The 214,926-nt window shown below is 39.5% G+C and overlaps 1 long non-coding RNA gene across 1 annotated transcript; it reads right to left on the reverse strand.

Moving 5' to 3' along the window:
* Positions 1-329: 329 nt before the first annotated feature.
* LOC106498173 (uncharacterized) lies at positions 330-133,819 on the reverse strand. The gene is made up of 4 exons (XR_010884162.1): positions 133,709-133,819; positions 110,780-110,881; positions 1,363-1,493; positions 330-851 (listed from the first exon to the last, which is right to left on the reverse strand). It is a non-coding gene; the product is annotated as an uncharacterized lncRNA (long non-coding RNA).
* Positions 133,820-214,926: the final 81,107 nt, after the last annotated feature.

A 214,926-nucleotide genomic window follows, 5' to 3' on the forward strand; every position in this document is an offset into this window, starting at 1 on the left:
ATAATGCAGCATGAAAGCAGACAGTTTTCACAGCTAGGCTCTCCCTTGGTGATTTTCAAATATAGCAATGACCTACGTTCTGGCTGCATGCTTTGAATGTACTATAGAATTACTTGTGTTTGGAAAAGCAGGTAATGAAAGACCCTTGATCATCTGCATAGTCAAAATCTCATTCACGCTATTAAAACACATTATTAATCTATCTAAATGGTAATCTTCTATGGTATCTCACACAAAGTTAAAATACACTTTGCCCAGAAAAAGACATTTTATTTTTGTGTACAGGCATATATTTTTTATTATGTATATTTTATTTTTGCATACAAGTTTTGAGAATACTACAGACAAAAAAATACATATTTGTAACATAAGTGAACTTTTAAAGTAATCTTGATGACCTTTAACAATTGTTTCTGTTGCAACTACAAAAGATTTACTTTTTAATGAACATGCAATCATCTATTGCATGAAAATATCAAATTTAAACCAAACAGCACCAAATTTTCATTCTATGCTTCTAAAGCAAATATTGAATTACAAACCTAATAGCCTGGGATAGATTCTACAACAGAAATATATGTATAGGTATGAAATCTTAGTATTAGTCAAACTGTGGTCAAGTAAAGACAGAATAAAAATAACAAAAAAAAAATCATAGTCCAGACCATAAAGTAACACAAGGGTTACAGACTAATAGATAGGGTGTGTTTGTGAGTTTTTTCCATTTGTTTGTTTTTAAACAGCTTACTTGTTCAAACAGATATGAAAGCACATAATCCTCAAATAATCCTTGCAAGAAGTTCAGCATCATCTGTTTCAAGAGACTGCCATATAGAGTCAAGTGTGCAACACTGAGAAACAAAGTCAATTAAAAAACTTAGAGGAAGATACAGACTTGTAAACAAAACTTTGATAATATTTTGGAAAGAGTTTTTTAAAAATTATTTTGGACAAATTGGAACATTCAAAATGAAATGTGCTCAGCTGAACCCTCCAGTCTTTTCACTATAAATCCATTTAAAGTAAAAACCCTGAAAATTCAGTATATTCTTGAACAATGTGCCAAAGACAATTTACTTTTTTAAAATGACAAGATTGACATTTCTTTACTTTTAAGTCCTCAAAAAAAAAAAAAAAAAAAAAACTGGTATACAAGAGCAAAGAATTTGATTTAAAAGGGTAGAATGGAAGAAAAAAACTTAATAAATTACATTAAATTAGCAAGTTTGAAGTAAAAGAGTGATCACTGTATGCTTATTTAAATAGTGATCTTAAAAGATTAAAACAAAAATTACTAAGCAAACAAGCTTCAAAATCAGTTATGTATTAATTTGCAAGGGATTCTAAACAATTTTCTCTTACCAGCAGCAAATAGCTAGACCAGTTTTGACTGACGTTGATGGATTCACTGAATGCTGAGTTTCTCTGAAGAGTGATTTCTCTGATACATCCCTCCTCCTTCTGGAAACTTAGCACTGCATGAAGACTTCTTTCTGAAATCATGTTTTATGTTTTCTTAAGCCTGCTTCATGCATATATGCAAATAAAAACTATAAACAGATGAAGCAATGTTTTTGTTCAGACAATTAACTTAATTGTTCATGGAGAAAGCATGGCAACCCTTTCATAGGGCAACTCATTCAGACAGGCACTACATGCTCTGTAAGTGGTGTTTGTGGAAACCCTCTCAGGCCTCCAGTAGTAACGGGTATCCCCAAATTGAAAAGCTTGTGATCTTTGTTAGAGGAATAGATTTATTTTTTTTGTTATGGTCAGTTCCACTCAGAACCAACCATGGGAATCATCCCACAGACCAAAAAGAAAAACTATCTTAGGCTATAATTTAACACACATACTGTATATACCTAAACTTAAGAGGCACCATAAATCCACCAGAAAAAGCTTTTAGGCTTCCAACTCTTACACAACATAAACAAGCGTGACAGCACAGATCCCTGGGGAGAATTCAGTTTGCTATTTTTGAGAAAACACATATAAAGCTTTTTGTCCTTTGACAACCACATGTATTAAGCATTTATTTTCCAAAACACCATCTTTACAACTGTAAAGGAATAAATAGCCCAACCTCCACATAGGACTCCTATATAGCTTTTCATGTTAATTTTGTTGTAGATGCTTCCAACGTCTTTAAGACTAACACAGACATGCTTTTAAACAAGCATTCAGCAAGTTTTGCATATGAAAGTCCAGCAAAAAAAAATGCCTGTGATCAGTAAACAACTGAAACCAATTTCCGAGCACCAGGCATCTGGTGATAAAGTTGAGTATATTACATTTGTTAATGACATCACCTTAAAAACTGAAAGGGTAGCCTGAAACTTTCAGTGTAAAATCAAAAGACAGATGGATAAACCAATTAATAGCTCTAAAAAGCTAGTAGGGATTGGAGTACATTTATACAAACCCTGTACTTCACTGAATTAATGAATATTCTGATTGTCCTCTCTTTTTCCATATGGTAATGCACATGGGGAATACATGGCAGACTGGTTGTACATATCAAGTTATTATTCTAAAATGTCTCAAGTCCTATGAAAGGTGAATAAAACAATTAGGAAGGAGAAAAAGCCCTACTAAAACATGCAGTTACTCAGCAGAAATCTGTGTGCTGCAGTATTGCAACAGTTATGGTTTAGAAAATAATAAAAGCTAGATGTAAATATTTTCATTGATTCATTTCACTGCACTAGGAGTGGGTGTTCAGGTTGTATTCAGTAGACCTAAACAGAGTAATAATTCTTTAATGTAATGAAAATCATGAAATGGTTTTTCATTAATTAGAAATACTCCCTGGCATAAGTTCCTCAGCATTGATCAACAAGCAGGTGCCACCCTTTGATCTGTTTAGGTAGACGCGTTACATTCTGCAGTTCTAACGTACATGACATAACAAAAGCAACTGAAAACATCTGAGCTGGGCAGTCCTTAGGTTTCTAGGATACCTATTGAATCACCCACTGAAGGCACACACTCATCTCTGGAAATTACAGAGGGACTCCATATCTACCTGGCCATATACATCAACTCCCAAAGACTGATTGTGAGAATTTGTAAAAACCACTGGGTAAAGCTACCTAACCCCCTCCTGGATTTTCAGGGAGAAGCAGCCTAAGGAATGCCCACTACAAACCCAGCCAGTCAAGCTGACAAAGTAAAACTGAAAAAAAAAAAGTGTAAGGTGACACTGACACCTATAAAACGTACTTCACAATTCCAATAAGGATCAGTCTATTATGAGCACACGTAGGCCACCAGTACTGGCACTTCACCCAGACACCCTGAAACGCTAGAGAGCAAATCTATGTGAATGAATGCTGCTAGTTACCTCCAAGCAAAACCAGAGCAACTAAGGGCTCCCTGACCTGCCCATCTGAACATGCAGATACATCTGAGGTTTTATAACACACTAGAAATTTCTTTTTTCAGTTGCCCTTCTAGACCAAAACCAGGGAATTTGTTGTTTAAAAGATTTATTGGCCTTTTTGTAAATTGGGCTACAAACTCTGGCAGAAACAAGAAAGATGCACCTACTGCTTCCTGAGTCCCAAATAAACCCAAGTTGACATGCTGGACTGTGTTTCATTAAAAGCTTATGAAGTATCATGCAAAAACCTATTTGTCTTGCATGATTTTCTCCAGCTATAGTCAGTAAAGGGAAATATCTACATCTGTTGCTGGTTTACATGCATGCACAACATTTCATAAAATGAAAACAGATTTGAAATCATTTAGATTCCAACACTAAATCTTCACAAGCAAATTACCTACAAAAAGTACATGTGTGGGTGTATTCCTGCTCCACTGAATCAACAGCTTTAATCAGCCTTGCATACTATTTCTGATTATGGTTCATTACATAAAATCACACTGATAATAGCTCAGTAACTTAACCCTTTCTGAAAAAGGCAAACCTACTCCTTGCACTGGCTTTCCCCAGAGGTGGGCATGCGGGGGGTGAACCCACCAGCACGCACACCTTTGTAAAAGGTTCAACAGCCAACTTGAAGGCATGGGACTAGCCTGGGCCATGAATATAAAGGCTCTGGCTTACTGCTGCACTGACTATGGCTACCTGCCAAATCCTCCTTAACTCAGGTTGCTAGTGAAACCCACAATTCCTTGTGGAGACTCCATGGAAAGACGACCTTGAAGGCTAATGTGTCTTGCCCCCTCCCCTTGCATTTGCACAAACCGAAATGATTCCTGCTCCCCCAGCTGGGGAATCACCTCCTGTTCACAATCTCCAGCCTTGCCAGCATTCTCAGGAGCTTTTAGCAACATGAGCAGCACTTTGAACCCAAATAACTGTTCTTCAGTTGGAAAGGCTACATTTTCTTAGGTTTTTTTACATTACTTTTCTTAGTTTTTATATATGCTTCTATCACTTGGAAACTGGAATATTATCAATATCACATATTATTAAGCAGATTAATATCTCAAAAATACCTGAAAATGCCAGCAATTGCACAGCATTGCAAATAATTTTAGACATGTTTCTGATAGAAGAGCCATGGCATCTGTGCTCCATAATCTGCTTGTTACATTTCCAGCATAAATCAGGTCTCGATTTCACCCTATAAAGACTGAAATGATTTTGTCTCCTCACATTAAGGGAAACTATGCTCGGTGGCACCACAACAGCTGAAAACAATGGATTTGTTTGAGATTGAACACTGCTTTAAACAGTTTCTTTTCTGGTGCCAATCTTTAAAGAAAAAAATGCTTGTCTATGCCAATTGTGACAATTTTAGTAGCTGTAACTAGTATGATATTAGCACTGTTAATTCTTCATCATAAGAGCAAAGTTTTCTGTTGGTTAAGAAAACAGCAATGCAAAGTATATTTTGACAAACATCCTCTAGCAAAACTTACCCCCAAAACATGATCACTTCTGTTCTGAACAGAAGCAAATATGTGTCATATGTAAATCAACATTTTGTGCAAGTACAACCCTGCAGACTTCTGGAATTCTGTTTCTACACAATTTTTAGAATTGTTTTTCATTGCCATTGTTTCATCAGTATGCCACAGGGGGAAGAAAAAAAAACAAAAAACCCCCAAAAACTCAAAAAGGCCTTCACTTCCAAGGGGTGGAATTTTCAGAATTGCCCAGGCTCAATAAAACCAAAGATTTTCAACATACGAAGAACCCAAGCAGATAAGGAAATCGGAGCTTTTAAACATAATTTATCCTGTCATTGAAGGAAATCCTCTTCAATACCTACATAAGTCTCTAGGATTTTACAGAAACATGTCAGTATAACTAAGCTCAAATGTGTATGTGGCTGTGAGGGGGAAATCAGACCCTGTCAGTTCAATTTGGGTTGTAATTCTCACTAAACCTCCTTTAATCCTAAAGCCTGCCCTGAGCACAGCAATGTGATTACAGCAGATGAATCTATTTGGAGTAGGTCAAATGCAACAAAAAGCTGTTACACCTAAGTAACTAGCTAGCAGTATGGCTAGCTCTGCGGATACATTTTTTAATACTTTGTGTTACATCCTAACCATGCAGTCATTTTTTTTTTTCCCCCAAATCCAGTAAGCCAAAAAATTGATTTTTTTAAGTAGCAAGAGGTGGGAGGAATAAAAACAAAAACAAAAAAACAAACAAAAAACTTTTGAGACTGCTTGGTGAGCACTGGTTTCTAGGATCACAGAAATGCTTCAAAGCATTAGCTATTAAAATGCAGAAGTTTTCTTCAATGTAAAGCTTTTATGGCAATTCCTGCTCACCCATACTTCCTGAAATCAATTTACTTTCACCACTAAGTTGACTTCAAAATACCCTTTTAATGTCTATTGCTCAAGTAGCACCTATTCACAGTACTGTCTGTCAAATCACAAGAGGTAAGGATTTTCACATCGTGGCACCCTGCGAATGCATGCAATCCCAATAACAGCAATATATCTAACAGGAGATGATAATGGCTAGTTGGAGGATTTTGCTTATGACAGCAACTGGTCTAATAAAACCCCTTTCTCCCAGAAAACTTTGTCTGTCTATACTCTACTGAATCGAAGGGATGAGCAGGTGCTGAGGTCCACTAGGTCTGCTCTGAACTGCCTGCTGAAGGAGACGGACTCTCTCCTCACAGAATACAGAGGAAGCCGTACAGAAGTTTCCTTCCTAAGCTAACACTAGCTTTCCTGAATAGCACCTTCCACCTGCTGCTCCCAAACAGAGCACTGTTTTGAAAAGCCATATGGGGTAATAAGATCTAAATCAGAAGAGAGAAAAGGTACAAAATTACTTAGACAAAAATTATGAGATGATCTGTATAAGGAGAAAATAAAATACAAAAAGGATGTGCCAGGGGAAGACTACAACATAATAGCTTTCTTTTAAATATAAGAAACATTTATCCACTGTAGCTAATAGTGAAGCTACTACAAAGTTTCCCTGCTAAAACAGAAAGGAAAGCTTTGGATTCTAGGTAAAAAGTATGTTACATACAAAGCTATATCATCCACAGTATCTCTTTTGGAAATAGAAAAATCAGCACCTATCAAGTAGGTAGGAGACGCTACAGAGCTGCATGCTGCTACTATTCCAGAATACTGCATAAGTAAAAAATTTTTTTAAATCAGTGATGCTGAAATGTTATAAATTAAGTGTATGAACAGTGTACTTGGAACAGACTGATCTGGCCATTCTGCAAAACAAAATTGTTTGAAAAACTTTCCATTATCATGATAACTTCCCACTGTTAAAGTCAGTGCATTAACCCCTACTAATTATTTATTTAACTTAAATGGAAAAAAAAAGTCCACAGTTCTAAATATGGAATGAGAAAATATTTTAATTGCAGCTATATGCGGAATGAGAACAAGGAAAGAAAGCTTGGTGAGAGGGGGAAAAAAACGGAAGACACTAAGCTGGATTAAAAAAACACATGGAAAGGATGTTGCATTAGTCCTAATGAATATGAAAGCATAGTCAACAGATCTCCTGCAAATGCTCCTGCAAATGATTGCTGTAATGAGAGATTACCACATCTAGGAACCATGGAAGACTATAACCTTGAAAATATGCAATACACTCAGTTACATGAGGCTAATGTTTTCTGTTTTATTCCATTTCATAGACTAAATGTGACAATTATTGCTCCTTCGAGAATTATGTTTAATTTAACCTGGTTACACATGAAATTTGTGTGAAATACTCATGCTCCTGGTACAGTCAAAACCTTTTTTCAGGAACATAATATTTTCATTCTTCAGTTCTTACTCAGCACTGACAATCCCTGTGTTTTCATTTAAATTATACATCCAAAGTAAATTAAGAGAACCCTATCTGATTCAAGAATGTGAACTTTCCAAGCTTTCAAATGGATCACCATTTCTTAGGCTCAAATGGTGTCATCGTCTCAAATTCTGACTCTGAAAAGAAATGCAGCTTTTTAAATGGTACGGCCACTGTCAGGATATTTTGAACATCTATCGATACTGCAGGTCAAACTTGAGTATGTTTAAATACAAATTGACATTTTCAACCTAATGAAGCAATTTAATGCACACGCATTTGAAAAGCGTCCTCAGCTGCCCTGTCAATACCATGTATATTATTTGCAGCATAAAGTATGCAGGAACTAAGCATCTTCCAGCCAATTAACCTACTAGTAGCAAAATATCCTTAGCAAAAAGGCCTGTGGTAACAGTGTTTCAGCAGCTTTCACAAGAGACTGCCACAATATACACTTTATCTACATAGAAACATTAAGGTCTACATACAATAACTTACCTTACAGGCATATAAATGAATGCAATATTATCTAAATAGTTACTGAGAAAAACAAACAGTTAAAAAACCTCACACAAGCTAGCTAACTACAGTTTTAGAGTTTGGGGTTTATATTTTGCTTTTCCCTATACCATTTCATAATCTATTGCACAATTTAAACAGCGAAGGAATGTGAGTACCTAAAAAGAAGATTAGCTTCATTTTTCAAATCTAGCATGAAAAGCCAAGTTCCCAAATAAAAAAAGGCAGGTTTCTGCTTTTTTTTTTTTTTTTTTTTAATTGAAAGTTATATGCTGAAACAATTCAGCAACTGAAGTGGATGTAGTTGACCTACCGCAAAAATACCTTTTATCATCATTCCTATATAGGAACAAGCTATGCCCAAAGAACTATATCCATATTTGTGAAAAGCATAGAATCAGTGGGTGAGGAATTACTATATTTTTTTTTCAGTTGCTAATAATATATAACGGTATAATAATCTGATGAGTAGCCTAAACAGATGCTGACTGATACTGAGAGGAAGTGACAAAGGTCAAGTGCTATATTTCTAGGATATGGATAAAATATTATTTTAGACCCAAAGCCTCCCTCTCCTGCAGAGAAGCTGTACTAGCACATAATTCCTGCAGCTAATGATCAATAGTTAATCAGCAGAGGAGAAAATAAGCAGAGGGAAGCCTTTAGGACACAGAGAAATACCACATATCCACATATCTTGAAATAGTTATGCATAATGAAACATGCTTGCATTAAACAAAAGGCAGAGGGACAACACTTAAATTAAAAAAACTCTGCATAATCTAGAGGGGTAAATAATTTAAAACTGTTATCCATATCACTATTCAAACCAGAACATAAGTAAGCAGACAGTACATATCTTCAATATTTTGTAGTTACAAATCAATTCACATACAGCGTGGAAACTTCTTCAGAAGACTCATCTGCCCTCTTAGAAATTTTGAGAAATTGTTTTAAATCCCTCCCCCCCCCCCCCCCCAAATACTCCTGTGCTTGCAAGTTGAAGGGTGATGACCACAAAACTGAGGAACACCACAAAAATGCAGAGTTTCTACAAGTGGCTTTGAAAGCCTTGATTTGGGGTAAGAAAAGGAAAAGAGATAAAGACTCTTTTTTTTTCTCTTCTGTTTATATTTAGAACTGCCTTGTGACTTGGCGATCTTTTTCAACAACCTTAGTTATCACATATTCCCAAGAAACAGGAATGTCTTTTTGAAAGCAGATCATCATGCAAAGAGTCTAGGAATTAATGGGTTAAGAAGTCCAAATCAAATTTTAGACTCATAAGCACTTGGCTTTAAAGTGAACTGCTTTGTTTTCAACCCATAGTCACACTACTCTTCACAATAAAAAAAAAAAAAAAAACTTTACTGGCAGAATTTGAATGAATACAATTTATATTCCAACTTTTTAAACCCTTAAAATATAAATGGGGGGACTGGATGAAGACAACAGGTCTTCTATTGTTAAAAAAGTTTTAAGTTAATTTTTACCATGACAAAGATGAATTTCAAGTCAAACAAAATTTCCATCTGAAATAACCACTTCGTACACAACCAAACAGTATAGACTGCTATGTGTACAACATTAGACTCCATCTGATACAGATTCTGCCAAAACAAAATGCGGTAGATACATATGAAATTCTTTAAGCAGATCAAAAAGTGTTAATCACTAGAAAGCTGATGTGATGAGCAGGCTATGTTTTTGGCCAGAGAACACACTACTATGGTATGCAGCAAGCCACACATTGCTTCTCTGATGAACTCATTAGCTAAAACAAAACTAGGCTTCTTAGCAGTATGGCTTTCTCTTTAAGTTAAATGTCCTTTCTGCATTTCTTTTCACTTTATGAACGGGAAGTAAAGGCAGCACATTCAACCATTAATACAAGACTAAACATCTAGTGCACACTGATTAGCAGGTTTATCTTTTGACTAAGAAACAAGCATGCAGGTATATTTCAATGCATTTACACAAATTTATTTTCAAGTTTTCCCATTACCTCAAAATACTGTACTTCTCTTTTCCCAAAATAGAAGGCCAAAGTTAATCTCTACAGCCACAAAATATTTTATGGAGTTAGCCCTAACCCTCAGTAGAAGGAATGGGGGGCTAATCACGGCCTGGAAATGCAATTAGCATACACCAGTGTGCACGGAGCATTAATAAAATAAGAATACCTTTGGGGTTTATTCAATTCTAGTAAAAGACAGAAAGTTTAGTCAGTGGCTCTGAGGAACTGCATAGCTACTGGTATTCTTTAGCATGCTCTTTCTCCAGTAAGAAGAAATGCACAGCAGAATACATCAAAGCTTTCTGCATAGACCAGAACCTACTCTGATTCATTTATGAAGTCAAAAATGACAACAGGAACACAACAACTATGTGGTTGACCAAAAATGGAGGAATTAATGCCAAGTGTAACCTCCTCCTCCATTATGTACAAGATGAACGTTTTTTATTTCACTAAAGACATTGGGATACACTAGCAATAGATTATTAGGATTTAGGAATTTTTTTTTGTTGGTCTTAAAACAAACAAACAAGAAAAACCCCAAAACAAACAAAAAACCCTATAAAATGGCCTGCAAGATTAACCCACCACCACCACACACACACCCTGATATGCCCAGGAACCTCAGAGTAAACTAGATGAAGAAATCCCAAGAATGACAAATCTGTCTCCAGCTGTGAAATCAGGTATTTTTACATATCACAATAGATAAGCACGCACTGTGAATATTAGTATCAACATGTGATTACTTACATTTGATAAACTTGACAAGATTCAAAACAACTTGTAACTTGTTACAGAAAAATAATTCCATATGAAAATGTAGATTTTTCAACTTTAATGTGTTACTAGAATTAAAATAAAAATGATAAAAATCGTATTACAACAACTGACATTGCTACTCTTAAATATCATGGCATCTTTATTGTTTGTAGGTTCCATTTTTATTACTTCTGTACTATATTTTTTTCACAGTGTATCCACTATTTAAGTGACAGTAGACAAGAAAGTTCTTAAATAGTGATATTTAAAATAGATTCATGAATAAGCGGATGAGGAATCTGCAGTGGGGGGAGGGAAGGAAGAGCCACACTTAAAATGAAGAGCAGCATGAAACCAAAATATTTCTGCAAAAGGTAGAGAAAAACAGGATTTGCTCTGGGTTAGTAATCAAGAGGAAAATTTACCACAGAGATTCAAGAGATTCAAACAAGTCCCACGCACACTTGAAACCCTATTCAAAGAACTCAGGTAATGCACAACCCTGGTGCTGGCCATCCAATTAATACCCGCGTTTTCATCACACTAATAAATTTATCAGCCACATTTGTATCTGATAGCCATAGCTCTGACAGCCAGATAGAAAGAGAGATGCATTAATATAATCCTTACTTACAGATTGTTCCAAATTAAATTGTTTCTCTCTCTCTTTTTCTTTTTTTTTAAACAAACTGTAAACTTACAGGACTGCATGTTTTGCAAGGTCATGGAGCTGGACTGCTCAGCAAGCCAACTATTTAGCAAACATTTATGGTGCTGCAACAGCTGCTTTTTAGTTATACAAGTTGAGACAGTTCTGATCTGCAGGAGAGCATTAATTCCAGTTAGCTCCGATTCCATTGCCAAGAAGAGCTGGATCATCACATAGTCGCCTACAGCAAGAAGATTTCTTAACTTCATTTCTGATAAGAGTTCCCCTACTGGAACTTAGTGGGGTTGTTTGTTTTTTGAGTGTTTTGTCTTATGTTGCTATAAACTTTCTCAGCGTCCACATGTATCAATATATTTCTGTGCAACAATCCTCTTGGAGGAGGTAGGATTAATGGAATTGGTAAGGTTCAAGTCTCCTGTCAAATATAATTGGCCACAGAGTATCCACAAAAGTAGTAGTAGTTTGGATAACCTGCAGGACTACAAATAGTTATATGCAAATTAAGGAGCTGGAATTAATGTGAGGCCCATATTCTGCTTTGTAAGATCTCCCCCTGCCATCTGTTTTTTCTTAGAGTCAGTGATTTTTTTTTTAATTGACTCTAATAATAAATCAAAAAATACTTAATGAGTTTCTATGCAACAGTTTTATTTTTTTTAAATTTGGAAAGCTGTAGACTTCAACTTTTAAAATAATGGAAGTAAACTCCTCAAACACCATTGGTTCAATAAAGTGAAATGAACTGAAAAGAAGACGGATGAAGAAAGCAGCTATGAAAGTAAGAAGAGAACCTACAGGGATGGAAAGAAACTAAGCTGCCACCTCATTCCCTACCGGCCTGTCTTGCATGACCGACTGGTGCTGAGATCAACAGACCCAACATACCTGCGCAGTCCCCGTGCCCTCCCCTTCCCGCTGCGGCCACTCAGGGTAGATAAGGACTAGATTCTACTTAGCTGCCTCCTGGTGAATGTTTGAACCTTCCTCCTCCACTTAACCACCAGTTTTCACCAAAATTTACAGTATCTTGAGAACTTTACTCCTCTGTCCAAACTGATAAAAACTGGCAGCTAGTTACCACCCAAAATGTTGGGGGCTTTTTTCTTTTGGGGTGAGGGTAAAGAAAAAGATTGATGGGTAGGCAGGTCCGATCACATTACTCCCTCACTTCCTTAGGAAACTCAGGCTAGAAGTAGATCCCTACCAAATATCCCCTGAAAAGTGAACTGGAAAACAGGGGAAAGGATTTACATAGTACAAATTCATGTATGCTGACAAAGAACAAAACAATTGTGTCAAAAAACACAATCTAGCAAGGCCAAAAGGAAGACTATGAAATCTTTTCAAGACAGAACTGTTTTTCACACATCTTTAGAATGTAAAGCCACTGGTTGCCAACTGATAAGAGTGAAGGGGATCCCACCCAACACCTGCTTCAGCAATTCGGTTTAATAGCAGTCCTTTGCTAGCTTTGACAATTATTCCCACGCTCCCCTGTGAGAGACTAATGGCTTGCTAAAAATAAAATGGAGATTAGCACTTACAGGGAACTGCCTGAGACCACGCTATTTGACAGAAGTTGATATTAATCAACCTTGCGGTGTGCTGATGTCCAGATTTTACTTCAAAAGGATTTCCTTTTATATGTAGGGAGTTGGAAGTCTAACTAAAATGGTAAGATACGATTTTTTTTTTGGTGTGTGTTTCATTATTTTAGGTGTCTAAGCATATAACAGTGATAATTATGCTTTATGTAGTGGAATAATTCAGTACCAACATCAAGTCTTCTCTGTTCAGCAATGGCTAAAAGCTGAAGTAGTCAAGAGACACAAGATGACAAAACAGAAGACAAAACAAATGCCAACAATTCATGACATTTTCATCACTATGTGAACCTCACCTTTAGCATCCAGACAAAGACTTGTCAAGATGTTTGGGGGGGGGGGGGGAGATGGGGAAGAGTGAAATACCTTTCTAAAATGTTCTGAAGATAATATAGTTGTCAAAAATATCAATTGGTATCTTGTATGTAGGATACAGATGAGTAAGACGGAGCATTAGTCTTCCAAGGGAAGCATTACTGTTTTTGTATCAAAGTTGAACAGTCTTTAAATAACTGTAGCAGACCATAAAAGCAATCAATATACAAGAGAAACTACTTTTAAAAACAATGCAGTTAATTATTTCTGAAAAGAAATTTCAGAAAGAAAAAGTCTAACTTTAAGATGACACTATTTTATATAGGTTTTCTAAGGCTCTGCCTTATGTTAAATTCTAACAAAAGGAAACACACAGAGAAAACTTATCTTTTCTCAACTACAGAGGAAAAAAATGGTCCCATGTGATGGGTCAGATGCTTTATACAAACACATGACCTTGAATTTGTTTTATGGAGGCAAGCCAAATGAACTCTATGCTTCCCATCTGCACGATAGATGAACTATGTTACACAGAAGAAACGCTTCACATGACAGTTATTCTTAAAAGACTGCGCCTGTCATACAAAATTATTACTGTCCTACCTGGTCAAGTGGGTTAAGATTAAAACTTAAGTTTATCTTTTCTTAAAAAGAAAAGGAGACCATCATGGATATCCACTGAGACACTTGACACAATTAGCAATGAATACATCTAACTGTGCATCTAGCATACAACAAACTGTTGGTGTCCTTGTTGGAACATGAGAGCAGACAGAAAATTTGAGGAAAATGCTAGAGATTTCACAGAAGGGCAATTTGTCAGGGGGGTGAAAGGGGCAAGAGACCTGCAGGTGTTTTAGAAGCCTGTTATCATTGGAAGGAGAGGAGAACACAAAAAGCTGTAGGTTGGGGATGGGCAGAGACCGCCTACTGTAGAAGAAAGTACGAAGTGCTGGGGGTTCAAAAGACAGTAAGAAAGATTTATAATTTGCCTTACTAAAAATAGAAATGTTACTACTTATCTCAGTGCAGCTGGGATTCTGTTGTATTACACTGATAATGCTATAAAACAGGAAGTTTCCTCAGAAGAAAAAATAATTCATTTCAAAACCATGTGAGAGTTCAGGATTTTTCACAAGCACTTTCTAGGCAAGAAATTCATACTGAATATAACACTGAATTGTGTTTGAAAATTCATTATTATTCTGCTTTCCACACATCTCCATCAAAAGTTTTAGACAGTAAATATAAAGAAATATTGAAATACTGTAGAAATGTTCTTGACTACTACAGACTTGCCTTTGAGCAGCTAAAACTAAGATGACTGCACTCCGAAACATGCTGCAAATTGATCTTCAGCTCCCAGAGAGCACTGCCCTGCTACTGCACCAAACAGGGAGCCAGCTGCACACAGGGATGGCAGAGCCCTCTGCAGCAGAGCATGTCACAGTCAGGGGCAAAGGGAGCACGAAACCCCGTCGCCCAGCTATCCCAGTGGGTGTCAGAAGCGTGGTTCACAGGACTTCAAGCCTAAGAGGCGATCAGCTGCTGCTTCTGTTACTCAGGCTCACTTCTGCCATCCATTTACCTCCAACAGGGGAGGTGTAGGCTAAATGAGGGGTAGTTCAGCATTTCACAGTCCTTCCCCTACCAGCCGTGAAGTGTGATGCACAACATGAGATTGAAGAAACTTTCCTTATGGTATCATATCTTTATTTGATTTAATAATTGTTGCTTGGGGGGGGGGGGAATCAGTAAGTTAAAACACAGAGGAAAACTATCATTTTTCACATCACATTTTGTCTAGTGCCTTTTATTTAATCTGATAGCTAGCAAATACTACTTTTAGATCTCTCTACTAAAGATAAATATAAAATGGAAAACTGTTCAAAAATAATAAGAAACAAAATAATGAATATTTATCATTAATACATCATGGAAAGAGGATCTTCCCCTAGGGACAAGCCTCAAATGAAAGATGAAGGTATCACACAAGAAATATATTTAACCTCTGCAGGTTTTTAATCCCACAGAAACTCTATTAGGTTATTTATTTGTACCTCAGCATTTACACTTAGGCAAACACAACCAAATGATCTGCACTAGTATCATATTAATGCCTCTTGGCAGTGAGCCGTTTATTGATTAAAAATCATTGTGGATGCTACAGTTGAACGTATAAACCACAGATTACACACAATTCCCGTACAAATTATATGCAACCGAAGTGGCAGAATAATCAAGTTTTAAAGGCAAGTTCTACATTTCAAGATTTTCCTTTTTAAATCCATTCTATTAAAAGCACAGTAAAAAAATATGGAATCTACAGAACAGGAAAACCCAAGGTGCATGGCCTGTAAGGCCAATATTCATATCTCTATAAAAAGAAATCCTCTATAGAATAACTGTGTAATCCCTTATAAGACAAACTACATTTTAGGTGACAGGAAGAAGTAATTCAAGTCCAAGCTGATGAACTTTGCTCCTATTACCACAGAAATTTCTTTCCAGAATTGGGGGGGGGGGGGGGGGGGAAATATTACTAGCTTGTTAGCAATGAATGGCTCCCACACATTTATTTAGCACACATGAAAAATAATTTGTTGTTTCTAAAGCTTGTACTGATTCCAGCCAATCTGCCTCTGCCTTATGCAAATACCGATATCATGTGCATCCTGGCACCAAGAGCATGTGTGTCCTACCTTACAACAGTCAAAAGCAGTATCCCCCAGCAGTGGATGAGGATCAAGTCAGGGATCACTTGAGAGAACTTGTCTATTACAAGTTCAAGGGCCCTGACGAGATGCATCCACAGGTGCTGAGCCAACTGACCAGTGTCCTTGCAAGGCTGTTATCTATCATCTTTGAAAGGTTGTGTAGATCATGGGAGGTCCCAGTCAACCGGAGAACAGTAAATGTTGCACTCATCCTCCAAAAGGGCCAAAAGGTCAACCCAGGTAACTACAGGCTGGGCAGCTTCACTGCTCCCTGGGAAAATCATGAAGCAAGGCATCCTGGAATGCATTTCTGGACATGTGAAGGAGAAGGCCATTAGGAACAGCCAGCATGAATTTGCCAAGGGTAAATCATGCCTGACTGAGCTGATCGCCTTCTGTGGTATGACTGGGTTTGTGAATAAGAAGCACGCATCGATGTCTTTTCTCTCAACTTCAGCATGGCTTTCAACATGGTCTCTTGCAGTCTCTTTCAAAGCTAAGGTGTTATGGTCTAGATGGATGGGCATGAGTAAATAACTGGGGGGATGACCAGGTCTAGCGTGGGACCCATCCTGTTTAACAGCTTCATCAATAATCTGGAGAAAGCAGGGTGCACACTTGTCAAGTTTGCAAATGACATCAAATGAGGGGGGAATCTAGTTGATACACTCAAGGGTGATCCAGACAGACCTAGACCTCATCTCATAGCTGACCCTGCCTTGAGCAGGAGGGTTGGACTAGAGACCTCCTGAGATACCTTCCAACCAGAACTTTTCTGTGATTATAGGCTGACTGGTAGTCAACATTGAACACCATGGGAAATACGACAGACACACACACAGTAATTACTTCTAATACTTTTACCATGCAAGTGATTTGTGCAGACTCTTAGCACCTGAAAAGCTTATGTAAGATGTGACATACATTCAGCTATGGGTTATATTCTGAAATGAAATTCATAGCAAAATTAAAAAGAAAATTTATCATCAATAGCTAAGAATCTGATTAAAAAGTTAAGTTTGAACTTGAATTCATCATTGCTTCTAGCAGCCATGTTGCAACTGTATAGGTTAGGTATATATGGCACCATCACAGATTATATTAAATAATTTAAGACATCTCAATACCTTGAGATGAAAACAGAATCATTCTAGTTAGTGGAACATGAAATAAACCAAAATGCTGACAGACCCAAAAGAATTTAAGAGCAAGCATAAAGATAAATTCACCTTGATCTATTGCTAACATTTCCTCCAGACTGAGTTTTTCCTGTATTGTTTTTATCTTAAAAACCATAATGGGAACAGAACAGGTAGCTTCCTATACCAGAGATTCCAAATCTCAAACCACCAAATCATCTTTTCTGTCTCCCCCTCTGCCATCCAGATTACAGGCATATTCCCTACAGTTTCACACCACGTCATTGGGGTCTGTTAGAGGAACACCTATGTAGAAAGATAGTACACCACACAAACAGCAGAGGCAATAGATACTATACCTAGTAGCACTCGCAGGAAAGCCAGTAAGTAGGCTCAGAGGATAAGATTTTCCCCTCCTCTTCCCAAACTGATTATCCATTTATAGATGGGGTTGAATCTTCTTTCAATCAAGAAAAAAAATATAAAATAAAACAGGCTACAACTTAAATTCACCTTCTAAAACTGAACAGTAACAAAATATGATGTTTTGAGCAAAGCATGCTTGTTTAAAAGTCTGAAAAAATATCCCAAAATGAAAACAAAAAAATCCACATTAGAGTTAACCCTCAAAGTGACTATGATTGATGGAATTAGGTATCAGTCAAGCTTTTTGGATGCTAAGAGGAAAAGCCTGAAGCTCCTAAAGGACTGGCATAGTAAACTCTGAGAAAAGGTGACACTGTGATGGTTTAGATGCAAACCATTTGCCAGCTGCCAAAGAACAAAAAAACAAATAAAACAAAAACAAACAAAAAACCCACATAACCTTTCTCAACAAACAAACAAACCTGTGCACACAACTTGCAAGATTTAACATAAGGAACGGAAGGGAAACCTGCACTTCCATAACTATTGCAATTCCACTGCCAAACATGGCATAACTAAGTCTCAGAAGGGGTTGGCAGCAATGGCAAATTTTATGTACAGCAGATTAATTTTAATTTTTGAAGCTGAAAATTACATGACTCAGCCCATATTCATCATATTTATGAAGACATCACTCTGCTGCCGAAATGTCTGCTCCTCAGCTTCAGCACTCTGCGTGCAACATTTGCTTTCTTTTATAGAGAAATAAGTTAGTGTTTTGGCTTGAATTCTAACTAGCTATGTCCTTTGTGGAAGTCTGAAGTTAAGCCAATACAGCACTCTATCCAAAGTCATACAAAGAAAAACAGATTTATTTCCCACCATGATATTCTGCTCCATTCAACAGCAGTTGGAACAAACCACTTTAACTATGAAGTTAAATCTGGTAAACATTAGTGCTCCCCCTCACTTTCACAAGCCAGTGCCAAACACAGAGTTTGACATGTAAACACAATTGCTTGCTGACCAGCAACAATAGGTCTACTGTTATAAAAGATAATTATTTACAGTTTCTACCCGAACACACTAAAAGGCACAGGAAATAACATGCAATGGAAAATGGAATATACTTAGAAATCTGCGTCACCGCTTCTTTTGGATAGGTATTTAAGAACGGTAATCTTCACTGCTGAAAAGAGCAGTCAGAGCTAAGCATTCAAGGTGCAATATATAACAATGTTATGGTTATGTAAATTCTAATAACATCTCAGAAGGATTAAGAGTTTATTTTTCTGAAAGACAGACAACAGACATCAAACCATGAGACTTCATATGTCCTTTTCTGGCCTCAATCCAGATTTACAAATTGATAAGTGCTACACCACAGGCTAGTCTGAGTATAAAGAAAAAAGGAAGATGCTATTCTTAAATATTTCACCATGTTTATCAGTCCAATATTTTAGTTTCAGAATACAATCCATTAACAGAATTATCACATTGTTCCCGAGTGACTGAGGAGGTCTTATTCTACATATTATAGGCTTTTAAACATAAGCAAAGAACCTAAAGAAAAAACCCTCAGCATTCATTTAACAATTACCTTGTGTTGTTATGGTAACTAAATAAGTCTGGAGAAGCAAAAACAAAAGGGAAAAAACCAGCAGCAAATCCTTCCGTAAAGTTCTGCAGGTATATTTTCCTCCTCCATTGTAGATTCAAACGAATGGATGGAAGTATCACTCTAAGCAACGCAACCCCCCTGAGATGTTGGTAAACATTTTAAAACACCAATGGAGATGCTGAAGCACAAACCTGAAGCAAAATTTGATTCCTCTACAGGGACACTGGCTGCTCCATGACACCATGGTGGCCTCTAAGGGGCTCCAAGTGCCCTCAAGGGGCTCCCAAGGAATCTCCTCCTCCTCATGCAGTTTCTCTGGACCCACAGCTGGAAAATGCCAAAAAACTCAGCACAGCTGAAAGGAAGCAAAACTGTTCTCTTGAATATACTCCACAGAGGAAAGAGGGACAAGCCAAGACCTCTCTTTCCATCCTCCATGTCCCTGCTTCCAAAAGTTATGAGGAAATTATACTGATAGTCCAAGAAAACCTGAGGAACAAAATAAGCAGTAAAGCAAGAATCTGCTTTGCAAGAATTGAGATAAAGAGTCAAGGACATTTATTTCAATATCTATTTATCAACTGCTTATGGATAGGGACAGGAATTGATGGTTTTAAGCAGTAATCATAGGTTCAAATACTGGTTTTAGCCAACCCAGAACCATTTGGAGCATTTAAGATGATTGTGGGGAGAGAGTCCTTTTTGGTATTAGGAGCCTTAGGTTTTAAGCTTGGTATCTCTAAAGCAAATTTCAGAAAATTTCTCATTACAAAATGACTGGAAAAAAATATATCTGCACAGCTTGTATCAGGAAAGTGTTCCTCAGTTTCCCCGGGGTGCGGAGGACAGGATATGAGATGAACAGTATGGTCAACACTAGAAATCAAAAGCAATCTGTGGAGATGGCAGCTACTGAAATATTGTTTCAGCTCTCAAGAGGCTCTCTGAGTAAATGGAGGCTTTTTTTTTTTTTTGAAGACTTACAAAGATGATCACATTTCTGGAAAACTTTCATTGGACTAACAATAACATCAAAATCAAATCCATACCAGCTTCTTCCTAATATTAAGCTCCTACTTCAGATAATAAGCAATTATCATCTCCAGTTCAAAGAACACCACATACATTTCTTTCAAACACACACACCTCATTATAACAAGCAAAATTACTAACTTCATCAAAAATGCACTGGTAAATAATTTTTTACTGTAAAACAGGTCTCTAACTGCTAACCTAGTACCTAGCATATGCTTTACAAACCAGCTTTTTCAGTCAGCTTTTTCTAAAATAATGTCACATACTGTAAATAAAGTGTGCCATAGTACTGAATGTACTACGTAATGAGAAAGACAAGATCGAATCTCTAATTGTGACCCTTCTAGAGTACTCTAGCAATTAGAGCTCAGACAGGAAAATGCTAATGAAAAATATAACCTTGAAATAAAAGAATAAAAGACAATTATTAATAGAAGGCTAATCTAAAGCCTCAGTTTACATAATACACAGAATAACAGTAGAGTCAAAGTCCACTTACATCAACAATATATTCAAAGCTTTGTCTAGGTTGATGATGAGCATGACTAATTCTGAGTATTTTTCAAGCATTTTGTATCTAGAAGACTTTATTCTTCAGGACCTTGAAAGAAGCATTTAATGGTAATTTGATATTACCAGAGGAGTTTTTTCCTCCTGACCGTTCCTTAAACCACTACAGGTTTGTGTTTTTTCCCTCCTTTCTTTCTGGAGACTAAAGTGAAAATATAAGCCTTCCATCTTTATGGCAGAATAACATCTAGCACAATGTGACCCTAATCCTAATCACCATTTAAGAATTCTATGGAAACAGCCATTGTGCAAAACTCACTGAGGATACAGATACATTCACACTTTACATTCACTATTACACAGTTCATTTTGCCCCAGATTACATTAGATACTTTAGGAAAAGATGAGATGACCCTGAAATGAGGAACAGGATGTAAAACTCAAGGGTGTGAACAGACATTTATCCAAGAAAAAAAACAAACAAACAAAAAAACAACTCAGATAAAACCCCACAGGACTCCTATATAGCATTATGAGAGCCACCTGAGCCAAAGCTCCCAGGTGACTCCTGAGTTTTCTTAGTTTGCTGAAATAACTTTACAAAGATTTGAAAAGCAAAGCTATCTTTTTCAGCCCACAGTTACATACAACCATATTATCTTTAATGTTCTAAAAAAAGACAACACATTTTTAGAACAATGCTCAAGTTTAGCACAGCAAGGCTGGAACAGAAATTGCTTTTAAATCTGATGCCAAATTACCAACAGTTTACAGAAGAATTAACTTTGTTTCAAGCAAAACATCTGAACACAAAATAGAAATTACACACTTAAACTTGAAATATAGTAATAGTATACTATACATTAATGATTTTAAAAGTGTGTATAGATGCAAAGATAGTACAGAACAACCCCTTTAAGAAAACTCAAATCAACTCAGCTGATGTTTTAAGCAAGCAGCTGAATTCATCCAAACTGCAAGTGCACGCCCTAATAATTCTACATTCTACAGAAGTACCAAGCAGCAACAAGAGCTGAAGTACAAAAACCATCAATTCTACATGTTATATTTACAGATAAATATTGTTGCTCAAGAAACAAGCAATAAAAGTAATCATCATCAAAAGGACAGAAACAATTAAGCTTAGCATTTCAAAGAGAGAAATCCAGAAAACAGTGGTAAAGGAAATCCGAGACTGACATGGTAACGCGAAAGCCAGGGCAGAACTCCAATCAAGCAGCAAACTTAGCCCAGAATATCCATTCTGCTCTAGTCAGGATAGCGATACCACAGCACAAAGTGAGAAATGAGCTGGGTGGTGATTTATTTAGAAGATACAGCATTACTTTCATGCCAATATAAAATACTTCACCCTGTCTGTAGCTGCCTTCCAAGACTTCTCCATGTAATAAAAACTACTCCGATTCCATATGTATTAGAACAACAGTAGCAACAGAGATCTGAAATAGAAGCATATTCTGCTTAACTATGAAGCTCCAAAAATGATTAGGGCAGCAACAGAAGAGAAAATTAGGCAGAACTGTTAAAATGTAGATACTTTCAATAGCCAAATCTCAAAGCCATAGTCATTTAATCAAGTAAGTTAATTCTCTGAATTTACCAAAGTTTAGGATCATCTAAACTTCTGAGAAATAAGTTTATAGGTTTAACTAAAAATTGAAATAATTTTTCATATTTCCCTTCATTTTGGCCATATTTTAGAATAATTATTTACACTTATGTTTAAAAGAGATAAACTAATAATTTTGGCATAGGCCATAATTTTTTATTATGCCATTTACACTAGAACAAGTTACTGTCACTTTTCATTTTTTCTAATGTGCTGTGAATTGTACTGTGCATAAAGACAGCTGAAAAAAATACAAAGTTATAGTACTGGTACTACTGAACCAAACTTCCTCCCAAAAGGCTTGCCTATTCAGTACTATCATTAAAGTCAGCACTGAATTTATCAATAATGTATGTATCTCCAGGGATTAAACTGTTTACTCCAACATTCCACATAACAAATGAGAATGACAGTAACAGAGAATCAGAATATACTTTTTTTTAAAGACACCTTTGGTTTCAAGTAGTAGCCCATTAGATATCAAAAAAATTGGAGTCAAAAAGAAAGCACAAACATCACTTGACAGCAGAACTTTCACAACAGTAAGAAGATTCAGTACAGAAGAAGGTTAGCATAAATTCCCTAAAATAAAAGCAAAATTTAGAAAGCTCTAGATGCCACACAGAAACTGTGCACACACCCATACCCAAAGACAGTTAACCTCTTTTGTGATACACACCTGGGAGTGCTGGTGGACACCAAGTTAAGCATGAGGCAGCAATGTGCCCTTGTGGCCAAGAAGGCCAATGGTATCCTGGAGTGCATCAGGAAGAGTGTGGCCAGCAGGTGGAGGGAGGTGATTCTCCCCCTCTACTCAGCCCTGCTGAGGCCACATCTGGAGTACTGCGTCCAGTTCTGGGCTCCCCAGTACAAGAGGGATGTGGCACTACTGGAGCAAGTCCAGCGAAGGGCCACAAAGATGATTAGGGGACTGGAGCATCTCTCTTATGAGGAAAGGCTGAGAGAGCTGGGCCTGTTTAGCCTGGAGAAGAGAAGGCTGAGAGGAGATCTTATCAACGTGTACAAGGATCTGAAGGGAGGGTGTCAAGAGGATGGAGCCAGACTCTTCCCAGTGGTGCCGAGCGACAGGACGCGAGGCAACGGGCACAAACTGAAACACAGACACTTCCATCTGAACATGAGGAAAAACTTTTTCACCGTGAGGGTGACAGAGCACTGGAACAGGTTGCCCAGAGAGGTTGTGGAGTCTCCTTCTCTGGAGATATTCAAAACGCGCCTGGATGCAATCCTGTGCAATGTGCTCTAGGTGACCCGCTTGAGCAGGGGGGTTGGACTAGATGATCTCCAGAGGTCCCTTCCAACCTCAGCGATTCTGTGATTCTGTGATTCTGTGATATTTTTGTAACATTCAGAAGAACGGTGCGAAAAACAAAGGATTATCCCATAAGATGCATCAGAAGAAATTCTGTAATAGATCAGAAGGAAATGGACTGACTTTGTTATTATTGCTGTCTTTCTTTTAATATTATCCATTTTTAAAAGTGTAAAGCTCAGACTGAGCTATTCTAGACCAAAACAGCCTGGTAAGAAATATATAAATTCTTTATTTAGTCCAAAATGCCTAAAATACAAAGTCCACCTTCCCATTACCACAAATACTTTCCAAGCAATCTGGGTGTGAACCACAAGGGAAGCAGCAGCTGGAGGCCAGGAGACAGCTGAGCATCTGGTGGAATCTATTTCCTTAACACTGTGACATAACACGTGCTATTCATTAGAGAGATTATTCACTTAATAGAGGAACTACATTTTGTTTGCTAGAACCCATGGGTTCAAACACTGCAAACGGTTCTGAACAAAGCACTCTATCTTTGAAAGAGAACTGAAACATGCTCTCAGATGCTTTTTGGACACCCTGAAGTTCTCAGGTCTGTCCCACAAACACTTTCACCAGAGCCACCTACAAAGACTGCAACGAGAGGCACGAGACTGAACAAAAAGCAGAAATATACAGGTCTTAAGATTTCTCTTCACTTAAAGAAAGGAATAGATGTGGATTGATGGAGATGTTTACTCCACAGTCTATGCACATTAGCAACTGGGATATTATTAGCTGAAGTCACACTAGCAAATGGAGGGCTGATGGCAAACAAGACAGCAGTGAAAGCAGAATAGGCAAGTGAAAAGTTTTAGACTCAATTCTTGCTTCCTTTTTGTTCAGAAAGTAACATTTTGATGAAAAGATTTGAGTAGTTAGTTAAGAGCTAGTCAAATACTTCCTCAATTTTGTTGTAAAATAGAACAAGAAAAAAGAATGAAAGTAGTATGCAGCATGCTCTTCATACACCACAAAGCAGCTAAAATTATCCCTTTACAGGTCAAACAGCTGTAAAAAGCCATAAGCATCAGAGTAACACAACAGGAAACAGAGACGGTTGGAATAAGTGAACGAACAGCGCGAGGCTCTCTCAAAGTCCCATCAGTACGTCTCAGTCCTGAGTTGCATATAGTCATCTTCTGGATTTGGCAACACCAATTAATCTTCCCTTGCCTTCCAAAACTGTCAGTGATCTGTATTGCTAGAATATTTCTGTTTTATTATTGTCGTCACTCCATTACAAAACTGCTAAACAGCTTTCAACTGCAGCAGATTTTTTTCTAAATCTGTGGGTGACAGCATTACTAAGAAAATACATTTTATTAACCAAATCTCTTAAGAAACACATTAAAGATGAGGTGAGTTTTAAAGATGTATAAAACACTTAAGGTGTCTTGTTAAAAGCTTAAAATGCACATTTCATTTAGCCTTTAAACAAATACCAGTAGTATTTATTACACAAACACTACTATGCCCTGAGGTTTCTGCTTAGAGCTCTCACATGTACATGTGACTAATAAAATGGATGTAACTTGTTAGCCAAGGCAGAAACAGCAGTTAGAGATATGTTGCATCCTCTCTGGGGCTCAGCACAGTACCATGCTTCTTGTTTCTGCTTACAGAGGATTGGTTCCCAAGAAAAAACATTTCATTAGCTCCAAAGACTTCCATGAGGTACTCATTTTACAAACTGAATAACAGTGCAAACATTACTGGTAATGTTATACAAGGAGCACCATAAAGGTGACTTTTTAACTGCACAGTAATGAAAAGCCTCAAGGAGAATTAGAAGGAAAAAATACAGATACAAATGCTGTGCCAGCATAGTTAGGTCCACCTTTAAGATCTCAAAGGGACAATGTGCTATTAAGAAAGCAATATCGCCCTACCAGTATTTTTATATGCATTAACTTGCACCACTGCATTTTTCATCTATTCCCTACTACACTATCATATTACTTCATATAACATTTCTTGTGTTGGCAGGTACGTTTCCCTCCTTTTTGCTCCTTTTCCATTGGCATTTTCTTATTAAAGCCAATATCTAGTGAAGTCCAGCCTTAAGAAAAATCTTACTGGAAATAGGAAAGTTTATGCAGAGCCATGAGTATTTCTTTTCCCCAGTGACAAACTGTGTGCATGTTAACACGTATCAAATATCAAGTCCAAATTCACAGACCTTTCTAGCTAGAATTCTCTCTGATAACAAACAATTTCATCAATGCCACCTCTCTCAGGGATGGAAATGCACACAGAGAATCATTAGATAGATAGATAAGGGTCAAATTTTTCTTTGGAAACACACATACAAAAAAATCATACCACGCATCAGAAATGCAAAAAAGGACTGATACTGATCTTAGTCAGTCCTTAGTCCCTTCTCATAATTCTTCCTCTTTCAAATAAAAAGAAAAGAGAAATCACTATAGAGTGATTTCTGAAAAATAGTGACTTGTTTGTCTGGATGTCGAAGTCTAAGCTTTGACATAATAATACATCAAGATTCACATGGACAGGACAGCAACAAAGAAAAAGAATTGGGAGTAAGGAGGAGGAGTTATACTTAGCCCTATGAAGAGCTTCTCAGAATACCAGCCCTCAATCATGTTTCTACAGCCGATCAGAATTTAGAACAAAACACTGGTCTGAAGAAACAGGTATGACACTTGCTGCAATAAATTTTTAACAGCCAGGAAGGGAAAAGGAGGCTTTTGCTGCCACAAAGAAAGTGATTGAAAATGATCCCCACTCAGCACAGCTGTAATCCCAAAATCCCAATAAGTGGACATGAAACTAAAAATCTAGGCTTCTTTCAAATCCTTATGAAAAAAGGTTCACACACTCCTCCAAGGTTTACACATCCAAAGGCTCTGAAGGCATCAAAACATCAAAAAGCTCAGAACCACTTCAAGTTTTTCAGTGCCCTGGCCAAACTGGAACACTAGTAACTACCCTTTGCCTACTGCAATTTCTTTTGCAGTTTCAAGTGGATAGAGGATGCGGCTTTACTTCTCACTTGAACCAAAATGTTGTGGAGTATAAGCTGTATCTGCTGAACAGCTCTGCAGAACATGGTGATCTGAATATCCCTTTTCCATCTCTCAGGGTTATCACAGTATTGTATTTCAGCGATCACCATCAACGAGGCAATACAAGATCTTTACACTGCTGCTCCGTAAGCCCTTTGAACCAGCACAAACTAGCACTGCCATCAAAAGGAGCAGGCCAAATAACATGCATCACCTCTCCCTTACCATCTGCCACAAGAACTGCTGGACTGAAAAACTGATCCAGATTAAAAGTGTGAGTTTAATTAATGGCCTAACTAAGATAAATTTAGGCTTATTTCTTCATCCAACTCACCCAAACATAGGCACCAGTTTAGGGAGAAGACAAAAGATAAGTGAGATTAAGTGACCGTGTAACAACATTGCTAGCCACAATGCACTTCTAAAATGCTCATGGAAATATGATGTGAAGTCAAAGTCACTGTATAAAGTATATGTAATTAGGTGAAAAGCAAGCCACTTTCTGTCCCTTCTCAACTAAAAAGATGAAAGTTTGCATAAAGGCACAAAATAGCTTCAAGAAATAACAGATGTGAAAAGTGTTAAGCCTACACTACTCAAAGGTTTTCCAGTTACAGCGCAAATTAAGATTTCACACAGATAGGCCTCCTTCGGGGCTCTATTTTACAGGGCAAGCGCATAATAACTTTCCTAAGTTAACAGGTTGAGCCTTTATTTTTCAAATTTGTTGCACTCCCCTGAACTTTCTAAGATACAGCTCTGTCACCAAAGGGCACGCGTTGGGACAACACATAACAGGGGAACTGGCAGATTTAGGGGCAGGTGATATGTTAGTATAGAAATGGCATTATTTATTCTGAATACCAATTTTCATTCACCTACAGAACGCAGGCAAGAGGCAGAGACTCTTCAGATCTCCTGTAGAAAAAAAAGTGCATGTCAGAAGGTTTCCTTCTTTATATATGAGAACACAGCATTTTGTTGCTGCCTAAGTTGCAACCCATTTTAAATTCTCTTAAAGCAAATGATAAAGTATAAGACATCACAATCATAAAACAAAATCTGGAAAAGTTGTTGCATTGTTACTTAGACAACTTTTACTCTCATATACATAGATTATTACTACATAGTTTTCAAATAATTCTTCAAATGGCACTTTTTTTCCTACAAAATCTCTGCCTTATTTAGCACATTGATTTTTGTAGTGAATAAAAGCATTTGGTAGAATTATATTTACTATTATCATCACTAAATCTAATGCAGAATGTAGTTCTGTTTTCATATCAAAATATATAGCATATTCAAGATCTTTCCTTGGACAATATATATACTATCTGACATGCCCTGCTCACTGGCCATCAGGGATAAATTTATTGAAGAACTACACTTTGGAAGGGCTATCTCCCCTGTGCAGTCACAAACTAAATGTTTGCAGGCAGCAAAGTATACTTTTAATGAAACTTGATGCGAGTGTTGTATAGGAGATAACAGAAGAGACAGGAACTCATCATCTACTTAAAAGAAATTGAGTTCATGACTCTTGCAATATAAAAACTTACTTTTAAAAAAGCATATCTCTTCTTTCAGAAAAGTTCTAAACAAAGTGAGCATTAGTCAACTATGGTCATATTTAAATTATTTTGATTTAGGTGTGTTCCATTATGCATGAAAGGAAAAAATAATAATGTACCACATTCATACTCATTTAGCCAGCCACAAGCATTCTTGCAGTTTTCCATTCTGAAGAGAAGCCAATGAATCCCTCCTGACAGATGATCATTTTATTTTCGTTTTGAAATTCCTCTCAACTTTGAGGTTTCACTGGCACCTCACATACTGAAAACTTTTCACTTTGTTGTCTATAGTAAAGCTCTGAAATCATGTCTACATAACTTAAAGTGCTGTCTTGAGACATTAGAGCTAGCTCTGCAGTAGGTAACTTGGGTGCCAAAGTGCACGTGTTTATCTATATATCAACTGAAAGAGAGAGATTCTTCTGATCAGTTGACCCCTATTTAATTTCCCCCACTCTCACGATTTACACACAGATAGCCAAACTCATCAAATAATTTACGAGCACAAATAGGAAATGCAGTTGTGAGAAACAATTGAATAATTGCCCTTAAAGCCAAGGCAATGTAATCTTCAGTAATATTTGTTACTTTTCCCCAAAGCTTTTGCATTTTCCATCTTTTAAGTTATTTAACTTTTGACTGCTAAACCACTACTCTCACTTTTTTCTATCATCTTTGTTTCAAACATATGTCATGGTATTCAGACAAAGCCAAAACTCACTCCATTTTTGCAGTTGAGGCCTGATAATTTCAAAAGCAGAATGCATAAGTGAAAACTGAATTCACAGCTAGTAAAGGTATCTTCCTTTCTGCATCAATAAAACATCCTTTAACAGTTTCACAATCTTCAAAAATTCTTGCTTCTGCAATTTATTGTCTTCTTTGGATTTTGTGGTTGACCTTTGAGTAATTTTCCAAAAGAACAGTATTTGCAAATGTAATATTACAAATAGTTTCACAAACTCTATAGGTTTTCTGCTTGCCTGTTTGCTTGCTTGTGTCTATGTCCAAATGTCTTAGTGAGCGACTGGATGAAAGTCTGACACATTACAAAGTGAATGTGGGTGAACAATTCTTTCTAGAATATTCAGTTAAACAAAGCCTGCAATCTTAAAAGTAAAATCACCATTTTACCATCATAAAGAAATATGTCAACAAAAAACATTTTGCAAAACAGAGATATTAAACATAAGAAAGTAGAACAGGATTCTTTACTTCTACTAAGAAGGTAAAGACAGTGCTTTGCATTTTGTTTTCCTTCTTACATAGTGAGGTACTAAAAATGCACACTAAAACCAATTTCTAATATCAGGCACTCCATGTATGTTTAAAAATCATATTATTGCCTGTTTGAAAAGAAAACGTTCATTAACCTATGGAATAAACAAGAAGCCTAACCATGACAGCTGTTGACCCAGCAGTGCTGTGTCGCTGGCTCCCCCAAGCAAGTAGCGCTGTGCACAGTAGCACTGAGAAGGACTAGTTTCTAACAGACATGTAGCTCATTGTTGATTCATTTACTACCTTAACTATACTCAAATTGGAGCCAAAGTTGCTCCCATATCCATTAAACCTGCTCTCTTCTCCCCATCAATACTACCTAGAGTCCCTGCTGCAATATCCCCAGGCTTCCAGCTACTACTAATCCACATGGCAGCATTTTCAGTTTCCATCAACCCTCCTACTGAATGCTCCCTATGATTCCCTCCTACAAATCCTATCTGTTCAACCTGCCAGGCATATAGGAAGCACATGAAGAGCATCTGAACCGGACCGACATAGATGCTGATCTGTCAGTCAGCTAAAGGCTTTCAAACCCAGCAGCCAAACACTGTCCCTAAGGTGCCAGAGACATCAAATTGTCACTTAGCTAATGGACACCCCAAAATCACTTCAGAAGATATATAATACGCTAGGCTTATGTTGTTCACATCTACAGTAAGTTAGTAACTTTGACCTGAAGTAGAAGCATCAAAAATATTAATTTCAACCATATTTGATGCAAAAATTCAGAAGTTAGTATGGGAGACTAACAAATATGCTTTATAAACACACAGGCACAGACCATGGTCACATAAACCTCATTTGCTTAGGAAACAGAGTTGGAAATGCTCACTTCTAATGGACTGCACTGATCGCTACTCCAGCAGAAAGCAGGATTTCCCTCCTGTATACATTTAGTGATAGCACTGGTGCAGAAGTGAAACCCCAAGAGAATTAAACAGATGAAATAGAAATATAGCCAGAACCACAGCAAGTCTACAGCAATGTATGATTAGAACGATCTTAAGACACAGGCCATAGAGCAGAAAGTATGTACTTTGCATTAGGTAACCACAGATGCTACTCAGTCTCTCTCTGTGTCGATGTGTGTGCTGCAGCCAAAATTTTATTCAATCTTAACATGCCACACTACAATATTCTAAAACATACTAATTTTCATGCCACTACCCAGAGGAGTCCATCTCTTGATTAGCAATGAGTTCTTTCACAAAACAAACATGGCATGGGTTCATAATTAGCAAAATTAACACACTCCCAGCTTCATAGGACTCAGAGCAACCAGACAGAACTCCTCCTAAACATAAGCCAGTGTTCGAGCACTTGTACCACAGTGCCTTATCTTCTGCACACAAGATAAAGTTGGACCCTACACACATGCTCTTGTCAACTGAATATTTCCAACTTCCTCAAGAAGCTGATTTAAGCAATTCATATACTTTTATGTAGCTTTTAGCCTCCTAGACATAGATATTGCAGGTTGAGAAATCCAAGAATTTTCTATTCATTAAACACTTTCAACTGAAATGGTATTTCAAGAATTACATCTCCAATATTTTTAAGCTTTTTCTCAGTAACTTTTTCGGCTTCTTAATCTTGAATAAAAAAATCCTTGCAAACTTTGGGATAAACAGTGTCTATTACTTGGCACTTATTCTTCCCTCCAAGCAGTTAAAAATGAAAAGAATGTTGTTTATCATCCTAAAATAGCTCTCAGTTAACCACTAATCATTACCATTGGTGTGAAAGGCAATTTCACTTGTATGGCATCTCAGATCTACCCTTAAAGTACTTCATATTACAAATCTTCCCTGCCACTGCATTTTGTGGTTTGACATGCAATTTAAAACATCCTCCTATGATTTCTCAGTTTCACAAAAATATCTCACATCTCCTTGGAAACCTGAATACAACACAACAAAAAATTCTCACTCTAATACTTGGAAGCAGGTTAGAAAAAGAACTGCATTCCCTTTACTGGTTAGGATAGGATTGCAGCACTTCCATTCTCTTTATTACTGTATCTAACAATAACATCTCTCTCTCCATGCCCCACCATGATTTTCTTACCTGCTTTTACATCCTTTCTATCAAATCGTGTTCACTCCTTCAACCAACTTACACTCACTTTGAAGTTTAATTAGTTCTCTAAGCACCTATGCAGAAAAACATGAGTGATTGGAGGATACTGGCACTACCCAAGCAATAATTCACCGAGAAATAAGGCTTCATAAAAAAAACTGTCAGGGAAGAATAGAGAGCTAATTCCCTTTTGCACAAATGTCACACTAATCTCAATCTGTGATCACCTGGGTTCTAGACCAAATGCTCTCAAGTTTATTTCAGATCAGCACAGGATCACAAAAGCAAAAAAGCAAAACAGCAGAATAAGCTATTTTGGGTTCCATGCCCACTTGTAGCAGCCATAATCCCTAGTCTGGGGATTGCCGTTTAGACATAATACTACCGCTACTATCAGCGAACAGCATTTGTCCCCCAGTTCAACAGCTCTGTAAACACTACTCCAGCCGCAATAAGAAAAAATGCTACTTCTTGTTCTGGATTTAGGACTGTCAAGGGGAGACACAGGCACACCTCTACCCTCAAAAGAGATTCTCTCCCAACCCTTGTGTACTTTTTTCTGCTAAGTAACACAAATGTCTGCCTTTGCTATTTGTTTCAGAGAGCAACAGCTGCTAACTCTTGTGATTTTACCTTTGACACATGTTCTCAAAGCAACCTTGAAAACAAAATTAAAAAACAAACCACTTTGCTGCAGCACTCAACATTGAGATTTACTCAACACTCCCTTTGCAATGCCACCTTTGCTATTACAACACAGCATATCTTGCTTGATTAAAAGCTCTGAATTCTGAAGGTGCGTCCTATGAATTACACTCTACAGCAACAAAAGCTGAGAAGAATTCTCTTTTTTAGAAACTAATGGTGTTTTCTTAACTGAAGCATGGTGGGAATTTTAAATCATCCAATTACTGCAATTGAGCTGAAAGCTTTTCAGACACAGGAACCAAAAATAACAAGAGGCATGGAAATATCAGTATGAATGGGGATCAGGAAGACCACGATTTTATCCCAAGAAAAAGATATAGAACAGTGAATGGTACAGGAAAGGTAAATCAAGAATTTCCTTCCCAGAATACTACTAGAGCAAGATAAGGTATCCAATTAAACTGGAAGCTGGGAAGTCCACTATTAACACAAAAGGATACTTCTTCATATGACTGTGCAGGGCACTCTGCTACAAGGTTGCAGAGCCATATGCTTAGTAAAGTTTAAAGGAGGGGGAAGACAAAATTACATTGTAATACAAAATACTTCAAAATAAAAAGCTGGAAAAGATACAAGTGTCTTCATGCTTTATGACAGAAACCTAACTACCAGGAACCTAAAGAGATAGTCCCTGGAGAAAATTTTTATCATAACTGCTTATTGTAGGGTTTTTTGCATCATCATCCCAAACATCTGTTACTAGTTCTAACTAAAGAACAGATGGTCTGACCCAATAGGGCAATTCCTATGACCCTACAATTTCCCCACTTGCCGATAAGTAAGTTTTGAGGCCTCAAGTAAGCAAAGCAAAATTAACAAAAACAGATAGCTAAATAGGTTTTAAAGCTACCTGGTATACAACACTTACTGAAAGTAACAGTTCTAAATATTGTGTTTTCCACAACCTCTATACTGACAAAAAGAGCTTTCTAAAAAGTCCTCCAAATGCAAGTATGACTGAACTCCAGAAACAGCACTTATCAAGCTAATAAATGACTCCTTGTTTCATGTTAAGCTTGTGAAGCAAAGCTATTGCAGATGTACAGTGAAATTTGTAGAAAAAAACTGGAAGACATCAGCATGTTCAGATAAGCTAGAAGCCATTTTCAGTAAGAACTTTTGGTGAGGTCACGACACTGCATGGTAAAAGAAATGAAGAAAACAGCACAGACAGGGAAAGGAAATAAAAAACACATGAGGGTTCCCTGAAAAAAAAGCAATTTGACTTTGAATAAAGAATTCAGCTTTTTTCCTTCTCTGTTTTCCTAAGCAAAGCAGACTTCTGCAATCACAATTGCCACCCTTCCTTCCTTCATACATCAATTCTGATCAAGTCTGACAACGGTGTGAGGTCTCAGAAATGCTGCCTTCTTACAAATTTAATGAAAATTGGTAGTTTGATAGATGAGAGAGACCAAATCAGTGTCACCACTGAGGAGAAAGCTGTAGCATAAGATCAACAGCTTTTGGTGTGGTCTGTTTGCTGGCCAGGCAGCACATGCACCTCAGAAGCAGTGACAGCATGTGCATCTTACCATTTGGTAGTTTAGGAATATACAAAAGATACAGGTATTGGGGTAAGAGGAAACTGAAAGAAAACTAAAGATGTTGATGGATCGCAGGCATTCTACTGGACATGAGCAGATTACTGTACTAGTAAGGGGATGGTGGAGAAATAAGATATAAATCTCAGCAATCCAGGTTTTGCTAATTACAATACTGAGGGAATTATCTTAGCACTCTAGGTAAAAAAAAAAATGACGAAAAAGTGATGGAAAATCAGGCCCACAAAAAATGGCAAATACACTCCAAATGGCTAACTAAGGGGGAATGAAGCTACTCATGTTCTTTACTGAACACATTAAAGAAGGCAAAGTAGTTCAGAAGGAAAGTGGAGAGGGGCAAAAAGAGATAGAAAGCAAAAGGTCTAAATAGATGATGATCCCATTGGCAGCTTTTGAACAGCACAGTATTTCTTTGGCTGATCTGAGTTTGAAAGCATGATGATGGGAAGCATGGCTGACTGACCATAAAATGCAATGAGATGGATATGGTTAAAGACAAAAGTTATACACAGCTCCAAAGGTAGTTCCCATCAAAGTGATGCTGACAAACTTCTGTCTCAGAATTCTGTTGAACTGAAAGCTCATTTTTTTAAATAGTCAAACCCCACTTGAGCAAAAAAGGGCAATGTTTGTGTACCCCTTGGTCCAAAAGCCTCTCTCCTACCCTCCTCCAAATACTGCTTTTACGCCATGCCTGCCTCCCCACCCCTCCAAAAGACTGTCACACTCCCATCTTCTCATCTTGGCAGCATTCCGCTGGATGCACCGGTGTGGAGGTTAACCTCGTGAGCTACATGAGACCCAGCTACTGGCCCAGAACCACACAAGCATCTCCATGCGCAGGTCCCCACCACCCCGGCTGCAGGGCGCTCCAGTCAGCCCTGCACACAGCTACTGCCTGGCTGGGGACCTCATCGGCACACACATGCCCCTAGCACATTCGCTTCTTCCCAAGAAGGCTCACTGTGGCAGCTGGTTAGCTATCACGGTCTCATTTACTGCTGGATGTTGAGTTACCTATACACAGCTTTTTGACCTTAACCATCAGAGAACATAAAATTCTGAAATTTACTGCTTTAACTGTTTCTCTGTACATGTTCTTAAAGCATAAAAAATGGCAGAGCAAGCAGGCTCCCATTTAATAGTGAGTGAGAGTACCTGTCCAAGAAGTTTTTAGAGCAGATTGCACGTAGTCAAATCCCGTAGATCTAAGACTGCTGAAGAATAAGTTCTCCTGCAAACACCCCTCTAGCCTCATGACTTCATAGTTTGAAGATGAGTATAACAGGCCCTCGAAGGGGCAGCCAGCTCTGCTGCCTAAGAGAGAAAAACTTGACTGTGATCAGCATAGGCCTCCCCCTGAACTGTCTGCCAGCACAGGCCTAACATTTCCCTCCTGGATTGCACAAACAATGAGGAAAGTAACTAAAAAAAAAAAACCCTGGGCCTGAACACAAGAAAATGTGTCAAACTTTACAGTTACTTCTCTGAATGCAGAAGTCCATGAATGATATTCATTCAAACTTCTCTTTAGGAGGACGAAAAAAATACAACTGATACACTGGTATATCTAATCCTCAGCTGTTAAAAGATTGAATAAGTGGTTATTCAGTATTGCTTTGTCACAAAAATTAAGTATTGCACCCTAGCCAATACAAAATTATTTGTTTTCGGAAGTATTTTTCCTTGGTACTCATTAGCACAGGGTCAGAATACTACAGAAACTCTCTTCATTAAGGATGTAAGACATCCTGAGAAGTATCTTCATATTTGGTGCCCATTTCATTACGTTCATGGCCTGACACTTCGGAACAGTTAGTATTACATAACATTGTATGCATTTAAAAAACACAGCATAGCTTTTTCTTCAGTTAAATTCCACACCAAGTGCCAAAAGATGAAGAGTATGCTTTGACCACTACTATGGTTTTAGCCATTTGACTATAAAATGTATGAAAATTGTGACAAAGACAAAAATAAAATCTGCATCTGCAGAAGAGTATTTATCCTCCCAAACCATGAAACCATTCCCTTTCTTCCTGAAGTTGCCTACCTCTTACGACTCTTTTCGAATTTACAAGGAACACCACAGTGATCCTCTGAAAAATGGTTTCTTACTCTGCAAAAAGACCTTCAGCCACAGAACACCATTCATTTCATGCAATGATCAAAACAGTCTGGAAAAAAAAATCTTTAACAATGAAATGAAATGTGTACAAAGTGAACAAATTAAGGATGCAGAATATCAAGAAGCAGCATCTAAAATTCACCACCTTCTTTAAAAAAAAAGACAAAAAAACACACACACACACCACACAACTGATAAGCTTACAGAATTGACTCTAACATTCCTGTAATGCTATTTTTGTTTACCATATGATTCACTACCCTTCCCCAAGAAAGAAAAATCCAAAGTAATGTTTACTTTCCAAAGGGAAAATAAATTTAAAGAAGGAAGTCTGTTAATAGGACAATAAAAGGAGTTACTAAGAAAGTAATATGCTTACATGCAACAGGGTGCATCAAGACACTGTAATAGAGGCCCTAGATGTATATCATGTGCCAAAAAATACTTTTCAAAAGATGAGAAAGATGGCTGGATAAAGCAAAATATAACACACTATCAGAAGGAAAAAGACATCCTTAAAAGTACAAGTTGTGTCCAAATGAACAAAACAGAGGTTTGTATTTCAATTGCTGAAGCTTGTCCTTTTCAAAGTCACGTAAGAAAGTCACAAAAAACTGAACAACTTGCTAATGGTATAAAAGATTAATAACTCCTTTCTCAAGCACATCAGAGGCAGAAAGCCTGCCAGACAGGCTAGAGTGCCACAGATAATCAAGGTGTAAAAGGAATACTCAAGAAAAATAAATAATGAGCTAATGCAATTATTTATATTGCATTCAAAACAGTAGTCTGAGGAGGTTCCCACACTGGGAATTTTTTTTTAAGGGACAAACCAGAAGAATCGCCTTCAAACTTAAGTGCCAATAGGTTTTTAAAAAACAAACAAACTATAAAATTAATAGAAACAAAATATCAGCAAGATCAGAGGATATTTAGTTCTAAAATTAAGTGCATTAAGTTGGCAAATTTATAAAACTGCTAAGCTATTAACTGCATTTTAAATCAGTTACTTAAAGCTACCTCATTTTTTCAGAGAAACTAAAGATGACAAATATGACATCCACTTTTAAAAAGACTTGGGAAGCTTATAGTTTCCTAGAATATTGCTTTCCATATTGGAAGAATCAGTAGATTCTATGCTAGTATCATAATCAATATGGCTTTTTTTTTTTTTTTTAAACAGAGCCTTAAAAAAAAAAATCTCCCTCTTCTCAGTAGCAAGAGACAGCCTTTAGGAAACAGAACAGAATTATTAGAAAAGGAAGAAAAAAATATGTCACTTTTTTTTTTTTAAATCATGCACTTGCATCCTCAATAGTACATGCAGTTCTTGCCTACTGCACCCTTCTCATCCTTGTACTGAGGTAAAAGTAGAACTAGTAGAGTTAGATGATCAAAAATACAGACAGGCTTCCCTACCAGGGGAGACCGCGCAGGGCACAGTCACGGTCAGACACTCAGCAGCAGAGCTCAGACACGCGCTGCTTTCCCTCCTCCCTTGCTCCTGCTGTTTATTCCTGTCCCTGCCATCCTACGGCCATGTATGCGCACAAAGAGATGGACTGGCTGAACTGCACTGCAAAAGTACCTACGGGGGCGGGGGGGGGTGGTGGGACACAACAGCCATTTTTCAGCTAGATCAGTCCTTCAGTCTCTATTTTTTATTGTGACTGTATAAACTTTTATGTCAGCAAAGGAAGCAAGAACAAAGAGGAAGCTTCCAGTGTCAGCACTGGCTTAAACACACAGAAAGGGCACCCTAGAACATTTCCCTCTGGAGAAAGGTAGTTGATAGCAAACAGCAGTTCTATAAAATCATGGAAAACACAGAAAAGATGAACAGGAAATGATCATTTGCTTTTTCTCAAAATATCAAATTGGAGGGCAAATAAAGTAATCAGGTAACATTAAATGACAGGAACTTTAGAAACCACATAAAATAAGGAGCTCTGTGAGAAGACAATAGTGGATGCAAAAAAAAAAACAAACAAAAAAACCCCCTAAAACAACCATCCACCACACCTATTACACGACCTAACAAAAAAGAAATCCATTAAAGCAAATTATACACAAGATGCCACCTCTGCTTCAGGAGTCTAAAGTTGTTGAAAGCCAGAGGAAATAAGGGGGCCAGGACCATTGTATACTTGTCCTGCTCTTCTTGACTTTAAACATCCGATACTGAGCGAGCAAGATCTCAAAACGGACGCTGAGGTAGCTGGACACATCGCCTGGCCCAATGCGTGTTCTTACGGTTGTTGTTAATCAGCTACCTAACAGAAAGTTTTCTGAACTAAAAGAAGTAGTTACTACTATTTTGGAAATAGCTATATACAGAGTATTTTAGTATAAGTCCATAAAATTTATGTCATATGAGAAAATGTGTCAAATATTTTTCAAAATTTATCAAAAATTTATTGGTAATTACTTCTGTTGTTCAAAAGTGTAAGGAAAGGCATTGTTGCAACAGTATTCTATACTAGAAAAAGAATTAAGGATTTAAAGGTTTTATTAAAATTAATACCATTTCATGAATCAATTCTTTGCCATTAACAAATATAAAACTTGAACTTCACCTAAAGTCACATAAGAAAAACAAACACACACACACACACACAGTCTCCTATTCACAACAACGTAGCTTTCCCTTCCTCCCTTCCCATGCAGATACAGAAAACTGGACCTGTGATCTGTTGCCTCACCGTGCATCACAGCCATCTTGCCTCACCTAGAACATATTCACAGCACTATTATTGCATGAGAGAGAATCATTTGTTAGGTTTACTTTTGCCTGTGTGTGCTTTAAGTGCAGGTTAAAAAAGTGCAGGTGCACTATGGCAAATCGCACCAAGTCTGATTATAGATGGAGCAGACAGCTTGAAATACATTCATCTGTACAAGAAGAGAAGCTGAGTGAGACAGGTATTCACCAGTAAGGAGGCAGTAACAGATAGAAGTACCCTTTTCTTTGGATGAGCACTGTCAGTCCTTCTGCAATTTTACTGGTAAGAAGTGCACCTTTGAAAGTACGTACCTCTGAGGGGGTTTTTTTTGAATACTCTGCTGGGAAAAAATACTGAAATAAATCAAAAATTATCTGTTCTTAAAGGGGAATGCAAGGCATGGGAGCTTTCGATAAAAAGCTGTGACAGAAATATGCATGCCAATATCATTTAAGTTTTCAGGCGGTATTATCACTTTTTAAAGTTTTCCATTTGGAAAAACATTCAGACAGAATGAGTTAACACACATTTTTAAACTAAGAGTCACCTGAATGAGACCAAAGCAACAAGAAAGCTGGTTACTAGAGCATTCTGTGTGAAGACACTGAAAGGTGCTCTTCAACCTAAATCAAGAGCAGCATTCTCCTGCTAACAGCAGCAAGAGACAGCTGGACAAGACAAGAGAGCTTTCCTGCAGTACAAGCCAGTGAAGTAACTGTTCTATGGCTGATTTGATTTTGGCTGATATTTTTGCCTAGTAGAGTAAGGTACTTAGAACTTTCTATATGAATCTCATTACTTTTCCCTAAAAAGTACATTAAAAAAACAGATGAGCTGATTTCTTGCACATGGAAAATTTAAAGAAAAACTTGACAGAAGAATTTCTGAACAGAAGAACTTCAACCACCAAGACATTACTATGTTATGCCTTTCGATATGCTACCTTCTTGCAAAGGTCAGAGGAAACAGCATGTGGAATTAAACAGAAGATAAGTGCATTCTAAGTAGGATCCAGAAGACAGGTATGAAAAAACCCTACCATTTGTAATAGTGACCCATAAGGCAGAAAAGCAAGTCAGCACTATAGAAAATGTCAGTACTGTATGTAAAAGTTCTTACCATTTCTCAAGTTTGTATTATTCACAGAAGAAATTCTATATACATTTTATAGTACAATAAAAAAATAAATATTGTGACTGGATGTCTAGGTGAAATAATCTACATTTTTGCTTTAGCTATACCTTATTGTATCCACTCTTTTTAGGGACAGAGGTGGCTACTTATTAACTGCACAAAGTTCTCCAATTAAAATATTTTCCCTATGAATACAGCAATTTTTAATGTGCATACATGAAAAGAGCTATGACAATACCCTGACAGGGATCTGAAAAACATTTTGACAGTCAGTAGACCTTTGTAAAGAAGGAAATATTTTAGTGATCAAAAAATGAAAATACCCACATAACAAGTGTATTTGGTTATACCTAATTACACATGGAGTCATGGTAAACCTGATTATCAAAATACAATGCTGAACCTGTTTTCATTTTCCAAGGCAATTTAAAATGCTGCTGCTAAGCAACAAAGAAACACTTGAGGTGCAAACGTTCTTTCTGAACCCTGCTTTGAAGGTTTGATATAAGGCTATCATGACCAACTTCGCCAAGTATTAAACACAGCTGTGATGGCACAGACCCATTCCATAATTTTCAAAAAATTTCAAAAGTAAATGGCAGGCTAATGGGAAAAAAGTCATCAGAATAAACTTCACAGAAGTGATTCTCACTGGCTGTTGTTTCAGAAGGGTATTTGTATATTATTTGTAATGAAAATTTTTCAGATTCCTATGCCTGCTAGGACTCTGCCACTGGGATAAGTTTGTTTACATATTCTTAAACACCCAGCAATTTTAAATAACTTTAACATGTATTTGATGACCCAACTTACAGCTAACGCTAACTGAAATGCTGAATTACCAATACCAACACTTCATATTAATATATATATATATATATTTTTAGAAGTCACCTTTACCTCGATATGCAAGGCAGTTTCCATTAACATCTTCATGAGCTTAACAGCAGGAAAAAATCTTCTCAGGACTGTCAAATTCCTAAAGCTTTGTTCATTCAGCTACTCAATTTCTGAAAAACTGTTTTATTATCTAACTTCGAAAGGTTATGTTCTTCTTTCCCAAGAAAATTATGGGCAGAAATAGGTAGTTAGCACCAGCTCATGAATATCTAACTTGCCTTCTTTCAAGAAAATTTTTCAAAGCAGCCATTATGCTTTGAAATCTCTGCCATCATTAATCATATACAAATGTCTAAGGCAAAAGTTCTGAAAAGCAGAGTGATTTAAGCAGTTTGGGGAAGGGGTGTGGATTTGTGTGTGTGTGGGGGGAAATATCTGCAATCAAACACACACCTTCTGCAGCCAGAACACCAGGAAAACATGCAAACCTCAGATCACAATTTGAGTTCAGCACGATACAATGCAGAAACAAACACGGAAGGAGGCTGATGAATGAGGTCAGAGAGAGACAGCCCCTACATACAGAAATTGTAGAGATCAATTGCCATGCTGCCTAGTCTGGAGTCCGCCAAAAAGCCTATCAGATGCTTCTCATTGACCTCCAGACTTCCCGTTTGCTAATTATTTTGCTCAGTATTTTGCAAGACAGATGTTTATTTATTCCTACACTCTTGCTCAATTGCATGGTTACCAAAAATATTTTGCTTTGTAGATGACAGACAGGCTCTGCATTCCACTGGTGGTTTACAGACCAGAAACTGAGAAAAACAACACTGGTAAGCCATATGAAAGCAATAGATTTTTGTGAATTATTTCTTTTTAAGTAAATTTGGGGTGTAATTCATCAAACTGACAAACTGTTGGCTTCCTTGCTTCTCTTCAACCTGTTCCAGCAAAGCTCATTGTTAACCCATCAAATAGCTTGCTTATTCCCTTATGTCTCCAGTTATTTTAAACTGCAATGTGACAGCACAGACTTAACTATTCTCTTGTTATTTCACATTTTGCACTGTGTATGGCTGTTTCCACAGTTACTGACCTATTCCTTTGATGTCTTCAAGTTCACAAGAGTCAAAATTTTTAAAAATAGATTTATTGCATTTTTCAAACTAAAAATAACACTGATGATTAGATGAAATTCCAGGCAAGCAAGACTATTATACTTGTGAAAACAAAATAGTGTTGGAACAAGTACCAAATGTCTACATAAAGCAGGTGCAAGGAAAAGCAAGGTCTGCAGTTTTTGTTGGATGCACTGTAAGCAAACCTTTTGTCAAATCCTCTCCTAGGTCAGGTTTCTTCACACAAATTATTTCCTATATTTCTACATCTAAGTGATCAGATTTTTAGATGTTCTAAAACTATGATATCCTTTCATGTTAAGTATTAAGCCAATGTTAAATGACTTAAGATTAATGTCACGTTAATTAAGCCAATAAATAAGGCTTCAATTTTTTTTGTCACTAATAGCATAAATAAGAACAGATTAAAAAGGGGTGTTTTTTTCTTGGAGGAAAGAAAGATTAGGAGTTGTGTTGGAGGGTTCAGTAATCTTGCTATCATTTGCTGGTTTTACCATGAGATTAGATGGTTTACTACATCAACCTCTCAATTTATGTCATTCATACGAAAATAAAACTGATGAGAATTTTTAAACTTGGATTATGTAAAAAGCAAGAGTTCACAACTGTTGTTTTTATGATATCACTTGACTACTGAATTTTTAACACTTGCTTTCATTATCATGGGCCAAGTCCCTCTCAGCAAAGCACAGCTATTACAGATGGTACTCCTTCTTTCCTGTTTTGAATTGTCTGCAAGCTGATTAATTTTTTTTTTTTTTGAGATTCAAGTTCTATTTTATAATTATTCTCTAGACAATTTGGATGAAATTTTCTGCTTTGGGTGTGGCACAAACTGTTCACTTTAGCTATTTATGCTGCTTATTTACATTATGTTGAATGAAAGCTTTTTCTAGTTAATAGTTGAATACAAGAGCTTGTTTTTAGTACAAGACAAAGTGTTCTGTTCTTTTTCATGTGAAGATCTTTGTATAAAGAACAGCCGTTACTCATTTAGATAAAGAACCACCCATTCACACAAGTATTTCCAAGCACTAGCACATATGCAAAAACACGATCAGGTAGATGTTAGAAAAAGGTAAGAACAGAAATACAGTACACACAACCACAGATGTTAGAATTCAAATCAGAAGCAGCACAACATCAAGTCAGTAGTAGCTTTATACCTGCCATCCAGTTCCTAAGACTTTTCCATTCAGACCTTCCTTCTCACACTGGAGGATGGAGAAGCAGGGCTATCTCCGGCTTGCCCCAAACCTTTGCAGCTTCCAGTCACCCAACCCCCTCCAGTTTAAGTGTAAGAATCCATATAGCCTTCTGCACCCTTTTCTTTTGCCCATCCCAATCCCAGCAATTCCAGCCAAAGTAGCTCTGGTTCTGCTTAACCTAACCCCACCACCTGCATCACCAATCTTTGGCCCTCTTATCTCCTGCTCTCCCAGCTCAGAGTAATATGACATTTTCCACATGGCTTCCAGAGAGGAGAAAACCTAAGGGCTGAAGACCAGAGGGGGAAAAATCCCTTACCCACTTCTCCAATACATTCTACGTGTCCTACATAGGCTCATCTTATAATAAAGGAACTACTGCTTTATCTGATAAGCACTATATTCTTTTTCAAGGGCCTGCAACATAGTGGCTTTATGAATCCTAACAGGAAGACTTTCCCATGAGCCTATGGCAGCTGGGAAAACGTAACACATCTACATCATAATACATGCAAGCAAAAGGAAATAATTATACTACCACATGCAGTCTTAACTTTTAGCAGATTATGATTCCAGAGAATTCAACCTTTCAGTCTCCTAAAATGTGCTGCTGTGCAATACTTGCGAATTATTTTATAAAGAAAAAAATGTAGCTATATCCTCCTAGACTTTCACATTTTCTGTGCTGCAAAAAAATGCCAATTGTATGCGTGCATTCTATCATTTAGAGCTTTCTAAATGCCACCACATTGATCAGTCCAATCTATGCTGGGGACAAAAGAAATACTGACATCTACTCGGACCAGAAGGACTGAACTATGGGCCTATGTGGAGCTCAAGGCTGCAATTTAACATTCCAGCTTGAGTCAGATTGACAGCCTACCACTGTCAAAACCAGGAGACTGAATTTGCTCATCTCCTGTTCCATTCCTCCCTTCTCTGCTTCTGGCCTACATTCATCTCCTCACATTACAAACCCATTCAGCTTCCAAACCAATAGAAGACTAACCCAGTAACAAAAAAACAAAGCAACCTCTTTTTGCTGGGATGGTGCATCAGATCAGCTTCTGGTAAGACAAGTGCCAGAGCTAAGGAGAGGAGCAAGAGGGGAGGGAGGGAGGGAGGGAGGGAGGGAGGGAGGGAGGGAGGGAGGAGAGAGAGAGAGAGAGAGAGAGAGAGAGAGAGAGAGAGAGAGAGAGAGAGAGAGAGAGAGAGAGAAGGAGCAGAAGCAAGACCTCAATCTTTCAGAATATGGCTCAGCTGTAACATGAAACTACCAGCCTTTAGTTTAAGTTTACAGACACTTTCAGGCAACTACTACATCCTAAAGATTAAGAGAAGGTGCATATGCCTTCCAAGTTAGACAAGAAAAAGCAAAACTTAACACATATATATAGAAAACTCACAGTTCTGCTAAATTGAAATCAGCTTTCATTAAAATACTAAAAGGAATTCCTTCCTTGTGAAGACAAAGTACATTTAAATGTCAACTTAACCCCCAAGTTTCTATCACATAGCTATTTGTAAAGCTGCTTATTACCCTGGAAATGCTTTTTTCCTAACTGGGACATGTGAAAACTCTCACAATTCTTCTTATTCAAGCTGATGTGAATATTCTTTTATAATCTTACTACAGTACTGCAGACACCATTTCAGTAACCTCATTACTGCTGACCTTACACTATTGGAGTTAAAAAAAAAATTGAATGTTTTTAAGAAACTGGTGAACATATACAATGAACATACAATCCAGAGTGTAAAAAAAATAAAAATAAAAATAAAAATCAGTATTTCTAGAATACAGAATCTTTAAAGACTGGCTTTCACAGTACTTGTACCTACAGAAACAAAAGTACAATTCTTTGACAATCCCAGTAAATACCTACTTTCACCATTTGGTATTAATAATGGATCTAAGTACAACTGAAGTTCTCACTTGATGCTTATCTTCATCTTTATGCACTTAGATACTACACATACCTGATTAGCCATCCTCCTGTGACATTCAACCTAGTCCTAAGATGGCTGGAAAACCAGGTTAAGGAGACAACCCAAGTTTCCCCCTTTCCCTCCCGCTCAAAGTTTCCGAACTGAAAATCAGTCCCTCACTTCTCTAATATGATTCTTGCAATCCAGAGGGAAGCATTTGGCTTTCATTCCAGTAGCTATTCCCAAAACACAGCTGTAAAGTATAAAATCAATTAATAATGTTCGGATATAAGACAGCTCACTCAGACACCACACAGGACAGATTTACAATTCTCAACATTAAATAAAACATTCAGAAGAAGTTTCTAGAAACTTATTTATTTTTATAAATTTTGACATAGACAAGTACTGCTTTTATTATTACTGTCTAAGCTTAGACTAGAAATATAGTGTTCACTTCAAACGACCAAAAGCCAAAAAAAGGAGCTTCCCATGAGCATGTATCATTATCCTCAATGATGAATCATGAAAAAAATACATTTCCCTTTAAGACAATAGAGATATCAGGCAAATGATTTTATGTACTAAAAACATTCACTTTTTAAACTGTTCAGATTTCTCTGCACATATACATTCATATTAATGCATTCAAACTAATTCATATTATGAATTTGACATTCTTATAAGTGTTACACTTACACAGCGAAGGTTCCTCTTGCAAATATCACAAACATTTGAAGAAGGGCACAGGGACTCTCTCTTCAAAGTAGCAGCAGTTGGAAAAATAGAGACAAAACTAAAGACACAGATAAAATACTTTGGTTCAGAGTTAACTAACTTCAAGCCTGAGGTAGTTAACAATGAGCTGGCGAATGGCATTCCTGAAAAGACAATTTCCCACTGAAAGCGCCCGCCAAAATCTCCTAGTGCTGCATTTGCAGTGGTATCAAACAGCAGTATTTTTGCAGGAGAATCCTCCTTTTGGGACTTGTTCCTGCTGGCTGTTTATAAGTCAACCCCGTGCACCTTTTGCTCTCTTTTGCTCCTGTTTCTTCCTCCTTTTTCTGCCTCTGTTTCCCCCTCCCCTTTTCTTTTAAAGGGTATCCTTCCCTCACAATTTTTCCTTCCTCTGCTCTGAGAGCCTGGCCCCCAGTCTCCCAGCACAGCATCTTCCCTCTCTTTCAGCTCCTCAACCCTCTGCTATTTAAATCACGACCATTTCCTCCCTCCACTCCACACTGGTTGCCAGCACGGCAAGCCCTACGCGCACAGATCAGAGCATCTTTGCAATCCCACGCCCGAGACCACAGCGAGCGGAGCCTGCTTTTCCCTAGAGGAGCGAGGGGAGGAAGAGGCAGGCTCACCCCGGAGGGCAGCCCCCCTGCAGCGCGCCCTCGGGTGCTCGGCGGGCCCACGCAGCGTCCCACCAGCGCCACAAGCAAAGCGGGCGCTCTTCAGAGAGCTTCACCCCCGGTAAACCTCAACCGTGTGTGAACTCTGTCCCAACTAAGAGGCTTGGACAAAAATCACTTCAGATGGGACAGGCTTTTCCACAATACAACTGTCCCCCTCTAAATTTCAAACAATTACTCATCTAAGCAACTGCAGATTAAGCTAAACAAAATAATTTTTTTTCTTCCTCCAGCCTCGTCCCAGAGCTCTGACTGATGACTCAAGACAGCACTAACACCTACGGAGAGGAGTTTAGGGCAAGCCGCCTCCGGGCGGACGTGCCTCACGACACAAGGCCGCGAGCTTCGCAGAGTCGGCACCGACTGCGGCGAATGCCGTTTGGCGGTGCAGGGCGGGCAGCTCCAGGCAGCCAGCCAAAGATATGCCCCCCTCATCCACCAAAGTCCCTTATAAGCGGATACACTTAAGTAGTGACAAAATCTGCACAAACCCTGACAAGACAGTTTCAACAGCTCAACTGTACAGTTTCACAACAGAAAGTGCAAGACAATCTAACTATAGGCACCAAAATCTGCGTAACTCAACCCAAACTGAAACTTTGAGTTACCAAAGCTGAAGACAGGAGATGTGCACCACGTGCCTAATGCAGCGTTGTAAGCGCAGGGACTTTGCACCTCCCTTCTCTCTCGTCTAGAACAGCCGAACAGCCCCTCTCACAGCCATCGCATCAGCAGATGACAGAGCCGCCACCACCACCCCCCCCCTCAAGGGCAGCACCAGCTGATAACGATTCAGTGAACTATGGCATATGCCAAGCTCAAGGATGTGCTAGGTGACTTAGAAAATTTTCTATTTATAATTTGTATTGTATCAACTCCCTACTTTGTACTGTGATGGGAAAAGAAAAGAAGAAACACACACACACCCCAAACGACTAGTTGTTATTAAATCTGCTTGGGACTTTCACGAAAACAGATTAACTGTACCCACAATTTTAGCAGCAGGATTTACTATTTTAACAGCTGTTCACAAACAAGATTAATTTCACTGCTGATTTCGGGAGGGGGGCAGAGAGGGAGGTATGGAAAAGAAAACTAACTTTAATTCAAAAATGTAGTATTTTCCTAATGTCAGTAACAATTCTACTACTTCAGGTCTTGCAATTTTTATCTTTTTGCACATATCCTTAAATTCTTTCATTTTTAGCAAAAAGGCCAAGTAACATAAAACTCTACTCACTGTGCATTTTCAGTCCTTCAGTGATTTTTAATTATTTTCTGCTTGTTTTGCACTTACAATACTTTCCCAGACATGATAGATTAAATCATTGCAGCTACAACACAAGTTCATTCTTTGAGTGGAAATTATCAGAAAACATACACTGAAGAGTCTACTAAACCAGGCTGAATTTCCATCCATTTACTCTGTTTTCTGTTGCTCTTTAATGTCCTGATTCAACTAGTATAGTTTATTTCACTGGACTGAATAAATTAAAGAGATACAGTAATTTCTTGGACTAAGAGTTTTCAGTGTGCTGCTTGAGTGCCTTTACAATTTTTACATTACCTACTTTAAGTGGTGTAATTGGCAGGGCTCAAAGGATGCTCTACACCAGTTCAGTAATTCACAAAAGTAGTATTTGTCAAACAGCAAACATTTAGGAAGAGACATTAGAGATTTATAGACAGCATCCTGTCACAATGGCTTCAGCTTTCAGCACGTGAAACCATGCTATGGCTCTTTTAGGGGCATCTTCCCACTGTGGTACTTTGCTAAGTGGTTCCAGTTATCACAGGGAAGCCTCTCACCAGCCAGTCCCGATACCTATGCTTTGTTGTGCCTTTGTAAGACACTTAGCAATACTGTATGTAACTGACATAATAAAAAGCCTGCTTAAATGACAGAGGTAGTAAACAAAAATATTCACATAGGCCACTCATTTCTCAGGCTTTTTATTTCAATGAAAGCTAAGAACCTCCTTCTCTTTAACACTGTTCAAGCTCAGGCAAAAAGATCTTTAAGTCAGCTGGAGTCTTGCCCAGATAGGAACAGCAGAAAAACATCATATATGCAATTGGTGGTTAGCAAGACCAACAACAAAATTATTTATCAAGAATTCCCTCTGAATTTTCCTGAGTAAAATTCCAGTCTGACAAGGCTCTTCAAAGTAGTTTTGGGGGCAGTGGGCTACAACTTACATTCACATACAACAAAATCAAACCAAAAAAAAAAGGATTTTTTAAAATTAAATTTGAAGGTGCTTCTTACACTGTCCAACATGACCTGGAAATTGTAGATCAGAAATAATCACTATAGGCAAAGATAACTACTGAAAAAATTGCTTTCAGAGAGTGGAAACAATGGTCAGTATTAAAATCAACAACAAAAAATACAAACAAAAAACCCCAAGTAGGTACAGCTAGAACTTCTCTTGCAGCCAGCTTCATTCAGTATTTTCATTGATGATTTGGATGACCAAAGAGGAGCCCACTTACACAATCCGCAATGACACCAACCTGGGAGGGGTCACAAGCAGTTTGGAGGAGACAATCTAAATTCAAAGTGAGCTTGATAAATCAGAGATTCTAAAGCCAAGCGGGTGAAATTCAATACGGACAAAAACAAAATGCTACAGATCTGCAAGAGATAATTAAAGGACTAAAAACAATAAAATTAGCAGGCTAAAGACTAATAAAGCAGACAAGAAGTTTGGGGGCTGTATTGGATCACAGACTGAATAAGAGTCAAACACAATGTTCCAGAAAGGCAAAAATCATTCAGGAAGGTATCAAGACTACTGAGCATAATAGGTGAGGGTGCAAGTATTTCACTGTGTTCTACACTGCTGAGTCTTGAAATACTATGTTAATCATATTTCTATATTCTGAAGAACATATCCTAAAACATGTTTCTGAAGTTACTAAAAACAGACTGACAGGAACACAAAACAAAAACTCATCTTGTTAACACATACGGTTACATATATTTGAATTTTCTAAGAAGTGTTTATAGTAAATAAAAAAAGAAATGGTCTTTATGTATAAACACATTTTTGCCACATAAGTGACAAAGTATCTAGACTGATTTTTCCTCCTCTTCACCTCCCCTTCTCAAATAGGAAGCTTCTTTCTAACTTTGGTTTCCTCTTTTCTTGCTCTTGTAAAACTAGCATGAAATACTTTGATTAGAATTGGTCAGTACAACTACAAAAACATTAGAGACACAACACTAATGCTGGTATCGGTACAAATCCTACTGCTTTTTCCACATTTGACAATTCATCTCGATGCAGTAACAATTTTAAACCAAGTTTAAAACCATGTGAGGGTTTTTTTTTCCTTTTATAAAGCAGTCTATTTACATTCTGACACCAGCTTATGTGTATGCTGTGTTCACACCTTTAAAATAAAGTTAGACTTTACCTAAGTATGCGTATGCATGCATGTATTTCAGTTCTGATTTTATTTTTCAACTTTCACATGAAATAGCAATAATATTCAAATCATACGTAGCCAAAAGCTGACACATCTTTACATCAGTACAATGATATGCACAGCATCTATCACAGCTGAAGCATTAACAGCATATACCAAAGTATGACACCATCTTTCAGCCATTTAAAAAAATTCAGACTTTCAGTAACTCTTTTTTTAGATTTTAACCTCCCACAAATTCTTTTGCCAACATTCCTTTCTACTAGAGATTTAACAGCAAGTTATTCATATACACAGGTCAGCTCCCTATGAACCGGAAGATGGAAACAAAGTGACAAACACACTCATAACAGCCAAAATCTAGAGACAGACCGTATTCACCTTTTCCTTTACAAATACGTATATGTATTTAATAGTTCAGAGATCTAAAAGCCAGAATAACACATAAGGGAATTTGAAAACTCAACACTCTTGATATATCATGTGAAAATGTTTGCTGAAGGACAGGGGGGGGGGGGGGGGGGGGGGGAGGAGCAAAACCACAGCCTTTGATTACATCTCCGGGACTATCCTAAATTGTCTGTGAAACTGCAATAATAATTCTGGGTCTAACATACATTGACTTGCAGGAATGCAGCACTAGTTCACTTACAGGTACAGTATCTGCAGTGCTCTAAGCAAAAAGAACGCTACCACTGACATAGGGACTAAAAAAGCAATTTTCCTGACGCTATGGACAGGACGCGGTGTTTTCAGTTATACAGTAGCAACTATTTTCAGAAACAGAACTCAAAACATCCTGATTACCTTTTTTGTTTGTGTAATTTATTCTCTAAGCCTTTAAAAATAAACCCTCTTTTAACATCTTTTTTCTTTACATCTGTATTACTCTTGCATTAACAGAAATAACATCAGAAATCTAGGGAAAAAGTTGGAGATAAACACAGTAAAAGAAAACAAACGACCAGCAGCCACCTGAACAATGCAGCCAGCATTATACCTGAAATAAGATACAAGTACTATTTAAAATATGAAATACTTATGTTGTTATCATCCTCTAGAAGACTTATGTCTCTCCTGACATAGTATTTTTGGTCAGAAAACACTTCCCTAAGTATTTGTCTCCCACATTATTTTTTTATTGTGTGGGTGCTTATAAGCCTGGACAGCAAACAGTGGGGAGCTCCTAAGTATTGCAACACAAATCTCATTCATCCATAGGTCTTCACAACCACCAATTGCCAAGTATGAAAAAGAAATTCATGAAGGTTCAACACCTACAAGGCAGGAAACCTCTTTATAGGGAGAGACTGAATATTAAAAGAGACGGTAGTAGTATTAATCTGTGGCAAAGTCAGTAACATAATTCAAAGCTCCCGACTCCTGTCCAACATTTCCGTTTTTAGATAAGTCTTGTCTCCATATCAGGTAAATCTTTAGAAAATCCATCCTGTTAACCACAGAGCACCCAAAAAATAAAACAAAAATAAATCACACTACAGAAGAGAATAAACAGCTGTTTTAACATCTATTTAAGTCCAGAAAAGAAATCCTACATCACTACAAGGGATTTCAGTCTTGAATAAAGACTCAGTGTCATCAATAAAATTTCCTTGAAGGGATTTTTTTTTTTTAGTTAGTTAGTTAAAAACTTATTTTTATTCTAACAAAATACTTTGCAAAAGACTTTTAGATTAGACCCCATTCTGACAGTTAAAAGTTAGTTTATTACTGGATTTAGAAATCAGTACTTGCCCAAATACAAGAAATCACTACTTGATTTATATGAAACCATAAAATATTGGCCTGATATATGTTATGTTTTATATTGATCCTATTGTGATTATGAAAGCAAACTATGCTGAGGTATCTCCTGTGACAGATATATCATTAATTGTATACTCTCATCAACATAACTGGTGCTCTGAAACACGCACTTTAAAAACTCTCAGACTCTAATAAGAGGGACTGAAGATGATACTGTTACCAATTCTAGTTGATAATACAAAATACTTCCCAAGACTAACACAAATAATTTACAGTGCTATCTTACACTCGGGCTCATCTCCAATTTTAAGCAAATTTACAACAAATAGTGTTACAGCAAAAGAATCTATGTTTTATTTTCACTAACAGACAAGTAGAACTGTTGCCTTTGTTTACAGAATATTAAGCATTGGGAGCAGAGCTCAGGTAACACTTCATAGGTATTCTCCTATTGGAACCATAAGCAAAAAGGGCCAAAAATACCTATATTTCACTGTAATTAGGATTTTAGCCATCGTGCTGCATACAGAACAATGCTACTCCCCTTGCATTCAGTACTGAAATTAAGAGAGTGCATCATGAGTAACAAAAAAGTAGCAAAACTCAGTTTTACTGATTTGTGCCCTATGCTCCAAACACTTTCCATCTCCTCAACATAATATTTTTAGGTCCATTTCCTTTCCTACTACACTGTCCATCAGGGTAATAAATTGGATTTCTCTCCTAACAAGCCACCACTCTGCACAAACTATTTAGAACTTAGTATCATTGAGACTTACGCCTGTCCATCAAACTGGACTGAAATCAGCAGGTTTGAAACCTGTTAGAAAAGGCTAGACATCACTAAAGCAAGTCTAAAAAAGCAGTACGGACATACGAAACAGGGTATTTCTGTTCAGCGCAAAAGATCAGCATTCACTTTTTAATGTCTCCTACCAAAAATATCTCAACCAGCCAATAAAAAATAAAAGCATGCTTTATTTGTTTACCTGGGTAACATGCTGTAAAACTGCAAATGCATGCACCCACACCCCCTGAAGCTACAAAAGGCAAATATCTTCCAACTATTTTCTTCTGATTTGAATGGTATATTTTTGCAAAGTCTTTGCATACCAGATATCCATATTTAAAACACACTAAGATGAAGATACATTTCCATGTGTACAGTCAATTGCTTTGCATCAAAAACACTTCACAGAATTACTTTCTCATAAACTAAATGGTTAAAGTAGTTTAATTAAATAGGCATAAAAGTTAGCAGCATGGCAGCTGAATACTTTCATGATAAAGTCTCAGAGAAGAAAAAAATGGAGGGATAGGAGCTTGTTGTTTCCTTGAACATACAAACGAACACCTACTGTAAAGCTAAGAGACTGTGTGCAACACCTATCTCTTCACAAAGCAAAGACAGAAGCAGCAAGCTGTGCCAGGCACTAACTGAAATCCCTCAGCAGGAAAGTATTAAAAGCAGTAGAGATTTTCACAAGCACTGGCACCTCTGAACTATCATACTGCAACTTGCACTAAGAGGACACTATCACACAAACAACACTCATCACATTGCTTCCCAAACAGCATCTCAGAGATCCCTCTGTAACTGTTTTTTCCAATTAAAATAGATACCCTTCTTTTTCTCCTTTAAGAAACACCACCTTGTGGAAAGCAATTCTTTGCTGTTATTTTACAAATTAGTTGATTCAGAATGAAAGTGAACCACAGAAATAAAAACTTGAAAAAACATGCTGTACAATAAATACATTAACTGAGCATGCTTAAACTTACATAACAGCACACTACCTCCAGTATTTTCATCGTTATTTTAAAATGCTAGCATTTTGGGGGGCAGCAAAAAACTGGGGGAAAAAACGAGTTTCAGTTGCTCAAACCAGGAACAAAACTTTTCCAGACACCTCCTCTTTGTGTAATATTCAGTATAACTTTTAGGAACACAACATATAAAATAACATCTCTGTGCCCTCTGTGCTTTAATATACTTTACAGTTTTTTTACTATAAAATGGTGAAGAAACCATATCTAGCCCTCTACCATATGCCCCCCTACCACAAAGGGCATCACTATTCTGACATAGCCACCTTTGATTTTTTATTCTCTTGCACTCCCTTCTCACATATACTATTATACATGGCTAGCGTTGCTCTAGGATAGGCGTGCAATTGCATACCTATAATGCATATATATATTATATATATGGGGTAATAATATGTTTGTATTATATATATGGGGTAAAAGTGACAATAGGGTAATCAAAATGGAGCAGGCATGGCTTCGAACATATTAGTATAGATATTCATCTGGGGTAAGCGTAGGAAAGGTTAAGCCCTAACCATGGATATATGGGCCCATATCCTGGGAAATTTTGCATACTGTAATGACTCACAGTTCTGAAGCACCCACAATAGCCAAACAGATAATCAAGCATGATACGCAGACCCAATTATACCAATACTATATGGCATTTACCAATGCCTTGCAGAATTCATTACACTGAGGAGTATGGAGATATCTGTATCCATTTATTTACATTCCAACACTCACTATGTGGCAAAAAACAAAACAAAACTACACTGAACATTAGGAATTACTACAAGAACAGTGGTCCTTTGTTATGCCACTATATGAAATTTCTGCTTTGAGTACCACGTTCAATTCCGGTCTTCTCAGCAAAAAAAAAAAAAAAAAAAAAAAAAAAATGTTATAGCAGGGTTAGAAAGGGTAAGAGAAGGGCAACAAGAAGGAGCAAAAGGTACAGGATCAAAGGTAAAATGAAACTTTTCATCCTGGAAACCCAAGAACTGAGAAAGAAATGTCAGGGGTTTATAAAATCATGAGTGGTGCTATGAAGGTGAATTAGAGCAATTGCATCATGTTTCTTCCCATACAAGATTTAAAAGGCCAGCAAATTAAACTAGCTTGCGATTTGTCACATAAAAAACAAAAACAAACAAACCCCAAACACAAACAGATGACAAGAGATTTTCATTCAGCATTTAACTGAAATTATGAAACTCCTTGTCATAGGATATGGTAGGTGCCAGAAGAAGATAAATATAAATCCATCAGGAACTACTATCTGTAATGATACCACCACTGAAGGCCTGAGCTGCAGGTCACCAGCTATACGTAGAACAAAGCCTACAGCTATAAACTCATCCTATATTCCTCCATATGAACCTCTTGCTAGGCTCTGCCAGAGGCAGCACCGCTGGGCTAGATGGAGCTTTGATTTGACCAGATATACAGTAAGCTAACTGTAACATTTGTCTTCTGGCTGAAAGACAACAGTTAAGATTTTAATGCCCAAGAAAATGCTTCCAACTCATCCAAATATTTAACCTGCTCTTTTGAACATGTTTTAAGTATCTATAAAGATGGTGATGAATCTCAAATTCCTTTTTCATGACCACGTGATTTTACTAAATCAAACCTAAAAAACCTGAATGGCCTTAATTAATGAAAAAATGACAACTGCTTTGCAGAGTAACCCAGGAGCAAAGCGACTGCCTGGCCCACAACTTCATTTCCTTTAGGGCAAAAATATTAAACAGCTACAGCCTTTACCTGCTCTTTTCTCTCAAATTTTTCATCCTACCACATCCATCCCTACTTCCCTTTTATAGTCAAGGACAGACAGAAGGAGCAGAGATTTGTAAGGAATGCATGTCTGTCCCTCCTCACTCCCTCACTGTCTAGCACGTAAATGTTTAAGGAATGCTGTAAACTTTTGATTCTAAATTAATCCCAGCCAGGAAGGCACTCAGTGCCCAGTCATTTTGCAGCTCATCCTCTTTCCAAACAACCCCCTCCCAACAGCCAATCCTTTTCAGAAAAAACAGGCTAAAGCAGCCACGATTCTTTCTCTGAAGGAGGAAGGATAAGCTGTTTCTCAACTTTTCCTCTCAGCTAGCCTCTGCAAATAGCTCCAGCATGGGTGCTAGGAGGGAGGAAAAGAGGAATAAAAGGAGAAGAAAATAAATGCCTATAAGGAGTAGAGAAAATGTAGGAAAAAACAGAATAAGAAAATAAAAGAAGAAAGGGCACACAAAGAAACAGTATTAAACAGAATCTGGAGTTTGAACAATGGCTACCCACTGCTTCTTCACATCCTGTAAAAATTTTTACACCTGTATGAAGGGAACACAAAGCTCTCCTAAATAACAGCAGCACTTTACACTCACTGTGTATTTACAGATATAAAAGGTTCAAGACAATAGAATCAAATACTGATATATATAGTAATTTGAGAAATTCCAGCTTGATCATTACTCCCTATTCTATATGCACACACAGATATATGTATATATAATCTTCTGAATAATTTGGAGGTAGCTAGCATCTAGCTCTATACAGCATGTAACAGTTGCTGCCAAAACTACACCTGCATGCCAGTACATTTGTGGTTTCTCCTCTTCCACCCCCCCCCTCCATTTTCCTAAACCATCTCTGCCACACACCTTCAGTTATTCTCTTGCGCCCCCTTCTCACATACACTCATTCAGTTCACACCGTAACCAGATGACTCCTGCATAGCCTCCCAAAGCCAGTGGGAGGTAAGGAGAGCAAGAAAAACTTGTAAATTTGGCTACAGCTACTTGCACACACCTACCAAACAGAAGTTCTCAACAACTTACTGTGCATCTCTGCAAGAGGAACTGTGCACTTTGCGCATGCTGCGGGCAGCACGGCAGCGGGAGGAAGCAAGACGAGCAGGCGCTCTCCCCCGAGGTACGACTGTCACAGCAGGAAGTGAAGATCTTTAGGCGCCCCACTCCACCAGCACAGACAAGGCGGGTAAGAAAACAAGACGTCTTCCTCTGCTGAATTTTGTACAGCAAAGCAGTCCAACCAGAAGCCAACCAACAGGGCTTCCAAACAACTCCAGCAGCCCAGGACCAAGTAAACCAGGAGAGCTAACAGGCAGATAAGTTAACAGCTTTCCTGCCTTCATTTTGTGCCTACTGGGCAGAGGAAGCAAAGGCTGGCCAGGCCAGCGCTGCTCTAGACATAGCCTCCAGCAGCTGCGCGTACCCAGACGCTCAGCCTCACCAGTGACAGGACACTCACAGGGATGGAGGCCATCCTCACATGACCTGGGGAGGTCTGCACACCCCCACCCCCCAACAATAACAATAAAAACAAACTCCACCACAGCACACCTCAAAATGGCATTTAATTCTATTCAACCAATTTCCCAGCATTGCCACCCTAAGCTTGACAATTTGGAAGAAATCCTTCTCCTGCATATTTTCCAATATACATAGACACAAAAATCAAGAATTTAGTGAGATGTCTTCCTCCTCCCCCCTTTCTATTCCCTTTGGAGATGTGCAGGCATGGGAGAGCTTGGAGCTTAGCAAATGTCAAGACATTCCACTTATTCCTGTAAAAATACCATACGTAAAACCAAAGCTGAGTTTTCAGCTATCCTGATGGTCTAGAAAATCATTTGCAACTTCTGCAAGTTATAAATTTTGTTTAAAATTTATGGTTACTTATATACATCTAAAAAAATTCAAAGACAAACAAAATATTAAGATACTGCTATTAAAGGTCGATGCAGTAAACAACATAGCTCCAAGGTACAGAAGAACATTATCTTAGTATTAAGCCCTCAAATATGGAATTGAGGAAATGAATTATGACAGATTGCATAAATTCATCTAACATTATACACAAGAACCATAAGAGTAAAGAGACTAACGTGAAGAAAGTATACAAGTTAAGATGAACAAGGAACATTATTTGTTGTGTTACTACTAATTCTAAAACTATACAGCAACATTCACAATCTACATTATGTTGTGTATATATATGTATGCTATGTTACATACATAAAAAACAGACTAATGCCTCATGCTGATGGGATCTGTAACTGCCTAGTAGGCTCAGATCTTTCTTTCATCAAGTGGAGCAGAGTTAGGTTGTGGTCCTGCATTATGCATAAGCAGTGAATACAATTAGACTAAAAAGCAAGCTGATCTTCTCTGATCTGAAATGAAAAGTGTGAACTCTGATCTTCACAGGTGACAGCTTTGCACATCACTCCAATTTACTAGTTAGCTTTCTTGAACCTGCGTATGCAATAAAGAGATCACAACATGTAGTTGTGGCTAATTTTATGCAATACACTAACATTTCAACAAGGAAGAATATCAAACAAGAGAGCAAAGCAGTTACATTACTCCTCTACTTGGCACAGAGAAACTGTGATCAGTTCTTGCTTTTACAGTTCAAGAAGGATGCTGAAAAATTGGAGAAAAAATATCATTCAAATGTCTATAGAACTAACAGAATAAGAGAAGGTATGATGATGCTATTTGTACAGCATGGGAAGGAATTTGATCTTTAATCTAGCAGAGATATAAATGAATCAATGGCTGGAAAAAACTACACCTAAACAAATTCAGTTGAGAAATGAGGCCTCTTGTTTTTAGAGAGTTGGAATCTTTTAAGAACTGTTCATTTCCAAATTCACAGAAGTGTTTTTATTGAAACTGGATGTTTTCCAAATAAATGCTGTATTTCAGCTCAGGGTATCTGCCCTGAGACATCAATTCAGAAAATCTAATGGTCAATGCAGTTATAGCAGTAGCAGTCAAGTATGATCCCAGAACACTTTACAAAGGAATCTAGCATTTTCCCTTTACAGAAGAAGCTGAAGCAGAGTCAAAGGCAGCACAGTAACGAAGTTCACAGTTCCTAGTTCCGATTATGTTACTCTATGGTCCCTTCTGGCTTTAAAAACATGCATCAGTCCATGAACTTACTTTTTTCCTGTTTCACACATCCCACTTCTGTTCAGTGTCTCAGATATTTAATAGTAAATTCTCATTACAAACCTGCAAAAATGAAAAATATTTTAACTACAGAAATTTGTTGCTATTGAAGTTTAAGCAGCACAGCACGATACACTTCAGCAATATGCATGCTGAACCATGTAGAAACTCAACATATCAGGGTTGCCAATACATTGACAGCCAGTCCCACAAAATGTTAATATACCAATATCAATTACAGAAAACATCACATTTGTTAATCAATGTACATTTGTAATCATACACAGTAGTTCTAAGTGATACTACATAGTACATTTTAAAGGTAAAACTAGGGAAAATCCAAACATAGTACAACGTATGTATTTCATCTACCAATAGCTCTCCACGTATACACAAGCTACAGAACAATGTAAGATAAATCTTACAAAACTCTCGATTTCCTGACTGTATTTAGGAACAAAATCAATACCACCTGATAATATAACTCTTACCAGTTAAGAAGTGATACAAATACCAACAGGGCCTATGGCCACACTGCAGACATGAAATGATATAAATTCTGGTATATTGATGATCTAAACTAGATTATGGACATACTAACAATAAAGAAATGAGGGCACAGGACTGCAGTGATTAAGCACCCAGGGCTCCCTGTCAGTCTCAAATAGGCCTTGCTAAAATCCATGCTGTTAAGCACTCAGTGGGTTGGATTTTTTGTTTGTTTGTTTTTAAACTTCAGGCTAGCTATATTAATGCTAACTTGGATGTGTCTCACCATTTTGAAATGGGGAAGCGTGCAGACATAGCACAAGCATCCTCATTCTTAGCCTGCCTAGTCAACCCACAATAGCAAAGAAAGTGACTCACTACTATCCAGACAGCTAAAATCTTCAGTCACTGCAGACTAATATAAAACAGTGATCTAAGTATAAAACCCTCACCAGCAAAGAGATAACCAAAAATTAACATGATCTAGACCTTCTTTTCATTCAGTCCTATAAAATTCATTTCTGAATAAGCATGTAAGTCTTTCAGTCTCATGTGCAATGAAATGAAGCTGAGACCTCACGACCACCTACTTCCTATTACAATGGACATATTTTACTATTAAGAACATGATCCAGTTTTATTGAATCAAAGGCTACAATTGCAATTATTCTCAAGTTCTAGAGTACATTAAATCTCCCAAACTGTAGCATATTAACTACTGGTAATTCACTGCACTGTTTTTAAAAATAAAAGAATGTAAAAATACACTAAGTACTTTCTATTTCTTTTCCATTTAACAATAACAACTGTGGTTATCTTTTCAGCATTAGGATACAAAATTATTATGGAAGACAATCACTAACTTGGGGTAATTTGATATCAATGAGAGCATCTAATATTCCTATCCCCTTTCTCTTCTTCTCTGCAGGTTCATGCATGCACACACAGGTACATATACACGCTCCCCAAGCAACATCCTTCCTTTCTGTATAAGGAGGGTAGCTCTGGAAACAGTAATTGCAGGAGTTATTTCTAACTTTCTTTGGACTCCTCAGTGGAAACAGGTTAAAGTACAGACATGTACAATCACCAACTAAACCTTGGAAAAATTTCTAGGGGGAGAAAACCCAAAAACTGCAAAATAAAAAGTGACCATAATTCTGTACATCACCTACTGTCATTTCACAAAGAAATGTTTCCCATACAGCTGCTGTCTCGCATTTTAGGGAATACAGCACTATATACTCTGAAATATATCCCTGTGAAAGAACAACAATCACTGAGGCAAAGCCTGCCCCCCTTCACCCCAGACAACCAGGCTTTACTACCTCAGTGATGAATGAAACCATGGGGCTTCAACCTGTCAACAGGGAAAGAATAGTACAGATAAACCAGGAACTTTAAGAACTTTCCTACAAAACATAATTTTTTAATGTCAGCATTAGCCATTTACCCACACTGACCATTCCCCTCCTCTTCCCTCCCTCCAGCCCACTTTGAGGGCAGGTCAAGGAGAAATTAGCAGTCTGCCAGTAAGTTGTATGCAGAATTTTAGAAATTTTATTTTGTCAATATTAAAAAAAATAATGTGGAGAATCTAACAAAATTTTAAGTTAATTCTATTGAATGGTCTTGTACCTAAATAACTTTACGTATCTAATTAGATTCTGTTTGAAACAAGCAAAAGTTAGCTTTATTGGAGCACATTATTTCTAAAAAATGTTACCTGCTAATGTAGTTATGCTTTACCAGAAACTTTAACCCCCATCCATAAAGCCTGTTCACTAACTTCAATAAACAAGACCAAATCTATAGGAACACAGCTCATAAACAACTTAGAAGAACTACTCATGAAACAAATTCAGTTTGAAATTAATTTTGAATAGAGAGATCTGCTAAGAGCTTGAATTCAAAGATGTAAAAAAACAACTCCACTGGGAAACAATTTCAACTGATGAACAAGAAATGCATGTACGTCAGTGGTATAACTTGGTGACACTATCACTGGCAAAATCAGGTTAACTACATGGACATCATGCAATCACAGCTGGAAAATATATGACAAAGCTGAACTGCGGGCTCCAAAAGTGGCAGGGAAAAAAACTATTCCTTTACTTTCCATTACCAAGTTAGATTAATGGCTAAGAAACTGCTCACTCAAGACAACCCTAACTCACTGTCAGTTCCATGCCCCACTACACAGTGTTTAGGATTAAAATTTGTCTCTTGGGACCATAAACTTCAAAAAACACTTTTGTATGGTGCAGTGAAAAAGACAGACACAATGTTGCCAAAAACTTCCTCCTTTGTAACTTTGAGGGCTACCTACCAAAGAAAATCACAGTAACAATTGCATGCAATGCTAGAGATGGTGTCAAGGGAAAAGATAAAATAATTTAAGGGGAAAGAAAAAAAATAACTAAAACAGCCTTTTTCAAAGGTTTCTCTAGATCATGGAACAAATATATCTGAGATTTTTTAACTTCCAATATAAGTGTCATTTGAAGGAAAGTTTTTGTTGCTGAAGTAAATCAAACTTCAGAGGCTAAGCAGTCCACTGCCAACACAATGCAGCTTTGCAAACAGCATTTCTGAAGAACAGATTTAAACTCTGACACTTTCAATACAAACAACAATATTACTCAACACAACTGCAACCAACTACAGAAGAAATTCTCTCAAATAAGAAGGCTTTTTTTTCCTTTAAACATCTCAAATTGATAAAGTGATGTTAAAGGGGGGATCTTCCTTTATGAAAAATGTTTATTATAGTGCTTGTCATTTCCAAATTTGGACTGCGGCATCTCACACTTACTTCATCCTTACCATCTTTTCACAGACTCCCTGGAAGTATACCACAGTTCTTAGTAAAAGGATGCATCACATACTGAAAGCCAGTCCTTACCAAGAATCAGGCACATGCTGAATAATCATCCCTTTCTTCCTTACAACACAAGTTTTGTTTAACAAGTAGATTAAAAAGAAACAGCCTACAAGAACCACTGTGCTGTTGCAAAGGGGACAAACCCTGGTGCTCTGTAGCACTCCGAGTGCAACCCGCTTTTAGGCATGCTTATAAATACCGAGGAGATGGAAGAGTCATCTAGTCCCCTCACTTCTCCTTCCTGAAAAGTGCTCTCACATGGCCAGGATGCACTCAGCTACGGACTCTGATACCATCTGGCATGTGGAGGTAGCCAACCTAACAGGGTGAGACATTTTGGTAGAAACCATACCTTTGGCATTGTTTGAAATGCAACACATCACTAGTCACAAAATCAATACTGATTTGTTGGCAACTAGCACTACTCCAAAGGATGACTCTGACAGTACGAAAACCAGAGCATGCACTCTTACCAATCCCAGTTCCCGAAAAGGCAGGCCACTGAAGCTTTAGCTAAACCTCCCAGTGGCTGCCACTATCAGCTTCAGATGAATCACATTACAGTGAAACCTAGAAGCGGAAAGACCACCAATAGGAACGAAGTTTGAATTGGAAATGAAAGAGTAAAATCTTTTTTGTACAGTGAAGATATTATGGAAACTGTACTTTTAAGAGGGCAGCAGCAAAACCAAATATTTATAAAAGCTTGAATCTATTGAGTTTTTGCAGCTAAGACCTACTCATCTCTGAGAGCCTACACAAAGAGTTTCTCACAGTAACCTTTCTTTTATCCTCCTTTCTCTCAACCAACAGATTTTCCTCCAGAACACATTCTGCCAGACATTTGGGGATTAAAGACACATCTCAGTTACACCTGCAAAAAAAAAAAAGGGGGGGGATACTTTGCAGCACTATAGCCCATTTTTCCCTCACTATTCAGCAGAAAGCTAATCACGCATGTCAAACACAAGGGACAGCAGGAGTGAATTTATCTAAGTCACCAACTGCAGTCCCCTAAGAGTCTCCAAGAGTAGCAAGAAAAAAAGTTTCAAAGCTGGCATTTCCTACTTTACCATGTTTTGTAATAAAATCTGTTGTTTCAGCATTAGCCATAACATCTGACCTCCGACTATCGCTGCAAAAAGCTTGCATCCAGAGATGACAGGAGCCTCTAAAATTAGACTGGGCAGACAGATGTAACCATGGAGATTCATACTACATTCCCTGTGCGCGAGGAGCTACACCACGCACTGCCACTGAACGCCTGTCCTCACCAACTCCCACCAAGCCCTTTCTTGGCCAGCTCAAGTGTTTGATGTCATTCACAGCACATCCACCCAAAGAGCCACATTAATATCTAAATTAAAATAAAGGGAACAAGGAGAAGACCTAGATCACTTCTCCAACCTGGTTTTCCCCAATGCAGTTCACTACACAGCAACATAAGCACCTGTGCTAACATAAGGCAGAGAAGGCACAGGACAGACTAAGCAAACAAGGATGGCTGCTTTCAGCTGCAGTATTGAAACTGTACATAAAACCATGGTACAAATTGCTATTTCTTTTATTCTAACAACCTCTGACATTTAACAGGTTGCTATACAAATGATTTGTAGTTCTCCAGCACCAAGAGTTGGCTTATTGCTGCTCTCCCAACAATATTACCAGAAAGAGTTTAGTAAAGTTTGGTTGATACTAATGTTCTTGCCACCAACTATTTAAGTTTCTTTAACAAGTGCCAGACAGCATTATCAATAAAGCTCAAGAAAGTATTTATAGTCTTTCTTCATTTAAGCAATTAATATAGCTTTCAGGGTTTTCTTATTGCAAGTTAGATTTAGGCTTGTTTACAGAAAGGTGTGAAATTAAGACCTTTGGAAAAAAACAGTAGCATCATCCAAAGAGTTGCATTAGAAAAAACTTGAGCAAGTACAACAAAAGCAGTTCCCAAAAGGTGGAGAAAATTAAAAACTCATTTTTTAAATAATACGGTATTCTAGGAAGAGCTGCATTTTAACCTTCATATTACCAATAAACTGAGCCTGTCTCTTTCAGGTAGAAAGATGTTCTAACTTTGCAGTAGAAAGGTTTGATTCCAGCTCAGTCTAATGAAGAAGGTAAAAGGTTTAAAATATTTCTGACACTTCTGTGATTACACTACTTTTTGGAAACAGTCATTTGGGCAGCAGGTGAATAAGTAATTTCCACAGGTGGTGGCCTTCTGTTCAAGAAAAAATTTGCTCAATTTCATCAAGGTTAAATTCTTTGCCTATTCAACCACTACTGAGATGCATCATAATTCTAAATCAGGACTCTCCATTTTCTTTTTCTTTGGTGTTAAATTACAGACCTGCTGCATAAAGACAATTTTTATGTATATTTTTTTAAGATTGCCTGTGAAGCTCAATTGTGATCGGGAAGGCCGCCTACACAGCAGAGAGTGAGGAAAGAGAAAAAAACCACACACACTTGCAGAGCTGAAAAAACATTGGTGTAGGCGTACATAAGAGGGGAGGGAAGAAAGAACTTGGTTCTACTGAAAAGAGTTGTTTTCCTACATTACCTTTGTAAGAACTAAAATGCATTACTTGAAGAGAACTCAAAGGATTGTTTTCCACTTAGAACCAGATGTCAATATTGAGTATTACAAGCAATCTGAAGAATCCTTGCAGATTCATCTCTTGGAGTTTAGGATCCTCCAACCTGAACAAGCAAGAGTTCATTTCTCCATCTTTCTGCAGCATCTTACAAAAGCTACTCACAGAGCAGCAATTCACCTGTAGAATAACAGTTCAAAGCTTTAGAGGCCTTATATAATTAATAACATTAGAAAGTATGGAAATTATATCTAAAGCCTTTTTAAAAAAAGAGAGAGAGAGGGGGAGAGAATATTCCACCCAGTTCATGCCAAAAATCTTATTTCTAGAAACTAAGAATTCATAGCATTCATTCTCATTGGAATCTAATAGAACTCAAAACTCCTGAAAAACAAGCTATAAAAAGTTATTAGAGGTTTCTCAAAGACATACATTTAAAAAAATAATTTTCTTCTCCAGCCTACACAGCCTCCAGTCTAATCATCGCCCAAGAAAAGTAAACAGGCCTTTCAAGCCTCAGTGAAGAATATCCTCCTGAATTTTCTTTATGAAGACAACAACTATACGCATCAGAATTGTAAACAAAGAACTCTGCACAAAGTGATCTCGTGCCAGCATAAAGCTATGAAAATATTTTTAATGGGTCTGTCTTTCCCTTCATAATAAAAACAAAAGGCTTTTGACGCAAGTGCGTTAGCTGATTATTACTTTAATTACTATTGCAGGAATGAAGACAGCCATTAAGGCAGCCAGAACAAGTTTCATTCACGGACTTCAAGAAGGAAAGAAGAAAAAAAAAAGAAAAAGAAAGAGGCAGGAGCCCCGTTGCTCCCATGCCTTTGGATACCAGCTTGCAACCCGTGTTAAGAACTGCAGCCGCAGGGAGCTCCGAGGCGAGCACGTAACCCTTCGAACAGTTGGGCTGATACTCCAAAGGCCTGTGCTAGCAGGTGACGGACTTCCTGCCCACAGTGTGCTGCTGCCAGAGCAGCGCCGGCACCTCAGCACTCCTGAGAAGCCACAACCAACTGAAGCTCTTGCAGCACTGTAAGGTTCAGCTCCAGCCAAACATATGCTGTAACTAAAGATCTGAATGCCGGAAACTGACAATTAAAGATAACATTACTACAAAGTATACTCCGGTTTTATACATCAACTATTTGACTCTTAAGCACCAATGGCTATTCCTCATACATGCCGGAAACATGGGTAAGACAGAATTTTAAAAAGCACAAGGCCACACTTGCACAAACCTATTCAGCAAGCAAAAGCAGCACACTTAGAGGTCACAGTTCAACTCTTAAGATTACGCCTAAAACACAAGACAGTTGCTCCTCAAGGTCACTGAGGCACAAGTCCTACTAGGTCAGACAGGAAGGGTGAAGTGTCAAAGGGCCATATAAAACTCACCAGCATTAGAACCTGAACAAAAAGGAACATCTGAAACAACTAATATGAAATGGACCAAAACGGAGAGAAATAGAGAAGTAATAATGCAATGCAGAAACAATTACAAAAAAATAATTAAAGGGATATACAAAGAAGTAAAAATTGAAATTCCCTGGTTTAGGAAATTTTTAATCATTATAATAATAGAAGGTATATAGACTTCTCCTAAATGGCCATCCTGACTTTCACCCTTACTATATAAGCATTGGTGGGGAGAGTATGGTGAAATACTCTTTTTGAAAGATTAAAATAGCCTTTCTATATACTAACACACGTATAATTCTAACAGACCAAAAAATGCATAAAAAGTCATTACACAATTAATGAATCATATACATAGATTTTACATCCTAATAAGGCATATCCTTTCATGCTGAGCTTGTCAAGCTAAAGAACCTTTGCTTCAAGAATTACTGCCAAAATAATTTGATCTGTTGTATTCTTCCATAAATTTCATTTTTATGTAAAATAAGATTTTAGGTCCTGTTAGGGTTCTATAGAACAGTCCAATGGTAATGTAAAAGGCTGCCTTTTATCTACAGGCTCTAAGATCTCCAACCAGACCAAGATTATTAGGAATGAAAAAACCCTTAAAACAGCACTGATGACTGTCAGAGGATAATGTCAAAATGCAGAGAGAGAATATTTACTTTTTGCTTTTCAGACACTAAGAACCCTAAAAAAATTTCTCAGGGAGACACTGCTAATAAAGAAGAATGCTGAACTAGTGAAACCTTTTTACTTTCTTTTTTACCACCTGTATAACAGCAGTATAGAAAAAGAGATTTGAAACTGAATTACACTTCGGTTTGGAATGAAGGGAGATTCATTTGGGGGGGGTAGAAGTCTGATACAGATTTATACACAAATATCATTGGCATAATTACAGTATCAATCAAAATTAGTAATGTTGCATTCAATTCTTCTGTTTCCTGTCGACAGGGCAACAAAGTGTCAGTCACTAATTCTTGACATTCTTAAAGTTTTTCTCAGCAGCAGGCATGGAACAAAGTTATGTTTAATTTTACTTTACCTCAAAAACCTTATTCTAAAGATATAATTTCCACAACATCCTTTTAGGGCAGAAAGCCGTACCCTTTCCTGATTATTTACAACCACCAAGGCTTACATACTTTCACACTGAATCCAGTTTTTCTAGCCACATGATGTAGTAGAGTATAAACAGCTTTACATTTACCATGAATATAATTTCCTGTGCTCCAAGTAAAAATATATGTACCAAGAAGATACTGCTCACTTGAAAGAGCTTCTCATCTATGAATACTTTTGTCCAGTACTGAACTGAAATGACAAGGACTTCACAGAACATAACCATGAAAATGTGGATTCTAGAATTACTACAGACAAATTAACAGTAAGCACCTTAAAGTAATTATGTGAATGCAAATACTTTGAGCTTTGAAATGGAGAAAAACAACAAGTGCAAACAGAGTCTACTCTCCCCCTGCCCCTGAAGTACCGAGCCCTCCTTTTTGCTGTGCAACATTCCCTCTTTACAAGTTAGGTTTTCTCTTCAGAAAAGTCATCCTATTATTTTTTAGCCTAACCTTGAGCCACAGAACTGATAATTGGTCTTTTGGAGAAAATGTTGAAAGAAGGAGGGGATGTAGTAAGTTCAGCAAAAATTTGCAAATTCCTAATTTGAAAGGTCATTCTTTTTTCATTTTGCTTTTATTTTTTCTTCTCTTTCATGTGTGATATCAAGTCATTTGGCTTCTTTTAAAACAAATGAAGAACTGGGATGGCATCTCTGCTGACTTAGGTATCTGGAATTAAGTTTTTTGTCAATCAGAACAAAGGATGCACAGAGGAAAACATGCCACTCTTAGAAAGCTTTTTACTGATAGAGTTCAAAGGGCTTTGACAATAAGGTAAATATCATTAAACCAAGCACAAAGGGAAATTAAGGCAAGAGAAAGAAAAAAGTTGTTCAAAGTCAACCAGCAGAGTCAGAATTATATTAGTCTTCTGACTTCTAGCACTTGTCGCGCTGAACCATGACTCCTCTTCATAGGAGGACTTTCATCAGCACTTTGATGAACTAATACTACACATAATTTAAGCAACAATACACCAGCCAGGCAAATTAAACACCCAAAACAAGAATGCAGAGAACCGCCTAACAGTTAAATTAAAAGCTATGAAGCACCTTACTGAATGGCATCAATGCAGACTGATCAACCAATGTTTCTACTGAAATGTAACAACATTTGTAAACATAGAAAACCCATGGAATGAAGTTTTTCCAGATTTCAAAATACGCAGGCATACTGTGGAAGCTCCATTATTTCACCTTTCACCACAAAAATGTTTAAGCCAGGAATATCCAAACATAGATTTAAATTATGTTGTGTGAGCATCATTTCTAAAAACCTCCATCACTTCTGTAAGTTTCCATCAACCCCCTTCAGAGCACCCCAGAAATGTATACCATCCATCAGTTACAAAGATGGAAGATTCACAAAAACTGGTATCAATGTCTATTGCCTGTGAAATTCATTTAGAAAGCCTACTTTGCTATTATTTCAAAATATGCAAAAGAATATGAAAAAGCAGTATCCTTTTTGTTGAACAGAAGTTACCCAGTCTTCAAAAGCTTGGAAAATCCTCTAAAAACCTCTAAGAGAGTTTCACACTTCAGAAATAGTATCTTTTCTATCCTTAACTCAAAATGAAACTATAAAAGACAGATGTGACAATTCTTTAGCTGCAAAGTTTTTTGTACATGTAATAAAATTTCTGCTTTCCTGTGCTACAAGCCTTCCATCAATGAAAACTGGAAAACATTCATCCACGCTATTAGTAAGACAAAGTAGGATTCATTATTTCCATCCTACTACATCAGATGAATAAAAATAATTCAAATACTCTCTCTAGCCATATCCAAGATTTCTCATTTTCAGCAGAGATATATCTTTTATACTTGCTTTCCACAGGAACAGTCAATATGTTATTCCATAAATCACAAATGTCTTACATTTCCATATCCATAGCACTTACTTGGCAGGGTTGGTAATTTCAAGTTTTTTCTCCATTCATTTAGGGACTTTAATGTTCTTCACCAGCCTAAGAAAAAATTTAACAAGGTTCTTTGCCTGGTTTTCCAGGAAAAAAAAAAAAAAAAAAAACCCACACACTGTTTTGTACTCTTCTCAGTAGACATCCCATTTATCAGCATTTCAAGCTATATCGCTCTGTAAACATTTCAGTTACCCTTATGGCCGCTTCACTGATCAGTGAACAAAAAGCATCTGTATCTCTGCTTAGACAGCGTCAACATAATTACAGATTACAAGAAAAAAAAATTGCAAAGAATTTATTGAAAACAGACATAGTCTAGCAATTTGACCAAAAGTCTAAGCTTAATCTGCATAATTCAGACAAGCAATTTTACTTGTCTGTTCTGTAATTTTCCCCATTAATGACAATAATATTTACTTCACAGGGGTCAGAATGATTAATTTCCATGAAGAGCCTGAACCTTAAAAAAAAAACCTTCTGCATTTCCAAGAGTATTACCAAAATTATACAAAGTAAAGAAAATTCAATGCTAATATAATTTCTGTAGAACTACATGCCTAGCCATGAGCAGCAGCAGACTCTTCAACACAGATTTTTATGTGAACAGACAAGTTTTGGAATCTGTCTTGATTCTTGTCCATTCTGAAGTTGCAACAGTTTTACTAATAAAATGAGACGTAACATTCTGAGAATTTGGTCCTCATTTATCCATGAGAAGAATGGAAAGAAAATTACAGAACACACTGAACATATTACTTTTAATAAACCCAAACCAAAAGAGAAATGCAAGAAAGTACCTCATGAATCCAGAGACTATTAAAGCAGTTAACTATTAAAGATTCATGAAAGTCTATTCCTAGCTTTAACTGTTCAACACAAGATTATCAAAATTATCCAGCTCCCATCCATGCATTACATAATTATTGAAATACTATTCTTAAGACGGTCTCACTATTATGGAACCATTTATGCCCAGACTGACTGTACATAGCTAAGAATCTAGTCCACACCTTTTTTCTTGTATTAAAAATAAATTGATTTTGAAGCATCTTCCGAAGTCATAGAAGCTTGTATACCTCATATCTAGCCTGCAGCAGCAAGCAAACTGTTCTCAACAGCTAAGCTTAACCAAAATAACTGCAGGATCAGCTTATTTTTACACATTATTGAGGTCAGTTTCCTGTAGATTAGATATTTCCACTAAAGAGGAGAAATTTCACTAATCTTATGACAGGCTAAAGAGTTCAAATGTAAAAGGAGCATTAGTAAGTTAGCACAAAAACTGTACCCATTACAAATGAACACTTTTCAAGAAATTGCACTATCTGTATAGCACCTTATTCTCTAGTCCATTTGAGTTATTGTCCATCAAAATCAAGAATACACAGAAACAAATCTTCATTTGCTTTTCCCTTAGGGCAGAACATGACTCTTCTTCTAAATAAAAGCCTTGAGAAAAGCCTGTTCCAGTGATTCATTTAAACAAACATGCCAGAAAAGGTTTACATTCCATCAGTTGAACTTGGTAAAAATGAAAAAAACACACTCTTACATTAAACAAGCCTGGTGACAAGTAACCATTCTCTTTGAGATACTGTCCACATTATTTCTATCTAAAAAGAAGCTTGCCTGTGTGCCTTGAGTGCAACAGCATAAACATTTTTAAAGTTATTTAAAAACTGTAAGATTGACTTTAAAAAGCAACATCTTGGGAACATGCAAACAAAGCTTCAAACAGTGTTTCAGAAATAGGAAAATACTTCAAAGAACAAAGACTGTCTCAGCTGTATTGTAGCCATTTGAATCAACAACCCAATAGATTTTTTTTCATACATTTGGAGACCTATTCTGAAAATCTGTAAGGTTATATGATTCTTAACCTCCATCGACAGTGCCCATCAACAGCCTAAGGCAGGTCTTAAATGATTTTATGTAATTATAGCAACATGACAGTGCCATTACTACAAATGCATGATGGTCAGCTTCTGGTGGGATTAGGAAAAGCATGAGAAAGAAAACATTAGCAACTGATTCAGGTGAAATTCAAATAACTTAGAGCAGGAACTTGGAGCACAAACAGAACTTGAACAAACTCTGTGTAGAATAAGCAAACATGCCACAAATGACAGCTGATTTCCAAAACATCCTACTAAGGATGTGCAGGGTCCCTGAAACCCACTATAAACCATTGGTTTGCTCATGGGGGCACTCTCTCCTCCTCTCTTTGGGAGCATTCGTGTTCAGCATGATTGCTTCCTTGCTTCAGCCCACTGAAAAAATATCATCTGTGAGGGGTCAGGAAGAAGGGGGTAGTTGAGGTCGGGTGGGGTGGGAGGACAAAGAGCAAGACGATCCCCTCCAGGGGTCACATGAATTCATGCCAGCCTGAAGCAGCCATGTAACCACACACTACAGTTTGATGAAGAAAACATCATAATTTTGCTAGGGTTTCCTAGTAAAGGTCTAAAAAACCTCAATGATTACCAATCCAGTATTGCTAAAATGGCAATTGCCAAGAGAGAGAGTTGGGTCCAGACTGGTGCGCTCTGTTAATATATCTTCTCCTGATCTGTGCCAGATATTATAATTCATACGTAAAACTGATCTGCTAAACCAGTTCTCAGAAAGGCGAAATGGTTATCTAGCAATTGCATACAAAAACAACTGGCTGCCCAGTTTCAAATACTTGGGCATTACAGCATTATCAGTATGATCTGCTGAAAGGTATTTAAAATCCACAATAAAGTGATCCATCATACTATATAACACTTAAATATTATGGTACAGAATACTCAGCAGTTGAAGTTTTGATTAAGTGAATAAACAGAAATGCTTCTTCATGGCAAGGGAAGTTTAAAGATGTGTATTTTCATGAGATTTCTAAGGGTACCACATACTTGGAACAATAATGACCTAAAAGCACTTCCCATCACTAGTGCTTCAACCACCGTGGTCACATAAAGCAGAAATATTGAGAAAACAGCACTCCATCGCATAGGGAAGAGTCATGGGACTTGGCATGGGACTGCAATTGTCATGTTTAAACAGCCCTGGATAGATAGATGGATTTTTAGCATATTTGTATGAATTTTATAAACACTACAGTGCAACCAATCTATCCAGAGATAGGATATTTACCCAAAACGGCACGCAAGGTACCCAGAAAAGCTGTCAATAACAGGTCTGAGCACAGAGTCTACTTCAGAGAGACAAGGTACTTCCATCGCACTGCTCAAAATTCTTGCCCTTACATTCTAACAGGATCTTGATTTATGGTCTCAGTTTGTTTTAAAACACTGAACTACCTCAATCTCACAACTCCCTGGCATTTTGAAACATTTTAGTATCAGTCAAGAAAAAGAAGGATTCTTTTCATCATACTTGAACTCAGTGCTATTGTAACAAACACTCTCTCCTATTACAAGCTGCCCTCAAAACTCAACCTTTGTTTAAATGCTCTTCTCGGAGGGGAAGACTTCACTCACCTGAAAGACTTCTCACATGCACAGTGAGCGTTATTTCCAATCCCTGCACCTGGCAGCAGTTTAGGACTGCTATTTCACTGAGAAGAGGACCAGAATACAAACACAGCAAAACATTCAGAATGCAAACTAATTACACCAAACTATTCCACCCAGGATAACATGTGTACACAGATTTAGCATTCTGCTGCTTTTCATCACTCAAGCACATCTCTTAATTTTATGTTATACAAGTTAGTGAAAATAAGTCTTAATATGTTGCAAATCAAATCTTAACTGACAACACATGGTAATGACAGAAAAAAAAACCTATTAGAGTCCATACAAAATGACTGTATCAGGAGAAAGACTAGCTGTAACCGCAAACACCAGAGGCAAATAAAGGATGTCGGTGTTAACCAAAATACCCCTTCAAAAATGAAGATAAAAAGAAAACAGACCAGTGATGTCAACACTGACCTAGTCCTGAATGTAACCTATCTTAAAACCTTTCCTTCCCATGTTGACTGGCTGCAGAAAAAGGAAGCATCAGGCACACTTGTCAGAGCCTGAGGAGACCTTATCACCCAAACAAGACAAATGTAAACTGCATTATTTTAAGTCAGTTACTGCCTCAAGAAAGACTGTGCTTAGTGTAATGGAAGACTAATTTGGCTGTATAATAATGAACACAAAATAAATCTGGTTATCAAGAGAATATTAGAGGAACACTCCTCTTAGAAACTGTCTACTTGTATATGTGTTGTGATCATTATGTCCAAATATCATCAGTTCAGATTCTGGTTCACATTCATTAAATCCCCAACAAAAATTGTAACCGTGTCCAATTCTGGAAGAAGGGGGCAGGAAGAGGGAAAATGGCAAGATACCAAAAGCTTTAGTTGAAGAGATTACTGGCCAAAGCCTACTCTCTTTTATAAGAGTTTTTGTGGACTTCAAAAAGTTTATGAACACATTCTTAAATTTGAGAAAAACTAAGGCTTTCAAACAAAACTACCTTTAACTATGGTTGTTAGTATTCTTTTTATACATCCTTATATTCACAGAACAAATACAACACTGTATAGGTCACAGAAAGATTTTTTTTGCTGCTGCTGCATTTTTATTAAGCTGATTTTGAAAACCTTCTGTTTCTCAGTAAAAGATAGATATCATGGGATATCTGCCTTAAAACAAGTTCTCAAGTAAAGGGTTCTACCTTCCTCCTCCTTCCTTTCAGACAGTAGTTGGCAGATGGTCAAAAGGATGTTTACAATAATAAAGGATGTTTATCAGTCTTCACAGGCTAAATTCCAAGATGCTGGTACCTTAATAAAAACATTTGACAATGCCTTTTAGCAATCAAAATACTGAACTTCTAATCAGAATTATTAGAACACACTACAAAATACTGATCCTGTAATCACATCTGCAAAGGTGCCTTCTTACCCATATCTGTGTCTAAATCCCCAAACACAATCTTGATTCAACCTGTTACATTTAAGTATTACTTTAATGCATAGTAATTCTCAGCAACACACTTGAAGTAAACAGTCAAAGACTTACAAGTTCGGGAACAAAAATACTTAAGAGTTATTGGTTATCTTCATATTGCCATTTTGACTAAACATTCTTTTTAAGACAAAGTGAAAGTTTTGTAAATTGTTATTAACCAAGTCATAGGCAGACTGGCATAAACTGATTCTAATGACAGAAAAACAAAAAATATACTAGCATAGTAGATTTCCATGGGTTACACAAGACAATGCTCAACATGAAAGTCCAGGACTATGGACCAAATCCATGTTCCACATGTAATTTCCTTATTGCAGTCTTCAAACATTTCTCCTTACCACACTGTTGTGAAACAAGTAAAATTTCATTTTACAGAGGCATAACTGGGGTAGACAGAGTTGAGAGCCAAAGGGTCTCTCACCAGGCATAGCCCAGCCCCTAAGGCATTCCTAGGGCACTCAACCCACAGCCCAGTTCCATACACTTAATTAAATAAATGCAAGCACGCAAAACAAGCCATACATATTGCATTCAGGCAAAGTTTATTTCATCACAGTGGAAAAGTACAAAGCATGCGAATAGGAGGGTATGCATAAGCCACCCAGAGGGTGGTAAGGACTAACCCTGCCTGTGTCCTCTATCCTGCTGACCCCACACTACCCTTCAGGGTGGTTTGGGTTTTGGTCATGTATATGCATATGTGTATACATACATACACACACCTGTCATTGTTATTCAGTCATAATTTATTTTGTGCTGCTACATTTTAATAAGGTTTAAGCTAGCCTTCCTATTACTCACTACTGGAAAGGATCCATCTTAAAAAAACAAAAACAAGCACACACCCTACACACCACACTAAAGCCTGGATCCCCAAAAGGATTCACTTGCTTAAAGAAAGAGCTTGGACATGTGCATCCAAGAGTGACACACAAAACCCTGGTTTTGCCCTTCAGTGTTAAACTGTTATGGCATAATTCCACAAATATTTTAGTCTAGAACAACTAGGAGCTGCTGAAGAAAGTAGTCTCGTCTCTTCCCAACCTCTCAACCCTTTCATGTGCTGTCACCAGCAGTCAGTTGGTGATGTGGTGAAGGAGACCAAGAGAGCCAACTTATCCAGAAGCTGAAATTTCTTTTGCAGGTTAGCTTTAAATTTTTTTAGCTTTAACCAAAAGCAATTTCCAGGCAAGTTCCCTGCATAGCTCCCAGAATGCTTATGCCAGCAGGAGGAGACACGGGAAAGTGCAGGGAGTCTGAGGCCACAATTTTCTGCAGTAATTAAAGTTAATTTATGCTGGTTTGAAATTACCCAAGGAGCTACAATATTAATCACCTACATTTCCACAAGTTATTTTCCTGAGCTTCTGTTCCTGTTGAGAACTGTTATTATCTTGATGCCCAGCAATACCTAAACAAGGTAATTCAAGTTTAGATTTTCAAACAGGATCCTCTTCCAAAGGTACACCAGGGCCTAACCCAAAACATCTAGCACACAACCATTAAACCAGAGCCTAATCCAAGTACATCAAACACAGATTAAGAGGACTACAATCCATGTGAAATACAGTTAACAAAGAAACTTCTAGTCAAAAACTTAAGGAGGTGGTGGTAGTCTGGGCTGTAAAGGGTAAGCAAGGCCTTTATCAGATTTGAGACAATGGAACTCTTTCCTTGCATATTTTTTAAATCAGTAGCTCCAAGTCCTACAATACACGATGAACTGAGATTATCTGACTTGATCTATAAAGTGACTGCTCACAAAACTGCCTACTATAGACTTCTTGCTTTAAAAAAAAGTTAAGCTATGTTTGAGATCCTTAAAAATCAGTATTCATTCATAAAATATTTTTGTTTCATTTTGAAGTCATATTAATATACTTTTAAAAAGAAACTCTGGAAAATAAGGCTATATATAGAAAGCCATGAAGATAACTATATAGGTGATATGTTCAGCAACTTTTAAAGTATTTTTAAATTCAACTTTATGTTTTCAGTTCTAAGACTCTACTTCAGCAACTGGTCCAAAAGAGGCTTCATCTGGACTATAAGCATAATTGTCACATATATACAGCATACTAACTGCAAACATTTAACATTTTACTCTGGGGAACAATTTCATGTTTTTAAAACATGGGAAATCAAAATAGTGTTAAGGATTTTTAATTTTCTGTGACCTAGCAAGGATAACTAGTACACTTTTCACTGGGTACAATTTTTACTGATTGAAATACCAGTAATTTCCCTGCAGACCAAAGCAGATCTTATCAAATGACTACTATGCCCTGAAGAGGCCATAAATTATTAATGAATGGTACAGAGTGATTTGATACCATATTGGGGGAGGAGAGGTAGAATGGAAAACATGATGTCAATGAATTGCAATTTGCTTCAGAACAGTTTAATATGTTTCACCAACAATAGACAGATTTAACAGGTAAGTGACATGCAGACTCCTGCTTGATAATACACAGGTCTTAAGAAAAGAGAAAGTTTCCATGCAAGTCACATCATGTCAACCCCTTAGTATCTGGAAGACATCATTAGCCCTAGAGTTAGCTCTTTTAAAGGCTCGCTTGGCTTTACAAAGGAAAGGAAATCAATCTGTAAATTTTAAACCTTGCAACATCAGCAACTGAAAGCATTGCTGCTGCAGTAACAGAGATGAGGAAGACCAAGTAGAAGATGTATTTCATCAGGGCACCGAAAGCCTGGATTTTTCCCCCATGGATCAAAACGTATACACATACACACATATAGTCCTATATTCATCTGTGCTCCTTACGAGAAAGATAAAGAAAATCAGGTATGCAGAAAACTGGAGAAAAGCATTTAGCAAAAAAGCAATGTTTTCATATTTCAAAGTTACAACAATACAGGAGAGTAGTTACAAATTCAAAAGTATTCTGTAAGTATGCTCAACTGAAGGCTTATTCTAGCAAAGAACGATAGTTACTGAAAAGTGCCCTGTATTTTAAAGAACTTGACTGTCATGTGCATCAGTAGTGAACATGACAGGTTTAGTTAAGTGAATTATTAGTGCTTCAGAAGGACAAAAGACATACCAGAGCACCACAGACACCAGGCAAGTGAAGAAAATGCCATACTTCACTAGATGCAGTCATAGAAAAAAGCTGGAAGGGTAACTTCCATAGCAGGCTATTCTTTGGGAGGCTGTCTGCTAGGCAAACTACCAGATCTCAGCAAAAACCCTTCAGATTCCTGCACTGCCCTGCTCCAACACTCAGAGGTCAGGCCATCTTACTGCAGCTGATCCTGCCAGAACAGAGGATGCACGCAAGAATGAAGCAGAAGAGTCAGCAAGACAGTCCCACTGGATTCCAGGAAACAGGCAGGTATTGCAATTCATTCAGATAGAAGAGGCACTTTGGGGGCCCTATTATAAAGATGAGAACTACTTAAACAAAACAAAAAACCCCACACCCACCAAAAAGACTATAGCATATATAAAACAGATAAATCCCTCCCCCCCAATCTTTGTTTTTCCTATTTTGTTCCTTATGCTTTAACATCCTTTTCCAGAAGTTTCATATCCAATGTTTGATAATGAAACAGCAGACGCTTTGTTTTGCTTTCAAGACAACAAATTCGGGGAGTTAGCATTAAGGACCTGTACGGGGCACAAGAAGATACCAGATGAGCTTTGTAAACTCAAACATAAACTTTGGCAGAGAGTCACATGTATGATCTTCTGGTTACACGCAGTTAGCCAAGAAGAATGTCTGGGCTTCATGGAGAGACAGAAGCCGCAGCTCAGCTGTATTCCCATTTCTTTCAGGAGGTGAAGCATTCAATTCATCTTAAGGAAAGGAAGATACCCAATTTCACTGTTCTGGAACAATTGTTAGGTTTCTTTCAGATACCTTTTGCCCACATTCACAAGCCTGCATATAAATATATTTTTACATAAGTTGCTGACAAGTCAGTCCAGAAGTGGTGGATATTAGTTTTTGTTTCAGATGCACCAGTCATTTTGTTTGCAGCTCTCATTTGGAATAGATTACATTGCATGCGACCATTGCTGTCCGAATCATTTATAGTAACCAAGCCACACTCACAACCTTTTACAGATGTTTGAGGGGAGCGCTTCTACTGGATGATATTCAATTCTCTATAGGATCAGTTAGGACTCCCCTTTATCCAAGAAAGATAAGAGAGGAAAAGGATTTGTCAAAGACAAGACATCACATTACCAGATTTTTTTGAGAAGACAAGGAAATCTCTCAGCCTTTTCTTACTGCATGGGAATAGAGGCCAGCCAGTCACAATATTGAGAACAGCCCTTGCCTACACAGTCAGCCAAATTCAACTACATCAAAGCTGTCTTTCTGAAATTAGTATAGCTACTTCTGTGCCTCCCACTCGGTAATAAATTTAAAATGTTTAGGCTGGTATTCCTTGCACCTTAGAAAATAAGGGGCAAAAATGTAGGGTCCTTCTCTCAGTCAAGTCACCATCTGAATTAAGAAAGTGGTGTATTCCAAATGCTGGAGTCTGTTCCTATGTATTAGACGTTGACATGCTAGGAAATGCATTATTTCTTTACATTTGGTGGTTAAAATTGCAGCCTACTGTTTACTATATTTCTGAAAATTCAGATGATGAAAACAAAGACTAGTCACTAATAAAAAGTTTTTACAAAAACATTTTGAATCACAGAAAGGCCTTCTCAAAAAGTAGGAGAAAACTACCATTGCAGACTTAAAAATTCAACAAAATGAAATATTAGCACATTCACAAATAAAGATGTCAGCAGGTAAATCAAAGAAGGGCTTCTCAAACTTTTTTTCTGCTTCTCAGACTTCTTTTTCTGGTGTTCTGAATGTTCCCTCCTTGCAATTCCCACCACAATTAAAGAATAATCTTTAAAAAAAAGTCCAAATACTCTAATTTATTAGACATAACTGCAGGATCTGAAGAGCTTTGCTGCACTTGTGGAGCTTTGATTATAAAAATAAGAACACCTATGAACTTGGGTCAGATTTTTAATACAAAGCATCACTTGGTCACCTATCACTTAACTACTGACAAAAATAAGTTTCTTCCTACGCTATTTTAGTTTCTCACATCCAAAAAGAAATATTTGTAAGTAAAGGGTTATTTTTTTCAGCTTTTTCATATAACCAAAAACTATGTTATATTGATTTAAATCCATACTTATTTCTAGTTGTAGTAAATTTCCTGAAGTATAAAATAAAAAGCACAGTGCCATCTTCCTTTTTACCTACAGAATTAGCCATATAAAATAGACACATTCAATCAAATTCATAATTTTTGGAGAGTAGTGTAGGATACTTGTGGCTCATTTATATTGACTTTTTCCCCACCTGTGGGGGAGAGGAAGTGGGAAATTATAATCACATGAATTCTCACGTCCCCTGATCAGTTTTACTCAAAGACAAATATTTGGATCAACGGAGGCATTGTCACCATAGAGAACAAGGCTAAATATCAACAAAAAGTTAAACCACACAAAGATTTTAGCCTCAGACTGCAGCATTCTAACCTTTAATCAGAAATCTAAAAATAAAGGCTATTCACAGCATATACTTTTGCCACGCAGAGGACATCATGCCAAACTCCAAACCAAAAGGCATTACACTAGGTGATCATGGTTCTCCGTGTATCTCTTCTTCAACAAGCTAAACAGTAAAATCTTAGAACTAAAACAAAATAATAAAATCATAGCAGCAAATATCAGATTTGGTGAATTTAGCAAGGGCCATAGTTTTGTTTCCAGTCCAGAGAGACTGCAAGAACTGAAGGTATGAGATGAGAAAGTAAATCAAAGCCTGTGGAGTCTGGACAAAACAAGCAACAAAAGTATTCTTTCCAGTAATGTTGAAAAAATTGGGGAATTTAAACCTATCCAAGAACTCAGGCAGAAAACAGTATTTAAAAGGTAAAGTTATACGCAACTTTACATATATTTTACCTAGTGTAATTAGAATGATCTAGGCAGTTTGTTATATGGGATATCAGAGTTAATGCAACCCTGCCTGGTTTTATACATCTACAGCAGGGCAAAGAAAGTTTGTGCTTAGCAAAATTACATATAGTTGTACAATACAGGTATCAAGGCCTCTGAAGACTTATGCCTACCATATGCTGATCTTACCATTACCAAATAACCTGTTGGTGGGAATAACACGTAGTAATCTGAGCAGGAATTTAAAACCACTTAGACGTGACAGGGAAAAGACAGGAGCTGCAAAGAACCACTCTGCAAACCAAGCTTAAGGAATAAATCTGATCTAGTCTAAAGGGGAATGCTGGAGTTTGGAGATGTTTTGTATGTTGCAATTTTTCTAGAAACACCATTCAAGCAAAATGTCCGATTTTTCTTACTCTTTGCAACTCGTAAAAAAACCCAGCATGTAGCATGTTCAGCTGTGCTCAGAGGGCAGAAAAAAGGTGACAAGCCTGAAAAAAGCAGATTAAATTGGAGCAAGTTGTAGAATAGTACATAGACAAATCTACTTGCTACATAAATGGGAAAACTCATATGTAACTTCCTGCTTTTATGAGAGCACTCATAAAAGGTACAAGCCAAGAAACAATCATTAACTTTTAACATATGGCCTTCATAAAAGGTTAGATTTCTAGAACTTACGAAAAAAGGATGAGGAAGCTTTGCACCAAACTTCTGAAATAGGTAAACAAACAAAAAAACCCCCACAGCTTTGATGTGTGAATACAGAGTAAAGGTTGTTGCAGATTTTTGGCTCTTGTGGCTGGAAGAACTGGTCACTCAGCTTATGCCAGCTTAAAATTAAATAAGAACTTCTGGTAGATTATATCCTCCTTACCTCACAATTCGGGAAGCCAGTGGCCCAATGACACTTGCCTGCTGTTTCTCATGGTCCTACTGTCTCAAAACCAGAACACAACATAGAAAGTATTAATAGTTCTCATTCAAACTTTGGCTTCTAAAATTTTCAATTATTTTCTACCCGGAATAGTCTTAAGTAACAATACTACTTAACCTTTGAAACACTGCTTCAAAAAAAAAAAAAAAAAAAAAAAAAAAAAAAAAAATCCCTGCAATGCTTAAGAGCATTTTTGTTCATGGGAATATTCCCACTGAAGTTAACTGGAGTGTTCACAAACTAAACACACACATGTTGTTACATTCAGAAACTAAAGCTGTCCTCAAGGTAGGTATCTTCCCCAGAGAGAAAAACTGAATTCAAAGTGCCTTCTCCATGATCTTAAAACTAATTAGCTGGAAAAGTAAATAAAAAATATCCAAATTATATTTCCAAAACTGTGCCACCTCTGAAATGGAGCAAGTTATAATATTCATCTGTTCATCTATTTGTCTTGCACAAATTTGACACTCATTCTGAGCAAATATTGACAGTAAGCATAAAATTTATCATATTGGGGTTTGAACACTTAAGTAAGCACTAAGTAAAAACCCAGTCCCTCCCACCCACCCCACCCCCCAATAAATCCACCTTACAAATCAACACAAACAGTAAGCAAAAAGACATATGCCTCACTTGAAGAAAACCTCTTATGAAAGTTTATTTTGCAAACCTGTTCATGGATATTGCCTGGAGTACCTTAAACACATTCAGTCCATTCTAAAACATCGTACTAACTGTTCTATGCTTTTAATTCCAGTTCAGCTTTGCTGCTGCTGCCAACTACTAAGGTAAAATAAAATTTATACAGTTTTGCAGAAAGTGTAAAATATTTTACAACAGAGGGATGGAGGAGGGGGGCATTTGTCAAATGAAAGCATCACTGCTTTGGGTCAGCCCTAGATACTTAACAGTAACACACACTCCTAAGAGCCTTATAGAACATAAGGAATTTTTAACAATATCCAGGTGCCTGGCTCATGAAATTCTGCCTATAACTCAGAAAAATTAGGATACTATTTTATAGCTAGAAATCAGATATTTTCAAGGCGAGACCAAAAGGTACCTTCCCCCTTCCTCCAACATCACTCACACCATACTAACATGATGGAATTTAGCTCCATCTGACAAGAAGTGACATGAGAGAAGCAGCCAAAGGTGTACCTGCAGGTCAGAGAAAGGCAGGCTCACAAAATAAGTTATGATCTTATTTATTTTGATTAAGGTATTGGTGGAAATTTCCCTGTCCAAATATCCCATTGCATCATCAAAACATAGCCATTTTCAAGCAAATTATCAGTAGCAGAATATCAACATCGTTTCACTGTCCAGCAAGTACAAGTTATACCATAAAGAGTTAAGGGGAAATTAGAAGAGAATGTTCAGAGTCAAGAAACTACAGATTCACTTAAGTCTATCATTTCCATCTGGAAGAGATGGAAATTTTTATGGCCTAAAAGCTCTGAATACTGTTTTATAAAGTCAGAAACATGTTAAAGTGTCCTAGGTTGTTCTTTGCTGTACCAAACTGATCATCTAGGCTAGATAAACTAGATACCAGGTCAAGAGACCAATTCTTTGTAAATATATATGGGAATCTTTTAAACTTTTACAAAGCGCTCAAGTACGATACTTAATGCACATACCACCTGATGCATAAAGAGATGCTGTAAAGACAGACCAAGCAAGTTTAGATTCCTTGGGGAAGGGGGTGGGGGGGGGGGGACGACACTGATATCCAACCCACTTAGTGATTGGGCAAAGCCACTGACTTCTTAGCTATTGGCATAAGGTCCAAACAGTCTGAGAAACTGAGTGGTGTCCTGAACAAATAAATTTGGCTGACACTTTTTCAGCATGTTGAGTATGTTGCCTAGTTTTCCCTTTTCAGGCATGAAGTTTTTGAAAAAGAGATTAGTAAGTAAACAAACTGCAAATGAAAAGTTTAGGGTGTGGTCCAAGGAAAACATCACTCTGAGAAAGCATTGAACTGCTGGTCTTTCATGAGAGGCTCCTGACTTGTTTAGCCAATATAAAAGAGTTCTTTCACAGTAACTGTTAACTGAAAAATGAAGCAAGGAACTTCCCCATCCAAATCTCTCCTGCCTCCCCCAGTTCAGTTGAAACATCTACCAGAGCAAACAAGCAGCACTTTATTGCTTAAGAACACTTTGGCAAGTCTCTCAAATAAGATTAACTTTATCATTTAAAAAAAGCTTATTTTCCATGATAACATGCTGCTATTGGTCCCAGGTGTATTCTCAGAGATAAGGATAGGTCCACCAATGTGGCAGAAAGAAGGGCTAACACAGCCCCACAGGGATCAGCAGGGCAGCTATTTGCTCTGGCTCATGTCTGCACAGCTGCACTTCTCCCCTTATCCCATCTTCACTCCTAGCTGGCAGCTACACCCAACCCTGTACAAATAAGATTCAGCTGAATGCCACTGCAGTTAATACCATTTTTAGTCAGTTTTTTTCAGAGAATCGATTCTAAATTTTACATCTCTAGAAAGTAACTGCAGTTTCAAGTCCTAAAGCACAGGCAGCTAAGGGTAAAAACAGATGAGCTAGGAGTTATTCTTCCATTCTAAGATAAACTCATGAAACACCACAAGTCAGAGTTATAAACTCCTGATACTCCCTTAGCATCCACCCCGGGTGTGTCCATCGCATCACTCAGATCTGGCACTCCCTCTGGTTGCAGTTCTGGTCTGAAATCCAAGAGCAGAACCGTTGCGGTTGGACAGAAATGAGGCAACAGAGACTACCACAGTCGTTTTTGTAGCCTCACCCTTAGAAAGTTTTGGAACAGCAAGAGGGAGAGGTAGGAAGCAGAGCATGAGTGCTCTCACAGCACTGGGGGAAGTTCCCCCTGGTGCACCCCACAAATGGAACATGCAAGGCAAACTCAAAAGCAGACCTCAAATTAATCATTTTTGGATATGCAGGCCTTGATTTTCAAATAGCCAAAATCTCACTGAAGTCCTACCTTGTCAGTTAGCATAGAACTTATTCACAGTACATTTTAAAGTAAACAAATGAGTCACTCAAATCACCATGTTCCTTGAGATTGCTGTGCATTTCAAATTCCCTTCCTGTTCATGAGAAAAAGCAAAGAGGGCAGAGAGATGAATAAATACAACTTTTTGATCACAAATAAATCCAAGCCATAGGTATCAACTGCCTATGTAGCAGCATTGCAGTCTCACTTTAAAAGGAAATACGTACTTTTCAGAATGGAGATTTAAACACTTGTAACCAGATGCCTGCTGTGGCCCTCTTAAAATCCCTTACACTAAAATACTTCAATCAGTATCTACGTAAGAATTCCAGAGCTCAAGCTACAAACATGCAGGTAAGTGAAGTAAGCCAACACATTTTGATTGAGATTCCCAAGAAGCAGACTAATTAGTGCAGAAAACTAGCTTGACAACTCCACCAATTTCAGATTCTTTCCACACACGATACTACAGACAATTTTAACCTTTGGCCTTACCAAGGATTTTGTCCCCAAGTTTGAGAAATTCTGCTCTCACCTATTCAGTAGGAATGACCTAAAATATGGCCTTACTCTGCTCATACCAACATTATTATGGCCATTCTACTATATTATGGCAGGTTTCATCCTTTGGTGCAAGTGCAGGTACTTCCACCTCCCTCTGAAGAAACCACACAAATCAGCACACACCCCTGCCTTCAATACTGCATTTTCACCGATAAGCAGATTCTTGCACTTGAGATTTGCTTATAACAATTAGTAAATAAGAACACACAGGGGGGAGGGAGGAAAGCACATGTAGACTGAATTACCAACAAGATACACCTTTTACTGAAAATTTGGAAAAAAAAACATTAAAACTGACAGAATTCATTTTAAAAAAGGAGCTATAATAAGGCCAACTGTTAAGGCATAAAGACAAACTGGCTTTAAAGATGTCAAAGAAAAAAAATTATTTTTGTGCTTTGGCCATGAAGAACTTAAATATGATAACACTTTCCGTTGTTTGAATCGGTGATTTCACAAAATTACCAAACCACCAATAGGTTCAGTCTATCCCCAAACCCTTTTTAGCATGTATCTAAGTGTTTATATGTTTAAATGATACTACCAAACTTTAGCCCACAAATTTTCATCTGTAGACCAAACATTCAACCCATTCATAAAAAATAAGCCATTAAGTTTTGAAATGAAAGAATACCAAGATGATCTATAAGATATATTTTGATGAGACACCAAGCCATACTGTAGTTTGGACACCACAAGACAGCCTCTCACCAGAGACCTAAAATTTTAATTTGTAATTGCTTTTATTTTCATTTCAGAACCTTAAACTTTTTGAATATTTACTAAAAAGAATTTTAGCCAAAAATGGGAAATACAGTGAAGCATCTTCATTTTAAGGTGCACCTTCATCTAAAAACAGATTAGAATATACTGGAACTAACAAACATTTTCTTAAGGGGAGGAGGGGGAGAGGAAGAAATGAAAGTTACATATTTCTGTTTCAATAGCATATTTGACACCAAAAAGAATGACTGCAAGAAGCCTTGAGAGTAAGAATACCATTGAAAAAGAGGGAGGAATTGACAGTTTGAGAGTTGCCACATTTGGATAATGACAGAAAATCTCTCTTACGATATAATATATATTATATATATATATTATATATGAACACCAGACTGGGGACTGTTTCAAAGGCCAGACATATACTGTTTTAATATACTATTTTATGAAAGAAGTATTGTATCAAACATATAGTTTTACCTACTGTTTTAATATTACATTAAGATTTAAAGATTTAGTTATTTAGTTACAAGCCAAAGCTCTTTAAAATTACTGCTTGTATGTAATGCCCAGTATTACAAGTTTAACACGTATCCATGAATCTATACAATTTGCATTATTGAAACATTTCTGCAATATTTAGTTCAAAACAGAGCACACGAGGGCTTTAGATCAGTCACCTGCTAAAGAGATGTGCTCCAGAAGTGACTTACAGAAATGCCTGAACCTTCACAATTACTGATAGACAACTTCCTTCATTTTGTAAGCAAGCTTTGGATCTGGACTTGAGCACCCACATCTCATGACACAGGTTATTTGGTCTTCCTTAGCATTATACTTATCACCCAAGTTTCAAAGTTTTAGGGCTCCACGTGTTTCCTGGATTGCATTTTCTTTTTCCATTTTCATAATACTGGCTAATAGTTCCCTTGAAATACAAACATAACACTTATTGCCAAATTAAACATTGCTCTCCGGCTTAACAGCTTCCTTTCCTTTAGAGTATATCTTGGTCATTATCGTCAACACCATCGCATTTATTCAGCTCTAGAAGCCAGACAGACTTCACCATTCCCCTCTCTAAGGGTGAGAAGGGCTTGTGCTCAAGTTTAAGTACTAGACATGGAAATGTAAATAGAGAATTCAGATGGGAATTTCAGCATAAGGCTAAGCTCGAGAATTACTTCACAACATGTTCAACAAAGGGTTTTGGAGAGGCCACCTCAACCTGATTATTGTACAAATCTCACAAATGCACAAAAACTGTACCACTATCTTGAGTTTTACATTTAAAAATCAAGCATAGATGCTTATAAACCAAGAGAAGACCTAGCCTTTTAAAGAACCACTGCATTAGTGAAACTTGTACTGGTGTAACTCATCTCTATCTGTATTGTTGTGAGCTTCATGCAAATCTGCACAATCTCTAAATTTATCTATAAAATATATCTCCCCCCACACCCCCCAGAATCAAAGCTTTAGACACTAGAACAACAAACCAACCCTAGGAGTGTTATGCAAGACTTATGATAGCAATAAGTATCATGACCTCCTAAAAGAGCACAAGTGAAAGTGAAGCCTTGTGAGGTTTTGAAGCAAGTATCAGCTCCAAAGATCATTAAGAGCACTACTATGATGTTCTTTCTGTAAGTAGAAAGGGAAGGCCAGAAGTGAGAAATGATGGCCATAATAAGAATTTAGAAATATCAATGCTTTCAGAATTGGGGAAGTATATGAGGGATTTCAGAGATAACCTGAAGTGTTCCCCAACAGTGATTCCCAGCACATTATCTTGTGGCATTCTTTTGTGTTTCTCATTTCTCTTCACAATAGTTAGCCTGGAGAACTAAGCTCTCTAGGCTTTAGAAACAGCTAGAAATAAAGAACACTCTCTTAGGGGTCCTTCTATATAGCAGGAGGAAAGAACAGTCATGCTAAAGCACAAAAATTCATAGTAAAATTGATGCTTCAAGCCATCAGGAGCTACACTAAATTTCACCTCGCATTTCTTGTATCACCAACTGCTAGTGTCCAATTATTAGCTCTCTATTCCCAAGGCACAAACATTTATGGCCTAAAAGTTGGGCACATATCTATTTAAAAGGCACTTGTAGCGAAAGCTCATGGGAGAAAGTTTATGTGAAACCTTAAGCATGATTTCATTTGAGCACCAAGTTAATATGACTGGCTCCCCTTTTAAAATATATAGTTATTTTCCAATTTTGAATGAATTGGTGAAATCAATGAATACCTTATTTGAGAAAATACTGAAGTAAATTTTACTATATTTAGCTCTTGTTCTGATGGTCATGAGATAGAAAAATACATTAAATGGCCATTTCATTCAGTGTTTTTATCTTTCACATTGACCATGAATGCATGGAATAAAGAGGTCAAGAATAACATGTTATTTGAGAAGAATCTTTTCATGTAGCTTTTGGATCAAGGAGAGATTTCCTTTCTTCATTCTATCCCTGAAAAATGCTGAAGTTCCAGCTAATATTATTTTTGAACCGGCCTCTAAAAGGAGTAAGAGGAAAGATTTGCTTTCAACTTTTGAGCAGTTTATCTTGCAGGTCCCTACCCTAGAAAAACTTGGCTGTTACTTAAATCCAGCTGGCTGCAATGAAGTGCCCAGCTCCATCTCAGCATGCAAATGAAATTCAAGAAACTTACTATATAATCACAGTGGCAAATACTAGAAGGATGTGTGCATGCATAAATACAGCACACCATGATTTTTCTCTCTGAGGAATTATAAAGTCTAATGTGGCAAGTTAGACCAACTTAACATCTGACCATCTTGAGACAGTATCATTAGCATGTTATTAATGCTCTGACATTCCACACCATACAGAATTCCACCAAAAAAACCCAAACAAACAAAACAAAAAAACAAGCTCAAGATGATTTAGACAGCAAAAGGTACAAGAGTTGTATCTGAATAACAACAGAACAATTAAGGACTATAAATACCATATTTGAACAATAGCTACATGAAATATAGGGCGTAGCATAAAGTGCTTAGTTTTATCCTGAAATATAGCACTCAGATGTCAGGAATAAGTATTACAGTGTTCTTCAAAGGACAGAAGTCCCTGTGACTGTGATTTTAAAACACACACAGTAAGAATTAGACACTATTAATTATTTATATTACCATAGTGCATAACAAATTACATCAAGACTAGAGGCTACTTTGTATTAGGTACATCAAATACAAAGCCAGTTCCTGAGATAATTACCTAAACTACTCAGTGTACTCTGAGCGTTAGGCAATTAATACTGAAACTGCATTGTCTCAGCCAGAGAGAAAGATGCCATACAGTTAAGGATGTACAACTACATTTTCTGTTGTGCAATTCCTTCTTTGGATTGCTTGCCACTATGTGATCTGCACAAATTCTGTAAAGTTAGTACTTAATTATGCAGTATGCAAAACCCTACATTTCAATTGGTTTAAGCTGGTGCAGCCAGAGCACAAGAATTCACTGTTTCCCTAGTAACACACACCTGATCCAGAAAGGACTCGGACTCAGGCAAAGCAATGCAGGCAGGCAAAAGCAATTTACAGAAGTGACTGAGAAACAACCTTGCCCATCCGTGAAGGAAATTGCTCCAAACAACTAAATTCACAGCCTCAGGCTTTGAAGCACTCTCCACTCCAGAGATGACTGAAAGCATTTTCTACCAACTTAAGGTAGTCAAACTACCATATCCATCTTGGCTTGAGGGTGATGATGATGGGTAAAAAGAAAGACAAACAAAAACCCCCACACACAACACACACCCAAACCAAACCAGACCTACATTTTATCACATCAAAGAGCGGTCTATTACAATGGAAGTTACCTAGAGCTAACTCAAGGGCATACCTGAAGGTTACATCATCACACCTGATTCTCAAGTACCACTGCCTGAATTGAACACATTACACTGTAATCCTGCAGCTCCAGTTCAGAGCCCATTTCTCACTATGGCAGCAGGAACAGACCCTCAACTCTCCCTTTGAGGACCAGCTCTACATAAATACCTAAAAGTATTGCTGCTAACATGCAGGCAGGACATCAGAGATGTTAGTGTCTCTTGACCACATCTTAAATTAATATGTTGACAGGCAGTCCCCTTGACTGATTTTTTTAATATATATATATATATAAACACATACATATATACACATTTATATATATATATACACACATATATACATACATATATATAATGGGGGGAGAGAAACAGTACAAGAACAGTGTGAGCTCAGATGTCAAACACTTCCTGATGTTGCCTGAAGGTGAACTTCAAAGCTAACATTTTCCTGAAAAAATAAAAAGATCGATTAGAACTGCAAAACATTCAATAAATCCAATTCTGTTTCTCTCAAGGTGGCAGCACCTGTTTCTACATAGTTTAAAAAAAGGGGGGGGGGGAAATGGTTAGATGATGCAGATGCATCTTTGTTGGAAAGCATCACACTTGAGCAACACAGACTCCTTCTAAAGTCCCTAGAAAAACCTTTACTGAAGTCTATTTTGTTTTGATGCAAGAATCTCACCTTTAATGGGTTACTACAGACCTCCTATTCAAGCTGGCTTCTAACATTCAAAGTTTGAGCCTTTTTTCCAAGAAAAAAGAAAACTGTTCTTTTGTGATTCAATCAAATTAAGAACTTTTTTTTTTAAAGGCAAAGAAAAGGAGATTTATTTTGTAACAAACAGAATATAATTTCTCAGCAAGGCTTCCTCAGTTGAGCTCTATTATTCCAACTCAGTCAGACAGTTTTTTCCCCCAAGAGGGGTGCAGTAGAGTAGTTCTAAAAGGCAAGATATTGATTATGATCACCATCCACAATGTGAAAAATTAACTGTCAGGAGAACATTTAATGAATTAGTTCTGCAAACAAATGAAAAAATGCTCTTTCAACTCAAATATTCCAAGTATTTAAAACCTCCTAAAATTATCCCAAGGGCCAAATCACTTCAGAATATTAATTAGGGGAAAAACCCAATGAACTAATTCTTAAATGTATGCAAGAATTATGAAGCACAGTTTTTTTCTACTGTAAGTAGCAGCTGTCCTATTTATCTTTCAGGCTATTTACTCCACAGTGGGACTGTTTATGTACCAACTTTGACAGAAGTGGGAGAATATATTTTAAGAGGGTCAAAAAAGGTTTGCAAAGACTTCATGTGCTTAACACTTTATAATAAACATCAGAAAATAACCTTTTAGAAAAACTTTATAACTTTCATATTATTCAGAGTCCTATAAACACTGTTGGCTAGTTCCATTCAACTAGACAGAGCCAGGTTACCCTCTGGGAAAATAACAGATTAACCTATGCTTAAAGAAGTGATTCTTTGAGCATTTTAGGATACACTTCACCCCTACATAGAGGTCCTTTCCCTCCCCCTCCACCCCATCTCTCTCTCTCTGTAAGACTCTATTGCCTGACAAAGACAACAAAGTAATGCACAAACAGCATCATTTGACCAAGTCAACAGCGCATGAAACAACATGCAATCAAAATAGCTAGTGAAATACTCTGAATAGTTATTCTGCTACAATGTAATTTCACATGCAGTCTTAGAGTTCCTTAAAATGTTCTTCTGGCCCTGGTGCCACTTACTTCAGATACACTTCTAAAGGCCATGAAGATTTACGGATGTTGTATTACCCACTAGAAAAGATTTGAAAGAACTTACTTTCGTTCTTGTTGGACAACTGGTACCTAAGAACAGCAACACTGAATTCTCTCACCTGGAAACATGAGACTTAATGACAAATTCCAATTGCTGCAATTTTTAAAAAATAATTTAAAGAGCTGAGATGGATTAATTGCTACTTTGAGTTCTAATACATGAAGTGATTTTAAAATGTCAATATAAAATAGATCACAAATTGCAAAAATATCTTCTTCAAAAATTGCATTACAATGTTGCACAGCCTCTTTTTTCCAAGTATTTTATCACACCCATGATGGAAATTCAACTGGTCTTTTCATTATCTGATACTACCACCAACGATATTGAATCACATGCCAAACAGGCTTTTCTGCAGCTCTGGCCAAGGTTTTTCTCACAGGACTATTTGAAGGCAGATGGCATTTCCCTGAAATTATGGCACCTTGCTAAATCTTACTACGTTTTAAAGATGTTCGGATATTTTTGCCATCAAACCATAATAAATGATGTAAATAAACACAACACTATAACCTGGACTTTTCAAATGCTTGTAATGACAGAAAAGTGCAATTCTCTGATAATGGCTTGAGCAGTCACTTCTACCACCCTCTTCTCTTGGACAAGACATTCAAACCAGTTTGAATAAAAAATAACCAGTTGAACTCCTAAAAATCGCAAACTGACAGTGAAGTTAAATTGAAAGCATATTACATAATAGTTTACTATTACCACGAGTAGTAACTTGGTAAGCTGACAGAAAATTTATTCGCCCCTGCCCTAGATGAGCTTTCTAATTTGAATCTGTTCAGTATAAAGTCAGGTATATGCTAAAGCTGTCAGAAGGGAGGAACGAGGTAAGGAGGGGAAGAGAACTATTGGACAAGTAGTTACAAAGAATTTTTCAACTTTTTAGAATGGGGTTTGTTGCTTTCTAATATTGGAAATTCACACATCTTTCGTTATCTGTATTTTCCGGGGAAATATACATTGGCCTCTGATGTCACTTACAAATAAAACCTGATCGACTACATGAAGCACATAATCCCTAAATAAAAAAAAAAAAGAAACCAAAACACATAATGCTGACACACATATGGTTAAAAGGCTTTATAAAAAAGCCAAGAGGGTTTTGAAATGAGAAAGTTAAAAGTGTACAAGCCCAATTTTTACAGGGTTTTTTTTTTTTTTTGTAGATCACCTTTAAAATCAGAAATTTTCTGATTTACTTTCGAAGTGTGCAAATGCAATGTTTCCAAGGCTCCATTACATCATAGGCTTTTGTTTGGACACAAGCTTCAGTGGAATAATACTTAGGATTTTGATTTTGAAACAGAAATATGGTTCATTAAGAAGTGACTGTATTATCTTTCCATTTCAAAAAATGGCAGGAGACTACAGGATGAAATAAAATGATGTAATGGAATTTCTTTCAAGTGGACCTCAGAAAATCTTTAACAGCAAAGAAAAAATTGGTGCATTAAACTCGATCAATAATACCCATGTTGTTTCTGACAAAAAGCTAATCTTTGTTCACATGTAGCAAAGTTTTCATTAAAAACAGTTTATTTGATGCTATTTGTTGCATTGAATTTCAGCCTATAAAACTGCTCAAGTTTACAAGGAAGCATGCATTTCAGTATAAATAAAACTTCATGACTTTTCACCATTATACAAAAAGTGTTATAATTTATGTTGCATCTTACCCTTTTTTTTCCTCAGTTGTATAACATTGCCCTAACACATTACTACCGTCCAAACTGAAGTGCCTTTTTTAATCAAGTAACTGGTGCACACCCAGAGTTTCAGCAGTAGAGTAGGTTTCACTCTGCCCCCTCTTAGTAGTAGAGGGGGTTTCACCCTACCATTGGATACAACATTGCTTATGATAGACTTCTTGAGAGGGGAAAAAATGTGCCATTATTTTAAAGAGAATTCTATTTTAAGGCTGCTAAGACTCTGTGAATAAATCTCATGTAATATTATATTTTCTGTTAATTGTTTGGATTCTACTTAAGCTGGAGATATCTCATCAAAAAGGAATGGACACTCACTGCGTTTTTAATGCCATACACAATCATTTTGTTACATTAACATCAGCTAGACTTAAGCAAGAATGACCATTTCAATTAACTGAAAACGAACACCTAAATTACAGCACCGTATTTATGTTAGTTAAATAAAGCTCAGATGAAAACTGTTTTTTGCTTCTGTTTGTTTTCAAAAAAAAGGAAAAAAGCACAGAGCAATGAAGCCAAGAATTGCAATGTAAATGAACAGGTTGATAAGATAGCTTAAAGAAATTTGATAACTGCTATAACTAAAAAAAGTCAGGATTTAGGAGGGAAGCTAACCCAATGAAATGGTTAGTGATAAATTCCTAATAGTCTCTTGGCCACCAGCCTTTAAACTTTGGCAGCACTAACAATTACACAATTACTTGAAAAAAAGAGTTGGCAATTACTGTTGCTCTCTGTATTTAAATTCCAACACATCTGAAAAGACACTGAATCTTTCATCAAGAATGCATATGGCATTTGTCTTCTGTAATTACTGTAAACATATTGTCTTGCCACTGACCAAAACTTCCTTACTACAGAAAACCTATTTAAATGTATTTTCACAGCAGAGAATTCTGTTTTTCAGTTCTACCACAAATACAGTTCATTACAGCTGAACATACTGATTATTAAGAAAAAGCAGTCGATGTTCTACTGCAACAAGGAATAAATTTTAAATTGATTAAAATGTGAATCTACCCTGGAATCTTGTTTCATTTCCATCTGTAAGAAATCCATAACCCTCTTTTAATCTGCTAACTGTGCAGGCAGTAAGAATGATCGGATAGTAGAAACAGCAGATCTCAGCAGTCTGTTACTAATATAATGGATAGGTTTTAATGAACGTTTGAAGTTCATTCAAGAGATTAAAAAACTGCTGTTGTCACCATGTTGTCATAACCTGAAATAAAAAGACTCTGAACATAATGCTTGCTCTAGAACAGTTCAAGCCATCTCTTTACATTCTAGTTTACCTCCCCTTCCCTTTACTCTCTTAATAATTTTCCTTTTCTTTCTGTAGTTACTGCAAAAATCTTGTCCTGCCCCTCACCAGATTTTCCTTGTTATGAGAAAAACCTATTCCACATTCTGTGCATTGGAATTCATATATTCAAATAGCTGGGATAGGTGCCTCACAGATTTGCATTCTATAACACCCTGCAGAAGTATCGCCAGATACATAAACTATAATCAAGTCATATCTTCTGAAAAAAAGTACACTGAGATCTCCAGTTTAACATCTCTTGCATACTAAATTAACTATTCTTAACTAAGTGCTATTAGCACGCTGAGAAAAGACAGAGCAGGCAAACCTAAAAGACCAAAGAAATGTATGTTCACATACATATGTAAGATTGATCCTATAATTTAGATTTTCTTGAAATAAATCTGAAATTACCTACTGGCCTGCACTTCACCCACAATACATCTTCAGGTTACAGGATTTCTACTCTTCTCCAACCCCCCTCTGAGACCAGTCTGTGAAACTTAACAAAGCTGAGTGTTAACCAACAAAACCAAAATGCATCTCACTTCAGGCAAAGCAAGTTTTAGTGAGCTAAAAAAAGAGCTAGGAAAAAAAGGTGGTGGGGGGGTTGTTTTTAAAGAATAGGGTCACGTACTTAAGCTGCTTCATTTTTTCACCCACTACAAAGGTGTATTCTAAATACAGTATGAAAACTCTTAGGGCAGTTTTTCCTCAAAACAACACACCAGATTTCTTGGAGGAAGCAAAAATTTTTGTTTGGTGGAACTAAACTAGGATTTTACAAGAAATTAGACATGAGGCCTTTTGGGAAGAACTTAATGTTTCTAGCAAAGCAACAGATTCACCTCTCGATCCAAACTGATGACAAACCTGCCAAGGAGAAAAATGTGCCGTTAGTCACCAGCCGCACACCGCTAAGCACCCACAAAGTGGGCCTGCTTTTGGAGAGCATCCTTGTTCCTCACATTCCAGCATCACCACTAACAAAACTAACATGCACATTAAAAGCTTATTAGCCAGCTCCGTTTGCTTGACAAACCACGTATTATTGCCTAGCAGAACTGTCTAGGGAAGTATTATACAGCCTGTATCTTACTAGATAAGTTTCTAGACTTTTCACTAGCTTCTGCCTCCAGTATGTATTTGCAGCTACTTAGGTCCTAGTGTTTAATATCAAACAGTTGAAAGCAAAAGTTATGCTTTAAAGAAGGGAATCTTAAAGTGTTGCAATTGGACTGACAGAACAAACTGTTCATGCATCCTCAGGAAAACAAAAGTCACGGGGCAGGGGGGAGCCAGACTACCCCAGGACAGCCAGGCCCGCAGAACAAGTCTGCAATGCGCCAGAGCTTATGGCTTTAACCTACTGTTAGAAAAGGTTGGGTGTTCATCAATGAAGCAATTGCGTTACTCCAGAGCAAAGCTAAATTCTGCAGCTGCGTTACAAGCGGAAAAATATCCATGGTTCCTCAGCAAAACTGAACGACACTGATTGGCATTAGGACGAATTCTACCTAGTGCTCTTATTTCAGGTGACACATTTAACACATCCACTTCAGCGCCCAAGCAGCTCTTTGCGGCCTGTGATGAACAGCAGAGCTACCATCTCCATCTGTCTGCTGCTTTTCTGCTGGCAGCCTGCTGCAGTGCAGGTTTCTCGGCCCTCCTCAGCCAGTCTTTCCATCGCACTCCCAAGAAGTCTCCCACCAAATCCCAGCCTACGGTCTGTCCGTCACAGCTGCCACTGAAGCCTCTTCAGATGAGCCCGCTCAGCAGCTCCTTTTCTGTTGCAAAAAGCTGGACCCACATTAAAGGCAACAGCAATCTTGTGACAAAAAAAATTCTAGCCAAGTGGTTACCATGGTAAAAGAGAAGCCAAAAAACAAGGGGGGGGGGAAAAAATCAGCGTCTAAGGTTCAAAAAACATACCCACTCAATTTTAAATTCAGAGGGGTGGAGTGTGGTTGCACACTAGTATGAAGTTGAGAAACCATATTAAAAAGCCTGCAAGCAACTTCAGCAGTTACTGACAGCTACTGACCGAGTTGCTACACATAAAATTCAAATGTCAGGAAAAGCAAAATATTGTTCAAATAGTTTAAATATCAAAATGAATTAGCCAAAAGTGCATACAGATGGCCTATACTTTATTATCATTATTATTTATTGAAGGTGGATATGCCTCTTTCTTGTTTTGTTATTGATTTGGAGGAGCTAAAGATTAGGGGGAAGTAGTAAAAAAAAAAAACCCACGCCCCACAGTTAAGTGTAGAGACAGCATTTGAAAAGAACAAAGCCTTACAATTTCACAATGCTGCAAGCATCACATTGGCAGTTTTTCTCCTCCTACCCTCTATTATTCTGTGCTGATATAATCACATATTACATACAGTCATTAATCAAAAGCGTCTCCAAGCTTTCCCCCCCCCCTTTTCTTTTTTTAACACAAGTGTCTAGTTTGGCCTTAACTCTCTCATAAAAGATACAGCACTTTCACATTTTTATAAATGAAGAACATTCATGGATGGTGACCTGATCCAAGACAAATACTATGCCCCAAATCCATTCCTCTCCACTGTGTTGCCATTCGCGCACCTGGATATTCCTTCTGGTCTCTCTCAGCTATGTCTAAAACTGCTTACCATACACATTTGAACGTGGAGTGTTAGGTACACTTATACCACTTTAAAACTACTTGGCAGACCAATCTAACTGCAGATAACATGTTTTTAAAATCAGCTGCAGGTTTTTCTTCGCATTTGGACCAAAGCATAATACACAAAACATTCTAATTAACTGTGCAGAAAAACAGCTAAAAAACAGCCTAGCTGAAACAAGCTTTTGAGCCCAGGAAGGCATCTAAGATTTGTAGGAACTCAGCATGCTGAAAAGGATACTAAACTTCATTTGAAAATAAAGTTAAGATTTCAGCCCCTTCCTTTTCTTGAAGGCTCACAACAATGAAAATACACTTGTAAAGGAAACAAAACTGGGCTCCAGGTTTCAGCAACATTCTGACGAAGATTATGTAAAAATGCACTAATTGATTAAAAATGAGTAACTGGGAGTATCAAATCCATCCCCTGAACATGAAAACAGTAGCAGGCAAATGTTATATTCCAAGAATAAGGTACTTTGCTGTCTTCCCCAGAAATGTTGCCATCACCTCTGCACATGAAAAAAGTGAATTTAGCTGTGATGTATTGAAGTGCCCTACAGAGTCAGGGCAGGCAGTTAAAGGAGGACCTACTCAAGGTATATAAGGAAAGGAAAAGCCTAAGCAAATCTCACTGTACAAACTCAGATCCTAGGCAAACGCCGGTTTTGCACACAGTCAGGTCAGCTGAAGTTACAAATATCCCCAACCAACTGCTCACAATCAAGTACCACGTGAGTGAGACCTAACTTGAGGCAGAATCAGCTGGGCAGCTTAGGCAAATGGCTGTTCCAGCTAATTCTGCCCATCATGGATAGAGCGAGCTTGCGCAAACCTTGCTACTACAACTGCAAGGATGGCAAGGAAGAGCTGTTTGGTGGGGGGATAAGCAAAGGACGGTTGTCAGAGATCTTCGGTCTGACTTAATGCAGTGGTTATGCTTTTCTCTGAGAAGTCATACTGCAATGGCATGCATCAACAGGTGTAAACATCTTCCTCACTCACACAAAGGAATAAGATCAAGGTTTGTAGTATAGCCCTAATGAAAGTATCCAACACTTTGAACCACTTGGCATCATCTTTCCCACCTTCATAAGATTTTCTCAAGACAGGCAAAAAGCAGCCTCTAATAAAGTTTTGTATAGACAAGCAAACTCTCCTTTTCACCATTCTATAATGTTTTATGCTTTAAAAAGAACCACATGCCTAAGAGTAATTTACCAGATATTAAACTTAAAATTAAAAGGCAACACCCTTTTCTTTATGGTGACCTGACAGAGAGGGCAAGCAAATTAATAAAACTTCAAAACACATAAGAAGATTTACATCATTCATTATATTGGAGTCCAAGACTGAGCTATTAAATGCTAGCACTGCAGCTGAAGATGTAATATACTACCCAGAGTCTGGAAATACTTTTCATGATAAAACAAAATGCAGTTAAAACATAAGTAGCCAAGGAAACAAGAAATGGTTATGAACACAAGCACCTCAAAGTCGTCTAAGCATCAAATCCTTATTTCATTCACCACCACTCCTCATCTATTCACAGGTGGAGATTCACACTATCTGCACAAAATCCAAGTATTCATGCTTAGGTGAGCTACTAAGCAGAGGCAAGCCTCTTACTTCCAGTTCCAAAACAGGCAGTAGGTTTGACAGCAAATCCATCCTCTATTATAAATGCTCTGAGGTAAAAAGCAGCTGCTGCCCTTCTACAGAGTGTGTGGTTGAGACACCCAGAGAGGCCACACAGCCCTGGATAGAGCCTTGCCTGCCCCACTCGATCCAAAAGTCACTTCAATCTCTGTAGGCCTGTGACCTGCTAAAGCCCTGGATCTTCCTAAATCATGAGACAAATCTGTGAATTCCAGATACAGCAGTGCTTTCAACACTAGTGTCAGAGCAAGGAGCAAGTTTCATTTTCCTCCCCCTTCCACTCCCCCCCCCCTTTTTTTAAGATAAAAATACATTGTGCTCAATAATCCAATTATCAGCATGATCTTCACAACAGCACTCATGCCCCTACTCTGGAAAATGATTTTTGCCATATTCATTTAGGAAACAGCCCTATCTTCTTTATTTCATAATCTGAGAATGTGCTATTCAGTATCAATTGCAAAGCTTAGTAAACTAAAGTACTGGATGAAAAATTTTGACAGTTTACTTGAGAAGAAGTAATATTAAAAAATAATAATCTGAACATTAAGAGAGATTAAGTCAAGTTCCATTTCATAATTACTCATTTCTTTGAGCATGTGTTGACATTTTTCAGTATACGGCCGTTTTTTCTAAAGCACAACCTCAAATTAAATTTCACGTAAGAGCCTTAGGTAAACTGCTAGCACTCATGGCTTAGCCTTATCTCTAGGAGATACAGGACTTCAAGATTTCTTGATAATCACCACCTTAAGAGAGGGACACAAAAAGATACAAAACTGCAGCCTTCTTTCAATCTTACTTTCCAAATCAGCATACTCAGTGGCTAAAAGAAACTCTACTGGAGAGCCTGGCCGCATAAAAAAATAAAAGTTAAGGACAAACAGCAAAGAACAAGGATGCACATCCAATATTATTACTATAGCACTGTTGCACCCCTTGGTTTTTCCACATACAGTCCCTACACATGCACCAGGTTTCCTTAACAGTATTTTATACACATGACTTTTAATCTGTTCTACACTTTTCTTTAAGCAGGCAACACATGCACTTTCTAAACACCCCACAAGTCTAACATACCACTCATTTCAGAAACATCCGCTAACTTACCTTCACATTTGCTTCTAGTCTTGGTCTTGTCCTCAAACCATTTATAGTAACAATCTGATAATTCACTAACCAACAGCCAATCTTCTTATTTTGTACATAGGCATGACAGCATGAAATGCAATGGCATTGACAAAGTTTACAAGAAAGTAGGGCAATATAAACAAATACAGGACATTCCTTTCATAAGGAAGTCAAAGAACAAACAACACCATTACACAATGCATTTTATAAAAAGCAACATTTACTGTTTAGTGAGTACATAATAGTCATCTTTTACAGGGGTATATCAAGCAAAACAAAATGCCAAACAGGAATATAAAAAAAAAAGTATGCAGAAAAACCTTGCTGCCTTCCAAAGGAGATTAAGATTTTCATACAACTCTAACATGACTTTAATTTGAAGATGCTCACTGAAAAATACACCATCAGCATGAAATTCTAGATTTCGTTGTTGCTGATACACTGTGACTGTCACTAGTTCAAGATGAAAAACAAGCTTTTACTTTAGTTACACAAGCCCCATCAGTCACCGTTTTCTTGTCTATGAATCTTGTTTTCTTGTCTATGAATTTTTTTAAATTAAAAAATACACCACCTATCGCAGTTCTCTCCTTTCTGGAAATAATGATCAGACACAGAAAGAAAGTTGATGCAATGAAACTGCAGAAAATAGTTCAGATTATTTTTATAAGGGAGAGAAAGGAAGAAAGAAAAGAGTTACTTGGAGCTGGAAAGAGGCTTTTCTAGAAAACATTTCAGAAGACAGTTATATGAAAATTAAACCTAATTAGTTCTTCTAGATTATGTTAATGTATTAGGACCATGTTCAAAAGCTAAGTCCTGTACCACTATAAACAGTAAAATAAGGAGATTTCACAATTGCATTAGGCCCATCCAAAACTACATCTGCTGCCAAAAGGTGCTGTGCTGCCTCCTCGCAGCCACACTCTCAACCCTCCCTCGCACGTGGCAAGCTGGACACTTTGCCACTTGCCTGAAAGTCAAAAAACAAAAAAAGGCAAAAAACGAAAGTTTCCGCAGATCCACGAGCTGATCTGATTCATTGTGTAGACATACAACTTTCAACACTGTTAACAAAGAAGATAAACACAATGCTTCAGCCCGGGGGGGGGGGGGGGTGACGACCCACGCCCCCCCCCCCCCACCATTTATTTAAGAGCAGTGCAATTTTAAGTTGCCTCCATCGTGAAGCCTCACCTTATGAGAGGGATCCTGTTTCACCTTTGGTGAAACCTGAGTTCAGCTACGCAGGGCAACCTCTCAACTGTGAACACCGTAGGAGGTGTCTTTTGAATATGGATTACGCACATTTAGAGAAGGTTTAGAGTCAATCAGTTCTGCAACCTACTGCAAAAGGTAAAAGTCTCAATTTCAATACAGGTTGTAAATTTAGCTTTTAGGAGCTGCATTCATTTTTGCTCTTCTCGTACCACAATCTAAACACAAGTAACACTTTGCTGAGCCTCAGAAGAAGAAAAAATAAAAAGTTTTAGGATTCTTTGCCAAATCCTAGCTAAATTACTTTTTTGCTCATGGTTTCAGAATAATGTATTTTAATATATATTTTAATTTCCATAGTGGAAATACATATTTAGTATGAAATGAGACACATAATAAAAATATTTTTTCTCTGATACCACAAAGCCCATTGCATTTGTGAAATAACTAAAGTGATCCACTTTTCATCCAATTTTTTTTGCCCTCACAAGCAGTAAGCACCTTATACAACTACCACAAAACTTTGCAGCAAGGAACACAATGATTTCAATATTATTCCTTCTTCGGCCAGCAAACCAAACACTGAATTAGTAAGCATCTGATAACTCTGTAAAATGCTACTGAAAGAAAAAATAGTGGCCAAAGAATTTAATATAAGCTCATGAGATAATATTCACTTTCAGATGTTCCTGCTTACTCAGCACATTACTGAAAGGTTTAAATTCCTTTCATCCCTTAAACACCCCCCCACACACAAATTTCAAAGTGTTTTTTAGAAAGTTTACAGACTAAATGTGAAGAAACATCAAGCAGTCTCTGCTGCTTTTTATGATGTTTCAATATTTCTATACTGAAAATTATTTTTTTTTCTTTTTTAAATAACAGACTCGATATTGTTGGTTTTTTTCCTTCCACTTTTTGTGGCTTAATCCTGGGCATCAAAAAATTTCATCTAAAGGAGAGCATTCATGCTGCCAATCCACATACCTTTTTTGGCAGGCTACAAACAAATCAGAGCTCCACACAAGGCTGGCCTCTGTGCTACACAGTGACTGATGCCAGTAAAATACTAGCCCAAAGTGAAGCCTAATATACAAAATGTATGCAAGCATCAGAACCCATACTCTGAAATTTCATTTCACTTAATAAGCAACTCAGGTCTTCAGATGTCTTGTAACTCTTCTTCCTCCAGACTTTCTATCATCCTGCACTTCAATTAGTAGAGACTGGAGAAAATACAATTCCTCATGTGTTTCTAATGTCAAAAGATGGATAAAAAGCTTTGAAAACAGTAACTACTTAAAAGACATGGGAGACATATCTTGCATTGGAATCTTCAGTCTATTTTTGCTCATTGCTCCCTATAAGTGGTTTGTTTTGTTTTTTTAAACGGAGCAAAAATAAAGATTGGTTCATAAAAAAAGAAAGAACAACACTGGAAGACTGCACGTTAATAATTTTAAGCATCTCCCTTATAAACGCATAGGATATGATAAAAGCTTTTCAGCTCAGCTTATCTACGGCAGAGTAATGTACTGTTACTACCTCTAATAGGACCACTGGCAGGGTATAGTAACATTAAATGAAACAATACATAAGACACATCCTATTCTATTACTCAATTCCTCATAAGCCAATTCCCTGAAAACCAGCACCTCCATACAGCTGCAAATTTAACTCAGCTTCAAGCTATTAGATGGATCTTGCTTCTCAGATTTCTATTATTAGATATTATTTTCAGGAACTTAGGGACTTGTTTGGTGTGTAGGCTCATTAACCAGGTACAACAGTAAATATATATTTTTTTATATATATTTTATTTATATATATATATGAGAGTAAATATGAGTGACAATAACCTTCATATGTATAGCATGCCACAACTCTTCCAGAGCATGAAGACTGCCAGCACTCTGAAATATATGTATACACATATAAAATATACAATCATGTAGTAATAAAAGTAATGTAGAAACTGCTTTTGATAGAATCACATTTAGCAAATGAACTACAAGTTCTCATGACACTTTGTATTACTTGTTCCTATTGTCATTTTTATGAAACTGGGAGAAACAAAGCAAACCGAACTTAAGGTAACTGAACTTAATTTCACCATTTTAAATGCACTTTTTTTTTTTTTAAATACACCTATATGCTACATGAATCTGAACTGTTCAATTCTAGTTATAAGGCCTCAGAAAAGGATACAGACTTTCTGCCCATGCTCTATATTGCAAGGTAAATAAATTTGCCCTTCACTCCCTAATACAGGAACATAACCACTCGTCATATTTCCCCACACAGACAGGGAAAGAAGCAATTATAAGCTAGGGCAGTGATTAAAAATTCCAAACAAACTTCATTGTCACCACAGTTGTAAGCCACATTAAAATATACACCACTAGGGAGAAAGCCCATTATATATGGAGTTCAGCAACAGAACCAGTTTAGGAGATCCCCTTCTCAAGTCCCAAAATAACATGCATCTATGCCATTCATTCCCAGCACACCTCCTCCCAAACAGTTTGTAAGGCTATGCGGTGAATAAATCAGTCAATTGATCCAACTTAAAAATAGCTCCTGTTTAATAATGGTCTCATATTATCATCCCCTTCATGGGGAAAGAAACATGCAACATTCAGCTTTGATTTTCCAAATCCTCATGGAAGAAACTTAGCTTCAAATTAGTCCCCAAATGCTGAACACGTATTCTGCTAGTAAACATGCAAGAATTTTCCTTTCTAACAAAAATACAATCTTCTGCTTGTTATCCATGTAGGACCATCATCAAGAACACAAAAAACTTTGTTGTGCAAATACACACATCTATGTGTAATTATGCTTTGCCAACAAGTAGACTTAAAAGGTCATAACAACCTAATTTCAGCACTCTATCAGTAAACAGAAATATCTAAATTCTATGTACTATTTTGTAAGCATCATCTCCAAGCATCATCTCCAAGGTTTTTTTTGTTTTGTTTTGTTTTTAATGATTCATAGGCAGACACGTTTAACAGTACAATAGAAGGAAGTTGCTCTGAGGTAGACCACTGGAAGGAAGTTGCTCAGAGGCAGTCCACTAGCCTGCAAAATGGAAGAACAGAACCTAGCAAGACATACAAATGACCATGAAAAATCTTGTACAAGTAAGTTGCACAAGAGATGGGCTAGAAAACACTTCTTGCTCATTCCTACAGTTTTGTGAGACCACTGTTATGCAAAGGTGCTATCAGAGACCTTCCAACACCATTTCACTAGCTATGCTGTTAATTTTTTTTTTTTGGGGGGGGGGGGGGGAAATCAGTTTTCTGATGATGGGTTCTATTAAAACATGATCACGTCAACATGATTTCTATTATGGAGTACAGATAACCAAAAGAATCTTTGCCAATATAGCACTATTCTACATTAATTGTTTGTGGTAAGTTTTGTTTTTAAATTCATCTGATAAAGAAATCTTTCCAGAAATTGCAAGTTATCTGAAAATACAATGCTGCGGGTCAAAAAATCCCCTGTTCTGCACTAGGCTACCCACACAGGCCTAACTCCAGTGTGTAATTTCTGAAGCTTTGTGTTGACCTAAAGCAGCTGTCTCAATAAGCAATTGCAGACACGTAATCCTGAGGTATCATTTTGCCTCTCAGCAACTTCCAGGTTAAACCTAGTTAATTCAGACGATTTTCAGTTCCTTATGGTCAAGCTTGCAGTTTCACTCTCCCTCCCTCTATTCAAAAGTTGTCATGGCCAACAATTAGCACCAGCAGAGAAAGTTCTATCATGGAGTAGTAAAGGGCAATCAGTAATAAAAATATAAAGTAGGTAAACTGAAGGCATTCAGGTTTACAGAAGAACCGCATTTCAAGTTGGACCGTTTCCGATCTTCAAGCTTCAAAAGGAATCACATGTGGTCAACTCTCAACAGTTCAATGAGCAGGTACATTTTTCTGTAAACTGTCATTTTGTGTTCTAACATTTAAGGGGTCAAAAGTTTGATTCCTAAAAGCAGCAAAGGACTTCAAAAATAAAAAAGGTTTGCATGCTGACTATCTGCAACAACTATTATGAGGGAGTAAGAATTTCTTTCAAGGTAATAGATCTGTTAATAAAAACAAAAAAACAACCCCCCCCCCCACACACACACTGCAGGAACCTACAGGAAAAAGAGGACATGTAATATTACATTACAAGGATCCTCTCATTGTATTACTAAACAATAATTGTGTTTGGGAACACATCTTGACAGAACGCTACTTGTGTATTTTCTCCATCAGTTACTCTCTCCTAAAAGCACCTAGAAATAAAAGACAAGATGCTTTGGTAGAAAGCACTGTAGCCATCGACCACAAAAACATCATCTTTGGATACAAGTAATGAGTGTCTTTGCGGTTCCCAAGATTTTATGCCCAATAAGAGGTCAGAAAAGAGTATTTCCTCTTTGCTGACCCCAACATGAAGCTTTGAATGATTTACCTGGTTTATCTTGTAGTCATGGGTTTGTTTTTTTTTTCGACAATACAAAAGAAAAAACAAACTTTTATCTCAGAAGTAAATATCACAGAATTTCACCTGTATTTGCAATTAATTTTCAAAATCAAAATTAGTTGATACAGAATATTATCATGAAACATTAATTATATTAGAATTATCACGTGAATTTTCAGAATACCATTCTAGAATTAAGCCACAGCATTTGAGACACTATCAGAAATCACTCATTCATGTACTGTTTCGCAAGCATTGTATTTGGCAATCTGAAATCCCAGAGCCCAGTCAAAGATTTTCCAAAATGTAATCCAGAAGTCTCAGAAAAATATTTCTAAAGGGGAAAACAAACTAGAATTATTCCGAGCATCCTTCCCTTCCTAAAGCATAACATGGTGCCTATCAGCTATTCTTGAAAACTACTGCAAATGAAGGTTTGACATTAGTATTCCGGCTTTCAAGACAGGCCTACTGGGCAGAGTTGTGCAATGCAGAGATGTGGCCATCAGCCGTGCCTAACATACCTCTTTGCACTTGCAGAAGGTCGATGCACCCGGCAGGTGAAGAGGCACAAGACAGGTCAGGGAGGCTCCCACCTCTGGTCACAGCAGGGACACTTCCCCATCGCCTCACCCCCAGCAAAAGGCAGCTTGAAGAGGGCACTTCTGCAGCCTCCTGGCTCACAGAGGGCTGCCTCTGCTGTATTTTATTCAACAATTTAAAGTGTTCAAACAAAAGAACCTGTTAGGTAAAGCTGAGATTTATACTGCTTGTTTCTTTCAAATACTTCATTAAATCAGATTCTTATGACACAGTAACCATGAGGAACTGTTTCCAATACATTGAAAATGCACCTCCATAGGTGTAGCAAGCACAAGTCAGGGTGTGGTTGCCTCGCAACTGGCAGAGAACGTGTGTCTTTCAAATATTTCCAGTTCTACTGTGCAACCGCTTGGCTTAAGGCAGCACAATACAACAGGTTAAAACGCATTCAGAGTTATCTCATGCCATTGCCACAACTACAAGGTGTGCCTCTTGGCTCTACTAGAGATACTCATTATTCATCTTACTTTACTTGCCTGCTCAAAAATGAGCATCGTCACTTCTTTACAATACAGTAAAACATTCACATTTTCATAAAGGGAAGTCCAAACATTTAGGATTCACTGAAGGGGACAATGGGCACGCACCAACCATTCAATGTAATACATCTGGAACGCTCAATAACATACATGGAACTTCAGGAGAAACTTTCAGCGAGATCCCAAAGGGTCTTAAAGAAACCAAGTTATCATAGGATGAGAGAGAAAAATCATTTGGGGAATTATAACCTAATCAACAAATATGAAATGGGAGATAAAAAGAAGCAATAAGCTTTCATAAATGCTAAGCATGGGAGAGGAAAAGGATAGAAGAGGATGGTGCACTGATAATCTTTCTCAAGGATCTATGCTTGGACCTATACTGGCAAACGTATGTATCATTGCTCTGTAAAACGAGAAAAACAGACAGATACATAAACTTTTGTAAAATTTGCAAAGGTACAAAATCTCTCAGATTATTCAGATTCAGAATTACTCTGAATAATCTAGCCTGAAACTCGCTGTGGATAGCTACAGAAAGTCTTCAATGATAGACTGACTGTGAAATAAAATGTCATATAAAAAAAAAAGAAAAATTCAGTACCAGTAAACGCAGTGAAACATAATGGGGAGAAAAAAATAACATGATAAATAACAACAAATATGAAGCCTGTTATTATGTAGGTTAACCCCTTAGAAAACACTTTGAAGTCACCATGGATAATTCTCTGAAAATACGAATTCCACATAATCAAAAGGCAAATGAAAAGAATTGGGATATTTTAGAAAGGAAAACGAAGTAGAAATCATCATTATATCACAATCTACCGTGATGTATACTTCTTGATTACTGTTTGTCACTCTATTCATTTTACTCAAAAAGATAGAGGGAAAAATGAGAAGTGATCAGAGATATGGTATGGCTTCCATACAAAGAATTACTGGAAACTCATAGCCTTGGAGGGATAAGAAAGATCATTAAAAACACGAACGACATGAAGAATACAAGCAGGAAGATTATCCATGGTATTGCACAACACAAGGACTGGGAAAATCCCAGTAAAATGACTAGAGTTGAAAAATGAAATTTTAAGAGAACTCCCCCCATCCCCACCCTACAAAGCCTAACTAGTTGTGTGCCACAGAACAACATGGAGGCCAAAAATCATAGTCTGATCCAAGAACTGATGGGACAAATTCATGGAAGATCAGGTGCTTTTCAACACAACACCCCAAACACCAGAGTCTCCAACTCTGGCAGTCCTAAATCCAATAAAACATCATAAAATAACTTGTTTGTAATAGAGCATTTGTTACTCCCCCCCCTCCCCCCCCATCCCCCCAGGCGGCCACACATTCCTACTGCTGAAAGTGAGATGCAGGGCTAGATAGACCTAGCACCTGGCTCAGAATGGAAGATATTTTTGTTCACAAAGGGGAAAAAAGCAGCACGGATTCTCAACAGTGGAGAAAAAGGAGAACAGCTAGTCAGAGCTTTAACATCATTTAAGGCTACGGTTTAACAGCCTCCAAAACTGACACATGAGGAGGGGTTCAATTAAAATGCATCTAAATCAAACAACTCTGTTCATTAACTCACCCTTACAGATTATCAAAAAAATTGTTTTTCCTCTCTTGCTTTAAGCATATATATTATTCAGTGTTTGCTGAATGCTATCAGAACTTTCTCTTGTCTTTCTTCTAAGAAATCAAAGTTCTCTAGCCATCAAATGGGGGGGGGGGGGAGTCATAAGGATCAGACATGAATCATTTGAAACTACAGATTAGTGAACAAAGTTGAACATCCTTCATTAAGGGGACCCTACAAAATCTGGAACAACTTTTTGAGGTTCAATCCAGACATTCTTGTGTCAGCAGAAGGTTCACTTCATATTCACTTCATATTAGGTTGAAGTGTACACGCAGCACTTGTAAACTCCTTCCCCCCCCCCTTTTTTTTTTAAATAAGGCCCTAGAGAGTAACAAGAAATTTAATTATTTTTCATGCACTAAGTTTCCAACTGCTCACACATGCATTCAATCCTTATAATCATCTCATATGCATAAAGCACATAATTTAAGATTATGCAATTGCACTATGACTGCCCCAAAACACAATGTGCTGAAAGTGCCAGCGTGTTTACAGACCTAGCCTGCCAAACAATCATTTCATCAAAACCTCAGCTTAAACACTACTTGAGTTAAACTTGTTGGAACTAGACTGAAACAGAGATGTAAAGTATTGTGTTCATACCAAATTGCAAAATGGATGTCAAAAACCAAAAACACACCTGTTGGAATGCACTGACAGAAGCAATTTGCCATATATAGCACTGGCAGTGATATCCATGTAGTTGTAATACAGCTTTGAAAGAGAGGAGAAAACAGCAGAATTAAGTTTCATCACAGAAGAAAAAGAAAAAAAGCGGCAAACACACACACATAAGAAAATCTCACATCACAGATACTGTATGGGTTCACCTCCCCGCTCAGAATTTCACTCTGAAATGAGTGACGCATTTCAACAGACAAAAAGGAGAACCAAAGAATGTCGCCTATAGATTTCATTTTTAAATGCCGCTTAAAACTTAAGTAGATTATTCTCATCCAACAGCTTTTTATTGTGAAGAATCTGTCTCGCACCAATTTCCAGTGTCCCACATGACCCCTAGCAGCCTCAGCGAATACCTTTGCCTGAAGATGCAGTATAAAGAACATGGGTATAAAGAGCAACAGAATTACAGAAGAATTATCGTGGCCCTGAACTCTCTCAGAATACGAGAGCGCAGCTGCACTACACTAGGGAAAGCTGGTATTGTTACAACCTATGTTCTGCTTCTTTTATGGACAAAAAGTTGTATTCATTTTCAGACTTTTAGGTGAGTCCCTTTTCCCGTTTGATTTGTTGCTCTTTAAGATATTTTATTAGTTTTGCTGGCCTTTCAGAGAAGACAATATACACAGACCCAGAAACAGCTAAAGTTGGCACACTATTTTCAGGATGTGGTTTGATGAGCAATTCTTTCGGTGTAGGTTCTTGCCCGTCTGCTGCCTTTCAACTGTGCAAGTGAGTACAAGGGGAGGACAGCAGGGAGCCAGCAAACTGACTTGGCGGCCTGTGCTGCAGTGACATGCCTGGGAGGGAGGCCCAGGAGCAAGAACCAGCAGAGAGGGGAAAGCCAGTGTTCCTTAATCTGCCACCACCAGCGAAAAAGTCCAGTCATAATGCAGTTTTAGGTATAGATTTGACAAATAAGGCACCCTGCTCATCATTAAGTGTACTTATCCAAGTCGTAGGTCCCTTTCCCCGGCTCTCAACAAGCAGATTTGAGAGATACATCTCCCAATATCAAAAATGCAACAGGGAGCAAGTGAAATCCTGACCTTTAAAACCTGCATGTAAGCACATTTTGCAACCTTAGGTGCCTATGTGATGCTAGAGCTACAAGTCAAAACCAATTTTCTGTCTTGACCATGTGTTGTTCCTTTGGGCACGTAAAATTGGCTCACTACCATCCAGAAAGACGACCACTAGAAATTAATGAGGATATCTCTGGGTAGTTTAGGTTAGGTGACAATTACCTAAAAGGTTTGGAAAATTCAGAAAATACCCTTCTATCAAAACAGCACAGATCACAATTAAAGACAAATACAAGCATAAATCATTTTAGGGAAGCATGACCGAATTCAATACACTGAAGAGCCTTTCTCAGTACTCCCCAAAAGGCAGTACTAAAGAAAAAGGGGTTATTACCATTTTAATAGTCTTCTAAACAGCAAGCAACAAGAGCAAAGAGAGCCTCAACTATTGTTAGCTTAATTGTAACTCCACAGATGTATATATAGCCACCTTATTCTTCATTAGCTGTCTTTAAGAAACACAAAAGTCTACCTGCATACAGGCAATGTACTTTCCCCTGCTCCATCATCAAGTCAGGCATAGAAATTCTTCATGTTTAAAAAAAAAAAATTAAGACAAATCCATGTTAGCAGGTAAAACTATCATCTGTATTTAGAATCTTTGCATTGCAGCAATTACATTTTCTTTGGCAGAAACAGAAGAGCTATACAGTCTAAAGTCACTATAATGAGTCAATGTTGCCCTAGGATGATCATTTCTATCACATCAAGACCATTCTAAATTCCTAAAATTTATTTTAAGAGAAAAAAAATTATTCTACTTTTGAGTCCTTGAACTCAGAGCCACAAGAACAAAACAGTCAGAAACAGCTACAATGAATCACCTACAGCTATGACCACGGGAGCAAACAAAGTCATCTGAAATATCACACAAAATCCAGACATGGTTTAACTATATACACTGAGGAATAGGTCTTCAAAAGAAGCAGGAGGTTTTTGTTCTCAATCCCACTTCTGCTCAAGCTTCTTTACAGTGTGAGCTTTCCACAGCATGTCAAAAAATTATCAGACAAAATATTTTAATATCTCACAAGAAAAAAAATACCTTTTCAAACTCAAGTTAAATGCATTTCAGGATATTTTAAATCTGAGACAACTCCCTTAAGTTTTTGCTTTTTACAGTAATGACCATGACCTCCACATACTCAATCTAGTTTAAAAATTGCTCTGCTTCCAACTGGTTTCATAACCAATGTTGCACTGCACTTCATATTAGCAGATTTGAAAATAAAGAGATGCCAGAAAGTACATCTATTTTCCCCTCAACAAATTTAGTGTTCTGTGGCCATATACCTGTAGTGTAGGAAGCATTTCACATCTGCTACACTTATTTTCTAGATGTAAATATTGAGAACAATGTTATTTATTCCTGTGCTGGATCAGAGAAGGCCTGAATTCAGCTACTGTCTTTATGTTTTAGGATTTCCTTCATTCCTTCCACTTACCTCGCAGAATGTCACACATTTGGTACTTTAGTAGCCAAATATCCACAAAAGCAAAGTTCATGCAACTGAAGCGTGAATTCTCACCTGTTCCTCAATTCTTCCAGATAGTTGTAGGTTCATGAAAATCTTCATATTTCCATTCCTATCAGAGTTAATATCCAGCCAGGTCCAAAGAAAGTTTTTCACCTAAAATATATCAAAAGTGGGAGATTTGATTTTACAACAGTTTCAAAACAAAAATTCCTTTTTCTCCAAAATAAATACTCTAAACTTGTTCTCTTCCCCTTTTCTAAAAACCTTATCAAGGAATTTTTAGTCACAATTATAACATATAAGCAATTCACTGTGTATCACGGTGCAAACTGATTAACTGAATAAAGCTGCATGTCAAGTCTAAATACAGATGCAGCATATGCTTTAGTATTTCTTCAGCTATACAAAGAGAATTAATTAGTGCAATTCATTCAAAACACAAGAAGCCCTCTTGGCAGGATCCTTCTCTCGCTGAACAACCAGTTTGTACACTTGTCTGGTTAAGGTGTTACCCATTCTGATCCCCCAGGAAGAACAGTAAGTTAAACAAGCACAGAAGTAACATGGATCTGAACTATTCAGCTCTACCAAAGAAACAGCAGACCTCTCCAGATCCATATGTTTATTAACAGAAATAACCAATGGTCTTTTAGAAGACTAAAGTAATTATTAGAAGTAACCTACCACCTACAGAAGTGATTGAAAACAGCAGTTTAAAGCACAAAATATTCTACAAGTTGCCTCAAGCTGGAACAAGTTTGCTTTTCTCTGAATATTGCTTGGGAAAGAAAAAAAAAAAAATCACATTTTCTATCATTAAGATCTAAAAGCCTACTGACAACTTTTGATTATTCTAAACCAAAACAAAAACAAGCACTACAGGAAATAAAACTAAACCAAACTCAATATTTCTTACACTCTTTTACTAAAATCCAAGAGAGGTAGAGGAGAGACAAATATTCGACCAAAATACGACAAACAAGTCTCTAGAAAGAACCTACGCTGGTAGCAATGGAATCCAGGCACTTCCCTGACCTCCGGAAACCAATAAAATAACAATGATATTATTTACTCTGAAGTAAAGGAGTGCCAGTGGCAGGAATTATTTATTTTTAAACGTTTTCTTCTCAAAAAGCTTGCCAGATCATCTCACAGTCATGTGTCAGAAGCAGTATCCTGGCCTAACATTTCATATATTTTTCAGGATATTATTAACACAGAAAATTATGTATGAACCTATTAAGAATATGATCCTCCTATTCTTTCATATCATATCAGTTGAAAGTCAACTAAAACTAAGTTTCACAGAGTACTATAAGATCTACTTAAAGTCTGATGACTAAGTTTCCCTCCTGCTTTACACATGACCAGTACTAAGTTAATAAAATTCTTGGCATGAAACATTTATGCCCCAGCAAATGCACACAGCCAAGAAGCTTATTATGTGTAACTTAAAGTCATTATCACAAGACAGTACAAAAATTACCTGCAAACATTGTCAGCCTCAACTTAAAAATACGGAAATGTGATAACAGAAATACACATTCTAATATTAGTTTTTACTACTTTTCCTATATGTAGTGACTCTGTAAGGAATATGTCAATAGATAAGGTTTTTTTAATTTTCTTTCTTAACAGCAGCTCTCAACCAATGAAGACCTGGTACAGTGCTAGAATTCAACAGCAGCATGTTCCTCCTGCCCATGAATTTCTCTCCTCCTCCAGTGGTCACCAGCCAATGGCTCAGTTCATTAGTGCTTCATCTATTGTCCACTCGGGAATCACATATGCAGAGTGGGATTAAGCCTTTAGCAACAGTCTCCATGCTATTTACTAAGAATTATGGAGAAAAAAAAAAAACAACACAAAACACAGACTAATCACACTAGTGCTGTATCACATTCTCCCCCACCATGAAAATGCAAAGAACCAACTGTCAAAGGATGAAACTGATGAATCAAAGTTAACTGTAACACAGCTTCTTAAAAGCATCAGCTTAAAAAAACTTCAAAAATAATGCATCTCTCTAGATAAGTGTACAACAATGCTGATTACCTGTCTGCATAACCTTATATTGCATCTCCTAGCCAAAAAAAAACCCAATAGTGACAATAATAATCTCTTCTATTTATTAAGGTTTAAAAAAACCCTGAAGCCTGCAGCACAGATCACAAAGAAATTTTAGACTACATTCGGATGAAGTTACAAGCAACTAAAATAACAAATTGACTAAGTATTAAAAATTTAAATACAGGCATCTCTAACAGTTTCAGGGCTGCTGTACAGGGAAGGCACTGAGCTGCTGAGTCAGGGCTCAGGCGCTGCTCTCGGAGCCCCCCGTGCCACAGCCTGGAGCCCCCTGCTCTGCAGCGCCTCCCGCCAACGGGGCTGGGCACGCGGCCAGCGTGGGCACACAGCGGACCTGCTCCAAGCACGTGGCGGGGAAGCAGCGCTACCAGTCACACTGCTGCCAGACTAGAGGTGGTGTATTACAAGGAATTTCTCATTTTTCCTGTCAGGTTTCGGGGCGTGGGGTTTTTAGGCTTCTTTTTTTTTGGGGGGGGGGGGGGCGGGGGGTGGAAATTCAAAACAAAAACAAATTTGCTTTTGCTAGATTATTTCCTCAAGTTTACCAGCTGGAAAACAAAGGACTAACGAGAGCCAGGGCTGAATTCACTTTGGCTGCAGTTCCTTTAAAGCAGGTTTAATTTCTATAGTTAAACCTGTATTTCATATACAATGAAATGCAAATACAGCTAGCAAGATCTCCAGAATTAACCTTCTTAGCAAAAGCAAAAAAATCAGCCAACACAAACTCTGGTCAAGACACATACTAGATGTTCATCTAGCATAGGTCAGTCCTAGACAGAAGAAACCAAATGACAGAAAGCAGGTTTCAAATTATTTCCCCCCCCCCCACAGGAAAACTTCTCTCCCATCCTAAAGTTGGCTGAGTTGGCCATAAATATTTCTATCCATTCTGATACTTTGTCACTAAGAATATCCATTTTTTACAATAAAAATTTTTTAACAATGCACTTAGAAGTGAAAAAAATTAATTCAAGTTTATCACACTGCAATTTTCATCAGGTTCTTATCTGTCCTCCGAGCAATTCCACATGTAAAACGGTTCACAGGTAAAGAAAACTCAGGTCAGAAGTAATAAAAAAAAAAAATACATATATATATGTCCTTTCCTCCAATTTCCATCTTCCAATCCATCAATCCTCAAAATACGAATAACATTTGGTAATTCAAGATCTAGGACATCAGATCTTCACCCAGAAAAAAGAATGTCTTCACAGCTTCCCAGATAAAAGCCACACTTATTACATATAAATTAAAGCAGATGGAGATTCCCTACCCAAACATGCCACATTGCTTTCTCCTGAAATGTTCATGAATTTTATTTTTATATATATATATATATATATCAATCAAAAAAGTAGGTTGCATAAATTTGAGTTTTACTTGAACCAAGTCTAGTACAAATATTATTTCAACAGTAAGGCTAGGAGTCTGAACAACAAAAACAGAATACCTTTAAAAAAGCAGAATACATGACTATTAGCTATACTAATATCTTAGCTGACAAGCCTGTTTACATCCAGTGTTATTTTAGAAGCTCCTGGACAGTGAAGTTTCTTTCAGAAATGCATTTAATAGTTTCAGACTTCTGAAAGTCTGTAATCATGAACACACCAGAGTATCTTTTTCTTCAGGTGACAACATGAAAACAGCAAGGAAAAATCCATGTTAGTGTGAAGCTGGCATAACAATGAACTAGGAGGAAAAAGAGAAAAGTAGACATCCACTGCTTTGACAGTTTAAAGAAAAACTGCCCAAATACAGCTTTGACTGCAGTATTAACATAGACCAGTCTTATAAACAAGTTGTTTTAAAAGACAGATCATTAGCTTAGAAAGTCCACTCAGCAAAAGCTTGTAAAAGTAATTTGTAAATGCAGAAAGTAAGTTCCAGGTCCACTATAAAAATAAGTTTATCCGGTACAGGTGACTCAAAAAAAAAAAAATCTTCCTCATGCTAGAAAAATAAACTGCAGGAGGCAGGAAAGTGGAGTTATTTGAAGCTCCACGTAACAACCCACTTAATTTCATGGCAGATTAAAAAAAAAATCATTTAAATAATCTAATTAGCATGAAACCATTCAAGTACGCACTGTTTATATTTCTTCACTCAATGTCCACCCTGTATCAGTTTAAACAGAAAAAGGTAGGGTTGGCAAGATAGCAAGAGTGGCCGAGTTAGACATAATTACCCCAGATATATCTTTTCTCCTGAGGTTAAAGGCAAGGCTGCTGTGACAAGCATAAGCTACACACTGAATTGTCCTTATGTCCTGAAATGCTATAGAGTATCTTATAAACGAAACTAGCAGAGCGCCCTTGGGACAAGTGGTAGAGTTGCCAAAAATATTGTTGTGCAGGCCCCAAACAAGTTTTAGCTGAAGTCAGTCTTTGGCAAAAATCAAAGTCCTGTAACTGGGAGCCTTACCACATGCAAGGATCTAAGCCAAGGGTCTGAACTTGGGATCAGCCATACTCCATCCCAAGGGAGGCTTCTACCACATCTAGTTCTTGGCCTGGTGACACTGTGCAGCCTGCAGGATGTCACAAGCAATGTGGTAAAACAGGTGCACGCCAGGCACAAAGCGTCTTTTCTCACCAATACACACGGAGGACTCGCTCTGGACAGAGATTTATTCATTGTCTCTTCCCCACCACCACCACTTCATTCCTATTCACAACCTCCAAGAATAGCTGCTTTCACATTTCTCATAGACATTTATTCTGTCATAAGCGTTATTGATTTTAACTACAACACATTAAAAATATGGCATGAAGTGTATCCTTGCAGGCAGATCAAACAAATGGTAATTTATAAATTGAAAGTTGATACTAGGAATAAAGTGGGCAGAAAATTATTTTTTCCACTGAAAGTCACAGACAACGACAATGGTTTGTTTGATGGTTATGTTGAAAAAATACAATATAAACCAACTTAACATGTTACACAACACAAACACACACATCAGTACAGTAACTAAAATGAGGTGCGACTCCCCAGTTCAATTTTGAAGAAGAGAACTTCAAAGAGCAGAGAAATACGTTGATTAAATCTGTGGTATGAACATGCTGGTTTCACGCCACCAGCATGAAGCTCAAGTGTGGTTGCAAATTAGAAAATCTATGCCATGCTAGGCAATGTAAATAATCCTTTCTGGAAACAGTGATATGGTTATTATTAAAAAAAAAAAGTAATCAAAGGTGCCTCATGCATCTAGGAATAAAAAAAGCCATTTTTAAAATACACCAACTCAAACTGTAGGAAAGACTGAGTAGCAGTATTTGCCTTGCAGTGCTTGTCAGTGCTCTGTCTAATCCTGCCTTAAGGAAGTGCCCCTTTATTCAGAGAAGGCTTGGGGGAGGGAAAGGGGGCTCTTATTGCTGTCTACACCTACCTAAAGGGAGAGCATGACAAAGACTAAACTAAAATCATCCTATCATTAAACACCTCTGAAAAGAAAGGCAACGGAAGTTCCAAAAAGGGCAACTGCAATTACATATTAAGATAAAATTTTCCTCAGTGGAGGTAGTCAAATATTGGAACAGATTTTCCCAAAGAAGTTAATGAATCTCTTGGAGATAATCAGAACTCCAGGGGACCAGCGTGTGGCCAACCTGACTTAGGCTGGCCATGCTTTGAGGAGGTTGGACCAGATGACCTCCAGGGGTCCCTTTCAACCTAGTTTAGTTCAGGACTCTGAGATCAGCCATCTAAATCTTACCCCAATTTTTGATGCTGCTTTCTAGTTATTGAAGCTGCTGGAACTAATGCCACATTACTACAGTGCAGCAGAGACAGGTACCGACAGAACTCTTGCTTTGTGTGGAATGAAGGAGTTTTTCAAAACCAGTTCTGCATCCTCATAGCTGACACAGAACATCTAAAAGAAAGCAGTAAATTTTACTGTAAATTCAAGTTGTGCTCTAGCTACCATTAAAAGTGTAGTCAACAGAAGACTAATGAATAGTGCGGCACACAAAACAGTTTCCTTGAAAAGTACCATTCACACTATGGTACCAAGCTTCTTCAGAAGTGCAGTGACAAAGCAGAAAACTGCCTTCTATGCATTTTCCCCCATTTTCATAGGAAGGGGGATGTTCAATTTAAAAAAAAAAAAGTATGCATGAAAACTAGTTATTCAAATGCAAGTTACAGATCAGGATCATCTGCTCTTATAAAGCATGTGCGTGTCCATGTCCCACAAACACTGGCCATTTCTCTGTGTACCTCTGTGTACCTATGTCACCTGTTTCTACAGGCAAGCAAGTCGCAATTGATATGATGTTCTTTAAAAGCTTTTCACAAAGCACAATGCATTAGGTAGAGCACAATATCAGACAGGTAGATCAAAAAGCAAATTTGTCATTCTGTTTAACTATCTAATGGAGATATCCAGTGAGAAGCTCTAGCTTTCAGTTGCTATGCAGCTCACAAAAAGAAAAAGAATGAAAAATCAAATAGTGAAAGACAATTTCTGAATAGTATCCTGAAGAATCTTTTCCTCTGACTCAAAAGGCACTGTGCTTAACCAGTGTTCAGAAGAACTTACAACTGCAACATGTTTAACATCAGAAACATCTTATAAACATAAGAATCATCTTACACACGAGAAAAAAATTCTGAAAGGGTGACTGAACACTGGAACAGGTTGCCACAGAGGTTGTGGAATCTTCATCCTTGGAGATATTCAAAACCTGACTGGACAAGGTCCTGAGCAAACCTGCTGTAGATGACCCTGTTTTGAGCAGGGAGGTTGGACTAGACGATCTCCAAAGGTCTCCTCACACCTCAATGATTCTGTCTTCTCAGTAACAGAATGTGCAAAGTCAGTGAAGGTAAGCCTCCACAAAATGTGAGGGTCTGTATATTCACATCCACCTGCAGAATCCAAGCTATACGTGCACAGCATTTTGTGATTTTTGCATCATAGCTCTAGGCACTATCACACCATAAACACAGATGAAAGTACTGAAACCCAATAATCAAGCCATGGAAAGACTCCTCAACTTGCAGAAAATGTAAACAGAGGACACTTCTGTTTAGAAGCACTGCACATGAAAAAATAAAAAACAAAAACACCTCTCCCCAAATATTACTGATAAACGCCTTTATGAAAAAAAGAAAATTGAAATAGAATTCATATGAAAATAATTGGAATTTTGAAAAACCTGCTTTTATAAAAAAAGAAAAAAAAAACAGCAGCTTGTATCTGAAGCCATATCCTTTCCAAGCATTTTGTTAAAAGTTTCCCACCATTGCAACAGTGAAATGCCTCACCCAGCACTTTTCAACACAGTAAAGTCGAACACATTCTTCAGCATCCAGGACACTACTTAGGAACCACTGGCATCTCCTATTCGGCTGAAAACTATCCCCAAATTTTATGTGACATTAAAAAGCTTAGTCATAGCCCTAAAAAAGTATGTTTCTCCCTTTTCCAAAAGGTTTTTAATGAAAGGTCAAAAGATTTTAAAAGATAAGACCAATTCATGTCTTGAAACATAAATAGCTTATGGTAAAATCAGAGGTCATTTACTGGGAACTTTGAACCTCCTCCTGAAGCTGTTTACATATTCAAATTCCAAGCCATGTCTATTAAGACAGATGAAAACAGAACATTTTTTATGATGCAATTAAAATATTTTCCCCTTAGGCCCCCTTTAAAAAAAAAATAAAAATCTCTGTATAAAAAAACCAAATGTCTCTAACCTATCAAAAAGCTTAAAGAGAATTCAAGAAAAAAAATCTGCTTCACTAGGGCTGAACCATTTTTTCCCCTTTACAGAATTAGAAATAGGCCTTGTTTTTGGCATAGCATTAGAAGGGATGATGAACAAAATGAAGATAAATGTAATGAAGATTAGTGTTTACCACATCTAAAAACAAACTTCCATAACTTTAGAGGATAGTGGTTGTAAAACACATGCCAAATACCTTTTTAATCATTCAAGCTCTGAACAAAAGCAAATAGTTTACTTTTAAATTTTATTCATAAATTGTAAATAACTTAAAATACTATTTCAAACACTTCTAAAATTGACTTTCAGACAACTTTACATTGAAATCATGGTTTCGCAATAATTACTAGCAAATCTCTGTACTACCACATCACCCAGCATGATAAATTTGATTCAAATTAGTCTTAGACACATGATCAAATTCTATCAAATGTGCTGGAACATGATATCAAATTGGTATCAGTTGCAGGAAGATGCATAATATCTAATCCAGTATAAAATTACAGTGGTCTAAATAGACAATGCCTAATGCAAATAAAGCATGTTGGTACATGCCTTTTTTTTTTTTTTTTTAAGCCAAAAGAACAATTTATACCAGATCAATGCTTTGCATGATGTGACCACTACACTTTTTAACTACACATCAGGAGTCCTAAAGCCCTACTCGCAGCATCATTGAACCACAGTGTTTTGGCTTTGTAACATGAACAAAGGTTTGGCTATGTTACTAGATACTCTTCCCACCAACTGATTACAACCTGTGCTATTTTTCCTCTTCTTTTAAACGCCAGAAAAGTTAAAAGCATTATGTTTTGCAGCTTTACAGCCCTTCCAGTGCTGATTCATGCTGAGCACCTGACAAAGGTGCCAACTTTACAACAGACTACTGTCACTTGAACTGCAGAACTGTATTATGATGGCAGCCAAAAAAGAAAAGCTATTATCCCAGAAGATTCATGAATCACTACAGCCTAGTACCAGGCCTTGGAAATAGTCAGTGCAGGTGATGATACCAGTATCCTCCTCAACTCTTAAAGGATAAAAGGAACAAAGATCTCCAGGCTCAACAGTGACAGGAAGGGAAGCAATAACTTGCTTCATCCAGACTGCACATATGGTGGTTGCTTAGATGGAGAGGATAAAAGAGAGGAAGAGGAGTCTAGCCCAGTTACTGGGCCTCCGTCACAGAGGCAACTGAGGTCAATATGCAGCTTATTCAAAGACTTTCGCCCCTCAGATGATAAACACTTTGCTTTGCCTCTCTAAAAAGGGGTAGATCTCACACTGCAAACCTCTCTTATCAATCAAAATTTTAGAAATAAATCATTAATATTCCTGCTTTACCCACAGAGTTATTCTCCAACATTCAAAAGCATTACAGGTGCAGAAAATGCAACATCTTCTCCAAGTCAGGAAAACTACTTTTGCATGTCCTTTTCTGATGGACTTCAAGCTATAGAAGTCTCCCCCACCATTTGTCCAGTGAGACTTAGAGGAATTAGCTCCTGCATCCCTTGACTAAGTATCAAATGAACCTGCTAGGCTTCTTCAACAGAACTGGAATAACTTGCACGAGAAAAAGTGGTGAAGCTTTAATTTGTCAGACAAGCAGAAGCAAGAACAAAATCTTTCACACTCTGATCACATCACCTCCTCTCACCAAAGCCTTATAAGAACACACTTCCCAGTAAGCACCAGACTGCTCTCCTACTTTCTGAGACCAGAGCATAAGCATTTGGTGACAGCAAGTTGGGTCAAGTGAGCAGGAACAGATTTGTGCTCGTGTTCCTCCGACAGACCCCAGGTGTCTGCAGAGTGAGCCCAGCCTTAGAATATTTGCATCTCTCTGCTCTGGCACTCAGACAAGATTTTTTCATAAGAGAAACTACTACGAGAAAGGTACTGGTAATCAATACTTCATTTTTAGACAGCAGCACAGTTATACTTCATCAGAAAAAGAAAAGACATTTCCATGGTATAATGCGATTTCTCCCATCAAAAACAGAAGAAAACCACATAGGAAATAAAATTTTTAAAAAGGCAACCTTGCCTTAGGTCTGTTACCAGAAATCTAAGGTACAGCTATAGTGCTATCTCAGCAGTGGCTGCCATGTAGTACAGTATGTGGTCAGGCTTAGCTTTAAGCTAAAGAACACTATCCATGCATTCGCTAGAACTAGGCTGAAACTAAAAATGGGAAAAATGCTGTAGTAACCACGTGAGGCACATTCACCATTTCTAGCAAGACAAACTGTCAGCAGAGAGATTTGAGAACAGACTGCACATTTCAACGCAGCCAGCACCTCAAATGTAGCTTTTAAATACAATTCTTCCTGAGCACAACTTCAGAACCCACACTGGATATTATCCCAGATTTAAAGTAATACTTTAACTTATATTTCTAATGGCCTTAGATTTGACAATTTCTTAAAAATAAGCATTTCGTTAACTTATTTTGTGTTTAGTCCATTTCATTCTTCTTGCAATTTTACAGTCCATCTCATTTTATTGCTACAGGCCAAGATGCATAAGTTTACTAAGACAGGGACAGCTAGGCAGGCAACAAAAACCCAAAAAAATTTATTTCATTATTACTTTAATTTGTAGCATGCCACCTATTACGCTGTGACCATTAATCTTCTGACCTTCATGCTGAAACTACTGGACCTACACCAGAACCGGAAACACTACAGCCACATTAGCACAATGCTGTTTCTGAACTTAATAGTCCTACTGGACAGGAAGGACACATAACTCATATGCAAGGCTGCACTACTGCTATTAAATGCTATCCAGATGTAAGCTACAAATTCAGTACAGTCCTGCATTACACCATGTAGACACACTGAGCTACAGCAGTAGTAGTAAATAAAACAAGGCCAGGGCACAGGTTTGAGCACTAACCTGTAACTGTCTATGCTACTAAGCTGTTAACACATTCCCTGGCCTGGTTTTGTTCCAGGCTTGCTAACAAGCCCTCAGACAGCACTGGGCACAGTGCAGGAGACCCCATGGGGCTAGAGACTGCTCCCAGGAAGCAGTAAGGTTTCACACTGTGCAGCACCACTCTTCAGAGCTGAGAATGGGCTGTGGACAACAAGTATGGCTGTAGACGCTAGACTACTTCAGAGCTGGCTCAAGAATCTCTAGCACACTTCTACAGGAAGTTATGTAGAAATTTGCCCATAATGACATAAAATCCAAAGTTCAAGACTTCTATTCTGAACAGCACCCCAGATTTCTCATACTTGTGTTAAACAAATTGCTCAAAGACATCTGCACTTCCTCATTTCACAAAGTCACTGAGGTGAATGAACGAATGAATGCAAGGCACTGATATGACAGTCCCATTAGTTCCCGTAAATAAGCAAAGTTGAATGCACTCAATGAAGAGCAGCACAATTATCCTGAGTCCACATTGCACTGCATTAGCTCTGTAGATGATTCCATGTTGTGGCCCAAGACATCAAATGAGGGCTCTGGCCCTTTTCAGGCCATGAAAGTATAGATGCTAGTACAAAATACTTATCCAGTGTCAGTGTTGTAATTATTCTGCTAAATTTATCTCCCATAACCTTTTTTCCTCCCTCCAATCTAGTCAGGTACTATTTTCTTATACTAAATTGTAAGGGGGAAAGGGGGGGGGGGGGAATGAAGTTCCATCCCAGAAGTAATCACTTTCTGCCACAAACAGAAACTATTTGCATAACCTTCTCCCCAGGAGCCTCTCAGATGCAGAAAGGGAGCAAATCAGATCGTATTAACTTTTCTGGAAGCACCAGTCTGCCCCCAGCCATCCAGCAGTCCCTCATCTTTTCCCTCTTCACAAACAACCACGAGATCGGGACAAATGTTTTTTGTTCATCTGACAAGAAAAGGGCCTAAGAAAAGACTACTCTTGAGCTGTATACTGCTACTAAAACAGTCTCTCCTGCCTGCAGCTAGATCTCTGACTACCAGAGATCTCTGGTCTCCCAGAGAAGAGGGTGACAGATCAGATGATCTGTCCTCAAGGGAGACCTATGGCTCATAGGCCACAGTTTAAGGATTCTACAATTACTTTTCTTCAGGGGAAGAGACAAGCAACTTTTCAGTACAGCTATTCAATAAGATACCATGACAGCTCAACTTCAGAAGAAGTTTTACTAACACTGCATATGCTCATCTTAATGACACTCAGGACTAATTAACATGGTGATCAACTGAAGGTAGCAGTGGTACTCCAATAGTTTCGTAGCAAGTTGGTTCCAAGTTCTGAACGCAGGATGTTCGAACAACATATTGCCTTAATGACCCAGGGTACAGTATTCAAATAACTAGTCTAATCGAGGTTTCCATATGTTTCAAAAGCTTTTGGCATCTCAGCTCAAAGGTGATGCCAAAGGAGGGTTACGGCAAGATAGCCACTGCTATTGCCATTCTAAAGTCAGAAAAAGTGCAAAAAGAACAGTCACTCAGCACTAATACAAGATTTAAAAAAAAAAAAAAAAACATGTTGATGTGTGTGGCAAGCTGACAAGAAGCTGGCAAGATTGCTTTGAACCTTTAACATGGAAAGGTTTTTGTATCTCCTTTATCAGCTACAAGAAAACAGTGTAATGCAGAAACCAACCACTATTTTAGGGTATTTTGCATTATAGTGCATACATAATCACTTCATTTTCAAAAGTACTATTAAAAGCTAACATTAAACTACTTGAGCTGCAAGCACATGCATGTAACACCCACACACTATTTACAGGTGGCAATAAAAAACTCATGGCTCTGCTAATGTTACTGAAATAGTGCAGCACTGCTCCACAAACCCCTTTTTCTTTCTCAATATAAAAAGCAAGTATGAAAGACCATGCAAACTAAGATACACTGTCTACCCTATCCTAATATAACTTACCTGGCACCAGCAGTAAAGTTCTATCTCCAATTCCTAGCTAAGCTTCAAGCAAGAATTAATTAAAATCTTTAAGCTGTGTTCAAGTCAATACCTGTCTTTGTTTACTAACAGTTTTCACAGGAAACCTCCCACTGCTGTTGCAAATGGCTGTAATGCAAAGCCAGATTTTAGCTGTGTCTTCTGATAATGCCTGGAGAGAAGCTAGTCATTCTGGAGGTAAGCGGGATTCAAATTACAAACTAGTCAAAACTTAATAACTCAGCCTCATTTGTAAAGAGTTGTCCTGATTCTTCTTCCACCTCTCTTCAAATACACCTTCGGCTCTTCTCTCACTTTCCAAGTCAGAATCACATCTCTCTGGACCCTTCTTTTCTAAGTTACAACACTCAGAAAAAGGGAAGGAGGGAAGGAGTTCATAGTCTCAGCTACAATACTTAAACATAATTCAAAACTTTTTTTTCAGTACTATCTACCAAAATCTACGCATCAGCCTTGCTTGTCCTGGATGTTTTAATGAAGTCTTAAAGAAAGCTCATCTTTCTGCCAAAAATCTCTCTCTCCTCCACGTAAGAACAACTGACAACCGTACAGGAATTAACACTGCAATCACTTACAACTCCTCTTCATCCGAAACCAACCTTTTCTAAATGGTCAGTAATCTAACAACTCCTTTTGTGATCAGCCTCTCCAGTTTCCTGTGTTCACACCACTACCCTCCCACCTGTTTCAAACAAAAAACTGATCAAAGTACTACTTTATTTTAAATCTGTGCATTAACTCTCTACTTCATCAACTGTTTCTTCAAGTTCTGTCCTTGATAACTCTAATCATGTCTTCCTATTATGCACAGCTGAAAGATGAAATGGGAATTTTATCTAAAAATACAAATTCCCTCAACTGCTCCATAATCTCTCTCCTTTTATCAATTTGCGAGGCCTCTCTTTTTTACTCCCCAAGTCCCTTGATTCCCTGCCTCAAGAATGTGAGGAAACCTGTCACCTAAAGTTAGACTGCACCAAAATTGGGACTATATGGCAATTACAATATATAACTTTGGGTTTTCTGTTTTTAAATAAAGTGTAGATTTGCAAAAATTGAGGAATAGCAAAAGCTGCCCTCCCCCAGCACTCCAGTTTTCTATCTCTGGGCATTTTTTTTTTTTCCCAACACCTACAAGAGGACAGTTTAACTTGCATATGATTATTTTTCATGTTGCTGGTTCTGCACAACTGTTATGTTGTTCTGAATTGGATTGACTGTGTTTTCCAATTTCCAGAAGAGCTGTATTATATCACTTAAAGAGCATATTCACAGCATTTGCACTCTTGCCCTTGGCAGGCATGAAGGTGTTGGCAGTCTGAGTAAGTCACTATATTTAAGATTCAAGAACAAAAAGATACTTCAGCTATGCAAGGATGGAACACCTCAATTCAGCTGCTCAGGTATGTAAGCACTGACTTGCATACTAAAAAGAATGAGATTTACCAATGCCAGCAATCACCCTATAATGACCAACTTCTGTTAAAAATACAACTGATGAGCATCCTTCATAATATTTAATTACTGTTTATTATCATACCTTTGTTTTACTGGAGATGTGCTTTAAATTACCAACAAATTTGAAAATCTTTACTGTATCAACAACACGCATACAAGTAAAAGTTGGAATACATAACACTGTTGCATGTTCATACCCAAATCTTTCACACTGTCACTTGAGGACAGCATGACCTCTTTTCTGTTTTCTAATTTTGTTTAGCATGTTAATTAACCTTAAAATTTTTCTGGCTAGAAGTAAACTACAATAGTCCAAAATTAAAACAGAAAGTCCTGACAATTTTAATGTAGCTCTGCAGGTTTTCTGGCTTTGTCTAGTTAGGGGAGCAATTGTACAACAAGGCAAGAATTAATTTACAGCTCCCAAACTATTCCATGAAGCTTCTCGCACAGGAAGAAAGTCTCTCTAACAGGAACTACTCTAGAGTATGGATGGCCGTTCATTTCACTGCACAGACTTCCCCTAAAAAAACACAACTCAGAATTCCAAAAAAACCTTCTCATTTTAGATGGAACAGCATGTTTTAAGACTATGTTTGCATTTTCCTTTTGTGGACATTTAACAGAGGCACTCTAACAAGGATTCTTCTACAGTATTTCTGAATGGCACTGCAGGAATCAATACTAGATTCAGGACATGACAGGAATTTCCAGAGTCATGTCAAGTACAGGTCACTGGCAACCATGCAAGACAAAGCAGAAATCCAGGTGGGACATTTAAAAACTGCCTTCCTGTCAGCATGGCCTTCTTCAACGACTGCAAAGGAAGGGCAGGGGAAAGTGTAATGAGAAAAGCATCCAAGGTAAGGACAAGCTAAATAGCTTTTGCATACATAACTTCTTTCTTTTCTCCCTTCTAAATGTTTGCTTTAGCAAAAGCTGAGAGAAAGCATCAGGTTTCACTCTTTATTCAGGCTCCTGTATAATCAATACAGTAGAGTCTACTGAACTATTTTATCACGATTCATGCAACAAGCTGTTAAATACATTTGCAAAGTAAACAGTCATGCCAGTGTCATGTCTTTCATAACAATAAAAGTTTATTTTCAAGGTATGAGAATGTTAAAACATGACTTTCTTTTGCACAATCACGCAGTCATTCAACATGGATGAAAGTATAAAATGCCATTTCAGTCTTCCCAATTTGCACAAAACCAACATAGTGTTAGAAACCTTGACTGCCTCCAGCAAAAGCAGGGAAGGCCCTCTTAAGATTTATTTGGTAGGGTCTAGAATCATCTTCTATTAGGCACATGCAATGATACTTCCGCAATAGCATCAAACATTTTAATTAAAATATGGGTTGTTAAAGACTATGGCATACAGGGAAGGATTCAATCTTGGCAATGTTTCTTGTTAACTGAGCAAGACATTCATTTTTAGAACATTAAAGAAATCAGACTGATAATTCAGAAGGTGAGAGGACTTGTCTAGAAAAAAAATAAAAAGATCTTCAACTGGTTCAGAGAGAAAAATCGCAATGTTTCTGTGCAACAGTAACATGTTTGCCAAGCCTTCAATTTAAGTTTCATTGTCCACTACCTGTCCATTTCTAAAGTGTAGACAAAGTCATGTCACATTTCAGTCAGTACTGGAAAAAAAAGTCTGACTTCTGCCACAAACAATTTCTTCAGCAAGAGCAAATTCATGTTGTGGCCCTGCTCAAAAACAAATGTTCAAAATGTGCATGTTTCCTCTTACATTGGTCTTTCACAGAAAAAATAAGCTTCCTCCCTTTCTTGAGTACCCACAGATAAAGGAAATCAGGTTTCCTGTTACAGGTTTGCAATCTGATAGGCAAAATTAGGGAACTGTGATAAATTGACACCAATGGTAGTGCAAACCAAACAAGAAACCATTTCAAGACAGTCACAAAAATCCTGCTACCAGGCTGTTCTTAATTTTTAAGACAGTTTAAACTGCATCAACATTTTGAACAGTACCACACTTCGAAGAAGTCCCCCAGTCACTGTCGCTTAACACAGAGCACAGAATCACCAAGTAAGTGAGGAATCAGTGGCTGGATGGGAGTCCAACCTCCTGCTCCCAGCAGGGCTAACTTCTGAGTAAATCGAGTTGCTCAGGGCCTTGTTCAGTTAAGTTTTAAAAGTCTCCAAGGATGGACACTCCACAATCTCTCTGGGGCAGCCTGTTCAATGCTTAATCACTCTCCTAATGATTTTTCTTTGTTGCAATTTGGGTGTGTATAAGCTATATTTCTTCTGGAGGAAACTAAACTGGAAATTTCCCTCTAGAAGCTCATCAAATGTGATCCAATTCTTAGTGGTCATAAAGGTCCAAACCAACAAAACGCATTTGTGAGGGGAACATCCTATTTAGGAGACCAGACTAAATTCTGTCTGACATGGTATTACTGAAATTCTAGCAGTGTAGATTCGGGGATCTGACTACCAAAACCTTCATCCAGAGATCCACTTCTGTTTGCCAAATGATTTGCAAGTGTAGAGACCAAGTGACATACTCACAGATACCACTTTCGAAATTGGATTAACTTTTTGAAACAGAGACAAAGCTATAAAACAGAAAACTACAATCTCTCGTAAAATACAAGTTGTCACAGATCTGCACTAAGTACTTCAGATGACAGTGTGAAATATACAGAGAGGAATGATTTTTTTCAAGTGCACATGAAGACTAATAGCTTATTACAAGACAAAGAAACAGGCAATATACAAACACAATTTCAACTATCATCAAAAAGTTCCAAGAGTAACAAAAACATTCTTGTGCCTGTGTAACTTTTGGTCAAATCAGCAATATACAAATGTTTAAAAATACTTGTTAAATCTTACAGAGAGATTTTTGTATTAACACTAACAAAAAAAACCCTAAGATATCTATCAGAGCTACTGATGTGAACAGCTGGTGTATAAGAAGTTCTGCTACCACAGCAGTTATAGTTGCAGATAAATATCTGTAAAGTAAAAGAAAAAGTTCTGTATTAATCCTATTTCACATTACATCAGCATACAGTAAGCCTGTCATTTGAATTCAAAGGTCAAAAGACAATTGATTTAGCTGATGGTGTTGTAAAATGCCTTTAAAACGCCTTGTGACTTGAGACAAATTCAGAGAGCAGAGCCATGCTACAAAAGCAGCCCTTGTCACCTCCTGGAACCGCACCATGAACTGTACCGAGAGAGTGCCAGCAAAGCAGGCTACAGCTGCGAAGGGAGATACTTTTTCAGGTGGAGGAAAGTACCAAGTAAGCATTAAAATTGACAAAATAATACCAAACATATTGAACATAACCAAATCTTCCAAGAAGATTCAAAAAGCAACTTTTCTCTAAGTTGCACTCAACTTCTGATCCATGCTTTATTGCAGCCTGGAATAAGCCTGCTTGCTGGTGGTTAGTTGGGTTTTTTAATCCATTATAACATCAACAATTAGGAGAAACAAGATACACCTGGAAATGATTTTATTAAAATAAAAGCCCATGTTAACATACAAGTTCAACATCAACAAGTTTCTCTCAAAACTGTAGGAAAATGAGGCACTACAAGCTTTAAATAAGTTTTTTTTTGGGGGGGGAGGGGGGGGAACCTTACCTCAAAAGGTAAACAAACAAAAAACCCAACAAATGAAATTAAAACCACCAAAATGTTCCTGAGCAGTGAAGGCAAACCATATGGAATCAAAGAAGAATCTGGTTTTAAAACAAACCTATATGCTAGTGGAATTTAAATTTTATTTCACAAGTTGTCAAAAATTAAACAGTCTTCAAAAACACTTCACTAATTTAAAAAACATCCATCTGAAGAAAACATTCTTCCCATTCTACAGACTTCGAGACCAAAGGCAAAAGAGTGTTCACATCGATAAAAAATTCAAGCTACAAGCTTACTGGTGCTTAGGACTGCTCAGTCCTAAGCATTAACCACTATCCACAGTTACAACTCTTCCATATGGAATTATCTTTTTAAATAACCCACATTCAGAGTTGTTCTATAAGATCCTGCACATTTCAGGAACTTGGTCTCTCTTCAAAATAGACATGCATAATCTGTACATGGAACAAGAAAAGATCTTTATATGAAACACCATGATTGCACTGCAACATCTGAAACAAGACAAGGTACTATGAAGAGACAATTGATTCTGATCCTACTAATCAAACACAGGTTTGCAAGAGATGGTCCACTTACAGCTTTAGACCTTTCTAGCAATATTGAGAAATACTCAATCAGTGACCACACGATTCAGCAGCTATCAAGATTATGAAAAAATGTGAGGTTGCCACATTCACGTGAAGCGTTCTTTAAAGAATGTTACCAGTAAGAAAATAAAAGCTTGTAAATGCTTAATCTCACTTTACACATAACATAAAAGACCTGGTAGAATCCAAATCAGAGTTCAAATAACCCACCTACCAAAAATGTAAGATAAAGAGACCAAGACCTCATATTTAACTTTCCATGTAAAAAGACAGACCACTAACCATTTTATCTGTGCACTCATGTTCAAATACACAGTAAAATAACCAAGCAGTTTGAGTGTCTCTGCAACTCCTAAAGGGTTTCCCAAACCTCAGAGTACAAAACCACTACCAAAAGCAAACACTGAAGCTGTTACAGACCATGGTAGTCTTGCACTGCCAGGTGTTTAAGGATCAAAAAAACAGAATTAGTCAAAAACACTACATTACTGCCACTCAGCCTCATCAACAGCCATATTCTGTAACTTCACAATGGTGCCTTCAGCTAACCATTCCTGGTAGGCTCCGAACCCAGAGAACGTTGACAGTCTCTGTTTAATGAAAAACTATCTCATCTCTTACACAGCCATAAAATGCCACTTTAAAAACATTCAGCTTGATAGCCCTCATTCAAACATTAAACTGTACTCAGTGAAATCTAACGATTAGACTATTTAAAAGTTCCTATTTAGAGAGGTATACTTGAAATCAAGCCACTGAAGTCCTATCTCCCTGGAAACATAAAATACAGAACAATATAACACTCTACCCTCTCTCACAGAAAGATATTTAACATATGATTAGTTTTACATGCCAAGTCAGCTAAGTCAGACCTAACAGATTTTAGAATATACATACATTCACTGACAAAATAAGTGACTGACTACACTTATTATTGCTGTGTTTATGTTGCAACTTATTAACAAAAAGCTAAACCAATAGGTTTCAGAATCTTCCATCTTTTAGAATACCAAGAGAAAGAGATACAGACAATTTCCCATAAACAACTTAAAAATTAATTGCCTATTAATACCAAGGAACTACATAAAAACAATCACACTTCAGCAAAAGAAATGCTAAAACAGTGAAAGTCCAATCTATAAAACAACGAAAAATATTTCATCTTATGGACTGGAAGAAAATCCACTCCTACAAAAGTGAACAAAACAAAAGTCTAAAGACTGACAAAGAAGCAGACAAAGCAAAATACAGAGAGATATTCAAAGATGATGAAATCAAACTTTATCTTTATCAAACTAATCTTTTATCTTTATCACTAATCAAACTTTTTAATATTTAAATTAAGGAGCTGCTGAGCAATAAAAGGAGTCCAGGGGAAACTAAGAAAGCCAAGGAGACAACAGATCAAAACAGTTTGCCAACTAGCCAACATGTAGATTCAATGAGAATAAATTTAAACCTCTGAAAACATCAGCATTAGGGAAACCAACTTGTGTGACTGAAATTCTGATGAGGGGAGAGTGTAACTGCTTCTTCTCCCCAGTAGGGTATCCAGGATTTCTAACCAGTAGTAGTAAGAATTGAATAGCTAGCAGCAGTCCCCTTGCTGAAAGGATTAAACTACTGATAGGAGAAAACTGTTCCTTTTTTCTTGTCTACAATAGGCATGCTACAGGACAAAACAGAAAGCAGAATAGAAAAGAAATTCAAATGGGCCTCAACCCTTTCTCTGATTAGCCTAGCTCATTTTCCCAGCGTATTTCCAAAATTATCTTCCTTTACTGGAAGAATGTGATCTCACTAAAAATTAAACTAACCAATAGGCTTTCAAAGGAGAACAAAACCTATATTAACTGTTTTAAGAACATAAAATATTCCCACCTTGGGAATAAAATGTGTTTATAAGAGTGGAATTAATAATTCTGAAAATGAATGGGAAACTTAAGGAATATGCTTGAGATACATTTACAAAACTGAGGAGACAACGAGAGCTACGCACAAACAAAGAGTTTTTGAGGTAGCAGCAGAATGCTTGTAAGAGGATAAAAAAAAGCACTTTGAAAACCTGAAAAAAGAAGTCACATTTGGATGTGGTTTTAGAACAACAGCTATCCAAAAGTTAATCCCAAACCTTAATCATCCAAACACTCGAAATAAATATCAGAGGGGAAAAATGCTCAAACACTGGCAGCAATCATGCATGAGTGAAGCGCCAATCAAACATTTTATTATAGAAAAAGTTTGTTACATATTTCCATACTGAATTTCTATTCCCTACTGCAGCTCTTCCCTTTACAGTCCTATATTAGAGCCTACCTCCACACCTGCAAGCCTTAGTCAACCATCTTTTCGCAATCTTACAAAAGTCAAAGTTGATGCCCCATTTTGCGTCTCACATTACGATCTAGAAAGTTCTCTGAACCACAGCTGAGAGCTAAGTACACATATCCCAAGTAGTTATGCTAGAGCTAAGCACCTTATTAGCACAGTAACACCTTCTCTGTGCACTGTTGAGCAACTAAGTGCGCATCCTTTAATCAACTGGCCACAAGTCAACAGAAGATTTCTGCCCTTCAGCAGGGTTCCTAGTTACCTATCAATAAACAGGAGACAGAGTATTTACATAAAATATTCAATCATGAAAGTTGTTTTTAAACTTTACCTAAATAGAACACGCAACGTGTTTTCATAAGCGTAAAAAAGAAAAAAAAAATCCTCAAGTTCCCACAGTGTTTCTGGATTAGTAACCGGCATGACGTCTGGCAGCCTAAGGCATAAAAGCCTTGACAGTGAAACACAACTTCTGTTACAGCTGTCACAAAATTTTACCTTAGTACTTTCATCTTTCTCTCCCACTGCTCCACCTGAAAGGAGACGGAGGTTGGCTTAACTACACCTTCCAAATAAATAGCGGCTAGACTTTCCATCAGAGAATATACAGACGCATATTATCCAGTTAGCACTTACATTGACAACAGGCAAGAACCATGGGGGGGCAGGGGGGAGAATTGTTTTCCCATCTATAGAACTGCTTTAAGCCTTTAATTTTAAGGATGATAATGCTTAATTCCCACAATTAAGGAGGGAAAGAAAAGGACCTCAATCAAAATTCCGTCATTAAAAGACTGCTTTCTAAAGAAAACACCAATCTTAGTTCATCCATACAGATCTGGAACCTAATGAAATCGGACACTTTTACTCTGAAAACAAATTTGTATTGTATTATCAACTAAGGCTCCATGCTCACAGATGCACTTAGTTCAGCATGCAGTAAAGGGTTCATTAAAGCAGCATTGCTGAAATATTAAATGCATGCAATATTTTTAAAGGATATTTTATAAGTAATATTCCCAAAGAGGAATACAGAGACATTTGGGGGTCACCAAAAAAAAAAAAAAAAAAAGCCTCCTCCATCTAAAACATACTGATGCTGTAGCCAAGGTTACACAAGGAGATCTTCATTTAAGTTGAGCAATTCCCATTTTGTCTCACTGCTTTACCAGACACGAATGGGTGAATTTCTCATTAAACGAGCTGAATCTACATCACAGTCGTTCCGTGCACATATGACATTTATTTTTAAATATGCCATGAGAAAACTAACGCCAAGACTTCCTGAAATATAAAATGGGGGAAGAGCACAGAAACTCAGCCGAGGAAGGTTATCCCCTTCTCCTCCAGCCTCCCCTGCCCCGCCGCCAACACCTCCTCCTCCCTCTCCCTAAGACCCAGTCCAAGGCATTCCCTATTCTTCACTTTTCCAGACTCCCGGCGAAGAAATGAGCCACCTCCAAGTATTTTGTTCCTCCGCTCCCTCTCTCATGAACTAAACATTCAGAATATCCCCACCGGCACTGCCTTGAAATTGCCTAATTGTTATCATTACTGTGGTCTCCGCACCGGCTCAAAACACAAACTGAACGACTACACCCGCGCTGGCTATAAAAAGAACCAAACAAATAAATAAGTGAGTGAATACGAAGTAAAACTTACAACGCCTAATAAGTTATTTATTGAGTCCTGGAGTCAAACAAGGTGCCGCTCCCGAGGGAGCGCGAGGCAGCGCGTCTGCCGGCTCCGGAGGGACCCGGGCAGGGCGCTGCTCCCCGACGCCTGCCCCGCTGCCCCCGCTGCCCTTCCTGGGCAGAAAACGCGCAAATACGGAAAATCCCCCCCCCATCCCCGCAGCGCGCCCGGCCCCGGCGGGCGCCCGGCTCCGCCGGCAGCGGCTCGGCGGCGCCCGGGACAGCGGCGCTCCCCGCCGGGCTCGGCAGCAGCGAGGCGGAGCGCGGTGCCGCGGCGGGAGGGGGCACCTCCGCCCGCGCCCCCCTCGCCCCGGGGCTGCGCCGCGGACCGGGCGGCCGCCGGACCCCGCGGCCGCGCAGCGCCGGGGCTGCGGGGTCGCTCCCGCCGCCGCGGGCAGCGCCACGGCGGCTTCCCCGCGCCCGGCCCCACGGGAGCGCGGGGGAGGTGGGCGCGGGCCCCCCCGCCGCCCGCCCGGCTCGGCGCTCCCGTTCGCAACTCACCCAACAAAGTTGCGGCGGCCGCCGGCGGCGCGGCGCGCCTAGGCTGCGCTGAGCTGAGCACGGCGCTGCTGCCCGCCCGCGCCCGAGATGAGCTCACCCGCCGCCCGCTCCGCCCGCCGCCGCAGCTCTCGCGAGAGGGGCTGCCCCGCGCCCGCCCGCCCGCTCGCCCAGGGGCGGGGAGCGGCCCCCGCGCGCGTCGCCATAGCAACGGGCAAGCGCCGGGCCTAGCGGCGCGGCTGCAGCCTGCGCCCAGCGCGGGGCTCGCCCGCCGCCGCGGCCCGGCCCGGCCCGGCCCGGCCCCTCCCCTCCCCTCCCCTCTGGCGGGGCCCGGCCCGGCCCGGGCTCGGAGGTGCCCCGGGCGGCAGTGCTGTCAGCAGCGAGCGTCCCCCCGGGGAGCCGCAGCGCCGCAGGCAGGGCTGGGGCGCTGGGGACGGTGGTGCTGGGCTCCTCAAACCCACTGGTGTATTCAGTGCGGTTTGAGGCCACCTCTCTCATGGCTGCAGCAGAAAGCAAGGTGACCGACTCAAGGTCACAGAGGTCCCAGAACAGCAAGGACTGATTTCAGATCTCAGGCTTTTTTTTCCCCCACTTTTTTTGATCATTACATCACATTCCCGCCTTCTGGAGGCATGCAGGGAGCAGGGGTGGACACACAGGCAAAACCTCCCAGCGCTATACACATAGCATTACGTCACGCTCTTTTGCTGCCAGTCAAATGAAATTGTGTTGGATATCTAGAGAGAGGATTCAGATAACAAGTTAATGACAAAGATAGGTGTGTGAAAAAGATCAACATACGTCAGCATCACCTCTTTTTCTGCAGGAAAGCTACTCCCATTTTATATGGCCAAAGTTTTGAACACAATCAGCTGTAGGTGACCCTTTCTGATTCCTCCACAGATTGTCAGTACTGTCCTTGCCTTTACAGACCTTTAACAATCTCAGTAAAACTAATACAGCTGAAGCTTTCCCTGAGCTGCCTCTGAAATCAGGACACTCCCTCAAAACATCTCAGATTTGGGCTGGCCAAGTTCCAGCAGCATGCAACACAGTGATAGCTGGAGCAAGTGAGTCGTGGCGAGCAGCTGCTGGCTTGCTGAGACGTTCGCTTCACCCACGTTGGCTTTCCAGGAATGTTTGGGCAGTAAAGACCTACCAACGAGGCTTACATATGGATCCAAATGACATGCAAGCTTCTGAGGATCTTCCTAATGGATCTTTATCACTGATGTTTAAATACCATCCTGTTAGGTACTCTAAAAATACCTGGATGGATTTCCAGAGCGTAATCACTATCTTATAGGGTGTCCAGCTTGAGGTCATGACTCCAGCAGGTGTTACGGGGATTGCAAAAACTCTCCCTATCTCGTATTACAAAGCAGGAAGAATGTTCTAGATGGATGAAGAAACAGTCCCAGTGCTGTTCTGCAATGGAAAAAAATGAGAATTAACAATATAGAAAAATGAATGGGAACATTTTAGGTATCTAAATACACTTATATCATCCATCTGAAAAGCTCAACATGTTTTACATAAATGAAGAGAAAAAGTTTTTAAATGGCAACTTTAATCCCACTCCAAACAGGTTTACAGTCTTCATGTACATGAATACAACAGTGTCAGATGTGATACATCAGGAAGCATGCTGCATGATTACTGAATTTGTCTTCATTAGAAGAACCAGGTTGAAATAAATTCAGACAGTGAAGCTATGGCTTGCAAGCTCTTTATTGAGGTTCAGCGGCTAGTGCATTCCCAGACCTCACCTATAATCTTTCTTCATGCACGTCTGATGTGTCAGATCATATGATAAGGGAGATATCACAGAGGGAGGGAGAGGCTCTGACACCAAGCACCAGCCCAGTGTACGTGCTATCTGTGCCTAGGGCCCTGGTGGAGGCCCACACACTTGGCTGCAGTACAGCTACCACCTGCTCCTGCTCCAGGGCCCCTGAAATCTTCCACTGAATCACAGGTCAAAGAGGCCAACATCTAGCAGTGCACAAGGTCCTAGCGGGGCTGCCAGCATGCAAGGCACTTCACCCGCTTCTGCCTCTGCTCAGGGTCTGGAGCGCAGTTAGGAGAGTAGAAACACTATTGAGCAATGCATGTTCTCACAGGCCTCAGCATATCCAGGACTCGTTTATTTTCCATATGTGGAAGTATGAACATTTGGGGGCCTTTACAATTAAGTAATAAGTAACTAGGTTTTGGGTTGTGTTGTTTTTTTGAGAAGAGTTTAGAATTTACATCTCGCCTGTATAAGAAAATTGTCAGACGGCTAGTCTAGAACAGCTCGCTGAGTGGACATTTACTGTAGGCTAAGAGGGGTTTTATTCCAAAATAATTACCTTGCCTCAATAATGCACAATTAATGCCAGAATAAAAGCACTTTTCTTCCTTTTAATAGAATGCTTACACATAGGCCTCTCCTGGAACAGCTGTTGTAGGATAAATGACGCACAGTAGTTGTTTCCCTCTGTAGACAAGCCCTAAAAGCCCTAAGAATTTTTGAATGCTAATCTTTCTTCTGCCACTAATTTTCTGTGTAACCTTAGGCAAGTCACTTCATTTCTGTTTTAATATTCTCATTTAAACAGAAAGGGAAAATGATACAGTTATTTACCTCAGAGCAGTGAGGTGAGAGTTAATTAATTAACATTTATGTTGCTCTCTGAAGGTTTGGAGTTATGAAAGGGTAAGTAGTAGGACTGTTTTTGATTAGAGCTGGCCAGAGCTCCTGGGAGCACAAGGAAAATTTGACTAAGAATCTGAACCACCCTGCAAGAGAATGCATTATTTATTCTTTGATGAACAATGGACATGTGAAAATTTGTATATAGCATGCTCTTCCAAGAAGGAAAACATTACAATTTGGATATACAATGCACCAGAGCACTAGACAAGGTAATTCACATATAGATGACTTGCAAGAACCCAAGATCAGGGTTTCAGGATAGGGAAAAGGTCCATCTTCTCATTCATAATTCCAGGAGGTCAGTATAATTGGCGAAGGTTTTAGGGTCTTAGAGTATTGTCTAGCATTATTGGCTTGGGGGTTTTAGAGGGTTCTTTTTAATATGGATCATTTCAGTGATGCAGTTTATAGTTCCTAAACAGTTATGCTGTTGTAGCAAAAGACAGACTACAGCACAGGGGACAGGAATGAGAAGCAACTTCTTAAGCCAGCTCTGGCAGAAAAGCAGTAAGTATCTCGTGAGCTATAACTCCTATGTTCTTTTTTTCCCCGCTAACAGGCCTTCTCTGACATGAAGTAGATAGAAACACTGCCTGACTGCACCAGTTATAACTCTTTGCAACCAATATTGTCAACTTTGAACTCTACTCTTTAAGGGACATCACAGACACTTTAAAGCAACCCTCTCTCTAGCTTAAATAAATTCACTCTGAAAAAAAATCTTCTCCATTTAATTGTCATGGGTTATAAATAACTGGGCTTAAAGTATTTGAAGTAATCAAAACTCAAGATGAAAAATATACATTATCTAGAAGTGAAAAAAGTCAGGATATTTTAATGAATACAAGTAAATGCTTCTGACTTTGGCATATTGTTCTGCGTATACGTATTGAAGGATTTCTCTCAAGAAAGGTTTTGAAAGGAAAGAAAAGATGCAGGGGCATTTAAAACAAAGCAGCAGCATGGAAGAAAGTGTGAGGGTGAGCATGGAGGATGGTGCAAAGGGCCTGTTAAGTAGTAAGCATGAAAATAAATGATCAGTGTCAATTTCAACAGGCAAAAAATGTGACTATCAGCTGTATGTGGGATCACAGAGGCACACATGCACCTTTCAGTTTTCTCTTGCTAAGCCTGTCTGTCCTGCTCTGTAGTCAGTAGGCTCTTTCTCATAATTTGCAAGGATCTGCATCATTCTTTTGCATTTCAATGGACTGCCAAACCACTAGAATAATGAAGAAAGGTTCAGAAACTGTTCTGATGGGAACCACTTAGTACATAGACAGCTATATAATCCTCAGAAAAGAAATTGTGGCTTTTAGTCCTTGATTTAAGGGCTGTTTCTGTATTTTATAAAGAACACTTTCTGCATGATTTTCAGAAACTGACCAAAGAAGATGGCTCAGGTTTGTCTTTTCTGCTCATTTTCTGGCACAAGAAATTCTGTATCCTTTTCTAGGCAGTGGCAGAATGTCAGCAGAAGTGGTGGAGGTGCTTCCACCAAGAACAGCTCACAACAGCATGCTCAAGGCGTGGGCCTGGAAGGTCGGAGCTGTAGTTGGAGACTCGTCTGGTCCAGAAAGAAATGTAACCCAAGTGTCCTGTATCCTGGGCAAGTTTCTGTCCACTATGGCAGAAAAGGGCAGCTCCCCATCTGCTGACATCTCAAAATGAAAGGGTGACCTCTCCATTCTACTTGTAAAAGAAGGTCATACACATTATCTACAGCAAGGAATTCCAGGCTCTGAATACTACGGAACGGAAGCATCTCCTGGTCTTATCTTGGACTTTAATACTTAACTTATTTAAAAAGAGAGGAAAACAAAAACCAGTACCCTTAGTGATGTCTAGTAATGTTAAGCAGAATTCTCAACTTGAATGATACATTCTAAAGAAAGTATCAAATAAAAAAAGCCTTCAGATACATCTCATTTTTGTATGTCTATAATTCAAGATGACTATTTTCTAAACTATTTTGCATGCAATTAGTCCGAAATATGGTTTTCTAGCTCTCAGTATTCTGAACAAAATATAAAATGACACAGTTATTAACCTTTGGGAAATCTCTCCTACACACCACAGAATTAAGTTCTACAGAAAACTGAATAACATTGGGAGAAATTCCAAATGACTTACCACTCATTTGTTTGATGGATAGTTGGGCTAGCTATCACTTTTTTACAGAGCTGCCAATCACCCTGGGTTCTGGGACGTACTCCGAGTACTCCCTTAGAATCACAAATTGCTGTCACTTCTATTGCTTAAATTGTTATGGAAGGAACAATTACCTTGTAGAAAAGAAGATGGTACTGTTTTCAAGGGAGGGTAATGTTGTGGTATCAGTGGCTTTGACTTTTCAGTAAAATAAGTTTTCTTCTAATATGACACTTAAAGAGATGTTATCATTTTGGAAATCTGTTCTGTCCGAGGATTTCTCTACTTACTGATGTTGACACTCAAACTGAAGATCACCATAACAGAGAGGAGGAAAATGTTGTATCAGTTTGTTTATTCTGCATTTGGCAAGTCCCTGAATTCTCACTTTCATTCTTTCCATAGCAAAGGGTGTTAGTCATTATGTTGTTTGTCTGAATATTTCATATATCAAGAGGAAATTTGTGATTCTCGAAATCCAAATACTGACAAAAAGATTCTGGAGTGTGGCTAAAATGTGAAATTATTTTCTACAGTTTTTTGAAAGAGCTAAAATCCCCCTAGAGTTATTGTGTGTATTATATGTGTGTATATTTATACTGACAGAGTGCGTGAATTCAACAAAGCAAGTTATGCTAAGTGGCTATATTTCTATTTTAGTATGACTGCATCAGTTATACAGGTGCAGCAGCAATTTATATTTTCAGTACTGCATTACCTTAGAAAAGTTGTACAAAGGTAAACTAAAAATTTGAAGTTGATGGTGCCCCTTCAACAAATTCAGCTTTCTGAGTCTCAGATTTTGCCATAAGGCACATGACTAAAAACAAACAAAATATGTGACCTGCTCTTACCAAGCAAAATCCAGGTAACTATTGCTGAAATCAACAGGCTTTTCTTATAACTTGCAAGAGGAAACCTGGATCATAACAGTTTAATTTATAATTACATAATTTTTGCTTTCCATAGACTAGACTAGTTCAAGCACCTGCAGTTTTCATCTTCATTATTGTGAATATAATTATTCTGGTTTAATGATTCTGCTTTTCCAATGCTGGAATTATCAATTCTGGCTGGAAATGGTCAAGTATTGTTTCTTTGAAGTGTGGGTACCAGAAATTTCAAGCGATCTGTACAAGGCAGTTCTACTGATCCCATGGGAATTCCTGTAATACATTACCTGGAACAGTAGCTAGAATCGTATCATTATAGTCACCAGTAGAAGTGACTGCATCTCCATGACAAATGAAGATGTGTGTGACTTACCTGAAAAGCGCTTTAAAATAAAGAATACAACATGAAAGATACAAGTAGAGGGAGTGTTTTTCAGAACAATCTTCTATCTTGATGCTTTAGTTTCCTATCAAAGGCAGTTAATATACTACATACCAATGTGTAAATATCATGCCTCTGGAATTATTCATCACAGCTCCTTTTCCTCAGAGCTGAAAGTATCCATGCTCTCATCAAAACCCAGACATTTTCTGAAATCAATGTTATAATTATAGAGTGAACTAGTTACACTGTGAATCCAACCATATAGTCTCCCTACAGCATCATCAGCATGATGTACATGGGAATACCTAGCACAATAAACCATGGCGTTATGGAATGCAGATTCTTAATTTTCTTAGAAATGCCAAATGCATTCAGAACAAAAAAAAGAAATAGAAAAAGGTATTTTACATTTTGAAAGTGACAGTTCTTATAAGCAGATCTCACTAGTTCTTTCTTCTCCTTAAGGCAGCTTACCTGTTAATATAGACAAAATAAAACCTTTTGAGCATGATTACTAATTCTGTTCATACGTTCTTTAATGATGCTGAAAGCAGTTTTAGTCTCTCCAGATCTGGCTGATTCAACATCAGTCCATTGGTGCCCATTGCTGGAAACTGCTATGGACAAGGGTGAATTTGAGCTTGTTATACACAACCAGGTAATTACAAACTTTTAGGACCATTAGCCAGATTAAGTTGTTTCAGGAATAGAATGTGATTACTAGGATTTTGTAAACATTTCTTTTCCATTTCAACTTGATCCTATAAATCTTTCATTGCAGAAAAATATAACTTTGAAAAACCATAACCATATTTCTTCGAAACTGATAGTTTGTCTGGGTTGTATAATCACACTGATAGGAACATTTTTACTGAGCCATATTTCTGAAAGGAGAAGAAAAGAGGACACCAGAACCAAGGTACAGCCCTAGCCATTTTCTGCATTTTTCAGCACTGTTATTAATAATAGATACTTCTGTTACACTTTTCTTCTAAGGATTATAAAGTACTTTTTCCACACAAATGTAAAGGAAGATCATAGCATGTCTATGAGATAAGTTGATATTGTTTTCCTTGTTTTATCAAAAGGGAGTTTGATGCATGAAGAAATTAAATAATCTACCCAAGATTATTATGCGCATCTGTTGCAGAAACAGCTATAAAACCCCAGAGTTCTGATTTCTAGCATTAGCAATAGCATAAGTTCTCTACAGAACTACTTCTTCACTCAGATACTCTGAAAAAACAGATTTTTCTCACCCCCAGTAGCCCTTCCATAGGGTTTCCCATAAAAGGGGTGACTTTGCCTTCAGCTACCACCCTTGCATCATTAGGTTCCAGTTGGCCTTTCTGCCTCAACAAGATTTGAAAATCTTGTTACAGGATTTAGAAGTTCTGGCAACCCTTACCTGGAACAGACTGATGATAAATTAGGATCTCATAAGATCACTTTTTCACAGTCCAAAACTTGGTATCCACTTTCCTCTTCACTTTCTCCAACTTGCTCCACATTAGGCCTAAGCTGCTTTGAGGTCATCTTCCAGGTGTTTTGCCAAGGAGACCTTCACCGAAAAAGGAGCATATTAGAACTTCAAATGTAATTAGAATTCAACTTAGAACTGCAATAAGAATTCAGCTTAACAAATAGGAAATATATTTAGAAAATGAGGTAATGTTCAAAGAAAAAGTGCAGGGTATGCACACATTTCTTTTTTTCTTTGCAGTTCATATTTCATAGGAATTAAATGAAAGAGGGAGAGTTGCAGTTTTATCCTGTGCCATAGAACTTCACCTCAGGACTCTTCAACATGTTGTAAGGTTACAAATATGCGTATCATTCTAGCAAGTTTTTTTTATTAACTAGTCATGATGTGAGAACATTTATATTAACATATACTTACAGCCAGGGAAATGGCAGAAACTAAGAAGTTATTTAAAGTAATTTGATGAATATATGATGTATTACTTTTCAATAATGCAAGTGCACCAGTATAGATTTATTTTTGCTGGTAAAGAAGAAAACAGAAAGGTTTGACCTAGCACAGAGCTCCTCCTAGTCAGCCTGAAAACAATATTCTCTGAGGAGATCCTCTTGCTACTTGATAAACCTTTTCTTCTCAAGGGTAAGAAATTTGATCTTGCCTATCCATCCTTGTTCTACTTTCACAGAAGTCTCACAAATAGGATCAATAAAATAGATTTTTTTATTGTAAATTGTGGTTTCTGGTTTGTTGGTACAACTGTTCATTGAATGATGAATCGTTTTAAAAATAGCTTATATAGTCATAAAACATTTATTTACAGGAGGAAGCCCAAGCATATTTTCCTAAACCTTAGATGGATGTGATACAGAGCTTGTTGTCTATGAATACCAGGCTTGGGCTTTGAGAGCCTGAGATATTGACAAGATTTTAAGATTATTAAATCCCAGTGACATTAGAAGTTCAGAAAAAATACACCAGGGTTTGTAAAACTGGGTTTCTGGCAATTATTTGGGGAAGAGAGCTGAGAAAAAATATATATATCCCTGGAGACCCTGTTTTAAGAAAAAATCCTCTGCAATTGCCAGGGGATTATTAAGCTAGATCTTAGAATCTCAGCCAAACACCTACTTCCAAAATGTGCAATGCATTTCAGTGAAAACAGAGAGGAAAAATACTTCAATCTTTTTCCATTTTCAAAAATTGAAAACAATTGATTTTAAGAGTCAAAATTTTTCTTAACTAAATGAAAGGTTATCTTTAATTTTCATCCAAAGAAAAGGCAGAAGCTCTACATAATGCCCAACAAAACTTATCTAAGAAATTAATGGGGAGAAATTATATGTATGCATACCTTTCCTTCCATTAAAACTTGGAGCAAGAGTGCATGATATTCTTAGCAGTTCAGGTCTAGAGCAACTGACACACTTGTATTTCAGGCCATTGTCATAACTGTAGAATTCCTGGTCCCAGTTTTTGGTCAATAAATCCTTATGTTTCTTTTTCAGTTTTCTGAAACCCCTTCTGGGATTTATATCTAAGCCTGTTTATCTTAATGAGATGTCCCAGTGACATTACTGCACACCCCTTCTCCAGACATTTTCCCCTGCTTTGAATGGCCTGAGACAGCAAATATTTTCAGCTCAGGTCCTATAGGTATTCTAAATTTTAATAAAATATTGTCCTTCTTTTCCAAATTTTAAGCTTTTTGGTTAAAAAAAAATATTTCAAATGCCATTTAGCAGAATAATATTTTTGACTCAGTTGCTGTATCCCTCAAGTCATCTAATGGCACAGATAAATTTGCTGATCTATTTATGAGGCATATGGATGGTGTGACTTCCTGTCATGACATTCTCCTTGAAAATTTTAAGTTTTTTGCATTTTTTTCCACAATTTTTTTTATGGTATATTTCTCTACTTGGAATCCACATAGAGGTTCCACTCTGGCCCTGTTGGGCAAATATTTCTGTTAAATTTGCAGTAATTAAATTGTTTTTGTATGATATTGTACGGTGGAGTTAATTTCTTCTCCTTTCAGTAAAGAAATCTAGTTGAATCACAGTAACTATGAGTCATATTAATCTGAGACATCTGTTGATAACCCCTGAAGTCACTGTATTTCAACAGTGCAACAATTCACAGCCTTTGCACGAAACAAACAGGGAACATTAATGGATTAGTAACATTTACGTTCTGGCCTCCTGTGATCTCTAGACTCAATAGAAATGTAAGCATAGTGTGAAAATGAGGTAAGCGTTAGATGTCTAGACATCCTATACATGGCTGTTCTCTGTGGTAGTTGCCGGGGGTTAGTCATTAGAAAATCAGCAGGTTAAAGTTTCGTGTAAGTGGTGTAGTTGGCAATGCCCTCCAAACTGAACAGGGCAGGTGTAAACACCCTAATGCTCATTTCCTAGCTTGTATTTCTTCCCTCAGTACTAACATGGCCTTTACTGAGACTGGACTTTCAAAATGACAAGAAATCAGTGTCATGTACTCCCTTCTCTAGTTTTTTTTTCCCCCCTCTTTATTTCCTGTCTTTATAACCTCTTCATTATAATTTATTGAAACATAGCCTAAAAGCAGGTTCTTAAACTGATGATTGTTCTACTGGGAGTAGCAGTTAGTGTTTGAAAATTCATTAATAATTTTAAGCCTTGATGTAACAAACAAACACAACAATTACACAAAGAAAAAGGAACAAATAACATTCTGCATAGTTTTGCAGACAATCAAATAGTTTATGATTGTACATGATGATAGTAACTGAAAACGCACGTGCAGTAATTTCACAGGTTTGTTTCCTGTTGCAAATCCTCCAGTAATTTTTTCCCTCTATCACTTCTAAGAAACAGAGGGACAAAAGTTACTTGGTGAAATCCCTTACCATCATAAAATTTATCTGACAGAGTTTGCTGTGATTTATGCTGGTTTAACAGAAATCAGACTCCTGCTCTAACAGCAGAGAACCACATTTAGTTAGAGGTAAGGCATGGTTGCAAGAGGAAGATTCTTTTCCCTCTGCTTTTAGATAGGTCCCTGCTGCCCTTTTAAAAACATAAACATGCAATTAATGCAAGTACATACAGTGAAATATTCTTGATGTTATCTTCCAGGAAGGCCTTTAGAGTTGTAGTGCTGTGTTCTGTGTGGATATTAAACTTCCGATAACTCTTCTGACTATCTTCAGTATTTGCACTAACATCTTTGGCTCAGATTTTTCTCTCCTCCATTGTATAATGGTCTGTATTGGGCTATACCCTTCATTTTGGAGGTGGCAATATTGATCTAGGCCCTTTTTGTGTCAATATGTACATACTGTCACAGCTTAATGAACATGAAAGCTCAATCCCGTGGGAGTCACGACTCACCTAAGCCCTGACAGGAATGGGATCAGGTTTGGAGAGTGCTTTGCGGTTTTTGGCACACCTTTACCATTTACAGTAATTTCTTATTGGCAGTAGCAGGATTTCTAGGTAAAATGGTAAAGCTATATGGCACAAGTAACCTTGCTGTTGAAGCTACCAAGAAACCAATCTTGACTCTATCAGGATATTTTTTTTATACTATTTGTAACCCTAAAGCATTTTTTGCCAGTCACTCCAACATTAAAACTCAGGACAGGGCAAGAACAAGCAATTCTCTATTCGCTCTTTATTGAGACTATTATCTTTTATGGCTGGAGGTTTAAAAAACATATTTGAAAAAAATCAAATATTGTCATTAACTTTGCTTTTATGGATTGGCCTCTTGGTCTGCTGATGGCATTCTGTGCAGCTACAGCTAAATTCAATTTCAGTTATTTATTTGATTTTAAGAATGCTACCTGAAGAATGGCTACTCTGTAGCTACCTCCACTGGCTGATCAAATACGAGCTCTCATGAGTCTGAAAGGATATCCTTTCCCAAGAGGATACTGTAGATACCTGCTTAACTTTAATAATGAGTAGACTCACAGAATTTAATATTAGTCCTACTCACAACTCAGGTGCTCAGAGTTCAAGTCACTGTGTGAAGTTGAAAGGTGAAGTCTTTCTTAAGATTGCTGGCAGAGGCATGTAAAGTAGCAATAATTCATATAATCTGCTTTTTTTGGACAGACAGAAAAACAAACCAAAAAAGCTTCCGAACAAGGTAAACCAAGTAATACTTACTCTAGGTCATCTTTTGAGGTCTAACAGCACTAAGAGCAGGAGTCAGCCTGTTTTCCAAGGGAAACTGCTACAGCTGTTGCCATCACAGCAGACTTTTTGCTAGCTGGCCTGGTTGATTGTGTAATCTCCTCTACAGATACTCTTAATGCTGCTTTAGCAATCAGTTAACTGCAGGCACTTACCATGAAGGGCCACATTAAATCACTTGTCTTCCCTGATGAGCCTGGCCTCCCACTACTCTGAAATTCAGTCTCCCCAACATCCTGCTTTCCTGCATGGCAGCCCAAAGAGCTGCTTAGGTGACATTAGATGAGCCAATGTTTGCTCATTTTGTTTAATGTTGTTAGTGTTATCATACTCCTAAAAACACAGCCATAGCCAAAAGGATTTCATGCTTGGATTTGCAGGTCCTGATTCTCATTTACACAAAGGTACCTTTGTGGCTCTGACAGCCTGAAAGGTGGGAATAAGTGACATTACCAGAGTGCTGTAAAAGGACAGTTCATTGTTTACAGGAAGCATGCCCAAAATGTGCATTTGATGCCTAGACTTAAAACAAGATGCTAAAGTAGGAAAGAGAGCAGTGGGATGTGAAAATTTTAGAAGACCTCAATTAGACAAATAAAGCCTTAGAAGAGAGACAGACAGCTAGGCCAGGAGGTGACTGGTTTTCACAGTAAAAGATGTCAACAAGCAAATAAGGAAGAAGTAAATCTGAATAAACAGCTTTTGAAACTGTATATTGCAACCTAGTGATAGTAAAATTTATGTAATGATTATTCATTTGGCATCTTTGTCGTGTATGATGCCATCAACAAAGGAAATGTTCTTTAATATGTAGTTGGATTAACAGAAATCCCATTCATCTCAAAGAAAACCTCTTGTGGGCCTCACATTCCTGAAAAGTGATGCTATCAGCCACAGGGGATTATTGTAAATGATTGGAACAGGCATCTGTGTAACGTATTAGTGGAGGCTTTAAATATATCTCAGCAGGTTCTGTAGAGGAGATAGACAGCATTTCATTTCCTCTGCTGTTTGAGCCTTCAAGACTAGTATGAGTGATAATCCCTCATTTCATGTTGATGGGTGTCATCATTAATATTTTCTATGGCATCATGCACTTCAGCAACCAATCAAAGTACACAAGGAGCTCTTTGCAATGCACTACACATTACAAACTTTAACCACAGGAATGAAGCTTTTTGACTGCCAGCTAGCTGGGAGCCCTGTTACAGAGCACACTGCCACGCAGCCCAGTGTCTAAGCCCATCCCTCCCAGGTGTTCTACAGAGCTGGAACCCTATTTACCACCAACCCCACGCCTGGCCTTGCTCCAGACTATTTTACAGTATGCTGTCCTTTGTCATATTACAGGACCTGAAACAGAAATAGGAAACTGGAGCTCTTTGTCCAGAAGCGATCTTACTTTCATTTCACCATACAAGGAGGAGGCAGAGATTAATGTTGCCAATATCTGTTTATTCCAAGATACATCTGAAATGCTTTCCCACATCAATACAATTGAGTGAATTACTGTTGTGAAATCAGCTTGTGCCAATTTGTTCTCCATACTTGTTTAATTCCTTTGAAATCTCTGTGGCTCAGAGTTACCTATCTTATCACTGAGCCTTTCTTTTACAGCAGACAGTCCCATTGATTTTGTTAGGACGTCTCCTGGAATCAAACCTCCCCAGTTTAAATCAGGATGGCAGTCACTGGCTCTAAACATCTGCTGGCTGCTGGAATGGCTCGGATTACAAGCAAGCAACGCCAATGAATGTAAAATTATTTATCAGACAAAAAAATGAAAATATTTGGAGAGAGTTATGCTAGGGTTGGTGGCAGGACGGGAAGGCATTTTGGGGAGATCACAAAGACAACATTGTCAGAAATTGATTTGGCTTATTCAAAGCACTAAGAAATGTGATTGTGAGAAATTGTAAGATTTCAATTCCCCTATTCAGCTTAGAGTTACTTTAGATTCTAATTACCACAGCTTAGAAGAAAAGAAAGCAACTAACAGAGAAAAAATGACCTTTTATGGAATCTGGGCACTTAAATCCATTAAGGTTTGAGAGCATTATTATATGAGTTTATTATATAAAATAATATTAGTAGTGCTTTATATTAAATAATTAGGGCAAAATTCTCTTAACTGTGTCAACATAAGTCACCACTGACCTGCTTCTGACCTGACAGGCCACTTGTGATCTTGAAAAAAATTGTGCTTTCAACTTGGAGAGAAGAAATATTACATTCTTATTACAAATTTGCAATACGTCCTTGGATACTGTCCAGAAGGTTTAGAAATGAGTGATTTAACCAGCCCTGTCACTTCAGTGACATACTGGAGATGTGGAATCCCTCTTAAAGGTCTGCCACCACTTGCTTATCCAGAGCAGTTCAAGTATAACCCAGCAGTGCTGCACGCTGGGGTTATCCATTTTGTGCTATAGCTGCTTCCTTGTGTCCCGGCTGGCTGCATATGTGTCTCACAGGGGTGGGAACAGCAGCAGTGATCACTCTGCTGTTTGCTTCGTGTACAATGTAAGAAAAACTTAGGGAAAGCAACACAGAAAACCAGTTGCTTCTGCTTGCATCTAGAGAAGTGCTTTTCCCACAGAACCACCAAGGCAGCACAAGAAAAGGAGCAAGGGAAGACAAAGAAAACCTGGTTCCCCACTGCAGACCTGGCCCAATCTGGCTGATCTACATTAAACTCATCAACTTTGATTCCCAAAGGGCTATGCATTAATTGGGTTTAGTGCAAAATGCAGTAAGAATGCAGTCAGAAACACAGCATGCACAAGCCACTTGCCTGTGAGGGCAGGAAAACAGGGAGAGTCACAAGAATCAACTCAGTTTTCCATTCACAGTGTTGCATTGCAACCTTGAAAATGCTATCAGTGGTCTTGCAGATGGCTTCTCCTGTATATGCGTTAAAACCAGTTCCCCCAGAAGGACTGGAATGAGAACCAATACTAACCTACAGTATTTATCTTGTAGCCAATTTATTAGCACAGCACTTGGCTGTCACACTGGAGTGGTTTTCAACCCTAATGCATAGCCAGAATAAATGCTCCTTCTTAACTACAAAGCTATTCTGCCTAGCAGACTGCTATTGAGACCCAGGGCTGTGTTTGTCACACAGCAAAAGACTGAGCCCTCACCCAACACCACAGAGCTTTAGAAGGGTGCTGAAGTGCAGTTGACTCCCTCACATACAAACTAACTTGTCGCAATGACTTGCAAACACATGCTAACCTCTGGCAGGCAGGCAATTTTACCACCATTTGAGATGAGAACTATTCCCCCATCATAAGCTACATGCTTGGATTACTGTGTCTGTTGCAGCATCTGCCAAATTTTGGTATCTTCCTCTGTAAAGAGAGGCAGGCTGTTCTTGTGACTTCACATCTAAAACACCCAAACACTTCACACTCCAAACATATATCCAGATCAACATAATGAAAATGGCCTTTCTCTTTGTACTGGGCATTTGAAATTCAGATCTAAATTCTATGGCTTAAATTCATCCCTAGTTATATCGTATAACATAATGGACTAACATGTAATGTGCTATCTTTCCTTTGATATCAAGGGAAGGGAAGGGAAGGGAAGAGAGGGGAAGGGAAGGGGTCCTCACTGAATCAGGCATGAGCTTTCCATGGGAAAAAAAAGTAAGCAGCACTCTGCTGGTGCTGTGGAGAGAAATGCATCAGTTACCACTGCAATGATCTAATCATGCAAAATTAAAAAAAAGAATCATCAGCATATACACCACAGCAATACTAAAATAAAACCCAAAACTTACAAATGCAAGAAATTTGGTTAAATAAAGAATAATTCACCCTTCCCTTTACATATGATATTGGAGATTTCTTTTTGACAAGAGAGAGGTTTGTCTCCTTCTGGTAATAAGTTTTGATGAATTGTAAGAAGAGAAAAGGAAAACTCACTGTTTCCATTGCTTCAGCAAAGCCCTGCATTAACTGCGAAATCAGCCTGTTACTTGGAGCTCCTTCTCCTATCATCTGTTTGCAGAAGTTCATTACTTAATTCCCATTCATATCGCCTCTGTGGAGAATAACAGGCTGATGACATTTCAGTTAATCATAATCTTCCCCTTCTGTGGCAACCTGCCAGCAGCCTTTTTGAAAATAAACTTGCAGAATGAAATTTTTAAAATGAAGGATTTTTCTCACCCTCATGGAGGGGGTAAAAAAAACTGACAAGATGAATATGTGAGAGTATTTCACAAATGAAAGAATTTATTGTGGTTTTATTACCATTTCACTCTCAACATGTGCTACTCCATTGCCTGACAAATTTGTATTGACATAACTTTACATTTTTGCCTTTATCTCCTTTAGAATATAAAACTCCTAGATAACATGCTTACTAGCAAGGATACTATAAGTTTCCATGGACTGAATTTAATTATCAGGCAGGTATAGAAGTGTTAATAAAATCATACCCTTGTGGGTGTGTGTGCATGAGGATAATCCTCTGTAGGGTAAGAAAGCAAGAAACCTTTTAAAAGATTCAAGCCATTACTGTTCGCCATCTTATAAGTGACACAGTCTAATGAATACAGCCATTTTAACTCAGTTAATTTACCAGCAGAGGAACGGGAAATGCAAGAGTGAATTGGAAGGAATGAGGGAAGTCATCACATGTGAGGAGGCTTGGAGGGTCTGCTGGCAGCAAAGGGCTCACAAAAACCATCACTAGCAGTTGAACTTAGGTTATGAAAGGTGTAAGACTTAGGTGAAGGCCACTGAAACCCAAGGAAATACTATGAGCCAGAGGCAAAAACCACAAGCAGGCATCACTGACAAAGAAAATAGTCAAAGGTGGTATCATCCAAAATAACAGCTTTTGTGAAAGTTCTATCAATGCTGCACAAGTGTCAGCACCATTTGTTCACATCAACAAAAGACAGGATGCTGAGCTATCTAGAAATAGCCTATCTTGTAAATGGCTGCAATGTCACCAAGAATAAGAAATTCAAGTTTCTATCAGCAACTGTGTACTGCCAGCTTAAGGTCAGGAAGAACATCCATGGGAAGAAAAAGTGAAAAGCTCTTTTATTAACACAGTTATTTTAACAATGATGCCTGAGTAAAAAGTCCTTGGCTGCTTCCTGAAGACGAAGCTGCAATAGCTCTGCACAGAGGTACAAGACACCATCAAAGACAGTCTCATTTTAAGGAAAGGCATGCCCAAGGAGATGCTAACATACTCAAAGGTAATTCAAGTCCATTAGGTGTCTCTTACAGATCTAGTTAACACCCAGCCTCAAAGTTCCTGTAAATATAACTGAGACTGGTTACCAAAACAGAAGTAGATGGGGAGACAAATCAGTTAACTGGGAGGGGGCATCACTGTACAAAGGCAGGAGAGACCATGTCAATCCAGAAGAAAGAAGTGGTTCCAGCAGCCACCGTGGAAGCTGTCACTGCATTTCTGCGGAAGTGCCAGCCTAAGTACAACCTCCTGCCTCTGCAGCGCTAGCAAACTACCTAAGGCTAGTCCTGAATATGCTTTCATGTCTGTAAAAGAGTCAGTTTGGTGGCAGCAGTGTCCTCGCCCAGAGAAGAAGCAGACCTTTGTCAGCAAAGCAGTGAATCAGCAGTTTATTTATAACAAGAAAGAACTATTAAAGAGGGCAGTATTGGACTAGTTACACTGAGGAAAAGGGAAAGAAGGGCAATTGTTGAATGACTGGTAGAAAGATACCTGTGCCAGCTTATCTGTTTTATGATGGTGCAGTGTCATGTCACACTGAGGCTGTCCCAAAACTGAGACGCTAAATGCTTTGCAGGAACTCCAGAGCCTCTAGGGTGAGGCTCTCAGGACTGCAGATGCACTTACAGCAAAAATAGGAAATCCAACAGAGTGGTGAAAGTTCACTCCATCCTTTCTCTGAGGAACAATTTTCGTTTCAAGACCCAACCATCTCAGTCTCCTGGTGCTGCAGCATACACCTGGTATCCAACAGGCTTGACTTCAGAAAATACGGTCTTCTCCTACATTAAAGTGAAGGATTATCTGACTATTGCTAAATAGTTACTAGCTGTAACCATCTGCTAACCCATGAGTGTCTTTTACAGCACAGATTTCATACACCTCACTGTAGGGGATCAACTGCATACATAAGTAGATAAGTACTTCCTCCTGGGTACACTGTGCAGTATGTTTTCTGTATGACAAAGCTTTTTAATAGGTCTTTTGGAGAGATACAGCTGACCTAACCAAAAGGTGGGTTGTGGTGAGAGAGGGAACATACATGAAAACAAGACTATGAAGGTCCACAAAGGACTCCCTGTAAACTGTATTAAGTGTCTCCAGTGTTTAGTTCATATAGGAGGCTACTGTCAGGTGGGGGGAATACTGATGCAGCCTGAATAGCAGGGTAATTGTACATAGTATCAGCTCCAGTGAGGTCATTGTATCATCAAAAGCATAAAAAGACCAACATTAATTCCCTTAAATTACAAGAGCAATCACTTATTTGTGGATATCTGGTTTGCTACTTTTTCCTCTAGAAGAAATAATAGAAAAGTTAAAGACAGTTGCTTTACAAGCAGTTAGGCAGTATTAGCATTGCAATTTACTTCTTTCAGGGAACTCGCATTCCTGCTCTTTCCGCAGTGGGTAGGAAACTCACACCCACCACACACCCCCAAGGTCTATCTGACTTCTCCTTCACACAATGTACAGTATAATCACTGTATACTTCTACTACAGAAGGTGGCCAGCCACATGACTGGTAACCATAGCAGCTGCAATAACCAAAAAAATTCCAGTGCTGAGAGCATACAAAAGTCTATTGCTTTAGCGGTACCATCACTTTATTTTCCATGAACAGTATCAATGGAAATGCCTCAAAATGTTCCACTGTTTGATAAGAAAAGAGATGCTGTTCATTGCCACATGGCAAACAGCATGTCTCACAGAAAAGAATGGTTTTTGTCAGTCTCTTGACTTTTGTAGCATCTAGAGATATTTTTCTGGAGCTGTAATCTCAGGCATTCAGGCTAGGGTTTCTATTTCTTGTATGCGAAAGATTGGTCCTGGTGATTCCCCATGCTGGAATTGCTGGTCTTTTTCTTGTCATGTGCTGAGTGTTGCCTGCCAGAGACTGAGAACTAGTGACAGGCAGTAACATTTGGTTCTTTCACAGTAACAATGCCAAAACACAGTATCATGATACCACTATATCTCAACACTATTAATCCTCTCAGAATCAGTGAACGTTCCACAAGTGGTGCATGTGGGTAGGGAATTTCTCCCTTTCCTCTCCCTCTTTCTCACTACCCAGCTGATCTGATTTCACTGGGAGCTTGGAGGAGCTTCATCCCTTGGAGAAGGCTGCAGCAGGATGGGGCTCTCCTGCTACACCATTCTGGGCTATGGGATCTACCTCCCCAACACAGCTTTCCCTAGGGACCTACAGACCCTTATTGGCCCTATACAGGCAGCAGCTCTGTCCTGCCCACTTCTCTCCCCATTACTGGAGTAAAGAGACTGTGGGCATAGTAGCACATCAGTGCTATAGAGGAGAGTGAAGAAAGAAGGGCAGTAAAGGCAGGAGCAAAATAGCGCCAAGTGGTGTCACTCCAGGCAGTGCAAGGCAGCACCTGGAAGACCTAAGGCTAGAGTTGTTGATATTGTGACAGAACATCCTCACACTTTTGATATCAAATCTACCATCACATGCCTTTAGAGGCCTGTTAGTATTATGGTGCTGATATACCACCCACTATTGAAAGCCTTTAGGTCCCAACAGCATGTCACACTTGGACAGAATCCAAAGCCAGTGATAGTCCAAGACCTGTGAATTATAAGGCAAATTCCTTTATGCTTATTTATATAAGAAAGCTCACATTTCATCCCAAAGCCCAAAAGCAAAATATACCTCAACATACAACAAATTACAGATGACTCATGAACTCTGAGTTCAAGACTCTTGGACTCCAGCACAAAAAGCTACCACCAGAACAGTTGTTTGGCTAGAGGTTCTCTTTCTTTTATGTTTCTTAGTAACACAGTTTCCTTAGGAATGTAAGGAGCCTCAGAAAATTCCATGCTATTATTTTCAACAACATTTTTTGTTTAAACAGAAGAAATAGCAAGCAAGGACTTATTATCATCTAAAACAAAACTTGGGTGCTGTTAATATGCTCTCTGCAGAAACCTAGAGTGCTCAAGTGACATCTTTACAGGACAGATGTTTTACTTTCTTGTAGAACAGTAGAGGCACATAAGGACAGCTGCCATTTGGCCAGCACAGAGAATGGCTGATTCAGGCACCTCCGGAAACAAATGCATGAGTTACTACTGTTTTAGTCCAGGTGCCATAGCTGTTAGTTGCAACAAAAAGTTATCTTTGCAGACTGACATAGAAAAAGCTTCCCAGTTGCAACCTCTCCTTTGGTTTGCAGCTTCCTCTACTGATGTGAGCCATAATTTGCCCCGGGAGACCAAGAAGAAATAGTACTGTTTTCAGGGGAATGTAGGAACTGTAACTGCCTCCTTCCTTCACAAAGACAAAGAAAAGGCAGGCTCTTCACATGGCTCCTGCCCTGTTAAGCAGGGCTAGAAATGAACCAGGACCATCAGGCTGGAAGGGACTACCAGAAGATCCCAGTGCTCTGGTTTCACAGAACACCTCATTATTTAATCCTCTTCCTGGAATGATCAGGAATTGTTACATACACTGCTCACACTGGGAGCTCCCTCCAAACCTCATATGAGCAATTCCTTCATGAATCTCAAACTCTTCAAAGGATCTCTGTTTTAAGCAGAATACTAGCCACTCCAGAGCCTAAGTAGTTTGTTAAAGCTTGGGGAGATGACAACCCATATTAATATGGCTGAAAATTCATTTTATTGCTACAGTATATTTTTATTAGTACTATAGCATAAGAATTGAATTGTAAATACCAGCATTTTCATATGAATATAACTAATTAAACACAAATAAAAGATAGCTTACCTTATTACATATTTCTATGAATCTCTTGTGTAAGTGCTTTTTATTCCCATGAAACAACAATCTGTTGGTTGGCTTTCAGTTTTTGGGAAACAATTAACTTAGTATACCATCTTTTCTGAGAAATTTAGCCAAGCCCAAGTCTCTTATTAAAACTGGATTTCCAGTCCATTCTAATTGTCTTTTCCATCCAGACATTTTCTATTAAGGCATGACTCCTTTTATCCTGCTCTCTTCCACACAGAGCAATAATTATTGAGGAAATAACAAAAAAAAAGGTAGCTTTAAGTTTTGACTTCTACTGGAAATGTTTATTAGTGTGCTGATACCTCTTCATGACCAAACATATCTTGTAAAATTGCAGAGATTTTAAATATTAGTCAGTATAAATGGTGTCACTAAGCAGTTTGCAGGTAGCTAGACAAAGTTGGTAATAAATGTACTTACATCAGCTCTGATAATGTTCATAAATTCATTTAACAGAGACTTCATAATATTTTCAAAATGATATTCAAAAGTAATTACTTTCCTTGCAGCATTCAGTCTGTCTCACTGTTGAATATAATCTTCACATATTAGTATATTACACACTTGAGGAGGAATTGGTGAAGTAACTGCTAGTACAGTGAGGATTGACCATCACTCATCTTCCAGTACAGCCTTGCTTTAGATGACTTGAAAAAGGACTAGTCAGAAGAGGTAATCTATATGTAAAAAAATGGTGAGAGATTTTCAGATATTTTTTAATTCAGTTGTTTATAAATGACAAGTAAGCTTTCTATTTGTAACACAGTATACACAGCTATGGGAAATTATGACACAATGCCTTCCTTTAATTTGATGTTGCTGGGAAAAGGCTGTGGAAATTGGCTTAGCATTGATGGTTTTTTTGACACTCCGAAGATTCAGTAGATACAGATGCACTTTTTGGAAAAGACATGGAAAATGCCTGACTTTTCATCTACTTATTGCCATTGTGAGAGGAAGACTCACAGTATTAAGCACAGAAGCACTGCATCTGGTAATGTGCTTGGAAGATTAGACCCTCAATTAGTTGCTATGATCATTAAGCTGTTCTTTTACCTGTATATCTCTTCCTCCCATACACACTCTGTAATAAAATGTAGCAGACTGCTAAAGATGAGGAGTAATGGAAGCAATTCTTGCTCTTTCGTTTATAATTTGATTAAAACACTTGTGACTGTAACTCACTATGAGATGTACTGACTCGTACAGATCATTCTGTTGAATTTGACTCAATGACTAACTGATTAAATAAGCAGACTCAAGCCCCTTTATTCAGAGGAGAAGAGAGGACTGTGCTGAAACAAAATTTGTATCCTATAAAAACAGAAGAGCAACCTGCCTAAATTTTTCTGTGATGTCTTTTCATTAAGGCTCCTTGCTAACAGGCTGAGGGAAGGTTCTGTGACCCAGGGAGGATTGCAGAGGTTGCCCATTCCTTTAACTGAAGCACCACCTGGGAATGGGAGAGCTAGAAGGAGCTGGAGGAAACTTACAACTGCTGAAAAATCACTGTAGACTTTAGGAAGCATTTTATAAGATTTCATAGAATTTGGTCTTTTTTTTTAATTTATGAACCCTTCGGAAAAAAAAAAGTCAGAAATTACTGTTTTAGCTCTGGCTCTAGTTCCCACATACGAAGGCTGGAAAATTAAATTCTGTTCAGTCTTCCTTCCACCTTAAGTATCAGCCTTTAATTCCCTCCTTTTAAAAAGTTAATCCTCACTCTGCTTCCTCTTTATTCTCGGTTATTAGATTTTGATTGTGTTGCTTTTATAGTCTATCTTCTTCTGTCCTTTTCAATTCTCCAAGATGTGTTTTCTTTCTTCTGCAGGTGTGTTCCCTCTTCTCCCCCACCATTTTACTTGTGTCGGAAGAGGATTTGCATATTGTTTATATTATTTTTATCATATTTCTCCTTGTTCCCATTTTAATACCATTTTTTTTACACAGAAACTATCTTCTTGCAAGCTGACCCAACCAAGTCCTAGTTCTTGTTCCTAGACAATTGCTCTCATTATCCTAACCCTGTTTCCACTGCTTAGAGCAATGAGAGTAGAGCTGTGGTGGTCAAGCAGAGGTTCCTTGAGACTTTCTTCACTTCTCAGACAGGCAGGAAGGATTAGCGACCCTCAGGGCAGTGCACATAGCCGCATTCCCTGGGTCTGGTGCAGGAAGGAGCAATACACACGATCCCCAGGCCCTGTTGCTGCATGCCAGCAGGAAAGCAGGACAAGCAGAAAAATGAATAATTCCTCTTGAGGCAGGGAGAAGTCTCAGCTACCACCTATCAAACAGCAGGTTTAATTACAGCCCAGCTGGCTTTGGGGTGGGTGGGCTGTGGAGTACTGAAAATGTCAGGCATCTTCTCCCTAACTTCCCCGCTCACATACACAAAGGCAGGATGGAGCCCATAGGAGGAACCAATGCTGTTTTCACTGCACAAGGACAAAATACACTGGTCTGGGTTTCTCAGCAGCCAAATATTTGTCTGGTGGGTTCTCTCCAAAGCTGTTTCCAGCAACAGGGCTAGACTGTTTCCTGCCAGACACAAAGTGCTCTGCTCCTCCCCTAGCCAATCCCTCCTGTCCCAGAACATGCCAGAGAATATTTAAACATCCGTGCAGAACCTCATGTTTAAGGTTTCATCCAAAATACACCCTTCTACTACCCACTCAGAGCAAACTCATTTTATTTGTCTAACAAGAACAAAGGGCTGAGCTGATTAACCCTGCCAAGTTTAGAGCCAGGCTTCTAGACTTTCACAACCAATTTATAACACCCAAACCCACCCATTCAGCTAATCCCCACACAACTGTGATAAATCTTCCGGTGTCAGAGGCATCACAGGAAACATTACTTTACTTTAACCAGTTAAAAGAAAAAGAAAGAAAAACAAATAGCTGAAGACAGGCATAGATCTCTTTTCTTTGCATTCTAGAAATGTGTGTTTCAGCAGGTACAGGGGAAATATAAAGCAGGATGCAAGGGTTAACATGCATATGTAATCAGATAAACAAACACCCTCTCCATATTACTAATTACACAGCCAAGACATTCCACATTAAGGAATAAAAAATAATAAAGGAATTTCTTTTGTACTGTTAACTCAGGAAAAAAAAACACTGTAGAGAGGTATGAAAGAAAATGTCACGTAAATTGGAGTTTGAAGCTGGACATACAATGTTGCACATATACCCTAATGCAAGCAAAATAATTTGCCTGCAATTGGCAAAACAATATTTCCTTGAGATTCAAGGCATGGTGTCAGATGCATTACAGTGGCAGAAGAACTGATGAGAACAGAGTTGAGCATTTCTCTTTAACAGGGCAATGAGAGCAGATCTGCTGTCAGCACACTGCCTACTGGTCAATGGGTAGCATTCATCACTGAGCTCCCTAAGCCTATATCTAGAAAGACAGAGTAAATATACTGCCAGTTCATGTATCTACTTAGACAATGTGCCTACAGGTATCCCCTAACTCTCCTGAACTCTTAATAGCCTGTAAAACTCACACACCCACACACCAGTTTACATAACCCAGTGCTAAAAGTAAGACTCTCCAGAACAACAGTTTCCAAACACAAAGGGAAAAACATGTACTTCCAGACTGCATGGTTTATTGCAGATTAGCAACAACAACCAATGAACAGAGAAATAAAAAATAAATCTGGAACAGAATGAGAAAGCGCCTCCATCTTGAATCCTCTCACACCCTATTGCTCCACAGATAGGCAGCCAGACCTTTCATTTAAAGACTGCTATACAGAAAGCATGCCATTCCCACTCGAAGATGACTAAGACTGTGACTGTTCAATCTACCAAGCCCCTCAAATAATCCTATGTAAATACACCACTTTCCAGAAACCCCTCAAGGTCAAACATTTCACAAAGCCTCCCTTTGCTGGCCCACTGCTTGCTGTTTTCTTTCCAGGAGAAAGCTCATGTGTACTCCAATAATATTTTATCCAACTGATCCTAAAACTTCAAAGGAATTATTGGCATCTACATGTCCTTGGGACCGTTCCCTGACTAGAACATTTTAGTTATGGTTTTCCATATTTACAATATTTTAAATGTTAAGAAATCACAGGAATTGTTTACAGAAATAAAGATGGGTGATAACAAGAGTATGTGCAAACATGGTACAATTGACAGTCTCTTCCGGTCTTTTTCTTTTGTTTGGATGAGTGGGTGGGTGAGGAATATTAAGAAAAAAATTAACTTGTAGGTTTATGTTAGCAGCTGAAGTCCATGCTGCTACAGCTGCTCTGCAACCAGCACTTGATATGTTTGCCTGTGCTGTGCCTGCACTTCTGACTGCAGCATAGATGTACTCTTTATTTAATCACTTCGCTCTTTGCAATAAATTGGTTTCAAACCCACATTTTCAGTTGTACACACAGAAAAAAAGAGACCATTTCTCATTCATTTATCGCTGTTACCAGCTCTCTGCCTATCTGCTTGACTTCTGGCCCCAGCAGGTTGGAGCACAGTCTCTTGTTGTTTGTCCCTTCTGCGTCCCTGGGCGCACCATAGGTATATGAGTCTGCTGTAGTAAAGAGCCCCTTTATGTCACCGGGCAGATTTGCAAGCATATAGAGTCACAGGAAACCCCAGATTCAAAGCTGAAAAGCAGATCCTTAAGTCAAGAGAGCTTTCCAAAATGATGTTCTTGCCATAAAATGGATGGTAATGTGAAAGCCTGAATTTAAATCTGACCCAAACTTTCCCAGTGTTTAAGGATGTTTGTATATGGGACTTTGGCCTAACCAATTAGGAAGAGAAAATGCAATTTTGATTTACTGTGCTGCACATTCTTGCAAAAAGGAAAACAATCTGAGAGCCCTAGTCAGCAGGAGCACAAAGCCCTCTTAAAATTTCTGATAAATTCATTTTTGGTAATGGAAGAAATACACAAACTCCTCTCTCCTGAAGAAAAGTATACATAAGAATACCACATCTGATTAGCTAAAAGAAGCAGAATAGTTCTTATGGTCCCTCCCATGAGAGGAAATAGGATGTTTCTTTTTCCCCCTCATCCTGAGGATATCTTTATTATGTTCTACTAAGGGCTCAGCATTACATGAGGACGTTGTTAATGAATGCCTCTAGGCTTCAAAGGGCAGAGTCTCAAGAGCTCTATGATTAAATATAATAATTTGCAGTTCTGCACTTCTTTCTATCTGAAGATCTCAGTTGTTTGTATAGATTCCTGTGAATTAAGCTCAGTTTCTCACATGAGTGAGTTATCTGTGATAAATACTGTATACCCTAGTGGCAAGGACACTCTCCCAAGAGGTCAGAGATATGGGTTTAATTACTTTCAATCGGGAGAATTGAACTAGGCGTCCAGTATTCTGGGTAATTCTCTAATCAGCAGTGTACATTAATGGGGAGGAAAGGAAATACTCCCACTGCATCCTCTGGCTCTTTTGGAAAAGAAAAGGGTAACCTCTTCTCAGCTCTTTTGGAGAGGGTCATAGGCCCAATTTTCAGGGGAGGCAGAGGGCAAGCAGTGGATCCCAAAAGGATGAATGGGCTTCTTGGAAGACCAGGAAAAGACTCCCAAGGAACTGGATTTAAGGCCCACCTGTCCTCAGCATTTCCATGTTGGTTTATCGTAGGCCAAATGTAGGAAGCTCCATCCTCTGGTTTGTTTGGTTCCCATTTGAAAGGAAACGCACTGTATGTAAAGCCCCAATGTCTAACACAGGGCTCTAGATTTGATGCGGTCCATTTGATCTCATCCTCCTCCGTGGTTAAGTAACTGAAGAAAAGTTACAGTGACCTGACAAAGCATGTTCCTTCTCTGTGTGTCTTCTGTTCCAGCCTCTGCTTCTCCATCTTCAGCGAAAATGATTACTGGCAAAATAGTTCAAGACACAAAAAAAAGAACACAAAGGGAGCCTTTTTTTCTATTTAAAGTGAGCAGTAAAAGTTGACTGGCTAAGAAGATATAGTATCTCTGAGTGTTCTAGCTGCTTTTGTGTGAGAAATAAAAACTGAAAAGGATTTAGAACTCAAATCCTAGAAGTATAAGTATGAAATGCCACAGTACCATCAGACTGAAAGTTTCAGTGCCAAATGTCTTAATTAAGGATTTAACCCCCCCTAAATCAAGTAGACTCCTTGTGCAACTTTTTGTTAGTAAGATGTTTTAAATAGCAGTAAGGTCATGTATCAAATAGATGCACATTCCAGTTGTGAAGTTCAGATCCCTTTTTGTTCAGACCTCTCTCTAGTTTTAACTCTTTTGAACAGGAAATCCCACCGATCTGTAGGTTATAGAAAAGTCCAGTGAAGCAGAATCACAGTAATTAGTGGGCTAGCTTTAATTAACATTGAGTTGTTAAGTACTAAAATGAATCGATAATACATACATAGTTTTGAAGGCTTCTTCTGCACTCTTTCCAGCACTGTTTGATATATGCTAGAGACACAATAACAGAATTTCTTTCAGAAAGATGGGAAAAGAAACACATGGTCTAGGCAGGGCAGGTGATGAAATCCTGCTGGAGGGGGAGGTCTGAGACATGTCCACATCCAGGCAGCTAAGAGGAAATGAATTCACACAGCCAATAAGAAAGACTATCCAAAGGTCATGAGGTAGCTAAGCAACAGAAAGGAAAAATCCTCCACTGTGTTATTTCCAGTTGGAAAAAAGGCAAAACCCCCCACATTTCTTGTATTAAATGGCAGTATTGTCCATTGGGTAGATAGCATTGCTATGGCAGGGAGGATCTAGTTTTAATCTTATTGCCGAGCTGTTTTGTGACATTAGGCAAATGAACTCAGTGTCTCCGCCTAAAAACGTATATGGTATATCTCAATGTATATAACACAACTTGAAACCATAGCAGGGCTGGGAGGTCTACATTTGTACACTGCTTTAAGACCCTCAGGTACAGGAAGGTACAGAAATTGAGACTAATAGAATTATTTTGTGTTTATTTCTAATAAGTAGACGCACAGTAGGAACCATTTTGACATGTGTTAGTGTAGGTGGAAATGACTCATTTGGCTGATTTGGAAGCTGGCTTCTGTAGACTGGCTGCTGCTACAGTCCTAAATAAATCCCATAAAACAGATCTTGAAAAATAAACAGGGAATCTTGCTGCTCTGTTACTAATTAACCTAATATGTTTAATGTGTACATACAAGCATGTGTATCTTAATTTACAGATATGTGCACATATCCACACCCTTATATTGTATTCATTCTTCAAATTGCCTGCATAATGTACAGCTAATGCCAAAGAGGAACCCAATGTTTTTCCCACCGTACTTACCAATATCACAACAGGACCTAGACAATACCATATCAAAATTTCCTGAACATTACCTGCATACTTTTTAAGAGGTCTTGCATATCCAAAAGGGTGTTTAGCAAAAAAATGTATTGTAATACTGTGGACAAAAAAATAAGTGACAAAAGTAAGGGTTGGATGAAGATCAGAAAAGGTAAGGAATTAAGATCAGAGTTTAATTCCTGATTCCCTTGTGGATACTCTGGCCTACAGGCTTCCCGGCAGCGATAGGAAAGTTTCTACAAAAGAGTGCTGGGCCAGTCACATAGCTGATACCATTAGCCCCTGCTAATGGTTGTACTCAAAAAAGGGTCTGCTGGCTGCTCCTTACGCCTAGCGTTTCCATTTCCTTACCTCGGGTTTGTGCACGCAAGTGCAAAGTGGATAGAAAGTATTTACCAGTTTGATTTGTATCTTTAGATGCTTGGCTCAAATATCCTTTACCACAAAGGGTACAGGCAGTGAAGCACCTTCCTGTGCAGTCATGTGAGGGTTAGCACCAAGATTTTACAAACTTCGGTCACCATTTCTTTTTGTTGCGATAGCAATGTGTGTCATGATTTCAAAAACGTAGATGCTGCTCGCAAGTTTCCTGGCAGCGTGGTTCTCCTTTCTGGCCTCGAGACCGTTCAGCAAACCCAGCGCCGCACAACACCAAACGCAGCGCAGCGAAGCGGCAGCGCTGTGATGGGCTACGTGTCCCCGGCGGGGGCGCGATGCCGGTGCCCAGGACGCAAGCGTGGGCGGCCGGGGCAGCCGTGGCGGGTGACGGGGCTCGGGCGGCTGGGCACAGCGCGCCGCCCCCCACCGGGTGCTCCAGGGTGACCGTCGCCTGCTCGAAGGAGCAAGCGGCGCAGCCACCCGCCCAAATCAACACACAGGGACAGGCATTTCGGCGGCCTCCAGTTTCTGTTTACAGACAAGCCAGGTGTCTTCTCTTGCCCACTGCCACACTCAGGTGCTAAAGCAGCTGCTAAGAGGCAGTTAATGAGCGATCCACTGATTTCTGCTAAGCTTAATGTTGACAGATGCAAACCCAGAGGTGTAGGCAAGAACATTTCAATAGCAGCCCTTGCCTGATTTAAAAATGAGGGCCTAATGTTTCTGTAAATTAAAATGACCTAATTAGCCAACAGGCTTGGAAATTTTTCCAGTTAGAAAAGGATCCTTAATGCAAAGACCTTCTCTGAGGCCACAGTTACAGCTATTGATGACTTCCACAAAACCCCCTTTACAGAACGCCAGTGTGTTAAATATTGAGGAGTACCTACAGATAAAGCAGCTAAATCCCTTTCCAGATGACTTTAAGTGAGCCTCCTGCCACAGGTCCCAGAGGAGTTAACTAAACAGACCTGCTTCCTTTATCCTTACTAGGAAGAAAAACTAATACTGTTAACAATAAGTCTACAATTATTTTATCAGTTTCATACTCACCTGCTTCCATAGTCCTTCAAGTCTCCCAGCAGAGTGTGTTTTCACTTTCCTTGTGTAGGATCTCAGAGAATTTCCCAAGCTGCAGAGCTGGGATTATGTTCATTTCTGTATTAATTTATCAGATATTTACGCAGATCCAGGCCCCACAGTTTCTAGAGACCACTCAAAGGTACTTGGATGCCTGGAAACACAGGGCATGGGGTAGCATTTTCAGAGGTGCCTCGACACCTCATTTCCAGTTAAGTAAATGGAAAGCACTCATTTCTTAAAACTAACTCTTTTATATCTTTCTTACAATTTTAACTTTCTCTTATAACAAATTTTGTAAGTGTTCAAAGGAGAGGTATAGATGCACAAAATGGGTGTCTGAGACCTACTCTGAAGACAAAGATATAAAAGCAAAAATAAAAGCTAGCCATAGAGTTTGAATGCTCTGTAAACTAAAGAACTGCCCCACATAAAGCTTGTTACTGATTGCTTTGCATAACTGTATTCACACATCTTTTCTACAGAAAACAGATCCCTTCAGTTATGGCCTGTGAAGGAATCTGACCCACCCTAAATTATGTGAGTGGGGGGCAGCTGGGGGCATGAGTGTGTGACTTGCTGAAATAAGACATAAGCCCTTGAAAACAGCTTAATATAATCTTTCAGTGGTAGGGGCAAGCCTTCTAATGGGAGACTTTTGTATTTCCTTGCATCTGGCCAGGACTGTGCTATTACCAACCAGAAAAGAATCTCTTCCTTTATTATTTTGTCCTTGTGGTAAGCATAGAGATGGATGTGATTTCAAGCATTGGCACTATTTCCTCAGCCTGAATTTTCCTTCTCTTCTCTAGGAAGATACATGTGGAGGATCAGACAGGAAAAAGTACTGTTCATTCCAGTGATCTGGGAAGGATAAAGAAAGAAACAATTTAGAAATAAAACTATCCCCAGTTGGAAAGCAGAGATTTGTCATGAGAAAATGTAATGTCAGGAGAAATTGCTAAATTCTGCTGAAAAATATAATGAAAAACACCTGTGATGTAGCTCCCTAAGGAGACTAATTAAATGAGAAAGATTGGTGCTTATTAGAACTTACAGACTCCTAGCAAAATTTAAGGCATTTTCTCTCACATGACTGACTTGCTTGCTATTTTAAGGAAGCATATTTTTCCTTTGTTACACTGATTAGATGACAAGATTGATTGACTTCCTGTGTTACTTTGGGTGAATCACATATGTCTATAACCTCCAAAATAGGTATGTGCTAAATTATTTACAACTTCTGCACATCAGTACCCAAGAAGCCCCTTCCTATGTTCAGCTGTGTGCCTTACCTGCCATGGGAGCAGGATTGTGTGCTCACACATGGCCTATTTTCTTGTACAAATAAGACATGCACAATATCATTTTAATCCATTTTTGAAAATCAGGCCCTGTACTTTAATTTTCTCTTCTAATATGGTGACATTTACCTATCTTACAGCATGTGCAGGATACTTGGCAAATACAGAAGATAATAGTCCTGATCCTGTGGGGTGTAATATAGAAGGAATAAAAACACATAATAGAGAAGAGAAAAAGAACAGATGTGCAAGCAAGCAAAGTAATCACAATACTTATACATACCTAACTGTTTTTTTTATGTAATGATTATTGCCGATTTTTTTTTTTTAAGTTCACCATACTAATGCTTTTCTTGCCTCTGTAATCCATGACAACAGCACCTAGAACATATACTACAAAATGCAGGAGACGAGGGTTGGCTGGTGTCATTGTTAAAGACAGCTGAACATTGATATGCAGAAATAGCTACTGCCCCTAACTATGACACAGATTTTGTACCTCATGTTATTTCAGTCATTAAAACTTTTTAGAGGTGGACAGTAGTTGCGTGTTCACTATTTTCGAGGTGCCTGACTTGGAGCTTTGAAATTGCAAGAGGTACCAAAGAACTAAAGCAAAGAGAAGCTGGGACTAGAACATGCGAAGTGCTTTAAATCACTGAGCATTGTGAAACATCTAGTCCAAACTGTAATCTGGAAACATGAAATCTGTGACTTCTCTTCACCTTCTGCTCTCTGTTTCTCAGCTCCTCATTCATGAAATACAGGTAGCATCCTACCTTCTCAGAGGGTTAGTGAGAAAATAGATTAGTTAATATTTGTGAAACAGTTACTATAGTGATAAGCACCACAGTAAAACTCATGAGGAAAGTAATTGCTTCAGAGCAGATAGTATGCAGTCAATAAGGCATGGAGACACACTATGAACAGTGAAGGGAAAAAATACTGAGCAGATGCTCATTAAATGAGCACCATCCATCTTGTGCACCGAATGAGGCAAGGGTCCTGTGGAGTGGTATATGAACATAAAATTAACCGTTCTCCTACAACCTTTTAACACCTACATATGGGTGATCTTAACCCTGCCATTTCCAACTTTTGCAGGCTTGACTTTGAAATCTTTTCTGGGGAGGAGAGAGAAGGCGAAGTATATAATTACCCAGGTTTTAAAGGAGAAATTCCATCATGTGGCCTCAAAGTGACACACATCATCTGGGACATTTAGGTCCACTACATAGACCCCTGTCACTTGGACTAACAAAGTAATTGGCTGCAGTAATAATCCTTCATCCTTGAGATATGGAGCAATGGGGAGGTTCAGAAATCTTGGCTTTCTGCACAGGTTCTGGGGAGGGTGATTACTTATAGAAACAGACCTTCTGCCCTCCATCCACCCAATTTTGCTTTCCTCTGAGCCCTCCCTTCCAAATGGTCCATGTCTTATCTCTTTATCCACTCCATCTCATTGCCCAGATTTCCCCCTGACTCTGTGTTCCCATTGTCAGCTTCATCCCCAAGATCTGGCTCACACCCAGTTTCTCGCCTAGGGCACCTTGTCCAATTTTGTTAGTCATCCCAGCCAGTTTCTTGGTTGCCTTCCCTAAACCATGTGAACTCTGCCTCTGAATCTTGGTGTCTTGTAAGCTCTGTCTTCTTAGCTGCTAATACTACCTTTGCCAAGTTAGCTTCATATTTCTCTTCCCCATCTTCTCTTTTCATTCTGTTTTCATGACCACCCATTAGTTTCTATCTTCAGAAAATGGAGATTCTTCTAAAAAGCCAATTCTAGCAATTGTGGCTAAGAAAAATGCTAAGTATTGAGAGATGAGCTAAAAGTCACATGTTCCAGCAACACTGCAAACTGGCAATCTTGTTTGTTACATGCTAGAGATACACAAATAAGTCCTGTGATCAACTCCTGTCACAGAGTGGTGTTCTGTTACGGCAGTTTTCTGTGGTTTTTGATAGCGTGGTTTGCACATCCTGAGTGTAAAGAAAATCACTGCAGGCACTCAAGTCATTAGCTCTACCTGGCTTTCCTTAAACGCTTATACTTTCAAGAAATAAAAGAGGATTGCTTACCAAAAACTGGAAAGAACACAGGTACATTTGTTTTTTTGTCTCCAGACAAAGATAAAATTAGCATTTCCTGACTTGACTTCTAAGAACAGTCTGGCAATGGAGTGAAAGGGGAAAAAAGTATCTTCGTGACCTTCCCAAGCCTCCCTTCCATCTTCAGGCTAAAACCTTAAGAAGGTAAGAGTGGCCAGATGGGGTGCCAGTAAAGACCAATCTGACAGGACAATAAGGGATACTTAGGGAAGAGTTAGTACAGGACACTCTCCAGCATGCTACAGCTTAAAGACCTCCTGAGCTTTGCTGTATCTGCATTTATTCAATAGCCTTGACAGACCTTTCTTCCACAAATGTAGCCAACAAGTTGGAGGGGGAGGGGGGTTCTTAATACATGTATTCTTCTGGCATCCAGGGCAAACCAGAACTCATAGCCACAAATAATGTTTTATGGGAGAAAGCACTGCCTTTTATACCCTCTGAACATGTGGACTAGCTGGGCTTGATTCATCAGAGTGCATGTTAAGTGAATGCAAAACTTTTAGCATTCAAGGGGGTTATGGGAAGGCAGATGCAGGAACCATGATCTCACCCAGCAGTCCTGTATGGTCAGTGGCATTCTCCTACAACCAGGCAGGCAGCAAGTCCTGGGCCTTTTACTCTGAGGTCTCTGGCAATTTTGCTGGGAGTAACTAATTGTCAGGCTGTTGCCTCTAGTCTGTGACTCTTGGCTTTATGCAATCTGCAGGTCACCCTCCATCCTGATTCCCCCGTGACCTTATAATAGTCTTCCTTTCCCAGTCCAAGAAGAATTACAGTTACTGGCTGGACATTGACCTGAAGAACAATGGGAATGTCCACCATAATGACCCAGCAGTTCATTACAACAAAGTAATAGAGAATAAAAGGTGCTTGTGAATTTAGAAATAATCTGCAAATGCTTCCAGTTTTATTTACATCCAGCACATCCAATTTGATGTCCTATTCAGGATGTCGGCGTTAGGAGGTTGCAGGAGTAACTGACACATCTTCACAACACAGTTCAGCTGCCAAATTTATTTTTGCAGTTTACAGCTAACAATCAATCATATACTACTCAGTTGTAACTTTTTTTTGTTTAGACCATTTGGATAATTAAAGTACCATGAATTCCATAGTGTCAGCAGCTCTCAAACAGACCTCCTGCTGGCCTTGCAATATCTTTCAGAGATCAGAAGAAAAAAAAAACGGTGAATAATACTAGAAGAAGGAGTCCAAGTAACTCATATTTTAAGTTTCATGTTTTTCTAATGACAAGGTCATACAGCCAGCAGTGTGATCAATGCAAATACAATATGCCTTTGGAAAAGGCCAGTGTCTGCCTGTGGAAAGGGCAGTTAAGGGAACTGTTTCATAATAATGCACTTGATAGGTAGATAGCAGAGATCCCAAAGCTCTTTACCAAGAGAAACAATTATCCTCTGCAAAAGAACAGTGACTCAAGTTGCCAAGTGACACTACAAGTCAGTGACAAGTCCCTGGCTATGTCTGCATGGACATGCTGTCCACCCTTTGAACTCCATCTTGCTGTCAAGCATACTACATATGTGTCAGCCTCGTTTTGCTGTAATTCAGTAAGCCTGTCCCCAGCAAATAACTAGTGTTAACAACTGTTCTGCATTTAGCTGACATGCACAAGGCTATGGTAAGCGTGGCCAATCACTGCTATCTCTGTTAAGAAGCAGGAAAAAAAAATCCACAGATGTTACATTGTGTCAGCTTGCCTAACTACTTCTAGTAATTAATTCTGCAGACTATTTTTGACTTAATTTACAAAAACTACATCATTCCTTCCTATTACTTGTTCTTTGTTTATTATATATACTGTATGTTTGAAGATCACAGGCAATACAGAAATGCTGGAGCACACATGGCACTGCCAGCAGGCAAACTCCAATTTTTCCTTAGTTCCCTCTGTGAATTTTCATGCTATGGTTATGAGAATGGGCAAGAAGCTTCTCTTTGTCATCAGAGGTCTTGTGAGTCTCTCTACAAGAGAAGAAAGTGAAGAAAGTTCTGCTAGCAGAGAACATTTGCTTTTTCAAACAGTAGATAAGGCAAAAACAGTTGATGACAAATGTAAAGGTAGAGGCAAATGAGACAAGGCTACAGTGAAAAGTAATAGCCTAGAGAAGGACGGACTGCAAAATACCAGAAAGCTCTGGAAACCTCTGAAAGTAAATTGGGAATTTCTAAATCATCTATAAGGTTGAGCAAAGAGACACTGATAGAATTTTTTTTTTCCATATCTTGACTCCTGGGATTGGCTTTCATAAGAATATGCCTCAGTACTTGGTTCCTTTTTCTGTCCTTATGGCACACATCACCCCCAGACCGAGCATTAGGAATCAGGAGCACTGACCCCATGCTCCAGAGGAACAGAGCTCAAGTTTTAAGTGCTCTGTGACCTTTAAATATGGACTCAAATAATATAAAGGCATGTTAGAGTTTGAGAGTAAATGAAATTGTCCATGTAGACAGTATTTGTATTCACATCTGCAGACTCTCAGCTCTACCTCTGTCCATAGCCCAAGAGTGCAATTCTATGTTTGCACACTACAGCAATCAATATGCTCACTCTGTAGGGGTCGGCCCAAAAGCCCAATGTTTTCATGGCCTTGTTGGCCCCAGGACCCAGGAATTCTGGGGCTTGAGTTTTTATTTAGGCTAATGGGAAATGCCAGAGAAGAGAAATGCAAACTGGAAACAGTTGGCACAGAATAAAAGTTAAAGTAACATTTGATTTAGATGACAGAGAGATATGGTAAAAGCCCTTAGACAGAAAGGAGTATGGAAAAGACTGATAGAGAAATCAGTGGAAGACACATGAAAAAAAGTCTTGAAAGAAAAAAAAGGCTATTCCAGAAAATCAAAAGGGGACAATGGGGTCAAGAGGGAAGAGGTAATGTTTAAAACTGAGAGATTACAGGTTGTTTTGGGGGATCTCACCCACTGTCAGTAACCAGTCACAAAACCTGCCCCACTCTCCCTTGCTCTGGGGCAGAAAGCCATTGCCTTAAGGAATCAGAGATGGTCACTCAGAGTCCTCTCCTACCCTTTTTAAGTAACCATCAACAAGAACAGCCATAATCACAAAGCAAACCTGGCCACCAGCCAAGGGAAGCCAGCCACACAAACTCTTACCTGCTGCGTGTCTGCCCAGGGCTGTCGGGACAAGCTGATCCGCCCGTCGTAGCCTCAGCTGCAGCTGCCGGCTGCTCTCGCTACAGAGAGCTGGCAGCAAACAACCGGGACAGGATCTCTCGCGGATCTCTAGCCACTTAGGACATGGTGCGGGGAGCTTAGCTTCTCCTGTTTGCTTATTCGTCTGCAAAATCTGGATCTAAGTTGCCTGGACCATTTTCACATAGCTGTTGGTCATCTGTGGAAAGGTTGCTCACCTGTTGCTCATCTCTTCAGGATTTTGAGGCTAGAGGCTGTGACAAAAATGGATTATGTGCCTTTAGCAGTGCCTCACTAGCACTCCCACAAGGTGCTGTGCTGAGTCCTTTGTAGTTACAAAGTAATGAAGTAGTTATGGGCATCTACAAGCAAAAGATAAAGGTGTTACAGACCTTGGGAAGGAAGCTAAGGATCAGAGAAAAAATAAGCATTGGTGTCTTGTTTGAGATTTGCTAACCATTGTCATTTTAAGGTGAGTTTTATATAATTTGTCATTTTTCTTAAGGTCCTGGTTTCTGGAGTCACGTGATTTTATTTGGGCTGAACACAAAATCTACATTCTTTGCCCTCAAATTTGTGAGGATAGACCGTAAAATGTGAATTCTAAAAGCTCATATCCAAAAATTAAAACAGAGGATTCCCCTTCCTTTTTGAAGTCTCTCTCTCTCTTTTTGTCTTCTTTTTTGAATGTTTGGATTTGCCACTACTGAGACTCATGTTCACTGGACTTTTCCCTAATGCCGGAAGGCTAAACTAACCACCCAGTGAGCTGGAAATGGATGCAAAGGCCATAACTAAAGCCAGAAAGGTAAATCAGTGTGACAGTAATAGTTTGTGGTCAAGATGCAGCGTTCAGCTCTCATAAAAATAAGAGAGGAAGCAAAAAGACTCTTCCTTTGAAAAGTGCTGGGTTGAAAAGCCTGGAACTAATGAAGAGTTGATTTGAAATATGAAAAACTGATGCTCGAATTCAATTTCTGTTCGAGTCTCTTCACTGTTTATTCTGGAAAGCTAATTTTCAGTCTTCAGCTCCAACATTTCTGGATGTCCTTTTCTGCATTATATGCTTTTTATATGATTTCTTTTTCATATGGCTGTCTTATTCAGTTGCCTGTGAGCTTCAAAGCTGCTGACCCTAGTTCTTATATCCCCACATACAATACAAGTCTCATATGTGACTCATAAATCAATATTGCAAGCTTTCATCCTTCACCTGCATCTAAATGGACTTTGGGCAATTACAAAAAGAAGACAGAGAAGGACAGTGTGATGGACAGGATTGGTCTAAAGTATACTTATGTATATTTATAAGTGTCTAAGGGAAACATGGACACGCCTTTGACCAGTGAACCATCAAGAGGCAGAAAAGCACCAAGAGAGGTTTGCATATGGTAACAAAGTATAGTCATTGAACACAGAAGTTAAATGGCCAATGCTGGTCCTTCCTGGCCTACAGAAAAGCAAAGAGTTCAACAAAAAATAGCCCTGCTCTAATAATTACATCTGGTCCTTTATTAGTGATGGTTAGCGTCAGGATTGTGAAATAGGAGAAGCTTTAAGATGCATGTAACTCTAGAGAATTGAAAAAGAAAGAATTCCCATTTTCCATATGCAACATAAAGGTCACCCTCCAAAGACAAGGGGGTTTCATGATGTTAATGTACATCCGCATTGTAACTATTTCTATATGGGTTGTCACATTCATCAGTCTCTGACAGATTACTCTGTAGGGCCCAATTCAATAGGCTCTTCATCCATCCTTTGCATGGAGGAAGGTCATTTGAACACTGGCAAATTCTGTATCTGCAGTAAACAAGGCAGAAGCATTATCCACACCTGGAATGTAAAAATTGGACTGTAAGAACTAGTCTGTAAGTGTGTACAAGACAATGCAAAGTTAGGGGACCTCAGATCTCCTTTTTTGCCCAGCTGCAGAGGTAAACATGCATGTGTGCATGCCACACAACCAGACCCTTGCATGCAAACACACAGACACAAGCCTAGGGCTTACAACATTTACTAGTAACTTTGGCTGTGGCTGATTTTTCATTTTCTCTGGGGGATATTAGAAAGGACAAGAATTTTTGAAGAGAATCACCATCAAAAACTATTAAATATTTATTTGTTTGGAGCTGTCAGTACCAAGAAAGAACATTTCAGTGAGAGTGTTTGACACATAATGCATGAAGTGGCTGATAACCTTCAAGCTGTGGCCCCAGAAGCAGCCCTGCCTGGAGAATTAAAGCATTCCCACAGGATAGAGATAGGATAGAGTGGGGGAGGAAGGGCAGGAGCATCATTGGGAAGGGTAGAGTAAAAAGGCTCAGGAAGGGCAAAAACAAGGCTGGGAAGGAAGTAACTGCAGAAGGTAAGGATTCTGACCCTTATAAATAGCCCTGTCTGCTGTTGTGTCCTCTGCAAGGGGGCTTTTGCATTGGGGGGTTGGTTGCTTAATGCCCTCCAGCCTTACTGACTGTAGGCCTGTGAAGCAAGAGGCTTGTCTTGCTGTAACTTGCTCCCACTCTATCCTTATAAGCAGTGGGGGGGAGTGAGGAGCAGGCACAGTGCTCTCCTTCAGGTCCTTTTGCAGGCTGTCAGAACCAGCTCTGTCCATCACCACTGTAGGAAAGATAGAGGAGCAGTGAACATGCAGCATTCTCAGAAATAGCACAGCTAAACATCTTCCTCTATGTTGCTTCAAATGCACAAATAACATCCTGCATTATCAACCAGTCTTGCCCTTTCAGTCTGAGCTGCCAAGTCCTTAGGAGCTCATCACCTCTAAGGAACAGAGGGAAGCGAGGGTAGTCTGGATTAAGGAGAGTACAAAGAAAAGTTCATTTATACAGGTTCAGTCCTGCAGCTGCTGAAGTTACAGAAAGTTTAGTTAGCAATATAGTTGAAATTCAATGCTAAATTGGCACTGCTTGGACCTCTGACTCTGGGCATTTCTTGTAGTGGTTGGCCATGTTTCTGTCATATCCAGTCTTCCTTCATGCGCCTGTATGGAACAGATCAGCTGCTCCTTCTGTGGGTTTTACAAGAAGCCTCTTGCAGAGAGCTCTTTGTTGGGCATACAGAACCTCAAATTACTGCTGCTAGGCCAAAGCATGCTTTTTTTGTGGAAAATCCATCAGAGAGGGCCAGGAAAACTGTGTGGTTTCTGCAATAGCTTTCTGTCTGGCCATTTTGAACCATTCTCCCTCTCCAGAGACTTAGAAGCCAGGCCTTCCATGGAGGGGGTTGCCACAAGTTCTGCTTCTAGTTGCTACCTTTTTAGGAAGCACTTAGGATCATTTTAAGATGAGAAATAAGTTGGTATTAATTTGAAGCAGATTCCCAGCTGGTGTCCATAAACAGTGGCCTATAGCTAGGGACCTAATCACCACAACTTCTTTCTTTCTCTCGATCCGTTATGCTGCCCAAAGGGGCAAAGAAAATGATGAGAGCTTCAGAAAGGTGAATGAAGTCCAGGTCTCAGAGTCTAAAATTTCCTCATTTCAAATTGCGCCTAGAATTTTGCATCCATTCAGCATTTGGGCCTTTACTTGTAAGTGTTATTTTTCCGCTATGCTGAAACAAATGCCTGACTTTATGAAAGAGCGTCAGGCAGGTTTTCTCTCCCCCACTTGAAAAACAACAGCCACCAAAACAAATGGCTAATCAATCTTCAAGGGCATCTATATATATCCTCTGATAGATTTTTCAGTGAATTTAGTGCTGTTTTGATAGCCACAGGGCTGCAGTTTTGTGTTATCAGTCCTGGCACATATATGGTAATACAGACATCCGACATATACTACAAACATGCTTCTGTGTCATCAACAAGAGCACTGAGATCAAGGCAAAGGGTATCATTTTGCTGCTATGTAAAATCCCAGTGCACCCACAACAGTGCAGCTGCCTTGTGCAGTTCAGGTCTCCACATCTCAAGAAGGTTGTAGCAGAGTTAAAGAGCAGCAACTAAAATGACTGAGGGGCTGGAGCAGCTGACTTATAAAAAGAGAATAAAAAAGCTAGGACTCTTCTGTTTGGAGAGGAGAAGACTGAGGCTGGATATGATCAAGGTTTACAAAACCATGGAGACAGTAGATAAAACACGAATATGAAGGTGTTCACAAAACCCCACAATACAAGAAGCTGAGAGTGAGAGCACTCCATGCATCTAGCAGGAGATCTATTTAAAACAGATTTTTTAAAGTTTTTCTTTACAGAGAGGGTGTGAACTTCTGGACTTCCCTGCCACAGGAGGCTGTGGAGTCAGAGAGCATCAGTAGCTTCAAAAAGCTGTGAGACGAATTCACCGACAGCAGGTCTATACATGGATACTGAAGGGTACAGACGGTTATATGCCCTCTGACATCCTGAATACAATACTTGTGGTTGTCAGTAAAGTTCAAAGGGGAGTGAACTGTAAAAAGTGGCCAGGTTCACATGCTCTCCCTAAATAGCATCTCCTGCCATTGTTAGAGACAGCACAATGGGCTAGATGGACCACTGATCTGAACCAGTGGGGCACTTCTCATGTTCGGTTTCCCTGAAGGTATGACTGGTGGTATAAACCATACATCACAGGATCTCCATACTATCTAGCCAGTGGCCTGCCCATTGAGATTGTCACCAGAAGGAACAGAGGTAATGTTGATTCCTGTCCTTATGGAATATGTATTTAATAATAGTCAAATAACTGCTACAACCAAGGCTACCTGAATTTGTACAGGTGTCCTATAAGTGAAATTGGATGTTTTATTGCCTGTCCCCTTAAGGCTTTTACACAGAAATTCTTTTAGAATTCTTTTCTGCCAAATAATTACATTAATAGATTTTAGCAGTTGCCTTAACTAGTCTCTGTTCTCAATGGGAACATTACATGAATTAAAAATCAAGGCTTTTATAGCTAAAGGAAGATGTAAGTGATATGGGGTTACTTAGTAAAATGGGTTTCTTCAACAGTCAGAACTTGGCTGAAATCCTGCAATTGTACAAGGTGGGGCTCTTTTGAAAGGTCTCAGAGGAAGACATGCCATTCTCATCAAGAAAATCTGCTTCCAGTAAACAAATTAGAGCCTCTGTGCTGTTGTTGCTCCACAGAAAGGGAAATAAGTGGAAGTCCTCTGGGGGTATTGGGGGGGGGGGGGAGGAAACAAACAGAACACCAAAGCAGATGCCCTTGGCAGGAGTGGTAGACCAAAATCAAGATCTCTATGAAAGAACAAGATGAAAACCATGAAAAAGTAAATCAGCAAGCCCCTGGGCCCAGTGCTCTGGCTGTCAAAGCAATATCCAGCCAAGGTAGACTAGAGGGCTGTAGTGCATCTTCACTGATTGACACTTCTCTAGTCTGTATATTATATTAGTTTTTACTGATTCCTTTTTAATCACCTTAACAGCAGAAATGTGGGCTTCAGGTTGCTCGCTTGTTATTCACTTGAGACATCCCACTGACTTGTGAGGGTACAGGCTGGGCCTTCCAACTGCATGCTTCCGGGCAGGAGCTTGTCATTGTTACTTGTCGATAAAATGTCATTCTTTATTGTTGTCATGGTATTTTACCAGTAACACGAGTAATTAGCTCCCTGTAGACATGGTATTGCCAACCCCAGCAGTTTTTTAATGGCTTAATTATCAGAGTCTTAAGAAGCAGGGTGTTCTTTTTCTTTGCTTTCTGCGCCACTGTGTTTTGTCTTCACTCTTCTCCATATTCAAACAAGCCTGGAAACAAGCAGGCAAGCTAAGGGTCTCACCTAATCATTTCCCTGCAGAGCTGCAACTTTAAGGAAAACCACCAAACACTGCATCTTTATACATATCTTAACAAGAGAAAACATCATTATAGGCATGGATTCAGCCATCTCCTCCAAAACCTACTTATGAGCAGTCTATTGTAGCTGACAGGAGTCTCCCTTCATCCCTCTGTGACTTCTCTCTCACCCTTTGGTCCTAAAAAACATGACAGATCTTAAAGGGTATAAAAAGTCTCACCCAGACCCTCTGCAGGGAAATTGATTTGACCCTTAAAACCTTTAGGGAACACTTAAAAAGCGATTTAGAAGCCTGAGCCATATTGACTTTCAACGTAACGTTGGTACTTATGTTATTTGAGAGTTTCTGAAAATATTATTCAGTGGCAATATTTCAAAGGACTACTTTTTTTTTAAAGTAAAGTCAAGACTATTTCAATTTACTTTACAAGTCACATCAGTCCTTTAATCGCAGTCTCGATCTTGGACAACAAAAAAACCAGTCATGAAATGTATTGTTATCAAATGATATTCTGTGGCAGGTTTAATGGAAAAGGAGGAAAATGTAAGCTTTTGGATAAAAATCAGAAAGAAGCATCAATACACCCTCTATCTTAAAAACAAGCAACACTCATGAAATTACATGGAATGCATTCAGTTCGTGGTTGCTGCCTGTCCCTTCCTAAATAATAAAGCACTACACATTTAGTGATGGCTTACTTCAACATATTTATATGTTTTGTTGTTATAGAGACTTCTATAAAATATTCCTCCAAAACTATTTTTAGCTTGCTATCAGCATGTTCATTACGAGCAGATTGGACCATGGCCAATTACTTCATCAACAAATCAAAACAAAGGGTAAAACAACCTGAGTCATACCCTTGCTCTCCTAACAACATTTGAATCCACTATTTTGCACTATTGCCTTAGTAAGGGGAATATGCAGTTAATCTCTCTTTTGGACTAGTTAGTATGGCATTGAATTGCTAGCTAGTTTATTCACAGCCCAACAGAGAATCAGTTGCGGATAAAACTAGTAGACCCCTAGTAGGACCTCCCTAATAAACTCAGATTTCTGCTATTTATTCCAGATAATTTATCTTTGTCTTCTGTAAAGTACATGTCACCTGTACCTAACTCAGGAACAGTAAACACTTACTCATTGTAACGAAGAGGACTGCCTCTGGCAGATTAATTGCTTGGTTCCCTCTACCTTCCCAAAACACAGTCTCTCTTTTTTTCTTGATATGTTATTTCAGGACTTCATCCAAATGCTTGACAAGAGGGGTAAGTGCCCTAGTCAGACTTAAAAGACTAAAGCTCCTCATTTTATCTAGTATTTGTGTAGACTCACGTTAATAAATAAAGTGCTTTACAGAACTATGGTTTCAAGGAAATCTCTTTGTACTTTTTTTCTTATTTTTTTCCTTTTCTCTTTATTGGTCAAAGCAGTTATGTAACACAACCCTTTTTGCAAAAATATTCATATTCTTGGTTGTTGTACTTTTGCAAGGTCCTCACTGCAGAATTAACTTGAGTTACTTATGGTCATGTCAATTAACTTGAATGAGCCTGGGACCTGTGAAAGCAGACAGACAGCAGACCATGGTCCATATCAGTCTTGCACTTACTTTTGTGTGATATCAGAACTCCTGGGGACAGCTAGCATGAATATTAGCTGTTTCGTAGGCTGAAATGAACAGTAAAGCCTTTTCACAGTATTGTGGGAGAACTTAGTTGTTCTTTTTGGAAACTTGGCAGGGAATTCTGGGAAGACTGTGGAGGACCAAGGGTGGTATATTGCAGCAGCCTGCAGCCACTCTACAAAACAGTGTAGTACGCCCACTTGGCCATATAGGCCAACCAATTCAAGCTACAGAAGGGTTTTGTGTGCAGATGGCAGCTAAAGTAGGGCAACACCTGTGCTCTAGCTCAAGTTAACATTGCAAAAAGAAAAATTTTTGAAGTAATAGACAAAGGAAGATATACTTGAGAAGCCATATGGTCAAATGATTGACAGAGGAACTGGGTGATAGCATTGGAATTATCTACCTCCAACCCCACATGGGACACACTTTGGTGAGTTACCTGGTTACTTTGGTGAACTACCATGTTACTTTAGTGATATGCAGAATGGTGTTGTAACATCTAGTTATCTTGCAGAGGAATTATGGGAGGTTAATTCAGCAATACAGGATTTACAAACCATTTTGAAACCTTTGGATGGAACACTACATGTGTAACATTTGTTTCCTGTCCTCAGTATTGCCAATACATATGCAAGACTAGCATCAGTTGAAGGAGCTTTCTGCTTTCTAAGCAGTGACAAATGGGGCCAGTTGCACTTCATCGAGACAGGATGCTGGCACTGTCTGTAGCAGAAATCCATCTCTAGTCCCAAGTATCTTAGCGTGGCGGGGGGAACTCCACCATGAAAAGTGGAACGATCCTCTTCTCTGCTCCCTTACCCTGACATAACCACGGAGTCTAAAAGAAGGAATCACGTCCCAGGACACAGCTCTTCCATAGCATATGAGACCGAAGGAGAAGCTGGAGCCTTCCCAACTTGTATTGACAGCCTCAGGAGTTGGGGTAGAGCTTATCCCTACTCTTCTCTCTTCTTATGCATATTGAATAGCACTCATTTTGCTATCAGTTTGTCTTTACTGTCTGCCTAACTTTTTATTTTCCTGATGGCTTGTAGCCTCTGAGCTTGATGTGATTCAGCAGAGGAGTTCTGCATTCTTATTCAGGATAGCAGAAACTGTCACTGATGCAGCAAGCTGGACCCCTTTCTGGCAAAAAGCACCAGCCTGCTGTTTATAGTGTGGAAAGCTGGCTCTGCAGAGGGAGCACATCTCGCCCCCATAGGCAGTGGAAAGATGCCTCATACGTCTCTGTACAAGGCAACATCTACGTAGTCCAAGAGCAGCATGTTTTTTGCCAATGACAAAAATGTCATTATATAATTATTAAAGGGATTGGTAAGGATTCTGCCTGTGCCTTGAAGGGTGCAAGGAAATCACTGCATGCTATAAGAAAAAGTTAAAGAAAATCAGTGCAAGAAAGAGACTTGCTGTAACTGTAGGGTGACTGTAAGATGATGGGATTCAGCTCCCTTGGCTGGTCTGTATATAGCCCTGTGCTGCCTGTCAGTGCAGACATTCATCTTTTCCTGAGAAAGGAATAGACACAACAGACATTTCTTCAAAATGGTTCAAGAGAAACTTTTTTTAAAATGTAACTTTGAAGTTGGGGACCACAGGATCATTCTGAAGAGAGTCTCTTCCAAGGGTGGTGTCTGTGGGGTTTCCTGCTGGTCACCACCTGGGCTTCTTATAGCACAGAGAATGTAATTGGAAGTGCCAGGTAAGAGTGCAGCCCACAGCACTAATTGTGCTGCTTTCTGGATGACTCAACTTTAAAATCTCAGAGACAACGTGCGACTAGCAGTGTTATTTCACAAAAGATGAATGCAAACAACAGTTGTAGCTTCTATGCCATGAACAACAATGCCTCTGGAAGCAAGCAAGCTTCCTATAACTTCTGAATGTTAAAATCCTCTAATAATAAAAAAAAAGCCTTCGGAGAAAGCCCAAGGGCATATTTCAGAACACTTTGGATTTTAGCACTGTGAACTCCTGTTTCAGCCTCTACTGCCAGCTATCCATCTGTCCTGGTAATGTCCTTCATTATGCAGCTAGGTAATGAGCCTACATCTCCCTTACTGGTGGCATTATAATTGTGAGGGGAAAGGGAGATAAAGTTGTTGCTGTATAGGGCTTAAGGGGAAAAGACCATAAGGCAATTTTCTCATTTTACATTCAAACACAGTTAGGGTACATATCATACCAGTGAAGTTATCCCTATTAGTCAGAAACATGTGCCTTTTCCTCAGCGTGAGGAAGCTGAACTCTGGTTCAAAGGACTTGCCACAGGGGCTCTCAGAGCTGATGTTTCATCTCTGTTGACACGAAGTGGTGTCTCTGGATCTGGCCATGCTGCTTTAGCAGAGCATGAGAGCAGGCAGACTGATCAGGGCAAGAGAAACATACTTTTTCTCTCATTTTTTCTGTGCACATAAAAAGACAGACATTTTAGATATACAGTTCAGAGATCCTCCACATCCAGCAGTCACAGCTTGATTTTTGTTCATGCCTGGAAACTGCTCAGCTGCCACAGGTTGCTCATAGGTTCAGCCAGCGTGGATGGGGCGACGGGAGGAGGAAATTCTGGCAAAGGGGCTGCTCAGTCCCAGCTCCCGTCACCCCCTGCTGTTTCACTTGCTGCCTTGAGAGATCCCTGCAAATCCCCTTTACACTGGTCAGCCTTTCCCAGACTGTTTTGGCGATTTGCCCCTTTGGAAAGGAGTGATAGCAGGAGGCACACACATGTATTATCATCCCTTATCATCCTCCATACTGGTTAGAAACTGATCTTTGTAGTGGTTTATGGCTTTAAAAGCTATTGTGCTTTCAGTTAATTTCCTTGATTTTATCTGCTTGAGTCATCGATTACCTGATTGTTTAGATTTTAGTGGCTTGTATTTTCTCTTCCTTGGAATGGCATTGCAGGGTGGTAGGCAGTTTACAGCCTAAATAAGCTAAATATAAAGCAATAGTATCTTGCAGTCATGGCAGGGAAAGAGGATTTATTTTATTTTGATTGCTAGTCTAAATATTTTTGTAGCAGATTTTGGCATTTTGAATGCGTAAAGGGTTGCCTTTGAACTCCTCTTAGTTACTGAGAAATAGCACTTATGCTTTATGTCACTGAGGTGTCCTGTCCTATAGATTTCTAATAAGTTTTTGATCCGACCTACTGTGAAACCTCAATGACAGAATAAATCGAAGGTTTTCAAGCACATTTCCCACATAGGTGCCTGCTGCCTGCCTTAGTTTAAAAATAATAGCTAAGCTGATATTTTAGTAGTTTTACATTTCTCTTTAACTATGAGCCTCTTATGATTATTATACTCAACTGCAATATATTCATAGGAGCACAATTACACAAAGCTAGTGTAGTCAAAAAGTAAAAAAAAAGTAAAAAAAAAAAAGGATTATGCACATGCCATAGTTTTGGAAGCAGTCAAGAATAACAGAAGCTGAAAATTGTCAGCAGCCTAGATAATAGGGATCAAAGCCTTCAAGACAGGCACACAAACACTGAGGCCTCCAAAATGAGAGACTACTCAGAAGAAAGCTTGATCTGAGTGCGTTTCCCAAGGGCGTAAGCATGCTGACCCCATGGATAGCTCAGGTCTCTCGACAATCAGCAGCACTCCAGTTTCAAGGTAAGATTCTCCTTCTCTTACACTATGGTGCTTCAGATGGAATTGAGTCTCCTGTAAGCTTTATGCTTGATGGAGCGAAATAATGCTCTAATTGTTGAAAGATTGGCTATTGGCCAAGTAACTTAAAATAAAAAAGAGACTGAATTATAAGATAGACAAAAAACATTATACTCAAGCTGCCTTTAATTCTATCATCTAAACAGACTTAGTGTTAGCTGTGGCTCTGCCTTTAAATATGAGCTTGTATCCAACACCATTGAAGAAATAACCCCTCCAAAAAAGCCATATTCGCCAGCAGAACCACTCTGCTGAGGAAAATATTGAAGAAGAATGCTCAAGCAGAAATAAAAGGCAACACTGATGTGGCTACACAGTTTGAAAAATAGAAGCCAATGGTGAAAGAACAAGGACTACCTTGGACTGCTCAGACAGCTGGATACCATGTTGATACCAGGAGGCAAAGACAAGGTGTAATTCTGCCATCAGCTGCCCAGTATAATAGACTACACTGATGATCACATTACCTATGACACAATTATGCTGTATTCCCTAAATATCTAATTTGTTTCATTTTTGGAGAAAATTATGACATTTATTGGTTAATTGGGTTAATAAATAAATGCTGCATACAATGTATCCGCATGCTGAATGATTAATCTCATGAACTCATCATACACCCTTTGAACATAATTATCTCTCATTCTTCATACACAACGAATCTTAAGCCTAATGACCATCATTCTTCAGGCAGATGTTAAACACTGAACACCTGATACCTAGGTCATGATGAATGGTGACACAGGTGCTCATGTAGCCTGCATTTATGTCCAGAAAGTCCCACCACACATTCACCATGGCCTGTGAATCTTCACAAGCCAGCAAAGCACCTTCATGTTTGAACACTGCTGCCCCAGTGCCTTCTCTATGCAACCATAAGAAATCAGAGACAGGTTGCTAGAGTCCCTGGGAGGTGCCACACATAAGGCAGTATCTCTGCTTTACTGGGCTGGCCTAATATTATGGAGAGCTTGGGGCATGGGAAGGGCAGGGAAGCTTCCACTTCAATTTACTGAGCCTTTGCTCTTCCTCTTAAATAACCCAAATCCTACAGAAGCTCTCAAGAAGATTCTGCTTTTTCTCTGCAATATCTTTCACAATCTGAATTCTCCGTGTTTCTACCATGTTCCATTGCTACTAAAAGCTTTTACTTCATTTTTTCCCTATTTGTTTGCCTGTTTGATACATATTTTCATGTGCAGTGTAACCTAGCCACCACCAGCCCTCTGCAAACCCCAGAGACCAATTGCTGTTCTCATTTGTGGGAAAGCTGAGGAAATTGAGGGAAAATTCACCTGCTCGAGCTCTACTGCATTAATCAGGGCTGTTGCTAGAATCTGTGACATGTCCTGACCTTGGGTTTTAGAGATATTTCCGACAGAAGCAGAAAGGCGGGCTCCAGATAATTATCGCACCATGTTGCACGAGCCTCAGCAGGGCAGCAGCTTACGCACACACTCACTCATCCCCTTAGCAATTACCGTGCAAATTATTTTTCACCTCACTGGGGCTTTGTATGTGTTCTAACAAATGTGTCACAGCTTTGGTATTCTTTGCACATTAAGAGAGAAGTAATTTAGTCTGGAAAGAGGAAGCCTGGGACTTCAAGCTTTTGGATTTTGTTTTACATTTGCAGGCTCACTTTTCAGAGAAAGTATGAATGACCTATACACTCATTTTTCCCTTGTTTTTCCCTCAGCTCAAGTTGTTGTTTGTCCTGTCTAAGCCAGAAACAGAATCTGCAAACATGCCACAGCAAGTTCCACCACTGTTTCCTTAATCCAATCAAGCACATTTTACTCCTATTGAGAATTACTTTAGCCAAACTGCTTTAGGCCTGTACTGAAGGCACCGATCGCTCTCAGACAAAGCGGGAAGCTCCCTCAGCTCCAGCACTACTAAGTCTGGTCTGCTGCAGATTTGCGTCCCATATCCTTTAACCTTCCCTGCAATTTCCCTGGTGTCCTGTCCCTGACCCTTTCGGGTCTCTTCCATCCACCCACCCCATCATGTTTGGGAGGGCAACTTCCAGCGGGGCAGGTCTGAGACCATGGAAGTGCCGGGGGCTGGCGGCCGCCTCTTGGCACGCCTCGGGCTGAGGCAGTGCTGCCTGCCTGTCAGCACCGGTCTCGCGAGGGTGCACGCCGCTCGTCTGCCCACGTGCCGGTCTCATGAGTTATCCTTCACAGCTCAGAGACTCCTGCTCCCTATCAAATTTGGTTACAGTTAGTTTATGGATTTAAAAGCTGTCAGTGCTTGTGTGTGAGGGGCAGGGAGAGTAGGGCTACAGAGACGTAATTACATAAGCATAATTCACTTAGGAAAGCAGGCTAAAAATAATAAAGCTATATCATCACATTCTTTCACAGTGTTTAAGAAGAACTGAGTTGGAGTTTACAGCTGCGAGGAGTCTTTATTAAAACTTAGGGGAAATAGGTGAGGAAGGCAAAGCAATCTCTGTGTCCTGCTCTGTCTGCTAGACAACATCAACCGGTTAACAGCAACTGCAGCCTCTCTGAGGGCCCCATCCTGCTCAGCATGTTGTGGCTATGCACATGCTGCAATGCAAATGCTGAGCAAAGCCCTCGCAGCTCAGCTCGGGGCCAGGAGTGCAGAGATCTTGTTAAAACCTCCTCTCAGCTGAATGGCCCCCCCGCCTCACAAACAGGTTTTGAAGATGGCTCATCAGCATGGATGAAGCCACGTGTAAATCTCTGTCCCCTCCAAGCATCCAAGCATGCTGGCTAATTAACCAGGTTCACAGTTTGTTTCTCCAGGAGCAGTTTGGTATGAAGTAAGAATAGGACTGTGGGAATAGTAGGACAGTTCAAATCTAAGTTTTGCTAAAGTTTAGGGCAGCTGAATCCAAAATCTTGTGCAGATTCAGCCCTAGTTCTGACTGCTTTAAACACTGCTGCTCTAAGAGGACTATTCTCATTATTGCTAACTTTTAGTATTCTGTGGTTCAGGAGCCCTTGCCATGCAGCCAGGCTCCATGGTGGTTGGCACGCACAGAGAAGGGTCCTGCTGCAAAACGTTTACACATTAAGGATAAGACAGGAAGAAAGGTACAGATAAGAGAGACCGCAATGAAATGCTGCGACTGTCTCTGTCAGTACAACACACTGCAGTCCCAGCACACCAGGAGCCAAATCATTACAAAACTGTGTGGTAGAGTTTAGAGATGGGCAAAGCAGGGTCTTCTCCAGCAGAGCCTTCAGAAAGAGAAGAGACCTTTGACAGTGCTTATGGAGGACACCCTGCAGCGGTACAGGAGAAAGCATTTGGTTGAAAACATAACTAGAGGCCAATGGCTAATGGCACTGCAGGCAGTTCAGAGGTAGGAGTCAAGCTCTAAATTAACGATTAACAAGAAAGAAAGGCCACTTGTTTTTCTGCTCCCACTTTCTCCCCCCTTCCTAAAAGTGAAACCACTTTGCCAGTACCAAAGGCGATGAGAGCTGAGCTGTGACTGACCCACTCTGTTGCTAACAGCGGCACTAGCGCTTCAGGACTTTGTTTTCCCCACTGAAAGTTTGCTGTGTCTAAGACGGGCAGAAAATTTTCACGTTACGCTTAACTTCTTTTCTGAAGCCAGGTTCTTCTGTGGAGACATTCACTTGTTCCCATTCCGTAAACAGGCCTCAGCAGCAAGAAGTGCTGCTCTGGCTGGGGTGTTTATGTCCATCCTTTACATCTTCTGGTGGTGTCCTTACAGTGCATTGGTTGGTGTAAAGGGGCCAGAGTACGGTGGTGAATTGAGCACCATGCTGGGTGCCTGTGCTACAGGGGACCTGAAGGAAAACAGGACAGGTGCTTTCTGGTAAACAGAGGAAGAGCGAGCTGGACAATTCATGCGGTGCAATACTGTGAGGGCTGCAATAAAAAGAGGAAGCAACATTTCTCTTTGACAGAGCCGTGTTCTGATTGCTAAACAGACTTTATAGTCAAGGAAAAGCCACATTTACTCTGGAGTAGGAAATAGTGAGCATACACTTTTATTATCTCATTAACAACACACCCCTCTCCCCAGATCATTTGGTTCCAAGTCTAGCAGCATGGTATAATAATGTTCCCAGTAGAAATAGCTGGTGTGGAGACAGGATATTGTTTGAAATGGCCTGAGAGACATAGGTGGCATTTTATCAGCTGTATGCAAACACCATACTTGAGTAAGGCAGCCTAAGAAAGGGTTTATATCCGAAAAACCAGAAGTATCACTTAGCAAAGAGAGGATTTGTAGCTAAAACCCTCTTTCCAGCATAGATGGAAAGGGAGGGAGTAATAAACAGCCCTCTTAAGCTAGTCTGTTGGCTTTAAACCAAAGTAATGAGGCATGTGGGTGCCTTGACAAGGAGCCAGAAACTTCTTTTTGTCACTGATTTAACTTCTACCTTTTTTTCATCTGTCTTAAGCTGACAGTAAATTCCTCACAGTCCACTGAGCATATCAAAATGGGGCTCAGGCTAGGTCTAATGCACTGTTAATTGGGGATATAACCTTTTAAAGTACTACTAGGAAAATAATTCACTTAATTAAATATTTCCAGTTGTGGAAACCACCCTCTAGGCAAATTGCACCATCTCTTTCTCCCTTGCACACACAAAAGGTAGAATAAAAATGGATACACTCTGTTTTTTTCTGCATGCAGCATTTGCCACACTCATTCCTCCTCCACTGTCCTTAGTGCCACTTTCACAGGGCAGAAGATTATTTTAGTGATTAGAACAAAGTGGGAGTGTGAGCTCCTGACTCTGCTGCCCACTGGTTTTGTGGCCCCAGACACATTTCTTACCCGCTCTTTGCCACAGCTTCCGCATTTACGATGTGGAGGCAAGCAGTGTCCTTCCACCTCACCACTCTGCTCATTGATGAGGTGCCCACAGATATCAGGGAGTAATTCATGGCCTGCATTAGTAGAAGCCATGTGGGTGAATAGAAGTACACAGGAAAATAGGCTCAGTCATTTTTCACAGATCTGTCTGACACTTTAGAGGATCTCATCATGAAAGAAAGCTTTGGTTTTATACAGAGATGTGCCTCCTGAAAGGAGAGCATCAAATCTTAAACCCTCTTGCAGGAGTACTTTTTTCTCCAGACATAGTAACATCACAGGCAGACTGAAAGTGTCCCTACTGGGCTTCTGGATCCCTTTCATAAGATCAGTGCAAAGTTTCTAGTAGAGAACAAAGCATGTTAATGATCTTATAACAACCATCTCTAACTTGCAGGACTTGTCCTGCAGCAGATAGACTCCTTATATGTGAAAGGTGCCCTGCAGAGGAAAGATTGAATCAAAACACACCTGCTTCTCTGTGCACAGTAGCTGTTCATTGTATATCGTGTGCCAGGTCCACAGCCAGTTCCTAACTGCTGTATTTTGTCCAAGGACACATCTGTGCTACCACTAGTATCTGTTGATATTTCTTCTTCGCAACTGAAAATTTTTCCCCTTCTCTGTGCATTTTGCCTGCCTCCTACTAGACATGTCTGCAAATATTTACAAGCATTGCTTAGTCTGTCAGCGAGGAAGGCACATCAAGTGACACGTTAGATTGGCTTGTACTGTTTGCACACTTGTTAGCTTGCTCTCTTCCGCAAACCCTTCAAAGGTTGGGAGACCTTTTTCCCCAGCGTCCCCTCATCTTAGCAATACAGGAGGCAAGTGATAGGAGCATAACTCACACTTGGGTCATCAAGTGCACAGCACTGCCCTGGGGGCTGCTGTGCAGGTCAGGTTTTAAAATAGCATCAAAGCACTTCAAGGCTTCCTGAACTGCCAACTGATCACGTTCCTCAGGTGATAGGAGACACTTATCGTAGAGTCTGCTCACGCCTCTCAGCTAGAAAGCTGGCCGAGTGCAAAGCACTTCAAACTGCTTCCTCAAAACCAAGCCAGAAAAGGGGTTTTTTTTAGCCTGTAATGAAAAACAAAAGGGAAGTGGGGAAGCCACATTTATGATCTGGGTAGAAATTTTACCATCATTCCAACAGAAAGGGTATTTTCTGCCAGGCTTTTCATAACACCTGTTTTTAGCTGTAGCACACCTCCTGTCAATGCCTGCTGTATTGCTCTCTGGTGTATTTTGACAAGGAGATGCATTTCTTCCTGCATTAGAAGGTCAGAAGAGACCATGGTAACCTCATCTCCTGACTAATTCAGACCATAGAACAGCCTGAATTCATTCCTGTTTGATTTTTTTTCTACTTGAAAATTACTCTGGAATGATCACTGCAAAATTTATATTTAATAGTCAAACAATAAACCCTCTGAAAGAAAATATTCCTGTCTAAGCATAGTAATGAATATTTGATTACATGGGACATATCAGACCCTTTTGCATGCAGCTATTTTGAGTTGTCATGCCTCTGTCTGCTTCTGGGTGCGTTTTAAATACATTAATTTATGCCACATGCTGCCTCCGTAAGGGAACATATGAATCATTTGGTGAATCGCGTGAAGTGAGTTGGTGGGTCTCAGCCCAGTACGCAGTGGAAAAGTGTCAACATCCATAGAGCGTCCATCCCACCAGCAAGACCGCAGGCTAAATGGCGTGGAAACCCCCTCATTTTAAAGACAACTCCTGCGGTAGAGGTCTGTGTAACGTCTGGATAGATGCCTGTGGTCCCTGGCCCCCCAGTGGGGCACCTTTCACCAGCAATGAGCTGGAGCTATTTTTAGGATACAATGGGGAAAGAAGCATTCCCCTGGTCTCATTGCTTAATTGCTTTCTATTGCCTTAAGTGCAATGGCTAACAGTTAAAATGGACTTTGGGGTGTTGCCTACCGAGCTCTGTAATAGTTTCCTGCTTTTTCCTTCTATTTGTAACCTATTTTAAGTTGTTCTACCTTTTCTGGACTGCCAAGAAGAGCTGTGTTGTGCACTTTCATCAGCTGATTCTGGGAAATGTCAGTTATGCTGTTCTTCTGTTAGTAATACATTTCTTGAACAGTTTAAAAATAGCACAGTACGAAACATTTCCATCTTCTCTCTTCTGGAGGAGAACTGAGGGGGAGTTAACTCTCTTCTGCTTCTCCGGAGCAAAAAGCCTTATAGTGTTCAGGTGCCCTTGGGCTGGAACAAGCAGCTGTGTGTGGCAAGAGGCCACACAACCGGGGCACCCGGTCAGAGCTAACGCAGTCTTCCCTTCTATCAGAGCTGCCTGCAGCCCCAACATGCACGGTAGCTCAGGCTGCTTGCTGCGTAGCTGTCGCAGCACAGGACGCGGCAGCACCAGCCATCCGAATGTTTACCAGCTTCTCTGCTGCTTTTACAGTTTGCTCAGAGCTTTCCTCAGCCAGCACCGACACTGCTGGCTGTTTTCAAGCTAGTTTAAAGCTCCCTCAGGTACTTCGCTATGAACTGCCCTGACACACTCACCCAAGAGTCTAAACCTAAGCTGGGAACTATGTTTCCCGCCAGCCTCAGAGTCCTATAGCTTTGTGTTGTTGTTTTGTTTTTTTATTTCCTCTCCTTATTGGAGCATCTCTTCATTGGCTCCTTGGTTTGTGTCTTGTGCTCATTGGTGTCTCCTTCCTCAGCTGCTCATGTCCATGCATCATCCTTCATTCTCATTTTTTTTTGGCTTTCTGGCATCTTTTTCCTTTATTTTTTGGTCCTCTTCCCTAGCTTGTTCCTTTTTACTTCTCTGTCTCTGGTATTTCCTTCAGGTGCACCTTCTCCTGTGCTCCCTATCTGAAGGCAGCTTGAAAGAGCAGTCCCTGAAAGTCACCCATGGTGCTGTCCCAGAGAGATGCTTGGCAGCAGCCTGCCACAATAAACCCGTGTCTTTGTATGTTGGAGGTAGTCAGAAAACAGAAGGAGAAGAAAGATCCTTTTGTCACCCAAAGCAGCAGATGCTTATATTCATCAGACACAAGCTGCACTACCCCAGCTTCCCCTATCTGTTTGCACTTGCTGTGCACTTTTCCTCTGGTTTGTGGCCCCTTTGGGACTACTCTGGCAACCACAAGGTTGGGAAACACTGCTTCAGCCACAAAATACAGCTTCCTTTTTCAGCTGACAATTAACTTTTGTGTCTATGGAGAGCCTAGAAACATTTTTTAAAACAACCGGTCTTGGCCTGCTTCTGTGAGTACCTGTAACATGCCAGTCAATACAGTGGTTCAGGTCTTCAGGGGTGAAGAGGAAAAGAGGCTTAGAAAGACAACACCACAGCTAATTAATGATAACTTTTTCTAGTTCTGGCTGAGGTTTATTGCCACCTTTGCTCTGCGCTGCAGGAAGGGTTATGCAGGATAGCGTATGCTTTGGAGCATACTCTATTGAAATGAATGCAAATACCCCACAAGCTTCATGAGGCTTTGGTCATGGTGCATCAATTTTCAGATAGGTATCTAGGGTCACATCAGGGCTTCAAATTGCTTCCAGAATGGTGCCATCTCATTTTTTCTTTCTTTTTTTCATGGGCAAGCATATTTGTTGTAGGTCACCCTTGCTTTCTCTGCCGGCCCATAATTGCTTTAAAACAATGATTAGATATCACTGATGGTTATTAATCATGAGAGCCATGGTATTCTGATTCACTCAGACCTTTGGCATTATAGCTGAGGTTTTGAATGCACTCTGCAGCAAATGCACTCGGTTTCTGTTTATTCAGCAGTGATGTAGTATCAAACCTTTTGGAGCACTCTGATGGAGATTTAAGTTTATTTTAAAAAGCCTGTGTAGCAGAGCCAAATTTGGCTGCAGCCAAGTTATTCCGTAAGACAGCAAGTTGTGTAGCGAAGCAGAAGGATAAAACTCGCCTCTGCGCTGACGTCTAGCCTTAGAACATGCATCTGCTCATCTGCAAACGCTGCCATGCTTCAGGATCCCTTCTGAACAGGAATTGTCTGTGCCCACAGCCACCCGGGGTTTAACCCTAGCTTGTGTGAAGAAGGCACTGTGTGCTTTGTCTCCTCTTGAAAGTAACGTTTTCCTCTGATGTCTTCATTTTCCTGTCAAAAGCAAGTAAAACTCCTACCGACACGAGCAGAAATAGTAGTAAATTTTGCAAGAAAGTATTTTCCAGTGGGAAAATAACAATATTTCTCAGAAACCACTTACTTTCCATGAATTTTCAAACAACATTAAGGCAGGTTTCAAAATGTGCTCAGCAAGCTGTATTGCATCAGTATCAAGGATGGATTTTTCTGCAAGCTTACTTGCTCCTCAGGAACCCACCATGACTTGCTGCATTTCTACAGCCTTTCCACAAACGAGATCAAATAGCTGGGAACACAGGACTTCCTCACACTCAATAAAGTTGTTTCCTGGGAGACACAGACTCAGGAAGCCCTTGAACACTGCAGACTAAAACTGATATGGTCCTTGTCATTTCCATTGCTCCCTACTGCTGAATATCTGCAGTGAAACCTAACCAGCAGAGACCATGTCACTTTGAGGCAGCAGCTACCACAGGTCCATGAAGCACGCTTCATTTAAGACAACAAAAAATAAAGTAGCTATGTCTGAAATATGAATTTCCTGTGATTTGTTTCCTGGGCAGTTATGAAAAATGTATTTTCATTTGAGCACTGGAACAAAACCAAGAATGGAGGCTTCATACAAACAGTAAATCCCAAGTTTTAAGCAGTCATTTGCACGTGCTCATTCCTCACCACGTGAAATACCTCCTGTAAATCACAACCACCTTTGCTCTGAGGGGAGCACCCTCCACTATTCCCAGGCAGCACAAAGGTCCCAGCACAGCCAAGGCATGCAGTGGCTTCTCAGTCCAGCTGAAATGCCATCACTTCTTGAGGGGGCTATTTAGAAAGGGGGATGGAAAATACTTTGAATGGTTTTCGTAATGCATCTAAATGCAGTTTAAATGAATTTAGTTCAGTGGCCCTGAAGGATAGTGAGGTCTAAAGCAGCACTGGCTGCAACAATAGCTTATTTAAGGCACAACTTGCTTTTCCCAGTAGCAGCAGGTTGTGCTGCTCTAGTTGAAATGTCTTAAAGCACTTCATTTCTGTTCAAAATCCTTCTGAGAATCAACCTGCCTAAATCATTCTGGAGCCTGAAACCAAGGTTTTGCAATGCCCTCAAGGTAGGGGAGTAGTTTTGCCCAGACACCAGCTGCAAGGGGTTAGCATTGGCTCAGTTCCCCTGTTTCCTCACATGGTTTGAGTCACAGAGCTTGTGTAAGGCTTCTCAGGAAAGAAGGGGAAAAAGGAGTGCCGAAGATCAAAGTTGGGCTGGGACTCAGGGTATTTTAGCCCAGGTCCCAGCTTCAATGCAAACTCCTTGGCAAGAGACATAAGCTACCCTGCACTGCAAGTCCTCACCTGTAGCATGGGGACAGTATGGCTCTCTGTTTCCCACTAAGGTGTTATGAGGATAACAAAAATACTTTATTACTGTGAGGCACTCAGATGCTAAACTTGGACAGCTGTACATATCCCCAGATATCTTCTCTGACTTAGACCCCCTCTGCTGTCTCTTTTATCCTTATGCTAAGGCATTGCAATTTCTAGTTATAAATACTAACACCTGAGAAAAAGACTTTGTGGGCTGGAGCTGTTCTTATCTTTCTGCATTACCTCACTAACAGATACACCCAGGTGGGCTCAGAGCTGCCAGAGGGCCAAGTGCTGCCCCGGGAAACATTCATTTCAGTCTCTGATTGCAGAATAAGAGAGATCAGCCTTGGAATTTTATTACCCATGAATTTAAACAACAAGCTGCTATTGGCATTGTGGACATTTACTTTTAATTAAATAAGACTGTACATTTACATGCCCATTAAGTGCATCTCTCCAGTTCCCGACAAATTGCCCGCGTAACCCCGTGTATCTGAGCACTGGATGCTCTGCTCTGGTGGCCTCGCAGGAGAGGCTGGCTCCAGTGTTTGTAAAGTACAAATAGAATGTCCCAAGGCAGCATAGAGTATTACCTTTTTTCACTGATTAGCACTCATAGAAACAGTTAACACTGGCTTTAGACAGAGCTGATAATTCTGCTGTTGTCCATTTATCATCTATAGATTATTGTGTTACAAATCATTTGGCCAATTTCTCCTTTTTCTGTTTCACAGATGGCAGTGTCCGTGAAGCATGACACCCTTGCGGGCATCTGACTTAGAGGCAGGAAGCTCAAAGCCCTTTGGGGATAAAATGACCCTTGATATTAATTAACCTCTAGGGCTCATGGAATGATGTGCTGTGATTTGCACAGTCCTCTTTGATATGAGCCTTCTCTGCCTCAGCCTCTGCTTAAAGCTTGTGCTGCTTGAGAGGTATCTGCGCTGATGATGGGCCAGCACGCTTAAGAGTGTAATTTTGTTGCTGGGCTACTTAATGTTCATGCTTCAGCTCCAGTTCAACCTCTCCCAGAGCAGGGCTCTAATGCACTTTACTTAAACTGTAGCCAGCATAAGGCAGCATGGAATAAGCCCACCACAATAATTTTACATAAAAGGAAACATGCAGAAGCTGTACCCAAGTCTTCAGCTGGTTTCTTGTTTTTTTCCGGGACAGAAGGTTAACAGAACTGAGCAGCTTTACAGCTGCAGATGGAGGACGTTTCAGGCCCCAGGATACACTGAATCAGTCAATGTGCTGTTCTCATCTACTACCCTATAGCAGTTAAAACTAAGAAAACACCATGTCTCCCCCAAACATCTGCCTCATTTGACTTCCTCTCAGCATAGCAACAAGCCCTGCCACAGAATAGCCCTCATTATGGCAGCTTTTGGGGAAGCATAGGTCAAATTCTTCTCAAATAACATGGTGCAGCCCTGTGATCTTTAATAGGATTATACTGGGGGAAAGAGGACAGAACTTGGCCTTGTGATTCCAAAGCAATTTATGATTCATGGTCATCAGTGTAATATTTGGGGACATCCTGGATGCTTCCTCCTCCCATTAAGATACCTTTGTGCTAAGACACAGGGTTTGTTCAATTATTCATAAACTCAGATCCTCACTCTATGCAACAACCACCACCATCCAGCTGTCTGGGAATGAGTTGCATCTGGAGCAAGATTAATGGCCCAGTGAGCAACAGGACTGATAAAGCCTGCCCTGTGGATGTGTCTTGTGTGAACTGGCTTTTTAACCAAGTTGTACTATAATTTTCTGTTATCTCCTCCTGTTCCTATAAAATGTGGCTTCTTTTGGCCTTACAACTCTCCTCTTTTTTCAAGTGCATTTCAGTGGCAATATGCAGGCTGGCCCATGCTGCAGCGCTCTGTAACCAATGGCCTTGCTGACAGAGAGACAAAGCTGTGAATGATGCTTCCCCTCCTGCCCACAATTATTTTTTGTGAAACTTACAGGACCCTTGTTAACTTTGAAGCCCCTTTAATCAAATTTGGTACAAATTGGCTAACAGGTTCAAACATAAGGGTGACAAGATGGGACAGATTTAAACACACATAGCCTAAGAAATCACATGAAACTTCCTTCCATAGGAAATAGGTCTAAAACATGCCAAAAGCTAGTGCAGGTGCGCGATGTGGTGGGAAGAGGGGAGGATTGACAGGACCTAACCAGAGCCAGTCCTGTGCAAGGCACATGCCCGGCTGCAATGAAGCGCAGCTCACTGGCCCTTCTCGACCTCCCACCTGCTGCACAGCCCGTTCCCACACCAGTTAAAGTACAGTACCCCTATTTTTGATAGGCCAAAACTCTGTGTCCTCCACTGAAGGGCAAAGACCTGGGCAACACTGAATCATGCCTTTGCCATCTCCCACTGTCACTTCTCCAATGAATACCACTTAGGAACGAAGGTTTGGGGTTTCTAGAAATAGAATAAAATAAAATATCATGTCATCTGTCTCAAGATTCAGCAGCCCACATGTTCTCCCACACAGACTGTAGTGAAGGTACCACTCCAGTGCTTCGGGCAGTCCTCTGGCTCATCCTTTGGTAGCAGATTAGCTTCAAGATTAAATTCCTGAGCCCAACAAGGGCTGCGCTTCAGGGCTAGGCACACATCAACAGCATTTATCAGGGGCAGTGGCACTCTGGAGTGAGCTTGGGTCAGAGAAGTGTCACCAGCAGTATTATCAGTATAACCTTGGCTTTTCTTTCACAGGAATGGGATGACCTTACTATGTCTAAACCTAAACACAAGCCCCTGCTTTCTCAGCTTAGCCCATCCCTTCACTGCAAAATAAAAATCAACAACTAAAATTCCTACCATATCCTAGCAGGGAGAAGAATTTCTCCAAGAAGTATCTAGTTACATAATCTCTCCAGTGCCCAGATACCATGGAAATAAGTAAAGAATATCTTCAAGGGTCTGTTGCATTACAGATGCATCTATCATTTACTATTTGCTGCCAACCTTAAACGCCTTTCAACATTTCTGCCTCCAGTGAGTAGCCATGTTTTGGTATCATGTAGTGTTTCCCACAAATGAATTTCACTTCATTATTTCTAGCTGTGCTTCCTTTTTCTGCGAGTCCACTGAGGCCTGCAGCTCCTCCCTACTTAGTACTCTCTAAGAGCAGCAGTCAGATAATACTTATTCCCTCACCCAGCTCCTTCATGAAGATATTGCTGAATATAGATTGCAGACTGTTTAGTGTTGCATATCTCAGCACCCCACTGTTCTCTTGGGCTCTCCATCAATATTTTGCCACCTGCTATCCTTTATTAGTAGGGCTTTGGGCAGTTTTTTAAATTGCTAAGTCTTTGTCAGAGCCAAGGTAATCTGAATGATTTTTAAGAGACTCTTTTTGAATATTTTACTGAGACCCAAATATATTCCATCCTATCACATGCCCCCTTCATTTATTAAGCTTGCAGTTCTAGCTGGTAGATTCATTTAAAATTCATTTTGCCAGAACGTATGTACATTTATGAGACTGCTTATGCCATATTCTGAGGAAACTGCCTTTTAGGCAAACTTCTGTCACTGGAAAGTCTAAAGACCAAAGTCCAAAAGGGTTTAGTGGACATCCAGCCCCTGTGGTGGTTCACTCATTAAAAGAGATTTCATCTTTCTGTCTGCTAGCTGCAAACTTTATGCTGCCCTCTCAAGGGTCATAGGCTTGTCAGACACTTCTATCTTCTGCTCATTTTATATTATCAATCATGATAGCAAGCTCAAAAACCCAATCCTCCCCTTCCCAGAATCTTGCAGGAATATCTGATTTCTTCCTGGCCCTGCAATTACTGTGGAGCTCTAGTCAGGCAAAAGGACAGCATCCAAAGGACCTACCTTGAGAGATAAGAGTAGGCTATGGCTTTATATGGATGATTTACTAATATATTTATCTGATCCCAGAGAAGTCTTGCATCTTTTTCTTTAAACACTTGGGACGTTACAAGAAAGCTCTGGACTGTCTGTAAATATGAACAAATATGAATTATTCAGCACAGCTAAAGATAGCTTTGTTATTCAGGGAGCAGCCCAATACAGAAAGCTCTTCAGGTGTGAAGAGCCATGAAAGAAATATTACAACAGAGAGGAGTAGTATGTGACTGGAGCCACAAACAGCCTGGTTACTGAAACACGTTAATGGTACTGCCATTGGGGCCACCTGCCCACGGGACTGAGTATGTGGGCATACGTGTACTGAAAGCAGCAGGTTACAGCTGTGCAGCCTGTGAGGCGAGAGGGATGCATTTCCCTTGCATTTTCCAGACCTTGCAGTCATCCCAAGCAATGCCATTGCTTTTGATGCCTGACCCTCATGACTTAATCCATGTGCCACTATCCACGTTTGTGTTTTCTTGAAGCAGGCCTTTTTGCACCCCAGCTACCCTGCTGTCTGTTGGGCACACAGATATCCTAGCCAGGAAGCAACAGGAAGACTCAGAGAACTGCATAACAGCAGGCTTTTTGGTGATGTTGTTGCCAGTGTATAACACTATGACGAAGAGTAGGTCACAAAATATCCTGATCCTAAACACAGTAAGAATGAGCAGTTAGCAATAAAAGGAATCTGTCACCATGCATGTAGTATTTTTAATGTACCACAATTAATCATGGTAGATTACTTTTTAAATATCTCAAGTCCTCCACATATTGTTTCCCTAAGGCAATTTGGGGGCTTCTGCTTGAATAAACAACTTTGCACTGAAAATGCTCTCTCTCAGCCAGTTACTTCAGTGATTAGGCAATGGGGCAGCTCTGGTTTCTACACCCCTGTTGTGGTTCATACCTGCCCCAAGAAGCAAGCCACACTCAATAGCGCAAGCAGTGTCCTCCTCCAAAACAGGCCAAATGCACCTCCTCACAGTATTTACCCTGAGCTATTGTGGTTTCTTACATGATAAAAGGGCAAAAGAAAGCCTGTATATCACTGTGAATGATAAGTTATTCGAGCTATCAGGCTTCTTACTTGTGGATGCTCCAGACATGGCTAAGCACCCACCCCTCCATTAGCTCATGCAGTTGCAGGTAAGTTAGTGGAGATATATGAACAAACTAGAGACTGCAATGAATGATGACAAAAAAGATTTAGGTGGACTACTAAAAATAAAAGTTTTATTTTTCATTTAAGAACTACATTCTGATTAGAGATTTACATACACATAATTAAAAATATTCTTCCTGCAAAGGAAGTAAACTATTTACACAAATTATTTTTCTCCTTGATTTTTTGTTGTGCTTTTTTTCAGCCAGTGAAATGAATAAAAATTTGCACTGCTCTATGAGGCATGTTTTAAGATCTGTAGTGTTGACTCCTAAAGTCAGTGGCAAAACTTTGTCTGCAAGCAGAAAAGGACCAAGCCTCAAAGAGTTAACACTTATAGCACAGTCAAGTGGTGACAGAGGAAGTCTAAGAGGGCTTAAATATGCTGAAGAGCAAGGAGCCAGTTAGCAGAATGGACTGGGATAGAATTAGCATTCAAGTATAAAGATATGAAAGGAAAACGCGGAGTATCAGGAAGGACTTCTTGGCAGAGATGTGCAAAATTATCTCTCAAGAGTAAAGTGGCAGAAGCTCCAACACTTGGTACATTTAAAATTAAGTTGGACAAAGTGATAGTGAGTGTATGCAAGATAACAGTCCTGCTTTGGCAGGAAGGCAGGCTCAAGTAATTTCCATCTTCAATTTCTTGGAGCTGTTAGCATGCCTATTTCTAAACAGGAAGCTGAAAGTGTTTGCCCAATAGCAGGTAACACAGAGCTCTGCCTGTATCTGTTACTAACTCTGGCAATTTTAAGACATTTTTCAAGACAGTTCTATGGAGAACAGGAAAAACCATGAGAGCAGAGACTGCCTTTCATCTCTGTGCTAAGAAAAAAATCCAACACAAAATGAACTTCTAAAAATAGATGCTGTGTGAGGAGCAGATTTAGTACTAGATGGAAAAGAAAATGAAAGCAGATATATGTAGTGATATAGTTAGTTTACCACATAATAAACAATTGCTATAGCATCCTAACTAGAATTTATACCCCTGGACTATTGATGATATTCCCCTAACATGCCATGTAGGAGTAATGTATCATCATTACTTCCTGGTCCCAAATCAAATCAGACATTTTGTACAGGAGATGTTGCTAAGAGTCTGTCATGGCAATGGTGAAGCCGAGTCTGAGCTGTCACAGATCCTACCACTGCCTTCCTGCATGACTTGAAATCACTTCCTCCACCTCCCACTTTATCCAGTGGGCAACCGTGATAACACGAGGGTTTATGGGATTGTTTAAGTGTACCTCATCTTATGCTGCATGCCTAAATTATTCTGAAGCCCATACTCTCCCAGCTCTAAGTAAATATTACTAGAGGCATACACAGAAGCAGGAAGTTAGTGAAGAGTTGTTAGCAAAATGACAAACTGCTGTGGTGGGAAACTTCTGGGTGCTTTTTAGGGCAAATGATGGGCTGGAGGGTGAGCAAGAACTACCTCTAGGAGAGCCAAACAACTCAGAAACCTACTAGACTGGAAAGCATTTCACAGTTCGGTAACAGATTCATATGCATCTCAGATTATTGCCATTGCATGTCTTGCTGATGGCCTTTTGGGTGCCTGAAGGGTCGCATTTAAGCTCCCAAAGGGAAAAACAGCTCCCTTGCAAAGCAATCAAGAGTCATAACTCATGAGTTAGCCAGTGGCTAAGCTGCAGGGAGCCCTCACAGAGCAGCCAACTGGGAGGCAGCTCTCACCACAACCCTTTGCAGAGTACATTTTAAGGTGCAGTGTGAGGAAACCTTCACTACAGATCTTGCCCTGTATGTCTCTGCAGGCTGGATGCAGAGCTCTAGGACCCCTGATCTGCACTGCATAAGAGGGACAACTCTCAAGAAAAAAGGAAATTGTTGTGGGAAAAGCCGGCTATAACTCACAAAGGCAGCAGGCAGACTTTGGACTGGCATGGATCCTACACAGTAAAAGCAACCTACTCATTTAGTGCATTTCCTTCAACAATAGCTGCGAACTATAAAGTCCAGCTGTGCAGTGCAACACATCGTCACACAGCTAAGTGGATACCTATAGATCTGTCTTTAATAAATCCATTTACTGTGCATTTCTGCTACTATTGAGAGATGCACATGGGAAGTATATGATAGAAGAGAAAAGACAGTTAGATTGCTGCCGCTGCCTGTTATCACAGCAGAGAGGAGCTCTGTTAAGATACTAGTTTGGGTCTTGAGATCTCAGCCAGATTCATTCCAAAGCTTCAGGGTAAGTTTGATCAGTAGCAGTTCCCTGGGCCCAGCTAAGCTGACAATGGCACTGGCTGTATAGGAAAAGAACTGGCCAGATGGAAATGTGTCACTGTTAACAACAACTGTGGCATTTTTTTCCTATACCTATACTTTCAAGTGTCAGGCTAATGTTACAAATTGGTTAATGCTCAGAATTAAGAGCCAGTCACACACGCACACACATACACCACCCCCCCCCCCCATATCTTTCTGGGAAAAGTCACAGGGTTATAACAGGAAAAAGTGGGATGAAAATGAAACATTCTTTTTATTACAATTTGACCAAGTGGGGAAAACTGTTAAATTGTGGGACAGTTTCCAAGCAGAAAGGACATGGCCCAGTCACATATTTCATTTAAAACTAGACTGCCAAAAGCATTGGAGAGTATACTGAAAAGAACAACCTTGCAGAGGGTCCACAGGACAAGTAAACAATAACTCAGAAATTAGCAGGAAAAGAAAACCTTTTTTTGATTTGCTAAACTTCCACAAGCTGTGCACATGGAAAGCTGACTTTCCTGGTAGAGATGATTTTGTCTGTACCTTTTCTGTACCTGTTGTCCTGGAAGAACATCTGGAAATAGGTGGTACCATGTTCTCCATTAGACTTTCATGGCTGAAAGATTAGAAACACATATTTGTGACATATATTGACATTCTTATTACTTCTTCCATTAATCTTATTACCTCTCCTAAGTTATTGCTTTCTAAGCAGCTGACTGCACCTAATTAAAGGAGTGAGCTGTGTATTGCAGATTACATAGGTTAGCCTTTTCTTCCTTCTCTCAGGAAAGGTGATTTTAAACAAAAGTTTCTATTAAGTGAGGTTGGAAAGAAATTCATCGTGGCTTTTATCTTAATGGTCTTTTGAATGTCACCTTCACATTTAGATCCTCTTGTGATAATCAGGAGCTTCCCATTGACATACAAAGGCTTTGGCAGCTCTTTTCATAATACCTGTCCCTTCAGGCTGCATTCTAATTCAGAGAGTTTGAATGTCTATAGACAGAAAAGGAGTGCTTATTAAAAAGAGCACACAAACTTCATTCACTCTGAGCCTCGTACATTCTTCCCTAGTGAAAAGGATTTCCACTTCTCCTTTATGGAAGTGGAGCCTCATGAATACAGAAAACCCAGTGGATCAGTCTGTTAGTCTTGCCATTTCCCCAGCCTTCCTTTAAGATATGTAACGATCCTCAATTATGAGCAAAAAGACTTAATGAAAATATCAGCACAAATGGTCAGACATCTACGTGAGACTAGATAATAAAGCACAAACAATTTTTTTGTGTGTGTGGAAAAGTACATTTGCTATGGTTATATGGCATTATCATTCCTGTCTAAAATGCCCTCTCCTGACCTTTATAAACTCTTCATTTAAATTCCTCTTGAAAGTAATTTCCTTCTGTCCCTTCTACAATGAGAAAACAGCAGGCACTGTCTTATTTTTAATGTATTTTTAAATAATGTAGGTCTCCACAAGACCCATGGAAAAAAAACACACCCTCACTGATGGCAACAAATCTCTTTCTTCATCCTGTCTTAACACTCCTCTTTGTCATCATCGCCTGCTATGACTTCTGGCAAATGCAACGTGCAGACACGGAGACAGACAGCAAATCTTCTTGTGCCTCCTATGAAGTGCTTATCCAACTTTTTGGCATTACAAAAATGAGGCTCCAGGGATAGGTGCTTTCCCCAGAGAATTCAGGGAGAGGTACACATTATGCTTTCAAGCAATGGTATGACCATGGCTTCTCCCTACCTCACCTCACAGCCTCACCTGAGAGTGGTTGTTTTGATCATTGCTAGTGCTGTGGGCAATTAATCTATCTGTATCTGCTTTATGAAAACCCTGCATTTGCAGGGCCCTTCAGCAGGCATAAACAGATGCAGCTTAGTTAAAATGTGGTGGCCTGGCCTAACACAAATAAAAAGGAAAGAAGAGCTATGTGTTGAATGGAAAGATCAAGTTGAACTGTAACATAATCCTCATATAATACCAGTATAGAGGCAGTCTCTGCACATTACAGGGTATGGGGAACCAAGAGCACAGAGTTGCTGATTAAACAAATAAAACAGCTCTGATGAGCAAAGAAATGCCTACTGCTTCCATCAGCAGTTCATTTAGGCAAGCTCTCAGCACACAAGTAAACAAATGCCAGATGCCCTCCAAGCAATACAATGATATCCATCCATCACCTAAATTTTCCTTAATATCTTTGAACCCCTTGAGAGCAATAAAGGAAATACATCTGACACAAAAACCGGCTAGCAACACGAGGAATGTTACACTCCTGCCTGCTTTCTGCCCATTTCAGTTAATTAGCAAGATTTTCATGAAGGTCAAGACATTTTAATATCATCCTGGCCAGAGAACCAACGCTCTCTGAATCTGAGCAATTACTGTGGAAAAACTTAGACACTGTACCTAGCATCCCCATCCATTCACACATAAGGATGTCATTCTGTGGGACACCTTTAAATTGGGTACCAGGATAGATGAAAAGCTAACGGCAAAAACTCGTTAGACCCTACCACCAACAAGAAAACCTTTGCTCTTTGCAAAGAGAACAGAGCATTTTCTGCCATTCCTGTAAAAAGTAATGCGTGGGGTGAGGTAGACCCTGCAACAGGGCACCAACACACTGCAGCACTGCTCTCACCTGGTGTCCCACAGCTCCTTGCAATGCCTTGCACAGCTGGTACTAGTGCAGCTCCAGGTAGCCCCTGCAGTAGGCTCAAACAAGCTAAGAGAGTTGTAGTGTAGAGCACCAAATATATAGATTTTGGGCTTGCACAGGTGAGATAAATCGTGCCACCCCTCTCTGATCTAGCCATGCCATGTCCTTTTCAAAAAGAATTATTGCTGAAGGCTTTTATTTTCTCTTAATATTAACATTTTATAAATGTCCATTTCTCAGAAAGTTGCAAAGGCATTTGATCTAACCTCAAGCCCACTGTTACCATCCTACCCTTCACAGCAGGGGCTCTCTAAGAGAACTGTACTTATTATTCAGCATGAGGAGCTAGTCTTTGGGGGATCTGAAAGGATTTTTATATGAGTCTAGATATAAAACCCATAGGTACATTCTTTACTGCTTCTTCCTTCATTTTCATTATTACCTCATCCACAAGTGGCACAACTACTTCAGACACTCATGAGAAAAAATACAGTCTCAGTTACCAAACCCAGGAATTTCACAGGTGGAAATGAATCATCCCTTCTGACTAACCTCAGCTCTCCAGGGAGAATGCTGAAACAGCTGTGAAATGCCACCTTCAGCATTTATCCACATGGAGAACATTAGCCCAGCTTTCCTAACTAGCTCTCACCTTGTAGCAAGGAAAAGAAAAAGCTCTCACATCCGAACTAAAAGATATACAGACCTGCTCATTAAAGATATCAATACCTGGCATGGCAAAATGGCCTCTGTTTTTCTAACTCTTTGATATTTTATTACAAAGCACAGCAACAAGAATGTAAGAACATTTTCCCTCTTTCCTGGATTAAAGGCATTTGAATAGGCTTAAATCTTTCCATCAGGCAAAATAAATGCATGCTTGCAGAAGTCCCCTTTACAGCCCAACTTGGGGAACAGGATTCTGTATTCCTTTGGGTACAGTTTGTATTATGCCTACATTGTATTTGAATTATCCTTATAAATCCTAATGCCTTCAGCTATAAGGTAAGGCATGTATGAATTATAGCATTTAATTAAAACTGTTCACAAAATGCACATAAATTATTTAAAAATTCTAATACAACTGCATGCCCAAACTCATGCAAAATTACTTTCTCCATTAGCAGAATGATGTGGGTATTCTCACGCAGAAGGTTTTCTTCCAATCTTTGCCCTGCAATATATGCTTCTTATGCAATATATATACACATGGATATGTATATGCATATTCCCCATAGTGCAGCCTAGCTGATAAAGGTTAATTAACATAGGCTGCATGCATCTGAAAGCTAAGGAGGGACTAACTGACAGTCTTCAATGTTGTCGTAACTCTTTCTCATAGTGTGTGTCTTGTGGACTCTTAATGAGGCAGAGATCTAATTTGAAAAAAGAGCCTCTAATTATGTCGCTAAAAAGGTGATGTCACGGTGCATATACAACATGTCAAATCCTGTCCAATCAGCTCTTCAGCCTGGACTAATACCATGCAGCTTGTGAGACTGTGTCAGCTAGCAGCTGATGGAAAGGAGCTGCTGGAGGATGGCTGTGGGAAGCCCAGGTTTGCCTCTGTCCCCAGCTGCAGATGCTGCTGGCTACTGGGATGCAGGTAGTTCCCTCCAAGTGGCTAGCAGGGGCCACTGAGGCAGGGCAGTTGCTCATCTTGATAGGCTTTCTGCTCAGTGTTTTGCTCGTGACGGACTGGGGTATGAGCTACTGGTGAATAATGTTAGAAGCTGAATATAGCACTGTTTTCCTGCAGAACACCTGCCCAACTCACTGGGCAGGATGGGCTGCCCAATATTTTGATTCATTCACTGAACAACATTCAGCATGTGCTGGCAGTTAGGCAAGAATCATATGCAAAATATACGTATAAATTAAGGAATGAAGCACCATTGTAACAAGCAGGCATTGAATGACAAAGTTAAGGAGGAAAACACAACTTTATTTCTAAAAATGCCTTAATTCTGAGCACTCTCCTTTGGATATGTCTCCTTTTACATATAGCTTTAGCATAATACTTTGTATTTTTTAATGATTAAGAGACCGCATCCATTAGAATGATTTACCAAAGAGAAGTAATCTCCAGTTGTTCATAATATTATTTGAGAGTGCACTGCTCAGTTCCCACTACCATAAATAATATTTGGATCTTTTAGTCAATTTATCACTCACTGTTTGAAACATTTTAGGTAGAAGTTTGTTGCAGGTATTTTGTGTAACTTTGGTTAATGGGTCAGAATTTCTTAATGTTAGTCATAGAAAGTAGTCCCACTGAAATCAAGTGACTTTGTTTTTCAAGGTATAAAGGAGCCAGGTAGAAAGACATGAATCTTTCAAATTGAAAGAATGTGATTGCCTCCCCTTTCCTGACACCCATCAAGTGATCTGAACGAGCAAATTCACAGTTTATCGCAGCAAAGTTGCTGTGGAAAACTGGCTAGAAATTTCAGTGTTCTCTTCCAGGAGCTTTTTGCACTTCTGAGAGCATGTTCCAGACGTGTGAAGTAATTGTATATTCCTTGCCCTGGCAGCCGACTGGATGGCGGATAGGTTTTGCATGGCTCACCACCTGCCAAATCCCACTTTTGCAGCATGGCCTCATGACACAGGGGCTGCCCCGCCACCAACATGGTGTCCTTAAGCCTGTGCAGCTGCAGGTGTGCAGCTTCACGTGCTGAGCTGCTGCACATGAACCTCACGGGGCAGCAGGAAATCGCACATTCACAGCCCTCCCAGCCCAGGCAGCCAGCAGGGAGGTATTCTGGGTGACACATACACACGAGGGTCTGAATAAATCTGTGCGCACGTGTGAGAGAGGAAAGGGTGGAGGGATTATGGTTAGTGTCTTTTTGCAAACCTAGACATAAGTTTTCATTATTGAAATGCTGACGGGTTCAGCGGATCTTACCCTGCAGAGCTAGAGAAGGGATTAACCATGTCCTGATGCTGCGCCACAGCCCACTTGGTGCGATGTGCTGTAGCAAGGGCAAAGCATTTCAGCAGGTATCCATAAACCCGGGCCCTGCCAGTTGCTGCTGCCCAGGAAGACCTGCAGGTCTGTGGTGGCAGTGACAAGCAGAAGAAACCACAGTATCAGGGAGGGAGGAGAGAGGGGCACCCAAGAACTAGAGGGAACCGGGGTAGGGAGCTTGGTGCTATGTCTTGCTTCAGGGTATGTTTTCCCTGGTGGCTAATACGTTACCCTCCTGTAGCACCCACATTGCACATTAAGGAGATCCCCAGAAATGATCACCCTAGGATCCTAGGTCTGCACAGCATTTTCGGGTTGCAGGCATGTTCCTCCAGATAAGTTCCTGAATCCCCCACACCATATTCCTCCTACAAACTCGAGCAAGGATGAGCAGGATGCCCCCGCTCCTTGTGTTGCTAGAAAACTTGCCCTGGGCTGATCAGCTGGGGTTCAGTGTCGGCTTCTGCCCACAGAGCCTGAACCAACATCTCCCTGCGAAGGCTGTGACGGCAGTCTGTAGGCACGGTATTTATCTCTCAAGGCATAATAAAGACATGCTAGTTGAGAAGGAGAGTGAGAGCTGCAGTACAGCCTGGTTCCTGGGAGAGCCGTGAGGGAAGCCTGGTTCCAACACCTACAGCAGGGAATTTGCAATTAACCTCTAAGGATCAGAAGAAGGAGGACTGAGGGAGTCTGGCTCCATCCTGGAGCCTCGTGGTCAGAAGCAAAGTACATTAGGCAACAGAGATGCAGGCTACAATCTCTTCAGACAGAAGACGGAATTAAACTTAAATGTCCCATATGCAGCTTGACTTTTTCACTCCCAGATTACTGGGTCAAAGACAGGAGGAGACCAAGGAAAACAGGCACACAGCACCCAGCATTGCATGGGGCTGCACGTAGTTACAACTCTCCGAGACAGCCAGGCACACAACCTGCATGGGCCCTGCTTTCTCACGTGTCTGGACAACATGAACCAGATGGCTAGCGTTCAGCACTACTAGACTTGGTCCAGTGCAGACACTTATACACAAGGAGATCTCAAATAGCAAACATTTAATCATCAGGGGACATCAACCGTCTCCTTGCAGGCAACATCTCAGCAAAGGTTTTGAGGATCTAAACTTTGAACTTCAGCACTTACAGTGGCCAGTAGTATTTTCTAAGTTCTTTTGTGGACCAGATTTCAGTTACTGTAAGTGCTGAAATAATCTCTTTCCATGACCTAAGAAATATTTTTCCCTGCATGTACAACATTGCTTAGTCTCAAGGTTTATTGCATGTCTCTGAATATTTGGTATTTTTCTTAAAACCTATGCCAGGGAAGAGTGTGAAAATCTTAAATTCCAGCAAAAAGGGAAAAAAGTTGTAATTGTTTTGGCTGCAAAGGAACACTCATAAGCTTGCTGTATTCCCTAGATTCAAAAATAGAAGGTAAAACCCTCCAGGGCTGCTCAAACCAGCAGACACTATACCCCACTTCCTTTCTCCATGTTTAGCCATTTGCCTCAGTACAAAATAACAAAAAGTGGTTTAAAACCCCGCGCATGTAATTCCAAAGGATTTTACAGGCAACACAGAGGAGTTCAAACGGTGGCATGAAGTACAGATTTGTGCATTATGCCATTGCAGTATCAAGCAGAAACAGAGGATTTATGGGGCATAGTCAGTCAGCAAGTGGTACGTTGCATTTGGTGCTGTGAACTGAGTCAAACAGCCCGGCTAGCCGGCTCCTGTGCCCGTCCTGCTCCACCAGGAGAGTTTCTGAACGGGAGGAACGTCCTGCATACATTTCATTGGGGCCTGACGACTGCTGCACAGCTCTGTGGAGGACATGTGCTTTGGGACTGCCGGGCAAACCAATCTGTTCACAAAACCGAAAGCCTCCCACAACACGTGGCTACACAGAGAGCAGGTAATTTGTGAGGCTCCCATGGGGTGGCCTCGCTTGCTGTTGCCTCTCGCCTTAGGGCTGTTGTCTCCGTGCCCTTGGGGCCCGGCACACATCCCGCAGGGCACCGAGGCTGCTCTGCACTGGGTTTTGGGAGCTCGCCACGTCAGCCTGGTCTTTGCCCTCAGCCCTGGTCTGCGAGGCGACCGAGGATACTTCTACCTGGAAACAGCAACGCTTTGGGGCTCCTCTGGGGGAGAGCACGCAAGTCATGCGATGGCGAGTCCTCGCTCGTGAGTCACTGCCCAGATAGAAGCCCAAGCTCCCACCCAGCTCCCCCTCCTCGCCCAGCTCCTGCTGCATCTCCGGGCGCTGCCAAGCACTGCGGCTCCATCCGGACGTGCCGGCTCCCTCCCAGGCCCCAGTGTCCTCCCCAGGGGCACCCAGAGCATTGGCCCCAAGGGGTAGCTGCTGGCTGCAGCCGGGCCAGGGCACGCACGGGGCTGCGAGCCCGGAGGTCTGCCCGGCCACCCGCACCCTGTCCTGCCGCCCCCGCTGTGACCCGGCGGAGGCAAGTTCACGGGAAACAGGCGGGAGTTGCTGGCAGTGGTGCAGGCGGGTGCAGACCAGCTCCGCTACCACAAAGCTGTTGCAGCCGTGGGCTTTGCTCTCCGTCTGCATGCCATGCGGCTGGCAGCATGTGCATAACCCGAGGTGCACTAGGGCATCCCAGGGCAAGCTGATGGAGCCGTGTACACCCTGTCCCGGGACAGTGCTCAAGAGGTTGTGAGCAGCATTTCGTGGCTCTGCTCCGTCACCACCTCACCACCACTGCTGGTAGAAGGCTGCTATAAACGCAACACCATTTTAAAATATTACCTACATGACCTGTAATTTGATGTAGTTTGTATTTAGAAAAGCAAGATAACTGAGGAATCAGGTTTTTGCTTGTGCTCCTGATTTCTTGCTGCAATAGCACTGTAAATTCAGTCTGATTTGGGGGATAGCAAGCACAGACCCTCAGACAATCCTCATTCTGCACTGCCTGTTCACAGAAGTTTAAATCTACTTCATAGGCTATGCTGGCTTCTAAATAACAACAACAGTACATGTCACTGTTTTTTAACGCAGATGGAGTATTTATAGTTTAGAGCTTTTGTACTCTCTTACATAGCTTAATTAGCAACATAATTTCCTGTGGACCTCACTGTACTTGCAGGAACGGAGCAGAATTACAATTACAGTGGAAAGCAAAGGGCAGCGGGGGGAGAGGGAGAAAGAGACACACACACACACACACAACCATTTCTTTGCAAGTCGCATAGTGAGGGAATGGCACTGAGCTAATGCAGGCATATGAAACTATGCGTGGCGGGTTTATAAAGACATAATGACTCATTACATGTTCAACCTCAGGAAGGTTCCCATGTTGCATAGAAAGAAATCTCATACATACTGAAATAAACTGGCTTTAGTCTGCATTACCAGTACAGTCTGCATTACCGATACCTTTGTGTTTGAAGAAAAAGGTTCTATAAAGTATTACAACTGTGCCCATGAAATCTGAACAGCCACTGATGCTGTAAAACAATCATGTTATGATAAGCGCTCAAAGACCGTATTGTCTAAGGAGTTGTACAAACATAAAAGACAACAAGACCTGTACACTGAAAAGCTTGAAATCTAGCTTATGGCAAGGTGTAATAAGGAAGATGAAGGAAACAGTAAGAAGCGGTGATATGGGAAGGAGGATGAGAGTGAATAGTTCCATGGGTTTATTACTTCCAAGGCAATACCAGCCTAAGCAGATGCCCTTCCCCTTGCCCTTGGCTAGTTATTTCCCTCCCATGTCAGTCAGGCCAGTCAGAGAGCAGAGAGTAAAAATAACCTCTCAAAGAAGAGGTTTCTTTGTTAATCCACGCTAGTTCCCTGCTCCAGATCACCCTGCTGCACAAGGGAGAGGCTGGGAAAGGGTGGGGGAAAAGCTGGGAATAGGAAGTGGCCACTGCTAGCAGAGCGGTGCCCAGGGAGCCGCGGCTTTGGCTTGGTGGAGGCACAGCAGCAGGAATACGTCTTGAGGCAGCCATATGGTGGCCGGGATCAGTGGTATGCAAGGGGCTGCATGAAAGAAAGTGAGAAAAAGTGAAAAAAGCCTGAGCTTGTAGGACTGGCACCACCGGGAGAGCATCAGGGCGCAGGATGGTCCGTTCGGAGGCAAGAGCAGAGCTGGCACAGAAAATCAGCCATAAACTGTCATAGATTTAACAGGCCATTGACTCTGGTTTAGCAAATTCTCAGCACGCCACTTTCTCTAATCTCCTTCTGCAGGAACTGGGGAGCACCACCTGTCTGCCTGCTGCGAACCGCTCTCGCAGCCCCTGCCTGCCTTTTTTAACATGTCTGGCCAAACTACTGCATTTGCACAGTTTGTATAATGACTTTGATTGCCTGGTAACGGGATGCTGCTCTTTTGACAAGAACATGTCCAGAACTGCCAGTTCTGGCTTCCTTTTGACTGAGTCGGATGGACAAGATTTTGAACTTCTGAAAGACAGTTTGTTGGGGGGACCAGCTATTCGTGCACGCTGGTCCTCCTCTGGCTGCCTACACAAACCTGTTAGCTTAGGGTATTTCCTTTTCCAGGAAATGCTTTTCTCTCTTCCAGCCCTATCATGGACAACTGGACTTACATGAGTGTTGACCTTCAGTGTGTCACATGTTTGTGTCACTCCCACTCAAAGGTTTTTTTATTTTTCCTAAACTTTGTGAAGTCCATTTGCTGAAGAGAAATAACCTTCAGAACTGTGTCTCGGTCTGTTATAAGGAAAGACAAAATTCATGGCTGGATCAGAGTTGGATTTCTATTGCCTCTGGGCACTGCAGCCCTCACAGGACTAGGCGGCTTTCCTGGGTAGTTTCTAGCTTTGTGTTGAGTGATTGTGTTTATTCAAAAGCCCCTCCACCCCCCCACCCCGAATGGGAAAATTTGAAGCTTCCATCTACATCAATATTATTAGTGCCTTTATAGCATGACTTAAATATATGTATATATATATATATATATATATATAAAAATAGCTTCCCACAACACTTCTCTCCCATGAGGTAGATAAACTGCTTTCACCTATGAGAAGGTATGAAAATGGAGGTGCAAAGAATTTAAATGATCCAAAAGTCACCATAACAGCAGAATTTTGACTGCGCTCCAGGAGCCCTGTGCCTTCCTGCTCAGTTTGACCCACTGCACAAACGCTCTCTCCCACAGCATATTTGGCCCCTGTTGCAGCAGCTGCCAGCTGAGTCAGAATTCATATTTTAAGCAGCTCTCGCTCAAGCAATTATGTGTTTTACATGACTGTTTGTAATTATGTGCACAATGGAATCATAGTTCCTTCACTGCCACCTTTCTCGTCTTCTGAATCTTCATTTAAAACTGGTGAGGAAAACATTCAGAGAAGAGGTAAGAAAGCTGAGCATGCGCATGCTTATGAATGAGAGAGAAAAAGAGAGAAGGTAAATGCATGCTTAGCCCCAGGCACTGTTTGTAAATTGTTTGCAGGAGGAAAATGAAAACGCAGTTAAGTCCACAGCGAGCACCCAACAGCATGTCCCTGTGATGCACTCAGGCAGGAACGACGAGCTACAGCTATGATTTTCTCCAAGCTTCCAGCTCCCCCGACCCACACACTCTCTGCCTAAACCTTCTCGCGGCACCTGCTTTGCTGCAGACATCCCAGGGCACCGCTTAGTGAGACAGCCTCAATTTTCGCTGTGTGCATGCACAGAATGATGCATCCTGGGATCTCTTTAGCAAACCAAGACCTGCTGACAGATTACTCTGAAAGGAACAAAGAATAGCTATGAGAATGAATCATAGTTCATCCCCATCCGGACGCCTTTCGAGGCCAGGTGAGCGAAGGCACCCGGCATTAACACAGCTCTAGCTTCAGCACGCTCTCCACTACAGGCATTGCACAGCACATGTGAACTCCCCTATCCCTATCCCTATCTGTCCCTGCCAGCCCTGCCCACAAAAGCACCTTGGGAGGCGATATGCCGGAGTCAGGAGCAGCCTTCTGGGGCACCGACGGGACCGAAACGCCTGAGGGCGTGTGGGCACGCAGCGGGCGTTGGGGTCCAAGGGAGGCCAGGCTGCCGGTGCCTCCTTGGGATGGCCAGCTCCCGGCAGCCCGCAGCTGAGCCCGCGACCTGGGAGATGGCACGAGGGCGCTGACTCTGACGGCAGCGAGAGTGGGCTGCGTTTCCACCTTCCTTCAAGGCTCTCTTTATATAGCTGGTTACATAAAGCTATGTAATTTGGCTCCTGTTGAGAGAGAAACATTGGCGTAGGAGGAGTACTTGGTACACCAAACCGAACTGTAAGAGTCATCTGTTTTTTTCTACCATTCACCACTAATCTCTAGAACAGTAATTTCTAAATATTTAAGAAAACAAAGAATAACTTAGCAGCAAGTCATGTCATGCCTCAAAACCCCACACTGGCAGCAGCGGACGGCGCATGGCCTGTGCACAGTTTTCCAGCCGTGCCTGTGCCAAGGCCTCCCCTGAGCCCCGCAGGGCGGACGAGTGGCGGCGTTAACCCTCTCCGGAGCATGAGGAAACTGAGGCCCGAGAGCGGGCAGCAGGCAGCGGCACGGCGCGGCCCAGCGTGAAGGGAGAGGCAGCCTTCCCCTCGCGCCCTCAGGCGCTGACGGTTGGTTGGCTATTGAAAAGGGCAAAGAAAAACAGTTTGGTCTTGGAGCATAAGTGGAGAAAGAGCGGCTTCCCCTAGACTTCCTCTGACATTTATTCATATTTACATCATGTATTTAGTGTCTGAGATCAAGCACGGCTCTGCAGCTCCAATTTAAAGCATCAGCCAATGTTACTGTAGCTCACATTCAGAGAATGTGTTTTCCATAATGAAACCCAATTGTGTCTAAAATAGTTATAGAGTCATGCAGTGTAACATAATATACAGATGAACTTATAATCACAGCCAACACTGCATTCTGAGCCAATTATTCATTACACAGGTCACTTCCACTCATTATTATACATGAGAGGGATCTTAAAATGCAAAGCGAGCGACTGGAAAAGGCTGTAGGACATGCTTCTGACAAGCCATCACTCACGGTAATCCTCCAGCACACAGAGAAACCTCCAAAGGCAAAGGCCTCTCATGTCTGGTTAAACAGTAAAGCGGGCGGCAGGGGCAAGGCCTAGACAGAGGTTTACAGGGATTTCATCTCCTCGCTGTTTGGGTTGATTCCACTTGATTGTTTAACATCAATCTTAGTTGTTTATCAGCCTCACAACAGTAACACCAGTTCTCCAGACCTCCAACCCTGCTCATATGATGTCCGGCACTCCTGCTGTTCAGGACAGTACTTAATCCTCATACAGGCTGGAGGAGTTTGCGCAGCGCAGGAAATAGCACCCCGTGCTCAGAGTGCCTGTTTGACTCAGAGCCAAAGCACTAATATTTTAATGTGACAGGCGTGTTAGGGGTGTCTCTCATCTAACGACAAACGCTAACAGCTTTGGTCCTAACACTTTCTGCATCATGCTGAATGGAAAAAACCCATGGAGAAAGCAGGTCTGCACTCAGACCTCAGTCTTGGCCACCTGTGAGGCAGCAGGAGGCAAACGGGCTGGCAGACATGGTTACAGCAGCCACCGGTGGGCAGCAAAAGCACAGGGCTCAGCAGGCAGCGTGGAAGTAGCAAATGCATTTGTGGGGCCAGATGGAGGCGGGCGGCTCAGCGCAAATGTGTCGGTGTTGCTGCACTTACCGGTCTTTGGTCACCTTGTCTCTTTGCCCACCTTGCCCTTCAGTGGCCGGCGTGCTGGCCCTGTTTGCCCTGCAGGACAGCGGTGCTGAGGGGTCTGTCCGCACCGGCACGAGGAGCGTGGCTGCAGCGCAGGGCACGGCCAGGCTACCCGGGCGTCCCAGGGCTGCTCTGGCTGCCGGGGACCCGCCATCGGGAGGGTGCTTGCACAGCCCTGCTGGGACCACAGAGGCCTTGGGGGGGGCTGCAGGCGAACGCCTGGGAGATGTTTCAAGATCAGCTATTGCTCGTGGACCATCCGTGAGCCTCCATGAGCTATGTGTCAGCACAGGACCTGGGTACTCCCAGATGGCAATGAAAACAAACACCTTGAAATAGAGGCAGTGTTTAAATGCTTTTTTTTTTTTCCAGAGCAGCTAATCAAAACATAAGACAAACCACCCAGGTCACAGCCGGGGTGATTTTTAGAGCTTGTTTTCACAGTTTCAGTGACAGAAGAAGAGACCACTTCAGGAAACTACAGTCCAGAAGTTTCAAAGCCTTACGCAAAGGTGGGTGAAGAGTATTAAAACCAAGCAAGCAGGATGTCTTGTTCTTAATAGCAGAGATCCTGAGAAGCCAGTGAATAGAAGCTGCTGGTTCTAAACTGCAGCCATACGAGAGCCCGGGCAAGGCAGGGAAATCAATTATAGCTAGCCCAACTGGACTAACTTCATCTTAGCTCCAGGGGCAGAAACAGCCCCAGCCTAGCACTGAATGTACACACTATATTTGGATGGAACAAAATGCTCCATTAATAGCAAACAACACTGAACTAAGAGCGACAACAAGAGAGGAAGCTGTAGTTTGTAATTGCTCCTAATTTATCAGAGTGCTTGCTCTTCCAGAGAAAGCTGTTGTCTCATAATTCACAGAGGGATGAGCTGCTAAGGATTTTGCTTTCCTCACTTCTGAATTAATGTGCTTGCAACTGCTCCAGCAGTGAGAGACATTTCGAATGGAGTTGGCTTCCTCTCGCAGTGGGTGTCAGGGAACAATAAAGGCTAATCACTCAAAGCGCTGGTAAATATGAAGTGTGCAAGAGAGAAAAAGTTAATGTACCATGGCAGTTACATTGCAGGGGAGGGAAAGTTGGTTTGCTCCAAAACTGATATTCCCACAGTGAAAAAAAGAGGAGGACTGGAATTGTTCCCGTTGCCGGGGAACGTCACTACAACCCCTCCTGCAGAGCCCTGCAGTCACTTCGAGTGCATGTAAAACATGCTCTACTGACAAAGGAGGAAATTGTTTTCTAAAAAGACAGGGTTGACTTACCAACGACAATCTCCTGCCAGTGTTTTCTGGCACACACATCAGATGGAGCAGGTAGGCTTGTGAGAGAGATTCCCAAGGGCACAGTTTGCAAGTACTTCTTTCCATGGCAGGAGTGAAAAAGAGTTATTTAACTCAGGCCAGGTTCATAGTATGGTCCTCCAAGCGGTCCTGTGAAACCTGTTGTCGCATGAAAGGGAGGGACGGAAGGCCCTTCCTTATCTTTGTAATTTACGTTTGCCTGCCGGAGCCCCCCTGTTTGAGGACTTTCCTTGGGTCAGTTTCGCAAAGTAAAAAGAATGAGATTTTATTAAAGTGACAGATACAACAGGTTCGGAATTGCTGTTGATAAATGCACTTGCTGCTACAAATTTTCTTTCTATGAGCTCAAACTAACAATTAAGCACTTTCAATAATAATATATTTTCCCGGGTAATGTCTGACGTTTGTCGGAGGCGCAAGTCTTACCAAAGAGGCGTCCCTGTTTGGGGGAGGGAGAAGGAGGCTCACTCATCAGCAATCTCCAGTGAACAGGTCGGGGGTTCAGTTTTCTTCCCTTCCAAAAAACTTTAGTGAGCTATCCGCTGTTTTATGGTTGCTGAAGGTGGGATGTGGAAGCGCGGCAGACATACTTCATTGGCCAGATTGCCATTTGCGTGGTTGTTGGGGGTATGCCCCCCTTATTTACATATCATTATGCAGCAAAGAGCATGATTTTTAATATGGTAAGCAGGGATAATGAGGCTGGGGGTACTATAGGTCAACAGTTAGTCTGTGAGCAGCAATTATTTTTTTGGGATGCAACCCTTTGTGGTCGGGGTGGACCGTGATACCTCCATATCGCTCCCTCCTCTGCCATGCAGCTGGAACAAAGTGTCTGGCCTTCACCAGCTAGTTCATTACTCATGTTGCAAAGGGTGGTGTGCTTTGGCTGCCACGTACTGTTTTTCCTTTGTGCCCCCTTATCTTTCTCCCTGAATTCTCTTTTGATCCCACACCTGGCATGACAGAGGAAGGGATGGGGAAGTCAGAAAAAGCAACAGGAGCTGCCCGACTCCTCATCAGACTACATTTTGAGTGGCTATAGTATGAAGACGTATTTCGGTTGCAAGAGAAATTAGCTGTGTGTTTCCAGGAACTGCATGCAGAAACAACAGCCATTTCACTCCCAGCATCACGGCTGTCCATTGCAGACAGGCCAGGACTCTGTGCTCTTACATCAGGGTTTTTGCTGCACTATCGCAAGTGATAAAGCACCATCGTATATAGGCAACATTACAGTGAGGAAAGTGGCCTATTACAAACATTTTAGTAGTTTCCAACAGTGGTGTTTCTAAATCAAGATTGCATTCAAAATTAATTCACACTTTTGAAGAATTCACCTGTGATTCTCTTAAACACAGGGCAATTACTGGAAGGAGGCTGAGAAATGATATCAGAGCTACCCACTGGATCTCTTGCTGCTGCCAGACTTTCCCCTCCTTGGAAAATTCTGTGGGTTGTGGGAAAATGGCTCCTACTCTGTGAGGAAGGCTACGCAAGGAAAGCCTGGCTAATTGGCAGGGAATCACATCCAGCTCTTTTACCCCTCTTGTCTGGTGATTTACAGCCATGAGGTGGAAGGGTGGAGAGCCACCTCGTGGCAAAAGCCCCCTTTCCAGGACTTAGTGTACGCTCAGTGCT

This window comes from Apteryx mantelli, chromosome 4 (genome assembly GCF_036417845.1).
Source record: "Apteryx mantelli isolate bAptMan1 chromosome 4, bAptMan1.hap1, whole genome shotgun sequence".
NCBI lineage: Eukaryota > Metazoa > Chordata > Aves > Apterygiformes > Apterygidae > Apteryx > Apteryx mantelli.